Raw genomic sequence first — 213,416 nt, 5'->3', positions numbered from 1 at the left:
TATGACTATTATGGATATGTTTTACATGACTATACATGTATAACCTATGTCAAACTTCTTGCCTTCTCCATGGGGGAGGGAGAGAGGAAGGAAGAGAATTTGGAACTCAAAGTTTTAAAAGCAAAAAAAAAAATCTTTTTTAATTTTTAAATAAAAATTTAATAAAATTAAAAATCAAAATGTTAAAAGTTGTTTTTACATGTAACTGGGAGAAAATAAAACATTAAATTAAATAAAAGACATAAGGAAGTTCCAACTAAATGGAAAAAAACCAGTAAGGAGCAGAGCCTAGTTAGGAAACAAGGTTGTGCCCACCCTGTGTGAAGCCTTCTAGGGTTACCTGGAAACAAAGGCTGGAGTCCCAAGCATTTCCCGGGAGGTCTGTGCTACTATAGGCACAGAAAAGAATGGGAGATCTTTAGGGGTTTGCAGACCACTTGGAGTTCACAAATGTGACTGGGAAAAGTTTCAGCTGAATTAAAACAAGTATTAGTTGATGCCTACCATGTACCCAGCTTTGTACTGGGAGAATATGGAAGTACTGAAAAATAACATTTAATATGTCAGGAGGGATAAGGGATTCCTTTTCCTTCTTTCTAATTTTTGTTGTTCATTCATTTTTTTTCAGTCTTGTCTTCATGACTCTTCATGAGCCCATTTGGGGTTTTCTTGGCAGAGGTACCGGACTGCTTTGCCATTTCCTTCTCCAGATCCTTTGACAGATGAGGATGCTGAGGCACACAGGATGAAGTGACTTGCCCAGGGTCACACAGCTACTAAGTATCTGAGGCTGGATTTGAACTCACCAACATGAGTCTTCCTGACTCTAGGCCTGGCGCTCTAGCTGCCCCTTCTTTCTAATACAGGCTCATAAAGTTAGAGCTGGGAGGATTCTTAGAGGTTCCCTCATTTTACAGGGCCTTATACTGGTCTAAGGTCACACATATGGAAACATAGATGCAGAGCTAGCAGGAGCTCTGGAGGCCCCCTAGGCCCACTCCATTATTTTGCAAATGAGGAAATGTGGGCTCTTCAGATGCCTCCTGGCGGTGTGGAGGGCAACCTGCCTAAATTGGGGAAATGTTACCTAGCTGTCAGTGGCCCATCTTTCATCCGAGGGCTAGCCTAAGACTAAAAGGGTCAATCACCAGGTGGCAAATTTGTCAACAGGTCTCCATAGCTCATGGAACAAGTTCCCATGTGTGCCGTGGGGAGTGTTCCCAGCGACCTAAAAGCACAGATCTTTGGAAAAGCTGATAACAGCTAGTATTTATATCATGCTTGGTTTATAAAATGCTTTCTTTGATTTTCTTTCCATTATCATTTTCATTTTACAGGGAAGGACAGCAGAAAGGTTGTAATGTATTCAAGGTCACAGTGACTCAAGTCCTTGGGCCCTTTCCGCCCCTCTCCTGCCATCTCTCCCACTTTCAAGGCCCCAACACTTTCGCCGGGCTTCTCCGAAATGAGGCAGACACAGTTGGGTTCTCATAAATCTTTTAATGATGTCACCCTACAAAACATTTGCACAATAGGTCCCCTAGTGAAGGCCCCACCTCACTCAGGGAGCTTCAGAAACAGAAATAGCCAAGGCTACAAGTCTAATTACTCCAAAATAACGACCTGAGAAGCCCCATTCTGAGCAGGGTCCAAAGGTTACGAAATCTGCGAAAACAAGACACTTTTACAAAAACAACGACAACAATAACAACTTAAGTTCCGAAAGGTGCGTGAAGGAAGGGCCAGAGGGAGTCAAGGAAGGCCAGCCCAGTGGGGTCGATGCTGTTCGCTCGTCCTGCAGGTTATGAAATACTGGGCTTGCCGCTGCGGCAGCGCTGGCTGTGGTTGCTGGGGGCCCTGTGCTTAGGGCCCAGCCTCTGGGGTGGGCACAGAAGGAGTTGGCAGGTTTCTCCCTGCACCTGTCACCCTGCTTGTTCTTATACTGGGTAAAGGAAAGCAGGGCGCGGGGAGACAGAACAAAACAAGAGGCAAAAGCATTTTCCAAAGAGTGTGGTCTGTGATGACCCCAGCAGAGCCATGAGCGGCATGCCTGTGTGAGGGACTGTGTCGCTGCCAAGAGGAGCCAATAGGGAGTAGGCGTTCCCTTCCTGTCTGGGGCCTTGAGCTTCAGAGCGTGCAGCTGGCAAGGGCCTATGCCCCGACCCACCTTGGCTAGGCTTACTCTCCTGTTTTCTGGTTTTGTGGCCCACACCAGATTTGGTTTGGACCACAAATCCACCTGTGATTTCCTGGAGAGGAAAGCCTCTCTGCCCATTCAGCTCAGCACCCACTCTGAAACTTAGAAGTCTTAGAGCGTGGCTTGGGCACTGAGAAGCTAAGTGCCTTGCTTTGGGGCACAAAGAATAAGTGAGAAAGCACCCAGGCCCTCTGACTCCCAATCTAGCACCCTTCCCACTGTAAACTCTACCTCCCAGGGATCATCATTCTGATTTGGTTTTCCCCACACCAACTTACAGTGCTGGAGCAGAGTGAGAAGTGACTGACCCAGGGTCTCACAGCCCTTGCACATCAGAGGTGGGGCTTGTGTACAGGTCAACCTAATGCTATCCACTGTGCGACACTCTCATCCCTTCACCTCCTTTGAGAAAAAGCAATCTGAAAATCTACAACTCAGAAAAGGAAAACACAAGCCCCTCTTGTGGAATTGAAGGAGGTGGAGGGAGGGGATGGGGAAAAGAGGCCCTGAGTGAGCAAGCCGGCTCACTTCCAGTGCAGGGCTGACTACAGATCACCTTAATCATGGAGAAGGGTCTCAGTTTATCAATCCCAGGATTATCAATCAGCAGAGGTAAGCAAAACCCTGATTGCGGCTACAACAAACGGAATTCAATTATCTGGTCCAAGTGCCCAGTTCCACCAAGGTCCCTGACCCACCCAGCCGCACAAGGTGTATGCGAGGTGGAGAAGGAGGCAGTGGGGTGGGGAGTGGGGAACAGGTCATTGCTGACCTGCATGAACCTGTCCGTGCCTCCCTGTGCAAAGGATCACACAGTGCCCCAACTCAGCTGTGAGCTCCTCACATACTACCAACTCTGGCTAAGCACACCCGGGGCTCCTGGCCTTCATGCTGACTGTTCAGAAGGAAGCAGCCTCCCTTTCCACCTATACACACTTCCCCCATGTATTGATAAACAAGGACCATCAAGTGGCATGTGGAAACTCAGCCACAAGGGTTAGGGAACTACAACTATCTTGGCACTGTCAGGAAAGCTGGGGGTGATACAATGATCAGGGACATAGAGAATCAGTCAACACCTCAGCTGCTTTGTAGGAGCAATGGGTGCTTACCCAGAATGCATTTTTTCTGCAAGAAAAGTGCTCTCTCTGCCTAGAAGGATGTGCTTAGATACATGCAAGCTTTCCCTCCATCACTGCTTTCTTGTTCATTAATACCCACAATGGTAAACTCACTAGAACTATGATAGGCTATAGAGGATGCCCTGAAGGACGGCTTGTCAGGAGAAACTCCTTCAAGGGTCTTCCCCCTTTGCTAAGGAAATCATTCCGGGTGAATGGCGAGTCAAAGAATGTTCAATCACGACCTTCTTTCCTGAGATACATCTGTGGCCGAGTTTCAAGCCTCGTGACCACATACAAGCGATGGGGGTTACCCCTCCCTGGCAGCCCATGCCAACCATGGTCTCAAGCCTGGGAGCATGTGGACAGTGCAAAACAAGCCGACGCTCCCAAGAAACCACTCGGCACCAAGTTGGCCAATGACGAGGGACATGGCCCCAGGAAACACTACTGAGAAGTGCTCCACCTTGAAAAAGCCCTGGATACCTGAGTAGGCATCTTGCCAAATGACCAGTATGCTCTTCATGCCAGCCAAATTATGGATAGTGAGAGCCCATGTTTCTCTAGCACTTTCCCTATATTAATCACATTCTAGCCTCATAAGTACTCTGGGAAGTAGGTGCTATTAGGATCCTGTTTTAGAAATAAGAAAACAGAGATGAAATGTCTTACCCAGGTCCCCTACAGCTAATAAGTATCTGAGGCAGGATTGAAACCCAGCTCTTTAGACTCTCTGCTGGGCCATGGGAGGCATCAGCCTCTCATATCATCAAGGCCGCCAGGGTCACTCTTCCTCAAAATATTCACTTGTTTAAAGCAAAAGCTCTTTACTGGCGGATGCCTAAAGCTCTAAGGTTTCTGGAATCCCAGCATCCCTTGTGCTCTTCAGATTCCATGGCACAACAGCCAAATGACTAGCTTATTTACAGTCAGCATTTATGTGGATGTCTCCATCCTTATGGCAATGGGAGGGGGGGAGGGGCTTCCCAGTGTATGATACTATAGACATAGGATGCTAGCTGTAAAACTGGAAGGGACCTCCCCCCCACCCCACATTTTCCAAAGGAGGAAACAGGCCCTAAAACAGGAAGTGACTTGCCCGGGTCCAACATAGGACCATAAAATCAGAGATTTAGAATGAGAAGGGACCTCAAAAGTTCAATCCCCTAATTTTACAGAGAATAACTGAGTCCTAGAGAAGTGATTTCCCTAGTGTCATACTGCTCCCTAAACCCCCACCCATAAAAAAAACCAACCCAACTCTGTCCTCTCATCCTCCCTCTGCCCTCCCCCCCCACCCCCCACCCCCCAACAGAAATTCTGAACTCAGAGTAGGTGGTCCCAGGCTAGCCCAGTGCCGAATTTAGCTGTGATTTTGGGAACTCCCCCACTTCCCCACTCCCCCGGGCTCATTGCTGGTACAGAGATGAGGTATGGGCCCATGGTGTGGGGTTTTGCTAACAGAAGAGGACAGGCCTGGGGGTCCCTGGCAGTGGAAAGAACATGTTTTCATGGTTTTGCTGCTGTAGCACCTTCCTTCCTCAATGAGCTGTCACTAAAGCACCTGCATGAAAAGAAGAGAGATCAGCTGCCGCCTTCCCAGGTAAGGCCACCAGGAGCAAGGGGAAAGAGCAATGGGCCCAGGGGGCCTGGCTTCAGGCTCGCTGAGCAGTCTGAGCCATGGGGGAGGGCAGGGGGACAGGAAGAGAAAGAAACACAACACACACAATCCCCCCTTCCCGATGTCATCTCCAAGCAGGGAGAGCAAACTCTTCAGTCAATTTTCTTGGTTGGAAGATGGAGTAGATCCAGCAGGTACTTGAACATGGGCCTAGCAGTGGAGGCAAGCAGAATGATCAGCTTGCCATGGGTCATGGTCATGAGGGTCTGGTGGCCTGAGGCCCAGATCCGGTACCAGGGGCCATAGAATGGGTCAGAAATGGCCGGGCATAGCATGTTGTTCAGATTCACCTCGGTGGCCTGTGGGAACAAAAGAGGGACAATGGGTACTCACCGATGAGGGCCTCCGGCCCAAGCACTCACTCAAAGCCAGGGAGCCAGAGAGCTTTGCTCAAGAAACTTCTGCTTGGATCCCAAAGTTCTCAATTAGATTCCCTAGCACCAAAATACTCTGCTCCCCATAGCCTGAACGTTCTCTACAGGCTCCCAGTCTTTTTTTTTTTTTAGTGAGGTAATTGGGGTTAAGTGACTTGCCCAGAGTCACACAGCTAGGAAGTATTATGTGTCTGAGGCTGGATTTGAACTCAGGTCCTCTTGACTTCAAGGCCGGTGCTCTATCCACTGTGCCCCCTAGCTGCCCCCTGGCTCCCAGTTCTGTGATATGCAGCTGACTTTACATTCACAGCTCATTCTTTCAGCCCTGCTTAGATAGATAGGATATCTACTCTCCCCAGGGAAAGCAAAAAGAGTCCTGAGAGGTTTTACTGATTTCTGTACCATAATCATTTTCCAATTTACCCCCTCCCCTCTACTCCACTCAACCTACTCTCATAACAAAGAAAAACATTGAAACAAAATTATTTAACAAATAACCACAGTATATACAACATTCTGCACCCAAAGTCCCCCACCTCTCTTTTATTATTAAGAGGAAGACAGTGTGCTTCTCTATGGGTTGTCCAGGACCGAGGTGAGTCACTGGAATCAGTTTGATTGTGTATGCCTGATAATGTTGCTTTCATTTACATCCATGTAGTTAAGTGTGTGTTCCTGGTTCTGGTTTCTTCATTCTACTTCTGTTCATCCAAATCCTCTAGTGTTTTTCTGAATTCCTCTTGTTCATCAGTTCTTAACACACTACAGTGTTCCAATATGTTTCTAGGCCACAGTTTGTCCTGCCATTCCCTAGGGCAGGTTCCCCACCCCTGCCCTAGTGGATGGGCATCCACTGTGTTCTTAGGCTTTTGCTACCACTGAAAAGGTTGCTATGTGAGAAGTAGCTAGGTGGTGCAGTGGATAGAGCACCAGCTCTGGATTCAGGAGGACCTTGGCTCAAATCCTACCTCAGACACTTACTGGTTATGTGATCCTGGGCAAGTCACTTCACCACCATGTGCCTCACTTTCCCCACCTGTCAAATGGGCATAATAACAGCACCTCCCTCCCAGGGCTGTCATGAAAATCAAATGAGAACTCATAAAGTAAAGCACTATACAAACCTCAAAGACCTATGGGAATGTTAACTATTGTTGTTGTTATTATTGTTATTATTATTATATAAGACCTTTCTTTCTGTCTTTGACCTCCTTGGGGCATAGGCCAAATAGCTCACATTTATATAGCCTGTTTGAGTTTGCTTTCCATACATTATCTCATTTGGATATATCTCACGACAACCCTGGGAGCTGTGTACCATAGGTCATATTGCCTTTCTCAGATGAGGAAACTGAGGCAGAGGTTAAGTGACTTGCCCAGGGTCATGCAGCTAGTAAGTGTCTAAAGTGCAATTTAACCCCATCTCTGGATTTTGCCACCATGCCTCAGCTCCCTTTTCTCTTCACCCTGTCCCACCCTTCATTCATTGGTGATTCCTAAAATCTCCATTTTGAGAAAGGACCCAGAAGAGTCCGTCTTCTAGTCTCTGGATGCCATCTGCAGGTCTCCCTCCCATAACTCTTCAGCTCTCTCTTATAGGTCATCTTTCCCCCATTAGAATGTAAGCTTCTTCGGGGCAGCTAGGTGGTGCAGTGGATAGAGTACCGGCCCTGGAGTCAGGAGGAGCTGAGTTCAAATCTGGTCTCAGACACATGACACTCACTAGCTGTGTGACCCTGGGCAACTCACTTAACCCAACTGCCTAGCCCCCCCCCCCCCAGAAAAGAAAGAAAAGGAAAACAAATTAAATGGAAAGTTCAAAAAAAAAAAAAGAATGTAAGCTTCTTGAGGGCAAGGACTATCTTTTTTTTTTAACTTGTATTTGTATCCCTAGTGCTTAGCCCAGTGCCTTACTATAAATCCTTACTTGTAGGCACTTACAAATACTTCTTGGCTTGATCCCTAACTCCAGATCCAGTTAGACCACTGGGCCAAGGACTGTGAATAACTGAGTGACTTAAAGACTTATCATGAATTAAGGATTCTGAACCCTCCGTAGAGGCCAATGTTCATGAATCATCAGTTGGTTTCTCAGACTTGGGCAAGGCCTTACCCATGAAGCCCTGGGAAAAAAAGAGTACAGTGATTTGGGAGGAATCATCAGTTGGGCATAAAGGACATTGGGACTGCCACACTCACCAGGCCCAGGAATTGTAAGATGCTGAAGTGATAGAAGAACATTAGGCCAGTCGCCAGGAGGGCCCACCAAAAATTGGAGAGCGGCTCGGGAGTGTAGACACCTGTATGAGAAAAGAATCTGGTGAGACCGATACGCAGAAGACTTCTTCAGCTCTGTGGCGAAGAGGCCCAACCCTGCGTGTTCCACTTGAGAGCTGCATTCCCAAAGAGTCACCTGCTGCCTAATGAGGCCCATTTTCTTTCCCTGGTGGGGCGCACTCTCCTCCACAGCTAAACTTTAGTGGGTGTTAATAATGAATTCCCTGAAGTGGTCACAAAGACCGCTAGGGGGCACTACAGTGCAGAGAGCCCTAGGCCTGAAGTCAAGACCTGAGTTCAAGGCAGACACTAGCTGTGTGAACTTGGGCAAGTCACTGCCCCTCTGACTGCCTCCATTTCCTCATCTGCAAAATAGGGGTCTTAAGAGCACTTACCTCCCAGGGGTGTTACAAGGATCAAATGAGATATTTACATAGCACAGTACCTGGCACATAGCATGTTAGCTGGTATACTTATTACTAGAATTTGCACTATGGATTATTCCCATTGGTTTGGAACCAATGAACATATTTTACATAATTATAACTGAATAGTGTGAATTCAAATACATGCAACCACTTCAGAGGAATTCATTGTCCTCATTGAGACCTGGCTATACTGTCAACTCCCTCTACTCAACCCCGTTTCCCTACTCCCAAAAAAGAATAGGGCAACCTCACACCTGCAGGCCTGAGTTCCTGCTCCAGCTCTAGTACAATGGAGCCTGAATTTAAATGTCCTGTTACTGGGATCCTGGGTGGTGGTGCTGGAAGTGGGGGGAGAGGGGGGAGGTAATCATAGGAATCAGGAAGGGGAGGGCTCTAAGGAGCCTGGCTATCACATTCCCCAAGGTTAGAGAGCTGGAAAGGTCCTGGCGGACATTAAGTCCAACTGTCTGGGAAAACTAATGGCCCAGGGAAGGGAAGTGACTTACCCAGGGTCACACACAAGATCCTAGATCTAGAGACAGAAGAAACTCCAGAGGCCCCTTTATTTTACTCAGAAGGAAACTGAGTCCCAGGGAAGGGAGGTTACTTGCCCAAGGTGGTAATTAGCAGAACCTAGCTCCTCTGATTTCAAAGATTCTCTTCTTTCTACTAACCCACAGTTCATTTTCTCAAAGCCACATTTTCTGAGGAGACGAAAACTGGGAAAGTACCCACAGGCCACCAGGCAAACATTGAATTATTCAATGGGTTAGTTGTACTCAGGAACCCAGGAGACAGTGGTTAAATGTTACCTTAAAAGAGCCTGAAAATAAAATGAAAATATATGTAGAATGGGTGAAAACATAGACATCACTTGGGCTAACAAGACATGCCCTGAGAGGTGGAAGAATCCACATTGGGCAACGTATGACTCTGATTGTCGCTGACAGGGAGAACCTGGTCCTGGGGTTGAAGAGATGGGAACCATCTTTACTCCAGTGAGAGAGGATCCATTTTTCCCACCATTCCTGGCAAGAAGTAGGCAAATCAAAACATGATTGGACTTGAAGTCAGAGGATCTGACTTCAAATCCCATTTGATGGAGGGGATGGTGGAAAAGAGGGTCCATTCCTGCTTACAGTCAATGGGAGTAGAGAGGAAACTCAGGAATCTGGGCAAAGTGTGACATGCTCTTTAGATTTGGGAAGAACAAAAATGAATAGAAGGGAAATGAAAGACTGGATTCTGGGTAATCCTTAAGTACCAAGGAAAAACTATTTGGTGAAAGCAGATAATATATTTTTTTTCTATTATGAATTAGATAACCATCAATAAGCATTAACAGTATACAACTGAAATTACAAAAAAAAGACTGAAAAAAGGGACTGACTTTTATGTACAGGTTGTTTTTCTTTGTAAAACAGTCATTGTTAATAAAACGATTCTGTCAGTCAAGGCCTCAAGGCCACAGGTAGCCTTCTAGGTCCTCAAGTGCGGCCCTTTTTGACTGAATCCAAACTTCACAGAACAGATTTGTCCTGTGAAGTTTGGATTCAGTCAGAGGGCCACAGTCGAGGACCTAGAGGAAATGGATTCATTCTGTGAAGTTTGGATCCAGTCAAAGGGCTGCACTTGAGGACCTAGAAGGCAAGGATTTGTTCTGTGAAGTTTGGATTCAGTCAAAGAGGGCCGCATTTAAGGACCTAGAGGGCCACATGTGGCCTTGAGGCTGTAGGTTTCCCACCTCTGGTCTAGAGGACTCTAGAAGGAAGTGGAAACTCCTTCTACCAGCAGAGGGCAGCATTTTTTCTGTAATTACAGCTTTAGGGTGGGGATCTTAACCTGAGGGCCAGGAAGTTTTTTGGGGTTTTTTTTTTGGCTAGGCAATGGGGTTAAGTGACTTGCCCAAAGTCACACAGCTAGTAAGTGTTATGTGTCTGAGGCTGGATTTGAACTCAGGTCCTCCTAAATCCAGGGCAGGTGCTCTATCCACTGCACCACCTAGCTGCCCCCAAAGAAGTTTTAAAAGGAAGTACTTTGATCACTGTATTTCAATATAATTGGTCTTCTTTGTAATCTTAGGTTAACTACTACTTAGTTATTTTAAGCATTTAAAAATGTAATTCTGAGAAGGGGTCCTTAGGCGTCCTCATACTACCCAAACGGGTCTATGACACCTATGAGGGTGAGAAGCCCTGTTCCCACGATCTGTTCTAAGTTCTGCATATCCAGCCAGTAAGTGTCAGAAGTGGGCATGACCCAAAGTCTTGGTGACCCAGGTGCCATGTCCCTATTCACTTCCTCTTTGCCTCTCCTTGGAGAATCCCAGTGGGGCCAGAAGCTCCATATCCCAACAAATACCTAATAAAAGATGAGTCTAAGCTTTGAGCCCAAGTGGGGCACCCTGGAAACCAATGGGGTCAAACTCAAATGGAACTGGGGGCCACAAAATCATATAGAAGGACCCCTGTGAGCCACAGATTGACTTAGCTTTAAAAAGTAATATTATCCTATGTTTTCTTGTATTTTTTATTTATTTTGTTAAATATTTCTCAGATACATATTAAGCGGGTTCAGGCTGCTCTACAGACAATACCAACCCCCTCCCCCTCTCCAATTTTCATTGTTACTGCAAAAGGAAGGAACTGGTAGAGTTTATGGCAAAGTTCGCTTCCTTGACCTGGATTCCATGGCATAAGTGGCTGGTTTAAGAATCAACCTCGGCCAGAGCAGCGTCCTCCTATGGTGGTTTAATAAGCCGGGTCTAAGCAGGCACCCATCCTAAGGTACCTTGAAGCCCTGATCATAGTCTCCAAGTCAGAATGAAGTAGGGTTGGGATCCTGAGCTGGGAAAAGGGGGATTCTGGGAGTATCCAAGAATGGAACAATCAGTGGGCATCCAGAGACTGTCTGGAGAGGGAACAGAGAGGAGGGGGAAGGGACAGGAAAGGAGAGGGGTACCCAGATAGTGACAAGAGTTCCAATATAGGGGCAGCTAGGTGGCGCAATGGATAGAGCACCAGCCGTGAAGTCAGGAGGACCTGAGTTCAAATCCGGCCTCAGACCAAACACTTGACACTTACTAGCTGTGAGACCCTGGGCAAGTCACTTCACCCCAATTGCCCCAAAAAAAAAAAAAAGGAGTTCCAATATGGACTCCAGGACCAATTTTATTTTAATGAGGTAGGATCCATTTTTTTTTTACACCACCACCAGCAGGAAGTAGGCAAGTCAAAGGATGACTGGATCAGAGGAGCTGGGTTCAAATCTCACCTCATATTTATTATCCATGTAACCATGGATGACTCACTTCATCCCTTCCTGGACCTCAGTTTTCCCCTCTCTAAAATGAGTGTTGGGGGCAGCTAGGTGGCTCAGTGGATAGAACACTGGCCCTGAAGTCAGGAGGACCTGAGTTCAAATCCTGCCTCGGACCAAACACTTGATACTTATTAGCTGTGTGACCCCGGGCAAGTCACTTAACCCCAATTGCCTAAAAAAATAAAAAAATAAATGACAGTGTTGAGCTAGATGGCCTAGCTCTAGTAGGAGCCTGTGAGAAGCTCCATGCTTAGTATATCCCTGTGAGTTCCTGTACCCATCCTAGCTGGGCAGCTAGGTGACACAGTGGATATACCAATGGGAAATACAGCCAGCAAGAACTGAGTTAAAATCAGCCTCAGACACTTAGTAGCCATGTGATGCTGGGCAAATCACTTAATCGCCCTCAGTTTCTTCAGCTGTAAAATGGGCAATCATAATAGCATCTACCTCTCAGGATTGTTTGTGTTTTCAACCCATCTAACCTGCTTTGCTAATTAGCTTCCCACACCCTTCAAAAAAGCCCAACCCAGGATGAGAGGACCCATGATCTTTCCATCTACTTCATTCTAAAAATAGCTACCCCTTCCCCTTCTAGTTACTGACAAGATGTCAAGGCAGACCACTGGTCTCTGCAGACCTACCTGGGACATGGTTTGAGCGCATAATTGCATAATGGGTATTCCCTGCCTAACATTCTGAAAAGCATGTGTAAGGAAGAATAAGGGAGGCTGGGTGGATACCATGACCAGGCCTAAATCCCAGGAGACCAAAGAAGGAGGAAAAGGACCCATTATGTACACAAATACATGCAGCAGCATTTCTGGGGGTGGCGAAGAATTGGAAACTAAGGAGGTTCCCATCCATTGGGGAATGGCTGATCAAATGATGACATATGAAGGTAATGGAACATTATTGCACCCTAAGAAATGACAAAAAGGGATGAATTAAAATGAAATCTAGGAGGATTTGTACAAACTGATGCAGAGGGGAGTGAGCAGTGACCTAATGACTACAATATCGGAAAGACAATTCTGAAAGACTTGAGAATCTGATCAAGGCAATGACTAACCATGATGCCAGAGGACCAATGAGGAAGCAGGCCACCCACTTCCTGAACAAGAGGAGCCAACTTGTGGCACAGAATGAAATATATATGCCAGAGCTAGCCAATAGGGGGTGAGTGAGGACAAAAAAAAAAAAAAGGAAAAGATATTAATGAAATATTTGAAAAATACTCACTCTTTGGGAGATCTCATCAGCTCCCATGGGTTCAAATATAATCTCTAAGCAGATGACTTACAAATCTATTTATCTCTCTCCTGGAATTCTACTCCTGCTATCACCTTGTTCTTGAGATTTCAAAATCAAAATATCTAAAAGATACACACTCTACAATCATCCACACTGGCCTCTTGGCTGATATTCACCCGCAGCACTCCATCTACCATCTCCACACCTTTACCTTGGCTGTACCTAATGCATGAAATGATCTGCCCCATCCCCTCTGCTTCTTAGCTTCCCCAGCTTCTTTCAACACTCAGTTTAAAAACCTTCCTGTCTCCCCACTCCAGTCCTTTTCCTCTGCCTTTTGTGTATACTAATACACCTAGTTATTCACATGTTGTCTCCTCATTAGACTGGGAGCTCCTTGAGGGCAGTAACTCCTTTCTTTGTATCCCCAGTGCTTAGCACAGGACCTGGCACACAGTAAGTGTGAACTGACTGGATAGCTGATCTCTAATCCAGGAAGACCTGGCTCTAAGCCCCTCGTCTGACACAAGCGTGGGCAGGTCACCACCTCTCTGGGCTGTGACTATAAATTGAGGAGAAGACACCCACCTGCATTGGGGGAAGGAATTTTCCTCCCCTACATCAATGAAATCACAGGTTGGTTCCCCTGGCCACAAAAACAAAAATCTCCAACATTTAGTCTCCCAGAAAGCTGTTGTTCGGTCATTTCGGTCCTGTCTGACTCTCCGTGACCCCATTTGGGGTTTTCGTGGCAGAGATACTGGAGTGGTTTGCCATTTCCTTCTGCAGCTCATTTTACAGATGAGGAAACTAAGGCCAACAGGGTGAACTGACTTGCCCAGGGTCACACAGGTAGTAAGTATCTAAGGTTGGATTTGAACTCTCAAGTCTTCCTGATTCCAAGCCCAGTGTTCTATCCACTGCAGTGCCACCTAGCTGCCCCTCTAGAAAATAGGGAACATGAATTTGCCTGTATAACTGAACCTGGCCCGTGACCCAGTCAGTATGACCCTTACCTTCATTGGAGTGCAGTTTATGCCCATGTAAAATGAGGGGATTGGATCCTTCCCTCTGGATCATATGATTCCCACTCCAAGAAACACATAGCCCAACCTGCCTGTGCAGGTTTAGTAGGCTTCCAGCCATCATCACCCAAGGCAAAGCACAAGGCTCTCTCCTGCAGAGCTAATGATCTTAATAACAGTTATGATGGTAACTTACATGGGGCTTTCATAGTTCCGATCCCATCTGATTCTCATGGCAGCCTTGTATTTATTATACAAATTGTACAGATAGGAAATGTGCCCAAGATCACAGGCCTAATAACTCTCCTCGAAGGCTTCTGACTCCTCGGGCAGAACTCCTTCCAATGCACAATCAGCCCCTCACACAGAGGCCACAGGGTGCAGAGAGCGTTACACTTGGAGGCTGAAAGACCTCGGGTCAAAACTTGCCTCTGACACTCAACTAGTTGTGTGATGTTGGGCAAGCCCCTTCCCCTCCCCGGGCCTCAGTTTCCTCAACTGTAAAATAAGGGGGTTGGACTCAATGACCTCTGAGGTTCCTTCCAACCCTAAATCCATGATTACAAATATTACATTAAGTGACTAGCATGTGTTAGATGCCTGGAGAAACACCAACTTTCAATATAACGTAGTCTTAGCCCTTCTGGAGACAGCTGGGGGATAAGCCAGACGCCCACACAGATACTACACAATATTCCATGCTATGACATTGGAGAATGATGTGAGAGAAAATGCAAGAGGGAAGATCATTACTCATTGGGGGGGGAGAAGAGGAAAGGGGACAGATACCAGGGAAAACATGATGTAAGAGGTGGTCTTCTCACCCATTAAAGAATGAGCAGGAAATTCAACAGATACAGGAAAGGAAGGGAAAAAATTCCAAGTAGATGGAAGAAAAGGCATAGCATTGGCATGGGGGGAGGGAAAGACTGGGCACATCAGTGCCTTTTGAATAATCTAATTTGGCAGTCACAGTTGATAACACCAGAAAGGCAAAGGGGTGTCAAATTGTCAGATTGCTAGTCAATCTGTCGATTTTGGCATTTCTGAGACATTCTCATCTCTACCTCTTGTTCACCCCACAGAGTCAGTCATTCTCCAAGTTTCATCAATTTTGTTGTTGTTCAGACTTTTTTTTTTTCAGTCATGTCTGACTCTTTGTAATTCTATTTGGGTTTTTTTTTGCAAAGATATTAGAGTAGTTTTGCCATTTGCTTCTCCAGCTCATTTTAGAGATGAGATTAGCAGGGTTAAGTGACTTGCCCAGTGTTACACAGCTAGTAAGTGTCTGAGACCAGATTTGAACACAGGAAGATGAGTTTTCCTGGTTCTAAGTAAGACCAGTACTCTTATCTACTGCAGCGCCACCTAGCTGCCCTCTCGGGCATGTTAATGCAGCCTTAAATAGCATTCATTTTTTTGGCCACAGAACAACAAATGCTACACTGATGACTTCTCTAGAACTTGTAGTCCAATAAGACCCCCAGAGTTCTTTCATACAAACTGTTGTCTAAGTATGCCTCCCCCGCATCATACTTGCAAAAATGATTTCTTGAACACAAGTATAAGACCATACACTGATCCCTAATGAATTTCATCTTACTAGATTTGGCCCACTGCTCTACCTAGCCTGTCAAGATCCTTCTGGGTCCTTCTTGTCATCCAGCATCAGTTCTCACTCTCAATTTGGTATGGTCCAGCAATTTGATGAGTCAGCCATCTGTGCCTTTATCCAAGTCATTGATAAAAATGGTAAACAGCCCTGGACCAAGCACAGATCCTTGGGGCACACCACTGCAGATCTCCTGCCTCATTGGTATCAAACCACTGATGAGTCCTCTTTGCATCTAAGCATCCCATCAGTCCTGAATGCTTCTAATTAAACTCTCATCTCACCCACATCACTCCATCTTTACCACAAGAAAAGCAGGGGATCCTTTATCAAATACCGGCTAAAATCTAGGTAAGCTATCTATAGCCTTCCCGATCTACCAGTTTAGTAGCGCTGTCAAAAAAAGGAAATACAGCCTGCTGGCTCTTTGAAATTTTTCTTTTTGAGATGTTCACAAAGTTTCTATATTCTAAGCATTTTCCAGGGATCAAAGGCTTCCCTTCTTTGAAAACAGGGACAATACCCAGTCTTCTCCAGCCCTGTGGTACCATTCTCCAAGGTCTTTCAAAAAGCACAGAGAGAGCTGGCTCAGCAGCCACATTCTGAAGGTCTTGTGGTACCTGAGGATGCAGCTGTCCTGGTCTGGGTGACTTGAACCAAGCCAGGGCAGCTGAAGACTTAGTTCTTTTACCATTTCCTTAGCAATCTGAGGACCAACTTCCTCTAAGTCATTTGTGTTCTGCTCTTTGCAGTACAAAGATCGTCCTCCTTGGCAGAAAAAACAGAAGCGAAGTAAAACCTGGGCACTTTGGCTTCCTCTCAGTTGTCAGGTGTCAGCATCCCATTAACCAGGAGACATAACTGATAACAGAGATGAGGTAAATTGTTCATCCTTCCCCTTATACAGAGGCGGTCAAGTGGCTCAGTGGACAGAGCACTGGGTCTAGTGGAGTCAGGAAGACCTGAGCTCTAATCCCACCTCAAATACTTACTAGCCATGTGACCCTGGGTAAGGCACTGGGTCAGCCTCAGTTTCCTCATCTGTAAAATGGAGATACTAAGAGCACCTACCTACCTCCAGCGTTGTTGTGAGGATCAAATGAGATAAAATTTGTAAAGTGATTAGCACTGTGCCTGGCACATAGTAGGTGCTATATAAATATTATTATTGTTGTTAGTGTGCGTCCAGTTCTCCTGGTTGCGTTGTTTCACAAAGATCTTTTCAGAATTTTTTTTTTTACTACTCTTCAAATTTGCTAGTCTGGTTTACATGAAAGAATTCCATTATATTAAGGTCCCTCACTTGGTTTGACCATTCCCCTATTATTGGTCATTTAGTTTGACTAGGGCAGCTAGGTGGCGCTGCAATGGATAGGGTGCTGGACCAGGAGTCAGGAAGACTCAATAGAGTTCAAATCTAGCCTCAGACACTTACTAGCTATGTGACCCTAGGCAAGTCACTTCACCCTGTTTGCCTCAGTTTCTTCATTTGTAAAATGAGCTGGAGAGGGAAATGGCAAACCATTCCAGTATCTTGACCAAGAAAACCCCAAATTGGGTTGGACACAACTGAAAAATAATAACAAAAGTTCGACTCCAGTTTTGGGGGGTTTTTGTAATGCTGCTATGAACATCTACGAACAGATTTTTTAAAAATTTAACACTCAAGGTTTATTAGAGGCAGCTAGGTGGCACAGTGGATAGAGCACTGGGGCCTTGGAGTCAGGAAGACTTGAGTTTGAATCTGACCTCGGTCATGTCCTAGCTACATGACACTTAATCTCTATTCACCTCAGTTTCCTCAACTGCAAAATGAGACTAACAATAATAATAGCGACAACATCTCAGAGGCATGAGGATGAAATTGGATAATATTTGGAAAGTACTTAGCACAGTACCTGCCACATAGTAAGCACTTAATAAATAAATGCTCATTCCCTCCCCCTTTCCCTTTACTCTCAACAATGGCCTTATTTGGTCAAAGGGCACGATTATTTGTGAACCTTCTCTATACTGCTAGACTGCTCTCTCCAAAGAATCTCTGTGTCTATAATTTTACCAACAAGGAATGAGTGGACCCATTCTCCCTCCAGTCCGGTAGCACTGAGTTTCATCCCTTATAATTTTTTTTTTTTGCCAGTTCAATGGGTAGGGTGTAGTACCTTAAAGTTGCTCTGAATGGGCATTTCTTTAATTATTAATAAGCTCAAGCAATTTTCCAAGTTCATGAAATCTTAGATTTATAGCTAGAAGCAACCTTAGAGGCCATTCAGTCCAACCCCCAAATTGATAGTAAGTAACTGGGGTAAAGTGACTTGCCCAGGGTCACACAACTAGGAAGTGTCTACGTAGGATGGAATATGAACTCGGGTCTTCCACACTGCAAGTCTAGCACGCTCTCCATTCCACAGTGATGGCCTGTTCTGTTTGGGCCCACACTGTACAACCAAGAGGAATGCAAGGAAGGCACAGACAGGTAAACTGAGGCTTAATATCACGAAAACACAATGAGTTTTTTTTTTAACAACCTATACTTCTTCTTTTGACATTTTGTTCATATCATCTGACAATTAATCCACTGCAGACAGAGTTACTTTTGTGAGTGTTTGGCAGCTCTTTACACATAGTATATGCCAAGTTCTTAATTTTGACATTAGTAGGCTATATAATTGTCCTTATCCAGGCCTCATGTATTTGCCATAAACATTTCTTTCCAGTCTGTTCTTTTCCTTTTTAATTATGCTTTTTTATTACACAGAATTTGCTATTTTAATGTAATCAAGAACATCTTATCTTGCCTGAATAATTCCCTTTTATTTGCTGAATAGAACATCATTTCCCCCCTCCAAACCTCATTTCCATTTTTTTCCCCATCTTTTTTATCTTTTTTTTCTTTTTTAATGTTTCAGGTCATTACAAGCTGGAACTCTCTGGGGCGGACTGTGCAAGATCTAAATCACTTCCCCACCAAATTGCCGACCAATTTCCCCCCCTCCTGTCCTTTTGTTAAACAATGAATCCTTCCCCAGCCTTATTTTCTCTGGGCCTATCAAACAATACCCTTTGGTCCGACATTCGCTTGGACATCTGCCTCAGCTCATCTAGTCCATTGATCTATTTCATTCTCCCTTTTTTACTTGTACCAGATAGTTTCTTGTGATAACCAATTTTTAATATGCTTTCAAGCCTGAGAATACAAGATGATTTTCATTCGTTTTTCTTTTCAGCATGCCCCGAGAGTCTTGCCTGTTTGTTTTTCCATATAAATTCGATTACGGTTTTAGCCGGTTCTGTGAAGCAATCTCTTGGTGTTACATTATGTATGGAAAATCATTTTGAGAGTAGCACCTTTTCTATTCTATACTAAGCCAACCCATCAATCATCATGTAATATCCTTTCATTTGAGTCATTACAGGTTTATAATTGTCCTAAGACAGGCTCTGTGTATTTTGAGGTTGGTTAATTTTTGAATAGTGGATGGTTTTTGTTATTGTAAGTCAGGCTTCTTCATTATGTTGTTTTCTCAGTCTTTTATTGTTAAGAAATAAGGACGCAAAAAATTGTCTTTATATGTAATTGGAAAAGATAAAATACTATTTAAAAAAAAAAGAAAAGAAAAGAAATAAGGATGCAAATTACCAGAGAATGGGGAGCTAGAGAGAAAGATGGTTTCTGAGAAGAGAATTTGAACCATTGTTCAAAAGCGTTATGTGAATGCTGTTCCCGGCCAGGAGAGTGGGGAGGAAAATGATCGAGACGGTGGAGACCCACCTGTTGATGTCCCATGAGGATTGGGTGAAGGCATTGTGGATGTCTAGTCAAAAGAAGACTCAGGGAGGACACAATGAGTGACTTCCAGTATTGGAAAGTGTCAAGTGGAAGAGGGATTAAGCTTGCTCTGTTTGGGCCTAGATTGTAGAACCAGGAGAAATGCAAGGAAGGCACAGAAAGGTAAACTGAGGATTAATGTCAGGAAAATCTTACTAACAGTTGGAGCTGCCCAAGAATAGAAGGGGCTGCCTTGGGAGGTGGTGATTCTTCCCTTTCCCTTCCCCACTCCCAACTAGAGGTCTTGATAGATGCCAGATAAGCACTTGGAGGGTAGACGGGGGTGGGGCTTGACCTGGATAGTCGTTGGAGATGACGGAGCAGTGGAGGGGCAGGAAATGCTACTACAGGGAAGTGACTCCAGAAAGGAAGCTTTAGTCAGGCTCAAACCTGAGAGAGCCCAGGCTGCGAGGAAGGTCTTCTGGTTTTTAAGTGGGCCAAAGCCCTGGTCATATGGATGGATGGCTAGAACTGAGGCTTAGAACCTGGAGCCTGGACCTGGAGTCAGAAAGCCCTGAGTCCAAATCCAGTCTCAGACACTTCCTAGCTATGTGACCCTGGGCAAGTCTGCCTCAGTGTCCTCAACTGTAAAAAGGGGGATGACAACAGCATTGGTGATTGTGAGGATCAAACAAGATATTGTAAAACACTTAGTACAGTAGCTAGCATATAGTAAGTGCTATATAAATGTTTGTCTTCTTCTCCTCAGCTCAGGTCAGATGCTGGGGTCAGGCAAACAAACCAGCAGGGTCTGTGCCTCCCCATGGGCCCAGACCAGCCTTTCCCAGGAGGAAAAGTGGGAAAAAGCCTCAGCAAGCCCTGTCTCCTCAATCAACAGGTAGAGAGATAAATATTCCTCTATTTTGAATAGAACAACATAGCAGGTCCTGATCAGGGTGGCAATGCCCCAGGCTGGGGCCATTTCAAATGAGATTAGTAACTGAAAAGGGCTTAGCAGAGTGGCTGCCACATAGTAAGTGTTATATAAATGTTAGCTATCATTATTATTGTTATTGTTACTACAGATTCTAGGCTACAGGACAACATAGTGCAGTGGAAAGAGCCCTGAATTTTGAATCACAGGGCCTGAGTGCAAATCTGGATACTGCCACCCTTCCCCTCCTCAGGCCTTAGTTTCCTCCCCTATAAAATGAGGCAATTGGACTCTGGACTCTGGGGACCCTTCCAGAACTGGAGCTAGGATCCTATGTATGGCCCTAGGTGAGTCACTAACCTTCTGCAGGCCTCAGTTTCTTTCTCTGTAAAATGAGAGTCTTCCAGCTGGAGAGCTCGGATCTGATCATCCAATAATACAGTCAGGAAAAATACCTAGGCTCTCTTGAGTAATTACCTTAAATACTTCATAAAAGGCAAAGGCCCAGAAAGCCTCAAATGTCCTAATTAACAGGGCAATCATCCTCCCACACTATTCACCACAAACCCATCACTACTGTGAGCCAACTCCCTGTTCTGCTCAGGGGAAGCCTATGTCCTCTCAAGCCCGCTGATTCCCCAGGAGGGCAGCAGATGGCAGCAGAGAGCCAGAAACCTCCCCCAAGCTCTCCCTTGGCCCACCCCCCCTCCCCAGGCCACCACACTCACACCTACTCCATTCTCACCCCCAACTTGATTTGTCAGGGAATGAATTAAGGTAACTGCTCAGGCTTGTTTGTCCCTGAGCAAAAGAGAGCTCAACCCTTCCCCCCTTCTTTGCTCCTGAACTGTTAGAAGAGATGGCTTTATGGGAAAGGGAGGGAGGAAAGATACTAGGAAATGAAGGGGATGTAAAAACTTTTTAAAAATTAATTTTAAAATTTCATTTAAAAATAAAAGGACATTCTAGGACTACCTGTATGACCCTGGGCAAATCACTTCTCTCTGGGCCTCAGTTTCCTCCCCTATAAAATAAGGGGTTGGACTGGAAAGTCTCTTCCAGATATAAATCTATACCCCTCTCATCTTATACCGAGGGGAGTACATGTCCACCAAACTGGACCAGGTCAGATGTGGCCCATGTGAAGCTGATGGGCAAGAATGTGCATGGTAAATGGCGTTCATCATTACCCATCTGGGCTGTACTAGGACTGAGGTTCAAACAGAATAGCCATAATCCTGTTCTCTCTCACAGAGGCCAGGCTGCCAGGCCTGGAGCTTTCCAATTTAGCCCAATCTGTCCCTTGTTGACAAATTCTTGTAGTCATTCCTGAGCACTGTTCTTACACCCTCATGGTTCATTCTCCCCATTTTACAGAGGAGGAAACTGAGGTTCAAACAGGCAAAGTGGTACCCAAGGTCATAAACATCCAATCCAATCTAAACCACTCCAATTTGTCTACCACCTGTTCAGTATTCTGCCCCTTAGGATGGGAGTTACTTCCTGTCCCCCCAAATCCTGCGATTACTTAGGTCCTAGCCTCTTCGCCCCTTCCTTGGCTAAGAGATGGTACCCATAAGAACTAGCTTCCCGATATGACCTCTACATAGGTTCATGAGTTTTAGTCTACTTGGCCACATCCTTAGCCCACACCCTGGTATCGTGCTCTTGGTCCCTAGGGGGTTGGAAAGTGAGCAGATCTCCCCCTCCCCCACTGGAGAAACTCTCTAGTGCACAGTCCTTGCTCTGGGTGGATTAGCACTAGGATCTTCCTTAAAATCACAAACTCTGAACAGTACTATTATTGTAGAAGCAAGAAATTAAGCTTCAGATGGTAATTAAACTATAATTAAATTCGAAACCAAGACCTAAATCTATAGCTAATCTAAAAGCTAAAAAACGAAGATCACAATCTCTCGATGAAGCTTTATCGCCTAGTAACAGGAAGGTGGCAGCAGTGACGGTTGAGAGCCAAATGCTCTTTGTTCTGGAAATACAACAACCAGAAACTAAAGCCGTGAGTGGAAAATTCGCCGAATGGTTAAGAGCTCACCTTTGGGTTCTGCAGACCATTATTTTATGCCCCATTTTACATGACAAACAGATCTTCGATTTGATTTCTTAATTTGATTTCTTAATTCCTCGAGATAAATATTCTGTCCTGATTTGTAACTGTGTGGACCATGCCAAGCCAGAGAGGGTTCCTAAGGCTGCTCAGGCAAATGTAGAAAACCCTCCAGAGTAGGCTGGTTACTAGGAGCTCCCTCCCTCTCTGACTTCATGGTGTCATGGCATCACTTTGGGAGAGGCACTGTCTTTGCATTTACATTATCTATCTCTCTGTCTATGTATTGATCTATTATCTACCTACTATCTATCTACCAGCTATCCATCTTTTCTATCTACCTACCGATCTACCAAGCTAGCTATCTAATCTAGCTAGCTAGTTATCTATGAACTATCTACTTATCTGCATATCTTTTATCTTTCTTTCCATGATTCCTTCCTTCCTTCCTTCTTTCCTTCCTTCCTTTCTATCTTCCTTTCTTCCTTCTCATCTTATATCTATCATCTCTCTGCTTTATATATACACACTGTATACACAGAGATACATATTTAAGTAAATTTTTTTCTTTTATTTTTCTTCTTTAGCCTTGTCCCATTCATGCAGCCAGCTGGAGACACTAGGGTAGACACTCCTCCCAAAAGCACCACTGAGTCTAGACTGGGCCATGTGGCTGGTGGTGAGGCTGGGCCTTACCTCCTTTCAACAGCAGATAGACAGGCACCACATAGAGCATGATGTGTTGAACATAGTAAACTTCCAATTCCAAGGGCAGCTGTGGAGAAAAAAGGAGAGGAAATCAGGGGAGTACTTCATCAAAGGGGTTGGACAGAATCTCTGTGGCCATACTTGAGAAAGAATCCTCTCAGTTACAGACTTAATAGGGAGCTCTAGCTTTAACTGAAGGGAGTCCAGCCCGTACCCTCGGATCATGCCTCAGTCGGCTTCTTTGCCACTCTAATCCACTACTCTTCCTTTTGCTATTTGGAGCCAAGCAGGACAAGTTGATTCTCTAATTCCAGGAAGCAAAGTCAAGCCTTCTGGCCTCTAAGCAGCTAAGTAGAGCAGTGACTCAGAGTGCTGAACTTGCAATCAGGAAAACCTGAGTTAAAATCCTACCTTAGAAGGGGCAGCTAGGTGGCGCAGTGGATAGAGCACTGGCCCTGGAGTCAGGAGGACTTGAGTTCAAATCTGGCCTCAGACACTTACTAACTGTGTGACCCTGGGCAAGTCACTTAACCCCATTGCTTAGCAAAAAAAAAAAAAGCACCAAAAAAAAATTCCATCTTGGATATTTCTTAGCTATGTGACCCTGGGCAAGTCACTCTACCCTGTTTGCCTCATTTCCTCAAGTATAAAATGGGGATCATAATAGCACCTACCTCCCAGGGTCGTTGTGAGGATCAAATGAGAATGTTTGTGGAACACCTGGCATACAGTTGTTGTTAAGTCATTTTCAGTCCTGTCTGACTCTCCATGACCTCATTTGAGGTTTTCTTGGCAGAGTGATTTGCCATTTCCTTCTCCAGATCATTTTACAGATGAGGAAACTGAGGCAAACAGGGTGAAGTGGCTTGCACAGGGTCTCACAGCTAGTCAGTGTCTAAGGCTGGATTTGAACTCAGGTCTTTGAGACTCCAGGCCCAGGACTCTATGCGCTGCAGTGCCACCAAGCCACCCTCTGGCACACAGTAGGTGCTATATAAATGCTTATTCTCTTCCCTTATTCCCCATTAATTGTAGATGAATTTCTGAAGGAGTGTCTTCCCCAGGAAGGGGAGGAGACAGGACAACAGCTAGTGGAATTGGATGGATCAAATTTTTCTTTTTTAATGGATGGAAGAGAGACATGGGCACGTTTCTAGTTAGCCAAACTCTTCAAGATTTCTTCTCCCTCCCCCCCTAAAAAACCCTCAACAAATAAAAACATCAAAGTGAATAGAAATGTTTAGAAAACCACACAAGAAAATAAAACATTAACAAATCAGGGGGCTAATTAATAGCATTTTTAAAATGCTGTTCACAACTAGATCAGCTGATATGCCAGAAGTAATGGAGATTAAGAGGGGGAAAAAAACCACTACAAAAGCTATCCCAAGAAATGTCTCCAGGTGGAAAAACAATACTTTTAAGGAAAATATGCAAGAATTGGCAAGGGAATATCACAAGACCAAATGAAGAGCTTTAAAGAAGGAGAAAATCAAGAGAGGAAAGTAAGCTAGAATTGGGAAAATATACACATACACAAAGAATGAGAAGAATTGATAAAGAAATTGATCTGTAGGGACGATACAGTCCAAAATCTCAAAAAATAATAATAGCTAACATTTCTATAGCCCCTACTATGTGCCAGGCACTATGCTGAGAGCTCTACGATTATTATCTCATTTGATCCTCACAGCAGCCCTGGGAAGTAGGTGCTATTATTATCCCCATTTTACAGATGAGGAAACTGAGGCAGACAGGGATTTAGTGATTTGCCTGTGGTCACACAGCTAGGAATTACCTGTGACCAAATTTGAACTCAGGTTTTCCTGACTCCAGGTCCAGCATTCTATTCACAGTGCCACGTAGTAAGACTACTACAGTAGAAAATGGAATTGCAGCATGAAGCCAGCCAAGTGGAAATAGAAGCTCCAAAAAAAATTACTCTTTATTAAAAGGATTAGAAAAAAACAGACCCAAGTGACAGAGGCTACCAGGGGAGGCCACATGTGGTCCTCTAGGTGCCCAGGTGTGGCCCTTTGAATGAATTCAAACTTCATAGAAGAAATTCCCTTAATAAAAGGATTTGTCTAGCCACAAAACCATGGAAGGTGGACCATGGCACAATGACTTAAGAATTACTGACATCCCAGAGGACTTAGGAAAACAAAGTAGCATTTATAAGATATTTCACGAAATCAAAGAAAACTCTCCAGAATTTGTGAAAGCTAATGTTGAAATATCACAAGGAAAGGGCAGCTAGGTGGTGCAGTGGATAGAGCACTAGCCCTGGAGTCAGGAGGACCTGAGTTCAAATCCGGCCTCAGACACATGACACACCAGACACACTAGCTGTGTGACCATGGGCAAGTCACTTAACCCCGATTGCCTTGCAAAAAAAGAAGAGAAAAGAAGAGAAAAGAAAAGAAGAAAAGAAAAGAAAAAGAAATACCACAAGGAAGACTCCACAGGATTCTCCAAAGGAGAAACCAAAATATAAGATGGCTAGATATATCATAAGTAAATTGCAAAGCTATAAAGATAAGGAAAAAAATATTGCCAGCTATAAGAAGCAAAGAAATGACTCGCCCCGAACTACAATTAGGACCACAGAAGACTTTTTGAACAGGACGAGGGAGGGTTACAGCAATGGAAAGAAAACCTTTACAAAAATAAGAAGCATAAGCCATAATGTCCAAATTATCTCTCCATCCAACTCTATACTCTATGAAGGCAGAAGAGGATTATTTGAGAAGCAAAGAGACTTTGAAAAGTTGACACTTTGAGGAACTCCTAAAAGAACAAACAAGTGCATTGGCCAATTCACAAAAAAAGTTTCATAAGAATATTTCAGAGAAGCACAAAGGGGAAAAAACAAGGGTAGAAAAGGAAGAGAAATCTGAAATTGACACTCCTATCTTTGACAGAGGGGAAGTTCAAGTTCAAATGACCTAGATGGTTATTTGTGAAAAACAGAGGGACTTTGTTTAAAGTAGTTCTATCATGCTTGGATTAATACTAGAAACAGCAAGGGGAAAGGTGTGTGTCCACTTCACGAAGACTTTCTCGCATTCCCCACCACAGAGTGGAGGTGGCAGTGGGTTCTTGTTGGCCATGGCAGTGGAGCTAAGTCTGAGCTGGCTCTACCATGCCAGACATGGTTCAGGTAACAGTCCTAGCAACAGCCCAAGAGAGGCCCATCTCCAGCAAGTTGGGACCACTTGGTCATAAATTATTTTTTGGCCAGGACAGTCCATAACAACAACAATAATAGTATTTACATAGTGATTTATGGCTTGCAAAACACTTTACGATCTCATTTGTTCCCCACGATAACCTGGGGAGGTAGGTGTTATTGTTATCCTCATTTTACAGATGAGGAAACTAAGGCAAACAACAGTTAAGTGACTTACCCAGAGTCATACAGCTAGTCAGTATCTGAGGCTGGATTTGAATTCATCCTGTCTCCTCCAACAACTGCTCCCTCTGCCATCCCTACTCTTTCACTTATTTTCATTCTCCCGGTCTGCTGGCTCATTTCCTACTGCCCACATACATGTCCATGTCTTCTCTATTCTGAAAAAACCCTCACCTGAGCCTTCTAAACCAGCTATCATCTTAAATCTCTTCTGCCATGGGCAGCTAGGTGGCACAGTGCATAGAGCACTGGCCCTGGAGTCAGAAGGACCTGAGTTCACATCCGACCTCAGACCAAACACTTGATACTTACTAGCTGTGTGACCCTGAGCAAGTCACTTAACCCCAATTGCCTTGTAAACCTCCACCCCCCCAAAAAAAAATCTCTTCTGCCTTTTGTAGCTAAACTTCTCATAAAAGCTGTCTGCACTAGGTGCCTCAATTTTCTCTCTCTACTCCCTTCTTAACCTCGTCATTCCACTGAAACTGCTCCCTCCAAAGTCATCAAGGATGTCTTAGTCACCAAATCCAATGGCCTCTTCTCTATCCTCATTCTCCTTGACCTCTCCACAGCCTTTGTTACTTTTGATCACCTTCTTCTCTTCCACCAATCAGACCACCTTCTCTGCCTCCTATGCTGGATCCTCCTTCAGGTCACACTCTCTAACCACTGGTGTCCCTATCCAGGTTCTATCCTGGTTCCTCCTCTCTTCTCCCAATACACTACTTCGTGGTGATCTTATCATCTCCCAGGAGCTTTTAATGACCGTCTCTATGCAGATGATTCTCACCCTACCGGTCCTGCTGACTACCAATCTCACATCTCCAACTGCCTTTCAGACATCTTGAACTCAACATGTCTAAAATTGAACTCTTTCCCTCTAAATCTTCTCCCCTCCTACTTCTTCTGTATTACTGTTGAGAGCACCATCATCTTCTCAGTCCCTCAGGCTCCCAACCTAGGAGTCATCCAGTACCTCTCTGTCTCTGACTCTGTGTGTGTGTGTGTGTATGTGTACATTACATATATATATATATATAAAATTACCTCCCATATCCAAGCTGTTGCCAAGGTCTGTCAATGTCACCTCTGCAACATCTCTTAAATATGCCCCCTTCTGTCTTGAGACTCTGCCACTCCTCTGGTGTGGGCCCTCAATCACCTCACACCTGGACTATTTCAATAGTTCCTGGTGGGTCTGCCTGTCTCAAGTCTCTTCCTACACCAATCCATCCACTATTCATTCAGATACCAAAGGGATTTTCCTAAAGTGCAGATCTTATCATGTAATCCATTAGACCCTACTCCAGTGGCTCCCTATTGCCTCCAGGAACAAATACAAAATATTGTTTGGCCCTCAGACCCAGCCTCCTCCTACCTTTCCAGTCTCCTTATACCCTACCACCTACCACATGATCTTCCATCCAAGTGACACTCACTTCCTGGCTGTCCCACCAAAAAACCCTCCATCTCTTGGCAGCTCTGGACGTTTTTTCTGATTGTCCTTCATGCCCGGAGTGCTCACCCCTTTCATCTCCACCTACTTACCTCCCTGGCTTCCTTTAAGTTCCAACTAAAATCCTACCTTCTACAGGAAGCCTTCCTCAACCCCTCTGAATTCCAGTGCCTTCCTTCTCTTCATTATTTCCTCTTTAGCCTATATATAGTTTATCTGTACATAGTTGTTTGCATGTTCTCTCCCCTGTTAGATTATAAGCTCCTTGAGGTCAGGGACTGTCTTTTGCCTCCTTTAGTATCCCTGGGGCTGAGCACTGTGCCTGGCACATAGTAGACACTTAAAAAATGTTTACTGATTGACTGACTTCAAGACCAGCCTCAGGTGGAGAATGTAGATGCAGTCTCCCTCATTAGACTACAAACTTTGTGAAGGCAGCAATTATTTTTGCATTTGTTTTGTAATGTACAGCACAGTGCCAGGCACAAAGAAAGCTAGGTGGCACAGTGACTGGAGTCAGGAAGATCTGAGGTCAAACTCAGCCTCAGACACTTCCTAGCTGTGTGACCCTGATGAATCACTTAAGCTCTGTTTGCCTCGGTTTCCTCATCTGTACAATGGGGATGATATGACCTACACAAGGGTTGTTGTGAAGATCAAATTATATATATAATATTTGGAAAGCACTTAGCACATGCTTGGCACATGGTAGGCACTTAATAAATGCTTGATGGTTGATCTTATCAAGCATCTTGAAGGAGGGGACAGCTTCATTTTTTTCAGTTGTATCTCTAGTACCTAACACAGTGGCTTAACAAATGTTTGTTGATTAACTGATTCCTATGCCTGGTCTCTCCTGGAACACTCAAAACCCTTTAGAGACCCTGCCACTTAACACCATCAGGCAATAGTCCTCAGTGCCTTGCCAGGCACATAGTAGGTGCTTAATAAATGTTTGTTGATTGACTGATAGTACATAAAAATGGGCAAATACCCAAATTCATCATCTCAAAAGAAAAGGGATGGACTCAAATATTGTGTCTCATTGATATTTCCACTTCTTGGGCACTTACCAGGCGAGTGTTCACCACGGGAAAAAGCAATGCAAGCAGAGCCCCATTCAACATGTGCATTTGTAGCCTGAAAAAGAGAAATGGGCAAAAGTCTGTATTATACTCACAGTCTGCTATGAAACAGGAAATCATTCAGGTAGAAAGCCTATCCTAAGAAGTATGACCTGGGGAGGTCTGGGTGTGGACTTATGACTTGGGGGGATAATTTGCACAAGATGTATGCATGCCTTGTGGAAAGGGACACTTTCCAGGGGGCGCCATTAGCATCATCGATGTTCTCAATATTTCCCAAGAGCTGCCTGCAAATTATTTCTTTCAGTTACAACATTTCCTTACAAGATAAGGTATATGCTTCCTAATCAACTGCTCACACGCAGAGTCAAATCTGTATTAGTAATAGCAACATTTCTTGCTGAGAGGGAGGGGAAGGGGATGGTATCGAAAAGTATTCAGTTGCATCTGATTCCGTAACCCCATGGACCATATATAGTAAGCCAGGCCCTTCTCTTCTCCACTATCTGCCTTAAGCACTTGTTGTGAGGATCAAATGTTAACTTATTCAATCTTTACCACAACCCTGGGAGGTGTCCCCATTTTGCATATGAGGAAATTGAGGCAATTCAATTAGTTAAGTGACTCAGTCATTTATCTGACTTTATACACTTAGTAGCTAGCTGTGTAACCCTGGGAAAGTGGGCCTCTATTTCCTCATTTGCAAAATGAAGGGTTTGACTTTAATAACCTCTGAGGTCCTTTCCAGCTCAAAATTTCTGATCTGAAGACTCCTCTAAGCTCATACAAGTAATACATGTCTGAGGGAAGATTTGAACTCTGGTTTTCCTGACTCCAAGTCCAGCTCTCTACTCACTCCACCACCTAAAAGGGAAGGTCAAGAATAGCTGCTGTAGGGGCAGCTAGGTGGTGCAGTGGATACAGCACCAGCCCTGGCTTCAGGAGGACCTGAGTTCAGATCTGGCCTCAGACACATAACACTTACTAGATGTGTGACCCTGGTCAAGTCACTTAACCCCACTGCCTAACCAAAAAACAAAACAAAACAAAAAAAGAATAGCTGCTGTAGAGTAATAGAGTGAAGCAGGGAATGGCTAAAAAAATTGCCTTGCAGCAGTGAGGGCCCAATGCATATAGAGAGAGTTTGCAAAGTGTTGTGATTTCATTCTGATCCTCCATCTGTAGATAGAGAAATGGCATGGCAAAGCTTATTATTATTGCCATTATTTAGCTCTGTTAGAGTAGGCAGCTAGGTGTCATAGTGGATAGAGCGCTGGGCCTGGAGTCAGGAAGATTTCTCTTCCTGAGTTCAAATCTAGATCTGGCCTCAGATACTTACTAGCTGTGTGACCCTGGGCAAGTCATTTCACCCTGTTTGCCTCAGTTTCCTCATCTATAAAAGGAGCTGGAGAAGGAAATGCCAAACCACTCCAGTATCTTTGTCAAGAAAACCCCAACCAGGGTCATAGGGAGTAGGACATGACTGAAAAAACAACAGCCTCATTAGAATCTGGCTTCTTACATGCAATCAGATATATTACATATCAAGTCCTATTCACAACCATCACTACATATAGTAAAAGACAGATATATTCTGGTTAGCCTGTGATGCCCAACATTTGCTCCATACTAAAAGACAATGACTGGGAAGCCCCTGGCAGTGTGGTATAATGAGATCAGCACTAGATTTGGAGCTAAACTTTCAAGTTCAGAGTCTGACCTTTACAATCTAGGTGATTTTGATCAGGTTCCTCATCTGTAAAATGGGGGCAATAATTGTACTACTGATCTCATACAGGTTTGTACTGAGGAAACTGCTTTGGGAGAAACCTGGGAACAATTTTAAGGGGCTTCCGTATCTCCCATCCAAGACAAATCACACTCACTGCTAGGGGTGAAATGATTGGGTTTATTCCTAGTTACCTCCTGGGGCAAAGGTGGGCTGGGTGATCCTGTATCACATGCAAGGGTGTCTGTCTCATCATGACCTCTAGACCAGTGCTTGCTTCTTAAACCGGGGGTCGCGACATGGTTTAAGAAGCGCTGATAGGGGTGAAGGGTGGAAAAAGTTTAAGAAGCCCTGCTCTAGACAACACTAGGGACACTACAAAGCAGATCCCCTGGCGCTGAGACAAACGGGGATTTCCCCTCATGCTGATTAGAGATGCTATCTTTCTACAGGTAGCATAGCAAATAGAGGGTTAGACATGAAGTTAAGAGGGAAACATCCTTTATTATCTCCCCTCTGAAGTCATAATTGATCAAAGTCACAGAATCACAGAATGTGAGAGTTGGAAGGGACCTCAGTGGCCACCAGATTCAATCTTTACCTGAAAGGAATCAACCCCTCCCCCCCCCCCATAATATACTTAACAAGTAATCTGCTTAAAGACCTCCAAGGCTAAGAAACCTAACACAAAGGTTAAAGCAGCCCATTTCACTTTTAGACAGCTCTGATTCTTAAGTTTTTCCTACTCTCAAGCCTAAATTTGCACAACCTCTCCCCATTGCTCCTGGTTCTGCCTTCTGGGGACAAAAAGCGCAAGCCCAATCTTTCTTTCCCATGATAGCCCTTCAAATATCTGAAGACATTGCTGTCATGTCCACCCCCACTCCCCATCCCCCACTTCCCACTCCACCAGAGTCTTTTCCGCTCCAGGAATCCCCAGTTCCTTCAACTGATCCTCATCAGACATGGAATTGTGAAATTGATTTCCTTGACCCCAGTCTAAAACTTTACATTTATAGCCCTACTGAATTCCAATCTTATTAGGTTCAGCCCCAAACTCTAACTCTTTATGAAGTCTTTGGCAGTCTGGTGAAGCCTATAGACCCCTGTCAGGAAAATATTTCTAAATAACTGAAGAAAATGATAAAGTTCAGTTAAAGATTAGTGACTATAAAGATGTAATTTTTTTCATCCAAGTTTATGGACCACTTGAAGTTTATTAATAGATCCTTTGGGGGGGGGATGTATGTGTGTCTATAAACTCCCCCCCCCAAAGCTGTCAAGATCTTTTAAAATCCTGACTGTCATGAATTACATTTGATATCCCTCCCAACCTTGTGTTATCTGCAGATTTGATGAGCTTGCCTTCTATAGCTTTATCCAGGTCACTAAGGAAAATGTTTAACAGCTGAGGGCCAAGCACAAATTCCTAAAGCATTCCACCAGAGACCTCCTGTCAAGTTGATACCAAACCATTCCACGAGTACTCTTCCAACTGGTTTAGATCCTACCAATTGTACCATTATCTACGTCTCTCCAACTCTCCCACATGAAGAGCATGGGACACTTTATTAAGCCCTTTGCTAAAAATTCACCTAGACTACATCTATAGCATTCCCTGGACTTCTAATTTGATGTAAAAATGGCAAAATCAGGTTTTGATGAAGTCATGCTGGCTCTTTGTAATTAAGATTTTCTTTTCTAGATGTTCATTAAATATCTCCAATAATACATTCTAAAAAATTTCCAGGAATTAAACTTATACTCTCTGGCCTATGGTTTGAAGGCTCTCTTTGCTACCCTTTTTCAGACAACAGGATGCCATTTGCCCTTTTCCCATCTTACAGTACCTCTTCTGCTTTCCACATGGCTTGGCCATCCCATCTGTCAAGTCTATGAGGACCTAAGGATGTCATTCATCTGGGGGAGGGGTCTAGAATTCATTAAGGGCACCTAGATGCTCCTTTCCCATCTCCTTAATTATCTTGGGTATCAGTTTCCTGTTAGCAATTTTTGTACAGTCAATTCCAACGCACAGATCAGTCTTTTTGGCAGAGAAAACAGAAACAAAAGAGTCAAGCAGCTCTGTCTTCTCTCTCTGTTGTCAACTGTCATTGCCCCATTCAACAGAAGCACAGGATAACGTTGGGTGATAACAGATAAGCCAAGTGGCTCCATTCCTATTTTGGGCCACTTTTTGATCCTTCTCCTTCATTTTTCTTTTTATATGGACTTAGCTTGTGCATAACCTCTTCTGATTTTGCTTTTTCTTACCTTGTATTATCTCACAAAGTTTGCTTCAGATTTTTTTTTCCTATCCTACAAATTTGTTGGTTTTAATTGCATTCTAAAAATTCACTATAATAATTTATTTAGCAATTTCCTTGTTGTTGGTCATTTCATTTGACTCCAGTCTTTTGTTGTTTCTATGATATTGCTGCTATGAAAATCTCTGACAAGCTTGTTTGTTTGCTTTTAATGAAACTTTGGTAAATATTCCCAATGATGGAATTATTGGGTCAAAGGGTATGATTATTTTTGAAATTCTTCCTGCTCTCTGCCAGAATGCTCTTTAAGAAACATTCTACAAGTTTATAGCAGTAATGAATTAGTGTACCTGTTTCTTCACAGCCCCACCAGCATCAAGTCATACTGCTTTTAACTGTAACTTCAAGAGATAGGTACAGTTTTGTGACTTTTCTTGCTTGGCATATGGTAAACACTTAATAAATGCTTGTTCTTTGTTGATAGTTTGGGTATGGAGTGTAAGGGTCACCAGGAGCTCTTTCTCACCGTGGTGCTAGCTAGGCTCAGCTCAGGTTTAGAGGCACAGACTGAGGAGTCTGCCTTCGTAACCAAGCCAAATCTCTGTCCCTCCCTAACCCCACCAACCAGGCCAAAGCCCTAGGGCAGCCTGGCCTCAGTGGAGAAAGCAATGGCCCCAGGGGCAGTGAGGCCCTGGAGTCAGGAGGACCTGAGTTCAAATCCAGTCTCAGATACATAACACTCACTAGCTCAGTGACTTTACTAGCAAGTCACTTAACCCCAACTGCCCTCACCAAAAAAAAAAAAAGAAGAAAGGAATGGCCCCTCTGTTCCACACTGACCAATGCCTGTGAAGTTCCAGCCACTTTGCCCTATCCCAGCCAAGAGTGTCCCAGGGTTTCACCCCTTAGCCCTACCCCACCGAATCGGGCCCCAGCCAGGATTCCCCTCTGCACTGATTAGAGCCTCCCTCCACAGTCACAGTCAGGCTAGAAGGGATAACTGAGCAGTAAAACTGTTGCTGATTTTTAGAAGTACATAGGCAAGAGCTGACCACGATAGGCTGTGCACTACATCATGGGAAGAAGGGTAGTGCCCACACTGATGAGATCACAGGTTCATTGGAATACTTTTATTAAAATGATTTATGATATTTATAGTTTTGTTCATGTTGATCCATTCTTACATTCCTGGCATAAATCCCAAGTGGCCATAATGAATAATTTAATATAATGCTGTAGTCTCTTAGATACCATCTTCTATCATATTTTTGCAGCAATATTTGTGATACTCATTTAATGTCTTCTTTGGCTACTTTATTTCTCTCGGACTGAGCAGCACCTTTTCTCTATTTCTGTGACCACTTTATGTGGCATACCAGTTATTTATTGTTGAAATGCTGGAGAGAATTTGCTTTTATGTCCATCTGGATTGGGGAATTTTTTTTTTTTTGCTTTGAGAGTTCATTCACAGCTTGCTTGATGTCTCTAAGCAGGTGGTTTAGGGTCTCTATTTCCTGTTTGTTAATCTGGGCCTTTTCTATTTGTATTAGTATTTGTCAATTTCATTTATGTTTTCTTGTGGGGAGATACAGTTGGGGATCTAGTAGTTTCTGATATCTTTATTTCCTCTCCATTCCTCATGAATTCTCCCTTCTCATTTTTCTGTTCGGGTAATTTGTTGTTCCTCTGGTTTTAATTTTAGCAAATTACTCTATGCAGGTCACAACAACATTCTCCTTGCTCTCCATACTTCCCAGAAATAAGACCAGCAGCCCTCTGTCCCTGCTGGTAGCTCCCATGTGCCAAAAATAACTTCATCATCATAATACTAGCTAGCATTCATATGGTGCTTTAAAGTTTGAAAAGCAATTCACCAAAGTAGGTCTTATTTGATCTTCATAACAACAACCCTGGGAGGTAGGTGCTATTAGTATCCCTGTTTCACAAATGGGGAAACTGAGGCTGAGAGAGGTTAGGTGACTTACCTGGGGTCATATAGCAAGTTGTTGTTTAGTGATTAGTCCTGCTTCCATTTGGGTTTTTCTTGGCTAAGATACTGAAGTGGTTAGCCATTTCCTTGTCCAGCTCATTTTACAGTTGAGAAAACTGAGGCAAACCAGGTAAAGTGACTTGCCCAGGGTCACACAGCTAGTAAATGTCTGAGGTCAGATTAGAATTCAGGTCTTCTCACTCCAGGCCCCGCACACTCTCCACTGAGCCACCTAACTGTAAGTAGGTGTGTGTAAGGCATATATAGCAAGGCAAGTAGGCATGTCTAACAGTCATCACCAAGCTGCCCCACTTTTGCTACTATTCATCCACTCTCTCTTAGCTATACATTATTATAAATTTATTTGTGAATGAGTGTAACTGAGGATCCTACCAATCTCTTCTCTGTGCTTGGCTAAAAAGTGTACAAAAGAGCCCTTTGCCAAGTTTTTACTCTATTTACATAAAACCAGATGTAGGGAAGAATTCCTCACTATTAAAAATTCAACTCTAGGTTGACTCATCTTAAAATCATCCTTTGTGAAGAGACTTATATAACACATCCAGCCAAGGAAAAGGAGGAATGACAGCAGAAAGAAATTAAGAAACATTACCATCAATGCCCTAGATCCCCATAGATTCCTTTGGAATGTCCTACTTAATAGCAGAGTGAGTAATCCTCAATTCGACAAACATTTACAAGGTATTGTTAAGGTATGGGGCAGCTAGGTGGCGCTGTAGCGGATTGCATATAGGGCCTAGAGTCAGCAAGACGAGTTCAAATCTGGTCTCAGACACTTACTAGCTGTGTGACCCTGGGCAAGTCACTTCACCCAGTTTGCCTCAGTTTCCTCATCTATAAAATGAAATGGAGAAGGAAAGAGCAAACCACTCCAGTATCTTTACCAAGAAAAATCCAAATGGGGTCACGAAGAGCCAGACACAATTGAAATGATTGTGCAACAACAGCAACATCTTTAAGGTCCGTAATACTGGGGAGACAAAGACAAAAAGGAAACAGTACTTGCTCGCCTTCAAGGAGCTTATATTCTATGGAAAGGATACAATATCAATGGAGTATATGCAAAGGAATTTGGAGAGGAAAAGAGTGCTAATGATGTAGGAGATAGTATCTGAGCTATAAGCTGTCTGTAAGATGGAGGTGAGGAGGGAATAACAAAGAAGCCAGAGATAAAAGGTTCATATACAGAGAACAGGTATCTTGGATTGGGATGGACAGCATATAAAGGGAGTAGAATGAATTCAAATAGCAAAGGTCAGTTGGAGCCAAACTGTGAGAGACTTTGAACGTCAAAGTGAGGATCTCTTCTTTTATTCTAGAGGCCATAGGGAGCCATTGAGGATGTTTTACTAGAGTGGTGTGGAATCAGGGCTCTAGGCTCGACTTATTTTGTTGTACTTCTAGACAGCTGAAAATCACTGCAAGGCACTCTGGGTGGGCTAGCTATCACTCCACTGAGGGATTATGAGACAATCTCTTTCCCATGGGAAATCTTGCTGTCTGGAGGCAGAACAATGCGGAAGCACCTGCCCGACTTGCAGTCATCAATTTATCTGCTAAAATGTTGTTTGGTCCCAGAATGTTCCCATCATAACTCAGTCTTTGTGCCCTATCAATGCAACTGTGCATACTTTTCCCTATCTTGTTTACTATCCTTGTTTTCATCTTTTGTTTCTTCAAAGACTACAAAAACATTTAGCCTTGCACAGTTTGGACAGTCTTTGCAACACTAAGGCTCTGTGTCTGAGTTTATGACATTTCCTCCCTCAGAGCTGCAAGTAATGAAGAACACCCTGGTTAAGCAGTCAGAGCAGAATACTGAGTTCATTTTTCAACACTGATAACATGGTTGGCTCTGGGCTTTAGGCAAATGACTTTGGCAGCTGTGTGGAGAATAGATTGGAGTGGGAAGAGGCTGGAGGCAGGGAGACCAATTAGGAGCCTATTGCAATAGTCCAGGAGAGAGGTGATGAGGCCCTGTACTAGGGTGGTGGCAGGGCACAGATGGGAGAGATATGAAGTAGGATTGAAAGCACACTAATGACTTGCCCCTCTCAGACTGCCTTCCATATATTCCACATCTTCTATGTACCTAGCTATGTACATGATAGGGCAGCTGGGTGGAACTACAGTAGATAGAGCATTGAGCCTGGAGTCATGAAAGACTTATCTTCCTGAGTTCAAATCTGGCCTCAGATACTTCCTAGCTATGTGACCCTGGGCAAGTCACTTCACCCTGTTTGCCTCAGTTTCCTCATCTGTAAAATGAGCTGGAGAAGGAAATGGCAAATCACTCCAGTATCTTTGCCAAGAAAACCCTAAATGGGGTCACAAAGAGTCAGACACAACTGAAAAATGATTGAACAATTATACGTATATATGATATCTCCCCCATTAGAACATGAGTTCCTTGAGGGCAGGGGCTGATTTTCACCTTTCTTTGCACTTAACATAGTGCCTGGCACATAGTAAGTGGTTAATAAATGCTTGTTGACTGTTAAGATTTAGCAATTGACTGGAGATGGGGTTGAGGGAAAGTGACAAGGAAGACTCCAAAGTCTTGAACCTGGGTAACTGGAAAGATGGTGGTACATCTAATAGAAACAGGCAAGTTTGGGGGAGGGGTGGGTGCGGGGAAAACAATGATGAGTTCTAGACTGGATGAGCTGATAGCATCACTGTATCTGGCCATGGCCAAAACATAGCTAGGGAATAATGTTCAATCTTGAGAAACCCATTTGAGGAAGGCCATTGATCTGATGTAGGAGGGGCAGAGAAGATCTGGAGGAGAGTAACCAGTATAGTAGAAGGCCTGGAATGCACACCATATGAATGGTGGTTGAAGGAATTCAAATCCTGACAAGTACATTCCAAGGTGAGAGGATGCCTTGGAAACTGGCTGACTCTGTTATTTTACAATTACAAGTCTTTAACATCTATCACTAAAAAGTTCCTTTGCCCTGGGAAAATGGGAGTAGAGCTCCTTATTTGACTGCCAGAAGAATGAAGGTCTGTGCAGCAGCTCTTAGATTTTATGGCTTCCCGAGGCTGTCAAGCAGCAAGAGGAAGAAGAGAAACAGAAGGCACACACAGTGAAAGGAATACTAGCCTTGGAATCAGGAGAGAATTAGTTTTGATTCCTGCCTTGGACACTTATCCTGTCACAACACTCAGCCTTTGTTTCCTCATGTATAAAATGGGGCTAATGATATCCATAATATTTATCTCAGGGAGTTGTTGTGATGCTCAACGGAGATAATGTAAGAAAAATACTTTGCAAATCTTAAGGTGTTCTACATATTGTTATTTGTTATTTGTAAAGTTGTTGTTATTTGTAAAGTTGACCCAAGAGTGGGTACCCCAAATATACCTCACCTCCCTCTATCACCACCCCTGTCCCAGGATTGCCCTGGCTATCAGGAAAGACCAGGGATTCCCTGCTGGCCCCTTTCCACCTCTTTATCATAAAGTGGCAATCCTATTTATATTACCTTAGCTCCCATAAAGTGTGTGAAAATCCCCTGCCATAGGGCTCCACTCAGAACTTCTGGGCTTCTGAGTTGTAGGCGATTTAGGTCAAAGTCCCTTTCCCTGGCCATGACTCTCCAATCCCTCATGCCCATCCATGTCTACTCCAATCCTTCAATATTCCCATTCAACTCTTCCCTAGCCTTCTACTGTGCCCTCTGGGACCCCTGTTACATTATTAACAAACTGTCCTTCATATTAAACCTATGCCCTGCCCCTGGAAATTATTCAAAAGATTATAGATCCAATCCAGAGTTGGAAAGGATCCCACAGATAATAGCTATAGAGCTGGAGGGGACTTGAGAGGCCAATGCTCCAAAGGCTGCATGATACACTTTTCAGTTTCATCTCCATCATTAACATTTCCATCATCTCTTTCTTAGGTCCAGATAATCGACAAAACAATCAACCACGCCCTGTTTTATATAATGTTTGCCAATGTATGGGGTGTAAATGCTGACATTAAAAATTTAACAATGGCCTCTTACATGAGCTGTCTCCAGCACACCCCTAAATATTACACCATTAATCAGTTACTTATGGCGAAAAATGAGAACATGAACTCCATCTGCCCCCTTCTCTAATGCCTAAGGCAAAATAGCAATAGGAGAGAGATTCAGCTACAGCTTTCCAAGCCAACTCTGAGCTTTTATCTAACTATACAATTAGTTTCTTTGCTAATTCTTAGGGTTTTCTAAGTAAATCATCACATCATAAGCAAGTTTCACCATACTTGAAAAGTGACCTTTGAGGACAGAGTTACCACAAAGATGCTGTTCTTGTGCAAAGATAGCTGATTCAATTCTGTTCAACATACTGAGTGTAAGACTTGGTTCAAGGTGTTTACAATCTACATAGAGAGATAATACTTGCCTAAAGATTTCCAAATTAACACCTGGCTCTTAATGACTTGAGAGTCAGTGAGGTGCAATACTGCTCTGAAAGTCAACAGGCGTGGAATCTAATCCCATGCTTGCCATCAATGAGTTATATAAGCTGGTGCCTCAGTTTCCTCACCTGTAAAGTGAAGAAGTAGAACTAGGTAGCTTCTAAGGTCCAATGTAGCTCAAAAGATAGTCGACCTAACATATAAAAGAATTGCCTCTTAACCTTAACTCAGTTTGGCCAGCATTTATTAAGTAACTACTCTCCGTAAGGTACCATCCTAGTCACTGGACAAAGATGAGAATCAGTCCTTGCCTTTAAGGACCTTGCATTCCATTGGGAGATATAGTCATACAGATTGAGTAAATATGATCTAATTTGAGGAGGAAAAAGGCACTTACAGCTAGAAAGGTTGGGCAAATTTGGTACAGTAGGAAAAGTACTAGCTCTGGAGTTAGAAGACCCAGGTTTAAATCCTACCTCTGATGCAGATCACCTAACACTTACTAGCTATATGACCTTGGGCAAGTCAGTCCACTTCCCTAAACCTTGGTTTCCTCTTTTGAAAACTCAGGGGGTTAGACTGGATGCCTCTGAGGCCCTTTCAGCTCCAGAGGCAGGATCCTTTAGAAGGGCCTCACCCAAAGCACGAAGGGATGGGTGAGGGGAGGTGGGAGAGGAGAGAGTGGGAGGAACTAATATTTCTGCTGAGGGTGTTACTGACTTTCCAGACTCCAAACTTCCCTTTAGTTCCTCCCACTCTCTCCTCTTCCACCTCCTATGAGTAGCCAAGTGATGCCAATTCTGCCTCCACGGTATCTTTAACAGTAGGCCATTCTTATGCAGCGACTACCCTAGCTAACCACCATACTCATCATTTCTCCCCTGGAGAATAGCCTTCTAACTGGACACCCTGCCTCCAATCTCTCCTCTCTGCACCATCCTTCACGTAGTTGCCAAAATAATCATTCTCATGCATAGTACCTTAAACTTCTGCTCAAAAGTCTTCAATGGCTCCCCACTACCTCATCATGGCCTTTTCCTTCCTTCCTTCTTTCTTTCCTTCCTTCTGTCCTTCCTTCTTTCTTTCTTTTTAGAGACAATCAGGGTTAAGCAACTTGTCCAGAGTCATACAACTAGAAATGTCTAAGGCCAGATTTGAACTTAGGACCTTCTGACTTCAGGGCCAGGGCTCTATCCACTGTGTCACCTAGTTGCCCCAGCATGGCCTTTTCAAGTCCTGCTACAAACTGACTCCATCTCACCTCGCCAGTCTTCCTTCATGGACTGTCCTCCAACCTATATTGCCCTCTCTTCTCTGTGCTATGGTGTCCACCAGGCCACAGACCTGACATATACTACCTCCTAATTTCTACCTTTGGAAACTCTTTTCTTTCCCTTTAAAGCCCAGCTCAGGGGTCACGTCCTCCATATAATTTTTTCCTTATTTCCCCTTCCACCTACCCCCTTTCCCCAACCAAAAGTGAAGTCTCTCTCCCTGACTATTCCAGGCCACTTATCTGCTTCCTGTTCCCTTATTCATATCTGCCTTGGATTCTAAGATATTTGTCAATGTGCCTCACCTTGCCCTACCAGACTATAAGTCAATCTGCCATAAACACTGGAGAATAAGAAGACTATGGAAGAATTTGTATCACTTGCATTTCTTGGTTTCACAGATGGCTCTGGCCAAAGAAGGCACAGGTCTTGGAGTTAGAGGTCTCTGAATTCAAAAGGCAGCAGTAATCTGCTGCCTGGAGCACACTCAAAAATCCTCTACCATCAGATGATCTGCCAAAGCTCTGTTGGCAGAACCCTCAAGAACTCCAGGCCACCCACACACCCCAACAAGCACTGGGGAAGGGCTTTGTGGAGGTAAAAGTGGGCAAGGAGAATCGTTTCATCCCAGGTCCCATGTCTTATACCCATGTCACCACAGGGCACCCCTGCCTGTAAAGAAGGGCCTCAAGATAGGCATCTTCTTCTAGGTAAGAATAAGTCAGGTTTCCTCCTGAAGTTTCCAGATCTCTCTATGACCTCGCAATGGGTGCGGACATTGGGGTTCACCTGGTACAAACCAAACAGCCAATCCTTGTTCTATCACTTGTACCTACTAGGAGGAGCAGGAGTCCGTGGTGTACCATATCCAACTAGATGACAAACAAGATGGTGGGCATCACTCCCACTCCAATAGAGTAAATACCAATGCTTTCCTCTTTCTTTTCCACGCCACAATCATTTCTGGATATTCTCCCCTCCTTAACTTTCCTTCGTTATTAATCTTTTTTTTCTTTTTTTTTTTTTAGTGAGGCAATCAGGGTTAAGTGACTTGCCCAAGGTCACATTGCTAGTGTCAAGTGTCTGAGACCGGATTTGAACTCAGGTCTTCCTGGCTGGAGCCCTATCCACTGCGCCACCTAGCTGTCCCCTTAACCTTCCTTTGTAACAAGGAAAAACCAGTTAAACAAAACAAGTCAGCAGAGCAACCACGTGGGCCAACAATGCAATGCTCCACACCCACCTCTGCTAAGAGGAAGGAAGTATGTGCTTCTTCAGCCATTCTCTGGAACCAAGATTAGTCATTCCACTTGCTCAGGGTTCATCTACCTTTAGCAATGATCACATTACTGTATGTGCCATGACAATTGTACCAGTTTCTGTTTATTTTACTCTACCTAAATTTCTAGAACTCTTCTCATGCTTTAAAAATTTTTTGTATTTGTTCTTTCTTGACAGGCAGCATGGTGGAATGGATAAGGAGCTGGGCCCAGAATAGGGAATACCGGGTTCAATTTCTGTATCTGACATATATTGGCTGTGTAACTCTAGGCAAGTCACTTAACTTCTCAATGCTCTAGGCTAGGGGTCAGCAAACTATAGACCAAAGGTCCAATCCAGCCTGCCCATGAACGGTTCTCACGTTTTTAAATATAATAACTGTAAATTTTTATTTTTTAAATTTAATTTAAATTATGATTTAATTTTGTTATAATTTAATTATATAATAATTATGTTAATATAATTTCATTGTTAACTTTTATTTAAATGAAATAAATATAAATTTTTATTTTAGAATGCAATAAATATAATTTTTTAAAAATGTAATAAATGCAAAAAAAACCCCATTCTTGGCTCATGTGCAAAACTGGTGGCAGGCCATAGTTTGCTGACCCTTGCTCTAGGCAACTAAGTATAAGTTACAGGAAAGGCACCAACCTTCATTGGTAGAGGGGTTTCCTTATCTGGGAGTTACACATATAAATGAAATCATAGGTCCCATACCCCATATCAGCCAGTCAATAAACATTTATTTAGCACCTACTATGTGTCAGGTCTTGTGTTAACTGCCAGAGATACAAAGAAAGTAAAAGACCAGTTCCTGCCCTCAAGGAGCCCACAGCTGAATCTAGGAAACAACATAAAAATAACTACATACAAATGGCAGCTAGGTGGCGCTGCAGTCGATAGAGTGCCAGGCCTGAAGTCAGGAAGACTCATCTTCTAGAGTTCAAATCTAGCCTCAGACACTTCCTAGCTGTGTGACCCTAGGTAAGTCACTTCACCCTGTTTGTCTCAGTTTCCTCATCTGTAAAATGAGCAGGAGAAGGAAATGCCAAACACTCCAGTATCTTTGACAAGAAAACGTGAAATGGGGTCACGAAGAGTCAGATACAATTGAAAAACAACTGAACAATACCATACAAAGAAGATATACACAGGATACATTGGGGAGAGTCTCACAGGGAAAGCACTAATGTGAAGGGGGATTGGGCAAGGCTTCTGGCAGAAGGTGGGAATTTTGGCTGGGACTTGAAGGAATACAGGAAAACCAGAAGGCAGAGATGAGGGAAAGCATTCCAGGCACAGAGGGCAGCCAGAGAAAATGCCTGGAGTGGGGAGATGGGAGTGTCTTGTACAGCAAAGAGACCAGTATCACTGGATCCTGAAGTACATAAGGCTGAGGTCTAAGAAGTCTGGTAAGGTGGGGACAGGGGAAAAATGATCATGAAGTGTTTCAAATGCCAAATAGAGGTTTTTATATTGATCCTGGAGGTGATAGGGAGCCACTGGATTTTATTGGGGGGAAGGGGACGGTGACACATGCTCAGATCCACACTTTAAGGAAGACTATATCCTGGAAAAACAGGCCAAATAGCATTCTCTGATACTCAGTCAGACCACAATTTGCTCAGCAGATACCTAAGCCTGACATGGGTGCTCATCCACTTGGTTTGTAATTTTAAGCTTTCAGAACAGGTATCACCCATGTCACTCCCATTTATACCTTCACATCTCAAAGCTAATACTCTGGAGTAATGGGGCTGGAAGAAGATCTAGGACCCGAAGAACTCTGGCCTGGCTATCAGCACTGTTTGTGTTAAGAGAAGAATGAGGTCTTTAAATCCCCAAAGCTTCCTACTTCTGGGTACCTGATTTCCAGGGTCTTTAGTCAGCAGACCCTGTGGGTCTCAGAGCCTGGCACAGCAGGTGTCTCATGGTAGGGCCTTGTCAGTCGGATGCAATCAAGAACCCCAGACCTCAGCCAGAGTCATTGGGGGAACTCTCTTCTGCCAACTAAAGCTGGACTGGGGGAGCCCCCCAAAGCCTCCACTTCTCCTGGACCCCACTAGGAGAGGAATAGACAAACACAGCTTAGCATGGAGAATGCTGCCTACAAAGTCCAAAGTCCAACAGATCATCTATTTCCTGCAGTGTCTGGGCCCAGTGCCAAGAGGATAGGCCAGGTCCTGCTTAGCTCAGATGAGATCTTGGTTGGCCAAGGCCAAAGGCCAGCTGAAGGAAGAGCAGGACAGGGACCTACAGGGCTATTTAATGAGCCAATGGGGCATGCTAGCATTAAAAGCACCAATCTAAGGGTCTCAAGATTGTTTTTTGAGATAATAAGTTTTATTTGCATTGTTCATTTGGCAAGGAGAACTAATAAGACTGAAAAAAAACACTGATCTCATGGAAAGAGAGTAGGTACAAAACAGATTTATAAAAACCTACATATCTTAATAAATATCAAGTGACCTTATACAACATTACATAAGGGACCTTATACAACATTACATTTTGTGTTGATTAAAGTACTCTAGTCATTGCTTAATCTATTACAAATTTGTTTCTTTTAATTATTCTACCTGATCACAATTTTAACCATATGATTTTTTTTCATAAAAAAGTCAAATAGGGAAAACTATCAAATGTGAAAAAGAATTGCTCCTCCATGAAATGGACAATTAGAAGAGAGAACAAAAGACAGAAACAACTGTGAAGTCTTACACCCTCACAAAGGCTTTGGAGCAGGGAGGTCTTTGAATGGCTGCCATGGAGGGTGGGTTCCTAGCCACCTGTCAATGCATTAAGAGTTCCTGAACCATTACCAGTCGTTCTGGTCGGATTCAGGTGCCCTGCATGAATCCTCCAATCCCAACTGGCAATCTGACAAAACATTTAGAATTAAAAAGTAGAGGGAAAGGGGGAGTGAGGCCCTGGGGACTGAAATTTCTTTCCATCCATTTAAAAACACCTCTAAGAGTGCAGCAGCAGAAAATAAGAGAAGCTTTTAGAATTTGTGCCCCCGCCAAACATCAAGGACTTGGGATGGGGTCATTCCACGCCTCTCAGGGACCCTCCCCGCCTCGAGCACTTGGCAAGGGGGAAGGATGAAAGAAAGAGGGGTGAATCTAAAACGAAGCCAAGAGCATAGACCTCCAGTGAGTACAATCTAAAAAGGTAATCCACCTGAATACGGGAACACGGGAGAATGGAAGAGTTAGACCTCTGGCCAAATTACCACAGTTTACTCCTTGAAAGGTTTGGCAAAAAGGGAAGGGATGGAGGGAAAGCAAAAACCACCAAGAAAATGGCAAAGTCTGGGGCAGCTGGGTGGCGCAGTAGATAGAAGCACCAGCCTTGGAGTTGGGAGGACCTGAGTTCAAATCCAGCCTCAGACACATAACACTTACTAGCTGTGTGACCCAGGGCAAGTCACTTAACCCCATTGCCTAGGCAAAAAAAAAGAAAATGGCAAAGTCCTGATGACTCTGGATGGATAGAGAGATAGTAGTTAGGTAAGAAAGTGAATCCTTCCCTATTTTTTTTTTTTGCAAAATTAATCTCCTCCATCCCTGACTTTATGTTCCCTGTTCTGCCTCTCCAGGTCTTGGCAATACCAGTTACCCTTTGGGGCACAACCCACAGGAAGCTTAAGAAGAAAGATCAAGTGGGAGACTTCTCGTAGCCGGGGATAACAGACTCTGGACATCCCAAGAGAAATGGGTCCTCCTCAGGGATAAGGTGCTAGGCAAGGGAACCTGGGACCTTGAGGCCACTTCTAGGTCCTTGGGTGTGGCCTTTTGACTGAGTCCAAGTTTTACAGAACAAATCCTTTTATGAAGGGGATTTGTTCTGTGAAGTTTGGATTCAGTCAAAGGGCCACACTTGAGGATCTAGAGGGCCAGATGTAGCCTCGAGGCCATAGGTTCCCCACCCCTGTCTAGGCATTTCTCCCATGGCATACAGCTGGCAGGCATCGAGGTAAGTCTCTGGAGGCACGATCAGCCTTGCTGGGGTTACTGGGCAACTTTGTGCTCTCTGAAAAGAGCCCTTTGGGGTTTCTTCTTCCCCTCATCCTGCTTCCCCCAACCTGCTCCACTTCAGGCTTGGCTTCAGATCTGCTGCTCAGGGACAGCGCATGGTCGGCTCCACAGATGTTCTGGACCCTTTCACACATTCAGGACCCACATCGGTTTTAAGGAGCTGTGCCAGAGCCATCAAGCCTTTGTCTTCCTCCAGTATGTCCCAAGGCCTCCTGGGAGAAAATCAACCCCAACTCTCAAAAGCTGTGCTTCCTATGTAGAGCCTCATCCACGTCATGGTCTTAAATGTATATTGACTGAATAATAACAGGGAATGGAGATAGTGAATTCGTGGTAAGCTCACATTTATATAGCATTTTCCATACACCAAGCTTGAGTGGCAAGGAATGTAAGAATTATTATCCCCATTAGAAGGATGGGGAAACTGAGGCTCTGGGAGGGGCCAAGACTTGACCCCACAGCCAGGGAAGTGTCTCAAGTGGGATATGAACTCAGGACTCCTGATCTGAGGCCACAATAGCATGCTGCCTCTCCCATGTCTCTCCATTGCTTCTCCTCTGTGACTCAGTTTCCTCCTTCAGGCCCCCTAAATGGAAGGCTCTGTCCTCAGCTCTCTCCCCTTCTCCTAGTGCTCACTGATGAACTTGCCCCTCCTTGGGATGGATCTGCTCTAATCAACCTTGGGGAGGAGGCCAACTTCTAGGAATGCCAACATCTGTTTGGAACTAGTCCAAGGGCCCTTTGGCCCCAGGGACTCCTACTTGGCTTTTTAATTGGGGAGTTGGGCTTTGACCCAACACAATGTCTTCTATCTACACCCTCACTGCCAATGCTGGCAAAGAGTGAAGGGAAACTGGGAGATTGGTCACTTAGAACCCAGGCACCCTCCCATGTCAGTCTGAGGCCATGGCTGATTGCAGGAAAGGAAGGAGGCAACCGTAGGAAGTGACCGGCCATTGGCTCTGAGCTGGGGTTCTAGTTGAGGTTCTATACAGTACTCATTGCGTGGTTGTAGTCATGGTGGAGTTTTCTTCTTTCCTTGGATCCTAAAATGTGCTTGGGATCCAGAGTTGCCCTGGGCTCCTTGGCCCCAGTCCATTTGGAATCCCAGCTAGCGACTGCTCTTCCTCTTCCACTGTCAATATAGCTAGCTCTAATTCCCTTTTTCCCTTGGGATTATAGGTCTAGAGCCAGAAGGAACTTTCAAGATCATGTAGCCCAACTTCCTTATTTTAAAGATAAGGAAACTGAGGCACAGGTCACTGGATCATAGATTTTGAGCTTAAAAGGGCCTTTGAGATTGTGTAGCCCAATTCCCTCATTTTACAGATAAGGAAACTGAGGCACAGAGAGATCTTGGAACAATCACAGATTTAGAACTGAAAGGGACCTCAGAGACCATATGGTTCAATCTATCCAACAAAAAAATTTTACAAAAAAGGAAACTAAGACCCAGAGGCATGGGTTTGCCTAACATCACATATAGTGTCATAGATTTAGAGTTAGAACAGACCTAGCCCAGCCAACCAAACCCTGTCATTTTATAATTGAGAAAAATGAGGCCCAGAGAGGTTGGGATCTGCCCAAAGTCACAACAGCTAATATGTATCAGAGGTGAGATTTGAACCCATACTGCTACACAATTAAGGTTACAAGTGTGGGGTTTCTAGGGCTTGTTTCCCAGAGAAAATGCCACGTACAGATAGCACAGCAGACAGAGCACTGGACCTGAAGTCAGGAAAGCCTGAGTTGAAATCCTTCCTCAGTACTTCCTGCGTGACCCTGGGCAAGTCACTGAACCTCTCTGTGCCTCAGTTTCCTTGTGTGTAAAATGGGGATAATAACAGCACCTATTTGCCAAGGTTGCTCTGAAGATAGCGTTTACAAAGTGCTTTCCCAACCTTAAAGCACTATATAAATGCTAGCTATTATTTTCAAAGGTCAGCTAGGAGGCACTGCAGTGGCTGGAGCACTGGATCTGCAGTCAGGAAGACTCCTCTTTCTGGGTTCAAATCCAGCCTCAGACACCGCGTAGCTGTGTGACCCTGGGCAGGTCACTTTGCCCTTTTTAGCCTTAGTTTCCTCATCTGGAAAATGAGCTGGAGAAGGAAATGGCAAACCACTCCAGGATCTTTGCCAAGAAAACCCCAAATGGAGTCACGAAGAGTTGGACGCCACTGAAATTACTGAACAACAATTCTTTTCGAGACTATGGCTATCGAGAATCTAAAGTCTGTATAACAACTTCAATCCAGCCAAACCTACTAACTAATCTTTAGCTCAGATTTTCCAGGCCCAGTACAGAATGTGTCTTGATTTACCCAGGCCTGGAGCCTGGTGAACAAAGCCTACTTCTCTTAGTTGGCCTCCAAAGAGGATGGGGTCTCCTGTCCCTGACTCCCCTGTGGAATCCATTGGCCTTGGTCCACCTGGGATCAGAGAAACAAGATGATGCATCATTTTACAATTCCCAACTTCAGCTAATCAGGAAGCTTAAATTCAAGGCGGCTTTCAGGACCCTACTTGTATGGCTACTTCCCTACTTAACTTTCAGACAACAGGCCCATTCCTCTCGGAACCAAGGCACTTCAAAATTCCCCCAGACAATCCCTGGCATTTCACTCCTCCTCAGTTCCCCAAGTACGTTGCTCCACCCCATCATACCCACTTTCCCAGGCCCTAGGGCTGGAAACCCCTCCCACCTTTGCCCTCATCCACATCAAGTCTTTTTTCTTTTTTTTGGCAATGGGGTTAAGTGACTTGCCCAGGGTCACATAGCTAGTGAGTGTTATGTGTCTGAGGCTGGATTTGAACTCAGGTCCTCCTGACTCTAGGGCCAGTGCTCTATCCACTGAGCCACTTAGCTGCCCCCACATCAAATCTGGCTGATTCTCCCTCCATACCCTGTCTCACATCATTCCTCTCCACCCCTATGGCTCTCATCACCTCTTGCCTAGACTATGCAACTCTCTAATTGTTTCTGCCTCTACAGTCTCTTCCCTACTATATGACTAAACTGGACAGCAAAGCAGAGCACAAAGGGTGATGGCAGTAGTGTCAGAAGATCTAGAACTTGCTGATGCAAATCTCTTCCCCTCCCCAGGCCTCAGTTTCCCTTTCTGTAAAATGAGGGGGTTGGATTAATTGCTCTCTGAGGTCCCTTCCAGCTCTAGGATCCTCTGTGTGACCCTGGACAAGTCATTTCCCCTCCCTGGGCCTCAGTCTCCTCCTCTGTGAAATGAGGTTAGTAGACTAGAAGGGCAGCTAGGTGGCACAGTGGTTAGAGTACAGGGACTGGGATCAGAAAGACTCATCTTCATCAATTTAATCCAGCCTCAGACAACAACTAGGTGGGTGACCCTGGGCAAGTCACTTCACCCTGTTTGCCTCAGTTTCTTAATCTGTAAAATGACCTAGAGAAAGAAATCTCAAATCACTCCAGGATCTTTGCCAAGAAAACCCCAAATGGGGTCACAGAGAGTCAGATATGACTGAAATGACTGAACAACAATAGATTAGAAGGCCCCTGAGTGACCTTAGGTAAGTCACTTCCCCACCCTGGGCCTCCTTGGGTTGTACTAGATGACCTCTGAAGTCCCTTCTAGCCCTAGGCCTCTGCCCCTTTGGCCATACTGGGCTACTATGCTGCTGTCAAGACAACTCCATGATTTTCTTGACTTGGCTCACCCTCTGCTTGGATAACACCAACCACATCTCCGCCCACCGAAATTCCATGTAAACTTCAAGGTGTAGTTCTAATGCCCTGACTTCTCCAAAGCCCTTCCTAAGCTCCCCACTGCATCTGGGGCCATCTTTAGTCATCCAGACCTATGTCTTGCCATTGGACTCCGATGACCATGGAGGACAGAGTGGACCTGATGACTGTATACCTCACTTGAATCCAATTCACTCACAAATCAAGACATCACCCTCCTGATGTCATTGGCCTTCTTTGGGAACGAAGGCCGAACAACAACAAATCCTGAGCCCCGTGGCTGCCGCCTCTCCCTCATCTGTTATCCCCTGCTGACTGCTTGTGTCCCTCTGATGGCACTTATCGTATATGGTCTCATTTAATAGTTATCTGTGTATCTGCGTGTTCTTTCTTCATCACCTCTCTTCCCTTACGGATACACTCCTTGGAAACAGGGAACGTGTCTCATTTCACTGTTTCCTCTCCTGACTGAACTTAGTTTGGGGGGTTTTGTACATAGCAGATAGTCAGTCAATATTTGCTGACTTCAATTCAATGAAAATCAATTCAGCAAACATTTATTCAGCTGTTATTCATGTCCTTCCCACTTGGAATACTCATCTCACCCAACTTCCACCCACTCCCTTCTGGCTCCATTTTACCACTGAGGAGACTGTTAGCCCAGAGAGGGGAGGGTACACAGAAGCAGAGGCTCCTACATCTCAAGCCGGAAGGGCCTGTAGGAGCCACCCAGTCCAACCCTCTCATGTGACAGAAGAGGAAACTGAGGCCCAGAGAGTGAGATAATTTGCCCCAGATCACCCATAGAATCCTAGGCCCAGAACTGGAAGGATCTCAGAGCCAGCTAATCCATTAAGGTGGAGGAAATTGAGGCCCCAGGGAAGCGACTTGCTCAAGGCAACATAGCTAGTGTCAGAGGCAGGATTTGAACTCAGGGCTTCCAGGGTCCAAGTGCAGCTCTTTAGGTCACACAGTAAGGTTAATAACAGAGTGAGGACTAGAATTTAGGCTAAGAGCAATATTGGTGGTTTTGTGTTTTTTTTTTAAATTATGTGAATGTATGGGGGGTGGGGGGACGGTGACGTGGGATAAAGATAAAGACAGACCAAATGCATATCCCTTCACCTGTGTCATCCCATAAGTTGGCTCTATCATATCCCGACTTAGGTCTGGGAAGGTGACTCATTTCTAGGCACCATGGTTTTGAGAAGCAGCTGGTGCACATCCAGAGCAGGACAACCAGGATAGAAAAGGACCTGCAATGTATGTCATATGAGTATCTGAGGAAACTTGGAATATCTGGCCTGGAGAAGAGAAGACTTGGGATGTGAGAGGAAGGCAGGGAGGGGAAATTGTTCTACTCAGCTTCTTAACAATGAGAGCTGTCTCACAGTGGACAAGGCTGCCTGGAGAGGCTTCCTTGGAAGCCTTCAAGCAGTGGCTGGCTCCCCAACTATCATATATGTTGCAGTAGGGATCCCTTTGGGGTTTTTTATAGGTTGGTCTAGTTGGCCAGAGTTCCCTTCCAATACTTTTTTTTAGGAAATTTTATTTATTCTGAAGTAAGAAATAAAATTAGTATTTCCATAACGTAGTAGAATAGGAAAAAAAAAAGATGAAACTACACATGAAACTACAAATCTATATGAACAACTTGCTATTCCTTCTAAATCCTGTTAGTGTGTGACCATAAAAATGTGATTCTAAGGGAGTGTCTAGTGGTCTTGAAAAAGGCAGTGAGGGTGGGGTGCCCACAGGGGTGAGGCCAGTATACTAGCAGGTTCCTTTGGGTTTGCTGAAAATGACTCAGTGCCTGCATAGGCATTGCTCTCACATTCAAACTATGCCCTACTTAGAGGCCTCTAACCCAAGGTTGGATGGCTACCAGTTGGGTGTGCTTAACAGGGACAATTTACTCTTTTGTCCCATGTAGTTTCATTTATGATTTCTGGAAGACCACGTTTTGATAAAGCCCATTTGGTTTCAAATGGAGCTACATGACTAAGCCTTAAACCCAAATCACTAGGGCTGTCAGTTTTGGCCAACTATGGGCCCCAGCCCAAGCCTCACTTGTTCATTGTTTGGATTTAGAAGGCTCAGAGTAAATGTAAATAGCAGAAACCCTGAGGGTCCCAGACTGATTTTTTTTTTTGAGTAGGCAAACTAGGCCATCTTTTGCCTCATTTCTTACCTAGCCTTAAATCACTAGATGGGTGTTGCCTCAAACAAACTGAGACCTGGGCAAGACCTTAGCTGAAAAAGGCCAAGGTCCTCCACTACATCTGGGGCCACCTCCAGTCATCCTGAGCTGTGTCTTGCCACTGGACTCAGATAGCTCCAGAGGAGAGAGTAAGGCTGGAGACTTTGCACAGCCCTCCTTCACTTAAATCCAATTTACTTGCACCACAAGAAAATACCCTCCTGATGTCATTGGGTACTCTTTGAGGACAAAGGAAGAATAACAACAAATAACAACAAGGGGACAGAATGGATTAGATTTTTCTGAGGTTCCTCCCAACCCTGGAATTCCTTTTTTTGTGATTCTGGTATTTTTAAGATTGCTATGGCTTCTGACATAGTGCTACCTTTCTCTCCCCTTGTTAAAGGGTACATCTTAAAAACAATACAAAAATCTTCAAAGCAATGCTTCTCAGAACTAACAACTGTATCCTCAGTGAACTAATTAAGTTCAAAATCAAAGGCACTCCAGGAAAGAGGATCAGCAACATCTGAGGGCCTTTGCCAGGATATCCACCTTCCCCAGGGAACCTGCCTTTTCCAGAAGAAAGAAGTTGACAGTTGGACACAAACCAAGGATGTGGATGCATTCCTGGCTTCTTCACTTCTCCTCCAGTGGCCTTTGGCTGACCTGAATCTCAGAGATCCTAAGAAATATCCCAAGTCAAGGCTGTGTAAGGCCTTCAAAGCAATGAGCCCATAACCTTACCTGAAGATGACCACAACACCTGGACAGGGAGGACAGGCCAGGAGGAAGATCTGGAATGAAAAAACAAATGATCTTGGGTTAAAACAGACCACAGGAAAATAAAGGTGATTAAAATCAGACTGGGGACAAGTTAGCATGAAAACATCTTTGCAGGAAGTTTCTGTTAAAAATCTCATATCCAAGAGTCATCCATTCTCCAGTGAATAGATGGTCAGAGGAAAGGAACAGGCAATTCTCAAAAGAGAAGAAATCCAACAGACCATCAATCATTTTAAAAAATACTCCAAATCACAAATGATAAGAGAAATGCAAATTAAAATAATCACACCTATCAGATTAGGAAAGATGATATAAAAGGAAATGACAAATGCTGGAGGAACTGTGGAAGGGCAGGCACATTAATGCACTGATGGTGGCATAGTGAAATAGTCCAAACATTCTGGAAAGTAACTTGAAATGATGTCAAAAGTCACTAAACTGCACTTACCCTTTGATCCAGAAATGCCATTACAGGGTTTACGCCCCAAAGAGATGAAAGATTGAGCAGAAGGACCCCATTTGTACTAAAATATTCTTAGCAGTTCTTTTTGTTGTAGCAAAGAACTGGAAACAAAGAGAGTGCCAATCAAATGGGAAATGGCTTATGAATGTTATGGGATAATGCTGCACCCTAAGAAATGATGAAAAGGACAGATTGAGAGAAACCTGGGAAGACTTCATGAACTGATGCATAGTGAAGTGAGCAGAACCAGGAGAACAATGATTGGCTACAATATTGTCAAAGAAAACTATGGAACATTTCAGAACTCTGATTAACGCAACAACCAACCACAACTCCAGAAGACCGAGGATGAAACCAGCTTCTCACCACTTAGCAGAAGTGATTGATCACAGGTGCAGAGTGTGACATACATTCGAGGACACAGCCAATGCATGGATTTTTTTCTGGTCAATTATACTTATTCATTACAGGGAAGGGCTCCAATTTGTGGGCTGGAAGGTAGTGGTATCAATCCACAACAAAGAAGAAAAAGAAAGTCAATGAGACATTTAAAAAACATAGAGAGCAGAAGAAAATTCAGAAGGGGACATAGGCAAGGGGGCCAGTGTGGGCACTATTTGCTATATCTAATATACGTGCCAAAAATACATAATAGATGAACCCAGTTTTGTATGTAGTCCTTTTTTTCTGTTCTTTACATATTGAAATGCTTGTATCTGTAAAGTACATAATTTTTTAAAAGTCATTTTAAAAATTTAATTTAATTAATTGAAATTTAATTTAATTAATTAAATCAATTAAAGAAGTTAATTTAAATGTGGTTACTGAGAGAACAGGTGGCTTAATGTGCTTGGAGAAGTTTTCTCCAGCTGTCTCAAACATTAGGACAAGACAATATTTCTTGACCACTCCTGGCCCCCTAAAGAGAACACCAGAGGAGCATTTATAGAGGTGGAAGGTGTTTCATTCCTCAATGTTGTAGGGAGAGGGATGGAGCATGGAGAGAGTGGCAGCACAAGGCAGCATGGTACAATGGAGAGAACATTGTCTCTGAAGTCAGAGGACCTGGGTTCAAATTCTGCCTCTGGCATTTACTATCTGTGTGATCTCCGGCAAGTCACTTTCATGAGGTCTAGAGGTTTAGGGGTGCTGGAAGCACAAACTCATGACATGCAGGTACTGTCCAAAAGAATTCGACCCAACCCTTCTTTTAGCCAAAGACAAGGTTTATTAAAGATGCACCATATTGGCCAGACTCAAGGAATCTGAGCACCTGTGAGCTATAGGCTAGATTGTGAAAATCAGAGCAGTGGCTAGATTATAAGAATCTGAGCGACTTAATGGAGACAGGATGGACTTTATATACAGAAAGACTGTGGGAGGGATCTAGGAGTGGCCCAGTAGTCTATGAAGTAATGGAATGCCAGGAACCTGGACCACTAGGCCAAGGGAGAATGGAGCCTAGCTAGGATTAAGGGTGGGAAGTGGCCTGTGGCCATGGGGGGCAAGATAATGGAGGGCTGGGCTAGGTTAAGGGGAATTGGGGGATTGGATGTAGCCATAATGAAAGGCCAATTGATGGGATTACAGCCTTAGGCCACTGCCAGAGATTTGGCCTTGTGGGAAAGCCCAAGGGGTGTAGATCTCATCCTCATCAACTTCACTACTCTGGGACTCAGTAAAATGAAGGGCTTAGACTGACCCCTCAGGTCCCTTCCAGCTGTAGATCTAGGATCCTAGGTGGGACCTTAGGCCTCAGTTTCTTCATCTGTAAAATGAGGGGGTTGGACTCGATGGTCTCTGAGGTCCCTTCTAGCTCCGAATCTAGGATCTTGTGTGTGATTTTGGACAAGTCACTTCCCCTCTGTGTGCCTGTTTCCTCCTCTGCAAAATGAGGGGTTTGGATTCAATGGCCACTGGGGGTCCTGCCAGCTCTAGGACTGAGATCTTTTGAAGTTCCTCTCACAGAATCCCAGACTATAACCTGTAATCAGCCCTGGGCAGGGAGGAGTGAGGGGAACTAAGCCGAGTTCCAATGTTTCTGAGTAGCTAGAAGAGAACATGGGTGGCACTGAGCATCACATCCACCCCTGGAGAAGCAGTGGAGGCTCGGGGGAGGCGAGCTTGGAGCACTAATATATCCCCTACTCTCTCCTCTTTATCTTCTTATTTACTTGGTTCTTGTCTAGATAAACTCTCCTATATGTAGTCAAGAAAACTCATCTTTTGAGTTCAAATCTGGCCTCAGACACTTCATAGCTCTGTGACCCTGGGCAAGTCACTTCACCCTGTTTGCCTCAGTTTCCTCATCTGTAAAAGGAGCTGGAGAAGGAAATGACAAACCACTCCAGTATCTCTGCCAAGAAAACCCCAAATTGAGGGTTGTGAAGAGTTGGAAATGACCGAAAAATGACTGAACAACGTCTCTTCTTCCAGACCTAATGTTGTAGGCACCAGGGTTGCCTGGTACATAGCATGGCAGAATTAGAGTCAGGAGGGCCTGAGTTCAAATCCTACCTTAGGCAGTCTTATTAGCTGTGTGACTCTGGATAAATCACTTAATCTCCTCATCTATAAGATGGAGAAAATAATAACACTTGCTTCCTAGGCTTAAATGAAATAGGAAAAACATAAAGCACTTTGCAAACCTTAGAGCATTGTATAAATGTCAGCTATCTCTGAGTAGAAGGCCTGGCCTTTGAATATAACCTAGGGAGACCTTGGCCCCACTGGACACAGAAGCTGACCTTTTAGCTTCTAGGGACAGAGGCTCTGGATGAGCTGCTGGAGGTTACAGAAAATCAGCAGGGCTGAGGCCTAGGAATAGCTTTTTATCCTTTGTTGCATCTGTTAAACTACAGTTGGTGATAGAAGTGTTGAGAAATATCATTTCACACTCAGCCCACTGTCCCAACGGACTGAAATCTAGACACTCTTATCTGTGGACCACGTTGCACTAACTGCATCGGGCCCTGAAAGGGCCTCCTTGATGAGATTCACAGGCACCCAGGGGAGCCGGGCAGAGTCACCTACACAGGCAAAGAGTAGACATTATTAGGGATGCAGTTGTCTGAGCAGCCCACTTGCCATTCCATCAGATCTGAAATAGGCCCCACAGGAGGATAATGAACTAGGCTCAGAATTGAATAAGAAGGAAAGAAGCATTTATATAAGCACCTACTACGTGCCAAGCACTGTGCTAAGCACTTTACAAATGGTATCTCATTTGAGCCTCACGGCAACCTTACAAGGTAGGTGCTATTATTAACCCCATTTTATAGTTAAGGAAACTGAGGCAAACAGGGTTGAGTGACTTGCCCTGGATCACACAGCTAGTAAGTAACTGAGGCTGGATTTGAACTCAGGTCCTTCCTGACTCCAAGCCCAGTACTCTATCCACTAGGACACCTAGGCTACCTCCAAAGAGGAAGACTGGGCTGCACTGAATCAAAATTGGGGGTGTCCAAAGGGCAAAAGAGAGATGCATTGTAAATGCATCATCAATGGAAGGCTGTATGCAATAATTAGTATTTCAGGGATATGGAGAGGGGTGGGGTTCAGTCCAGGCCTGTAATTCCATTGGTGCATGGAACTCCCATTGATGAAAAATACTCTTTCAATGCAAATGGTAGTATAGGGGAAAGAAAGAGCACTGCTTCTGAAGTCTGAAGACCTGGGTTTGAATCTTGTCTCTTGTTACTTACAAATTTTTTGTGAGCAAATCATCTAACTGCTCTGGTCTCAGTTTCCTCCTCTGTAAAATGAAGGGGTTAGATTAGCTGGCTTCAGAGGGCCCTTCCAGCCCTAGATCTAAGATCCCATATGTGTGACCTTGGTCAAGTCCCTTCCTCTCCCCATGCCTCAGTTTCCTCCTCTATAAAATGAGGGGGGTATAATAGTTGGTTTCTAAGTCCCTTTCTAAACTCTATGGTCCTATAAGGGAAGGAGCTAAACAATGCAATGCATAAAGTGATAGACTTAAGAAGAAGACTCAAGTTCAAATGCTGCCTCAGGCCCTTACTGGCTATGTTATTTAAGCTCTACCAGCCTCAATTTCCTACCTCATAGGGTTATGAAGATCAAATAAGATAATAGAAAGTACTTTGCAAACTTGAGGGTACTATAGGTTTTATTATCATTAGAAGCAACTTCTAATCTGAGTTGCTTAGAGCCCTGAGAAATTAAGTCACCCAACTGGTATAAGTCAAAGGCAGGATTTGAACCTATGTCTTGCTGACACTGGGGCTAGCTCTCCATTCACTAGAGCAAGCTGCCTTGCTAGCATAAAATGCATGTTTCTAGGATGTGTTAATCATCCCAGGATGAGGATTAGTTATGTAGCAAAAGTGAGGGAGATACAACCATTCTGAAAAGTAATTTGGAAGTATGTCAACAAAGCAGCTAAAAACATCAATATCCTTTGACCCAGAGATTCCACAGCTAGGCACACACCCAAGGAAGCCATTGACAAAAAAGGAAGTGCCCATAGACACTGAAATATTTATAGCAGTACTTTCTGTGGCAGCAAAGATGGAACCAAAGTAGATGCCCATCGATTGGAGAATGGCTAAACAGACTATGGCCCGTCAACAGAAAATTACTGGGCTGTAAGAAATGATAGATGTGATGAATACAGAGAAACCTGGAAAGAGCCACATGAACTGATGCAGAATGAAATAAGTAGACCCAGGAAAACAATATAAACAATGACTACAACAATGTAAATGGAAAGGACAACCACAACAAAATTATAAAGAATAAATTTGGCCCTAAAGGAGACACACGAGGAGATGCCTCCTCCCTCCTCCTTCTCATAGGTGTGTGACATCGCATATAATGTTGGATTTTTTTTCCCATGTAGTGATCATTTTTTGTTGATTCTTTCTTCCTCTTCTTCTTTTTCTTTTTTTTTTTTTTAATCCTTTGGGGTGTGATGTTGGTTGTTCCGCGTGAAGTCCCTGTCAACTTTGTGATTCTATAAAATGCAGTCAAAAAGGTCCAGCCCATTCTGGATTCTGAGCAAGGCAAAACCATGTGCAGATAAGAAAGGAGAAAGGAGGGGGAGTGGATTCTCAAGGAAGCCGGGTCTTTGAGAGCAGATACTCAGACTTCTCTCTAGTGCCTGGTTCATTGATTGCCAGGAACATAGAAGATGCTGGTGGGGCTGCCTACCACAAGGCTCTTCCCACTTCAGTCCCTTCTCTATTCAGTTGACAAAAGGATTTTCCTAAAACAGAGGTCCAACCATGTCACATACATTCCCCCTCCCCTCCAAAAAACTTCCTATCATGGCCATGATCAAATATAAAATCCTCTGTTTGGCTTTCAAAGTCCTCCATAACCTAGCCCCCTCCACACATGATTACACTGGCCTCCTGGCTGTTCCTTGAACAGCACTCAATCCCCCTGCTCTGTCAATTTTCTCTGGTTGTCCCCCATGCCTGGAGTACTCTCCTTCCTCACCTCTGCATCTCAGCTTCCCTGTTTTCCTTCAAATCCCAGCTTCTCCAAAAAGTTTCTCCTAGTCCTCAACTATGAAGTAGCTAGGTGATGCCGCAGTGGCTACAATGGTGGAAATGGAATCAGGAAGACCTGAGTTCAAATCTGACCTCTTACTATCTTACTTACTATCTGGCCTCTTACTCTTCCTTACTCTTAACACATTTATTAGCTGTGTGACCCTGGGCAAGTCAATTCACTTCTGTCTGCCTCAGTCTCCTCAACTGTAAAATGGAGATAATAATAGAACCTGCTTCACAGGGTTGCTGTGAACATCAAATGACATAGGGGCAGCTAGGTGGTGCAGTGGATAGAGTACCGGCCCTGAAGTCAGGAGGACCTGAGTTCAAATCCAGCCTCAGACCAAATACCTGACACTTCCTAGCTGTGTGACCCTAGGCAAGTCACTTAACCCCAATTGCCTGAAAAAGAGAGAGAGAGAGAGAGAGAGAGAGAGAGAGAGAGAGAGAGAGAGAGAGAAATCAAATGACATAATATTTGTAAAAAGGGTGCAGTAGAATGCCTGGCATATAGTAAGGACTACACAAATGCTTACTTGCTTTTCTTTCCTTTCCTTCCCCCTAGTGCCTTCCCTCTGAAGCTACCTCCAATTTATCCTGTCTAGATCTTGTTTGTACGTATTTGTTTGTATGTTGTCTCCCTTATTAGACAGTGAGCTCCTTGAGAACATGGCCTGCCTTTTCCCTCACGTATCCTTAGTGCTGGGCACAGTGACAGGTTTAATAAATGTAATTTGACTTAGGAAGTTGGACTAGTGGGCTTGAGATTCCTTCTAGCCCTACTTAATGGTTATTTTTTGGGCCCTCCTGGCTCAGAGTGAATGTAAATAGTAACTGTTTCTCTTTTGGCCAGCTACCAGGAGGGTCTTCCTCTCCCAGTTGGATTTTTTTTTTTTATTAAAGGGGCCATCCCTTGACTCACTTCTTAAAGAGGCCTATTCACTGAATGGGTGTTGCCTCACTCAAACTGAGAACTTGAAAAGACCTTAGCTTAAAAGGGGCAGGGTCTTCCATTGCATCCTGAGCCATCTCCAGTCATTCTGATCAATATCTGGCCACTGGACCCAGATGGCTCTGGAGGACAAAATTAAGCTGGTTACTTTGCACTGCCCTCCCTCACTCAAATCAAAGTCAATAGCAAGTCATGTCATCATCTCCCTGATGTCATGGTCCTCTTCCAGAACGACAGACAAACCACAACCACAAGGTCTAGGATCCTGTGTGTGACTACTCAGTCACCCCACCACCACCACCACCACCATGGGCCTCAGTTTCCTCCTCTGTAAAATGGGAGAGTTGGTTTGGCTGGCCTCTGAGGGCCCTTCCACACAAACCTATGAATGCTGGCACTGTCTACTCAAATCCAGGACACTGAGGGGAGTGGGAAGGAAAGAGGGGTGTGGTGGGCCTCAGTTCTTCTAAAGCCAAAGCAGTCCTGGGGTGGCTTTCCTCAGGCCTAAGCACCAGGAGTTAGACAAGTCAGCCTTGTTAGGCAAGATGGGCTGCTCTTTTCTTTCTCTAGCCCAGGGAAGACTACCCTTCTGCTCTCGACTCTCTCCCAGAAGAAGGTTCAATCCCACAAAGCCCTCCAAAAAACCTCAAAGAAAACCAGAGAAAGGGAGGCTGAATGGATGGTGTTTGTGGGTGGTAATAAGTTATCTTGGGAAAAAGGATCAGAAACTAGCCATGTGATCCTGAGCAAGTCACTTCCTCGATTTGTGCCTCAGTTTCCTCATCTGTAATCTGTAAATAAATGAATTCAGCCAACCTTTGCTTAATGATCACTGTTAACTATTAAACTATTGATGCTGTCTCTCCCTCCAAAATTATTTACTTCTTTTGACCTCCTTTCCCTACCCAAAACTATTAAGCTTCTTGAGGTGCAGGGATTTATAATCAAGAGGACCTAGATTTGAATTCTGGCCTCAGAGACTTACTAGCTGTGTGACCCTGGACAAGTGATTTACCCACCACCTGCCTCAGTTTCCTCATCTGCAAAATGGAGGGAGATGGGGAAGGAGAGAAAGAGATAGACTTTGAAAGTCTCTAAAAACAATAATCTAATCAACATGACCATTCTGGGCAAGGACATATGCCCTCTGATGCCAAATACCATTCTTCTTACTTATTTGTCCAAAACATAGCTCCCAGGTCACAGTCCTTGTTTCTCCCTATGCGAGCTCCTTGAGTGTGGGAGCAGTCTTATTTGCTTGTATTTATATCTGCCAGTGCTTAGTGTTGTTCATGGTACACTGTAAGCGGGGGGCAGCTAGGTGGCGCCATAGTGCATAGAGCGCTAGGCCTAGAGTCAGGAAGACCTGAGTTCAAATCCTGCCTCAGGCACTTACTAGCTCTGTGACCCTGTTTGCCTCAGTTTCCTCATCTATAAAATGAGCTGGGGAATGAAATGGCAAACCACTCTGTTATCTCTGCCAAGAAAACTCCAAATGGGGTCATGATGAGTCGGACATGACTGAAGAACAACAATACTTTAAGTGCCTTTTAAGTTCAATTGTATCTGACTATTCGTGACCCCATGGATCATAGCATGCCAGGCCCTTCACCCTTTTCAATCATTCATTCAGACATTCATCCTTAGAATACTTCCAGTTTGGAATCTATGAGCCTATGATATCTCCCCTGCTTTTTTGGTCCTTCTTTGGTCCTACCTTAATAGTGGAAAAGGAATTCTCACAAATATTACATGCCCTCCAGGCCTGAGGTAGGAAGAGGCACCAAGGTTCAAGGCTGGGGGAAATAGAGTCAGAGTTTTCTCAGACAGGCTCTCCCTTTGAACTACCTACCCCACTCCTCTTCAAGAAGAAAGGACAAACAACAATACCCACCCCATGCTGACTTCAATAATTGACCTTAGACCTCTACCTCCTTCGTGACAGATTCCTTGGGTGGGGTTGAAGTTTCGGGAAGGAGTTCCCAGAGCTGGGAGAGGCTGTATTTGTTTTCTTATATGTGCTCAGAGAGTCTAGGACAATGGACCGAAGGACAACAAAAAAGGATTATTTAGTCATATAAAGGTGAAAAGAGGAGGAACCAGTAAGGAGCAGGGCCCAGCCTTGGGGGGAGGGGAGGGTAGATGACACAAGCAAGATCAGAGGAAACTCAGAATTCTTAGACTTCATGTTTTGCTTCTGAAGTCTCTGCCAAGGAAAATAGTCGGTGGGAAAAGACAGAATAAAAATAGGGAGCAAAACCCCTATTTTTTTCAACTACTAATAAGAGAATAAGAGCATGCCTACCTGCCCACCTTGGTAATCTGAAGGCATGGGGCAAAGACTGACAGCATCCGAAAGCAGTAATAATAATATTAGTGTGCATGCACATAATAATATACATATAGAGTTTATATACATTCTCTCACTTGATCCTTTGAGGTAGGTGCCATTATATTATCACCTCTATTTTTAAAAAGAAGAAACTGAACCTGAAAGTGGTTGAATACAAGATTCTAACTCAAGTCTTCCTGATGCCAAGCTCAGAACTGTATCCACTACATCCAACAGATGTGATTGCTGAACTATTGTTGTCCATGATCTTTGAAAGACCATGGAGGAAAAAATATAAGAAAGAAATTATGGAGAAAGGGGGAAGTGTCTCAGGTCTAGAGAAAGGCAAATGTCTCTCTCTTTTTTTTTTAATAGAAGAAAGGGGGAATCTATAAACTATAGGCCAGAGCTAGATGTTGAATATTGGCAAAATGCTAGAATGCATTGTTAAAGGGATGGTTAGTGAACATCTAGAAAAGGAAGCCACAATCACAAAGAACTGGCCTGGCTTCATTGAGAGAAGCAAGTCCTACCAGACTGCCTTTATTTGCTTCTTTTAACAGTCCAGTAATTAGGGGCAGCTAGGTGGCGAAGTGGATAGAGCACCGGCCCTGAAGTCAGGAGCATGTGTTCAAATCCGGCCTCAGACCAAACACTTGACACTTACTAGCTATGTGACCCTGGGCAAGTCACTTAACCCCAATTGCCTAAAAATAATAATAATTTAAAAAAACAGTCCACTAATTAGTAGATCAGGGGAATACCGTAGCTATAGTTTAAGTAAGTTTTAGCAAAGCATCTGACAAAGTCTCTCATGTCATTCTTGTGGAAGAGCTGGAGTATCTGGGCTCATCTTGTGGTATAAACTGGGTTAGATGATAGATAACTGGATTTGCAACTATTCCCAAAGAGTAATCCTGAGCAGCTCTATGTCAACTTGAAAGGATTTTTCCAGTGAAATGCCCAAGGGATCCATGCATGGCCCCACAATGACTGATATTTTTATCAATTACTTGGATCTTGACACAGATGGCACACCTTAAAGATTTGCTAGGAGACATATCTAATCTTGGGTGGGGACAGGGTCGGGATCTCAAAAGACCTCACTAGACTAGGATATTGAACCCATCAAATAAGATGAAATTTAAAAGGCATAAATGTAAAGTGCTATGTATAGGTTCAAAAAATCAACTTCACAGGGACAAATGTGTGCAGGTGCGCTTAGACAGAAGTTCATCAGAAAGAGCAGGGAGATTTCAATTGGCTTCAAGTCTAGAATGAGCTGATGGGACAGTCTGATGGGGTGATGGGACCTGGACCCCTAAAAAAGGAAAAAAAAGCCACGTCTTTGAAAGCAACCCAGTTCCTGAATTTTCCCACAGCAGCCCAGATCACTGGCAGGCTTGCCCAAGGCATCTGGCCCATCCCAGCCCACCTAGATACCCAACAGTACTTTAGAGCCACCCTAGACCACTTAACTCCTTTCTCTATCACACTTGGCCCACCTCGAGCTATTTACCACTCCTTAATCCTATCTACCTCTTCTCACTGTCTTTTTTGTATGTAAGTATCAATCTCACCTCCATCAAGTTGCAGATTCAGTAAATCTTGCTACTTTAACTGAAAGAGGGCTTGAGTGCTTGAATTCTTTCCAGGCAGACTCACCCTGTAGCCTGACATTTTGGGGTTCCCAGCAACCCCAAACTGTCTCAAGTCAATATAGCTGATGCGAACCAATGCAGTTAAAAGGCACCCGCCTTACTGTACTCTGCCCTTCGTCAGACCACATAAGATCACAAGCTCATAGATTTAGAGATGAAATGAAGTATTGTGTTCATTTCTGAGCACACTCATTTCATGAAGGATATTGATGATTTGGAGCATCCCATAGGAGAGCAACCATGATGGTAAAGGACCTCAAAAAAATGTGGGAAAAGGGGGTGGGACATGATAGCTAAGTTCAAGTATTTGAAGGATATCACATGAAAAAAGGATGAAACTTGCTCTATTAGGCTCCAGGGGGCAGAACCAGGAACTACGGGGGAGAAGGTACAAAGAAAACTTCCTTCCAATGAGAGCTGTCCAAGGTGGGATGAATCACCTCAGGAGGTGGTGTGTTCCCCTTCCTTCAAGGCCTTCAGCAGAGGCTGGTGGACCATTTGTCTAGAAAGTTAGTGAGAATTGCTTTCAGATATGGTTGGATTACATGTCTCTTCTAACTCTCAAATTCTCAGATTTTGGGAATGAAAGAACCAAGGGGGAAAATATCACTAATTTGGAAGAGATTTGTTTTAAAGCCTCTAAAGACCTTGTTGTCCCACTATATTCACTAGAAATGCCTAGAAAGCTGAGGATGAATAATATTTATAAGAACTAGGAACAGATCTCATTATAGAACCCAAGGCTACCTAGAAAACTCAAGCCTTTCCTATGGTCCATCTGAGAGAAATTATTATTAAATAACTGTTAATATTGGGGACTTCTCCTTCTCCGGAATCTTATTCTCTACAGGGCCAAGCCAGCATCTGAAGGACATTGCTGATAATGAGATCAGACTGGCCTTCTCCTCAATCTTGTTCAGATCCTGTCCAGATTGGAAAACCCCTTGTGTTCTACTGAAGGGTGGGGATAAATTCTTAGATTAGATTGCCCAAGGCTGAGGGTGGTTTGGAAGTAAAATAATGTGATCAAAGTCACTCCCCGCCCGCCGCCCCTCATTGAATTTTATATTTATATATAAATATATATATTTAGATTGAATATTATAATGAGAGGTGGACCTATTCTATATCTCAGTTAACCAGTCACCAATCATTGCCACACTCAGAAACACCCACTCTTTCAAGGGCAAAAAAGCACTGAGTGGGTTCCATGAGGGGTCTTTGGCATTTGAGAGTGTCACTTGACCCCTTTTATTAATAAAATGATTAATTACCCAGAAATTATGTCTCTCGAACTTTTTATATGTCACACATCCAAAGTGGCTGATCCTTCTCTCACCTCTGAGCCTTTGCCTAGACTGTCCTTCCTGCCTGGAACACACTCCCTCCTCACCTCCATCTGCACCTCCTAGAAGCCCTTGTTTCCTTCAGAGCTCAGCTCAAATCTGCCTCCTACATGAGGCCTTTCTTGACCTCCCCAGCTGCTGAGTGTCTTCCCACAAAATTATCTTGATTTACTTCTTAGCTATATTGTATGTATTTATACATCCTGTCTCCTGAATGTAAGCTCCCTGAGGGCAACGATGGTTTCATTTTTGTCTTTGTACCCCTAGTACCCACCATAGTACCTGGAACATAGGAAGAAAAAGAGAGTGGACCTGCCATTTCCTTTGCCAATGGGGTCAGGAACTGATGTCTTCCTGGCTCCAAGGGCTGTGCTCTCTATTCGCTATGCTATCCAGCTCTCACACAGAGTAGGTGCTTAATTATGTTTATTGATTGGCTGATTGATGAAAGCAAAGAGGCTTGGGGGAGGGTGGTAGCTAGGTGGCCCTGCAGTGGATAGAGTCAGGAAGACCTGAGTTCAAGTCCATCTCAGACACTTACTAGCTGTGTGACCCTGGTTAAGTCACTTAACCCAATTGCCGGGGCGGGGGGGGGGGGGGGGGGGGGGGGGGGGGGGGGGGGGGGGGGGGGGGGGAATGAAAGTAAAGAGGGTTGGGGGTGGGGTGGGAGTAGATTCAAACACCTAAAGGGTTCAGAGTTAAGGGCTTTGAAAAACAGCCAGGACACAGTCTGTGCTTGCACTTAACCACCTCCAACTGCCAAGTCCTAGACAAAAGGAAGGAGGTTAACTAGACGATTCTGGAAATGTGAGTTCTGAAACATACATAATGGAGAAATGGAGTCGGCACCTATCCAAGCACCTTCTATAAGATTCTGGAAGGATTTCTCTGAAGCCTCACGACTGTCTCAAAACACTGCCACAGGCCAGAGACAGAGTCCTTTGTCAGAGGAGGGGTGCGCTCGCACTCTCTCTCTCTTTCTCTCTCTCTCTCTCTCTTGTTATTGACTTACATCCCATTTCCCCATCATCATCACTGTCACTGAGAATGTGAGCACATTTGCCCAAGGCTGCCCTGTAGGATCTAGAAAGCAGCCACTCAGTCTCTCTAAAGCCTGGCTGGACAGACGGCAGCACACAGAGCTAGCCTCAAAGTCACTATTTTTAAAAAGCCTTCCTTAGTCCAGTCTGCTGAAAAAAGACTAAGAAGTCTGTAACCAAGACAACAGGAAAGAGGCCCGAGAGAGACCTTCTGTGATGAGAAACCAAAGGGAACATTAGTCTGACAGCTGCCTCACCCAGAAAGAGGAAAGCATACTTAAGGAGGGACGGCAAGGCAAGGCAAGGCAAGGCAAGGGAAAGGAATAGGACGATTTCCATGCTGCTTATTCCGAATACCCCACATGCTATACCTCCAAAAGTGCATCCTCAGGGAACCTCTCCAGGCTTAAAGTCACTCAGAATTCTTAGCCCCAAACAAAATAAAGGCTTCAGCATCTGACTGTGTCTTGCTATATCCAATTATGCCAATAAAACTGCAAGGCAAATGTCTGCTTTGGAAGTCACTACAAACCTCTTTTTGCTCTCTCTTCTTTGTATTCAGCTAAAATAATGACAAAGAATCGGGAGAAGGAAGAAACCAACCAATGACTGTGGCATTTTTTAAGAATGATTCTTCCACTGTCTGAGCTCCAACTTTGGGGCTCAGGGTCTTGCTCCGAACTGGGCACATCCAAGGAGGATAAACGAGCCGGGTACAGGGGGAAAGCGCTGGGTTTGGAGTTAGAGGCCTCAGGTTCAAATCCTACTTGTATGAGTACGTAAGATACTTCCCCCTCTCTTGGCCTCAGTTTCCTCTTCTGTAAAAGGAGGGGCTTGGACTAGAGGGCCTGGGGCCCTTACAGTTTTCAATCTAGGATCTTATAAAAAGTCCAAATATGCTACAAAAATTGAAAGTATCAACTTGGTAGGGGGGAGCAAGTGGGAGGAATGGGAAACATTACATCAGATGGGATGATTCATGTATCCAAACGTCAAAAGGAACATTCAACCCAAGAGAAGCTAAAATTAGACAAACTGTGATGAAGCATGAAATGGAGGAAATTCTCGGATATTCAGCTGGAGCTGTGTGATCTCACTGGTCTGGAAATTCCCTCCAGTGATGCAAATTGCAGCCCATCCTGGGTGACTCTTGTCTAAGTCTTCCCATAAGTACAGCCCAGGAGGGCCACTCAAACCACTGACCACTCCCCTTTCTCCTGACATTGCAAAGATGCCAACTGAGACTATTCTGGCTAGTCTGTTGTCTCTTCCCACCATCCACGTTCCTGATGACATCCTTCTTTTACTTGTATTCTTTGAAATTCTTTATCTACCGAATGCTACAGCCTGCTCACGTTCATCATGTACCTCTCCACTGCCCATTGTGTGATACTCATTTTTATTCTTCAGAGAATGTAGCATTCCTTGGCCAATAGCCACAGAACATTATCAGTAGACTGTTGCTATTCAAAAAAGACGAGCCTTCATTTTTGGGAGAAATTTGGGGTCATGAATTGTACTGGGTAATTGCCTGAAGGCAACCTAGCCTTTTCCTTGTTTAATTCTGGGCCCAATTCAGTGTCCCTTTGTACTGTCTGTCCCAAACCTATAGAATGATGGAGAAGCTAGACATTCAAGTACAAAGCATTAAGCCAACGGACCTTCATTGAACTCTTGGTTTTTCCCTTTCTGGGGACCAGAACTGTGATTTCATTGGTGTAGAGAAGACTCAGAGAAGAAATTCCCTATGTTGACACAGCTCAGTGGCCGGGGTTTTCAGTGACCTGGGCAGGTTTCTAGATTATAGTCTAGAGTTACCTGGGTCAAGAAGAAACCCAGCATTACAGAAATGGCTTCTTGTATGGTTGCAAGACATAGAACACAACAGCCTCCAAAGACTGAAAAATAAATACCCCACAGAGAAGATGGTGGGTGTGGGCAGGCCACCACATATGACCAGTGAGGAACTGCAAAGAAGGATGGGGTGAAAAAAAAAGACATCAGAGAAATGAATGCTAGGAAGAGAAGATGGGCTGGCCACCTGGTGAAGGAAAAGGCAGGGGCAGAAAGCGAGGAAGGTTGCCCGACAGAGCATCAGGCGTCAGACCCACCTGTGGTGAAGGGAAGAAATAAAAGCTGAGGCTAGTTAATGAGGTGTCTGGAGTCAGGGGGTTGTCAGACACCGACAGAGAATGTGAATCCAAGAGACTCCAGAGATCTGTGCTAAGCTCTACTCCAAACAAACAAGCAGGAAGGCTGCTCAGACTGAAAGAACGGAAGAATAAGCGAAGAAATCCATTACTCAAACTATGGCTTTGGGAGAACCAGTTCTTTTGCTGGAGAACCAGACCTGCAATTTCATGGCTATAGGGAACTCCCTCTCCCGATGCACATTGGGCACCTGCTGTGCAACTTCTAATCTTAGAGACTTGCCTAGAGCCCTGAAAGGTTAAGTAACCTACCTACTCAGGGTCACACAGATAGCATGTGTCAGAGGAGAGACTTGAACCCAAGTCTTCCTGACCCCAAGGCCAGCTCTCTATTGACCACACCCTACTACCTCTCAAACCTTGGTGCATTATGAACCTTTCAGCCACCTTAACCACAAGGAAAAATAAACAGCCTGAATCACAGGATCCTACTGATAGTCTAAATGGTAGGCAGGGGCATGAACTTAATTATTTTCCATAAACAAAAATCTGCCATATGGTTAAATCCCAAATACCAGCTCAAGAGTGTTCTAGTTGGGGAAGGACAGTGTTGTCTTTTGGACCTATGAGGAGGGTATGTGCTTTGGCCTATAAACAATGATGATAGGTCAAGAGGGACCTAGGAAGCTAGACAAAGTTGTAGGCCACCTAATCTGTGAGCAGATCATTCCTCTTTTGTGGTCTAGAAACCTTGGCCAGATGTACTAGGACTACCAAGAGAGTGGCTTAGAGCTGGTAAAACCACTCCTTCGTATTTACTGATATATGCACACGTCATTTCCCCCCTCAGAGAATGAAGGCTTCTTGAGGGCAGGGATGGTTTCCTTTATAGCTCTAGCACCTAGGACAGTTCCTGGCAAATACATGAACCCTTCATGAAGGGTTCTTGATTAATGAGATGTTTCCCCCTAAATATTGCTATGTCTCCTAAAGAAGGTAAGCTCCATGAGGGAAGGTCCCACTGTTTCATTTTTGTCTTTGTAGCCCAGTACCTGTCACACAGTAGGAGCTTAATAAATATTTGTGGACTGCTGGAGGGGCATAGGACCATCACAGTTTACAAAGGGCTTCTGAGGAGTCCCTACCTACCAAGCTTCACATGGTTTCTGTTCTTATGAATGTACATCATCTTTCAAAGCACACTTTATTTGAAATGAATAAAAAAAGAAATATAAGGTAGACTAACTTTCTAACAGACAGCCCCAAATCCATCAGAAAGTTGCCTACCTGTCTAATGCAACACAGCTCACAATTTCTTGACCTGCCTTAATGAATAATTAATCCTGCAAGATTCTATTGGGACATTCTATTTTAGATTGATTTCTCATCAACAGGAAGGAGCTGGTTGCTGAGGTGGAAATGATGGAAATGATTTCATTTGCCTCAGTTTCCTTGACTGTAAATGGGGAGGACAATAGCACCTACCTCCCAGTGTTGTTCTGAGGATCAAAAGCACTTAGCACAGTGCCTGGCACATAGTAGGTGCTATGTAAATGTTTATTCCCTTCCCTTTCCTTCTTACTCTCCTTACTGGGCTTGGGCTGGGGCTGGCGGGGTGGGGGGAAGGATCACTCAATTTAGTTCAAGTTGATACAATTCACCCAGCCTTTAGTAAGCACCTACTATGTGCCCTGCACTTTCCTAAGTACTGCAGATACAAAGGCAAAACTTACATTCCAGAAGGGTGCTTTTGTTTTAACCTTTTCAGTGTCATAGACTCCTTGGCAATCTGGTGAAACCTACAGAGCCCTTCTCAGAACAATGGTTTAAAATGCATAAAATAAAATGAATAGAATTGCAAAAGAAACTATTTCTGTCAAAATAAAGTTATCACAATATTTTTTTAAGTAAGTTGACAGATCCCAAAAGTTGAGAATATTTGAATTAGTGGTTAATGATAATATAGATATAATGACTTTTCCATCCAAGTTCATGGATCCCCATGGAATCTACCACCAAAGGGGATACTAGAGGAACACATCATATACACAGATAAAGAAATACACTGTATACACAAAGTAATCAGGAGGAAGCACCCTGACCATGGGGTGGGGTGGGGAATCAGGAGAAGTGGCCCACTGAGGTGGCCACTGAACTATCCTTTACTGTGGACTCGAGGCCACATGTAGCCCTCTAGGTCCTTGGGTGTGGCCTTTTGACTGAGTCCAAGTGTAACAGAACAAATCCTTTCATTAAGGGGATCTGTTCTGTGAAGTTTGGACTCAGTGAAAGGGCCACACTTGAGGACCTAGAGGGCCACACATGGCCTCAAGGTTCCCCATCCCTGTTTTAAACAAAGCTAGGGATTTTAGAGGTGCAAGTGAGGAGGGAAAGTCTAGCCCACTTGTGCAAAGGAATGGTAGACAGGAAATGGGATGTCAAGGATAGGCAACAGCCAGCGGGCCAGTTTGAGCAGAATATAAAGCTCAGGAAGGGGAATAGTGTGAAATAAAAAGGAAAGAGAAGGGAATAAGCATTTAGATAGCACCTACTATGTGCCAGGCACAACAACCCTGGGAGGTAAGTGCTACATGATCCCCATTTCACCGATGAGGAAACTGAGGCAGACAGAGGTTACGTGACTTACCCAGGGTCACACAGCTAGAAGTGTTTGAGGCTGGATTTGAACTCAGGTCTGCACACTGTGGGGCAGCTTGGTGACATGGTGGAATCAAGAAGACTCATCTTCCCGAGTTCAAATCCAACCAGCTGTGTGACCCTGGGCAAGTCACTTCACCCTATTTGCCTCAGTTTCCTCATCTGTAAAAAGAAATAGTAAACCAGTCCAGTTTCTTTGTCAAGAAAACCCCAAATGGGATAGTGGAGAGTTGGACACAGCTGAAAGGACTGAGCACCAACAGTGCACTATGGTGTCCCCCAAAGACCTAGAGTCTCTAGGGCAGTTAGGTGGGAGTTAAAATAGGGAAGGTTTTAAAGGCCAGGCCAGGGATTTTTGAGTGGGGTGAGGATGGCATAGACAGATATGTTTTATGAATATGAACTTGGCAGCTGGGCTCACTACTAAAGGCCATATTTTGAGGAGGACGTTGATAAAGTAGAGAGTGTTGAGGGGCGGGTAACCAGGGTAGCAAAGGGCCTCGAGTTCAGGATAAATGAGTTAATGCAGCTGGAGAGGCTGAGGCTGCAGAAGGGAAGACCTAGGGGGAACAGCACAATATTTAATGGGCTGTCATGAGGAAGAGGGATGAGACTGAGCCCACAGGGCAGAAGGAGGAGAGACAGGCAGACGCTGTGAAGATACAAATTGAGACATGATGTAGAAAAAAGTTCTAACAACTTAGAGCCACCTAAAAGGGAAATGAGCCTCGGGAGGTATCAGCTGAGTTTTCCTGGAGGCAGGAAGATCTGAGTTCAAATCTGGCTTCTGACACTCACCACCTCTGTGACCCTGGGTAAGTCACTTAACCTCTGCCTGCCTCAGTTTCCTCAGCAGTAAAATGAGGATAATAACAGCATCCACCTCATGTGGTTGGTGAGGATCAAATGAGATAATATTTGTAAAAGTGCTCAACACAGTGCCTGGCACGTGTTAGGTACTATATAAACGCTAGCTATATCAACATCATTATTCTTCTCAGTCCCTCACTGGAGGTGAGCAAAGGCTGGACAGTCACTTTTGAGGGATGTTGAGGCAGAAATGCTTTTTCACGCTTGCTGGGGTCCCTCTACCTCTGCAATTCTGGGAGTCTGTAACCAATATAGGAACCTGCTTCTTCGCCAGGCTGGCCAGGAAATTGCCAGCGAGCCTTAGATTAGGATCATTTCTCCATGACTTTGCTCATTTCTCTTCAACCACACAGCTCCCCTGCTTAGTCTCATTCTGATGTGGTAGCTTTGCTTCCCATCACTCTCCCTGTTTTGATTTACTCAAGAGTCGAGAGAGGAGAAGCCTTCTGGAAGGCCCCTCCAGGCCCTCCCTGGGTAGGACTGGCCATATCTCAGCAGTGGCCCCTCTGACTCTAGGGCAGGGCTCTAGGCTCCAAGGCCTCAATTTAAGGAAGGGGTTCAACACAGTCTTCTCCCCATTTCCCACCAGCTACGTCCCCGGGCTGGTCCCTTCTTCCTCCCTCCTCCCCTCCTTTGCAGTTTTTTGTTTCTTTGTTTATAATGTATTGGCTCCATTAGATTGTGAGCTCCTTGAGTACAAGGACTGCCTTTTGCTTCTTTTTGTATCCCTAGCACTTAGCACAGTGCCTGGTACATAGTAGGCACTTAATTAATGTTTACTGGCTATATACAAATCTACTCTGCTCTCTCCACTGTTCTATCCTTCAGTCTCAGGCATACAGAGGCTGGTGTAAGCAGGGAGAAAAGTGCCAGATACAGAACAGACCTCTATTATCCACATTCATCCTTCCCTCTGCTGCATGAATAACGAGGACTTGACTGTCAAGAGGAATGAATGAAGAGCAAGCATTATGGAGCAGTGAAAAAGAAGGGGGTAGCAGCTCTCTTGGCAGAAAACAATGCCACGCCCAATGGATAATGAGGCTCCCTGACATGTACCAGAAGAGGCTTTGGGAAAATGAGGTATAGGTGTATGGGAGTGGGGGGGAAGGTGTATGAGAACAGTGTGAGTGTGAGAGGGGTATGTGAGGGATGTGTGTGTGTGTGTGTGTGTGTGCGTGTGTGTGTGTGTGTGTGTGTGTGTGTGTGTGTGTGTGAGAGAGAGAGAGAGAGAGAGAGAGAGAGAGAGAGAGAGAGAGAGGAGGGGGTATGTGTATGGGGACAGTGTGGGTGTGAGAGGGGTGTGTATGGGGTACATGGGTGTGTGGGTGTGTATGTATGTAGGAGGGGTGTGGGAGGTATGAGGAGTGGGTGGGTGGGTGGGGTATATGTGGAGCTGTGTGGGTGGCATGTGTGGACAGAAGTATAGTGGGGGACACAGAGAGTCTGCCTCAAACCCAGGAAGGCAGAGGTTCAACCCACCTCTGACATATTCTGGATAGGAAAAGAAGGGAATAAACATTGATTAAATGCCTTCTGTGTGCCAGGCACTGTGCAAAGCGCTTTACAAATGTTATCTCCTTTGATCCTCACAACAATCCTGGGAGGTAGGTGCTATTATGACCCTCATTTTATAATTGAGGAAACTGAGGCAATCAGAGGTTAAGTGATTTGCCCAGGGTCACACAGCTAGGAAGTATCTGAGACTGGATTTGAACTCAGGTCTTCCTGATTCCAGGTCTAGCTTTCTAGGCACTAGGGTCCCAGGAAAATACCTAAGATTATAAGTTGCAGATAAAGAACCAATCTGCATGGGTTGGAGTAATTTCTTTATCCAAGAATTCTCTATAACAACAGGTCTAGTCACATCCCCACACATGTATATATTCATACATGTTTGCATATGTGTATATATGGGTATGGTGTATACATATGTGTATAGCATGTGCGTAGTATGTGTATAGTAAGTTCAGTGCTGCCCCTTATATAAATCAAATCAGTGATTACATCCCTTAACTGGTCTGTGGCCCAGGCCACTCTAGGCTTCCCAGTTGCAGCCCAAGTGCCCATCTGCAGTGGTAGACAGCATTTCCTTACTGGGAGCTCCTTACTCTAATGAAATCACGGAGGGAGGAGGGGAATGGCTCCTGACAGAGTTTGACATTTTTGATTTAACACAAGAGTAAAGGGTCTGATGATCAGTAAATGATTGAAGACACCACGTCTGCCTCCTTGAAGTCTCAAAGACCCATGATCTCCCTGTGTGTACCCAGTCCCCAGAGTATGGACTCCCCTGAGGTCTTGGAGCTTCTGAAATATTACAGAGCCCTTTGCGCTACTCTGGAAATGTAGGGGGGCAGCTAGGTGGCGCAGTGGATAGAGCACCACCCCTGAAGTCAGGAGTACCTCAGTTCAAATCTGGCCTCAGACCAAACACTTGACACTTACTAGCTATGTGACCCTGGGCAAGTCACTTAACCCCAATTGCCTAAAAACAAACCAAAAAAAAAAAAAGAAATGTAGGCTAAGCATGTATGTAGACTTCCCTGAGGCAACTTAGGTGAGAGAAAAGAGGTGAAAGCTCTTCCAGGGTGACAGCTGAATTCGGGCCCTTTATTGACACTCTCTACAGGTGTTCACTCGATTTACTTTCCGCTGGACAGCTCCCCACTGAGTGCCACAAGAGGTCCGGCTCACCATTGACTGGCCAGACGGAGTAGGCTCCCAAGGTGACAGATGGCAATTTCAAGTTCATCATTCTCAGATGATTTCATTCCCTAATGAGGACTGCCAGATGTTGACACAGCTTCCCCAATGAAACTGGCTGACACTAGTAAACACTCTGAGGGGCATTGATAATGGCAGCTAAGCCCCAGATAAGTACCTGTGTCAAGAGAGTCCTTGAAGGGACCCGGAAACAATGACACAGTTAAGTACTGGTGGAGCCTGAGGGTGGACACGTCTAGAAATGAAGAAAGGAGAAGACCAGGCTTAGCGGCACACGCCCGCAATCCCCGCCCGTTAGAGAGGCTGAGGCTGAAGATTGCTCAAACTCAGGAGTTGCAGTTAGGGTTAAAGCCCAAATGTGCCTGCACTAAGTCTTGCATCAGTCTGGTGATTTCCCCAAAGGAAGGAGGAGGACCACCAAGATACCTCAGGCGGGACTGAAGTAGCCCAAGTCAGAAAAACAGAGCAGGTCAGAGCTTCCCAAAAGTGGAGTCGACTCCACGTGGGCAACAAAGGAAGACCCAGGGCAAGAGAAAGGGAGGGAGAGAAGCATTCATTTATACTACAAGCCAGCTGAGATACTACAGAGCTGGGATTACATTCCGGGTCCTCTGACTCTGAGTCCAATGTTTTCTATATAGTTCGAGAGTTGGAAGGCCCCTTAAAGGTCCCCCTTATCAAAGCCACTCACTATACAGCTGAGGAAATTGAGGCCCAAAGAAGTGAAGTGACCTGCCCAAGGTCACGTGGTTTCTAAGCAGCAGAACTGGCAATCAAACTGAGGCCTTATGAAATCAAATCTAGTCCTTTTCCCTAACATATTTCTCACAGATCTAAAGACTGTTTCCTTTTCAAGTTCTCAGATAGTCAGCACCTACATGCCACTTGGCAGATTCAAGTCAACAAGCAGTGATTAAGCATCTGCCCTTCGTCAGCCACTGTGCTCCCTTTATATCATTTTCCTACATGGAAACTGGCTGGATGGCTGAACCCAAAGCAGTCATTAGTGGCTAGATGTCATCTTGGAAGGATGTTTCCAGTACAGCGCCCTAGGGATCTGTCCTTGGTCCTGAGCTGTCTATCATTTTTAATAATGACGGGGGAAAAAGGCCCATGTTATCAAATGGGTAGATGATGCAAAGCCAAGAGGCAAGCTAAAACACTGGGTGACAAAGTCAAGAAAAATCCCCAAAGACTGTAACAGCCTTGAGCACTGGGCTGAATCGAATAAGATAGAATTTCATAAGGTTGTAGGTAAAGTCTTACATAAGTTAAAAAACAAAACCAACCTCACACATATAAGACGGGGGGTGGGGGTGGAGGAGGTGGCATTGGAGATGTACCTATCCAGTGCTTTGTCCAAAAAGACCCAGGGATTTAGTGAAATACAAGTGCAACAGGAGTCCTCAGGGTAATATGGCAGGCAAAAACAAATGCTTGTGGGATCCTGAGCTATATTAAGAGAGGCACTGTATCAAGAACTAGGGAGGGGAATGGTGCCACCACAACTGTACCTAGTCAGGCCACTTCTGGAGTATGATGCTCAGTTCCAAGAAAGAAATTTTGGGCTTATAGGATCATGGACTTAGAGCTGGAAAGGATTTTAGAGGCCATCGGGGCCAATTCTCCCATTTTACAGATGTGGAAACTGAGGCACAAAGAGGTAAGAGACTTGACAAGGGTCACACAGCTAGTGAGTGTCTGGTGCAGGATCTGAACTCAGGAAGGAAGGTGTCCAGGAGAGCAATCAAGATGGGAAAGAACCTCAAGATTGTGCCATTCATGGATTGCTTGAAGGAACTGGGAATGTTTAGCTTGTAGAAGAGGAGACAGTAGAATGTATTTGAAAGGGTTTCCTGTCAGAGAGAAATTAGACATGTTCTGCTTGGCCTCAGAGGGTAGAACAAAGAGAGATGGGTGGGAGGTACAAGAAGGCTAATATTGATCAATTGCAAGGAATATCTTCCAAGCAACCTAAGGTGTCCAAAATTGGAACGGATAGCCCTAGGAGGTCTTATCTCACAGACGACCTTCAAGTAAAGGATAGATGACATTGCTGCTGTTTAGTTGTTTCAAGCATATCTGACTCTTCATAACTCGATTTGGGGTTTTCTTGACCATTGGAGTGGTTTGCCATTTCCTCCTCCAGCTCATTTTACAGATGAGGAAACGGACACAAACAGGGTAAAGTGACTTGCCCAAGGTCACACAGCTAGGCAGTGTCTGAGGCTAGATTTGAACTCAGGTCTTCCTGACTCCAGGCCTAGTGCTCTATCCACTGCAGTGCCACCTAGCTGCCCCGAGGGATGACTACTCATCTGGTATGATGTAGAAGGGATTATTAGGGACAGTTTGACAAGATGACTTCTGGGGTGCAACTCTGACATAATGTGCTTTTGAGGCTTTCAAACTCCAATATTTTAACTACATCCTTCTCCAGGGAAGACGTGAGAGAAGGCAAACTCTGCACTTGTCTGAGAAACAAGCTTGTCTACTTTCTGCAAGACACAGAGAGCCAAGAATGACTTGGTTCAAGATGTGAAACTGTCCAGGAGTTCTGAGTCAGCCCTTCAAACAATCAGCAAGCATTTCTCAAGCCCTGATTCTGGGCCAGGCTCTGAGGACATCAGACAAACTCAGAACACCACCAATGGAAGCCATGCTGAGGACAAGAGCCAATGTCAAGAGAGTCCTCAAGGGGACAAAGAAAAGATGACATTGTCTGGACTGGAGGAGTCTGTGGAAAACACCAGGGCAGATGCACCCTCCTAACCACCAACAGTGGTTTAAAAACATGCTTCCAAAGACAAATAAAAAGGAAATTTGGACTGTCCACACCTCTACCCCCTTTCAGTTAAAGAGAATGACTAAGTGAGACTTGGGTTCTATCCTTGACATTGACCATGGATAAGGTCCTTCCCATCTATATATATCAATTTCCTCCTCTGTCAAAAGAGATTGGCCTACACGTGCCCTATGGTCCCTTCCACTTCTAAATCCTATGATTCTCTAAAACAGAAGTTGGCAAATTACTAAAACTGGAAAAATCATTCTTAGCTTGAAGACTCTCATTTGGGGCCCTAAGTTTGCTGATCCTTGCTCTAAGAGAGGCAGCAAGGTGGTGCTGCCTAGGCCTGGAGTCAGGAAGACCTGAGCTTTACTCTAGCCTCAGACACTAGCTGTGTGATTCTGGGCAAGTCACTTAAACCTCTGATTGCCTCAGTTTCCTCAATTGTAAAATGGGGCTAATAACAGCACCTTCCTCACAAGGCTGCTGTGAGAACCAAATGAGATATTTGCAAAAAAGTGCTTAGCACAATGCCTGGTGCTACATGAATTTTTTTTAAGGGACAAGAAGCATAGCATACAAAGGGTATGGGATAAAGAAATTGAGAACCAGCATTCTATCAAGAAAATTCAACACTATTCCCCCACCCCATTCCCACCCCTGTGTCCCCCATAAATTGAAAAATCTCTCTGGACACAGTGGATTAGCTACTTACCTAGAAGAGCAGGGTGAGCAGCCATATGGCCCCCACTGATTTGCCTGCCAGTAAAACTCTGTGGGGGAAGGTGGGCTTTTCTCCAAGGCCCAACTACAATCCTTGGATTGGGCCCCACAGGAATACTTCCCATTCAGTCTGCTGTTTGCACAAGGTACCTTATTTACACCAGACAGACCGCCACACGTTGGACTTAGGAAAATAAGTCTATTTGGCAGGAGTGTGGCCTTCTATTGAGGCAGCCATCTGAACAAGCCTCTGCTGGCCCAGCTTAGCTTCTCAGACTTCGTTTCCATGGGCCAAGATCGAAGTCTGCCCAGTTCCAGGGCTTGAGAGAAGGAGTGTGCTCAGTCCTTCCAATGAAAAGGCAAATCACAGAGAATCACAGGCCCAGAACTGGAAGGGGCCCCCTCACTTTACATATGAGAAAATTAAGACCCAGGGAAGAGAAGAGGCTTACCCAAGGTTACCACAGTCAGGATCTGAACCTGGATTGAAGATGACGATAGTCCAGATGACAGGTGATGAGTGGCTGCACCTGAGCAGCAGCAGTGTCAGAGGAGACAACGGGGATGTACAAGAGACATGTATGAAGGCAGAATTGTGGAAAGGATAGTAGGACTTGGCAAGGGATTGGACATATGGAGTGACAGCAGATGAGGAGTTGAGGTCGGAGCCTGTGGGACTGGGATGGTGATGGTGTCTTCAACAGTAATAGGGAAGTTAGGAAGAAGGAGTGTTGGTGGGAGTGGGAAGGGAGTTAACAAGGCCTATTTTGGACAGGTTGAGTTTGAGATGTCTATGGGACATCTACTTTAAGACATCCAAAGGGCAGTTAGTGCTGCGAGATTATATAGCTCAGGAGAGAGGTAAAGCTGGACAAATAGATCTGAGAATCTCATGTGTAGAGATGCTGGTTGAACACACGAGAGCTGATGCAATCACCAAGTGAGGCAATATAATGGGAGAAGGGATGAGGGCCAGGACAGAGCCCAGGATCACACAAAACAACATAGCTCTAGAACTCGAACGACCCCCAACCTCCTCATTTTACACATGAAGGAACTCAGGCCTGGGGAGGAGGAGTCACACACAGGCTCTAGGGCTGGCAGGAACGTCAGGGGTCATCCAGGCCAACCCCCTCGTTTTACAGATGAGGAAACTGAGGACTAGAGAGGGGAAGTAACTTGCCCAAGGCACATAGAGGATCTTGGATCTCAAGCTCAAAGGGACCTCAGAGGCAATGAAATCCAACCTCTTCATTTTACAGAGGAGGGAAACTGAGGCCCAGGGAGAGAAGAAACTTGCCCCAAGGTCACAGGGGTGGAAAACAGTAGAGCAGAAATTTGACCCCAGGTCCTATAATTCCATATCTGATGTCCTTTCCACTGCTCCACACCTCTTCTCAGAAAAACACTAGGCCCGACTCCATCTAGTCTGGCCACACCTCAACTACTTGCTCATTGTGGTAGTCATGTTATTTATTTCCCCTGACTTTAGGCAAGTATCTTCTCAAAAAGACCAGAATGAAAGAGAACCCACACCCAGCCAGGGTCACCCATTCCATTATCAAGCTACCTTTTGGTTGAGGAAGTGATGCCTTAAAATTCAAGCTTCCTCAAGGTTTAGGTTAAGCCTCTTGACGCAAGTAAAACCGTCTTCAACTCAAAGGGAGAGAGGCAAGTGCTGACAATAGAAGTGTAGTCTCTGGTCTGGGAGTAAGGAGATCTGGATTCAAATCCTGCCTCTGAGAGTTATGAGCTGAGTGAGCCTGGCCAAGCAGACTCAGTGGCTTCTGAGATCCTTCCAGCTCAAGATCTAAAATCCTATGTGTGACCCTGTGCAATTCAATTCACCTCCCTGGGCCTCAGTTTCCTCCTCTGTCAAATGAGGTAGCCCTTCCAGCTCCATTCTTGGACCTTTTGATTCTACATGTCCTCATTCTCTCACTGGCATGACGTGGAGAAAGAGTCTCCGGCTTTTGGATCTGAGCGTCTACCAACACTGTCGGCCTCCTTCCCTCTGGTAGCTTTTTTGCCACTGGGGCAGGACTGGCCTATTGGTAAACAAGTCTGAGCATGTCACATCTCTAATCAAACACCCTTCCAGACTCCCCACTGACTACAGAATTAAGTCCCAGCACTCGAGCAGGCAGGAGCCTCCAACAGACAGCTCCAAGAGGGAAGGAGAGTCACGCTGCTTGCTAGCACTTTTCTTTGGCCTTTTGAAAATCAAGAACAGGAGGCTATCTTTGGAATAAGCCCATGTCTCAAGTCTGCAGCTGTGTAAAGAACACTGTACTGGGCTCTGGAGGAGAGCATTTGCAATCGGCACAGGTTACTGCAAGGTGTTGTGGGACCCACACCATGCTGAGGCAGACACCGTGGCTTGGAGTTTCAGCTCCAGGGAAATGACAGAATTGCAGAGTTGAGAGAGATGTCGGTGGCCGTCTGGTCCAAGCTACACTCGACAAAGTCCTCGGGCGGTATTTAAAACCTTCCACACACTGGCTCCCACCTACTTGTCTAGTCTTCCTTCCTACCACCTCCCATCCACTCTAGTCAAACTGTTCTGCTGGCTGTTCCCAACACCCAGAATTCCATCATCTTCTACCACCATGCTTCTACCCAAATGCTCCCCCACATCTCAAATGTTTTCCCTCCTCACCTCTGCCTCTTAAAATCCTTAACACTCTTCAGAGCACAGTTCAGGTATCACCCTCTCACCTAAGGCAGGAAACCTGCTTCCCCCAGTTAGGAGGACCTTTGGAAACGACTGTGTATTCATTTATCTAGACTGTGTATTTACTTATTTGTGGACATGCTATGCACCCTGGGTAAAACATAAGCTTCTTCAGTTGAGAGAAAATTTATTAAGTGCCTACTCTGTGCCAGGCCCTGTGCTAAGCACTTACAATATTATCTCATTTAACTAGCTTTCTAGTCCCAAGGCTAGATATATGGGGGGGGGAGGCTGTGAGTGTGTGCATGTATGTGTATGTAAGTATGTAAGTATTTATGTATATATACTTAAGCACCTACTATGTGCCAGGCACTGTGCTAAGCACTTACAAATATTATCTCACGTGACTGGCCTTCTAATCCCAAGGCTAGATATATAAGGGGTGTGTGTGTGTGTGTGTGTGTGTGTGTGTGTGTGTGTAAAAGGTGTATAGATCACACACATATGTATGTATGTACTGTGTATATACATGTATACACACACCTATTATATACACATACATGTTTTATATGGGATATATGTTTTATTATGATATATATGTTTTATATAGGGTATATATGTTTCATATAGGGAATATATATCTCTCTCACAGGTATATAATAAATGCTGGTTACAGAGCAATACTGTTAGACTGATGAGCCAATGCCTTGTCACCACTGGTTTTCTCCCTTTCATCCTATTCAGGGCTGGGGAACCTGCAGCTGCAAGGCCACACATGGCCTTCTAGGTCCTCGGTACGGCCTTTTGACTGAGTCTAAGTTGTACAGAACAAATCCTTTTCTGAAGGGGATTTGTTCTGTGAAGTTTGGACTCAATCAAAGGGCCACACTTGTGGACCACGTGTGGCCTCGAGGCTACAGGCTTCCCACCCCATATATATTTCTTGTCTGTATATAATTGTTTGCATGTTGTCTCCCCCATCAGACTTGGGCTCAAGGAGCTGATTTTTTTGCCTTTCTTTGTATCCCCAGTGCTTGGGACAATTTCTGGCACATAGTAGGTGCTTAATAAATATTTATTGACTGACTGAATGATGCATAAGGAAGTCAGCAGAACAAAGAAAACAATACCCGGTGACTACAATGATGTCAATGGGGAAAAAAAAAAACTTCACCACAAAACAAGTGAGACTGCCTTCTGTCCAATTATACTGAGCAAGCTTGACTCCAAAGTAGAGATCCAAGATGGCACCTTCCCTCTCCCCACCACTTCTTGGTAAAGGTAAGGGGTTCTAGATGTGGAATGCTACATGTAGTGGCAGAATTAGCTGATGTGTTGGCTAGTTCTACTCGATTATTTCCTTATTTTATTCTTTATGATAAGGGATTGCTCTTTGGGAGGAGGAGAGGGAAAGGAAGGGAGGGGGAGGGAGAAAAAGGGAGGGGAGAGGAGGGATAGACTAAGAAAGGTGGATGATCTACAAGCAACACAGAGGTTTAAGTGCCTTGATGACTGTGCCATGTACGGTAGGGCACTGTAATGATGGAGGGAGGAGAGGGATGGGGGATAGCAATAGGATACTGTAGACAAACAGGTAAACATATCATTTTTCTTATCTCTCCAACATCAAGCAGTTAGGAAACTGCTATTGGCAGCAAGAGACAAAACATGGCCCCTTTGAGCCCTGAGTTTGTGACTGAAGCAGCCAATGAGCCCCGTGTCATCAGCCTCAGCCCTTGGAGCTAGCCCCAGGGGGCCAATATGTGCCAGAGCTAGACAGCAGCCTGAACCTCAGCCCACCCTCAGAGCCCAGCAGCTGCCCTCTCCTTGCCATCTACTGTCTGTGCCAGGGTTTGCTGGGTCCCAAGGAAGCTGTACAATAGCTAGAAGCTCATGAAGAAATAAATCAGGAAGTTTATGATATGCTCGGTTTCCTTGGCATTGGAGAACGTGGCTGCCCACTGCCAATCCATCATGCTTGTCACCTGCCAGAGGAGATGGGGCAAGTCCATAAACAACGACAGCCCAGGGAAGGGCTGGGAAGGGCCTACGAGAGGCCCAAAGTTCTGAGGAGGCAACACACAACAGGAAGAACAGGAGTGCCGGAGGCAGGTGACCTGGGCTTCAAACTCCCCTCAGACATCTGCCTGTGTGACCTTAGCAAAGTCACATGACATCCCCCACCTCTGAATGCAACTGTAAAATGCCAGGGTCAGACTAGACGACCCCTGAGGGCCCTTCCAGTGCCTCTACCTCCTCTGGTTGGCTTTTAAAGCCTTCTCAAGCTGGCCCCTTCCTGTTGCTATGGTTGTGTTCAGTCACTCAGTGGTGTCCAACTCTTCATGATCCCATGGGATCACAGCATACCCATGCTGTCCATGGGGTTTTCTTGGCAAAGAAAATGGTGGTTCACCATTTCCTTCTCCAGTGGATTAAGGCAAATGGAGGTTCAGTGACTTGTCCAGGGACATGCAGCTAATCGGAGGCCAGATCTGAACTCAGCTTTTCCTGCCTTCAGGCCTGGTGCTCTATCCACTGCAGTGCCCCCTAGCTGCCCCTTCCTACCTCTCTAGTCTTCTTACTTCCCTCACCATTATCAAGTGAAATAAAATCTGTAAAGCACTTAATTAAGCATAGTAGGTGCTTAGCGAATGCCTATTTCCTTCTTTTATTCTCCTTCTCCTCCCCTCTACACACTCTTGTCTACACACTCACTGACGATGGCCTCCCGGCTGTTTCTCACACATACCATTTCATCTCCCAACTCCACGCATTTGTCCTGGCAGTGCCCCATGCCTGGAATATTCTCCCTCCTCATCTCTGCCTCCTGGCTTCCTCCAAGATTCTGCTCAAATTCTACCTGTATGAGGCCCTTCCCACCCACCCAGTTGCTAATGCCTCCCTCTCTGAGATTAACTTCCATTTACTTGGAATCCAACCTGCACATACCTATTTATTGCCTTACATGCTGTAAACGTAAGATACTAAAGGAAGCGGCTATTTTTGCCTTTCTTTCTGTCCCCTGTGATTAACACATTGCCTTGTAGGACCTAGGGCAAATCGCTTCCCTTTACTGGGCCTCAGTTTCCTTCTCTGTAAATTGAGATGGCCTCTGAGCTCCCTTTCAGCTCTGGCATCCCAAAATCCTCTGCTTCTGGCTGGGGTGATCAAAGTTGGCTTCCTGGAAGCAGGAGAGGGAAGGAGAGCTGAAGGATGCTAGGGAGGGGGGAGGAGAAGGCATCCCAGAAAGAACAGCCTTTACCAAGGAAATCAAGGACCACGTGTGTTAAGTCAGGCTGGGAAAGAAGAGTGAGGGATGGGTGCCTTGAAAGAATGGCTTGGGGGCAGCTAAGTGGTGCAGGGGATAGAGCACTGGCTCTGGAGTTAGGAGGACCTGAGTTCAAATCCAGCCTCAGACACTTGACACTTACTAGCTGTGTGACCCTGGGCAAGTCACTTAACCCCATTGCCTAGCCAAAAAAAAAAAAAGAAAGAAAGAAAGAATGTCTTGGAAAGGGTAGGTCAAAGCCAGGTTAGGGAGTGCTGAGGAGCCTGGTCAGGATTCTGCAGGCAGTCGGTATCCACTCATGGTGTTTGAGCAATGGAGTACATGCACATCTGCACAACAGTGTGGAGAATGGAGTAGAGCAGAGAAACCAATGAACCAGCCGAGAGGTGATCGCAGCTATCCGGGTTGGAGGTAACAAAGCACTGAACCCAAAGCCTTGGCTGAGGTGGGATGGCTCCAGAGAGGCCAGGAACAGGAAAGGGGGACTGGGATAAAGAGAGGATGCCTCCCAATTCCTCTCTCATCAAAGCATAGTAAGTATCTGACACTCACTCACTGGGTGAGGCAAGAACCTGGACAAGTCCCTTCAAATCTGAGCCTCAGTTTCCTCACCTTCAAAATAGGGACAATAATACCTTTAATATCTGGTCCATAGCACAAAGGAGATGATGTGCTTTGCAAACCATGTCAGGGATGTGGTGGGGATGGAGGAGGGAATAGGAGCTATGATTGCACTGGTAGGTAACACTCTCTCCACCAGCATGGATCAACTGATAGTCTGAGGGAACTGTCTAGAACACAGAGAAATCAAGTGACTTGCTCAGGTTCACATAGCCAGTGAATGTCAGAGGTGGGTGGGACTGGAACCCAGGCCTGGCAGATTGCGGATACAGCTCCCCAGCCACCATGTCACAAAGCTATGATTATCTTTGAAGTATAGATGTAATAACAAATCAAAAGTCTATAATGCTTTCTTTCAACAATCCTTGTGAAGTGAACTGACTTTGCTCATGGTTATACAGCTAAAGAGTGGCAGGGCCAGAACTCAAGGCAGGACTGATACTTCCCCATCCTGTGCCTGAGTTTCCTTATCAGTAAAATGAAGGGGGTTGGACTCAATGGCGTCAGAGGCCATTGATCCTATGAGCAAATCAATATTCATTCGTTAATTCATAACACATTTATTAAGTGCCTACTGTGTACAGAACACTGTGCTAGGCCCTGGGGGAAATACAAATTTATAGAAGAAACCCACTCTTGCCTTCATGAGGCTTACAGTCCAATCCAGAAACAAAAAGCACAATATTAAGTGCCAGGTACAAAACAAAGCCAAGTGTCAAGAGCAGAGGGTTAAGGTCATGACTACCAACTGGGTACTCAACAATCATCATGATGTAGCTGAGAGATTGTTATATGTATAATCAGGAAGGACTTAGTTGAGTTCCCATCCCAGCTCTGTGATCCTGGACAAATTCCTTAACCCCGGTAAGTCTCAGTCTCCTCATCTGTAAAATGGGAATAGCCACACCTCCACTACCTATCTCAATGAGTATCATTATCATAAAGAAAGCACTTTGGAAACCTGAAAGTGCCAGACTTTGCAAGCAGCAACTATCTTATTTTTGACATTGTATCTCTGTTGCCTAGCCCTCCTGCTGCAGAACTGAACTGAATCACCTCTTTGGAAAGTCAAGGAAATTGAGGCTCAGAGACAAAAAAAAAAGTCATACCTTAGGTCACACAGGGAATAAATAACAAGATTTGAACTTAGGTCTCCAAATAGAATGGTCTTGCCAAGATGTCCCAGCAAGTTAACAGCAGGGTCCAAACAGAATTCAATCATTTCAAACTTGCTCTGAGACTGGACAGAGGCCAGAACATGCTAAGAATTTTTCTTTTCTTTAAAAGGTAGACTGACACAAAAAAACAATAAGAACCTTTCACGCTCTGAAAAGCACATGTCACAGAGGTCATTTAGGCAAATTTGAAAGTCTATTTTTCCTCTTAAGGTAGAATATGAAATTACCAGCTGGAGGCAGGGAGGAGGACCTTCAAATTTCAGAATCTAAATGGACCCAAAGGACGTCTCTATCTTTTTTTTTCTTTTTTTGCCATTTATGATTATGACCTGTAGGATCAGAAAAGCATCAATTAAGAGCTGGTAAGGACCTCAGAGGTCATCAAGGCCACATAGTAAGTAAGCAGCAGAGACAGAATGTGAACCCAGGTCCTCTGACACTAGGGTCAATGTTGTTTCCACTATACCATGAGTTACTATGCCTAAAGAATCATTTTATCCAGGCTTCTATCTCAGTTTTGTTCCTATCCTCAAATTTGTTGTTGTTTTTTGGTCATGTCTGACTCTTCATGACCCCATTTGGGGTTTTCTTGGCAGAGACACTGGTTTGTTATTTCCTTCTCCAGCTCATTTTACAGATGAGGAAACTGAGGCAAACTGGGTTAAGCGACTTGTCCAGCGTCACACAGCTAGTAGGTATCTGACGCCACATTTGACCTGTTAATTGAATGTAACTTTGGTTGCCCTATAAATGTTATTTTACTCTGCTTTATTACATGTCTCATTTTGGTGTGGGGGTGGGCCATCAAAGTGCAAGTGACTTCCTTTCCCTGGGCCTCAGTTTCCTCTGAGGGCCCTTCCAATTCTAGATCTCTGGGCTAAACCGAAGCCAGAAAAATAGGAAATGTTGATTCCAGTCACTCACTCATTCATCCATAAAACATTTACCACTTGTACAAACTCTGGCCAGGCCTGTACAAGCTGGCAAGGCTTCAGGCCCAGCAATAATTGAGGGACCAGAAGGCGGCTTCTCCCCTAGGCCAGTACTGTTAAGTTCATAAAAGCTCATCCCCCAAGGAGAGGCCTTTTTTTTTTTTTAACCATAGCAAATCCTGACTATTCTATTCTAAGGGGTGGGAGGAGGCGGGAGAGAGAGGAGTTCTGGACCTCACCAGCATCACACATCTTTGAAGAAGAGATTTGTGTACTGACAATCTCTTCTATCAGTAAGAATCCCACCAAGGATCATGGAAAGATTACTTAATCTCAGTTAGACTGTGAGGCTCTTGGGAGCAGGGACTGTCTTTTGCCTTTCTTTGTAACTTCAGAGCTTAGCCCAGAAGGTACTTAACAAATGCCTTAACAACAATAACTGATGTTTACATAGTGCTTGGAGGTTTGTGAGAGTGTTTTACAAACACCTTAGCATTTGAGCCTCAGAAAAACTTTGAGGCAGGTGTTGTGGGTATGTTTTATCCCCATTTTGCACATGGTAAAACTGAGGTTCAGTGAGCTTGGAGGTATATATGGCTAATAAGTGTCAGTGGCTAGATAAGAACCCAAGTTTTCCTGATTCCAAGTATGACATTATCCACTATACCTTTCTTTCATTTTTGTCTTTGTATGGGTCTAGCACATAGTAGAGCCTTAATAACTGACATATCTCCTCCTTCAAAATGTCTCTCCCTACAGAATGTAAACCCCCTGAGGGCAGAGATTATTTCATTTCTTTGTATCCCTAGCATCAAGGACACTACCTGGTGCCAACTAGGTGCTTAAAAAATGCTCTCTGAATGAATGAGTGATACTGCTTCCCTCCAAATTAAATGTGAGCTCTCCCTGAAGGCAAGAACCATTTCATTTCATCATATCTTTTGGCATAGTAGGCATTTAATAGATGTTTGTTGATTGACACACCAACCTTCCTCTCAAGGCCTCATTAGGCATTTCTGAGGCTTCACATTGAAACACTAGAAACTGTCTTTTTTTTTTCCCTCTTATCACCAGACCATACAGGAGAGGTGGCCTGGGGTGCCTCTTCCAGGGATCCAGGACATTGGTTCCTCTGTAAAAGGATTCAATGGGCCAGCACAGCACAGCACAGCTGCCAGGAAGAATTTCTGGTACTTTCTACTGTCAGGATACCAGGAGTTCTGGATCTGAATGCTATAGAAGGAGCCAGGGACAGCATCCAATATGGCGTAGGCTCTCTCTGTATAGAAGTTTCCAGAACTATCCAATAAAGGACCATACTCTTCTTTAGGGAAAATGTTCCATTTCTTCCCATTCAACCTAAACCTGGTTGGATGGTTCTTGGCTTGGGTCCCCCAGAAGCACTTCTAAGTGAAAGAAAGTAAAAATTGGGGATCACATTGGTTTCTGTCTCTTAGAACTGTCAAACACCTCCCCCCCACCCAGCTAAACATGACAAGGAAAAAACTCCCTATTTTGCAATATGAATATATTTTAATTGGTGCTACTTACATGGATATAAATGATGATTCAAACAAGTCATTCCCCAATTAATAAATGGTCAAAGATATGAACAGGCAGTTTTCAGATGAAGAAATTAAAACTACAGTCATACGAAAAAAATACTCTAAATCATTATTGATTACAGAAATGAAAATTTCTCTGAGGTACCACCTCACACCTATTAGATTGGCTAATATGACAGAAAAGGAAAATGATAAATATTGGAGAAGATGTGGGAAAATTGGGACACTAATGCATTGTTGGTGGAGTTGTGAATTGATCTAACCATTCTGGAGAGCAATTTGCACCTATACCCAAAGGGCTATAAAACCGTGCTGGATCAAAATCCAGCAATACCACTACTAGGTCTGTATCCCAAAGAGATCATAAAAAAGGGAAAAGGACCTATGTGTACAAAAATATTTATAGCAGCTCTTTTTGTGGTGGTTAAGAATTGGAAATTGAGGGAATGCCCATCAATTGGGGAATAGGTGCACAAGTTGTGGTATATGAATGTAATGGAATACTATTGTGCTATAAGAAATGATAAGCAGGCAGACTTCAGAAAAACCTGGAAAGACTTGTATGGACCGATGCTGAGTGAAGTGAGCAGAACTAGGAGAACATTGTACACAGTACTGGTAACATTGTACGATGGTCAGCTATGAATGACTTAGCTTTTCTATCCAAGATAATTCAAAAAGACTCATGATGGAAAATGATATCCACATCCCAAGAAAGAACTGAGTCTGAATGCAGATTGAAACATACTATTTTCACTTTGTTTTTTGTTTTTTCCCTTTTATTCTGATTCTTCTTTCACAACATGACTAATGTGGAAATATGTTTAACATGATTGTACATGTATAGCCTCTATCAGATTGCTTGCTGTCTTGGGGAGGGGAGAAGAAAGGGAGAGAGGGAGAAAAATGTGGAACTCAAAATCTTATAAAAATGAGTGCTGAAGGGCAGCTAGGTGGTGCAGTGGATAGAGCACCAGCCCTGGAGTCAGGAGGACCTGAGTTCAAATTCGGCCTCAGACACTTGACACTTGCTAGCTGTGTGACCCTGGGCAAGTCACTTAACCCCATTGCCTAACCCCCCCCCAAAAAATTGAATGTTGAAAACTATCTTTACATGTAATTAGAAAACATAAAATACTATTGACATTTTTTAAAAAGCAGTGGGTGATTTGTTAAGAAGATTGCAGCCTGTCAAAAGGTTGCATCGTGATCCTGTAGGGATGATTTGGGGTCACCATTGAGCTTTTCTGGCCCTTGAAACTAAAGAGGGAGAACAGAAAGCATGGGGAAGGGCATGTGATTGTTTCACGGAAAATAAAAATCATTCTTTGTTCAAAGTTTTGGCAAAATGTGGCTCAATTTTATCCAGAGGCTGCTTTCATTTATGTCACTATTCAGTTGCTTTTATTTTAGCTTGTTGGCATTTTTCTTAATATCCTGGAAAAATCATATTGTAAGTATTCACTGAAGTCTCCAACCAAGCCAAGTATATAGTGTTTTTATACTATTTCCATGGAGCTCTGATAGGGGAGAAGCAAGACAAACTATTTCAACCCTAAATAGATGTTTCTCAGTTTCCTCATCTATAAAATGGGAATAAGAATATCTCCCTGCTAAGATCCCAGGAGGAAGATGTGAGGAGATAAGTGCAAGGAATAATCAATGCAAAGCATATTGGGAAATAATTTCAAAGCATTATATAAAGTTCTCTGTAATCCAGAATGCTGGGATAATGGGCTCTTCTTGTTATGACCATGTGAAGATAAGCCACAGTTCAAGAAAATTAAAATTAAACTATAACAAAAGACATAAATCAAATGGAACATAATTTAAACTTTTTTTGATGATTCAGGAGACACCGTCCTGGAAAAAAAAAAAGATAGGGTAACAGATTTGGGACTAAGCAAGTATTATTAGAAATACCTAGGTGGTGCAGTGCCCAGAGAGCAGAGCATGGAGTCAGGAAGATTCATCTTCCTGAGTTCAAATCTGGCCTCAGACACTTACTAGCTGTCTGACCCTGGGCAAATCACTTAACCCAGCTTGCCTCCGTTTCCATCTGTAAAATGAACTGAAGAAGGAAATGGCAAACCACTCCAGTATCTTTGCCAAGAAAACTCCAAATGGGATCACCAAGACTCGGACATGACTGAAACGTGTGACCGAACTACAACAACAAAAAAAATCAGCTCCCAGGGCCTCAGGATTATCTTGAACTCCAAATTACCATACTGTAGAGGAGGAGACTTTATAGAAAATAGGCATTTCTAATCAGGAGAGAATAAAGGTTTCTGATTGGCACAGAATAGAAAGTACTCATTGGTAGAAAACATTAAGCCTCAGGTATGGTATGAGAGAGGTCCTGATTCAGATTAAATTACATAGCTGTCAATATCCCTTCCAAACTGGAAACTGCTAGATCTTGTAATCCCGATTCTATGTAAATATGACATTAACACTAACAAGGAAGTCAAAATGCAGATCAGTGGAACAGACTAGATAGCAGAAGGTACAAGTGGAGTCAGAAGCCAGTGTCTGATAAGCTCAAGAACACAAACTCCTATAAGGAAAGCTCTGGGTCTGGAGTCAGAAAGACCTGAATTCAAATCCAGCTTCAGACACTTTCCAGCTGATCCTAGGCAAGTTAATGAATCTCTATCTGCCTCAATTTCCTCATCTGTAAAATGAGGATGATAATAGCACCTACCTCTCAGGGATGTTTCGAGGAATAAATGAGATAATGTTTGTAAAGTGTTTCACAAACCTTAAAGCACTATATAAATACTAGTTATCATCACTGTTGCTTTGTTATTTCACAAGAACTGCTAGAAAAATTGGAAAGAAAATGGGCGGAAACTGGGTTTAGACTAGCAGCTTGTACCATACACAATAGGCAAATGGATGAATGACCTAAATGTAAAAAAAAAAAAGAAGAAATAAAATCTTAAAAGAGAAAGCAGGGCAGACGGATTTTTTTTTTTACAATAATGACTAGGGGTAACCATAAAGATAAAATAATATGCTAGAAGACTGACTTAGTGCAGAAAAAGATCTAGGCAGGTTAGAACACTGGGCTGAATAAAAAACTAAAAATCTTTCCCTTGAGTTCAGGAAATCACCTTTGTAAGTACCAGATCACAAGATAATATATGTGAAAGCACTAACTGAAGAGCTGTATGAATATCAGTGATAGTAACACTAAATACTATATGTTCATACTGCCATTTTAATCTTTTTGGCTGGTTAATTCCTTAGAGGTCATTAAGCAAGACTTTGGGCACTGACTTCAACCCCACTCTAATGTCCCAGAGACGGTGCCTTTCTGTCTGAACAATTAAATTCTCTTGTTAATATAAACTGATGGTCTCAAGAAATTTTAAGTTATGTAAGTTGACTACAAAGAACAATTAGAATCTGCAGGATCTCGAAGGTGATCCAACGTCCATCTCTACCATCCAATATTATTTCCAGCTCTTAGCTTCCAAAATGTCTCTTTTCCAAAACTCATTTCTTCAATGAGCCTATCTCTGAACTCTCTTAAGCCAGTTACAGAGTGAGAAGATAAATGGAGGAGTATTTGGGCCCAATGATTCACATGTTCTCAAATACATGCTTTGGCCCATAACTATTACTGCCAGAATGTGTCCTGGTCTGTCAAAGGAAGAAGAAAAGCAAAGGAATTGAGACATAGGGCTGGAGAAAGGAGTGAATATTAAACGCAGCTGATGAAGGGCTATTTGTCTCCCAGCTTCATAGTTACACACACACACACACACACACACACACACACACACACACAAAGTGACTTACCCAGGGTCACACTAGCTAGTAAATGTCTGAGGTCAGATTTGAACTCATGAAGATGAGTCTTCCTGATTCCAAGCCCAGTGCCACCTAGCTTCTCATACATACATACACATGTGTATCTTGAATATATACAAGGATTTTGGATGTCACTATTTTCTGTCAACCATGCCTCTTTCTGCTTCCATTCAGTCCAAATTAGGTCCTAATTAGTGCAAATAATGAACTCCACTAACATGTGTAGCCTTATTCAAATTAGCATGCCTATTTTTATTAAGCTAGAACCAATGGTCACATTTTACCTAATTATAATTTCAAATAGTGCAAATTCTAATACATGCAACCATTTCAGTACATTTATTATTCACACTAATGGGGGACTTGGCTGGGCATTTTTTAAGCACTTACTGTGTACAAGGTCCTGTGCTTGACACTGTAGGAGATATGGAGGATGAATAAGACATATCCTATTGCAGTCTATTCAGAAAGTCACAGCTTATGGGCCAAGGGTCTCTCTACTCAGACTTGAACCTATTCACATGGGCCTTGGCTTGGGGCCACTATACACTCTCTCTCTCTCTCTCTCTCTCTCTCTCTCTCTCTCTCTCTCTCTCTCTCTCTCTCCCCATATATATGTGTGTATGTGTGTGACACACACACACACACACACACAATTTCACAACTTATACAAACTATAGCCCAAATATAGAACATGACAAATAGTAAATAGGGTTAGTAATTTATTTTTGCACATACAACAGTTTTACTTAATGTCAAATAAATAAGTACAAGACATGTGAGGTACACCCCACAGAAGGGCACAGGTGATATGTGGTTATTACATTTTACAAACTGAATAAAACAACCAGATGTTTTATAGGCTTGAAATTACTATTCAGAGGGTATGTAAAGAACGTATAGAAGCACCTAATTATCTAACATTTCCTAGTTAACGGTATATATTTAACCCAAAATTATCCATAAATATCCAAATGCCTATTTATCCAAGTCCAAGAATTCTTCTCACCCACTTTGTGAAACATTACGCTGCACTACTGCAGTCTTCCCTTCTTCTAAATCAAATATAAGTCATTTGTTGTCATAGCAATGCTCCTTCCCCTTCAAAACACTTCCATTTATGTCTACCCAAATTGGGTCATTATCTTCCACCTCCTCTAAAATGACTAAGTCTATTAAGATGCCTTGCTTTTACAGTATCTTAATATGGCGGCCCTTTGAAAACCTACATATGAGCTATAGTGCAAATTATAAGCAAATGACAGTAATGGATTCTGCCAGCAATGAGCCTTCTATACTCAACCGAATGGTTTCCTTATTTAAATGTACCTAATGGGCTATCTGCGCAACAAAACAAAGCAATAAATTGCTCTTATTTTATTCTTTTTCTCCTCTCATAGCTAACCAACTCCATTCCTTTGTACCCTGCTGACGCAGATTCTGACAAGATCACAGAATTTGGGAAATGGATGGAACCTAGGCAACCACATAGTCCAATTTCTCTCTCTCTGGAAATGTACCCATCAAGGGGTCACACCGCCTTTTCTTGAAAGCCTCCAATGAGAGAGAGAAAGAGCCTATCTCCCAAGGTAGTCCACTCCACTTTTCGACAGCTACAATTTTTAGGTAGTTTTTTCCTGCTATTAAGCCAGAATCGGCCTCTCTGCAACATTCCCCTCATTCTTCCCACTTCTGCCCTCTGAAACCAAACTTCCCAGTCCCAGACAGCTCTTCAGAAACTTAAAGGGAACTGTGATGTCCCCACTCTAAGTCTTGTCTTCTCCGAGCTAAACATGTCAAGGTTCTTCACTGAATCCTCACAGGGCATGGGCTTGAGGCCTTTTACCATTCTGGCTGTCCATCTCTGGACACGACCCAGCTTTAGCATCGTTCTTCCTAAAAGACGACTCTCAGAATTGAACAAAATCTCCACAGTGTGGACCAAAGTATAGTAGGATCACCTCCTCTCAACACCTAGACTTTAGGAGTCTCTTAATGCAGCCTAAGACAGAATTATATATGGGCTTCTCTGCTTGCTACCTGTCATTTGCCTGTTGTACTCTGCAGTCCACTAAAACTCCCAGATCTTTTTCAAACAACTCTTCGGGGGTGGGGAATCACATGTGGCCTCCAGGCTGCAGGTTCCCCACCCCTGTCTATATGTCCCCTACACTGTGCTTGTGAAGCTGATCTGGGGATCCAAGTATAAGATTTTATACTTATCCCCAGTATATGTCATCTTTTTAGATAAAGCCCAATATTCGAGCCTACCAACATCTGTTATCCGTTGTTAGCTATCCCTTTCAGCTTTGTGTAACCTATAAATTTGATAAGCAAGCCAGCTTTGCCATTATCCAAGTCATTGGTAACAAATGTTTACCAGCAGAGAACCGAGCAGAGCCAGTGTGTGGCTGGGAGACCTCCTTCTAGTTGACATTGAACTCTCAATGATTAATTACCTGGCCATTCAATGAGTTCTGAATCCATCTAACTTTTTTTTTACCATGTCTAGTCCACATCTCCCCATCATGTCCACAAGAATAAGATGACTTTGAAAAGCCTTGAAAAAATTTAAAAAACACATCCAAAATATAAAAATTTCAATTCTTAAATTTGATTTAAAAATAAAATCCTTTACCCAAATCCAGCCCAATTACATCTACAGCATTACCCTGATCGACCAGTCTAGTCACTTTATCATCATAGGTAATAAGGTTAGTCTGGCCTGACCTGTTCTAGAAAAGACCATGTCGGCTCTTTGTACTCATTGTTTCTTTTTCTAGACATTCACCAGCCATCCCTTTAATGATACATTTTATCATTTGGCCAAGAATTGAAGTCAAGCTCACAGCACTGTTGGAGATTCCACTCTTTCTTTCCCTTTGTCAAAAAAAAAAAAAAATCAGGACAATATTTGCCCCTCTCTCATCCTGCAGTATCTTTCTCTTTCTCAAGCAATAATATCACAAGTTGTCTTATTTTGTTGTTTTTTTTTTCCCATTTGTCTGGTCCTGGTGACTCATTAAGAACTGGGGTTCCCTTAGCATCTCCTTACTATCTTGGGTACTGGTGCCCTAATATCCAATTTCGCTATCTCCTTTACAATCCAATGATTACTATCCTTGACAAAGAAAACAGAAGCAAAATATGAATTGAGTAATTGTGCCTTTTCTGTACTGTCCTCCATGAACGGTGGTCCTAGCTTTTCTTTGAGTTTTCTTTCCCCAAACGCAGCTGAAATGCCTTTTTTTGGTGGCCTTTGCCTTCCTTTGCCACCCTCTGCCCATTCGGAGCTTTATCATGCCTGACACAACTTACAGAACCATACCATGCTTTGGTATTCATCCTATGGCCTTCCCTTGCTTCCTTCAGTATATGATTTTTTAAAGTCTAAATTAGTTGAAGAGTTTGCTGTCCATCCACATTGGTCTTTTTAAACAACTCTCCATTTTTATCTTCCTTAGAATCGTTTCTCTATGTCTTCAGAATTTCATTCTGAAGGGAGCACCCTAACCCTTCCTTGGTTGAATCCCCGAATAGAATTTCAATCCGTGGGATCTCACCCCTCCTTTGTCTAAAGCCTTTGAAATGTACTCTCACCAAATCTAGCATCCATGTCAGACTCTGCCTGGCTTTCCTCTCTTTGCCTACTACAAACTCGAAGATGGACTGGTCATTTCCCACCAAGGTTTCCATCATTTTGATCCCAGCAATCCCAGCAACTAGTTCCTCCCTTTTGGTGAGAATCATACCCAAAATAAAATTTCCATTTTATTTATTTATACCAGAATGTTTATAGCAGCCCTTTTTGTGGCAGCAAAGAACAAGAAACAAAGTAGATGCTCTTCAGTTGAGGAATGGCTAAATGAATTGTGGTATGTGAATGTAAAATGTTACTGTACTGTAAGGAACATAATGAAAGTATAGAACGACTTACATAAATAAACTGAGGCAAAATGAAGTCAGCAGAGCAAGGAAAAGAATACACACAATTGTCACAATAGTGTAAATGGAAAGAAGAGTAACATCAAAGCTGAATGTTGAGAAAATTGTAAAGAATGAGCCCTGCCCTAAGAGACCTTCCCCAACTCCTTTACAGAGATCGGGGTCCACGGCTATGCAGCATTGCATATAACATTAGATTTTTTCAACTTCTTGATAGGATTTACTGAATTTTTTTCTCTCCTTCCTTTTTTCTTTTTTCAAAAATTCTTTGTTATAATGGATGACTCTCCTAGGGAGGATGGACAAGAGAGATAAAACTAGAAGATATCAATAATAATTTTTTTTAAATTTCTACTTTTTTGTCCCTCCCCCTTTTGAAGGATAAAATTATCATTAAGAAAAATCAAGAAATTATTAGCTGCTGTGCTTTTGGAAGAGAGTTCTATCAGATAGATGTCTGGATAATTGAAGGCTTTCTTACTACTACACTACTTTTATCCCTACTCTGTGCCAGGCTCATGATCTGTTTCCCAAACTCCTCATCTATTTCTGCTTTCTGTCCAAGTGGTCTACAGTAAACTCAGATGACACAATTTTTTGTTTGTTTCTACTGAATCAATCAAGTACTCTTCACCATGCTTCCCCAGCTGACAGAGAAGAGCAGTGATTTGCCCAAGTTTCCATCCTGACTGGGACCAAGGCTCTCTCCATTCTATCACACTACCTCCTTGTGGCATTCCCTAGGCAGGGTAGGATCCAATTTTCCTGACCTTTACTTGGGACCTCTCATTTATAATAATGATGACAGCTCCCATTTTTATGGTACTTTAAGGTTTTATAAAAACCCTTTTATCAAAACAACACTGAAGATTACTATCATCCCCATTTTTTGGTTTGGACATCTGACTTTATGAGTGTTGAGATTTCAATAAGGAAGTCCTTCCCCCCTGCCTTTATCAAAACAGGTAGGCCTCTGTTCTGCCTGGGGCCACTGTAAAGTAAAGTGATTTGCCCATGATTCAAAAGCCAGTATGAGTCCAAGTAGGACACTGAATGGAGTCCTAGCTAACTCTGAGTCTGGCCATATACCCGCTAGGCCACACTGCCTCTAACATGCACATTTCACAGATGATAAAACCAACGCTTAAAGAAACGTACAAACTTGTTCTAGGGCCTAGAGCTGGCAAAGCTAGGACTCAAAACCTGCTCTTTTGACTCCAACTTTTGACAAGCCACGCTGCCTTTGGACTCCAGCTATTCTCTACCAAGAGCTGGCTTTGCTCCAGCGTATGGACTTGAGCAATACACAAGTCAGCCACTATGCCATAAATGAAAACAATCCTAAAACACAGTGAGGTTCAAGTTATATATGATGTTTAATCTTGGTTTCAGAGACCCAATGATGGACTACATGTTCACCTCTTGGTTGAGAGGTGAATTCATGTAACTTTTTTCTGCGATCATGTGTGACGTGTATATAACGTGTAACTTTTTTCTTTGTTATAAGAGAAGGGTGACAGGTGAATTAGGTGGTAGAGTAGAAAAAGGACTAAATTTGAATTCATCAGATAGGAGTTCAAAGTGCACCTTTGCCATCTGAGACCTTGGGCAAGACATTTCACTTCCCTAAGACACTGTTTCCTCCTTTGCAAAATGAGAGGATTGGACTAGATGGCCAGTGAGGTCCCTTCCAGCTTTGATCTAGGATCCTATGTATGACCTTGGACAAGTCACTTCCACTTGCTGGGCTTCAGTTTCCCCCTTTGTAAAATGAGGGGGTTGAACTAGATGGTCTCTGAGGTCCCTTCAAGCTCTAGAGCTAAGATCCTCTGTGTGACCCTGGGCCAGTCCCTTTCCCTCCCTGGGCCTTAGTTTCCTCCTCTGTAAAATGAGAGAGGTAGATTTAGAAGGCTCTGAGGCCTCTTTCAGCTCTAGCTCTAGTATACCATAAGTGATTGGCATAAAAAATTAAAGGCATCATCAAGAAAAAGCTTTTTAAAATCCCTAGAGTGGAAAGAGGAAGAACATTACTGGCAGGTAAAGGAGAGTGCTGACAGTGATGACTGAGGTTGTCATCAAGGCTGACTACCCCCCCTTCCCCCACCACACACACACACTCACTCGCCCTCTCAACCACCCCTCCATCAACATTCCCATAGACCCTCCCAGACTCTCACCAGAGGAAGCCTCTTCTTGGGGGGGGGGGGGGAAGGAGATTTCCCACAGGGCTTCTCTAGAAAACCCCAATCAGAATCTAGAGCCCCTCACCCGGCTCTTGCCCTGCCCCTGCCCCAGCCTGAAGGGTGGCCAGCACCATCATTCACATAGGAAGGGAGAGGGAACTCTAGTCCCATGTAGAGGCCAAAGAATCAGCCAAGGTCAAATCCACACTGGGAGTCTGTTGCAGAGAAAGCACAGACATTTTCCCCTTTATAGTACACTGCCTATTCATATCCTTAAGTGCTACAGGCTTTATCTCTTTGGGGCCATGAATAGGCCAGTGCTGCCTTCTGGGGCTGTTTTACTTCTAAGTGCTACAGGAAAACAATCCAGTGAGAGATGGCTGAGATTCTGATGGCATATGTCTTATACAGCACACTCCTCCCCAGGGAAGGGAGAGGAAGAAGAACAACAAAGAAGAAAGAGGAGGAGGAGGAGGAGGAGGAGGAGGAGGAAGGGGAAGGGGAAGGGGAAGAGGAAGAAGAAGAAGAAGAAGAAGAAGAAGAAGAAGAAGAAGAAGAAGAAGAAGAAGAAGAAGAAGAAGAAGAAGAAGAAGAAGAAGAAGAAGAAGAAGAAGAAGAGGAGAAAGAGGAGGAGGAGGAGAAGGAGAGAGAGAGGAGAAGGAGGAGAAGCAGGCGGAGGAGGAGGAGGAGAAGCAGACGGAGGAGGAGAAGAAGAGGAAGAAGAATGGAAATGGTGAGGGTAATGATGAGAATGAGTGTTTATATAGTGCTTTGAGGTCTATGGACCACTTTCCAGATCTGTTAACTCATCTGGGGAAAGCTCTTAGGAGGAATCCAAGACATTCCTCCTGGTGGTGCTTTGATGTGGGCCCAGGCTCCAGAGAGGCCCAACCACTGAATGGTGGGCCTTCACAGGCACCTGGGGAAGACACACCACTGGGTTCCGCATCCTTCTGCAAGGGCAGACAGATGGAGACATCTAGAAACAAAGGAGGAATACCCACAAGCCCTGGCAGAAAAGGCAGCATGGTACAGTGGAGAGAGAAGGCCTGGGTTCAAATCCCATCTGACCCTTGCTTGCTTCCTTCCCCGGACCTCAGTTTCCTCCTCTTTAACAGGAGGCGGTAGAACTAACTGGATGGTCTCTAAAGTCCCCCTCTGCTCCAAATAGCAGCTCCTGTGATCTTATCAGTCCAGCTGCTCCTCTGCTCCTGCACTCTTTCCATGTAACTCTCACAGAATCTGTGCCAGAGAGAGGTGGGATTCACCTTATTCTATTTGATCCCAATCAGGAATGGAAGCTGCAAAGACACCAATTAAGGTTTAAGGCATGGACAAACTTTTTAATAGGTTCTTGTTGCTCAATCATTTCAGTCGTGTCCAACTCTCTGTGACCCCATTTAGGGGTTTCTTGGTAGAGACACTGGAGTAGTTTGCCATTTCCTTCTCTGGCTCATTTTACAGATGAGGAAACAGAGGCAAACAGAGTCAAGTGACTTGCCCAGGGTCACACAGCTAGTCAGTGTCTGAGGCCAGATTTAAACTCAGGTCTTCCTGACTCCAGGCCCAGTGTGCTATCCCCTGTAGCACCACCTAGCTGCTCTTTTTAAAGAACAGAGTTGCCCCAAAGTGGAATGGGCAGCCTTGGGAGGTGGGCTCCCGCTCCTTGAAGGTCTTAAAATGGATTCTGTCTGACACGAAACAGGGGGGGATTCCTTTTATATATAGGGTGGCCTACATGCCACTGAGGCCCCTTTCAAACTCAGAGATCCCAAGATTTCAACTTTTAGTGTTCCAGACAACTCTCTAAAACTACCAATCCCAGGGTAGGTGCTAATCAGCACTGGGAGGAATTTCCTCACCAGAGACCTCCCTTTATCAAAGCAATTACAGGGTCTAGTCCTCTCCCCCAACCCCCCAAAAAATCCCATCGCTGGCATTCTTCCACAGTCTGGAGCCCTACTGTGTGTGGAAGTTACCTGGGCCTTCTCCAAGGCTCTACACTCCTGGCCCCCAACCCCTATCACTGTGCATTCCCTCTCTTCTTTCTTATTCCATTCTGCATGGATAGATAGGGCATTTATTCTTGGCTTCCTTCCTCAATCCTCTCAAACTCCCTGGGTGGGGACCTAGAAGGAGAAAGGGCCCTCCTTCAAAGTCAGAGGAGCATTAGGCCCATTAGATGAGAATATTTCTCTCAAAGGTAACAGGAGGTAGTCAGAGGACACTCACCCTAGGCACTCAGAACTCCCACCCCCTCTTCAAGCTCATTAAGCACACACCCTAGGGCCAGCAGAGCAATTAGCACAGGAACACACCCTTTCCCTGGATATTTCAACCTTGACCTCACTAACTCCAAGTCAACAACAGTTAGCACACCAGGAGAACGTGGGAGAACCACTTGGCTCCCCGGGCCCAAAGAAGTTGATTTGTCCAAGAGGAAAGGAAAATCCCAGTAGCCTCTCATAAGGGGAAGGGACCAATGGACACTGTCACACTGAGATGACCAGGCTGAGGGACAGGAGAGGGAGGGACAGGACAGGAGACAGAGGTAACACGTGTGCTGTGGAGGGAGGAGAATCAATAAAATTGTTGATTGTTCTGGGAGGGGACTAAGACATCAGGGAGGTGACGCCTTGATATGTTAAGTGAGGGAGGGCTGTGCAAAGTCACCAGCCTCACTTTCTCCTCCATCTGGATGCAGGGGCCACACACACCCAGACCCTGGCCTTTTAAACTTAAGGTCTTTAACCTTTTAGTCTCAGTTTGACTAAGGCAATGCCCATTCAGTGATTAAGGCTAGGTAAGAAATGAGGCAGGGAATGGCCTCTTTAACTTAGTCCAGAAAAAAAAATCAAACTGGGAAGGGAAGACCTTCAGGGTTTCTGGCCAAAACACACACAATTGCTATTTACATTCACTCTGAGTCAAACAGGGCTCAAACAAAGCTCAAGTGAGGTTTGGCCTGGGACCTATAGTTGGCCTAACAGAGAGAGCCAGAATGATTTGGGTTTAAGGCATGGCCCTTGGCAACTGATTGGATGGGGGTAGGGAGGTTGAGAGCAGAAATAAGGGGACCCTGAGGTCTTGAGACCCAGGGATTGGGAAGTTGGGGAAGAAAGGATGAGGAGAGGGGAGGAGGTCAAAAGCAACAGGGAAGTGAGGAGAGAGTGGATGAATAGGAGGCAGTATAGCCCAATGGAAAGAGCAATGGTTCTGGAGGCAGAGAGACTGAGTTCAATCAAATCCCACCTGGGATATTTCCCATCTGTGCCTTCATCTCCTGAGTCTGAATTCCATCTGTCAAACTACAGGGCTGAACTAAATGGCCTCTGAGAGAATTTCCTTTTCCGGAAGCCAAAAACAAGGTGCACAAGGAAGCTCAAGATCCTTTTCTCCCTGCCTCTCTGAGCCAGTGGGTAGAATACCAGCAGCTGCTCTGAAATGGCACTTGTTGGGCTGAGCTTAAGTCGGGAGTTGTAAATGGAAGCATCACTTGGTGTTTCTGAACACCAAGGTGGACCAATGAGAAAGGCTGCCACAGAGGATTCTGGGGCAGGAGATCCCGTTCTCTTTGGAGACCAAATAAAAGCAGAATCAGGCCTAGGAAAATTGGGGAGCATGACCCATACCGAACCTGGGAAATCTGAGCTAACCGTAAGGTTGGTTAGCAAGTGTAACTTGCTAGAATAGACTGGATAAAAGCTGTGCCACTGAGATGCTCTGATAAGGAGGCAACCAACAGAGGGGAGAGGAGAAGCATTTAGTTCTGACACACGTGATTCTCTACAGCCATAACTCTTTTTTTTTTTTAAGTGAGGCAATTGGGGTTAAGTGACTTGCCCAGGGTCACACAGCTAGTGAGTGCTATGTATCTGAGGCCAGATTTAAACTCAGGTCCTTGTGATCCAGGGCCAGTGCTGTATCCACTGCACCACCTAGCTGCCCCTATAGCCATACTCTTAACGTTAATAGATGTATCATTTTCCCCAAGACAGACTTGTGGCCTACAGTACGTTGGCAATGAAGGGAAGAGAGATGTCATAGTGTGATTAGTTTAGAGTCACATGATCTAGTTTGGAATTCTACCTCTTTCTCTTACCACCAGTTGTGACTTTGAACATATCACACCATCTCTGGGCCTCAGTTTCCTCCTCTGTAAAAGAAGGGAATTGGACTTCATGTCCTCTGAGGTCCCTTCTGTCTTTAAATATTTGATCCTATGTGTGACCTGGACTAAGTCACTCTACTTCTGTAGGGGCTCAGGCTACCTAAATATAAAATGGGGAGCATGGGGGGACTAGATGGTACCTGAGATTACTTCAAGAGAACTGAGTGCAGATTGAAGCATATTGTTTTTCACTTTGTTTTTCTTGATTTTTTTTTTTTTTGCAACATGGTTAATACAGAAATGAGAGATTGCTTTGAGCTTGTGTGGTTCCTCATCTGTAACATAAAGGATTTAAACTAGCTGGTCTTGAAGTTCCCTTGGACCTCTAAATCGATGTCCCAGTGACCCCCTGTGCCTTCCTGAATTCCTTTCTTTCTTTCCTGCAATCAGCCATGGCCTCAGACTGACATGGGAGGGTGCCTGGGTTCTAAGTGACCAATCTCCCAGTTTCCCTTCACTCTTTGCCAGCATTGGCAGTGAGGGTGTAGACAGAAGACATTGTGTTGGGTCAAAGCCCAACTCCCCAATTAAAAAGCCAAGTAGGAGTCCCTGGGGCCAAAGGGCCCTTGGACTAGTTCCAAACAGATGTTGGCATTCCTGGAAGTTGGCCTCCTCCCCAAGGTTGATTAGAGCAGATCCATCCCAAGGAGGGGCAAGTTCATCAGGGAGGGAGAGAAGTTTGGGCTCTGACAGCTGCAGGGGCCAGGGGAACGTCCAGGTACAGATGGCCAGAAAGAAAGCAGGCTGCTGGTGAGAAGATGGCCAGGCAGAGAGTAAAGCAAGGCTGAAGGGGCCTACCTGAAATAGCAGGAAATACAGGACAGGAAATGGGGAAGGACCTGGGGACAGAGGTATGGAAAGTGTCTGCAGAACATCAGTGAGCACTAGGAGAAGGGGAGAGAGCTGAGGACAGAGCCTTGGGAACCCTTCCATTTAGGGGGCACAGAGGAGAAGCAATGGAGAGACATGGGAGAGGCAGCATGCTATTGTGGCCTCAGATCAGGAGTCCTGAGTTCATATCCCACTTGAGACACTTCCCTGGCTGTGGGGTCAAGTCTTGGCCCCTCCCAGAGCCTCAGTTTCCTCATCTTTCTAATGGGGAAAATTCTTGCATTCCTGGCTGCCCAAGGTTAGTATGTAGAAAATGCTGCATAAATGTGAGTTACTCTTATCACGAATTCAGCATCTCTACTCCATGTTATTGGTCAATCAACACACATTTATTAGGCACCTACCATGTGCCAGGCACTGGGGAAACAAAGCCAAAACGAGACTATCAGGATTGTTAACACATAGTAGGGCTAATTTCTATTTATATGAAGGCTACCTTGGTTAAATCCCCAACCTTCATTTTATACATTAGTTGTGACTCCCTCCTCTACTTAGCCTCTTCTATCATGAAAGGCCAAATTAGAAAAAGCAAAGAAGAAAACTGTCAATAAATTGTATATAAATTTGTTCATTGTACAAATCCCTAGCGTCTTCTTGTAGAAGAGTGATTGTGATTGCCAATGTGCACAGCCTCACTCTTTAATGCTGGCTGTATGTTTTATAAAAGTACTGCCCATTGGACTAAATGTGTATGTTGTCCTTGGGGTTCTGCTCTGGGTGTGCAGCATCATTTCATACAAGCCTTCCCATAGTTCTTAGCACCTTCATATTCACCTTTCCCTAGGAGTGTAGCAAAAGTCTGATGTATTTTTATATCACAACTTGTGCAGCCATTCCATTCTTCCATCACTGGGCACCCAGCTTCCCTGATTTACTATTACAGATAGTATGGCTCGAAATCTTTTCTTTCAGCTAGATCTTGCCTTGTTTTCAATAACCTTCTTTTGTTCTAACCCAGAAATGGAATCACTGGGTCAGAGAGCAGTAACAGTTTTATAATTTGTCTTGCATAATTTCAAATTGTTTTCCATAATGGATGAACCAGTTCATAGCTCTGTCCACAGGGATGTCAGTGTGCCTGCTTTCTCCTATCTCCACCAACGATGGATCTTTCCAATCTCTTACCATATTTTCTAATTCGGTGGATGTGAGATCATCACCTCAGTTGTTTGACTTTTCATTACTATGATTATTATCTATAGGTTGTATTTCTTCTTTTGAGAACTGTTGGATCACATCTTTTAACCACTGGGGAATGGCTCTTAATCTTAAGAGTTCGATAATGAGGAAATGACTCAATCTTAAGAATTTGATGAGGGGGAAATGAGTCTTAATTTTAAGAGTTTGTATCATCGCTTAACCCCAACTGCCTAAAAAATTTAAAAAAAAAGAGTTTGTGTCAGCCCCCTGTAGCTTTTGGATATTAGACTTTTATCAGAGATCTGTCACAGAGTCCATTTTCCTAGGCTCCGTCTGTTTTTCTGCTTGCAGTTGCACTTATTTCAGTTGTGCAAAAAACTTTGCAAAATTTTCATTTAATCCTGTTAGTCTACTTCATCTTGTCTAGTCTTCTCTACTAAAGTCCTAGTCTGATACCCCATTGTAGGAGTAGTGACCCTAGGTTCTCAAAGCAAAGTGGAGAGTTTGTTTTTATCTGGCCTACCAAGGCAAAAAGCTTTGAATATTTTTCTGCTCTTTTAGGTCTTCCGTCATTCCTGTGAAAATTGTTTTAAAGCTGTATTTATAAAGTCTGTGAGTGATCATGGCAGGTTAATTCCAAGATACTTAATGCATTTGGGAAATTCTTTTCTTTTCTTTTTTGTTTTTTAAGGCAACTGGGGTTAAGTGACTTGCCCAGGGTCACACAGCTAATAAGTGTCAAGTGTTTGGTCTGAGGTCGGATTTGAACCCAGGTCCTCCTGACTTCAGGGCCGGTACTCTATCCACTGTGCCACCTAGCTACCCCTTGGGAAGTTATTTTCAGTGGTATTTCTTTCTTTCTCTTCTTCCTAATTCCCTCCTCTTTTCACTACATAATACTTGGTGCTACCTAGAAGAAACTACCTTGTGTTGCTATTGGTCTATTACTCTTCGGGGTGTTCAAAAGCTAAAGATTTCAGGACATCCAGACTGTGCCCTTAATGCTTCTGTACCCCATTGGTTCATTAAATAACACTGCAGGCCCCTGTCTCTCTCTCCAACTGGCCCCTGGCCTTGGCCAACCAAAATCTCATCTGAGCTAAACAAGACCTGGTCTGTCATCTTGGCACTGGGCCCAGTCACTGCAGAAAATAGATATGTTGGGCTTGACAGGCAGCATTCTCCATGCTAGGCTGTGTTTGTCTATTCCCTTCCTAGCAGGGGCCAGGAGAAGTGTTGAGTTTGCAGGGCTCACCCAGTCCAGCTTAGCTGGCAGGAGAGAGAGATGTCACTTCAGTGCCTCTGGCTGGGGTCTGAGGCTCTTGGCTCCAGCCAAATTGCAAGGCCTTTCCATGAGACGCCTGCTGTGTCAGGCTGAATTTAAGAAGCTGAAATGCAGGTGGCTAGTGATAGGAGATTGGAGAGAGACTAGGGTTGGCTATCTAGATCTGGCAATCACCTGCATAGATATGATAACAGAACCTATGGAAGCTGATGAGATGACAGAAACAGAAGAGGACCAAGACAGAGCCTTGGGGGGTTCCAAAGGTAAGCAGGCATGACCTGCTTAATGAGCCAGCAAAGGTGAGTGGGAAAGAATGGTCAGACATGCAGAAGGAGAGCCAGGAGAGAGCAGCGTCACCTTTCCAAGAAGAGACAGTGGCGAACGGCGTCAAACGCTGCAGAGAGCTCCAGATGGATGAGGACTGAGAAAGGCATCCACTGACCTCAATGACCACTCGGAAAGGCTCTCAGATTCCTTAGGAACCGTTCTGAGGACATCACTTTTCAAACCTTACAGTGTGATTGCAATGGGAGTTGTTCTTTTTTTTGGGGGGGAGGGAGTTGTTCTTAATAAACATCAGAGAGAATGCCTTCTCTTGACAACATTTGTGTTGTCTTCTTATTAAAATGGAGACTAGCCCATATCTCAGACCTTGCATTTGACTTTAGGGTTGTAGAATAGAAATGATGAAATCAGCCAGTAGTAAACTAAATGCTTCTCAGATCTCACACCCACATTTACCTTAAAAATCACAACAAATGACATTTTACACAGAGCTCTGCTTTATATACCAAGTGCTTATATATGACCAAACGCTTTATATACAATGCCTCATTGGAGCCACATAAGCCCGGAAAAGTATCATGGTCTCTATCTTACAAAAGAGGCAACTGAAAGAATGAAATGACATTTCTCAAGCACAAGGCACAGTGCTAAGCTCGGAGGAAACAAAAACAAAAGCACATACTCCCCCTGTCCTCAAGGTTCTTACATTCTATTAGAGGGAGACAACATGGGGGAGTTGGGGCCAAGGAAGGGTTACCATGGTCTACCCGTTATGGAGATGGTAACTGATACCATAGAGAGTAGACTGACCCTTTCCAGGAGCAACGGCAAATTTGATTAAAATTCCAAAGATAAAAAGAGGGAAAGGGTAAACACACAGGCTGGGCATAACGTAAATCATGGCTGAGTGGGGCCTATCTGAAATAGTAGGGATAAAGGAGGTGCTCACAAGGCAGCTAGGTGGCAACAGTGGATAGAGTGCTGGGCCTAGAATCAAGAAGACCTGGATTCAAATATGGCCTCAGACACTGTGTCACCTGGCCAAGTCACTTAACCCTGTTTGCCTCCGTTTCCTCATCTGTCAAATGAGCTGCAGAAGGAAATGGCAAACCACTCCAGTATTTGTGCCAGAAAACCGTAAAAAGGGGCCATGAAGAGTCAGACATGACTGAAAAACAACCAAACAACAACAATCAGAACATTGGGGCCCCAAGGCTAGAGAAGGTAAGTGACTGAGCTATGATCACAAACACTTTCTGGCAGTGTGGCCTAGTAGACAGAGAACCAGCCTCTGAGCCTGGAAGACCTGAGTTCATGCCTCACCTTTGACACATAGCCATAGGATAACAAAGGGAAATCCACTTTCTGTGCAATCTAAAATCAGTTTATGAAGAGTCTCATCAAGCTCCATCTTCCTGTGACATTGCTAATGTTCTGAGATGTGGCCAAAAGATGGACAACAGGCCTCAAGAGGAGACTGGTAGGTATAAGAAGCCAGAGCAGAATATGAATAACTGGCACTTGATAACTTTGTGCCTTGAGTAAGGCACAAAGCCTTAGTTTCGCCCTCTGTAAAATGAAGGGGTTGGACTAGATGGACTCTGAGGCCCCTTAAAGCTCTAGCTCAAGGATCCTATATGTGACCTTAAGCCAGTCACTTCCCCTCCCTGGCCTCAGTTTCCCCCACTGTAAACTGAGGAGACTGAACTAGATCCCTTCAGTTCTAAAATCTTTGGTTCTATGGTCCCATAAAGAACCAATTCACCCTATTACCCAGCCAAGGAAGATCAGGAAGGCTTTTCTTGGGTTATATTTCAAGCCAAGCCTGCTCACTATACAATCAAGCAATGGGAGGGAAAGGGGGCAACATTTTTCTAGCACCTTGGTCAAGGTCCCCTCCCTTATTTTCTCCTGGGCCCAAACCTGCTTACACAAGAGTCTTCCTTGCCATTTCACAGCTCAGCCACTCCTACTATGCAATAAGTTGCTATCATAGTACCACTGACTTAGAGTTGGAAAAGATTGTCTAGGTCTTCTGGTTCAACCCCCTTATTTTACAGAAAAGGAAACTAAGGCAAAGGGAAGTCAAGTGACTTGCCCACAATCATAGATCTAGTGCTGGAAGGGACTTCAGAGGTCATCTTTTGCTTTACAAGGGAGGAAATTGAGGCCCAAGGAGGAGTGACTTGCCCAAGGACATACCTAAGGACCAAGATCTAGAACTAGAAGGAACCTCAGAGGTCAACTAGTATAACCTCCTCGGTTACAGAAGAGGAAACTGTGAGGCCCAGAGAGGGAAAGTGATTTAGCCGAGTTTATTCAGGTTAATAAGTAGCAGAGACAGGTCCTCTGACTCCAAAGCCAACGCCTTTCTTCTCAGGTAGGACAGTGCCCAGAAAAACCAAAGGTCAGAAAGCTAAGACACTTGTGCCTATTCTCTCCTAGTCCCCACTGTGCCTGCCAGCTGATATCTGGATCGGGCAAATTATCTTTAGGAATGTTCAGCATGTATCTTGTTCAAAATACCTACCCAGAATCCAGTGGTTTAATGAGCAGCCTGACTCTGTGTTCTATTTAATGAGCACTGGAATAAAATGGCTCTTTGAGGGCCACAAAAGGGCAAGGTCTAGAGGAGAAACCATCTGCAAACACAGTGATGAAAGTGACATAATTCCTAATAGGGCACAGGTCAGTAATGATTCAGAGGCCAGGGTCTCACCACTGGTCCTCTACAGTTCCTCCACTTCCTGGTGCCCAATTAGCAGGACACAAGTACCTGAACTGATGATTTCTGTTCTCCTGCCAACAAACCACATGTGACCAAGTGTTTCCAGACACACTTCTCTTCTTTTCTGTGAGCTTGATGTGGCTTACCAAGAAGAAATTTGACACTAGCAATTATAAACTGGGGTTATTCATATACAAATGAGCTCTCTTCCCATAAGAGAAGAAGCAACATGCCATCCATGGGAGCATTTTAAGCAACAGTTAGTGGGTAAGGAACACAGACTAGAGGACTCTGAGGTACCAGTTTCCTTTTCTCAATCCCAGCAGATCTTAAAGACTAGAAGGGAGAGAATGTAGAGGAGGCATCTGGAAGAGGAGGGAGGTCTATGTACCCAATTCATGTGGCCCGAAGTCTTCCAATGCCATCAAACTAGAGCTCTAGTCTCAAAGGCTATCTTAAAATACTCCCCACAATGCCCAGAAGTACAGAGCATTTGATCTTCCTACAGTTCTAGTTTATATACTCATTAGATATGGCTCCTTATACCAGAAATTGGGAGCCCCAGGATGAAATTTTCCTCATGAAAACCAGTTCAACTTTATATTTATGATCCTAGCAAGATGAATTAAAAAAAACTTCAATGCAACAAAAATAAATAAATGAATAAAATAAAAAAACTTCAATGAAACATAGCAACCAATGGGCTAGTCATCTGAAAAATACAGTCAAGGAAAGGGAAATGCCATGAGTCTAAGAAACATTTTTCTCCTGTGAATTATATTTTAAAGGAAAGAAAGCAAAAGTGCTGTCTTTAGATGTCCAATGAGAAATTAAGGGGCAGCTAGGTGGCACAGTGGATAGAGTACCGGCCCTGAAGTCAGGAGGACCTGAGTTCAAATCTGGCCTCAGACCAAACACTTGACACTTACTAGCTGTGTGACCCTGGGCAAGTCACTTAACCCCAATTGCCTAAAAATTAAAAAAAATTTAAAAATTTTAAAAAAGAGAGAAATTAAGATTAAGCTATAGCAGCATAATTTTTGGATTGGGATGAAAGTGAACAGATACCTTGGATAGATTGGGGCCATGATGCAAATAACTATGTTCATGGGATGACAAGTCAAGAAAAAGGTATCTTCTATTTATCGTGAAGAATAGAGAGAAAAATTCTCTTAATAGGCAAAAGAGCTATCAGAAAAACAGTGCCTAAAAGACCTTGGGAGATGGGGAAATGGAGAAAGATGGGGGGAAATGGACTCTGTGCATTTTCAGTCACAAATAAGATCACAATTTAGAGATGGAATGAAAACAACTTAGGTCACTGAGTCCCCAGCCCCTCATTTTACAGAAGAAGAAATTGAGACACAGGAAGGAGAAATAGGATCAGAATTTAGCACATCTATTCCAACCCCTAATTTTATAGATGAGGAAGCTGAGGCCCGAAAGGATTTAATTATTTGTCCAGGGCAGGGGTGGGGAACCTTCGGCCTCTAGGCCACATGTGGCCCTCTAGGTCCTCAAATGTGGCCCTTTGACTGAATCCAAACTTCACAGAACAAATCTGATTCAATCGGATTCAGTCCAAACTTTTAAGACACCTACGCAAGATTTAAAATGAAAGTGTTTTGTGTAGAAAAATAGACTGCATGGTCCAAGAGAAAGAGAAAGAAGATGGTCCCTCTCTTTTCTCAAAGGATCTTTATCTCTAGTATTCAGGGGGTAAAGAACATAGAACAGGGAAGGGAACAGAATTAGGTCAAACTCGGCTAGAAAGGTTTTACAGAAAGGTTTTTGAGGAAGGAGAAGCAATGTGGTACAATGGATAGAGCACTGAACTTGGAAATGGGAAAATGTAGCTATGAATCCCACTTCAAACACTTACTAGCTGTATGACCCTAGACAAGTCACTTCACCTCTTGGGCTTCAATTTCCTCCTTGACAAAACGAGGAGGTTGCACTTAATGACCTTAAAGGTCCCCTCCAGTTCCATATTTATGATCCTTCATGTGACCCTAGACAAGTCACTTCACTTCTGTGATGCTCAATTTCTTCATCTATAAAATGAGGGGCTCAGACTCAATGACCTTTAAGGGACTCTCCAACTCCAAATTTGTGAACTTATGAAAAACATAACCAGCATAAGCAGTTACAGACCAAAGAGAGACTGTCACAACTCCAAACGACCAAAACACCATGGAGGCACTGAAGGGGATGAGCAACAGGAAAAGAATGAAGACTAATGTGGTATTTTTTTTTTGGTTAGGCAATTGGGGTTAAGTGACTTGGCCAGGGTCACACAGCTAGTAAGTGTTTGGTCTGAGGTCAGATTTGAACTTAGGTCCTCCTGACTCCAGGGCCAGTGCTCTATCCACTGCGCCACCTAGCTGCCCCTAACATGGCCAGACTTGATGTTGTGGCAGTATCCAGAGTCAAAGGGGGTCCAGAGAATAGAAATAAAAGTGACTAGAAGGAAAGATGAGAGATGCTATGGGAGAGGGTTAAGAAGAGGTGAGATTGGGCAGCTAGGTGGCACAGTGGATAGAGCTTCGGCCTTGGAGTCAGGAGGACCTGAGTTCAAATCCAGCCTCAGACACATAACACTTCCTAGCTGTGTGACTCTGGGCAAGTCACTTAACCCCGATTGCCTCACAAAAAAAAAAAAAAAGAGGTGAGATGCATCAGCTTCCAAGCTTCAAAAAGACCACCTCTCTCCCAGCAGGCCTGCTCAGCCCAGCTCTTCTGTTTGGGCAGCTCCAATGCCCTTCAGCTGGACTCAAAGGCTGCATCCCAAAACAATGGCAGGCCTTTGTCTTCTCTGGTTTGTCTTTATATAACATATACATCAGCATATGTATATATCACCTCCTGTCCTGGAACAGAAGCTATTTATATCTAACGGAAGCTCTTTGTGGGCAGGGATTGTTTCATTTTGTCTTTCTATCTCTAGTGCCTAGTACAGTGCCCGGATTTAATAAATGCTGGTTGGTTAACGAATATCTACAGAATGTAAGCTCCCTGAGAGCAGAGACTGTTTTTGTTTTTGGCTTTTGTATCCCCACTGCTTGGTGCTTAGTAGGCTCTTAATAAATGTTTTAATTGATTAGTTATATATTCACACAGGACTGGTAGCCCTGCAAGTTAGTACAATCTTTCTAGAAAACAACTTAGCAAACATGTAACACAGGTGATTTCAACCTGTTACTATGGTATAATAGTAATAATATAATAGTAATCTCTAAAGCTCATAACAGTTTACAAAGTGCTTCCCCCTGCCCCTCAAGCCACACTGTGAGGTAGGAAGCAAAATTATTATCGCTCACATTTTACAGATGAGGAAACTGAGGCACAGAGGAAAGCTAAATAACTCTGCCACCGTCATACAACTCATAAGTGGTGGAGCTTGGAGTTAAAACCAACTCTTCTGACTCTGAGGCCAGTCAATGGAACTGAATGGAATTTGAATTCCACTATTAGGAATACAGTCTAAGTGTGTATAGAATAATTTTACATATATACATCTATTTGTGTCTAATGATAGCCATTTGGAGGGGGGGAAAGAATAAAAGAAATTTACATGATAACTTTGTTGTACATTTGGAGGGAATAGTAAGTTGTACATGATTGATTTGCAATTTCACATACAATCATCTTTTTTATTGTACTGTTATGGAAATTTTGTTCTGTGAATTAAAAATAAAATATATTTTTAAAAAAGAAAAAAAAAAGAAATGCAGTCTAAGGACACCATTAGAGAAAATATGACAAACCATAGTTACACAAGGAGACTCAAAGTTGAGTTCTAGGGAAAGACCAGAAGCCACCTAATGTCTAACGATGGAAGAATTAGCAGGCTGAATAGTAGAGCCACATATAATGTACACTATGTCACCATGAAGAATGACCAATACAAAGACAAAAATATGGAGAAGTCTATGGGAAAAGATGCATTTTGGATAAAGCAAAAGTAGGTGTTGCTATTCAGTCCTTTTCAGTTGTGTCCAATTCTTCATGACCCCGTTTGGGTTTTCTTGGCAAAGATACCAGAGTGGTTTGCCATTTCCTTCTCCATTTTACAGATGAGGAAATTGAGGCAAGCAGGGTTAAGTGACTTGCCCAGGGTCACACAGCTAGTAAGTTTCTGAGGCCAGATTTGAATGCCAGAAGATGAGTCTTCCTGACTCCAGTCCAGCACTCTATCCTCTGTGCCACCCAGCTGCCCCTTATACTAACTAGAGCTATATAAAGAAATAGTCATTATTTCAACATACAGTCCTAAGGATCAGAAGAGGTCACAGTGTTAGTTATTAACTTACACCTGGCATGCGTGTATAATTTATTTTTGATTGTTGGCCCATTCTCCCTCTCTCTCTAATTTTCAGTCTCTCTCTATCCATGGATTCCTTCCCTATTGCCTATAAACAAGCCCAGGCATCTCCTACGCTTAAAAACCCTCATTAGAACCTACCACGCCCTGTCCCATATTTCTCCACCCTTTTCACAGCCAAATTGTACTGGTTGCCTCTACTTTACTCCTCATTCACTCCTCACGGTTTTGCAATCTTCTGAGCTCATCACTCAACTGAAACTGTTCTCTCTAGAGTTTACCAAAGATCTCGTAATTGTGGAACCTGATGATCTTTTTCAGTACTTCCTAATCCCTCTTGACCTCTCTATAGCATGTTGACATTGTCAAACACTCTTCTCCTCCTGGGTATTCTCTCCTCTCTGGATTTTCGATGAAACCACTCTCTCTGGGTCCTCCTCCCAACTATCTGAGCAGTTCTCAGTCTCCTTTCCTAGCTTATTATCCATGCCATACCCCCTAACTATGAGCGAACCCCAAGGGTTGGTCCTGAGCTGGCTTTTCTTCTGTCATTATACTTTCTTTCCATGATGTAATCAGCTCCTGTTGCTTGGATTCTCCTCTCTAGACTTCCCTGCTCTGGAGGGCCAGCCCTCACCCATCTCCTGAGCTCTAGTCCCAAACTGCCAGCTTTCCACTGGAAATGGATAACTGGATGTCTCCTAGGCATCTCCAACTCACTTAAGTCCCAAATAGAACTCATTATCTTTCCCTCTCCTTCCATTTCTGTTGAGAGATCCTCCATACTTTCAGTCACCCAGGTTCCTCCTTGTCCTTCAGGCACTCAGAGCCATGCCTGCATCTTTAGTCTCCTTCATCTCTCACATCCAAGTCTTAGCAAATCTACTTCCACAACACATTTCAAATCGAGCTTTTATCCATCCCCATGGCCACCGGAATGATTCAGGTCCTTATCACCTCTCCTCTGCATTACTGCAACAGCCTCTTCATTGGTCTCCCCACTTACAAGCTTTCATTTTTCCAATCCACCCTTCACACATAGCTGCCAAAGGTGATTCTACTCCCTGGCTCAAAAAGCTCTAGTGGTGGGGCAGCTAGGTGGTGCAGTGGATAGAGCACCGGCTCTGAAGTCAGGAGGACCTGAGTTCAAATCCAGCCACAGACCAAACACTTGACACTTACTAGCTGTGTGACCCTGGGCAAGTCACTTGACTCCAATTGCCTAAAAAAAAAAAAGCTCCAGTGACTCCCTATTGCCTTTGGGATCAAATACTGGCCTTCCCAACCTGACTCCAACCTACCTTTCAAGTGGAATTTCCTATCACTCCTCTGTATGCACAATATGGTCCAGCCAAACTGGAATTCTCACCATGCCTTATAGAAAACACAATAGTCCACCTCCTAGCCTTACACAAAACACAACAGTCCACCTCCCACTTCTGGGTCTTTGCACAGGCTGTCAACTATGCCTGGAATGCACTCCTTCCTCACTTCCACCTCTTGAAAATCCCTGACTTCCTTTCAGAGCTCAATTCAAGCATTCTCTCCTACACAAGGCCTTGCCTAATACATGCCCAGTCCCAAATTACTTTCTATTTACTTTGTGAATTCTTGCAGGTAAGTTGTCTTCCTTAGTAGAATGTTACTCCTCAAAGGCAGGAGTTGTTTCATTTTTCTTTTGTTCACCCTGAATCTAGCATTTATGCGAAACATAAAGAATCTAAAAATATTTACTAATTGACTGATTATATATTTTGGATTGATTTACCTACATAGGTTATTTTCCTCTAGTAGAACAAAGTCCATGACGGCAAGCACTGTTTTGTGTTTGTCTCTGTACCCTCAATGCTTGGTATATAGTAGGTATTTTAATAATTGCTTAATGCCCATCCATTGGGGAATGGCTGAACAAGTTGTGGTATATTAATGTAATGGACTACTATTGTGCTGCAAGAAATGATGAGCAAACGGACTTCAGAAAAACCTGGAAAGACTTATATGAACTGATGCTGAGTGCAGTGAGCAGAACCAGGAGAACATCATACACTGTAACAATCACATTGTGCGATGACTAACTTTGATAGACTTAGCCCTTCTCAGCAATGCAAGTAACCAACACATCTCCAAAAGTCTCATGATGGAAAATGCTGTCCACATCCAGAGAAACAACTATGGAGTCTGAATACAGATTGAAGCATACTATTTGCTCTTTTTTCTTTCTGTTTTGTTTTGTTTCCTCTTTCTTGTGGTTCCTCCTATTGGTTCTAATTCTTCTTTAAAACATGACCAATGTGAAAATATGTTTAATAGAAATGTATAAGTAGAGCCTATATCAGATTGCATGCCATCTTGGGAAGGGAGGTGGGGAGGGAGGGGGAGAAAATTTAAAACTGAAAAGCTTATGGAAGTGAATGTTGAAAACTAAAAATAAATTAATTTTAAAAATTGCTTAAAATTTATTGATTAAACAGAGGCAGACAGGGTCATACATTATATGCTTGGTCCCACTTTAGCCACTGCATGGAGAAGATTAAGGTAGGAAAAGTTTAAGTTAAATGCTTAAGCTCATTTAGCAAGTCGTAGGCAAACTGAGGTCAAAAAACTGAGTTCAGATGCCTAGAAATTGTTTAGTCTGATGCCCCACACTATCTTCGTCGAGCCCCCTAAAACCTGTGACAACTGAAGATAGAAACATTCTCTGATTTCTTTCAAAATAATGGATGGACAAGTGAGCAAGTCTACGTGAAGAATTTTGTAAAGCCTGAGTGTCAGTTTCCACCATTGCCATCTCCAATCAGGAACGGGAATCCTCTGTGCTCTAGAGGACAGAGAGGAAATAAGGAACTGCCTGGTTGAAATGGTGATGGGGGCAGAAAAATGGGACAGAAATGATGGTTGAGGGGCAGCTAGGTGGCACAGTGGATAGAGCACTGGCCCTGGATTCAGGAGGATCCGAGTTCAAATCCGGCCTCAGACACATAACACTTACTAGCTGTGTGACCCTGGGCAAGTCACTTAACCCCCACTGCCCAACCAAAAAACAAAAACAAAACAAAACAAAGAAAAAACAAGAAATGATGGTTGAAATGGGAGCAGGGAAAGAAAATTGAACACCTACTAATTCCCCAGTCCATTGGATTCTTCTTAAAAACAAAATTATTGCAGTGATTCCCAAACCTTGTTTTAGGATATACTAGCATATCACTAGTTGCCTCAAACAATACCCAAAAAATTCTCTGACATTTCAATCTGTATTAATTTTGTTTTCATTTGTTTGTTTTTTGGCAAGTCAATCGGGGTTAAGTGACTTGCACAGGGTTACACAGCTAGTAATTATTTTTAAAACTAGGTAATTAAGCACTTTTAAAAAGGTGTCAGCTACAGCAGGACATTTTATAACTCTAGAAAACTCGGGGGCTGAGTGTTACTGACTTGAGGGACAGAACAAATAGTCACAGGCAGCTAAGTGGATAGAGCACTGTAGTCAGTAAGACCTCAGCTAAAATCTGGCCTCAGATACTTACTAGCTGTGTGATCATGGGCAAGGTCACTTAACCTCTGGTTGAGATCTTGGCTTTAATCTTGGTTGTATGAACTTGTTCAAGTCATCTAACCCTGGCAATTACACGAGATAAAATAGATAACCAAGTACCTAGAAGAGAAAAGGTTTTTTGCATGAACAAAATCAGTGCAACTAAGATTGAGCTATAGATTAAGAAAAATCTTTACTTCCAATATCTTTGACAGGAGCCTGATATCCAAGATATTTAAGGACCCAACACAAATACGTAAAACCAAAAGCCATTCCCTCAACAGATAATGTTCAAAAGATATAAACAGTTCTCCAAAGAAGAATTGCAAATTTTGAAGAATAGGAAAGATTTCTTCAAATCACTAATAAAAGAAAAGAAAATTAAGTCACTCAATCCTTCAGAGCCTCAGTTTTTCTCCTCTGTAACATGAGAATAATAATCACTTCCTCCCTCACAGGGTTGTTATGAGGCAAGCCTAAATTGCTATAGAAACATGACATGCTATCATCATAATTTTGCATTGGCTGAGAACCCAACACTGTATTAGGTGAATGGATACAGAAGCAACTTCAAAGATATGTTCCCTGTCCCAAAGGGCTCAGGTCTAAGAGGGATATATTGACATGAATATACAAAGAACCAAAGGGGATTTCATAACGAACAGACATCCAGAATAGGATCTTGTTAAACACTCAAGACTAAGGACATATAACTGGGCCCCAGGGAGACCACATTAGACAGATCAAGTTAACGCATCAGGTAGTCTTTACAAAAACACACAGTGAGATGATCTGGAATCACTTTCTTCAAGCCTAGAAATCCCAAATTTGAGGAAGAATACCTCAACCAAATAAGAACCTAAGACTTAGCACTTGTCCTAGAAGTACAGGCCTGATGCTCGGGGGAACAAGGCTATGTATGTACTAGAGATTCAAAATCAGGAAGTCACAAGGCACCCTATGCCACTGACTCGCCCAGTGATATCTCATCCTTTAAGACAATTTCTCCCATCTGTAAAATAGTACTTAACCATGAGAATTGTATTGGTAAATGTTTAACAACCAGCTTTCCATAGGAAGAAAAAAGTTTGCAGGCAACACTTTTAAGTTTAATCTGCATTATTAACACTTTCTTAAGTCTAAACATTTTCCTAAGTCTAGACAATCAACAAAGCAATAAATCAAGCCCCAATTTAAGGTTTCTGAAGTACTAAAAATTTAACAATCAGCTCCCCAGCTGGCTCCAGCACATCCCAGTATAACCATGCCCATTGTTCCTATAAGAAGACTGGGGAAAATAAACAAGATCTTAGACATTTTGCAAGGAGTTTGACAATGTGCTGGCACAGTATTTCCTGATCATGAACCCTCAAACATTGCAGCCTGGATTTTGACACAATGTCTTGCATGCAGCAGTTCAGCAATTATTTGCTGGATGAATAGATGTATGATAGCATAGTTAGAACTATCACTTAAGAAGACAAAGTGGACCAGACTATAGAATGTTGTATAAATATTGTCAGACATGGCCTATGGGTTGACTGGTTTCACTACAGAATTTTTTTTCTTTTTCTTTTTCAATCTTTATCACAAGGGCAGACTTGCTGGGGGAGGGGGAGGTTTGGGAGGGTGAAATAGATAATAATCAGACATAAATGTGATATAAAAACAAAGACACCAATAAAATTTTAAAAAGGGCTTCTGGGTGGGCAGAAAAATGGGTTTAGGCCAGCATCTTATACCATATGCCAAGAAAAGTTCCAAGTGGGCCTAAATAGGAAAAGCCACATCAAAAAAAATTGTTTTAAAAAAATAGATGAGAATAGATGGCCTTTCTTTTACATTTCATACTCTTTCATGACTATGGTTAGGAGAAGAAATTACAACCAAACAAGGGACAAAGGAGATCATAAAAGAGAACAGGGACAACCTCAATTACATAAAACTAAAAAGCTTTTGCATGAATAGATAAGGAAAACTGGTAGCTGGGAAAAAGAGCTTGATGACAAATATCTCAGATAAAAGTCTGGTAGGCAAGATATATAGGCAACTAGCCATTCTCCAATAGGTAAGTGGTCAAAGGATATGAATAATTTCCTAAAGAAATACAATCCAGCAATAACAATCTAGCAATGACAATCTAGAAATATAATCTAGCAATAACAATATGAAAAGACACTTCAAATCACTAATAAGAAATATGAAAAGTTGGATACAACAATATTCCGTTGGTAGAGCTCCAAATTAATCCAACCATTCTCAAAATCAACTTGGAAATACGTCCCCCAAGTTACTATTCTTTGATTCAATGATCTCACCACTGGGCACATAACCCAAGGAGGTCAGTGTCAGAAAGAAAGATCCCATACATAACCAGGATTCACAGCAACGCATAGGTTCATCAATTTAAAGCTGAAAGAGACCTAAAAGGGCAGTTAGTCCAACCCTCTTATTTTACAGATGAAGAGGTGGGGCCCAGAGAGAGGCTAAACTTGCTCAAAGTTAAATAGCTGAGTTGGGATTGTTTGGGAGTAGCAAAAAACTGGATACAAAAGAGATGCTGTTCATTAGGAAATGGCTAAACACATTGTAATATATGAATGTGATGGAATATTAACTATTGTACAGTAAAGAAAACTCATCTTCATGTGTTCAAATCCGGCCTCGGACATGGACTAGCTATGTGACCCTAGGCAAGTCACTTAACACTGTTTGCCTCAGTTTCTTCACCTGTCAAATAAGCTGGAAAAGGAAATGGCAAACCATTCCAGTACCTCCGTCAAGAAAACTCCAAATGGGGTGACAAAGAGTTGGCCACAACTGAACAACAACAACAAAAACCATAAAAAAAGACAAATTACGAAGAATTCAGGGAAATCTAGGAGGACTCGCATGAAATGATATAGAGCAGAACAATATACACACAATGACTGAAACAGTGTAACTGAAAAACAACACTAAAGGACAATAAAAATCAGTTCAAACACAAGGATCATTGGGAGGTGATCATAGGTCTGAAGGCAATGGAATATTTTTGAAGTACTCTAAGAAACAAGGAATACAATAGATGCAGAGAATCCTGGGAAGATTCCTATGAACTGATGCAGAATGAAATGAGCAGGACAAGGAGAAGAATTGACATAAAGACCACAGTAATGTAAAGGGAAACAACTAGAGACCACAGAACACTTGATCAATGCAGTGACCAATCATGACTTCCAAGGACAATGAAGAAAACGTAATGACCTCCTCTTGGAAAGAGGCGATGGCCTAGAGGTACCAAATGAGACTTATGTTTTCAGACAAGGCTAATGTTTCAGTTGATTTTGCTTGACTATACTTGTCATCTGGGAAGGCTTCCAATGGAAGTGGGGAGGGGGGAATTCTAACTATAAAGAACATCAACAAACCATCAGAAAATATATAGAAAATAAAAAAGGTCAGAAAGGGACATAAATGGCAATTAACATTAGTGTTAAATTTAATATATACTTTTTTTTCCAAAACAAAGTATATGTAATACGTTTACAGTTTTATATACAATCCTCTTTTCTGTTCTTTGTATGTTGAAATGTTACTGGAGGGGCAGCTAGGTGGCACAGTGGATAGAGCACCGGCCCTGAATTCAGGAGGACCTGAGTTCATATCCGGCCTCAGACACATAACACTTAACTAGCTGTGTGACCCTGGGCAACTCACTTAACCCCACTGCCTAGCCAAAAAAAAAAAAAAAAAGAAAAGAAATGTTACTGGATATTTAAGTTCACAAGAAAAGCAGAACATTTAAAAACTTTTTAAAAATAAAATGAGGTGAGTGGATCTCTACAATTCCTTCCAGCTCCAACTACATTGGTAGGGGGTGGGGGAGTGGGGGGAAGATCATATATCATAAGACAGTAAATCTGCAAGGAACCTCAGAGATCATGAAGCCCATCCCTCCCCCACCCCTGCCCCCGCCCATTTGACAGATGGTCTTGGAAGAATATACTAAAATACATGGGTACTAAGCATCAGAATTTGAACCCAGGTCCTCAGACTCTAGACCTAGTGCTCTTTCCACTGGACCACACTGCCCCAGAACGTGCTTCTTTCCTTTTGGCAGAAAGGCGATGGATTACAGGAGTGAAATGTTACCTACTCTATGAAAGGATTTTGCTTAACAGTTTTTTTTGTTTGTTTTTGTTCAAAGTAAGGCTACCTTGGGGAGGGAAACCATTGGTAAATGATTATGGCATAAAAAACAAAAGATATCAATAAAACTTTTTAATTTTTAAGTCGTGATTACCCCCAAGTCAGAAAATAATTTTTAAAACCCTGTTCTTAATATTGCTTGTCCTTTAAGAGATCTTTCACACACACACACACACACACACACACATATTTCTGCCTCCTCCTTCTAGGCAGAGGATACAGCAAGTGTGAACTTACTACAGGCTAGCTTGTGGGAGCTGGTGGATCAAGTGACCTGAAGATATAACTGGAGGAAGGCAACCCCCTCCCCCTACAGCCCCCACCCTCTCCAAAGGACTCCCGGCTCAGGAACCCCTAGGTGTGGTCCTGCCCTTGTGTTTCCCCTAGGCCCCTAATGTCCAGCTTCAGTTTCAGCTGTTGCCAAAATAATCACCAGACACTAAGTGGAGAGAGGGGGAGATAGCCAGCCAGGATCCAGATCACAGGAGCCGAGCCTCTGGGGCAAACAACTCTATTTCTATCCTGTGCCTGGCAGGAACACATCTCAGAGGCCCTTGGAGGCTCTGCATCTGTTCTCAGCAGTAGGAAAGGGCTCTGACACGGAGACACGATGGGGGGGTGGGGGTGAAGGGTTAGGAGGGACAGCCAGGGAGCAAGGGGACAAACTGGGCCTTAAAGGGGTTGGCTACCTGCCCTGTCTGAAGGAGAAACTGGCCAACAAAGAGGACAGAGGCACTTCTCACTGGTTTGTGCCCCTTCCACTTCCTTTGGCGTTACTCACAAAGGAAAGGCTGGGAGAGAATATCTGGTCCAACCCTCTCATTGTCCAGATGAGGAAACTGAGGCCCCAAGGGGGAATGGGACTTGTCTCATGGATCAGTATCAGAGCTGGGGCTTCCAACTCCTGGTGCCCACAACCAGCTAGGGATGCTGCCGACTGAACGTCAAGCTGAAGCCAGGCCCCTGGCTGACCTTCCTGGACATGCTCACTTGCCAGGGGCCCATATCCAGATAGGATGCCCTCTGATCCTTGCCATCTGCTCTCCGAAATAACACTCCTGCCTAGAGAGTCTGAGTCTAGAAACAGCTGATAGGGGTTGTTTCTTTTCATGAATGACTTTTTTGTTAATGAGAGGAAAACAGAGAAAAAGAGGGTTGGCGAAAAATTACCCTAGAGAGCCCACATTTCCCGTGGATGACCTCACTTCCCAAGAAGTCCTCACTGAAAATGGGTGGCCTCACCCATCTGCACTTGATACACCACCTGTCACACCGACAGCCATTTGGGGGGGTGGGGAAGGATCAGGGTCCAGAGCCAAGAGTTCATCCATGTGGGTAAACTCCTTCCACCAGGCAGGTCTGAAATTCATTTTCAACTTCAGAGAATTTGCAAGTTGCCTGAAAGGTTAAGTGACTGGCCCTGGGTTACACAGCCAGACACAGGACTTAAACCTCCTCCAGTCTGCAAAGCCTACCCCCTACAAGCTCTACTGCTCACCTTTTCACTATTCTGTCCTTTTTGTTTTATAGCTGTTTCTCTCCCTTTATGTATCAAGTGAGGGATCTTCCCTTAAGGTGCTACTTTTAAAATCTACTTTGTAGATATTTTATATTTCATTTCCTGTGTATCTGTCATTTTCCACCAATAGAATGAAGGCAGGCACTGTATCTTTTTTTAAATCTTTCTACAATTTTCTCAGATAAGGTTTGAGTATCCAAGATACATAAACAATTAACAAATATGTATATATGCATACATACATATTTTATATATGTATATATCCATTGTTGTTTTCTTGTTGAGTCCTTTCAACTCTTCATGACCCCATTTGGGGTATTCTTGTGAAAGACACTGGAGTGGTTTGCCATTTCCTTCTCCAGTTCATTTGCCAGATGAGGAAACTGAGGCAAATAGGGTCAAGTGACTTGCCCAGGGTCACACAGCTAGTAAGTGTCTGAGGCCAGATTTGAACTCCAGAAGATGAGTGTGACTTCCCTTGCTGAACCAATGAATGGGAAAGACCAGGGACCACTCACCTAGTTTTACAGATGGGGAAACTGAGGCAAAAGAAATGGAAGGCAAATACTAACAAGGACACAATTAGCAAGGGCACAATTAGCAAGAATCCTTCTCCCTTCTTTGCACCGCAGTGCTTTGGAAGCCCCCAGACACTAATCTTGCTTTCCTCCTTGATTACTACATCACCGTTTGACTTTAGGGTCTTCTCTGTCCTTTTCCCCTCTGCCCACATAGGGTGGCTACGAAAGTTATCCTTTCCCCCTTGTGATTTCAACATATCATGGGGCAACAAAAGAAATTAAATGGGAATTTGGGGGGAGTTTTACAGAAGCCGCAGATGACACAGAAAAAGTTTAGAAACTCAGAAATGCATAAAATATATGTATAGTATTGTATGATATCAATATATTTTATCTTTTAATATATATTAATTCAAATAATTCAAATTTCCTCTCTGGTACAAAGGGAGGACCAAAAAACATTTTACACAGATTTTCCAGATCAAAGGGGCACCGTGCCCCTAACCCCCATGATGTGGAAGGGATAACTATGTATGTGTGTGTATGTGTGTATGTATATATGTGCACATATATACATATATATACATATATATATATATATGTATATATGTGCACATATATACATATATATATATACAATCTCATTTGATCCTCACAACAAGTCTGGAAGGTAGGTGCTACTGTTTCCCCTACTTTACAGATGAGGAAACTGAGGTAGAGAGGTTAGATGATTTACCCAGGGTCACAAAGCTAAGAAGTGTCTAAGGCTGGATTTGAACTCGGGACTTCAACTATAAAAAACAATGTAGCACAGTGCATAAGAGTCCAGCCCGAGTCAGAAAGGCCTTGGTTCAATCCCATGACTCATACATCCTAGCTGTGTGACTCTAGATGACACTTGAAGACTTTGCAGTTGTAGAAGGTTAATGGTACAGATGATGAGTGGCCTATCCAAATGGGTGGGAAGAGGTCAGGACACATGACTATAGAATCTAACTCTCTTATTTTACAGATGGAAAACTGAGGCCCAAAGAGGTTGTGACCTGCCTGGGGTCTCCCATAAGACCCTAGATCTTGAGTTAGAAGCAATTTCAGATGGGGCTGCTAGGTGGTGCAGTAGATAGAGCACCAGCCCTGGATTCAGGAGGACCTGAGTTCAAATCCGGCCTTAGACACATAACACTTACTAGCTGTGTGACCCTGGGCAAGTCACTTAACCCCATTTCCTCCCAAGTCTCCCCTTCTACAGAAGAGAAACTGAAGCCTAGGACATTCAAGAGACTTGTCCAAAGGCCTACCTAGATCCCAGATCTAGAGCTGGGAGGGGCCTGCAGAGGCCAGTTAATCCAAGTTCCTCACTGTACAGGGGAGGAAACTGAGGCTCAGAGAGAAGGGAGATGACTTCCAGAGGTGACACAGGAAGTCAGCTTTAAAGGTAACATTTGAACCCAGGACTTCTGCCTCCTGAGCCAATGTGCTATCTACTGTCCCACTGTACTTCTTCCTTAGCCTGAAATAAAGACAGCTTTTCTTCCCTTCCTGCCCTTGAATCTTGTAACTTCAGAACATCTCTTTCCCCACATAGGCTGAGAACCAGAGCAGTCTTCCCCTGGATCCTTCTCCAGCATATTTTTGTATGGAGTTGGCTGCTTTCCTCTCTCCCCCCACCCCAACAACAGCTCATTTCCTGCACCAGGAGTTGAGAGTCAAAGAAACCAGCTCTGTATGACCGCATGTGTCCCAGGTGCATGGGACAGTGAGCCAAAGCTGAGTAGTTATTCACCCTACCCTGTCCCATCCTGGCCCATTCCCCTTCCCCCCCCCCAAAAAACCAAACCCCAATCACCAGCCCTTACTTCATGAGGCAGACATGGGACCCTGCCATACAACAGCTTACTAGCTGCTGGAAGCTGACATGCAGGCAAGGATGCCTAATGACAACAAACATGGAGAGGTCCCTCAGAAATGGCCAGTTCAACCTCAACATTAGGAAGCCTACTATGTGAACGGCTCCCAAAATATACATATACACACACACACACACACACACACACACACACGGAGGGGGATGAAGGGAGGGAGGGGGGAGAAGAGAAGGGAGGAAGACACAGAGAGAGGCGCAAAGACATAGAGAGAGGGGGAGACCCAGGGAGAGGAGAGGAGAGGAGGGGAGGAAAGAAGAAAGAGGAAGGGGGAGAGGAAGAGAAGAGGGGAGGGGAAAGGAGGGTGAAGAGAGAGAAGAGGAGAGGAGAAGGGGAGGAAGAGAGATAAGAGGGAAGAGGGGAGGGGAGGAAAAAAGAAGAGAGAGGAAGAAGAGGAAAGGAGGGGAAAGGAGGGAAGAGAGAGAGGAGAGGGGGAGGAAGGGAATAGGAGGGAAGGGGAGAGAGGAGGGGAGGGAAAGGGGGGAGAGAGAGGAGAGGAGACAAGAGGAGAGGAAAGGAAAGGGGGAGGAGGGGAGATAGGAGGGATCAGGAGAGAGAAAGGAGGAGGGAGAGAGAGGAGAGGAGAGGAGAAAGGGAGGAGGGGGAGACAGGAGAGATGAGGGGAGGGGAGGAAAGAGGAGAAGAGAAAGGAAGGGGGAGAGGGAGAGAAGACAAGGGGAGGTGAAATGAGGGGAGGAGAGGAAAGAGGAGAGGGGGAGGAGGGGAGATAAGAAGGATGAGGGGAAGGGACAGAGAAGGGGAGAAGGGGAGAAAAGAAGAGAGAGGAAGAGGGAGAGGGAGAGAAGAGGAAGGGAAAGGAAAGGAGGGGGGAGAGAGAGAAAGGAGAGGGGGAAAGAGAAAGAAAGAGAAAAAGAGGAAGAAAGAGAGGGAAAGAGAGAGAGGGAAAGAGAGGGAGGGAGGAAAGGTAGGGAGAGAGGGAGGAAGAAAGAGAGAAAGAGAGGGTGAGAGAAAAGAAGAGAGGAAGAGAAAGGAGGAGAGAGGGGGAAACGGAGAGGGAGAGAGGGAGGGAAAGAGAGAGGGAGGGAGAGAGGGAGAGAGACAGAAACATACCCAGAGAAAAACACACACACACACACACACAGACATAGAGAGCAGGCTTCTGAGTCAGAAAAGCCTGTATTCCAATCCTGCCTCTGACTCCTCCTGGCTATGTGACCCTCACTGTTCTAGGCTGCTCTCTAAATCCAGAAGATGCTGAGAGCAGGTGCTGACCCATACTGTAGAGGGAGCCTCCAGAGAGAGGGTACAGGGTGACAGTCAGAAGAAGGGAGATAGAAACTGTGATGTCACTGATTAAAGGCAACTCCCATAAGAGGAAAGGCCAATCCCATAGCAGATCTGGCCCTTAAGCCTAGAGTTGCCTAGGGGCACTCAGAGGTTAAGTGACTTGCCTAGGATCACACAGCCAATATAAATCTTCCTGGCTCTGAAGCTGGCTTTTGCCTGGCATAGGCACTCTCCAGCCTAAATCTGTCCTCTGAGTTTTAACTTCATATCTCCAAACCGCCTGCTGACACCTAAAATTCAACTGGTTGCAAAAATATACCTGCCCCATCCTCCCAGCATCCCTCCCTGCAGTTGAGGGCACCATTTAGCCTCCCAGTCCCTTCCTGCTCCCTGAAGAACCAATCAGTGGCTGAAGGTGTCTGTTTCTGCCTCCCCAATGTCTCCCCATCAGCCCAGCCCCCTTGTCAAGGCCCTCATCACCTGGCCAGCCATGGCCTCCTAACTGATCTCCTGGCTTTGCCCTTTCCTGTCTCAGATGCACCCTTCACGCAGCTGTCAAAATGGTCTTCCTAAAGCAAACATTCAACATGCTCATTGCCTCTACCAGAAAATGCACTCTTGAGGCTCACCCTTATGGCCTTCTGCCATCTGGCTCCAACCTTTGGGGTAGGGCTGCTAGACTACAGGAGCCCATCCAAATCCCCACCCTTGCCATTTCAATTCTCTGGGCCTCAGTTTCCTCATCTGTAAAATGAAAGGGTTGCACCAAGTGGTTTCTTGGTTCCAATATAGACTAGGACCAATGAGCCTCCCCTTGGGAGGGGAGCAGATATTCATCACTCCCCCTTCACATAGGGTTATGTTTTGAATAGAATGGGAGCTTTTTGAGAGCAGGGGCTCTTTCACGTGGATGTTGCCTCAGGGCCTAAGACATCCTCGGCACCAGGCACACAGAAAGCACAGATTCCAGCCAAACTGGGCTGCAGGGCCATTCCCTGCACCTTCACACAAGCTACCATCCCCCCCGCCCCCATTCAGTAGTCAACAAGTATTCATTAAGTCCCCTAGCTTGGACTGGGCTCTGCCCTGCTTCTGGCCTCCCCCAGAATCCTAACTCTCTTCAAGGCTCCGCTTAGATGCCACCTCCCTGAAAAAGCCTAGATCCTTTGCTCCTCCTTTGTGCACACACTTGTCAGATCCCCAGATCCTTTCTAATTTCTATCCAAATGTCCCTGACGGCAGAAACTGTCATTTTTCATCAGCAGCTCGAAGACAGGGCTATGTACACAGGACCACAGGTTTTGAGCTGGAAGGGGCCTGGCAGCCAAGTAAGTAAGCTTCATTTTACAGAGAAGGAAATTGAGGCCCAGAGGAGACACAGGTAGCAAGTGGCAGGTCTGGGATTGGAACCCCAGCCCTCTGCCTCCAAATCCATTAAACCACCTCCCTAGTAGGCACTCAGTAAATAAATCTTTGTTGTTTGGTCCTCAGAATCCAAATTCAGTATGTGTTACCTCACTCCAATTAACTGAAAATAAGTGAAACCCACACAGACAAGCCATAGAAGGAAGACAAGAAACCCTGTACTGCCACCTCCTCTTCCAAGAGCAGCATACACACACACACACACACACACACACACACACACACACACACACACACACACACTCCCGGGGCCAGGTAATCAGTGTCTTTTCTGAGGCAAAATCACTAGCAACCAGGGCACTCCATGATGTGCCTAGAAATCCCCACAAGCAGCTAATACCTGAGGAAATGTCTTTCTCTTTACCTCCTCACAAGCCCTCCAAGATAGTAAAAAATAAATGATAACCATCTGGGAAAAGGAAAGAGCTCTTAACCCCAAACCTACTATTAAAAGTATGGGGCAGGGGGAGATTGGTGGAGAGGAGAGGGGCAGGGCAAGAGCCCTGATTTCACTGGCATAGGGCACTCCTGGGTGAGGAAATCCCTTCCACCAATGCAGGTGGGCACTTCCTCTGCAGCCATCAGTCTTAGTCTAGAACACAGAGATCAAGGGACTTGCTTGGGGAAACACAGCCAGGATGGGCCAGAGATGGGACTTGAACTCAGGGCTTCCTAGCTCTGTGGCTGACTGTTGCCTCAGTAACAAGAAATGTTATTCCTGAAAGCTATGAAGTGCAAACCAAATGCTGAGAGAGTAATTCACAATTTGGACCCAATGGATTAATCTTCCTTTACACTTACCAAATAATTCTCCCCAGAAGCCACTGCCTTCAGCCTTTGGCTGGATGATACCATCACACACACACACACACACACACACACACACACACACACACACACACACCCCCCAAGCCACCTCCTTCAAGGAACCTCTGGCAATCCTCACCCAAAGCGACCCCGATCCCTCCCAGCTGGGCCAGTCTCTTGCCCCCCACCCCTACCCCCAGTTCCAGAGGCTCTGATCCTCGGAGTTCCCACAGCGCTTTCTTTGCATTTCTCTCCCTGCACATCCCCACTGGCATCGGCTCTTACACAGAGCCTAGTAAGGGAGAGGATTTGCAAGGCGCCAAGTCTTCTCTCCAGCTAGACAGTATATTCCCGGCCCTCCTGGAAACTGCCTGTAGCCTTCCCTACCAGCCCCTGGCCTAGACAGTGTACTTTCTTGCCCTCCCAGGGCTTGCCTCTAGCCCTCTCCCACAGCCCCCAGGCTCCCCAGGGGTGGTTAAGAAAGAAGTAGGCACTTGCGTTAAGTGCAGCTCTGAATGAATGACAAAGGGCACCTCAGGGATAGTGGCCCGGGCAGACCTTCCAAGGCCAATGGAAGAAGGTTCAGCTTCTCTGGGGAGGGGAGGGAACGGACGGGTCAGCACCTAGGCTGGGTGGGAGTCCTCAGGCTGCCCAGGCGCAAGCCAGCCAACTCACATGCATCATGGTGACCAGGTGGCAGGGGTTGAGCAGGTAGATGACGGTCTTGGTGGCGAATTTGAAGCCCACCTCCACGCCGAAGGTCAGGCACAGGGCCACGAGGAGCAGGTTCTTGAAAAGGCTCTCCTTGGCCGGCTGCGGCGGCGGGAGGCGGGGGCAGGCCCCTCGACCTCCTCCGTCCTCCTTCGGCTTCCACAGGAGATGCCATAGGGCCACTAGGATCTCCAGCACAGCCAGGGCCAGGAAGGCCCCGCTCTCCAGCAGCCGCTGCTTCCACGAGAGGAACGCGGCACAGTCGGGGCCCCCGTTGCCTTCAAAGCTGGGGTCTACGCCCCCATAGAGCCAGTCCAGGAGGCTCTGGTGGCTGTACCTGGACATGGTCTTCTTCTAGGGCAGTTCTGCTTGACCACCCAGGAGCGAACGGGACAGGCTGAAACCGAGAGGCTCAGGAGCCGGCTGGATGTCACATAGGAGGGCGACCCCTCCCCTCGAGTCACTGGGACTCCCGAGCCAAGGGGCACATGGGAGGCTTCAGGCCACGGGCCCGGGGGTTTCCGGCTGTTCCAGAGCCCCCCGAAGTCTCAGGCTCCGAGTCCCAGCCGTAGGAGCGAGCAGCGCTGCCGATCCCCGAGCAATCTGAAAGGAGAGGACAAAAAGCCAATGTGTTCGAGTCCCGGGGAGGAGGCAACTGCACTTGGAGGGAAAGCAGCAAGCAGGCAGACAGGGAGGGCGGGCTGGGGAGCCCCGGGGGAGGGAAACAGGGGGCGGGGGGCGGAGGGGCGCGAGAAGTAGGCAGAGAGGGAGCTGGAGGGGAGGGAGGGGGGAGGGAGGGAGGAGGGCCCACCCGGGGAAACCAAAGGAGGAGAGGCGGGCCGACGAGAGAGCCGGGGCGGGGCGGGGCGGGGAGCGACTGAGAAGGTGACACCAGGAAGGTAGCAGCGCGGAGGCCGGCCAGGAGGGGAGCCCAGTGGCGAGGGGGCAGGACTACGCGGCTTTTACCGACGCACCACGGGCGGCCGGCCGGGAGGGAGGGCTCCCCTGCTCTCACAGCCTCGTGGTGACCGCCAACTTCCCTGGGACTGCCCTCTCCCGGCAACCGAAAGAAGGCCCCCTGTCCTCCCGCTGCCCCGGCCCAGGTAGAGCCTTGGAGCAGCCCCCCCCCCCCGGCTCCGCCCCCCGCCGGGACAGCCGCCCTCCCCAGGGGCAGCAAGCACGGCCCCGCCCGTCGGGACCGCCCCCCTCCCCTCCTCTCCCCGCCCGCGGGGAGGGGGCCCCCGCGGGGGCGGGGCGGGGCCGCGGGGGCGGGACCAGCTGCGGGCGCGTCCCCTCCCCTGCGCCCTCCCCCAGCCTTGGCGCTGCATCCCCTCTGCAAACCTGCTGCTGCCCACTCCCCCGGCCGTGGGAGGCGGGAGCGGGGTTCCACTGCATGCGCCCCCGCTCCGGCTCTCCTCTAGGGTGCAACCCCAAGCTAGCGCCATGGAACCCAGCTCACCACCCGCCCGTAGCTCCTCCGGCTCAGATCCGGGTGCCGGCTTCCTTTCCCGCTCCACTCCTCCAACCGACCGCAGCCCCGGCTCACGGCTCCTCCTCCTCCTCCTCCTCCAACCCTCCTTCTCCTTCTCCCCCCTCCTTCTTCTTCCTCCTCCTCCTCCTCCCCTTCTTCCTCCCTCTGCTCACAATCTCACTCGCTTCCTCCTTTTTCCCCTCCCTTTCTCCCCACCCCTCCTCCACCCCCAACCCCAACCCTCCCCCTTATTCCTCTCTGCTCAGTCTTCCATCTTTCCCTTCCTTTCTCTTTCCCCTTCAGCACCCACCCGTGGTCTCTGCCCCTTTTCCACTCCCTTCCTCTTCTCTTCACTTCGCCTACACCCCAGCCCCCCTTCCTCCCGAAAAATCATCCTCCATTCCTCCAGATCCTCTTTCTCGGGTTCTCTGGCTCCTTTGCTCAGCCACCTCTTCCTCCTCTCTCTCCGTCCCCCTTTGCTCCTTTCTCCCTCCCTAGTACCTCTCCTCCTCTAACTAGGACTCCACGTGTGCAGCGCTCCCCTCCTGCAAAACCCTGCTCCACATTCTCCTCCTCCGCAGCGTGGTATGGTGGACGGAGCCCTGGCTCGAGGCAGAGGGCCCGGTTCAAATCCCACCTTCGATGCTTAGTACCTGTGTAACCTAAGGCAAGCCACTTCACTCCCAGGGCCTCAGTTTCCTCGGTAAAAATAAGGTGGGCGACGAGGGTGCTTCTGAGTCCCTGGCAGCTCCGAGTCCACGATCTTGTGATCCGTCACTAAAGTTGCCCAGAGCAATTGGTCCACTGCAATTAGACAGTCAAGAAATAGTTGGTGTCTGCATATGTAGTCCTGTGCAGCCGTGACAAAAGTCAGAACTGAAAGGGACCTCTGAGACTGGTGGGTACGACCCAACCCTAAACAAGAACTCCCCTCCCCCCTCCAAGGCACCAGCTGATTTCATCCTGTTTTGCTTGGAGACCACATATTGAGGAACACCTACCCCTCACCTCCTGAGGAAGGTTTTGGGTTTCTTTTTTTTTTCTGCTTGTTTGTTTAGGGTTTTTTGTTTTGTTTTGTTTTGTTTTGTTTTTTCCTGACCTCAAGGCTGAACACTGCCCCCTCTGCCTCTGGTTCTGCCCTCAGGGGCCAAGGCAGACAAGTTGTATTGGTAGGCACAGACCTGTCTGTGATCCAGGAGAAGCCAGCTCTCAAATCCTCCCTAAATCTGTGCTTTAGACTAAACATTACCTGTTCCCTCTCCCATCCTTCCCATGAGAACTTAGCATACAGAAAAGAACACTGGTTCCCGAGTCAGAGGATCTGTCAGTCAGGCAGAAAGCATTTATTAAATACCTACTGTGTTCCAGGCACTGTGCTAAGGAATGCAAAGAAAGAGAAAAGGCAGCCCCTGCCCTCTAGCTCAGTCTAGTAGGGGAGACAATAAACGAAGTATATAAGGGATAAATAAGAAATAATTATCAGAGGGAAAGCACTAGAATTAAGGGAGACGGATGGGGAAAGGGTTTCCTGAGAAGATGGGATTTTAGCTAGGACTTGAGGGAAGCCAGGAGGCCAGGGTGAGGGAGGAGAGCATTCCAGGCATGGGGAATGGCCAGAGAAAATGACTGAGTCAGGAGATGGAGGGTCTTGCTCCTGGAACAGCCAGGAGGCCTGTGTCACTAAGTCCAAGAGTATATGGGGGGTGGGGGGGAAGTGTAGGTTAGAGAAGACTTTGAACTGCTGGGGGTTTGTATTTGATCCAGGAGTTGATAGGGAGCCCCTGGAGTTGATTGGGGAGGGGGGGAGGCAGGGAGGGTTACCAGGTTGGACCAGTGCTTTAGAAAAATCACTTTGGTGGCTGAATGGAGGATGGACTGGAGTAGGGAGTGATGGGGAGAGACCTGAGGCAGTCAGACCTACCAGTAGGCTATTTTAGTAGTCTAGGCCTGGGGTAATAAGGGCCTGCACCAAAGTGTTGGCAGATTCAGAGGAGAAAAGAAGGTATATTGGAGAGATGAAATTGACCAGCCTTGATAAGAGAATGGGAGAGTGGTTGTGAAGGGTGACAGATAGTGAGGAGAAGGTGGTGAGCCTGAGGGACTGGGAGGATGGTGGATCTGGGTTCAGATAATGCCTCTCTCTTTACTTCTGCATCTTAGAATTACTGGCTTCCTTCAGAGATCAGCTCAAGCATCACCTTCTCTACATGTCACCTTTCCTGAGCACTCCAGCAATGAGCGCCGTTTTCCATATCCCCCATCACCACGTATTTCCTTTGTATTTTCTTTAGTATTTCAATCTATGCTCCAAGAAACCATGAATCACCTCCAGGGTTGTTGGGGGGGGGGGTTTCCCTTTAAATGAGCTATGTTTAAACATTAGAAATAATAATTTGAGGACATTACTACAAGTTTTGCCACAGTTTTGTTTAAATTGATGGGGTCTACCATTATACTACTGCTACTACTATTACTATGAAGAATCGCTAGCTAATACCTATAATGTACCAGACACTGATGCTGAGTGCTTTACAGATATTATCTTATTTGATCCTCACAGCAACCCTTTGACGTAAGCTATTATCATCCCTATTTTACAATTGAGGAAATTGAGGCAAGCAGAGATTAAAGTGATTTTTCCAGGGTCGCACAGCTAGTAAGTGTCTGAAGCCACATTTGAATTCAGGTCTTCCTGCCCTGAGCTCTATCCACTACAGTGCCACCTAGCTGCTCCTGTCCAAGATCACACAGGCAGTGTCAAAATTTGATCCCAGGTCTGGTGACTCCAAACCTGGCCTTCTTTCCACCTGTTGCCTTACATGTATATTTGTTTCCTGATAGAATGTAAACTCCCTGAGGGCAAATACTGCTTCATTTATATCTTTGTGTCCCCAATGCCTACCTAGCACTGTGCTTGGCCCATAGCAGACACTTAAATGCTTGCTGGTTGACTGATAAAATGTGATAATTTTCTATTTAAATGAAAGTTCAATGTTTTTGCCCACAAAAAGATCTCATTGACTCCTTGCTGTTATTCAGTATGTTAGCTGTCCCCCTTCATTTGTAATTGGGTCTTGTTGGGGCTTTTGCTTTTCACCCATGCCTCTGTTGTCCTGTCTCCTTTATTCAAGATCTCAAGGAGGGGTCTAGCTCTTCTTGGGTTACATGTGTATTTCTTCTTCCTGAGCCACCCGCACGGTGCACATACTTTGTAGGCTGAGCCCTGAATTCTGCCGACTGATGCACTTTGCCCTTTCCTTCCTGTGGTCTCCTCTCCCTTGGTCTCTTCCCTCAGGAACGTTATTTGCATGTATAGAGACTACCTGACACCCATCTTCCTTCCCTTCCTCACTCTCCAGCTTCCTTCTTAATATACCAGAGTTACACATAGATCTAGTGCCCCAGACAGCTTAAGTGATGGTCAGGTCACCCAGCTAGTACCTGAGGCCCAATCCAAATGGAGATTTTCCTGACTCCCAGCCCAGTACTCTCTCCACTATGCTACATAGCTGCCTCAATGTGGCCTTTTCAGGAAAGAGCCTTAGCTCACTCACTCCACAGAGGACATGTCCCTAATATATAAAACTCCACTTTTAAGAATGAGGCTATATATTAGGCTACTCACTGTCTTGGGGAAGGAGGTAGGGAGGGAAAGGGAGAAAAATTAAAAACTCAAAAGCTTATGGAAGTGATTGTTGACAAATCAAAATAAATTAATTAAAAAAAAAAAAGAATGAGGCTAAATACAGACCCCCTCCTCTGCAACTTAAGTAACTCCAAGCCGGGTCAATTGGGGATCCCCAAAGGGGGAGAAAGTATCTATAATGATTGTGCTTAATCCCATTTTTCCTAACAGCTGTAGCCTAGTATTCAGCAAATAGACTAGGTTGCAGGGATAGGACATGTGCAGCCTCGAGGCCACATGTGGCCCTCTAGGTCCTCAAGTACGGCCTTTTGACTAAATCCAAGTTTTACAGAGCAAATCCTTTTATTAAGGGGATTTGTTCTGTGCAGTTTGGGTTCAGTCAAAGGGCCGCACTTGAGGACCTAGAAGGCCACAGGTTCCCTACTCCTGAACTAGGAAATTCTGCAGCAGGAAGGGGGAGGGGACAGTGTGATAGTGATGCAAAGAGAAACCAGAATTAATGAAACCATTGAACAAGCAACACACACACACATACAAGAACTGAAGGAAATTGGGGAGGGGACACACACAGGACAATGTTTATACTAGCATTTTAAATGTAATGTGTACTCCCCCAAACCCTGTATAGACTAGAGATGCATGGTTTCATATATAATCTTTTTTTTCTGTTCTTTATATAGGGAAATGTTCACATTTGTTCATAATGAAAGTAAATGATTAAGAGGAAAACATTTTTTATTTGTTTGTTCCCTTTTTCTTTTTTTTGGCTAGGCAAAGGGGTTAAGTGACTTGCCCAGGGTCACACAGCTAGTAAGTGTTATGTATCTGAGGAAAACATGTTTTAAAAAGAAAGAAATTTCACAGGGAAATGCTACCAAAAGTGTGGAATAACATTGCATAAGAGCAATCCCCTGTGTTAGGCCACACACATGTAGAAATTGACTTCCTTATGCAAGGGTTGAATAGTTTCTTTACTTTATTGCTGTCTATATCCCTCCTAGGCTACGCAAGAGGCCTCTGACCAGAACCCTCATTCCAAGAGTTGCAGCACAGCCAGGCACCTGCCAGGCCACAAAAATGAGGGAGGCAACAAGTATGTTTATGCTATACATATGTAATAGCTGCTGTTGTTCGTCCTTCCTTCTTGAAGAGGACCATGACCTCAGGGAAGTGATGCCATGACTTGCAAGTGAATTGGTTATAAGTGAGGGAGGTCTGTGCAAAGTCACCAGCCTCACCTTCTCCTCTGGAGCCATCTGGGAACAGTGGCCAGATATAGATTAGGATAACCAGAGATGACCCAAGATGCAGTGGGAGACCTTGGCCTTTTCAGGCTAAGGTCTTTAACTTTGACTGAGGCAAAGCCCATTCAGTGATTAAGGCTTAATGAGATTTGAGGCAGAGAAAGGCCTCTTTAACTTATCAAAATAATAATAATAATAATAATAATAATAATAATAAAAGATATTAGAGAGGAAGACCCTCAGGGTTTCTGGCCAAAAGAGAAACAATTGCTATTTGCATTCATTCTGAGTCAATCAGGGCCCAAACAATGACCAAGAAGGGCTTGGCCTGGGATAGGGGTGGAGAACCTGCAGTCTTGAGGCCACTGTGTGGCCCTCTAGGTCCTCAAGTGCAGCCCTTTGACTGAATCCAAACTTCACAGCACAAACCCCCTTAATAAAAGGATTTGTTCTGTAAAAACTTGGACTCAGTCAAAAGGCCTCACCCAAGGACCTAAAGGGCCACATGTCACCTCAAAACCACAGGTTCCCCACTCCTGACCTGGGAGTTATTGTTGGCCAATCTGTGAGAGCAAGAGTGATTTGGGTTTAAAAAAAATTTTTTAAGAGATTAAGATTTACATTCCCTTTGAGCAGAGCACCTGCAGGTAAGGGTGTGATACTCTATGTGTATAGGCCATATGTATGTATCAGCCATGTACGTATATGGACTTTACTAATTGGGCCCAGAGACCTCAAGGCACAGATCTGCAAAGCTAAAAGAATATTTGCTCTCTGTGCCAATTCTTAGATGAGAAGGCCCAAAGGGGAATGAGGAGGTGAGGTTCATAGACAGAAGTATCTAAGAAGACAGGAGAAAATGATAAGAATGAACAATGAAATCTGTGTTTCTCTTTTACCCACTAATTTCACATGGTCATTGGTACTTCCTTCTGTGTGTTGACAGTTGGCTTGGAGCCAGAGATTCAAGGGATCTGTAGGAACACAGCCCTCCCTGAGGAGACCTTTCAACTGACCTCTTTCCCTGCAGCCTGTGTTTATCTGAGATCTAATCAGCTGTATATACATAACATAGCTTCCAGAAATCCTAGCTCATATCTATAAGTTGAGCATTAGGTGGCATCTTCACTTCCCTGATGTGGCATTCTAAAAACTGGGGAATGGGTATAATATACAACCTCTCTGACCCCAGGTTATTAGCCCCCAACCCAATTGCATAGACTAGGAAGCAGAGAACCAAGGATCTTTTCTCCTACAAATGCCACACCCACCTCAAAACCCAGAATGAGCTACTATCAGAAATGTGATTGGGCTTGAATAGGCCAACTATATTCTTACAGTAACCAGAAAAAGCGTTTGGTTGTTGGTGAAAGAAGAGACAAGTTAGGGGCAGCTAGGTGGTGCAGTGGATAGAGTTCCGGCCTTGGAGTCAGGAGGACCTGAGTTCAAATCCAGCCTCAGACACTTGACACTTCCTAGCTGTGTGACCTTGGGCAAGTCACTTAATCCTGATTGCCTCACCAAAAAAATAAAAATAAAAAATAAAAAAGAGACAAGTTGGTAAATGGAAGAGACTAGGTAAAGAAGACCAATAAACAATGAAACATAGCACTCTAGTGTTGAATATACCCAAGAAGAGATGGGTTACCCTCAGACAGCAGCTCTAATCCTAACCCTAAATTTGCCAAGAACCGCTAGGAAAATTGGAAAGCAGCGTGGCTGATTTAGACCAGCATTTTCATTCAACAAGTATTTATTAAATGCCTGTTTGCAGCCAGTATTGTATTAAAAGGAGATATAAAAACAACCAAAAATAGTTTCTGCTCTCAAGCAGCTTCCATTCTCTTGGGGAAGAGAGAAACAAATATGTAAAGCAGTAAATGAATACAAAATGTATACAGAGCAAAGGTAAAGTACTATGGAGGCCCAGAGCTGGGGTGAAGTGAAGCCTCAGTATCTGTATAAGCCTCACACAGGAGGTGGTTCTTGAATCCTAAAGGAAGCTAGAGATTCTAAGGGGCAGCTAGGTGAGCTGCAGGAGATAGAGTGTAGGGCTTGAAGTCAGAAAGATTGATCCTGAGTTCAAATGTGGCCTCAGACACTTATTAGCTATGTGACCTTGGGCAAGTCACATCACCTAGTTTGCCTCAGTTTCCTCATCTGTAAAAATGAGCTGGAGAAGGAAATGGCAAACCATTCCAGTATCTTTGCCAAGAAAACTCCAAAATGGGGCCACAAAGAGTTGGATATGACTGAAGAATGACTGAACAAGAACAGGGATTCTAAGGGGCAAAGGAAGAGAAAGAGTACAGTCCAGGCAGAGGGCATGGCCTGTGCAAAGGGGAGATGAAATGGTGTATGTGGAACAAATAGAGTGTGTGAGGGGAGTAATATGCAATGACCTTGGAACAAATTGTGAAAGCTTTTAAATGCCAGCAGATGGAGGTGTTTGTATCTGATCCTAAGGGTAGTAAGGGAGCCTCTGGAGAATTTTGAATGAGGGAGTGGCCCAGTCAGATCTGTGGCTTAGGGATATCACTTTGGTAGTTGTAGGGAAGCTAGATTGAGAGGAGAGAGTTGGAAGATGAATTAGGGGGCTATTGCAATAGTCTGGCCAAGAGGTGATGAGGATCTAACTAGACTGCTGGCTATAGGTTCAAGAGATATTGTGGAGGGAAACTTGACAAGACTTATTAGCCCCAAATGAATAAGAGATAAGGGGGGAGGTAGGGAGTTTGCTGACAAAGAGTTAACATTCTGCAGACACTTTTCATTTGAAATTGCATCATCAGCATTTTCTCCATTACTTTCTGAAGTCTAAACAATTAGCAAAACAACCAATCCAGCCCTGATTTGTAACATTTGATTTCTGAGGGATGAATGGTCATACTGGAAATGTCCAGGTTGGCTCTCCCTACTCTACTGGAGCTGGCTTCAGCATACCCCTGGAAAAGATAAAGGAATGAGTTACAGATGACTTGGAGATTGTAAATGAATGTGACTAGAAGAATGGGACGGGGGTGCCCTTTACAGAAATGGGGGAGATCAGAAGTCACAACAAGTTCTAAATGACATGTGACCTAAATAGAAAAGCTCACCTGAAAACAGAGGAGAGGAGGCAAAAACTGGACAGTGAGGGTTAGGAAGAGAACTGTGTGCCAAACAAAGGCTAGGAGTGATCACGGGGATAGCAGTGGAGACTGGACCAATTGCATTGGCATAGGGAACTCCCAGGTGAAGAAACTCCCTCTACCAATGCAGGTTGGCACCTTCTCTACAGATTTATAATCTCTGCTGCAATAAGATTAGATTGTAAATCTAAGGACAGGCCAAGGACTGCCTTTGTTTTTATTTTTATTTGTATCCCCAGCAGTTAGCACAAAGCCTGACACATAGGAGGCTTAATAAATGTTTATTGACTATTGACTGAGGTGAAGTAATTTGCCTGGGGTCACAAAACCAGAGTCCAAAGATAGGACTTGAACCCAGATCTCCCTGTCTTCAAAGCCATTTCTCTATTCACTATCCCATGATGAACCATAAAAGATAAAATAGACAATTTGAACTAAATAAAATGAAAAAGCTTCTGCATGAACAAATTAATGCTGTTGGAATTCGAGAGAAGCTGTTAATTGCCAGGGGTGTGTGTGGGGAGGGAGACTCTTCACAGCAAATATCTGCGAATTAAAATGAAAATAACTCTGCGGTTTCACCTCAAACATGTCAAAGTGGCAAAGATGAAAATGGTAAATGTCAAAGTAGCTTTGGGAAGACAGACACACTAATGGACTCTCAGTGGACCTGGGAACTGATCTAATTATTCTGGAAAGTCTTTGCAATTATTCTACAAAAGTCATCTAATTGTACACCTTTTGACATAGCAATACCACTATTGGACTCATATACCCCAAGAAGATCAAAGGCAGAGAGAAAATTCCCAGATAACACGAATATTTATAGCACATTTTGTGGTAAGAAAAAAACCTCTGAAAACCAAGTACTTACTGATTGAGAAGTGGCTAAAGAAATGATAGTATATTAATATTGTGGGATATTATTGTGAAGTAAGAAATAACCAATATAAGAGATTCAGGGAAATGTAGGTAGATGTATAAAGTGAATTAGAACAAAATAAGCAGAACTAGGAAAACAACCGATAGAATGTAATGCAAAGCATCATCTATTTATTGGTTTAGAGGTAAAAGGGACCTAAAAATTCAACTGGTCCAGTCACCTCATTTTACAGATGAAACAAACTGAGTCCTAGAGAGGTTAAGTAAAACCACATTGAGGGGCAGCTAGGTGGTGCAGTGGATAGATAGAGCACCAGCCCTGGAGTCAGGAGGGCCTGAATTCAAATCCTACCTCAGATACATAATACTCCCTAGCTATGTGACCCCGGGCAAGTCATTTAACCCCATTGCCTAGCTCCCCCCCCCAAAAAAAAACATATTGAAAGATATCAGAAGTCTGATCAAATTCATTGTCCAATTATGACTCCAGAGGACTGTCTGGAAAGCATACCTTCTTCCTCTTGGTGCAGAGGTGGTGAACTGTAAGTGTGGGATTTAGCATGTGTTGTCAAACATGGTTGTTGATTGGGCCTCTTTATCGAGAGGGATGGTCATATTGGTGCAGAGAGAAAGCAAGGAAGAAGGAAGGAAATAAGCATTTATTAAGTGCCTACTGTGTGCCAGGCACCATGCTAAGCACTTTACAAATAGTCTTTCATTTGAGCTTCACAATAACCCTAGGAAGTAGGTGGTATTACTGTCCTCATTTTACAGCTGAAGAAACTGAGGCAAACAGAGGTTTAAATGACTTGTTCGGGGTCCCACAGCTAGCAAGTGTCTGAGGCCAGATTTGAAATCAGGTCTTCCTGACGTTAGAAAGTGACAGTGATGTAAAAGGAAAAAAAAGACATTGACTTTTTTTTAAGAAAAGGAATGTTTAAATAATTGGAGAAGTATTCATTGTTCATGATTTGGTTATGTCAATATGATAGACATGATAATGCTACTTAAATTAATTTATAGATTTAGTAGTATGTTTTTATTCTAATATTCCAATAGATCTGTGATCTAATCCTTCCAACATTGTGAATTGTAGTCCATCGATGTGTGCCCAATCAGTGCAACGCTTGATCATGTCTTCCCATAAGTTCACCAAAGGTGCCAGGGTCTTCCTAGAGTTCCCATCATGAGAATACCAATAAAGTGCACAGGCTATCCAGTGGTTTATCCCTTGCTCTTGGAAATGACCAAGCCATATTCTTTTTCAGTTATACTTTTCTTTGATGACATATGTTTCTCCTATGTAATTCCTCATTGCAGCCTGCTCATAACCATCACACATCTCTCCATTGCCACTTGGGTGATCCTCAACTTTGCTTCTTCACAGACAGAAGTGTTCTGTGACTTCAACCCATGCAGCCTTACTGCAAGAATACTGGTATTACAAAGAAATGCCTTTTTTTCTGGGAAAAACTTCTGGGCCCACTTCATTGTCAATTGCAACATCTGTCCAAGATATGTATATGTACATGTACATGTACATATATATGTGTCTATGTATGTTTATGTTTAATCATTTTTGAGTTGTGTCTGACTCTTTGTAACCCCTTTGGGGGGTTTTCTTGGCAAAGGTACTGGAGATGTTTTGTATTTCCTTCTCCAGATCATTTTACAGTTGAGGAAACTGAGGCAAACAGGGTGAAGTGACTTGACCACGGGCATATAGCTAGGAAATGTCTGAGGCTGAATTTGAACTCAGGTTTTCTTAACTCCAGGCCTGGCGCCCTATCCACTGAGCCATCTATCTGTCCCATGTATATGTATATGTATGTGTAGTATATGTATATGTATATATGTGTATATGTATTGTGTATGATATGTGTGTGCATGTATATATGTCTACTTACAGAAACTGAAGTTATGATATCATTGATAATAGAAAACTCTTGGGCAAGGAAACTCCTTCTATCAACACAGGTTGGCACCTTTTCTGCAACTTATTGCCTTCAAAGAGTTGTTTGGTATCCCTGAGAGGGTCAGTGACTTTTCTAGGGTCACACAGCAAGTCTATGTTATAGGCAGTACTTGAACCCAGATATTCCTGGTTACCAGGCTAACTTACTACCCACTACTAGGTGTACAGTTAGATGAGGAGGCAGTTGAAGGTGGGGGAGCAAAAAGTAGATGAAAAATTGAAAATGTCTGTAAAGATTTTTACAACAAATCCTTTCTGCCATTCAGGGCAGAGGAGCCGCCGCATTTGGACTCAAACATCCCAGTCCGGATGTGCTTTCAGAGGAAGTGGAAACATCACTGAAGAAAACAAAACCAGAAATAGTGGCTAGACTAAACCACGTGTAAATAGAGGATGTCTGTGCTAGAGGTAACATGTGACGTGGATTATATGAAGGGCTAAATTCATCAAGTGTCTACAGGAGGGCAAGATAACAGAGGTAAGGAAAACATCTCAGCCCTTATTGCTACCAGCAAAGGTGACCGAGAGAAGAATATCAATGTGTAACTACCAACCCCTAGGCCTACATTCCCATACACACTCGAAACCTCCAAGAGATCTGGGAGGTCCTCCAGGAATGGACATTACATCCTATCCATGTCTGTCCATAAAACTGTGTGATGACCAGAGTCTGGCCTCCCAAAAGGTCACCACAAAAAGGTGCCAACCTGTGTTGATAGGAGTTTCCTTACCCAGGAGTTTTCTGTATCTGAAATTTCTGAAATCACAACTTTGGTTTCTATAAATAGACATATATACAGGTACACACATACACATACACATACACATACACATACACATACACATACACATACACATACACATACACATACACATACACATACATATACATATACATATACATATACATATACATGGGGCAGCTAGGCAGCTCAACACCAGGCCTGGAGTCAAGAAGACCTGAGTTCAAATCCAGCCTCAGAAGCTTCCTAGCTGTTTGACTTGGAGCAAGTCACTTAACTTCTGTTGGCCTCAGTTTCCTCATCTGTAAAATAAGCTGGAGAAGGAAATGGCAAATCACTCCAGTATATTTGACAAGAAAACCCCATACAGTGTCACAAAGAGTCGGACACAACTCAAATTACTAAACATAAATATACACAGATACACATATACACATGTGCACATACATATATACACATATGTGTGTGCACATGTATGCGTGCACATGCACATATACATGTACATGTACATATACATACACATACACATACACATGCACATATACATATCCCTGGGACAAATCATGTCCCAGATTTCCACCAAATGTGCTGAAGGCTTTCCTTGCTTTCTCCAGGCATTTCAAGGATACCAGTGGAAAACTCTGGCTGTCCTCACTCTTCTAACCCATATAAAATTTTCCTCTAGAAGCACTCTACAAGGCAGAAAGGTGGCATGGTGGATATCTTGATGGACTTGGATTGAAGGTGGGTTCGAGTCTGGCCTCAGACCCCTATTAGCTGTGGGACCCTGGGTAAGTCACTTAATCTCTGTCTTCCTCATTCTCCTCAACTATAACATACAGATCATAAAAAACATATCCCAGGGTTGTTGTGAGGATCAAATCCTTAACATAGTTCCTGGCACATAGTAGGTGCTTATTTCTTTCCTTCCTCAACTGGAGAGCAAACAAATTTTAGTAAATGAATTTAATGGAATATTACTGTGGCATTAGAAATTAGGGCTGTGAGGTATTTATAAAAATTTAGGAGTCGGACGCAGAGTGAAGTAAGCAGAACCAAGGAAACAATCTATACAGTGATCACTGCAATATAAAGGAAATTAGTGGTCAAAGCATCAGAATTCACATGGCTTATGTAAAGGCCAACCTTGGCTCGAGAGGACAGATTAGAGACCACATCTCCTTCTCACTACAAGTATACAGTTATCCCTACCACATCACGACTTTCCCCATGGGGGTTTCAAATATATCATTGGTCAGTATAAGAAATTAAATGGCACTTTTTGGGGGAGTTTTGCAGAAGCCACAGTCAACAAACAAAGTCCAGCAGAAAAAGTATTTTTACTTAACATTGACCTACCTATAGCCTATGACCAAATACTTAACCCAAATTTTACACTAAGGTACTGTGAACACCCCATAAAAAAAAGAAAGAAAGAAAGAAAGAAAGAAAGAAAGAAAGAAAGAAAGAAAGAAAGAAAGAAAGAAAGAAAGAAAGAAAGAAAAGGTTCAGACTTTTCTGGTATGAAGGGAAGGCCAAATAATTTTATGTGGATTTTCCAGATCGCTTGGGGGGGGGGGGTGCATGCTCCTAACCCCTACAACATGGAAGGGATATCAAGTCTGGAGTGTTTTGTGCATTGCTGTGTCTGGAGTAGAAGATGTGAGTCTTAATTGGAGGAGAGAATGATACCCAGTGGTGCTGTGGATTTGTGTGAAGCATGGAGTTGGGGCCAGAACTTCTTGAGAGAAAGACACATGTGGCTCTATTTTAGGAGTGACAGAGAAAGACTTTGGAAGGTTAAGACATTAACTGGTTCTGGTTCCGCAACATGTCCCAGATTTCAAACTTATCTCCCTAGAGTCCAGGGCCTAGCCAGGAGTGGGGAACCTGCAGCCTCGAGGTCACATGTGGCTCAAAATTTGTTCTTTGAAGTTTGGATGCAGTCAAAGGGCCACACTTGAGGACCTAGAGGGCCATATATGGCCTCAAGACCGAGGTTTCCCTACCCCTGCCCTAGACGCTTTAGAGACTTTCTTTTGTTTTTGTTTTTGTTTTTTTGTTTTAGGCAATTGGGGTTAAGTGACTTGCCCAGGGTCACACAGCTAGTAAGTGTCAAGTGTTTGGTCTGAGGCCGGATTTGAACTCAGATCCTCCTGACTTCAGGGCCGATGCTCTATCCACTGCAGCGCCACCTAGCTGCCCCTAGAGACTTTCCCTTGGATGAGATTGGACCCTGTCTTTTGGTTGAGCTGAGATCTCATCTCATCTAAAGAGCTTATTTATTTATTTACTCCTGTGTGTTTTCTGGTATATTCCAACAGCTCTGTGTGATATTTTGGGTTTTCTAGCTATTTCCCATTTGTTATGGTCTTTTGTGTAACCAGCGTTTGGTGGAAAGGGGCCAAGTCAAGGGGTATAAGCTAAGAGCTAGAGTCAAGGAAATGGCTTTTGTTCTAAACCAGACTTGTAATCCTAAGGCAGCATCATCACTCTGCAGCCAGCCTCCTGGTGATGCCTCTCCAGGTAGAGCTAAGCTGGTCCTCAAATCTTGAAGAGGCATTGGAGGAAAAGAAGATAGATATAATTCTAGTCCAGTACCCTTCTTAGAGACTGGAGAAAAGAACCCCCAGGCTCATGGTACTCTTGGGGCCTGCCCTTCTACCCCCACCGTCACCCAGTTAGCTTGCCAGTGGTGGGAGAGGTGCTGCCCCAGGAACTCCTCCTCTCCTCACACATGGTTCAGCCCTCAGATCATATCTATCTATGCTTCCTGAAAACTATGACAAAACATTGAAACATGTCTTTCATGGGCATATATGCATCTGACATTAGAAATATCTTGGAGTGTACCTTAAAAATATCACTCTCTTTCGCTGATTATATCCCTACTCAGGGTTTGCTCTCAGAAAAATTTCCAAATATAGTTCATGTCTAGGTCTCCACAGATGGAGTAAAAGAATCCTCCAGATCTTATGAAGAGACTCATGATGGCATGAAATATCAAGAACAGAGAAGCCTTAATTTTTCTCTACCCAAAATGCAGAAAACACAAAGTACGTATAAGAACCCACAAAGAAGTCACAATCACCAGTAAAAAAATTGCTACAGGGGCAGCTAGGCCATGCAGTGGATAGAGTGCTGGCCCTGGAGTCAGGAGGACCTAAGTTCAAATCCAGCCTCAGACACTTGACACTTACTAGCCTTGTGACCCTGGGCAAGTCACTTAATCCCAATTACCTAGCTACAATTCTCCTTCATCTCTCTTGAGTCCATCTTTCCCACAAGGCTCGACATGGTAACCTCTCTCCCACCCTCTGAAGAGGAATTAACACCCTAGTTCTGCAGAGTTTGTGTTTCATCCCACGGAGACCCATATAACCACAGGGAACAGCTCAGAGGGCTTAGACTCCCCAAGAAAGGGAAATACAACTGGGGACTATTAGGCATCTGCCCTTTCCTATTGGACCCACCATTTCTAAATAATTCATTGCTCAGAAATTTCTCCTTCTTTTGATAGAAGGTTAAATTCTCTAACTCTCAAATTTGAGATTACTTGCAAGGTAAACCCTGAGACTGGTGGTGCCCTGGATAGAAGGCTGTATCATGAGACTCTCAAATTGGAGGCTCCTAGAGAGGAAGGGAGGGAGGGAGGGGAGGAAGAGAAGGAAGAAAAAAGAAAAAGAAAGAAAGGGAGGGAAGGAAGGAAGGAAGGAAGGAAGGAAGGAAGGAAGGAAGGAAGGAAAGAAGGAAAGAAGGAATGAAAGAAGGAAGGAAGGGAGGAGGGAAGGAAAAAAAGAAGGAAGGGAGAGAAGGAAGGAAGGGAAGAAAGAAGGAAGGAAAGAAGGGAGGGAGGAGGGAAGGAAAGAAGGAAGGAAGGGGAAGGAAAGAAGGGAGGGAGGAGGGAGGAACAGAGAGAGGGAGGAGGGAAGGAAAGGAGGGAGGAAAGGGAGAAAGGAAGAAAGGAAGGAAGGAAATAAGCATTTATTAAAGCACCTATTGTGTGTCATGCACTGTACTAAACACTTTGCAAATATATCATTTCCCTCACAACGATCCTGAGAGGTAGATGCTCTCATTATCCCCATTTTACAATGGAAAAAACTGAGGCTATGTGACTTACCCAGGATCCCACAGCTAGTCTTAGGCCAGATTTATTATTATTATTATTATTATTATTATTATTATCAAGGACTTAACAAGAACTCGTCCCAGAACTCTTCTGTCCTTTCTAGCAACTGTCCCCCATGCCTGGAAATGCTCTCCCCTCTTCACCTCTGCCTACTGGCTTCCCTGACTTCCTTCAAAACTCAGCTCAAAGTCGGCCTTCAGCAAGAAGCCTTTCCCAGTTCCTCCCCATCCCCCCACTGCTAGGGTCTAATTCTGAGATTATCTCCTGTTGATACTCTGTGGATCTTATAAGCACAGAGCTATTTGCATGTTGTCTCTTCCATTCAATGGAAACTCTGAGGACAGGACCCTGACTGACTGTCAGGCCACATGGTCACCCCACGCCCTTTCAGGAATTTTCAGGGCTCCACCACAGCCCCATCTGCTGTTGGCTCTTGTGGTGGGAGAGTCCCAGCTCAGATGGCTGCTGTCTGACCTGTGCTCAGAAAAGGGAAAAGGAAAACAGAGCCCAGAGAGCGGTTTTTTTTCCTGTGACTCCTATGAATCAACAGATTATCTCCTGTTCATCCATCCTGCCCTCAAGGTCAGTAACTTTGACTTGTTTACCACTTACTTACTCACCAATGCTGCAATTCTGACTATGCTTTGCCAAATTTTCTTCCGTTAACTGTATTTTTTAAACTATATTTTCTTAATTTATTTTTAACATTCATTTTTTAAAAAATTTTGAGCTCCAAATTTTCTCTCCCTTGCTCCAGTCCCTCTCCCACCTATTGAGAAGGCAAGCAATATGATAGCCTACCAGAGGTAGGGAACCTTCGGACTCGTCAAATGTGGCCCTCTAGATCCTCAAGTGCAGCTCTTTGACTGAATCCAGACTCTACAGAACAAATCCCCTTAATAAAAGGACCTAGAAGGCCACAGGTTCCCCACTCCTGGCCTCGGCCATCTTTTGCCTTTTTTTTTTTTGGCAATTGGGGTTAAGTGACTTGTCCAGGGTCACACAGCTAGTAAGTGTCAAGTGTTTGGTCTGAGGCTGGATTTGAACTCAGGTCCTCCTGACTTCAGGGCCCGTGTCCTATCCACTGCACCACCTAGCTGCCCCTTGAAGTCCTAATTTCTATCCTTATTTCTTCTTTTCCTCCAATGCCTCTTCAGGATTTGAGGACCAGCTTATCTCTACCTGGAGAGGCATCACCAGGAGGCTGGCTGCAGACTGATGAATTCTTTGGCTATAACAACTCACAAAACAAAGAAAAATACTAACTGGCCTTCCCTCCTATGCAGCCTCTGTCCTCCTTCCTGTGTAGCAGTGATGGTGGCAGAAGGGAGCCGGTGCTAGAGGGCACTAAGAGCTATACGTCACCTATAAATTTGAACTTGGTAGTTGGTATTTTCCCAATGACCAATGAGGAGATATATTACAGGAAGTACTGACTCATATCAATCTTTATTGTCTGGTTATAAAGAAAACTGGAAAAAAGGAGGAGGTTGTACCTACATGGAAATAGAACTTGCAGGTCTTCCTTAAAGAGGCAAATGAAGGAACTGGTCGAATGCTTTTAATCATGCATCCAAAAGCAATAAGGAAGGGGCAGCTAGGTGACAAAAGCACTGGCCTTGGAGTCAGGAGGACCTGAGTTCAAATCCAGCCTCAGACCAAACACTTGACACTTACTGGCTCTGTGACTCTGGGCAAGTCACTTAACCCCAATTGCCTAAAAAAAACCCCCAAAAGCAATAAGCAACATCATTTCATGGGATATTCGGTCATCTCAAGTTGTCATGCTCATAAGAAGTATTTGCAAAAAGATCATCATGAAAATAAATTCAGAGAGCTCCTCAAGATGGCAGAGTGAAGCCATTCACCTTACTGTAACACCGTAATAGCTCAGCTCTCTAATTCTACTCCAGCAAGGATGAAAAAGTACCACATCAAGAAATCTAAGGAGAAATTATGATAAGTGCATTTTTTTTCCAATTCAGGGACACACACACACACACACACACACACACGCACACACACACACACACACACACACAAAATAGCCAAAAGCTTCAGGGCACTAGGGAAGGAGGCCAGACAGAGAAGCCTGGCCTAAGAGCTTGGCCCATGGAAGTCTTCCAGAATATGAATCTGGGGTGGGCTAGGAAACCTAGAGCTTGTAGCTACATCACGTTGACCCTGAATGGGGGTGGGGGTGGGAGGCAGGACCCATATGTACAAGAATGATTCTAGCTGCTCTTCTCAGTACAGCAAAGAACTAGAAACCAGAGGGGTGTCCATCAATTGGGAAATGACCAAAGAAACTCGTTGTATATGAATGTAATAGAATATTATTGTACCATAAGAAATTATGAAAGAGATAGTTTCTTACGTGAATGCAGTGGAAAGTAAGTGGAACTAGGAGAACAATTTAGACAGTAGCAGCATTATAAAGAAAAACAACTTTGTAATGTGAAAATATGTTTAATAGGAATGTAAAAAAAGAAAAAGAAAAACAACTTTGAAAGACTTAAGAGCCGTGTTCAATGAAAGGACCAACTGACATTCCAGAGGACTCATGTTGCCCTCCTCCTGACACACGTGATGGACTCAAGGTGCAAAATGAGACGTCCTATTTCAAACACAACCTAGGTGGGAATTGGTTTTGCTTGGCTTTGCAAATTTGTTACAGGGTTGTTTGTTTTTTGGGTTTCAGTGTTGGTAGGGAGGAGAATTGAGAGCAAGAGGAGGAGGAATCGTAATAAGGTTGCCAAAAAGAAAAGGAAAGGAAAGGAAACGGGTCATTGCAACATTTAAAAATGCACAAAAAAGAGCAGAATGAAACACAAGAGGATGACTTTTAAGGAAGCCATACATTGTAGAGATTCACGGTTTCATGTGCAATCCTATCTGTCTACTTTATAAGTAGATAGTGTTCAGGGGGAGACTAGCACCTCTGGTGAAGGGTGCTGTTCATCCACCTTTGGCGTATAGCTTCACCTAACTCTCACCTGTGGCTCCAAGAAACTGTAGCATGTATGGCGGCCACACCCTGGTAAAACCTTCTTTGTAGATGGACTAAACCAGGTTGAGGTCAACTGACAGGCTTCAGATGTGTCAGTGAGTTAGGGGAGTGTCTACCCCAAGCATGTGAAGACTTTCCCTGGTAGAATGGACAGATCAGAACAAGTTGTTCCAATGGCCATGAAAGTGGCTAAACCAGGCACTATGGAGCTTGGTCAGACATCGAAGATGCCACTGCATCCTGAGCCATCATTGAGCATCTTGACTTTTGTCTTGCCATTGGACTTTGATGACTCTGGAAGAGAGGGTGAGGCTGACGACTTTGTGTAACTCTGCCTCACTTAAATCCGTTCATGCAACAGTCAGGACATCACCCTGTGATGTCACTGGTCCTCTTCAAAAATGAAGAACAAAAACAAGCACTTATGCTACATGCCAGGCACTGTGCCAAGTGCTAGGGCTACAAATAAAAGTGAAAAGAAAGACAGGACGTGCCCCCTCCAGGAGCTTCCATTATAATAAAGATGACAATAGGGTTCTGAAAAGCAGTGGGGGTGGGGGAGGGTGAGGACAAAGGTGTCCATGCAGGAGCACAGCACTGAAAAGCAGAAAGTCAGAAGCACAGTTGGGAGAGGATTGCAAGTTGGCCAGCCTGGTCTCCTTAACAAAATAGAGGCCCTGAGAGGAACTCATTGGTAGAAGGGGGTTGGTATGGGGGATGGGCGTTCCAAAAGGAGGAGGCCTCAGGTCTAAGGAAGATTCTGGGTAAGACTGTAGCAGAGACATGTGGCATTGTATATGGAAATACTGATTTTATTTGGTGTTTGTTCATTTCAGAATTTTTAAAAAATAAAATAAAATTAATAATTAATTGAGGTTAATAAAGACATATGTACAGTTACGTGGCACAGTGGATAGAGAGCCAGGCCTGGAGTCAGGAAGGCCTAAGTTTAAATCCAGCCTCAAATACTTTCTAGCTGTGTGACCCTGGGCAAGTCACCTCACCCAGTTTGCCTCAGTTTCCTCATCTGTCAAATGAGCTAGAGAAGGAAATGGTAAACCACTCCAGTATCTTTGCCAAGAAAACCCCAAATGGGGTCACAAAGAGTCAGACATGACTGAAACAACTGAACAACAACAATAACAATAAAGAAATAATAATTTTTAAAAAATTTTAAACACCTCTCCCAATGTAGCATATTATCAACATCCATTCAGAAAATGAAGAGATAGAGAAATTCTATGAAACCTCTGTGATACCCTTCAATTTAAATCAACATATACCTTTGTATGTGTTGGCATATATAGTTGGACACCACTGAAATGATGGAATACTAATACGGGAAATGGGGTACAGAAATCTGTCCTGCCCTATAGGAAAATAGAAGGGGAAGGGGATAAGAGAAGTGGGGGAGAGATAGAAAAGAGGGCAGACTAGGGGAAGGGGTATTCAGAACGTATGCTGTCTTGGGGTGAGGGGAGGGGCGAGATGGGATGAAAATTTGGAACTCAAAATCTTGTGGAAGCAAATGTTAAAAACTAAATAATAACCAAATAAATAACTAAAAAAAATTAAATTTATGTAAAAAAAAAAAAGAGAAAAGAAATGATGGAATACTTTGGTATCAGGGACATTCCCTCTCCCTACCCCATGGAGCATGCTCAGTCAGCATTCCTCATGTCAGGAAACCATGTATAAGCTTGGAGGGGGTCCTGCTTCTGGCCAGGTATGACTCAAGGCTGGCTCTCAGGGGAACATGACAAAGAGTCCCCAGTTGCCTGCTGAGCCAGAGGAGCTGACATCTGGGTGAATGAACACAACCTTCTTTGCTATTTTTGTCTTCCTTTATGACTGGGAAGAATGAGTTCTCTTGATCTGGGTCCCAAGATTTGATTGGGCTAATTGGTAATTACCCTGTCTCCCACCTGGCTGGTTTCCATGTGTCTGTGAGCACACAGCTCACATGCTGTGGGAGGCATGGCTGTCTCTGTCTCTTTTATGGGTTTTTTTTTTCCTGATGTTAGGCCAACAAGTATCCCTTGGTGGCTGAGTCTCAGACTGGAGGCAACCTTGTGAGTTCTAAAGGTCTCTATGTCCTGGGATCAAATGATAGGAGTGGTCCCTTCCAGTAATGGCAAGGGATGTGAGGAGAGTTCCTGCATTGGAAAAGGTGGGTACCAGAAAAAAGAATGGCCCAAACATGGCCATTTGATCAGATAATACTGAGACAAGGTGAAATGTCAAATGCTTCTAGAGCAGTCTTGTGTAACTATTTTGATGAGGCTTAAATATTAGCCTCCCAGCAGATTACAATGCCCCAGCAGACTGTAGTAAGAAGTTGGTATGGAAATCTGTTCTAATTATCCTATTAATGCATACAATGATTTTTTTTTATGCTTGCATTACTTTGTCTGGAGGAATAAAGTACCTGTCCCACACCTTGATTTATTTGTTTTGTTTGTTTGTTTGTTTGTTTGTTTTTACAGAGGTGACTGGGGTTAAGTGACTTGCCCAGGGTCACACAGCTAGTAAGTGTTAAGTGTCTGAGGCTGGATTTGAACTCAGGTCCTCCTGACTCCAAGGCCAGAGCTCTATTCATTGAGCCACCTAGCTTCCCCCCCACACACCTTGATTTAGACTACATCCATTTCCCTTCTTTTGGATAACCTCTAGATCTGTGAGCCATAGTAAGACCTGCTATGCCTTGATCCTGATGTAGTGTTGTGATTTTGGTCCTTTTTGAGCCCGAAGAACAGCAATCAACCAAGACTTTTGAGCCATAACCTAATTTACTATAACTAAAACCTGTCCCCAAGGTAGCTGAGTCAAGGAATGTGAGAAAAATGACCCCTCTAACCAGAGGACTGAATGTAGTCCAAACTTGGTGGTTGGGTTCAGGACAGGGATGGTAAGTGCCCTAGTCCCTCTGGCCTTAGCCCAGAGAAGCCTCAGGATCAAGCCTTTGATACTCAGTAACTATCGCAAATGTAGGAATAGGTAATGGTGCCAAGAAATGTAAAAAACACATGTCAAGAATAAGGAATGAGAGAGGCCAGAGACATATAGGCTACAAGAAGCTTTATGCCAATATGTCATTGATGCTTTCTTCCTAAGAAGAATCAGTAAGCTCAAGATGAGTTGAGTATCAAGTAATATCACACGTACACACACAAAATGAAATTGATTCCAACAGATAGGAAATGGATTGTTACAGATGTGGGAGTCATTCTTGTCTGCGTAGTCAGACCAACTTGTTAGAGCACAGATCAAAATTAATATAAACCAAGCACAGATCACTGGGGTACTCCACTAAACATTTCTTTCCAAGTTTATGTTGGTTCCATGTCAATGGTTCATCGATGGTTCTTGAGTCTCATCATTTAACCAAATCTGATTGTACTTCAAATTGTACCATTGTTTAACCAAAATCTCTTCATCTGCTCTACAACAATAACATGAGATACTTTATCAAGTGCTTTGCTAGCTTCCAGGCAAACTATATACACAGCAGTCCCCTGACATAGGGAAATCTGATTTAGTGACTTTGTCAAAAAAAAAAAAAGTGGGCAGCTGGGTGGCACTGCAATGGATAGAGCACCGGGCCTGAAGTCAGAAAGTCCTGAGTTTAAATGTGGCCTCAGACACTTACTAGCTGTGTGACCCTGGGCAAGTCACTTAGCCTCTGTTTGCCTCTGTTTCCTCATCTGTAAAATGAGCTGGAGAAGGAAATGGCAAATCTCTCCAGTGTCTTTGTCAAAAGAATTGTAAGTAAGGTCACGAAGAGTTGGATATGACTGAAAAACAGCTGAACAACAACCAAAAAAAGAAATAAGGTTGGTTTGGTGGGATGCATTCTCAATGAAGCCATATGGGTTCTTTGTGATCAATGTTTCAAGATGCCTACATCTTTTTTTGTTTGTTTTTGTTTTTGGTGAGGCAACTGGGGTTAAGTGACTTGCCCAGAGTCACACAGCTAGTGAGTGTCATGTGTCTGAAGCAGGATTTGAACTCAGGTACTCCCAAATCCAGGGCTGGTGCTCTATCCACTGCAGCGCCACCTAGCTGCCCCATCTCCATCTTTTTAATAATACTTTCTAGAATATTCACAGGAATTAAAGTCAGTTTGAGTGGCCTATTGATAGTAGCCTCTGTTCTCTTGAGAATATTTGTCCTTCTCTAGTCTTATAGTATTTTTCCTGTGGAGAAAAATAATTCTCCATGATCTCTCTCTCTCTCTCTCTCTCTCTCTCTCTCTCTCTCTCTCTCTCTCTCTCTCTCTTTCTTTTTGCTTTTTGGTGAGGCAACTGGGGCCAGATTTGATCTCAGGTCCTTCTGACTCCAAGGCCTGAGGTCTATCCATTGCGCCGCCTAGCTGCCCCCGAAAAATAGTTCTCCATGATCTCTTAAAGAATCATGGACATGCAAATGATATGAACACGCAGTTTTCAGGGGAAGAAATTAAAGCTATCTATAGTCATGTGAAAAAATGCTCTAAATCACTATTGATTAGAGAAATGCAAATTAAAACAACTCTGAGGTACCACCTCACACCTATCAGATTTGCTAACATGACAAAACAGGAAAATGATAAATGTTGGAGAAGATATGGGAAAATTTGAACACTAATGCATTGTTGGTAGAGTTGTGAACTGATCCAACCATTCTGGAGAGCAATTTGGAGCTATGCCCAAAGGGCTATAAAACTGTGCATACCTTTTTGATTCAGCAATACCAGTTCTAGGTCTGTATCCAAAAGAGATCATAAAAGAGGGAAAAGAACCCACATGTACAAAATATTTATAGCAGCTCTTTTTGTGATAGCTAAGAATTGGAAATCGAGGGGATGCCCATCCATTGGGGAACAGCTGAACAAATTGTGGTATATGAATGTAATGGAATAATATTGTTCCATAAGAAATGATGAGCACACAGATTTCAGAAAAACCTGGAAAGACTTGTATGAACTGATGCTGAATAAAATGAGCAGTACCAGGAGAACGTTGTACACAGTAACAGCAACATGGTGTGATGACTGACCTTGATAGACTTAGTTCTCAGCAATGCAATGATCTGAGACAATTCCAAAAGACTCATGATAAAAGATGCTATCCACATCCAGAGAAAGAACTATGGAGTCTGAATGCAGATCGAAGCATACTGTTTTCTCTTTTTTTTTCTTTCTTGTGGTTTTCCCCTTTTATTCTGATTCTTCTTTCACAACATGACTAATGTAGAAATATGTTAATATTATTGTAGATATATAGTCCATGTCAGATTGCATGCCGTCTTGGGGAGGGAGAAGAGGAGGGAGGGGGAAAATTTGGAACTCAAAATGTCATAAAAGTGAATGTTGAAAACTAAAAACTAATTAATTAATTTTAAAAAATCAGGGGCAGCTAGATGGTGCAGTTGATAAAGCTCTGCCCTTGGAGTCAGGAGGAACAGAGTTCAAACCTGACCTCAGACACTTGGCACTTACTAGCTGTGTGACCCTGGGCAAGTCACTTAACCCCAATTGCCTCACCCCCCCCAAAAAAAGTTAACAACTCACAGATATTTCCCCTTTGGGGCAGCTAGGTGGCACAGTAAATTGAGCAATGGCCCTGAAGTCAGGAGTACCTGAGTTCAAATCCAGCCTCAGACCAAACACTTGACGTGTACTAGCTGTGTGACCCTGGGCAAGTCACAACACCAATAGCCTAAAAAACCAACCAAACAAACAAACAAAAATAATCACTGACATGGGGCTTAGCAATCATATCTGCCAGTTTTTTCAGAACCCAAGAATGGAGTTCATCTGGGCCAGATGACTTGGATTCACCTAGCTCCCTTACTACCTCTTTACTTATTTTGAAGATCAACTTGCGATGTTTCTAGTCCAAAGGCCCTTCTGGGCGGAGAGAACAGAAGCAAAATGGTGGGTGAACAATTCTTCACTGTCGCTAATTAGCATGGTCCCATGTACTACAAGCAGTGTTCCTAGCCTTTCTCTTATCCTTTTTTCCCCCCATAATATAGTTGGGGTTTTTTTGAGGCAAACAGAGGTTAAATGACTTGCCCAGGGTCACATAGTTGATAAGTGTCTGAGGCCAGATTTGAACTCAGGTCCTCCTGACTCCAGGGCTGATGCTCTATCCATTGTACCACCTAGCTGCCCGCCAGTATAGTTTTTTAAGACCCTTATTTTCCGTTTTCCTGGCCAACCTTGGCTAATTCAGGAAGCTGGGTGGCATTGTGGGTAGAGTGCTGGGCTTGCGGTCAGGAAGACCTCTGTTCAAACTCAGCCTCAGGCACTTACCAGCCATGTGACCCGGGACAAATCACTTCAACACTCTCAGCCTCAGTTTTCTCATCTGCAAAATGGGGGTAATAATAGTGCTGACCTCCCAGGGTCAAATGAGATAATTTAACTTTAAGGTTTTAAAGTGCTCTATAAATATTAGCTATTGTTCTGAACCTTAGCACTTCAGAGGCTACTCTTATCATACACTGACATGTGGCTATAGCCTTTCCCTGGTACCTGCCCATGCTTCTATCTTTTCTACAGATCTTTAAAACATGTAAGTCGGTTGGCACATCCACATAGAATTCCAAGCCTCTCCTCAAACTGTTTCCCTTTGTTTTCTCAGAATTTGATTCCTGAAGATTTCTCATACCTGCTAGGCCGACTTCCCTTAGAGAAATTTAGTCCGTGGGCTCCTACCTAGCCTTCCTCAAGTTCCAATTCCAGGCCTAGCCCAGGCCCTGATCAGTGCTTGCCTGGATTATTGCAATGGCCTCCTCCCTGGTCTCCCTGCCTCCAGCCCTCGCTACTCTGGTCCAGCCTCCATACAGCTGCTAAATTGATATCCCTAAAGTGCAGGCCTGCCTGACCATATCATTTCTTTCCTCAAGAAGCATCAGTGGCTCTCTGCTGCCTTTAGCATCAAATATAAAATCCTCTGTTTGGCATTTAAAGTCCTTCACAATTGGCTTCTAACAGATCTTTCCACGTATGACTTTTCCTCATGCACTAAATGCTCCAGCCACCGTAGCTGTTCCCTCTACATGACATCTCATCTCCTTTCTCCGTGCCTTTGCATGCACTGTGCCCCATGCCTGGAATTCCCTCCCTCCTTACCTCCACCCCTGGAACCCTTCAAGGTTCAACTCAAGAGCTACCTCAGCTGCTAGGCCCCCCCCTCCCAATCAGTGTATATTTATTTTGAACACAACTTGTATTTACCCATCTGTGAACATGCTGCCTCCCCCTAAGATTATGGAGGACAGACACTGGTTAACTTTTATATTCATATCTCTAGCACTTAGCACAGTCCTGAGATAGAAGCAGACTCTTAATACATGCAATTAGCTTAGGCCCTGACTCTACAAAGAAAAAGATACAATCTTTGCCTGCATGGAGCTCACAAGTTATGACATGTGCACGAATAACTATAGTGCAGGGTGTAAGGATATGTTGGAGTCAGTGCCTATCAGCTCTGGTGAGCTGATTGTTAAATTTTCATTGTGAGCATTCATGCTTCAGAAGTCAGCAAATGCTATGAATCAGGCTTTGTTTTGGTGTTCTGCTCATTGTCTAGACCTAAGAAAGTGAAGGAGAAAATGTTAATAATAAAGATTAAACCTAAAAGTGTGTCATGTATGCCTTTTCTTTTTTTTTTCCCAAGGAACCGGTTGTTAAACTTTTACCAGCACATCCCTGCAGGGAAAGTTATAATGATTGCAAGAGCAGGATATACATAACTCAAGGAAAAAGTAGGTGGGAGAGAATTTAGAACTAGGAGGACCAGGGAGGATCAGGAAAAAAAGTAGTTCCTACTAAATCTTGGGGGCTTTTGACAAGCCTGAGAAGAAGAGAGGGCGCTTTCAGGCTTGGGGTACAGACTTCACAGGGATAGAGCAGGGAATTTGAAGAATAAATAGCTGCTTCTCCTAGCTGGGTTGGAATGTGATTGTATAAACCTACTTATGCAAACAAAATGTAAGCACGACAATTATTATTACTATTCAGTCATTTTCAGTCGCGTCTGACTCTCTGTGACCCCTTTTTTTGTTGTTGTTGCTTTTTGGTGAGGCAATCAGGGTTAATTGACTTGCCCAGGGTCACACTGCTAGTAAGTGTCAAGTGTCTGAGGCTGGATTTGAACTCAGGTCCTCCTGACTCCAAGGCCAGAGCTCTATCTGCTCTGCTACCTAGGTGCCTCTGATCCCATTTTTTTTTCCTGGCAGAGATACTGGAGAGGTTTACCATTTCCTTCTCCAGCTCATTTTACAGATGAGAAAACTGAGGCAAACAGTTTGAAGTGATTTGCCCAGGGTCACACAGCTGGCAAGTGCCCTGCAGCGCCACCTAGCTGACCCAAGAGTAGCAATACACAGTTTCAAATAAAGTATGGAATCAAATAACCCCTCCAAAGAAACCATATAAAAAGTAGTTTAAAATTATGAGAGACAGCTTGGCATAGCAAATAAAGAGTGGTCCTTGGAGCTAGGAGGATGTAGGTTCAAGGACCTCCTCTGATACCTACAGGCTGTGTGACCCTGGGCCAGTGGAAATGTCTCAGTGTTCTTGTTTGGGGTTGTTTTTTTTTTTTTTGGCTAGGCAATGGGGTTAAGTGACTTGCCCAGGGTCACACAGCTAGTAAGTGTTATGTGTCTGAGGCCGGATTTGAACTCAGGTCCTCCTGAATCCAGGGCCAGTGCTCTATCCGCTGTGCCACCTAGCTGCCCCTCAGTGTTCTTGATAACACTGTATATAGATATTCTGGACTGAGAAAGGGAACTTCCTCATTTTGGAACTCGTTATACCAATGAACTCATAGGCTCAGTCCCTATCCTAAAAGTGATTATTCTGATTAACAGAAAAACAGGCACTGACTTATGACCTATTATTGGTAGTTGTGTTGTATCTTTCAATAAAGTAGCCCCCAAAATTCACATGCTTGGCCAACTGCATAAACCAAATAGACAGAATAATGAATTACTAAATCAATTATTATTTATAAGCTTACTCTATCTTCCAAACACAGAGTTTGTTTGGTTCATTTGGGGAAATAATAAGGTATATTTAATCACACTTATTAATTAATAAATAGATAATATTTTAATGAGAGTAAAAAGCATTTTGTGCCATTAATAAGGGGGGCAGTAGGTGGCACTGCACTGGATAGAGCATTGAGCTTGGAGTCAGGAAGACTCATCTTCTTGAGTTCAAATCTGGCCTCAGATACTTATTACTCACAATCTTTGCACTCTTGTATCACCTCTTCTCTGCCACCACCCCACCCTCCCCAGGAAACACTGCTGGGTAATTTGGTCATTTTCCTGGCTGTCAAATCTTCCCAGACACCTTGAGATCAATTTTTTTCAAGAACTATTTGGGAAATTACTAATTGGGTAGCATTTGGAGAGAGGAACATTTGTGTCTATTCTTTCCTCTTGCCTCTACAAGTGGCATCATGAAGATAACAATTTTGAACCTCTGATTTACTTCCTAGACTTTCTTATGAACTGGCCCATAAGGGTGTAGGAAAAGAGGGATACTAACAAACAGGTAGGTGGTCCAGTAGATAGAACACAAGGCCTGCAGTTAGGAAGACCTGAGTTCAAATCCAACCTCACACACTTAGTAGCTGTGTGACCCTGGGCAAGTCATGTCACCCTGTTTGCCTCAGTTTCCTCATCTGGAAAATGAGCTGGAGAAGGAAATGGTAAGCCAAGCCAGTATCTATGCTAAGAAAACCCCAAATGAGGTCACAGAGAGGCAGACATGGCTAAAATGTTGAATGTCAACAACCACCATTAACAAATAAAATATTAAAATTTTTTTCACCTTTATCTCCTTTTAGATGCCCATTTTTGTGCAGGTTTCATGTGTAACATGTACAGTAGTACATGTATATAATTTATAAATAAACACAGTTTTTTACTGACAGGGGTAGACTGTCCAAAGACTTTGGAGAACACTAGACTATAAGACACCGAAAGGTTCAGTGACTTGCCCAAGGTCACACAGCTTGCCTGTGTCAAAGCTCAGCCTGTTCTAAGTCAAGATACCTCCCAATACCTCTTTACATTGAGCTGAAATCTTTCTGCTTGCCAATTGCACTCACTACTTCTAATCACGGTCCCTCCACCTCCACGCCCAAGGAACAGAGAATGAAAATGCTTACAAATCCAAACTGGCTGTTTTCAATGTTTCAAAGATACTGATAGATTAGATTAGATTAAACCATCTAGGTGGTACAGCAGAGAGAACTCCAGCCTTGGAGTCTGAAAGACCCAAGTTTCAATCTTGCCTCAGAAACTTACTGGTTAAGTCACTTAACCTTTCTCATCCTCAGTTTCCTCATCTGTAAAATGGGAATAACAATAGCACCAACCTCTTTGGACCAGGGGACACTTATGGGGTGGTGCTATTATTGTAGGATTTCCTCTCCCAGCTCTTAATAATTTTTCTGTGCCTCCAAAGCTGTGTGTGGAGCTGAGATTTGAGGTCCTAGGGCAAGGGCTCTGCTGAAGGCAGGAAGACTTAGGGCCAAGCCACATCTCTGATATACACTGACACTTTGACCCTGGGCAGACTGCTTAGCCCCTAAGAGTCTAAGAGGCAGAACATATTCCAGTCTAAATTGGGAGAGGGAATCCCTTTCCGCCAAGTAAATAATGGGTCTGCTTTTTTATTTCTTGTCTCTGTGCTAGGCTCATGATCTTTTTTATCAATCAACAAACATTTCCCTCTCTCTCTCTCTTTTTTTTTTTTTTGGTGAGGCAATTGGAGTTAAGTGACTTGCCCAGCAGCTAGTGAATGATATGTGTCTGAGGTCAGATTTGAACTCAGGTCCTCCTGACTCCAGGGCCCGTGCTCTATCCACTGTGGCCACCTAGCTGCCCCAATCAACAAACATTTCTCAAGCGCCTATTATATGCCAGGTGCTAATGATACAAAAAGGAAATGGTCTCTTCCCTCTGGGAACTTATATTGTATCAGGGAAAGCAACATATATGCATTTATGAGTAAGTAGAAAAGATTGTAGTATGTGTTTATGAGAAAATTACTTTTCCATTTCTTCCTCTGTTGATCATTACCCAAATGCCCTCCACCATGCATCCTCTGTCTAGTTCCTGTATTTTCTCATTGAATAGATCTTTTTTATTGTTAATTTTATTTTTATTTGTTCAGTTAATATGCATTCGGTGTCTTTTCCTCTGACCCTCAACTGGGAAAAGAAAAAAAAAACAAACCCTTGCAGAAGATATGCAGTCAAGCCAAACATTTCTCTCCATTGGCTGTGTCCAAATGTGGATGTCTCATTGTGCATCCTGAGTCCATCACCTCTTTCTCAGGAGGTGGGCGACTTGAATCGCCTTCAGTTTCCTGGAATTATGGCTGGTCAGTGCATCAATTGGAGTTCTCCAATCTTTGAATGGTGTTTGTCTTTACAAAATGTTGTAGTTATTTTATAAATCAGAGGTGGGGAATCTGTGGCCCTGAAGCCACCTGTGGCCCTCTAGGTCCTCAAGTGCAGCCCTTTGACTGAACCCAAACTTCGTAGAACAAATCCCCTTAATAAAAGGATTTATTCTTTAAAACTTGAACTCAATCAAAAGGCCACACTGAGGACCTAGAAGGTTCTGCTTACTTCACTTTAGCAGTTTATACAAGCTTTCTTATTGTTTTTCAGTTGTTTTCAGTCATGTCTGACTCTTTGTGGCCCCATTTGGGGTTTTCTTTGCAATGATACTGGAATGGTTTGACATTCCCTTCTCTAGCTCATTTTATAGATGAGGAAACTGAAGCAAACAGGGTGAAGTGACTTGCCCAGGGTCACACAGCTAGTAAGTGTCTGAAGCCAGATTTGGATTCAGGAAGATGAGTTTTTCTGACTCCAGGCCTGGCACTGTATCTACTGCTCCATCTAGCTGTCCATAAGGCTTCCCAAGTTCCTCTAAAATCATCTGTTTTGTCATTTCTTTTTTTTTCCTTTAGGCAATTGAGGTTAAGTGACTTGCCTAGGGTCACACAGCTAGTAAGCATTTGAAATCAAATTTGAACTCAGGACATCCTGACTCCAGGTCCGGTGCTCTATCCACTGCACCACATAGCTACCCCTCATTCTGTTTCTTTTGAATAAAGAATATTCATCTAGTATGTTATTATCATCATGGATCTCACTCGTCTCACAAAATCTCAGTGATTTTTATGAAGTCAAATGTATCTCCTGGCATTAGGACCTTCAGCTCATCTCACTTTTTGCCTAAACTTTGAGCATTTGTGTGGACACCTTTCGGGCTATGGGTTTTACTATCAGCTCTTTCCTTTGGATTCTGTCTCTTGTGAACTTCTGTGGGCCTATCGCTTTCCTTCTTCCTATATCATAGCTACTCTCTATGGGATCTAATTTAGTAGATATATATGTAGGCCATTTTCTCCTTCCTTGATCCTTTTCAATTCAAAGCCCTTTTACTTAAAGTTGCAAGACAGGTGCTTTCCTATCAATCTTTGCTAGGGATCCTCAGGCCAGGAGCCTGTCATTCCTGTATGTTTAGCCATGGACCAGAAATCCAGATCCCATTCACAGATACCATCTGCTTCACCAAGTGTTTATTTCTCAAATCAACTTTTCTCCCCGTATCCCCTGCTTTCAACAGGCAACAGTAAAAAAAAAAATGCCACTCATACTCATCAAGTCTTCAGTTTCTTGTCCAAAACTTGGTGATCTTGGGTGGTGCTTTCTAGATTCCTTCTGGAAAGATTACTAGTGGCCCCATGTAGCTCCAAGGCTTCTGTTTTGTCCTGGACTGGGAGGCTCTGTTATACCTTGTTATGTCTTGGATATATGCCCAAACTTAAATCCGATTCACGTGCAAGTCAAGGTATCACCCATGATGTCACTGGTCTGCTTCGAAAACAAAGGACCACCACCACCAACAACAACAACATGCTCAAAGAGACAACAGACCTTTCTCTTACCAGGTTGACAAACAGCTGCTTCAGTAGCCCTGAATAGGGAGTGACCAACCACCACTGCTCTTCTCTTCTCCCTCTAACTGGTTTATCTCTCACCTGACCACTAGCCAACACCTTTGAATCTACCTTATCTATCCTTCCTTGAAGGACAAAAGGCATACCTCCTCCTCTTCCTATCATACAATTCTCTCCTCTTCAGAAAGAGTTCCATGTTGTCAGGTACTCTTTATTTCTAGCCTGCCATTCCTGTGTTTTAAGCTGTCCAGCGATACAAATGCCATTCTCTTACACCATGTTCTTTATCAAATGTTCCTTTATCTAATCTACCTTTCTCATCTAAAGCCCTTGCCTTTGATTGTCCGTAGTCAGTAAAACACCACCTGTGCCCCTAAAGTCTTCAGTTTCTTTCTTGATACTTTGTATCATCTGGGCCCACCTGAATCACCACAAGTGGGTGACAAATCTTGGGAAGTTTTCTCTTGCTTCTTGGAAACATTTTCTGAGATGATAGCAGACCTCTCCATTGTTATTATCACATCAAGAGATAGCTGCTCCAGGGAGTCACCAACCAACATTATTTGTCTCTTTTTCCTCTGACACTTAGAGTGTCATTGTTTAGAGGAAAACAGCTACTCCCTCTTCGGTGTCCAGTTTCTTGCTCTTCCAGAAGAACCAATAGGAAGGGCAGCTAGGTGGCACAGTGAACAGAGCTCTGACCTTGGAGTCAGGAGGACCTGAGTTCAAATCCAACCTCAGACACTGAACACTTACTAGCTGTGTAATCCTGGGCAAGTCACTTAACCCCATTGCCTCACCAAAAAGCAAAATAAAAACAGAAGAACCAACATGAGGCTTTCTTAGCTCCAAGTGTTCAGTAGTCCTATCTTTTCTCTTCTATGTCACCGTTGTTTGTCCTTCATTCTGGAAGAGGGCCTATTACATCAGGAGGGTGATGTCTTGACTTGCAAGTGAATTGGATTTAAGTGAGGCGGGGCTGTGCAAAGTCACCAGCCACACTTTATGTTCCCAAGTCATTGGAGTCTAGTGGCAAGACATAGGTCAGGATGACTGGAGATGGCACAAGATGCAGTGGGAGACCTTGGCCTTTTTATGCTGAGGTATTTCCCAGGTGTCCCAATTTGTCTGAGGTAACAGCCATTCAGTAATTAAAGGCTAGGTAAGAATGGAGGCCCAAAATGGCCTAGTTTGCCTTCACAAAAGAATCAGTCTGGGAGGGGAAGACCCTCAGAGTTTCTGGCCAGAACAGAAACAGTTGCTATTTATTCTCATTCTGAGCCATCAGAACCCAAACAATGAGCAAGTGAGGCTTAGGCTGCGACTTACTATTGTTCAATTTGGGTTTAAAGGCATAGTCAAGTAGCTTTATTTGAACCCCAATGGGCTTAACCAAAGCCTGGTTTTCCAGAGCTATGTTTCAAGAAATCATAAATGAAAACTACATGAGACAAAAGAGTTAATTGTCCCAGTTTTTAAAAAATTATAAAATGAATAAGTGGGGAAGAAAAAAGAAAAAAAAAAAGGTCTAGGTCTCCCACTGCATCCTGGGCCACTGCCATCATCCTGATCTATGTCTTATAACTGGACTCTGATGATCCTGGAGGAGACAATGGGGCTGATGACTTTGCACAGCCCTGCCTCACTTAAATTCAATTCTGTGTCACATTCTTCTACTCTCTAGGCTCCTGACACAGCTTAGGATTCCCCTCTGTCTCTTCAGACATTTGCTTTGTGCTGCAGCTCTCAAAGGATGCTTTTAAAATGGTACTTGAAAAGTGAAGAGGCATTCTTTGAAGGCCTTTACACTTTCTTCTAAGAGGGTGCGCTCTGAGAACAGATAATTATCGTTTGGTCGTGGGAGAACTACAGGGATCATGCATTCCCCATGCAAGTCATTGTAAAGTCATCCTACCATCTGTGCCCACAGGGAACGAGAGCCTCAGACTCATGTTCTGTGCTTGTCACCTCCCTGGAGTACCGTGTCCTTCTGGGAAGGATGTGTCTAAAGAACAGCCTCGCTCAGGAGTGAGGAACCCTGAATCCAAATTTCCTATGGCCTCAAGGCCACACGTGGCCCTCTAAGTCCTCAAGTATGGCCCTTTGACTGAATCTAAACTTCACAGAGCAATTTGAATTCAGTCAAAGGGCTGCACTTGAGGACCTAGAGGGCCATATGTGGCCTGGAGGCCATAGGTTCCCCACCCCTGGCTAGCTTCTAGCAAGATTACCTCACACTTCTTCCCCAAGGTCTAGATCAGTCTCTGCTTTGAGACTGGAGGTAGTTCATATCTGAGGTGCCTCCTCTTCAGCAGGAAGAATGGACCTTTATAAGAATTATGTGTTGGGCATCTATGTATGGGCAGCATGTGAGCAGTCTTCAGACTCTGCACAATTTCAGAAGCTGCTCTTTTAAGGATTTCCTAACTTTAATAGTTAACCAAATAAAACATTGGAAAAGCAGATCAATAGAATAGACTAGACAGAAATAATGAAACTCGATAACCTAGTGTTCAATAGACTGGAAAACAAATTACTTAGCAAAGAACTCCCTATTTGATAAGAACTTCTGGGAAAATTGGAAAGCAATCTGGCAGAAATTAGGCTTAGATCAACATCTTGCATGATATTCCACAGTAAATTCAAAATGGGTAGGTGATAAGAATAGCAGAGATTATGCTATTTCAAAAATTAGAAGAGGTAGATTGCAGCCCTTTTGCAGCTATGGGTAGAAGACAATTTTTTTTTTTTTTGCTTTCAAATTGTGGTGCTGGAGAAGACTTTTTTTTCCAGCTCATTTTTTTTTTATTAATTTATTTTGATTTATCAACAATCACTTCCATAAGCTATTGAGTTTTAAATTTTTCTCCCCCTCCCTCCCCACAACAGCACACAATCTGATATAGGCTCTACATATACATTCCTATTAAACATATTTTCACATTACTCATGTTGTAAGGAAGAATTAGAATCAATAGGAGGAACCACCAGAAAGAGGAAACAAAACACAACAGAAGGAAAAAATAGCAAATAGTATGCTTTGATCTTCATTCAAACTCCATAGTTGTTTCTTTGGATATGGATAGCATTTTCCATCATGAGGCCTTTGGAGATGTCTTAGATTCTTGTATTACTGAGAACGGTTAAGTCTATCAATATTAGTATCTAACTGATTATGTTATTCCCTTCTTGAGCCAAATCTGATGAGAATAAAGTTCAAACTATGCTCATCTCCCTCCCTTCTTTTTTCTCTGCTGTAATAGGTTTTTGTGCCTTTTCCTGTAATGTAATTTACCCTTGTCTGCCTCCTCCTTTCCTTTTCTCTTAGTACATTTTCTTAGTTAGATCAGATTAATCCACTTACTTGGATCCATTTAACTTACTTGATTAGATTTTTTTTGTCATTACATCAAAGTCAACTTATACCCACCACCTTTATGTATACCCCTTTAACATGGTGTAATAACGATACAGTTCTCAAGAGTTACAAGTGTCATCTTCCCTTGTAGGGATGTAAACAGTTTGCCCTTATTCATAACATGTTGTTTCTTTCTGTCCTGTTTACCTTTTTATGTTTCTCTTGAGTCTTGTATTTAAAGATCAAATTTTCTGTTGAGCTCCGGTCTTTTTATCAGAAAAGGTTTGGAAGTCCTCTATTTTGTTGAATATCCATCTCCTCCCCTGAAAGATCATGCTCATTTTCGCTGGGTAGTTGATCCTTGGTTGTAATCCAAGCTCCTTTGCCTTACAGAATATCATATTCCACAGAAGACAAATTCTTAACCAAACAAAGGATAGCGGTAATTAGAAAAGATAAAATGGACCATTTTGATCACATGAAATAAAAAACTTTTGCAAAAAAAAAAACCCAAAAAACTGAATACATCCAGGATAAGAAAGGATGCGATAGGCTGGGGAAAAAATTGTATTCAAATTTCTCCAATAAGGGTTTGGTATCTAAGATATGTAAACAATTAACAGAAATATGTAAGAGCAAAAACTATCCCCTAAGTGGTCAAAGAACATGGAAAGACAGTTCTCAAAAGAAGATTCACAAATTATTCATAGCCATCTGAAAGATTGCTTCAAATCATTCACGATAAGAGAAATAAAAACCAAAACAACCCTGAGGTTTCACCTGGCATTTAGCAAATTGGCAAAGATGACAATAGATGGGAATATATTGGGGGTGGGAGATGTGGAAAGAGGGGCACACAATCTTGCATTGTTGGTGGATGTGAAATCAATTTCGAATTGTGCAAAAAAAGTTGGATAAAATGTTCAGACCCTTTGACTTAGGCAAATGCCTCAGGTCATTGATAAGAGGCAAGCTTGCTATACATGAAAATATTCATAGCAGTTCTTTGTAGCAGTAAAGAAATGGAAATAAAGCAGATGCCCATTGATTAGGGAAAGATTAAGTATATTGTAGTCCATGAATGTAATGAAATATTACTGTGATGTAAGAGAGAAAAAATAAGTGAACACAAAAAAGTATGGGAAGACTAACATGAACTGATGCAGAGCCAGGGAAACAATATATGAGATGATTATAATAATGTAAATTAGCAACAACTACAAAACAATAAAAAATGAATGTTGCAAAATGATAAATAAACTTGAATCTAAAGATACCTCCCCCAACTCCTTTGCAGAGGTGGGAAGTCTGTGGGTGTGAAACATTGAACATAATGTCATATTTCTCAATGAATTGATTGGGTTTGCTGATTTTTCCCTTCTTTTTCTTTCTTTTTTTTTAAAAAACATCTTTGTCCTATAGGATGGCTCTCTGGGAGAAGGAGGGGAAGGGATACAGGTGAAATCTAGGTGAAGTGAAACCTAGATCATGCAAAAACAAGAGCTATCAATTGAAAAATCTATTTTACAAAGTTAACCCAAAGGGAGAGATGGGAAGCAGCATGTGCCAGATGGGCCAACCCCCCCCCCCACCAAATACCACCTCGTCCATTACCTGGTAGAAGCAGCCTAAGACCCTGTGCCCCAAAGCCCTAGGAATAGCAGCATATCCATACCTGCATCAAGCCCTACCGTGCTATCATCTAGAAAAGCAGCCCCTGTGGAGAGGATTTCCACCGTTCCAACCACCAGTCAGTCAATTATTCAATAAACATTTATTAAGCACCTACTACGTGCCAGTCACTTTGCTAAATACTGCTTTCGAGGAGCTCATAATCTAATGTGGGATACAATATGTAAATAACTATCCACAAGGTATTACAAGATGTGTGCATATGAGATAGATTTGGTACAAGTGAAAGGTGACCTCACAGGGAAGGCACTAGCAGCGGGGAGAGCCAGGAAAGGCCTCTTATAGAAGGTGGAATTTTAGCCAAGTCTTAAAGGAAATGATGGAAGCCAAGAGGAAGAGGTGAGGAGTAAGAGCGTGGAATCAGACATGGGAGTCGGACAGAGAAAATGCTCTGAGCCAAGCAATGGAGTGTTTGCAAGGAGCTGCAAACAAGAAAGCCATCATAGAGTATGTGGTACCAAGTCAAGTGTAAGAAGACTGGAAAGGTAGAAGAGGAACTGTCTGGGAAGGGCTTTAAGTAAAAACTAGAAGATTTTATGTAGTAATCAGGAGCCAGTAGAGTCTATTGAATAAGGAGATGCCGTGGGTAGACCTGCACTTCAGGAAAATCACTTTGGTAGTTGAGTGGAATATTGATAGGCTGGAATGGGGAGAGACTTTAGGCAGGGAGACCAAGCAGAAGGCTAAGAGTGGAGTTCCTACTTCAACAACTGGGGGTTCAGAATCACTGGGCCGGGAGAGTACAAGGGGGTTGGGAGTATGCTAACCATTGAGGAATGAGTCTAGGCTGAATACCCATAATTGGAGAGATGGGAGGAAGGCAGATGATTAGCCTATTCAAAGTCTTTCTTCATGGTCCAATCTCATAGCAAGTGGTGATGTAGCTTGTGAGGCCTTTGGAGACCTACCTCATTGAGTGCAGGAGCAAGGCCGTAGAGCAGGGGTGGGGAACCCGCAGCCTCAAGGCCATATGTGGCCTTCTGGGTCCTCAGGTGTGGCCTTTTTGACCGAGTCCAGGTTTTAAAGAACAAATCCTTTCATGAAGGGCATTTGTTCTGTGAAGTTTGGATTCAGTCAAAGGGCCACACTTGAGGACCTAGAGGGCCACATGCAGCCTCCAGGCCATAGGTCCCCTACTCCAGCTAGAGTCTGGTCTGGAGGCAAGAGATGGAAGCAGGAAGTGGATCTGGTAGAGGGATGGCTTCTGGAGCACTGTAGAAGACCCTGAGTTCAGAGGTCAGAGGCTTGGATCCAGAGCAAGGCCCATTGAGAAGGTCCTAGTACCTGTGCCAGGTACTGGGATATATTGTTAGCCTGAGTGTTTTCATGGAACCTAAGGGCCTAATCTGTGCCAGGCTCCATTACATTAAGTAATGGAGAGTAATCAAGGGAACCAGACTGGGGCACTTCCCATAGAGCTGAGCCTGTTCCCTGACTCTTTCTGGTGTGCCCTGGGCTCAGGTGACTTCCAGCAGACAGGGCTGCTGTCACAGGGCCCTTAGGAGTAGTCCTATGCAAGGCTGGAGATGTCAATGGAGTGCTGTGTAGGCAAGGCATTGGATAACATAAGCCAGAGCTCAATCAATCGATAAACATTTAATGAGTGCCTACAGTGTGCCAGGCACTGTGCAAAGCTGGCCTATCAAATCCCAAGGAGGTTCCAGGGGCAGAGTCTTTACATGGGACACTCTATGTCTCTTCCCAACACCTGCACTGGTTGTTCCTTTTGCTTCCTTTTACACAGGTCAAACGCCCTCTTGCAGGAGGCCCTCTGTGGCTCCCCAGCTACTAATGACCTCTTCTCTAAGGTTCAAACTTTGAGGCAATGATCTTTTTTTTGGGGGGGGGGCAATTAGGGTTAAGTGACCTGCCCAGGGTCACACAGCTAGTGTCAAGTGTTTGGTCTGAGGCTGGACTTGAACTTGAGTCCTCCTGACTTCAGAGCTGGTTACTCTATCCACTGCGCCACCTAGCTGCCCCTGAGGCAATGATCTTGAATGGACTTATTTCTAGAGAATGCTATCTCTCCCATTAGCATGTAAGCTCTGTGAAGGCAGGGAATATTTGCATTTTTTAGAAAATAACATAGAGGCAGCAGGTGGCAGTGGATGGAGCACTAGGCCTGGACTCCTGAAGACATGAGTTCAGGTTTGGCCTCAGACTCATACTTGGTGTGTAACTCTGGGGAAGTCACTTATCTTCTTGTCTGCCTCAGCTTACTCAACTGTAAATGGGGATCATAATAGCACCTACCTAGCAGGGTTATGATGAGGATCAAATGATATAATATTTGCAAAGTGCTTAATGCAGTATCTGGTGCATAGCAGGCCCTTAATACACACTGGTAAAAAATTTGTTGGTGTCGTTCAGCAATACAAATGGGGCTTGAGAACTAGCATTATCATTGTGTGGCCAATTGTCTTAGGATCACTTAGGGTCAGACAGAGAGGTATGGGATCACATTTTTGTTTTTATCACAGCATGAAAGGGGGGAAAAAATGAAATTGAGAGCAAGGCCAGACTGGGTTCTCAAAATGACCCTAGAAAATAGCTCCTTAATTGAGTTGCTGGCTACACTGTACCACATTCTATTCAATTAAACAACAAACATTTATTAAGCATCTACTCTGTGCCAGGTACTGGGATATATTGTTAGCCTGAGTGTTTTCATGGAACCTAAGGGCCTAATCTGTGCCAGGCTCCATTACATTAAGTAGTGGAGAGTAATCAAGGGAACCAGACTGGGGCACTTCCCATAGAGCTGAGCCTGTTCCCTGACTCTTTCTGGTGTGCCCTGGGCTCAGGTGACTTCCAGACACATGTTTTCTTGCTGCTTGCTAAAGGCCTGTGCAGCTCCTGGCTGCTCCTTGGTTCTCATGCCAAGGGGTTGGGGGGGAGGGGGAGGTCTGTGCCAAAGAGGATTGGTAGCATAACTACCAAGGGCTACCCACTCAGTAGGCTTAAGAGGCCAAGCCAGGGTATCCATCCCCCTCTCTCTTCCCCTTTTTTGAGTGTGTTAGAACTCTATCAACTCTCCCTCAATTTCCAGGGTGATGGGAGGAGGGGGTGTCTTTCCCCTTCGTTCTTCCCAACAACACCTATGGAACAACAAAGGAAAACACATGACAACCAAGTTGTCACTGTAGTGGTTGTTCATCCTTCATTCTTGAAGAGGACCAATGACACCAGCAGGGTGATGTCTTGACTTGCAAGTGAATTGGACTTAAGTGAGGGAGGGCTGTGCAAAGTCACCAGCCTCATTCTCTTCTCCTGAGCATTCTGAGTCCAGTGGCAAAGACATAAGTCAAGATGACTGATGATGGCCCCGCATGCAGTGGGAGACCTTGGCCTTTTTAAGCTAAGGTCTTTCCCAGGTATCAGTTTGTCTGAAGCAACACCCATTCAGTGACTAAGGCTAGGTAAGTACACATGTTTACAAGATCTTGGCTGCCTTTTCTGCTTTGTGCTTCTTTTCCTGGGTATGGGTGACAAACAGTGATCCCGAGAGATAGATGATTCCAGCCTTAGGATGACAGCATCAGAAGTCTACAGCTAGGAGAAACCCCCTCATATCACAACCCATTAGAGTGTAAGCTCCTTGAGTCCAGAGACTTTTTATGCTTTTTTCTTTTCTTTTTATTTTAATTATTCTTTCTTTATTAATTGTATCCCAAGAGCTTAGCATAGTGCCTGGCACATAGTAGGTGCTTAATAAATGTTTTTCAAATTGGATTTTACAGATGAGGAGACTGAGAAGCAGGGAGATAAAATGAATTGCTCAAGGTCGCATGTAAATTTATCGAATCATAGCTGTAGAGCTGACGGGGCCCCTCAGAGGCCATGAGTCCAATATACTCATCTTAGAGATGAAGAAACTGAAGCTTCCTGCAGAGGAAGCTATTTCCCTTCTCAAAGAGTCCTGTTTCTGGAGTGGGAGTAAAGACCTAGGGAGTGAAGATGCCTAAGAAGGTGAAAGAGGACACCTCCAAGAGAATGAGCCAAGTATATCTGACAGGCCTACATAGACACCAAGGGAGTTACAGTTCAGACAATACAAACTGAGGGAAAAAAATGAAATCTGTCCAGCAGCCCTGCGAATTGGAGAGGCTTTTATGTCTGCTAGGAGAGAATAATAGAGGGGGTGGGAAGCATGTGCTTATGTATTTTGGGGGGGCTTTTGTGATTCGTTTGAATATACCACATGCAGAGGTGTGCTGGAGCCAGCTCATACCTGCTCCTGAGAAACAATTATTAAGTTTTCAGCATGAGTATTTACAGCTGGAAATTAGCAAATGTCACGACTCAGAGCTTCATTGTTTTATTGTTTGTCTACTGGGGTGGGGAACCTGAAGCCTGGAGGCCACACGTGGCCCTCTAGGTCCTCAAGTGCAGCCCTTTGACTGCATCCAAACTTCACAAAAACAAATCCTTATATTAAGGGTTATACTTGAGGACCTAGAGGTCTGCAGGCCACAGGTTCCCCACCCCCGGACTCTACACTTAAGAAATGGGCAGCTAGGTAGTGTAGCTGGCAGAGTTCCAGACCTGGAGTCAGGAAGACTCATCTTCCTGAGTTTAACTCTGGCCTCAGACACTGACTAGCTGTGTGGCCTTAGGCAAGTCACTTAACCCTGCTTACCTCAGTTTCTTCATCTGTAAAATGAGTTGGAGAAGGCAATGGGGGCAGCTAGGTGGCACAGTGGATAGAGCACCGGCCCTGAAGTCAGGAGGATCTGAGTTCAAATCCGACCTCAGACCAAATGCTTGACACTAACTAGCTGTGTGACCCTGGGCAAGTCACTTAACCCCAGTTGCCTAAAAAAAAAAAGAAAAAAGAAAAAAAAGAGAAGGCAACAGCAAACCGCTTCAGTATGTCTGATAAGAAAACCCCAAATGGGGTCACGAAGAGTTGGACATGACTGAAACAACTGAAAGTGATGGAGAAAATGTTAATAATGTAGATTAAGCTTAAGCATCTGCTTTTTGGAGAGTCTCTTGTTAAACATTTACCAGGTATAACCTATATCAGATTGTGTACCCTCTTGGAGAGGGTGGCGGGGAGGCAGGGGGAGAAAAATTTTAAACTCAAAAGCATATGGAAGTTATTGTTGATAAATCAAAATAAATTAAAAATTTTTTACCAGTATACCTCTGGTCATAAGTTTATATATATATATATATATATATATATATATATATGTTTATGGGCTTCTCTGAGTCCTTTGTGATGGGTTACTGTTTCATGTTTTAAGTATTTGTCAATGCATGTTTATGAGTATTTTGTACTTTAAGCATCTCTTAGAAGAAATAAGTAGCTGTCCTATACCTGATCTACTTTGTACACTGAGTACTTTTCTAGAAGGGACTTCCTTTTGGGGGAGGCCCTAGAGTTGAGCCAAACCTGTTTTGTTTCTAGGGAGTTTTGCTGGAATAACAAATAGGGGTAAAATGAGCCAGAGAGTATAACAAAAGCCTAACCCCGCCCATCTTTGTGACCAGGCTCCCCCAGGAATGAAAGTAGACTGCACGAGCTCAGGGCAGGAGCCCTTTTGCAAAAGGGGCACCCATCTGAGCCACAGATGACATCTTTAATAAACCTGTTTTAAGTTCTAGGCTCATAGAGGCAATGAACCATAATGAATAGAGATCTGGTCAGGAAGTTCTGGATTCAGGTCCTACTCTGACACATTCTGGCTACCTGACCCTGGCTTTGTAACCTTTCAGTGCCCTCAGGCTACTTTCTAAAACTCTAAATTTCAGAACAGTTGTAGATTTGAATAGTCACCTCTGTCAGTGAGCAGCTAAATGACACAGTAGATAGTGCCAGGCCCGAAGTCAGAAAGACCTGAGTTCAAAACTGCCCTCAGACACTTACTATCTGTGTGACCCTAGGCAAGTCATTTAACAGCCTTAGTTTCCTCATCTGTAAAATGAGCTGGCAAAAGAAAGGGCAAACCATTCCAGTATCTCTGCCAAGAAAACCCCAAATGGGGTCACGAAGAGTCACATATGACTGACACAACTGAACAACTCCACTCATGATATCACAGGGCCTAACCTAAAATGAGACAAAACAAAAAGGCTAATATCACTAGCTTTTAAAAAATAACGTAGCAGTTATCTGCTTCTCTCAAATTCCTTTGCTTTGCTTTTATATTTGTTATCGTTTTGTTCGGTTTAAATCAATGTAATTTTGCATTTGCTGAATCTCCTTTTTCTTTGACAACTTCAGAAATTCTCATTAGGGCCTAAAGTAAAACCAGAGTCACAGTAATGGTTCATTGTGCTGAAATCTTAAAATATGAATTATGATAGAAGAAATAAATTGCAAACAAGCTAATGAAATAATGAGTCTATTCTACATTTTTTAAGGTATTGCAATTTTGAAAAAAAAAAGTTTTTTAAATGATACAACAGCATTTCTGGGCTTGGCTTGTTTTTGATTATACACTAGAGAGGAAAGCCTTTGTTCCTAATGGTCACATAGAATTTTCATCTGAGACTTCCCCAAGGCCCTTCACACAGGAACTACTCAATATATGCTGAATGAATTCGTTTAATTGAATCTTTACCTAAGTAATAACAACCAACAAATTGAAATCTTGTCAGGTTCCTCAGAAGGGGCCTTTGCATCTCCACAGAGATATTGACCTGGCGCCTTCTACTTCATGGCTTCATCTACTCCTGGGAACTTCTCCCTTTCTTGCAAATCCTCCATTTGGGTATTTGGCCTAGTCTGACCTTTCTCTGGACGGATGGCCTTCTAAATGCACTGTAGTCGCCAGTCTGTTAACTTATCATGAATATTTCATGCCCATTCCCTCCCTCTCCCAACTGGAGTGTCCTCCCACTTCTTTCCACCTCACTAAATCCTCCAAGGCCTAAGTCAAACCCCCCCTTACTTTATGAAACTTAGCTGTCCCTAACCTGAAGAAGCTGAGGAGCTCAGTGGCTAGAGCTCTGGGCCTGGAGTTAGGAAGACGTGATCTCATATCCATCCTTAGATACTCGCTAGCTCTGGGACCCTGGGCAAGTCACTTCTCTATCTGCCTCAGTTTCCTCAACTGTAAAGTGTCTCCACAATAACACTATAACATAACATATAACAATAACATTATAACATAATACAACAATACACAAGAACACTAACAATAACAGTAGCACCTTCTGAGGTTGTTTCAAGAATCAAACAAGACAATATATGTAAGTGCTTAGCAGAGTGTGGGAGCTTAATAAATGCTTGTTTCTGCTCTTCTCTACCAACCTCCTACCTCCTCCAAACTTCTATGGCACTTGACTCATTTCCTCCTTGCTATAGCAGGGGTTTTCAGTGTGATCAGAGACCTTTTCAGGGATCTGAGAGGTCAGGACTATTTTCATAGTAATACTAAGACATTTTCTTTTCTAATATGGCAAATAGTGCTATGTATTCCACATGTAAACAAAAGTTCTTTGGGGAGGGCGTCCTTGATCATTTTTAAGGTTGCCCAGGGTTCCTGAGACCAAAAGTCTTGGGAGCTACTACTCTGGCATTCCTAGTGGAATAGCAGGCTTCGAAGAAACAAAAGGGAATTTCGTTGAATTGCTGGCTACCATAGCCATATTCCATTCAATTAAAGTACTAGGCATTGTGACGTACTGTTAGCCTGTGTGCTTCCCTAGAACCCAGGGGCCTGTTTTTCTTTTCTGTAGAGACCTAGACAGAAACACACATACACACACACACACACACACAATCACACTCATACACACACTCACACAATCATACACACACAATGATATACACACACTCACACACACACACACACACCCAAACATACACAATCACACAAAAGGGCAAAAATGAATTGGTCTCTGAACTCAAGGAGCTTACCTCCTACATTCTACATGCCCACAGATAAGTACAGAACCAGGTAGGGAATGAAGGAGGAGAAACCAGATAATGTACACAAGAAAAGATGAGAGAGGGCAGAGGGGAAGCAGGGAGGATCAGCATTTATTTAGTCCCTACTATGTGCCTGGCATTGTGCTAAGCACTTTATAAATATTATCTCATTTGATCCTCATAACAATTCTGAAAGGCATTATTATCTCCATTTTACAGTTAAGGAAACTGAGGTGAAGTGACTTGCCCATGGTCACATGGCTAGTAAGTGTCTGAGGCTGGATTTGAACTCAGGAGGATGAGTCTTCCTGACTCCAAGCCCAGCTCTCTATCCACTGAGTCACCTAGCTGCCTGGTATATACATTTTGTTGTTATTGTTCAGTAGTTTCAGTCATGTCCAGACCATTTTACATATGAGAAAACTGAGGCAAACAGGATGATGTGGCTTGTCCAGGGTCACACAGCTAGTAAATGTCTGAGGCTAGATTTGAACTCAGATCTCTCTGACTCCAGGCCTAGCACTCTATGCGCTGTGCCACCTAGCTGTCTCTAATAACCGGAAGGATCAGGAAAGGCTTTGTACAGGATGTGCCACCTGCAGAGATACAGGAGGGGTTGGACTGGGGGGAGTCTGGGTAGTTCAGGCAATTGACTGGTGTGCTTCCTACTGCAGAGAAAAAAGCCCAGACAGTGACTACTTCCAAGAATAACACAAGCCAAATCTGGTGGTCCCTGGGACCTGGTGGTGAAACTAGATGCTTGGGTGCCACCTGAAGGCTGATGAATGTATCTGTTGTACAATTAATTCACTGGACAGACTTCCTCCTTTCTTCATCAAAAGTTCAGGAAATGATGGCCTTTGTCATTTGGGCATAGGCCAGAGACTTCATTACCCAAATTACAACCAGAATGCAGACAGGCACACTTTTCTTCATAATTAAATGGCCCTTGGACACCAAAGTGAAAAGTCAGCCTGTATTGCAGAGCCTGGCTCGAGCTGTCTTCTTATCCTCCTGACTGAGCTACTGGTAGGGTTATGTTTAACAGGGGCATCAAATGTGTGGCCCACAACACTCTGGAGTGAGGATGAACTGGATTAAAATGTAATGGGTTTTCCCCTTTTGTTCTGATCCTTCTTTCACAACATGACTAATGAGGAAATAAGTTTAATATGATTGTACATGGATAGCCTATATCAAATTGCTTGCCGCCTTGGGGAAGGGGAAGGGGAGGGGGGAGGGAGAAAAAAAATTTGGAACTCGAAATTTTATAAAAGTGAATGTTGAAAACTATAGTTACATGGGGAAAAAAATGCCATTAAGTGGAAAAAATATAATGGGGAAATACTTATCAAAATAAATAAATATACAATAAAACATAGATGATATTACATTTTAAAACCCTACAGGGATCTGTACATATGGTTTAGTGGGCTTCATTTCTATTTGAATTTGACATCTACAGCATTGATTGATCATGGCAACCACCTGGCTTGTCCTTGTGTTCTTTGTGGCCCAGAATCCCAGCATGGACTGGGCTGAAGCTTGGGGGATTCTCACAGATCATTGGCTTTGGCTGATGTGCTTTCCCAGGGTTGCCCCCAGGACTATCAGAATATAGCTTATGTCTAAGTCTCTACAGGGCAGGTAGGTAGTGCTGTAATGGATAGAATACTTGGCCTGGAGTCAGGAAGACTCATCTTCCGGAATTCAAATCTGGCCTCAGACACTAGCTGTAAGACCCTGGGCTAGTCACTTAGCCTTGCTTGACTAAAAAAAAAGGGGGGGGCAGCTAGGTGGCCCAGTAGATAGAGCACTGGCCCTGGAGTCAGGAGGATCTGAGTTCAAATCTGGTCTTAGACCCATAACACTTACTAGCTGTATGACCCTGGGGAAGTCACTTAACCCTGATTGTCTCCAAAAAAAGTTTGGGGCAGCTAGATAGTGTAGTGGATAGAGCACTGGCTCTGGAGTCAGGAGGACCTGAGTTCAAATCTGGCCTCAGACACTTATTAGCTGTGTGACTTTGGACAAGTCACTTAACCATGATTGCCCCACCACCACCACCAAAAGTGACCCTGGATAAATCACTTAACCCCTGTTTGCTTCAGTTTCCTCATCTGTAAAAATATAATACGGTCATCCCTTCCACATCACGACTTTCCCCATCACAGTTTTGATATACCCCGGGTTGGCATAAGAAATTAAATGAAAATTTTGAGGGAGTTTTGAGGAAGCTGCACATGAAGACCAGCAGAGGTCATGGGGCCTATGACCAAATACCGAACACAAATTTTACAATAAGGTACCGTAAACATCCCCTAAAAGAATAAGAAAAATTTCAGACTTCTCTGGTATGAAGGGAGGACTGAAACATCTTACTCGATTTTCCAGATTGTGGGGCTGCCAAGCCTCATCCTATACGATATGGAAGGAATAATTGTACTTCCAATGATGCCTGACAAGAACAATCAGTTCCTTATTCCTGGAAGTTCTGATTCTTTTAATGCCAGCTAGGATCACAGCCTTCTTGACTGCTATATCACACTGCTGACTCAATGTGCTTGCAATTTGCTAATCCCCCTTGAGACTTTTTTCAGAACTGCTATCTATAAGTCTTTGTCATTGTTTGTTCAGTCCTTCTGATCAATCGTGTCCAATTCTTCATGACCCCATTTGGGGCTTTCCTGGCAAAGATACTGGAGTGGTTAGCCATTTCCTTTTCCAGCTCATTTTACAGATGAGGAAACTGAGGCAAACAGGGTGAAGTGATGACTAGGGTCACACATCTAGGAAGTGTCTGAGGCTGGATTTGAACTCAGGAAGATGAGTCTTCCTGACTTTTGGCCTCTGTTCCACCTAGCATTCATTCTGCACTAGGAATTGGACTAAGTACTGGGTATAAACAGAAAGGGAAAAAAGGTCCCTGCCCTTATGATGCTCACATCCCAATGGGAGAAACAACTGGAAATGTACAAGCAAAACATATACAGTGTAAATAGGAGGAGGCCATGCCAAAGGGATGGCACTAGCAGACAGTATGGTGGAAGTGGGAAAGGCCTTGGTGGGATTTGACTGGAGTCTTGAAGGAAGCAGAGGAAGGAAGGAGCCAGAGCATCCCAGGCAAGAGGGATAAGCAGTGAAAATGCCCAGAGTCAGGAGACAGAATGTCTTCTGTGAGGAAGTTCAACATCACTGCATCACAGAGTACACAGGGAGGGGAGTAAAGTGTACATACAAGCCAAAAAGAGGATTTTGGTTTTGATCCCGGAAGTCATAGGGAGCCATTGCAATTTACTGAGTAGGGGGGTGAGGAATATGGCCTTTTGGAAAATCACTTTGACAGCTGAGTGAAGGATGGATTTGAGTGGGAAGAGCCTTGAGGCAGGGAGACCAGTTGAAGGTTACTTCTGATGATGAGGAAGATGCAAAATGCTCTGTTGGGCATTTGAAGCCCTTCATCACCTAGCCCCCTCCTACCTTTCCGGGATTTTCATATCCTACTCTCTGACACACACTCACTGGCTTCCTGGCTGTTTCACAAACAAGACCCTCCATCTCTCAGCTCCGGGCATTTTCCCTGGCAGCACCCCATGCCTGGAATGCTCAATCTCCTGTCTGACTACTAACCTCTCTGGCTTCTTTTTAATCCCAGCTAAAATCCCATCTTCCCCAACCCCTCTTCATTCTATTGCCTTCCCTCTGTTAAATGAATCCTGTTAATCCTGTCTATAACTTGCTTGGCATATATTTGTTTGCACATTGTCTCCCCATAAGATTGTAAGTTCCTTGATGGCAGGCAGTAACTGTTTTTTGTCTCTTTTTGTATCCCCAGTGCTTAGCACAGGGCCTGACACATAACAGGCACTTACTGAATGTTTACTGATTGATCAATTGAGTAGAAAGAAGATGATATATAGGAGAGATGTAAAAGTAGAAATGACACTTGGCCAAAAATTGGATATAGGGGATAAGTGAGAGAAAAGAGTGGAGAATGACATCAAGGTTGTGAGCATGGCTGATGGGGAAGCTGGTGGCATCCTTGACAGGAATAAAGAGGTTGGGACAAGGGAGAGCTCAAAAATGAGCTTTGTTTTGGACAGGCAAAGTTGATGTCTACAATATATCAAGTTTGAGATGTCCAGTAGGCAGATGTGGGACCTAGAAGAGAGCAGAGAGGCTAGGGCTGGATTGAATCCATGGGAGCTGATGACATCCCTAAGTAAAGTAGATAGAAGGTGGAGAGAAGAGAGGTGAGGGCCGAGCCTTGGAGGACACCCACAGTTAGTGAGCATGACCTAAGAGATATCCAGCAAAAGAGACCAAGAAAGATAGATTAGACAGGTAGGATAAGAACCGGAAAAGAGCAGTGTCCCAAAAACCTAGAGAGAAGAGAAAGTGTCCTAGAGAAGGGAGCGATCAAGTGTCAGAGGGTGAAGAGAGGTCAGGAAAGATGAGGACAAACAGGCCATTCAATTGGACGATTGAGAGAAGTGACAGATTCACTGGGCATGCTATCTATTCCTTGAACCAAGTCATTGATAAAAGTGTCAAACAGCAGAGGGTCAAGGACAGTCCCTGGGGCTCTCCACTGGAGGTCTCTTACCAGGTTGATATTGAACCATTAAGAACTGCTCCTTGAGGTCAGCCTCCCACCTAGTTCTGAATTCATTCATTTGCATTATTATCGCAGTGTACTGTCTCTATCTTCTCCTCTAGAATAGTGTAAGAATATTTCTCTGCTTGGTCAAGAACACCTCCTATGTGTCAAGGAGGCTTGATCCCAGAACTCCTCCGCTCCCTCTGGAATCTCTTTGTTACTCCACCACTGTCTCAGGTACCATCTCTTTGACCATATTGTTTCTCTTCTGCTGGGATCATGTGGTTTTTCCTCTCCTGGGGTCCCATAATTCACTGATGCACTTATGTCCCAGGAATACATGGCCCCTAGGAGTTCTGCAAGACCATGGGCCCCACAAAGAATTGGAAATTGAGAGGATGCCCTTCCATTGGGGAATGGCTGAGCAAGTTGTGGTATATGAATGTAATGGAATACTATGGTGCTATAAGAAATGATGAACAGGCTGACTTCAGAAAAACCTGGAAAGACTTGTATGGTCTGATGCTGAGTGAAGTGAGCAGAACCAAGAGCACTCTGTACACAATAACAGCCATGTTATGCAATGACTAATATTGTTAAACTGAACCCTTCTCAGCATTACGAGGATCTAAGACATCTCCAGAGGCCTCGGAATGGAAAATGCTGTCCACATCCAAAGAAAGAACTATGGAAGTCGAATCACTGTCACTTACTTTTACCTTCTGTTGAGTTTTGTTTCATCTTTCTGATGGTTCCTCCTATTGGTTTTAATTTTTACTTACAACTTCATTAATGTGAAAATATGTTTAATGAGTATGTAAATATAAAGCCTATATCAGATTGTGCGCCGTCTTGGGGAGGATGGTGGGGAGGAAGGGGGAGAAAAATTTCCAACTCAAAAGCATATGGAAGTGATTGTTGATAAATCAAAATAAATTAATAAAATTTAAAAAAAAAAGATCATGGGCCCCAGTAGGTTTCTTGTCCGAGGAATCAAGTCATGGTCTCTGTAGCCTTGTTGCTTCTGAGTCTCTCTGTCTCAGGTCTGATGCACACACACCATTAATCATCCTTTATGTGATATCATCAGGCCACTGACCTCATCAGAAATGGATAAGGTTCCATCAGTGAAAATGACACTGAAGATGTATTACCCTCTCCCTCTTCACTGTAACCAAAAACTGTGGGTCCTTTCCATCTGCCCTGCAACTGTACTTACCTATGACTGTTGTCTCTCCTGTTAGGATGTGAGTTCCTCAGGAACAGCATCTTATTTTTTTAATTTGTATCCCTTGTCCTTAACACAGTGTCTGTAAGTACATAGTAAGTACTTAATAAATGTTTCATTCATGCATTCATTCATTCATTCAGTGAATAATCAGGATAAACCTCATCAAGGTGTCATATCAATGCCAGAAGATTTCAAATGTGATGTCAATGGGGATATTTCTACATTCTATGGTGAGATATCCTCAACACCAAAACAAAGGCTTTCTCCTGAAGCACCATATCCTCTTGCATACCCACGCACAACCATGTAATTTCTACTTCATAGCTGTGGCATGGCTCCCTCTTTCACCTGGTGGGTGCCATAGACACATCTGTACCACATACCAATGATCATAGACACATAAAACCCTCCCTCATTCATCCTCCAGTTCACAAGAAACTCCATTTCTTCTCCCTTATGAGGAAAATAGTGGACTATATTAGCCCCATTTTGAAGATGAAAGGAAACTAAGATTTATGGATACCTGGTCTTCTGATTTTAAATTCAGGGCATCATGGTGTCTCTTGTGACCTCTTGGCCTCTCATTTCACTGGATTCTTAGGATCATCAGAGCTAGAAGGATCCTCAGAGGCCATTTAGACTTGTGGCATGCAGTCCACAAAACTCTCCAATGCTCTCAAATCAGATTAAAATGTCATTAAGAAATGTTTAGCAGGGGGCAGCTAGGTGGCGCAGTGGACAGAACACCGGCTCTGGATTCAGGATGACCTGAGTTCAAATCTGACCTCAGACATATAACACTTACTAGCTGTGTGACCCTGGGCAAGTCACTTAACCCCGTTGCCTAACCAAAAAAGAAAAAGAAAAAGAAAAAAATTTTTAAAAAAAAGAAATGTTTAGCAAAATAAATAAAAATTCAATATGCCATTTTTGTTGTTGTTGTCAAGTCATTTCAGTCATGTTTGACTCTTGGTGATCCCTTTTGGGGTTTTCTTGGCAAAGATACTGGAGTGGTTTGCCATTTCCTTCTCTAGTTCATTTTGTAGATGAGAAAACTGAGGCAAATAGAGCAAAGTGACTTGCCCAAAGTCTCTAGCTCATTTTACAGATGAGGAAACTGAGGCAAACAGGGTGAAGTGACTTGTCTAGAGTCACACAGCTAGTAAGTTTCTGAGGCCATATTTGAACTTGTGTTCTGGACTCCTTTGCTAACTGAACATCGGGTTTCAAACACTGAATAGCCACTGCAGAGTTTTCTTTCACCAATGCCATTATAACCAATGCTTGTACCCCCTAGGTAGACCACAGTATCTCAGCTAGAGTTGATTTGGAAGCAGTTCTGACCTAGAAAGTGATCACAGTGGCTACAGGCCTCTTTCTCATTGACAGTCCTTATACCTGAAGAGCTGGCTTTTGGATCAATGAGTTCTGACCTGCACCCACAGATATAGATGTGACAAGCCCCCTATCTGGCCTGATATCCCTCAGCCTACTCAGAGTATACCTTGTTCTCAGAATTCTCTGCCTGCATTTTGCTGACTCTGAAAGGTGGACCATAGCATGGTCCACATCCCAAAATTGTTTGGACTCCCTGGAACAGGAGCTGATTGGTCTTCCCACAGACCTCCTTTGAAATCTCTCATGTATAATGATCTTTGAAGACAGTGTGCCCAAACAAGACCTTAAGTTGTAACAGGGTCTCAAAGGGGCAGCACCTCTGTGGAGTCAACAAGGGGTTTTCTGGGTAATATTTGTAAAGTACTTTGCAACCCTTAAAGTACTATAGGAATGTGCTAGGGCTTATTTCTTAGGTACTGGTTCCTTTAACTTATAAAGAACATTTTTCTTTGAGCTTTGTGAATTGTAGGCTTGTAAGGGGAGTAGATGACACATAGTGAGTTTCCCAGATTTTGTGGGTGGGAGAAGTAGAAACTGAGACCCAAAAAAGTTAAATGCTATGAAAAATAGAAAATATAATACTGGTGGTACAGTGGAGAGAGTACTGGCCCTGGAGTTAAGAGGACCTGAGTTCAAATCCAGCCTGAGACACTTACTAGCTGTGTGACCCTGGGCAAGTCACTTAACTGGGTTTGCCTCCTAAAATAAGTAAAGAAACTAAAATATAACACTAACTGTCTAGGAGACTTATAATCTAATGAAGCGTGATAGGAAAAAGAAGCAAGTTAATATACATGAGAACTCAAATGCTGTAACAAACTTACAAGCATAAATACATATAAGGAATTACAACTCCGCAAAGATCTGCATGTCAGCACTTGATTCTGGAATTAGTCCTTCAGAGGTATTGACACTTTTCTGGGGGCGTCTTCCTTGTACTGGGATTTCCTGGCTTGATCTTCCCTCCCATGACCTTAACCTCCATGTCTATGCTGAACAGAACTTCTCCAGCCTCCAGATCTGGTGGCTTGCCTCAGCCTCCCTTTATTTGTATCCCTGGGACTGCTTGGATTTAGCTGGGTAGCCTCTCCAATGTTGCTCTCACTTGGTCCCTGAACCCTGCATCCCTCTATAATTCTGTGCTTGACTTTCATAAAAATGAAAAGAAAATTACATGATTAGCATTCAGGAGATGAGGGTTTAAAGCTTTGCTTCATTTTGACTCAGTTTCCCCATTTGTAACAAAAGGCTGTGCTGATATAGTGGAAAGTAAGTAGACTGAATTTGGAGTGAAAGATCCAAAGTTCAAATTCTGTCTCAAACTTTACTAGCTGTGTGTGACCTTGGACACAAAGTCCCTTCCCCTCTCTGGAACTCAGTTTCCCCCTCTGCAAAATTAGGGGATTAGATTAGCTGGCCTCTGAGGTCTCTTCCAGTTCTTGATTCAGGATCCTATGGGTGACCCTGGACAAGTAAAAGGTCCTGAGTTCAACTTCTGCCTCAGACTTTACTAGCTGTGTGTGACCTCGGGCACAAAGTCCCTTCCCCAACATAAGCCTCAGTTTCCTCCTCTGAAAAATGAGGGGATAGAACTCAATGGCCTTGGAGGTTTCTTCCAGCTCTAGACCTAGGAGACTATGAGTTGGTGTGACTCTGGGCAAGTCACTTCCACCCTGGTCCTGAGCTTCCTCCTCAGTATAATGAGGGGGTGAACTAGGAATCTATGAACTTCTTTCTATTGTTTTTCTATTTTCTTTTGTTCTATTCTTTCTATTTCTATTCTTTCATCAGCATCTTTCTATTGAACCTGAGGATAAGTAAGATAATATGTGGGAAGTGCTCTAGCTTCATGGAAGACTGCACTTAATGTAGTTTTAAGAGGTGGTTACCATGGTGAAATCTTATTAAGAAAAAAATGGCAAAATTATTTTTCCACAAGGTGGGCTATTTATACAAAACCTTCCTTATATTGTCACAGGTTCTCACCCAGCAAAAAGGGCCCAGGTAATCTTTGGGGTAATAGGCAGCTTGGTGGAGCCATGAGGAGAACGCTGGGCCTAGAATCAGAAAGACCTGAGTTCAAATCTGGCCTCAGATACTGTCTGTGTGACCCTGGACAAGTTACTTCACCTCTGTTTGCTTCAGTTTGCATCTATAAAATGGGGGGTCATAATAGCACCTACCTCCCAGGGTCTTGTGAGGATCAAGTGCTAGGGATTATTTCTTAGGTCACTGGTTCATTTCTCTCACCCACAAAATCTGGGAAACTCACTATTTGTCATCTACTCCCTTTACAAGCCCACAATTCACAAAGCTCAAAGAAAAATGTTCTTTACAAGTTAAAGGAACTGAAGAGAAGACAAAAGAGAGCTCATGGGAAGTATCAACACCTTCCTCCTCCCATCCCTAATGAGCAACTTTCCCTTTGGGCAGCTAAGGAGAAGCTTCTGAGGCATCGTTTGCCTTTGGTGTGATAATCCTCTGACCTGCATGTACCACTGCAGAGGGTGTGTTCTAGACTCTTCCAGGCTTGGCAGGAGAACCAGCTCTCACTGCCTGATAGCTCAAATGCAGTGGTCAGCAAACAGGCCTCCACTCTGGAGTTCTCCCTAACCTGTGTCCTTACAAAAGCTTACCAGGGAGTCAGAACCATGCCCTCTTTCTCCCATGTCCAAGAGGGTCACCCATCAGTTTGGCATATAACAAACCTACAATCTGCATCACACACACACACACACGCATGCACACACACATACACACACATACTCACACATGTGAGCTTGAGCACACATACACCACGGGCCCTCTGAGCACCCTCTTCCCCCTAGAAGCTCTCAACAAAGCACCCTAATTGTCTCTCTGTAGGTAACTTAGCAGAGCTATTCAAGTGACCTAGAGCTGCTTCCTCTCATATTGAAGGTTGTTTGCCTTTCATTTATTTATTTATTTATTTATTCATTTATTTATTTATTTATCTGTCTGTTTATTTATTTGTTTGTTTGTTTGTCCGTTTATTTACTTATTTATTTGGCAATTGGGGTTAAGTAATGTGCCCAGGGTCACACAGCTAGTAAGTGTCAAGTGTTTGGTCAGAGGCTGGATTTGAACTCAGGTCCTCCTGACTTCAAGGCCGGTGCTCTATCCACTGCGCCACCTAGCTGCCCCCTTGCCCTTTATTTTTGAAGAGGATCAGTGACATCGTGGGGTCATGTCTCAATTTGGACATGAGTTAGATTTAAGTGAGGCAGAGCTGCACAAAGTCCTCAGCCTCGCTTTCTTCCAGAGCCATCGAAGTCCAGTGGCAAGACAAAGTCAGGATGACTTTCGATGGCCCAGAATACAGTGGATGACCTTGGTGTCTTCCATGTCTGACCAAGCTGTAAGTGTTCCACAGCACTTGCTTCAGCTGCCTTCATGGCCATTGGAACAAATTGTTCTCATCTGCTCATTACACTGGGGGAATGTTTCACATGCTTGGGGTAGATGCTGATGGATTTGAGACCTGTTGGTTACCCTCAGACTGGTTTAGCTTGTTAACTGTTGTGTGACACTGTATGTGCTATAGCTTCTTGGAGTCACAGGTGAGAGTTAGGTGACTGGGTGTGATGGGGTGATGGGATCTGGGCCCTGAATTTTCCCATACATTTAAGTAGCCCAGATTACTGGTGCCTCCAAGTGATCTGGGCTACTGAAACGTACGGGAAAAATCAGGGTCCAGGTCCCATCACTCCATGAGATGGACACCAAAGGTAGAAGTGCAGACGTGTTAATCCTCCTTGACACCCCGCGTACCCCAATGAGCACTGAACACAAGCATTGAGCAGGGAAGGTCAGGTAATACTCCAGGAGTACCTTTTGCATGAAAGGGGGAAAGGAAGAGGGAAAAAAGGCAAGAAATGGTCCTCAGGACATCAGTCACGTGGTCATATGTTGAACAAAGAAACTAAACCTTCAATGATTGTCAAAAAAAAAAGGCTTTTAGTTAAAGTCACTGAGAATGGCCAACAAGATGACATAATTAAGCCCTTATTTATAGTCCATAGTGTCTGAGCCAAATGGAAGAAAAAGTCCTCGGGACACTAATAAAGTACCTCTCATACGTGTAGCTTCCAAATGTATACCTTAATTCCATTCATGGAACGGCAGCAGATAAGGGACTTGTAGAGATCTTGAAGCAGCTAGGAAGGGGCAGCTAGGTAGCATATTGGACAGAGCACTGGCCTTGGAGTCTGGAAGACCTGAATACAAATCCAGTCCTGAAACTTCCTAGTTGTGTGGCCTTGGGCAAGTCACTTAGCTTCTGTTTGCCACTGGAGAAGAAAATGGAAAAACCACTCCAGTATCTTTGCCAAGAAAATCCCACAGATAGAGGTCCACAGGGTCATGAAGAGTGGGACACAACTGAAACTACTGATAACAATGAAGCAGGCAGTCAGGCCATTGTCCTTTAGATAAGGTTTACAATAAAGGTCTATGGTCAAATGCCATGGGCTGGGCTGTCACCTGGCTCTGGAAAAAGCCCCTTATGGTCACATTGGGTAAGTGAGTGAGTGTACAGGGGTGATCTATGACTCCACAGAAGAATGTGAAATATCTTGAGTAAATAAATGTAAACAACATTTGCCTGTGACCATCCCTGGCACTAGGCCTTCTTTGTTCTGTTTCTATAGAACACCTGACCTGGCCTGGGGTTGGTGCGTGGATCCATCACACCATCCTGTCCTCCTGACCCCAAGGATGTCCCCAACCAACCCAATTAACCGAAAAGACCCACCTAAACTTACTACCAAGCTGGCATGGGCCCCCCTTTCTTGGGTATCTCAGTATTATGTCAGGGTCTGTACCCCTACAATTGACATAAAGGGACAGAACCGATCAGCCCCTTTACATTTGGCCTTACAATTGGCGTAGCTGGCAGGATGGTCTGCCTGCCCCTCAGGTGAGGACACCTGGGCCTGGAGGACTTAGGTCTTTCCGTCAGAAGGGCGTCACAGGAATGAAAAGCTGATTGGGTCCAGTCTCAGCTCTGCCAATAGTTGAGTGACCTTGGGCAAGTGTCTTCCATTCCCTCCATCTGAATTTCTTCATCTGTAAAGTGAGGATGTTGGACTACAGTCTCTGATTCTTTTATCCTATGATGGACAAAAGCAACCTTCCTCCATAAAACAGGTTGTTTTTTTCTGCATAAGCAGAAAGTGCATATTTATGTATTCAGAAGCTAAAAATCTATTAGAAAGATATTTAACGCAGATGAAAAACTATGACTAAACAAAAGAGAGAGAGAGGAAAAGGTAGCAATAGCAAAGGCAAACCTCCTATTTAAAATAAAGTGTCAACAAAAACCCTCCCAAATGCCATATGCTTTCATTCAATCACCACAGAAAACGCCCTTGATGACTCATTCATGATAACGGCACAGAATAGGAATAAAAATTGTAGAGGATCAACCATTAATGGATGAAACTGGGGTTTAAAGTGTTATTTTTAAGTTGTTGTTTAAAGCATTTATTAAGTGCCTGCTATGTGCCAGACACTGTACCTTAAATGAAGAGCTGATGTATGGTAAACAATAGAGAAACATTGAAAGCATTTGTCTTGGGGGAAAAACAAACAAAAAACTCATTTAATTTACTTTAACATCACATTGGGAATTGTAGCAATTACAAAAAGACAGGGAAAAATAGCTGTTAATTAGAAGGATTAATATTGGAGACAAAGGGAGTCAAATAGCATTCTTTGCAGATGACAAGATAGGGTACCCAGAACAGCCAACTGTCTGAAAGGAAAAGCTCCTTGGGACAGTAAAGGCACTGGGTACAACTGACTTCCACAGGATGAACCCAGGGGAATCGTCCTCCAGTCTACCTTTTGTGTCGCTTCACCTTTGGGCATTTGTGCATAGACGTTGGAGGCCGTGAATTTTCCTACTGGCTCCTGTCTTAGATTCAGCCTCCTCAGAACTTCTGGGGGTCTCATTGTTTCTCTCTTCCTTGTAGCTCCTCTCTAGGCCAGGGCAAGGATTCCTAAGCTCTTTGCTGTTGTGGACCCCTTTGGCAACCACAGGGAAACCTATTGCTCTCTTCTTAGAATCATATTTTTAAATGCATAAAATAAAATGCAGAGGAAATGGATTATATTGATATATATGTGTGTGTATATTTGTATATATATATATATGTGTGTGTGTGTATATATGTATATGTGTGTTTGTATACATATAAGTGCGTGTATATATATATATACATGCATATATATATATATATATATATATATATATATATATATACATATATATGTATGTATGTATGTATAGTCATGATGGCCAGGTTAAGCCCCATGGCCCTATGGTGTCTGGCTTGACAGATCTCCACAGGCAGTTCTTTCTCTTCTCCAACTTTGTTAGAGGAAGTAAGTAAAAAGTAATGACATTTATACCTGGAAAGTCATTTAATTGAGAGTGGTTGCAAAGTCAGTTGAGTAGGTTATATTGACATTTAATATTCAGTTTATGATTGATCATTGAAGTCTACTAGAAATTCCGAGCTTTCCTGTGCCGAGTAATAGAATTCAACATGAAGGTGTCTTCATAAATAGGTGCCCATATCCTAAAATGAAAAGGCATCTGCCTCCCTGACTCCTCTGTCAGAATCATAAGGTGGGAAGCAGACCTACCTGGCTTGTCGATTTTTGGACAGAGGCCTTTCCAAAGTCCTTCTGTGCCTTCAAGTGCAACGGACAGTCTGTCCTGCCATAATGTAGCAGAACCATTCATTGGAACCTGGCCTTCTTCTGCAGCGCAGGTGGGAGGAGGCTGGACAGAACAAAGGGAAAGAAGGAAGCAAAAGTGCAGTGATGTGAGATGAGTCTGGAGATGTGTGGAGCTAGGTGATGTCAAAGGGCCTTCCCAGCTCTAAATCCTGCCAGTCTGTGGTCCTAGGATTGCCTGGGTCGAAAGCAATATGCTAAGAATTGGAAAGGTCATCTCTTGAGCCTCTGCAGGAAGGAAGGAAGGAAGGAAGGAAGGAAGGAAGGAAGGAAGGAAGGAAGGAAGACCCTTCACACTATCTCCCCTGCGTCCCCCCACCCCCATATCTAATCTGTTGCCAAGGCCTGTCAATTTCACCTGTATAATGTACATCCCACTCACCCTCCTCTGGTCCTCCTGACTCCGGAGCCAGTGCTCTATCCGCTGGGCCACCTAGCTGCCCCTGAACTCAGGTCTTATAGGAGATGGCATCTGAGTTATTGAACTTTGAAAGAGGCTAATGAGTCTATGAGGCAAAGATGAAGAGAAAGACCATTGGAGCAACTAGGAAACCCAGTGGACCTAGAGTCAGGAAGACCTGAGTTCAGATCTGGCCTCAGATACTTACTAGCTGTGTGACCCCGGGCAACTCACTTTAACACTGTCTGCCTCAGTTTCCTCAACTGTAAAATGGGGATAATAACAGTATTTCCATCCCAGGGTTGTTTTGAGGATCAAATAAAATAGCTTGTAAAGCACTTAGCACAGTGCCTGACATAGTAGGTAGTTAAGAAATGTCTGTTTTCTTCCATCTTGCTATGCATGGGACACAGCCTTTGCAAAAGCATGGAAATGGGGGATATAGTGTCATGAAAGGAGAATATCAAGTGGGACAGAGTGACAGAAATGTAGAGGTCATAAAGGAGAGTAATAATCCTGAAAAGGTAGGCAGCAGCCAGATTATGAAGGGCTTTAAACAACAGACAGAGGAGTTCATGGATGATTTTAGAGATAAGGAGGAGGCATTAGATGTCCTTGAGCAGGGGAATGATTTGGTAGTTGATCATATCCTTGAGCTTAGCCCATAATCTGCTAAAACTTTGAGAGTTGTGTGGAGAATTCTGTGCCAATGGGAGAAGGAGAGCAAGTATTTCTATCATGCCTACTATGTGCCAGGCACTGAGCCTACTAACTTCTGAAATCCAATATAAAGTCCTTTATTGCTTAACACTTTTCACAACCCAGCCTCTTTCTATCTTTCCAGTCTCCTTCCACTTCATACCCCACCACACACTATATGATGTGGCCATATTGGCACATGTGCTATTCCTTTGCACTGGTTGTCCCTCCCTCTGCCTGGGATTCCCTCCCTCCTCCCATCTGCCCCTTAGAATCCTTGACCTTTCCGGGTCTCCCCAGTGACTGGTGCCTTCTCCTCTAAGGCTACCTTCTTTGTTCTCTGTATGTATCTATTCATGTACACATCTCTCCCATCACACGGTGAACTCCTTGAAGGCAGAGTCTGCTTTTTGCCTTTCTTTGTATTCCCAGCACCTGGCACACAGTAGGTGCTCAATAAATGCTTGTGAATTGATTGGTCTCCCAACAGTTTTCAGCAAGGACTCTGGGGTTCCCCCTGGGGAAAGTGATGAGGGTGCAGATTGTGAATTTGGGGATGAAGATCAATGCTGTGGGGTGGGGCATGGGGGGAAGAGTCAGACTCTTCTGAGACCCTATTTGGACAAGTTGACATTTGGTAGTTAAACATCTTTACCTTCAGCCAAATGTGGGTGACCTGAGATTTTTAGCAGAGTCTCCCAGTCTGGCTGGGATTTTTTTTGGGGGGAGGGTGAGGAATGGGGGAGAGGATGGAGATGTATATGCTAATGCTCCAACAGTAGCATGTACACATGAACTAGTCAGTCCAACTACCTGTCCAGGAGTATGCTGGAGCCAGCTCAAACTAACTGGAGAGAGCCAATTGTTAAATTTTCAGTGTGAGCTTTTATTCCTTGGAAACAGTCCAAAGCTACAAATCAGGGTGTGATTGATTTTTTTAAAATTGATTGTCTAGACTTTTAAAAAGTGATGGAAAACATGTTGATATGCAGATTAAACTGAAAAGTGTACTCTGGGAGTGTGTGTGTGTGTGTGTGTGTGTGTGTGTATAAATATATACATATATATATATATATATATATATATATATATATATATATGTATATATATATATATATATTCCCAGATAGCTGGTTGTTAAACATTTAACAGCATACTCCTGACCTGCTCTTCTCTACCATTATGAAACCAGCTCCTTCAAGGAATCTCTTGATTCCTTATGGATCTTGTTTCAATGACTAGATATAACTGAAATATTTCCTCTGACCAAACACATATAGATTTCTGATCATGTGACCCACCATTGAAAACACTCAGATACTGCCAGGAGGCAGGGGGCAGAATCCTGGATTTAGAGTCAAAGAATTGGGACTAAAACCTTTACTTACTGTGAGACTTATTGTGTGACCTTGGACAAATCACTTCCACTCCCTACGCCTCAATTTCCTTCTCTGTAAAAAAAAGGGTCTGGTCTCAGAGCTCCCCTTGAGCTTGGGATCTAGGGTGCTGTGATCTTATGCACTGATGGGCTAGCTTCTCAAAGGCAGAAAAGAATGTACTCTGCACCTGCATGGGGCCTACCTGGTTATTTCTAATTTTTCCTTTGAGGGAATGTGTCCCCCTGAGTTTACCACCCTTGACATCTTGCTGGTGGCTTTAATTCTCTGAGCTTAATCAGGCAGGTGAAGACTGAAAGCCCCTGGCCTAGCCGAGTGCTGGCAGCCTTAGAGAAAGAAAGGGCTCCAGTGGGGAGGCCCAGGATGCATTTCAGTAGGAAGGATTAATGGATAACAGGGCCAAGAAGCTTTGTTTCCCCCGGAGGTCAAAATGACTCCACTGCTGAGAATGGAAACTATGTGCTGTTTAATATTCAAATATTCCACTTCACCCAAGCCAGTCCAGAGGAGGAAGGAAAAGGAGGGCTAGATTGCTGGCCAAGAGTCAGGCCCTGGTTGGTAGTGGATACACTTCCCAGGACAGTGTTTGTCCGAGAAAATCAGAGGATCTCCTTGCAAGACTCACCTCCCCCTCTCTCTTTCCCCACCCTATCAGCTTTGCTTCCTTCTGCTCCCCCCTCCCCTCCCCCTCCCCAACCAATCCATTTGACTCAGGCTGCCCTGCAAAGCCAGTATCCCTCCGGGAATTAGACCCTGACTAATTCTCATTTCCAGCATCTAGCTACCAGGAAGCAGATAGGATTAAGAAACACATAAGTTAATATTGAAGTCCAATTGCCCTCTGGGAGCTCTCTTATAGAATATGCGGCTGCCTGCTAATATAATGGAGCATAGCCCCAGTACCCTGGGTGAGGCAGCGAGTGCCAATCTAGGAGAAAAAGAAGGATGGCATTGATTGCTTTTTAAAAGACAGATTGTTATTGTGATCTTTTGCCACTGCCTAGTTTTCCCCTATAGCGTTCCCCACCTCCTCCCAGAGAGCCATCGCATGGAACAAAGACTTGGAAAATAGAAAGACGAAAAAGGGAAAACAAACTCAGCCAAATATCAATTCATGGACCGAAAACCTGATGCCAGATGCAATAGTGAAACCTGTGGAACGTACCCCACCCCCCACCCGCTGCAAAGGAGCAGGGCCACATACCTTCCCTTATCTCTTCTTTGGAGTCATGTTTGTTCCTACTTTTGCCAAGTTCGTTTCTGATTGTTTTGTTCCTCACTGATTTCTAAAGATAATAAGGCAATTAAAGACTCATAGATTTAGAACTAGGAGGAAACTTAGAGGCCATAGAATCCATTCTCCTCCTGTTATTGCAGGGGAAACTGAGGCCTATGGAGCTGAAGGGACAGGTGTGAGGTCAGCCATAGACCCCTAGACCTAGAGCTGTCAAGGTCTCAGACCCTGTGCTCTCTCACCTCCTCCTGTTACTGTAAGGGAAACTGAGGCCTAGAGAGCTGAAGGGACTGGTATGAGATCATCCACAAGCTCCTTCATATGCCTCATTTTACAGAGGGGGAAACTGAGGCCTAGAGAAACTAAAGCAGTTTGCCTGAGGTCACCCAAGTAGTAAAATATCAAGCAGAGATCTCTGATTCTAGATTCAAAGGTATTTCCACCATACTAGATTTGGTGAAAAGGGTGGGGAAATGGGGAAGGGGCTTATGGATTTTGTTGTTTTTGTTCTGACGTAAGAAGCCCAAAGACCAATGTAAGTGTGTATGTGGGGAGGGAGTAGGCACTGAAGATGATCCATCCATCCATCAACCTTCCTCTAGAGCTAAGGTGACAATCCAGTCTGGATCCTAGTCCTAGCCTTGCCACCTATGGACTGTGTGACTCTGTCCAGTTGCTGAACTTCTGAACCTTCCCGTTCAGCTTCCATTTCCAATCCAAATGGACTGGATAAGACTTAAGCTCTTTTCCTCCCACGGTGCTTGTAAGGGAAGTGCTTTGTGGACCTCAAGGCCCTGGACAAATAGGAGCTCTGATGATGAGTCTGATGGTCACCATCATCAATCAGTCAAGCTATAGGCATCTATTACAGACTCTCTGGCTAGCCCTGTATTGAAGAAGTGAAGGGGTTTGTTGCTCCAGAGCAGTCTTGCTCAGCAGGGCAAGATCATCACCACGTAGGGAATGAATTTCTTGGTCATGAATTTCTTTTGAAGCTGTTGAGGGGTTACAATGAGCATTAGAGGAAGGACAGCCCATTCGAAATGATGATGATGATGATGACGATGATGACGATGATGATGATGAAGGGTAGTTCCCAAACCCCCACTTTCTGTGTTTTTTTTTTGCAAGGTAATTAGGGTTAAGTGACTTGCCCAGGGTCACACAGCTAGTAAGTGTCAAGTGTCTGGTCTGAGACCAGATTTGAACTCAGGTCCTTCTGACTCCAAGGCCAGTGCTTTATCCACTGCGCCATCTAGCTGCCCCAAACCCCCACTTTCTGTCCCTCCTTGAAGTGCCCTTTATGGACATTGTCACTAGGTCCCCCTCCCTCCTTTATTTTCAGGTAAAGTGACATTCCAAGGATCCTACAGGTAGTAAGTATCAGAGGTGAGATTTGAACCCAAGTCTTCCTTACTCCATCTACAATGCTCAATCTACTGTATCATGCAATCTCTACATACTCATACTGTAATGTACTTTTATTTACAAGTAAGTAACTCTGTTAGGGAATCTCACAGCAGTTATCAGCTATTCAATCAATCAACAGACATCTATTAAGCACCTACTATGTGCCAGGCACATGACATAGCGAGTAGAGAGACAGCCTTCCAAGTTGAAAGTCCTGGATTCAGGTACTGCCTTTGCAACCTACTGGCTTTGTGACCCAGGGTAAGTCACTTAACTTCTCAGTGGTCAAGGTCACTCTCCAAGTCAGGGGCTCTTAACATTTTGGGCCTTTGGCAGTCTTGTGAAACCTATAGATCCCTCTCAGAATCATATCTTTGAACACATAAAACTCAAAATATAGGAGGGGCAGCTAGGTGGCACAATGGTTAGAGCATTGGCCCTGGAGTCAGGAGGACCTGAGTTCAAATCTGGCTTCAGACACACAGCACTCACTAGCTGTGTGACCCTGGGCAAGTCACTTAATCCCAATTGCCTCACCAAAAAAACTCAATACATAGGATTATAAAAAAAATCAATTATATTGGAATAGTTATCGAAATATTTTTTAACAAGTTGCTCATTAAGAAACCTTGTTCTAACACTCTAAATTGCAATACAAATAGTCATCTGTATTAGGAGTGGGGGGGAAATTTTCTCTTTGGTGGTTTCCTACACCAATGAAATCACAGACCCAGGCCTAACATCAAGAATAAAAATGAGGAGCAGCTAGATGGTGCAGTGAATAGAGCTCTGGCCTTGGAGTCAGGAGGACCTGAGTTCAAATCCAGCTTCAGACACTTAACACTTACTAGCTGTGTGACCCTAGGCAAGTCACTTAACCCCAATTGCCTCACCAAAAAAAGCAAAAAAAAAAAAAGAATAAAAATGGGAGGCAGCTAGGTGGCACAGTGGATAGAGCACTGGCCCTAGAGTTAGGAGGACCTAAGTTCAAAGCCGGCCTCAGACACATAACACTCACTAGCTGTGTGACTCTGGGCAAGTCACTTAACCCCAACTGCCTCACACACACACACACACACACACAAAAGTTGTTTAAGAGGTCATCACTAGCAATAGAGGGGATCAGGAGGTGCCTTATGTAGGAGGGGGTGCTCGAGTTGAACTTTAAAGGAAACCAGAGGCAGAATTGTGGAAAGAGTAGACTCCAGGGCACTCTTGGCATGGGAAATCTGAAGTACAAAGATTCAGAGATGGGAGATAGACCATGGAGTGTGAGGAACAGCAAGGTCACCTTAGCCCAGTCAAAGAGTTCAGGAAACAGAATAGTAATAACTGAAGTAATGATGGAAAGGTGGCTCTTGATAGAATGTGAATACATCCTTCATGTCATAAGAAAGCCTCTGATACAAGGATTATACACACATAATAACACTGAATTTTGTTTTACAGAATGACCTGTTTTATTTTTCTTTTTAATTAATTAATTTTTTATGTTTTTATTTAATATTTTTCTTGTGTTTATTCCTTGCACATGAAGGAAGGGAATAAACATTTATTAAGCTCCTAGTGTGTGCCAGGCACTGTGCCAAGCACTTTACAATTATCATCTCATTTGATCCTCACAACAATCCTGGGAGGTAGGAGCTATTATTATGCCCATTTTACAGATGAAGAAACTAGAGCAGACAAAGGTGAAGAGACTTGCCCCTGGTCACACAACTAGCAAGTGATTGAGGCCCTATTTGACTCTATCTACTGTACCAACTAGCTGCCGCTGATGCTCCTAATATCTATCCTTCCTAATGTTACCCACCTGAGATTCTGATTCTAGAGGGCAAAATCTAAGTTACTAACTGCCTATGTGACCTTGGGTAAGTCATTTCTCATTCTCCACCTCAGTTTCTTCATCTATAAAATGAAGGAGTCGCACTAGGACCTAGTACACTAGGTCACCAAGTGACTAGGTGATCTCTAAGGGTCCTTCCAGGCTAATATTCTATGACTGTGATTTTCTAACTAATAATTCTTTCCACCCCTTCCCCCCTTCCTTAGCACAGCACCACAGGCAAGGAGAAGTTGCTTAACAAAAGCTATTTGATTATTTGATTTGGCAAGAATCCTGGCAGATTCTCCTGTAATTCAAAGAATTGTCAATAAAACAGGAACAGAAGCAAAGCTCCTATCTTTGATAAAGATAAAGTTCAAGTTAGAGTATTCTATGTAGTTATTCACTTAAGCCTTGAAGAACTTTCTTTAGAAAGGTCTTATTAAGTCTAGGTTAAAACAGAAATAATAAGAAAAAGTTGATTACCTTCCAAAAGATCCAAGGAAAAGACAAAATTTGTCCAGCTAAATGTAAAGGGACTCTACTAACACAAATAAGAAATAGAAGAAAAAGAAATACAGTGCTATGTATGTAGAGAGGAAGGGTATTTTTTTTATCAATAAACAAATGGAAGAAATTATTAGTAATTATTTTTTATCCTTTATTATAAAGGGATGGCCCTCTGGGAGAGTAAGGAGGGAATTATTGGGAAATATATATGCTATTTTTTTCTTTTTTTCCTTTTTTTGTCTATTTATTTATTAGTTTTCAACATTCACTTATATAAGATTTTGAGTTCTAAGTTTTCTCCTCCTCCCTCCCCTCCCCTCTCCCCACAATAGCATGCAATCTGATATAGGCTATGCATATACATTCATATTAAACATATTTCCACATTAGTCATGCTGTAAAGAATTAAAACCAAAAGGAAAAACCACGAGAAAGAAGAAACAAAAACAAAAACAAAAAAGAGAAAAAATAGAATGTTTTGATCTGCATTCAGACTCCATAGTTCTTTCTCTGGATAAGGATAGCATTTTCCATCATGAGTCTTTTGGAATTTTTTTAGATCCTTACATTGCTGAGAAGAGCTAAGTCTATCAAAGTTGGTCGTAGCACAATGTTGCTGTTACTGTGTATGATGTCCTCCTGGTTCTGCTCATTTCACTTGGCATCAGTTCATGTAAATCTTTCTAGGTTTTTCTGAAGTCCATCATATGTGCTGTTTTTAAATATATCATTACAAATTAAAGAAATTATTAGTTACAAAATCAATGAGTTTGTTTATACAAAGACAAAAGGATTTTCTGCAGCAAAAAGTAATATTCCTTTCCAGGATTCACAATTGATTCACATTCACAGGACTTCTCTACCATGCCATAGAAACCTCTTTACCCTGGAAGCTCTCTTCCAGGTCTGATCTACTCTCTCATGGGAAGCACCCTCCACCAATTGGCTGGTTCCTCCCAGAACCTCTAATTTAAGGAGGAAACCCAGGCCATCATCCCTTTCCAGGCTGCAGTGCTGACTCATCTCCCAAAGACTTTCTCTACCATGCCCCCTGAATCTCTGTTCAGAATCATGATTCCAGCTGCCCCTGTGTTCCTGACTGAGAAGTCTCCTAGCAGGACATCCAAGGTAGGTTTTCTCCTGGGGAAATGCCTTTTTTTTTTCTTATAGATCTGTGAAAATTGAAAGCTGGCCTTTTGAGGGGACTGGGAGTCAATAGAGTAGGGGGTTTATACAGGTACTAAGTACCTGTGATGTGGTCATAGTTCCATGACCATAGTCAAGTTTTGACCCTGAGCTAGAAACTGAAAGATGCTGGAGTGATCCAGCACTGATTGCTTTTCTTAGTGGGACCTATCTATGCACTCATTTAGTAGTATAAGAAGAAGACCAAAATTGGGAGCCAAGGTTGGTGTTTGACAAGGCATAATCTACAATAGGACAAGGGGGCAAGGCCTTCGAACCAAAAGGATTAGATATTGAATGTACTTGACTTCTTTCTAAAAAAAAAAAAAAAAAATATATATATATATATATATATATATATATATATATATGATTTTGAACTTAAGAAATAAAACAACCATTTCCACAGCAAAATGGGATAGAAAAACAGACTATTGCACTTGAAATTTCATATCCATTAGGTACAACTGGCTATTCCTTTCAAATATACAAGATTATCATGTAACTTTCTTTTTTTTTTCCTCTTCCCTTTAACCCAAACTTCAAGATGGCTACCCATTAGACACAAATGTGCATGTGTGTGTGCATTCTTTTTCTGAATTCAAACAGCATCTTCCTTCGTAGGATCTTTGCAGTTAATTTGGGTGTTTATAATAGAATCACTTAGTTGATCAAAAGTTGTTCTTAAAACAATACTGCTATTACTGTATATACTATTCTCTTGGTTCTGCTCATTTCGCTCTTCATTATTTCATGAAGGTCTCTCTATGCTTTTCTTCTTCTTCTTCTTCTTCTTCTTCTTCTTCTTCTTCTTGGTTAGGCAAGGAAGTTAAGTGACTTGCCCAGGGTCACACAGCTAGTAAGTGTTATGTGTCTGAGGACAGATTTGAACTCGGGTCCTCCTGAATCCAGGGCTGGTGCTCTATCTACTATCCATGCTTTTCTAAAATCATTGAGCTCATCATTTCTTATAGTAGAATATTTTATCATGAACAGATACCACAATTTGTTTAGCCATTCCCTAATTGATGGGCATCCCTGCAATTTCCAGTTCTTTGCTACCACAAAGAGAGCTGCTATAAATATTTTAGAACATGTAGGTTCTTTTCCATTTTCTCTAATCATCTTGGGAAACAGACCTAATAGTGGTATTCCTGGGTCAAAGGGTATAGACAGTTTAATAACTTTTGGGGCATAGTTCCAAATCTCTCTCCAAAATGGTTGGATCAACTCATAGATCCACCAACAATGAATTAAGGTCCCAATTTTTCCATATCCCCTCCAATATTTGTCATTTTCCCTTTTTATCATTTTAGCCAATCTGATAGGTGAAATGATATTTCAACATTGTTTTAATTTGTATTTCTCTAATCAATAATGATTTAGAGCATTTTTTATATAATTATAAATTGTTTTGATTTCTTCATTGGAAAATTGCTTGTTCTTATCCTTTAACCATTTATCAATTGAGGAATGACTCATATTTTTATAGATATAACACAGTTCTTTGTATATTTGAGATATGAGACCTTTATCTGAGGAACTGTCTATAAAATTTTTCCCCCAGTTTTCTGCTTTCCTTCTGAGCTTGGCTACTTTTGTTTTCTTTGTACAAAAACTTTTTAATTTGGTGTAATCTAAATTATCCATTTTACATCTCACAATACTCTCTGTCTCATTTGTTCATAAATTGTTCGCCTAAAGTAAGTTTGATAGGTAATATGTTCTATGTTTTTCAAACTTTCTCGTAATATCTCTCTTCATATCTAGGTCACGTATCCATTTTGACCGTATGGTAAATGGTGTAAGATATTGGTCTATGCCCAGTTTCTGCCAGACTGCTTATCAGCTTTCCCAACAATTTCTATCAAATAATGAATTCTTATCCCCAAAACTTAAGTCTTCACACTTCTCAAACACTAGGTTACTATATTCATTTGCTGCTACATACTTAGCTTCCAATATCCTTGAACTGATGTCACGGTCCTTTTCAAGAACTGGAGGACAAACAAACAACAATCTCTGTGAGTAGAAAAGGAGCTTCCCCACAGGGGATCCAACTGGAACTGGCCAGTTGGGCAACAACTCTTTCTTTCTTGCTTGCTTGCTTGCTGTCGCTTACTTCTGTCTACATTGAGTATCTTACCCTTACTTGCCTGTGCTTTGCCTAAAGGGAATGTAAATTCTGATTGCTGAAATCTTTTTTTCTCAAGGACCAAGCCTTAAACCCAAATCACTCTGGCTCTCATTGATTGGCCAACAAGAGGTCCCAGGCCAAGCCCTACTTGGTCATTGTTTAGGCCCTGATTGGCTCAGAGTGAATGTGAATAGTATTTGTTTCTATTTTGGCCAGAAACCCTGAGGGTCTTCCCCTCTCAGATTGATTTTTTTTTTTGACTAGGTAAAGAGGCCATTCTTTGTCTCATTTCTTTTTTTCTTTTTTTTTTTCACTTTTTTATTATTGAAACTTAAATGCACAATAAGAAAAGAATAAAAAACATTATAAACTTAAATATTAAAACAATACCAAATAAGAAAAGGAAAAAAAGCATTTCATGTGCACAGCAGAACATGAGAGGATTCAAAATATATAGCAATAAATTTCCATTTCAAGAAAGTCTATATAATAAATACTACATGTTGTGTTGAGAGCTGTCCATCTTTTCTTTGCTTCCTTGTAAGTTTTCTTTTGTTCTCTGCTGCACACTTTTTACTTTGCTCTTTTTCCTACTTCCTCACCTCCTCCCCCAGAAGGCTACAATTAAGCTTGGATATATTTATATGGAGATATAGATATATACATACACATATACACATACATACATACATATATATATACATATATAGACATATACTTTCCCTAAAAAATTCTACTCCTGATCTTTGTTTTTATTTTTGTGCATATCTCTTATTTGCTATCTCTCCTAATTCCCCTACTTTACTTCTACCCACTACCTTGCCCTCTTATTGCTTAACCTACCCCCTCCTTCCAAGGATCCCTCCCCTATCCTCCCATTCCCATAAATCTAAATATTCTTCTACACCCTCCTTTGACCTATTCTCTCACCCTCCCCTCTAAAGATCCCTCCCTTATCCTCCCATTCCCATTAATCTAAACACCCTCCTATACCCCCCAACCCACTACCTTATCTTCCCCTTTAGAGATCCCTTCCTTATTCTCTCTTCCCTCTGTATTCCCTTAGTGTTTCATTTCTTTCTGAATTTAGAAGACGTTTATACTCTTCTAGATATATATATGTATTGTTCCTGTGTGAACCCTGGTTTCCAATGAAAGTAGGATTTCATAAGGGGCAGGTGGTGCAGTGGATAGAGCTCTGGCCTTGGAGTCAAGGAGAACCTGAGTTCAAATCCAGCCTCAGACACTTAACACTTACTAGCTGTGTGACCAAGTCACTTAACCCTGATTGCCTCACAAAAAAAAAAAGAAAGTAGGGTTCCATTACTAACAGCTCTCTTCCCCCATCTAATTTCTTTGTGTTGGTTCTTTCTCTCACACCCCATTTGTATAAAATAATAACTCTTTTCGTCTGTTCCTAAGTAGTTTTACTTTTGAAAATCATATCATACTCAGGTCTACCTCAATCTTTCTTATGAACTACCCAATGACTAATAACAGTCTTAGACATAGTTTTTACATTTTATATACACAAAAAGTAAACAGTCTGTTCTTATTGAGTCTTTTATAATGTCTGTAGTATGCACCTTATATTTCTCTTAGCTCTTATCTCCTATTAGCTCTAATCTTCTATTAAGTTTAGGTTTTGTTTTGTTTTTTTTAAACAAAGTCCTGAAAGTCTAATAATTCATTAAAAGTCCATTTTTCCCCCCAATTCAGGACTATGCTTAGCTGGGTATGATACTTTTGGCCACAACCCCAGTTCTTTTGCTCTTCGATATATAGTGTTCCAAGACCTGCAGTCTTTTAGTGTTGCCCCTGCTAGGTCTTGTGTGATTCTAACTGTGGTACTGACATATTTAAATTGGTTTTTTTCTTGTTGCTCCTAACATTTTATTCTTGAGCTGGGGGTTTCAGAATTTGACTATTAGAATATATATATATATATATATAATAGAATATTCCTGTGGGTTTTTCTCATTGGATCTCTTTCTGATAGTTAGATTTTTTCTATTTCTACTTTCCCCTCTTGTTCTAATGCTTCAGGACAATTTTCTTTAATTATTTCCTTGTGCTATTGTATCAATATTCTTTTTTTGATCATAGCTTTCAGGTAGTCCAATTATTTTTATGCTTTCTCTTCTTGATCTGTTCTCCAGATCAATTGCTTTTCTTATGAGATGCTTCACATTCTCTTCTATTTTTCATTCTTCATATTTTGTTTTATTATTTATTAATCTCTTATAACTTCACTGGCTTCCCCTTGCCCAAATCTGATTTTCAAGGAGTCATTTTCTTCCTTAAGATTTTGGATCTCTTTTTCTAATTGGTTGGCTTTCTTTTCATAATCTTCTTGTTTTTCTTGGATTGTTCTCTTTTTTCCTTTAGTTTTTCCTCAATCTCTCATTTGATTTTTGAAGCTTTTTTTTTTAAGTTCTTCTATGAATTCTTTTGGGGCAGGCAACCATTTGACGTTACTCTTTGGGGTAGAAGAGGGTTTCTTTACTTCAATATCCTCCTCTGAAGATGAACCGTGGTCTTCTCTATGCTATAGTAACTCTCTGTGGTTAGATTCTTTCACCTTTGTGCATTTTTAAAAATTTGTAGTAGCTTAATTTTTGTAATCTTTTCTAGTCCTAGGGTATGGGGGATGGTGCTAGAACTGAAAACCAAGAGCTCCAGCTTCCTGTAAATGCCTACAGCCAGCAGTCTTGGCCCCACTGCTTCTGCACTCACAGGCCTGTGCTGGTTCCTTCGGGCTCAGGGCTGAGTCTTGGCAGCCCAACTGAGTCTTGCATTCCTTGTCAGCGGAGGTTCCCTCAATCTTCCCAGGCTCCCCTCACTGTCCTGGAGCTAAAAGTTTCTGTGGCTGGGGCCAGGGCAGCCTCCCAACCCAGCTAATCACTCACCCGCACCCCTCCTCCCCCATCTGAGCAGCCTGGAGGTATTTACTCTTCACAGGGACTAAACCTCATCCTGGGATTTTTCTTCAGATCTTCTCCTGTTGTCCCAGAAGGACCCTTGTTCTGCCCCTACTCTTACTTATTTTTACCACTCTACGTTTATCCTGAGGCACTATTTCATCTCTTTTGTGGGGAAAAATATTGAAAGCTTAGAATCTTCTGACCTACTCTGTCATCTTCCCAGAATCCTCTCCCCTGCCTCATTTCTTACCTAGCTTTAATCACTGAATAGATGTTGCCTCAGTCAAACTGAGACCTGTTAAAAACTTCAGTTTTAAAGACTAGCTTTTTAATTTTAGCTCAAAGGCCACGGTCTCCCACTGTATCCAGGACCATCTCCAGTGTCCTAATCTGTATCTTGCCACTGAAGCCAGAGGGCTCTGGAGGAGAAAGTGAGGCTGGAGGTTTTGCACAGCCCTCCCTCACTTAAATCCAATTCACTTCGTATGTTATGACATCACCTCCCTGATGTCATGGTCCTCTTCCAGAATGAGGGAGAAGCAACAAACACCCCCTGGAGCACTCCCTATCCCTCTGCTTAGGTAACTTTTAGGTGGGGTCTTCCCCTCCCACATTAAATTGCAAGCTCCCTGAGGGCAAGGATTGGTTTTTCTCTGCTTCTATTTGTATCCCCAGAATTTAGCACAGGGCTTGGCACAAAATAAGAGCTGAATAAATGCTTGTTGACTGACATCAGAAGAAAAGAAAGATTGAGAGGAGAGAATTCTGGGAAGATGGCAGAGTAGGTCAGAAATCCCCCATGAACAAGATAAAATAGTGCCTCAGGGCAAACAGAGAGAGGTAAAAATAAACAAGAGTTGGGGCAAAGCAGGAGTCCTCTTGGGACAATCAGAGAAGATCCAAAGAAAAATCCCAAGACCAAGGTTTGGTCCCTGTGAAGCATAAGCACCTCCAGGCTAGTTCTGCTGAAACAGCAGGTGGCAAGCCCTGGATTGGGAGGTAGCCTTGGCCCCAGCCGCAGGAACTTTCACCTCCTGGATAGTGTGGGGAGTTGGGTGGCTGAGCTGGAAAAGCCTGAGAGAACCTCTGCTGGTAAGGAACGCCATACCCAGCTGTGCTGCTGTGAAAGAACTAGCACACACCTGGTGAGTGCAAAAGTAGTAGGGCAAGGACACCACTGGCTTTGGGTGGAATTCTTGGTTTTGGTTCCATACCAGAGGGGAGAGTTGAAAGAGGATCTGAGGCCAGAGGAACCATCCCCCCATCCCCCCAGACTAGAGATGGTTACAAAAAATAAGCTCCTACAATTTTTTTTTAAACAATTGGGGTTAAGTGACTTGACCAGGGTCACACAGCTAGTGAGTGTCAAGTGTTTGGTCTGAGGCTGGATTTGAACTCAGGTCCTCCTGACTTCAAGGTCAGTGCTCTATCCACTGCGCCACCTAGCTGCCCTCCAATTTTTTTTTTTTAATGAGCAGGAAAAGGAGAATGAATCCAACCATAGAAAGCTACCGTGAGAATAGAGAAGACTGTGGTTTGGGTTCAGAGGAGGATACTGAAGCAAAAAAAGTCTCTCCTACCCCAAAGAGTAATGTCAAATGGTCACCTGCACCAAAAGAATTCATAGAAGAACTTTCAAAAGACTTTAAAAATCAAATGAGAGAGATTGGGGTGGGGAGGGGAATTAAGAAGAATCCAAGAAAAACAAGAAAGTTGACCAATTAGAAAAGGAGATCCAGAATCTTAAGGTAGAAAACATCTCCTTGAAAATTAGAATTGACTCAGACCAAACACTTGACACTTAACTAGCTGTGTGACCTTGGGCAAGTCACTTAACCTCAATTGCCTAAAAAGAAAAACAAAAACAAAACAAAAACAAAAACAAAAATTAGAATTGAGTAAGGAGAAGCCAGTGAAGTTATAAGAGATCAAGAAATAATGAAACAAAATATAAAGAATAAAAAAGAAGAGAATGTGAAACATCTCACAAGAAAAACAACTGATTTGGAGAACAGATCAAGAAGAGAAAACATAAGAATAATTGGACTACCTGAAAGCTATGATCAAAAAAACAATCTTGATACAATAACACAAGAAATAATTAAAGAAAATTGTCCTGAAGCATTACAACAAGAGGGGAAAGTAGAAACAGAAAAAAATCTACCTATCACCACCTGAAAGAGATCCAATGAAGAAAACCTACAGGAATATCATGGTCAAATTCAGAAACCATCAGCTCAAGGAGAAAATATTATAAGCAACAAGAAAAAAGAACTTAAATATGGCAGTGTCACAATTAGAATCACAAAAGACCTAGCAGGGGCAACACTAAAAGACTGCAGGTCTTGAAACTTTATATATTGAATAGCAAAAGAACTGGGGTTGAGGCTGAAAATATCAAAAAATGGACATTTAATGAATTGTCAGACTTTCAGGATTTTGTTAAAAAAACAACAACAAAATCTGAACTTAATAGAAGATTTGACATATAAGATCTAAAACAAATATAAGGCATATATCAAAGACTAATTACAGGGGACTCAATGGGGGCAGACTATTTATTTCTTATATGAGGAAATATGAAATGTATTTCTAAGACTGTTATTAGTAATTGGGTAGTTCAAAAGAAAAATTAGGGTAGACTTGAGTATGCTATGGTTCTAAAAAGTAAAACCATTTAGGAAAAGGTAGAAAGAGTAAATATCTTATACAAATGAGGTTTGAGAGGAAGAACTGACACAGGAATTATATGGGGGAGGAGGGCTAGCAGTTCTGGAACCCTATTGGGAATGGGTTTAAAAGGGAACAATACATATATATCTAGAAAGGTATAAAAGTCTTCTAAATTCAGAAATAAATAAAAGGCTAAGGCAATAGGGAAGGGGGAGAAGATAAAGGGATTTTTAAAGGGGAAGGTGAGGGAATAGAATAAGGGGAGCTATAGAAGGATGTTTAGATTAATAGGAATGGGAGGGTAAGGGAAGGATTCTTGGGGTCAGGGTAGGTTAAGGAATAAAAGGGCAAGGTAGTGAGGTAGAAGTAAAGTAGAGGAGTGAGGAGGGATAGGAAAGGAGAGATATGCACAAACATAAAATAAATATCAGGAGTAGAATTTATTAGGGAAAAAAGCAAGGGTAGTAATCAGGCAAAGTTTAAGCTGAAATAGATTTAATCAAAAGAGAAAAAAATAAGAATACTACATGTCAGACATATTAATCAATATTGTTTTAGATTATTTAAAATAACTTGACAGTATAAGTTTGGAATATTGTTATGGTATAGGAAATGACTAATTGGAGGACTTTAAAAAATATGGAAAGACTGGGACTTAACAAACTTAACACCCTCAGAGAAACAGAGGACAAATGAATATAGTATGGTCTTACAAGACGCATTTGAATGTATGTGTCTATGAGTATGATTATAGATATCCAAGTATATGCATGTGTATGTAAGTGTATGTATTTTGTGTGTATATGTGTTTGTATGTGCATACATGTATGTATGCATATATGTGTACTTGTATATATGTGTACACACACACACACACACACACACACACACATATATATATATATACATCTGCACTTAATTGTAGCCTTCTTGGGGAAGGGGGAGACGTTGGGGGGGAAGAATAAAGTTAAAAGTGCACAGCAGAGAACAAAAAAAAATCTTACAAGGAAACAAAGAAAGGATGGACAGCTCTGAACACAATGTGTTATTTATTATATAGGCTTTCTTGAAATGGTAATTTATTCTTGTATATTTTGAATCCTCTCTTATATTCTGCAGTGTACATGGCAATGCTTTTTTTTCTTTTCTTATTTTGTACTTAAGTTTTAATATTTAAATTTATGTTTCTTTTTCTTTTCTTATTATCCATTTTAAAAAAAAAGATTGAGAAATTCTGTTGTTCAGTCATTTTTCAGTGAAGTTGAGAATGAGGGCTACAAAAAGGTCATTGGGTCCTAGCAAGTAAGAAGCTGGTAATTCTACTTTTGGACAGACCTAAGTGTTAGGAATTTCTTGTTTGCATCAAGTTTACATTTGTCTCTTGGAGACTTTCGCCCGCTATTTCTAGCTGTTAGCCACTGCAAGGTAGCAGCCTTGCAACTAAGTCAAAGAAGACTACCTACTCTCTGTCCTCTCTTGCTAATTTTGCTAATTTCCTGGGCTACTCTTGATGCTGGAAGTCTATGGAATTGGCTAGGCTAGAAGAAAGTAGCCTCTGTGGGTATGGAGAAATGGAATGAAAAATGGAGTGTGGATTGAAATGTTTGTAATTGAGTTTTGAGTGATTAACAGAATAAATTAGGGAAAGCAAGTGATTAGTTAATAGCTCAACTCCAGGGGAAGCTGGGAGAATATGAGTCAATATTTGTGTTCGGGGACATTATTTGGGTGCAGGTCCTCCAGCAATTTAAGGGTGTATTTTGGGTGTGGTTCTGCAGTTGTGGTAGGATTAATCCCTAGAAGATTGCTCCTTAGGGCAAACTTCTGTTTATGGAGGGTGGAGTGGGTGAGAATGAAGACCTATAGACAAATGGAGGCACCAGCTAGTGAAATCCAGCAAGCTCTTTTCTGACTCCCTCCCCGACACTGATTCCAGTATTTGGGGCTAATGATGACAGAGTTCTGTCAGATGTGAAATGCCTGGAAGTCACAGTTCTGAGTCCTCAATAACTTTGACATAGGAGAAGAGAGTGTCCCTAGGGGTAGGAGTAGAACCACAGCCAAAGGTGGAACCGACTCAGAGTATGAGGGGAAATGGGTTCTGCTCTCTGGAACCAAGCAAAATAAGTCAGTTCTGGAATACAGCTGGCCTCCCGCCCCACCCCACCTCCAATTTTCTCCAGGCTAAAGATTCTCACTTCCTTCAATTGATTCTTGGTCCAGAGGCCTCCCACCATCCTGGCTTCCTTCCTCTGGATACACTTGCTACCTTATCAACTTCCTTTCTAAACTGTGGCACACAGAACTGGACAAAATACTCCAGATGTGGCCTAACTAAAAGAGTATCACCTCGCTTATTCTGGACACTATGGCAGTCCGTTTTTTAGCAGCCATATCAAACAGAGCATGTTGCCCACTAAGACCCCTAGATCTTTTTCTCATACAAATTGTTGGTGTATTTATTCTGAGCAATTTTTATTAAAGATCCAAATAACACTAGGTTAGTTAGATATTTGATGAGCACAGAATGGAGTGGGGTGGGAGCTCCTTTGCTGACCTCTTCATTTTGTAAAAGATTAGTCCTGTCTTCATTTTTGTCGTCCATCTCATTCTTCATGATGTGCCCAGTATTTGGTAGTCTCACTGATGGGGTTGGGATCTGGACCCCAGAAAGGAAAAATCCTGAACTTTCCCACATGTCCAAACAGTTAAAGTTGTCTCTCCGTGGGGCATCCAGAGCTGATCAGAATTAAGGGTTTTCATTCAATCTGGTCACCTGGGCTGGGCTCTTACCATTTGCAGACACTACATAGTCCTCGATCAATTCCAGTGACTGTTTACAAATAGTTCCAAATCAGTCTAGCTGACCTTACTCACACACTGTATCACTCACTCTACCTTGCCTTCAAACATCCATCTCCAAAATCTATTCCTCTCAGGACACTGCCAATATGATGAAGTAGAGTCATCCACCATCAACTCCAAGGCCATCCTAAAAGAAAGTAGAAAGCAAACAGATTGACATTCTATTTCCCAAAGAAGCTAATTTTTCCAGCCATGTCTCAGACAATGCCTGGAAACAATCTCTGATTTGGCATTTCATTGACTTGGGTCTTTCCAAAGTGGTAATTATTGTCCCCCTCAGACATTATAGGGGAAAGGCAAAAGGTTACTGAGGGCAGGAGAGAAAAAGGGAGAAAAAAAGTTTTCCCTCACCTCCCCAGCTTCTAGTGCTTCTCCTCACCCTGAAATTAACCCATATTTATTTTGTATTTAGGGGAAGCCATCCAAGATGGCAGAATAGGAAGAATCAATGCAGTCCAGCTCTCCCCCAACAACTACTCCAGAGCAGCAGACCAAGTTCTGAGTCAGGAAAGCTAAGGAAAAACCAATGAGTCTTTTTTTTTTTTAAGCATAAGTTGTCATAGGGAGACAGACACTAGGGACAGGGTCTGGCCAGGAGGGAGCTGTGTGGAGCCTTCCAGCATGGGGACTGAGTTGGGGCCTTTAGCTATACATTAGGGCAAGATAATGTCTTGAATCTAGCAGGAACGGGCCTGAGAATGGTTCAGGAAGCAGGAACAGGAGTCAGCTGGAAGCTCTGTCACTTATATTCCAAAGCTGAATCCCAGATTCAATGTGAACTAAGGAAGGGATCTGCTGCTATGAATGGCAACAGCTATGTGGTTCCGATCCTGGAGTAGGGCCTTAGATTTAGTCTCCAGCCCAATCTGAAGTCTTCAGCAGATTCACCAGGGCAGGTGGCTTAGGCCAAAAGGGTGCCTACAGTTATTGGGCTCTGAATCTGCAGAGTCTGCCAGCTAGCTAGAAGGCTAATAGTAGCAAGGACAAGCAGCATTCTACTGGAGCTCCAACCAGAGGCAGGCTTGTATTTGTGTTGTCCAGATCCTAGCTGGGGTTAGAGCTTGCAAATCTCAGACCAGAAGGATAGACTTCACCCTGGATTAGATTATTTTGAACGTACCAAAAGCTTTCAGGTCCCTAACCTGAGCTTCTCCTTAGATTCTTGAAGAACATAAACCTCAGTAGCCAAAGGAAACAGCAGCAGGACCCAAAAGAATACAAAACAGAATCAAACAAGGCCTAAACATTCTCTCCAGAAGTAAGCCCTAAAACAAAGTCTCAATTCAGGATGTACAGCTAGAAGACAAGTAAACACACAAACAAAAAGACTCCCATGATAAAAGAGATATGATAGTGAAAGGGAAGTCTAAGTACAAACTCAAAAGAAGAGAATGACTCCAAAAGACTTATTGTTGTTCAGTCATGTCCAACGCTTTGTGACCTCATTTGAGGTTTTCTTGGCAAAGATACTGGAGTGGTTTGCCATTTTCCTTCTGTAGCTCATTTTACAGATGAGGAAACTGAGGCAAACAGGGTGAAGTGACTTGCCCAGGGTCACATAGCTAGGAAGTACCTGAGGTCAAATGTGAACTTAGGTCTTCTTATTCTGAACTTTTTTTTTTTTGGCTTCAACTGGGGTTAAGTGACTTGCCCAGGGTCACACAGCTAGTAAGCATCAAACATTTGGTCTGAGGCCAGATTTGAACTCAGGTCCTCCTGACTTCAGAGCCGGTGCTCTATCCACTGTGCCACCTGGCTGCCCCAGAACTTAGGTCTTCTTGATTCCAGGCCTGGCCACCACTGTAGCACCACCTAGCAAGCAAAGCCTCAAAGGAAAACAAAGCTTAGACATAATTCCTGGGAAGAAATAAAGTAAGAATTTTTTAAAAATAGTTTTTTAAATGATTTTTTTTTTGGTGAGGCAATTGGAGTTGAGTGACTTGCCCAGGGTCACACAGCTAGTAAGTGTCAAGTGTCTGAAGCCAGATTTGAACTCAGGTCCTCCTGACTCCAAGCCCAGTGCTCTATCCACTGTGCCACCTAGCTGCCCCTAAATGGTTTTATAAATGAAATGAAAGCCCCAGAGGAAAGAATTGGGGGAAAAAAGGAAAGCTATGGAGGAAAGATTTTGAAGGAGAATTAACATAGCACAAGAGGAATAAAATTCATCCCAAGCAACAGAATCCTTGGGAATTGTCTAGGAGACAACAAGAAATATTAAAACAAAGTCAAAAGAGTGAAAAATAGAAAAATATGTAAGGTATCTTATATCAAAAACAGCTAAGAGAAATAATTTAATAAAACCTGAAAGCTATTACTCCCCTCCAAAAAAGAATCTGGGCATCACATTGTGAAGAATTATGAATGAAAACTGCCCAGATTTATTAGAGACGGAGGGCAAAGTTCAAATAGAAATAATGTACCAGTTATATCCTGAGAGAAACCCCCCACCCAACAAAAATTCCCAAGAATGCCATAGGCAAAATCCAGAGCTTTCAAGTTAAAGAAAGAAAAAAAAAAGAATCTTCAAGCAGTCAAGAAAGAAAGAATTCAAGTACTGGGGAGCCACAGATATAGTATTTGATATAGTATCAAATCTGATATAGTATCCACCACTATAAAGGACTGGAAAGCTTGGAACACAGCATTTCAAAAGGCAAAATAGATATAAGCTTACAACTAAGAATAACTTACCTAGCAAAACTGGATATAATCCTACAGAAGGAAAAATGGGCCTAGAGTCAGAAAAACTTGAGTGCAGATATGGCCTCAGACACTTGCTAGCTAGCTGTATGACCCTGGACAAGTCACAACCTCTGTCTGTCTCAGTTTCTTGATCTACAAAATGGGGATAATAATAGCACCTCTTTCCCAGGGTTGTTGTAAAGTTAAATGAGATGATATTTTAAAAGCACCTTGCAAAACTTAAATCAATACATAAATGCTATTATTATTATTATTATTATTATTATTATTATTATTATTAACAGAGGAATTCAAGCAGCTAGGTGGCACCAGTGCACAGGGCTTGGAGTCAGGAAGACCTGAGCCCAATTCCAGCCTCAGATACTAGCTGGGTGACCCTGGGCAAGTCACTTCACCCTGTTTGTCTCAGTTTCCTCATCTGTAAAATGAACTACAGAAGGAATTGGCAAACCACTCTAGTATCTTTGCCAAGAAAACCCCAAATGGGGTCACAAAGAGTCAGACACAACTGAAATGACTGAATAACAAAGAGCACCTGTCTCTCAGGGTTGTTGCGAGCTTCAAACGAGATGCGAGCTTCAAACGAGATAATGTTTGTGAAGCACTTAGCACAGTTTCTGGAACATAGTAAGGTGCTCAATAAATGCTTATTCCCTTCCTGATGAAAAGGCCAGGGCTGGGTAGAAACTTTGAAATACAAACACAGGAGTCAAGAGAAACATAAAAAGGTAGATGGGAACAAGCAATGGGAAGGAACTAAATAAGAATGAAGTGTTCACCTTCTAATAGGGGGAGGTGATGCAAGTGTGCCTCCTATGATACACTAGTATCATAGATGGAGTTAGAGAAGGCAGAAGATCTATGAGTGGTTTTATTGCGTTTTGATGATATTATAAGAAGAAAGGAGACAGAAGAGAGAAAGAAATATATTGGGGAAATAAGGGAGTGGAGAGGTGGAGGAATTATCTACTTTCTGTTGTACCTTTAAGTGTAATTGCTGCTTCTCCCAATAGAATGTAAGCATCCTGAAGACCAAGACTGGTTCCTTTTTATCTCCCTCATTAGAACAGTGAATTGATTGAAAATTGGGTAAATCTAAATCCTTGAATAAAGAAACAAAAAGAAATGGAATCAAATCACTCTCCCCTGCCCCCAAGGGAATGGATTAAGGCCAGAAGAGAGCCCCTGGAGGGAAAGGAACAAAGAAGGAGCAGGCAGGTTTCAAAGGCCAGATTCCAAAGGAGTACCACCCTGGTAGAGTTAAGCACACCCTCTCACTCTCACATTCCTACAGCAATTTATACACACTCCCATTCAAATATATCCTTTATCACACCTATTATAATCCCCATAGAAACCCATGAGCATACAAACAGCAATCCCGAAACCCAAATATTTCTGGCACTGTTCCCAGTAAGGGTGGCCTCACCTAGATAGGTTCTTTATAATTTTTTTCCCTTGGAATCATTAGAATATGTCAGAATAGGTTCTTAGGCCTAGAGTTTGAAGGGGCCTCAGAGGCAAGCTAGTACAGCCCCATCATTTTTACAGAGAAGCGAAAGGAAGCCCAGGGAGATATGGCGCCTACCTCAATGGCACACAAGTAGTGGTAACTGGTGGAGCTGAGCAGGGATTCAGAGTGAGGTCCTTGGAGTCTAAATTTAATTTACTGTTGTTTCAAGTGTACCATACTACTTCTCAATGGCAAAATCAACATCAAAAGACCTTGATTTTTTTCTTTCTGTTTTGGAAACAGCAGCTTCTCAGTACCTCCTTGCCCCGCTCCCCCCTGTTTTCAGTCTGTGTACAGTGTGTGTGTGTGTGTGTGTGTGTGTGTGTGTGTGTGTGTGTGTGTGAGTATATATTATACATATATGGGGGAGAGAGAGACAAAGAAAGAGAGAGGAAGAGGTAGACAGAGACAGACCAACAGATAGAGACAGAGAAAACCAAAGAGAGACAGAGAAAACCAGAGCAAGAGAGAAAGCCAGAGGCAGAGAGACAGACAGACAGACAGAGACAGAGACAAAGACAGAGAGAGACAAAGAAAGTCAGAGTGAGACAGAGACAGAGATAGAGAAAGACAGAGACAGACAAAACCCGAGAGAGAGTAAGCCAGAGACAGAGACAGAGAGAGAGACAGAGAGATGGAGAAAAAGAGAGAAGAAAGAGACAAAGAAAGTCAGAGACAGAGACAGACAGACAGAGACAGTAACAGAGAAAGACAGAGACAAAGAAAGTCAGAGAGAGAGACAGACAGACAGACAGAGACAGAGAAAGACAGACAGAGAAAACCAGAGAGAGAGAGAAAGCCAGAGACAGAGACAGAGAAAGACTGAGAGAGACAAAGAAAGTCAGAGTGAGACAGAGACAGAGACAGAGAGACAGAGACAGAGAAAGACAGAGAGAAGAGAGACAAAGAAAGTCAGACAGAGACATAGAGACAGACAGAGACAGAGAAAGCCAGAGAGAGACAGAGAGACAGAGACAGAGAGGAAGGAAGGAGAGAGAGAGGGTGGGAAGAGGGGGAGGGAGAGAAAGCCTCATGACTATGGAGCTGGATCTGGGCTTGGTGTGAGGAAGATCTGGGCTGAAGTCCCATTTCTGTCACATACTTGTCACATGACCGTGAACAAGTCACTTAAATTCTCGGTGCCCCTCCAGGAAACTCTCCAAGACTGTAAGTCTCAGAGTAGATGCTGATATGCTTTGAGAGA

General features: G+C 43.6%; 1 protein-coding gene across 4 annotated transcripts; it reads right to left on the bottom strand.

Moving 5' to 3' along the window:
* Positions 1 to 1,485: 1,485 nt before the first annotated feature.
* Positions 1,486 to 130,937, bottom strand: TMEM164 (transmembrane protein 164). Of its 4 annotated transcripts, none has more exons than XM_020967259.2 (7): positions 130,711 to 130,937; positions 128,551 to 129,189; positions 52,410 to 52,459; positions 28,711 to 28,777; positions 22,755 to 22,833; positions 7,573 to 7,673; positions 1,486 to 5,298 (listed from the first exon to the last, which is right to left on the bottom strand). In XM_020967259.2, exons 2-7 carry the CDS (start codon positions 128,929 to 128,931, stop codon positions 5,092 to 5,094), a joined length of 885 nt encoding a protein of 294 aa, XP_020822918.1. In that variant the 5' UTR covers positions 128,932 to 129,189; positions 130,711 to 130,937; the 3' UTR covers positions 1,486 to 5,091. The 4 variants fall into 4 exon arrangements, with proteins under 4 accessions (XP_020822918.1, XP_020822914.1, XP_020822917.1 ...); XM_020967255.2 differs by lacking the exon at positions 130,711 to 130,937 and adding an exon at positions 130,046 to 130,135; XM_020967258.2 differs by lacking the exon at positions 130,711 to 130,937 and adding an exon at positions 129,561 to 129,664.
* Between the last annotated feature and the right edge of the window lie 82,479 nt (positions 130,938 to 213,416).

This window comes from Phascolarctos cinereus, unplaced genomic scaffold (assembly GCF_003287225.1).
Source record: "Phascolarctos cinereus isolate Bilbo 61053 unplaced genomic scaffold, phaCin_HiC Scaffold_8;HRSCAF=390, whole genome shotgun sequence".
Lineage (NCBI taxonomy): Eukaryota > Metazoa > Chordata > Mammalia > Diprotodontia > Phascolarctidae > Phascolarctos > Phascolarctos cinereus.
The sequence above is the reverse complement of the archived record's forward strand: the minus strand, read 5'-3'. Positions and strand labels throughout refer to the sequence as shown.

Bases quoted from the DNA above. Each gene is read 5' to 3' on its own strand.
- TMEM164 (XM_020967259.2), bottom strand. From the start codon at position 128,931: ATGTCCAGGTACAGCCACCAGAGCCTCCTGGACTGGCTCTATGGGGGC. The intron at 28,778-52,409 runs GTAAGGTTATGG...TCTCTTTTTCAG, and splicing joins GGTGTTGTGGTCATCTTCAG to GCTACAAATGCACATGTTGA. The intron at 22,834-28,710 runs GTAAGTGCCCAA...TTTTCTCCACAG, and splicing joins CCGTGGTGAACACTCGCCTG to CTGCCCTTGGAATTGGAAGT.